This window comes from Meles meles, chromosome 11 (genome assembly GCF_922984935.1).
Source record: "Meles meles chromosome 11, mMelMel3.1 paternal haplotype, whole genome shotgun sequence".
Classification (NCBI taxonomy): Eukaryota; Metazoa; Chordata; class Mammalia; order Carnivora; family Mustelidae; genus Meles; species Meles meles.
This window is the reverse complement of record NC_060076.1, coordinates 63,620,986-63,909,343: the sequence shown is the minus strand read 5'-3', so window position 1 is coordinate 63,909,343 and position 288,358 is coordinate 63,620,986. Positions and strand designations below refer to the sequence as shown.

Here is a 288,358-nt window from a genome sequence, read left to right as displayed (position 1 = left end):
AGGCTCGTAGGCTTCCAAAACGTATCATCGGTCTTAAGGTGAAGTCTCATAAGTAGCAGTGTGTTCGCAGTTCAAGAAGGAACTTGCAACAAAGGAGGCCTAGAAGCAAGTTGGAAGCGCTACGTGAAACGCAGGCCAAGGCCCTTATGCTTCCAAAGCGTAAAAACGCTCTGAAGGCGAAGACGCCTATGCGGCCGTGTGTTCCTAGGTCAGAAAAGAACTTAGAACAAGGGCAGTCTACAAGGCAGTTGGATAGTCCGAGTTAAGTGCCCGTCCAGTCCCTTGTGCTTCCAAAACGTGGAATCACTCTTTAGGTTAAGTCTCATCAGTGGCAGTGTGTTGCCAGTCAAGGAAAGAATTGAGAACAAGGGGAGACTATAATGTCAGAGTAGTGAAGGCCCTTATGCTTCCAAAACCTACAAGCGCCCTGAAGTTGAGCTCTCATACATGGCAGTGTTTTCCCAGTGGAGGAAAGGTGTTAGAACAAGGGCGGACTCTAGGCAGGTTGGAGACTCTGAATTAAGTGAAGACCAAGGCCCGTAGACTGCCAAAACGTATCATTAGTCTTAAGGTGAAGTCTCATAAGTGGCAGTGTGTTCCCAGTGAAGGAAAGAATTTAGAACAAGAATAGACTATAAGCATGTTGAACTCTGAGATAAGTTCAAGGGAAGGCCCTTATGCTTCCGAAACCTACAAACACCCTGAAGACGAACACTCATCCATGGCAGTGTTTTCCCAGTGGAGGAAAGGTGTTAGAACAAGGGCGGACTCTAGGCAGGTTGGAGACTTGAATTAAGTGCATCCCAATTCCCGTAGGCTTCCAAAACGTATCATCGGTCTTAAGGTGAAGTCTCATAAGTGGCAGTGTGTTCGCAGTTCAAGAAGGAACTTACAACAAAGGAGGCCTATAAGCAAGTTGGAAGCGCTAAGGAAAATGCAGGCTAAGGCCCTTATGCTTCCAAAACCTATAAACGCTCTATAGGCGAAGAGGCCTATGCGGCCATGTGTTCCCAGGTCAGAAAAGAACTAGGAACAAAGGCAGACTCTAAGCTCCTTGCATACTCTGAGTTAAGTACCCGTCCAGTCCCTTGTGCTTCCAAAACTTAGAATCGCCCGAAAGGTAAAGTGTCATCAGTGGCAGAGTGTTCCCAGTGAAGGAAAGAATTTAGAACAAGGGGAGACTCTAAGCATGTTGGATACTCTGAGATCAGTTCAAGGGAAGGCCCTTATGCTCCCAAACCCTACAAACGCCCTGAAGACGAACACTCATCCTTGGCAGTGTTTTCCCAGTTGAGGAAAGGTGTTAGAACAAGGGCGGACTCTAGGCAGGTTGGAGACTTGAATTAAGTGCACCCCAAGTCCCGTAGGCTTCCAAAACGTATCATCGGTCTGAAGGCGAAGTCTCATAAGTGGCAGTGTGTTCGCAGTTCCAGAAGGAACTAACAACAAAGGAGGCCCATAAGCAAGTTGGAAGCGCTAAGGAAAATGCAGGCTAAGGCTCTTATGCTTCCAAAACCTATAAACGCTGTAAAGGCGAAGAGGCCTATGCGACCATGTGTTCCGAGGTCAGAAAAGAACTAGGAACATGGGCAGACTCGAAACTAGTTGCATACTCTGAGTTAAGGGCCCGTCCAGTCCCTTGTGCTTCCAAAACGTATTATTACTCTTAAGGTTAAGTCTCCTCAGTGGCAGTGTGCTCCCAGTGAAGGAAGAATTGAGGACAACGGCGGACTAAGTGCTGGTTGGAAACTCTGAGTTAAGGGTACGCAAAGACTCCTCTGCATCCAAAACGGAAACGCGATCTTAAGGTGAAGATTCATAAATGGCAGTGTGTTCCCAGTTATGGAAAGAAGTTAGAACAAGGCCGCACTATTGGTAAGTTGGATACTATAAGGGAAGTGCACGCTAAGACCCTTATGCTTCCAGAACGTATAATCACTCTTAAGGTTAAGTCTCATAAGTGGCAGTGTGTGCGCAGGCGAGGAAGGATCTTAGAACGAGGACAGAGTATAAGCCAGTTGGATACTCTGGGTTAAGTTCAAGTGAAGGTCCTCAGGCTTCCAAAAGGTACAAACGCCCTGAAGACAAACACTCATGCATGTCAGTTGACCCAGTTGAGGAAAGGTTTGAGAACAAGGGCATACTCTTGGCAAGTTGGAGAAGCTGAGAGAAGTGCTCCCAATGCACTACTGCTTCCAAAAGTTAAAATGCCGTTTAATAAGAAAACCCATTCTGGCAGTGTTTTCCCATTGGAGGAAAGAAGTTAGAACAAGGACAGTAGGTAGGCCAGTTGCATACTGGGAATTAAGTGCACACCAAGTCCCTTAGACTTCCAAAACGTATCATCGGTCTTAAGGTGCAGTCTCATAAGGGGCAGTGTGTTCGCAGTTCAAGAAGGAACTTACAACAAAGGAGGCCGATAAGCAAGTTGGAAGCGCTAAGGAAAATGCAGGCTAAGGCTCTTATGCTTCCAAAAGGTATAAACGCTCCAAAGGCGAAGAGGCCTATGCGGCCATGTTTTCGGAGGTGAGAAAAGCACTAGGGTATGATAGTTGCATGCCCTGAGTTAAGTGCCCGCCCAGTCCCTTGTGCTTCCAAAACTTAGAATCGCACGTAAGGTTAAGTCTCATAAGTGGCAGTGTGTTCCCAGGGAAGGAAAGAATTTAGAACAAGGGGAGACTATAAGCATGTTGGATACTCTGAGATCAGTTCAAGAGAAGGCCCTTATGCTCCCAAAACCTACAAACGCCCTGAAGACGAACACTCATCCATGGCAGTGTTTTCCCAGTTGAGGAAAGGTGTTAGAACAAGGGCGGATTCTAGGCAGGTTGGAGACTCTGAACGAAGTGAACTCCAAGGCTCGTAGGCTTCCAAAACGTATCATCGCTCTTAAGGTGAAGTCTCATAAGTAGCAGTGTGTTCGCAGTTCAAGAAGGAACTTGCAACAAAGGAGGCCTAGAAGCAAGTTGGAAGCGCTACGTGAAACGCAGGCCAAGGCCCTTATGCTTCCAAAGCGTAAAAACGCTCTGAAGGCGAAGACGCCTATGCGGCCGTGTGTTCCTAGGTCAGAAAAGAACTTAGAACAAGGGCAGTCTACAAGGCAGTTGGATAGTCCGAGTTAAGTGCCCGTCCAGTCCCTTGTGCTTCCAAAACGTGGAATCACTCTTTAGGTTAAGTCTCATCAGTGGCAGTGTGTTGCCAGTCAAGGAAAGAATTGAGAACAAGGGGAGACTATAATGTCAGAGTAGTGAAGGCCCTTATGCTTCCAAAACCTACAAGCGCCCTGAAGTTGAGCTCTCATACATGGCAGTGTTTTCCCAGTGGAGGAAAGGTGTTAGAACAAGGGCGGACTCTAGGCAGGTTGGAGACTCTGAATTAAGTGAAGACCAAGGCCCGTAGACTGCCAAAACGTATCATTAGTCTTAAGGTGAAGTCTCATAAGTGGCAGTGTGTTCCCAGTGAAGGAAAGAATTTAGAACAAGAATAGACTATAAGCATGTTGAACTCTGAGATAAGTTCAAGGGAAGGCCCTTATGCTTCCGAAACCTACAAACACCCTGAAGACGAACACTCATCCATGGCAGTGTTTTCCCAGTGGAGGAAAGGTGTTAGAACAAGGGCGGATTCTAGGCAGGTTGGAGACTCTGAACGAAGTGAACTCCAAGGCTCGTAGGCTTCCAAAACGTATCATCGGTCTTAAGGTGAAGTCTCATAAGTAGCAGTGTGTTCGCAGTTCAAGAAGGAACTTGCAACAAAGGAGGCCTAGAAGCAAGTTGGAAGCGCTACGTGAAACGCAGGCCAAGGCCCTTATGCTTCCAAAGCGTAAAAACGCTCTGAAGGCGAAGACGCCTATGCGGCCGTGTGTTCCTAGGTCAGAAAAGAACTTAGAACAAGGGCAGTCTACAAGGCAGTTGGATAGTCCGAGTTAAGTGCCCGTCCAGTCCCTTGTGCTTCCAAAACGTGGAATCACTCTTTAGGTTAAGTCTCATCAGTGGCAGTGTGTTGCCAGTCAAGGAAAGAATTGAGAACAAGGGGAGACTATAATGTCAGAGTAGTGAAGGCCCTTATGCTTCCAAAACCTACAAGCGCCCTGAAGTTGAGCTCTCATACATGGCAGTGTTTTCCCAGTGGAGGAAAGGTGTTAGAACAAGGGCGGACTCTAGGCAGGTTGGAGACTCTGAATTAAGTGAAGACCAAGGCCCGTAGACTGCCAAAACGTATCATTAGTCTTAAGGTGAAGTCTCATAAGTGGCAGTGTGTTCCCAGTGAAGGAAAGAATTTAGAACAAGAATAGACTATAAGCATGTTGAACTCTGAGATAAGTTCAAGGGAAGGCCCTTATGCTTCCGAAACCTACAAACACCCTGAAGACGAACACTCATCCATGGCAGTGTTTTCCCAGTGGAGGAAAGGTGTTAGAACAAGGGCGGACTCTAGGCAGGTTGGAGACTTGAATTAAGTGCATCCCAATTCCCGTAGGCTTCCAAAACGTATCATCGGTCTTAAGGTGAAGTCTCATAAGTGGCAGTGTGTTCGCAGTTCAAGAAGGAACTTACAACAAAGGAGGCCTATAAGCAAGTTGGAAGCGCTAAGGAAAATGCAGGCTAAGGCCCTTATGCTTCCAAAACCTATAAACGCTCTATAGGCGAAGAGGCCTATGCGGCCATGTGTTCCCAGGTCAGAAAAGAACTAGGAACAAAGGCAGACTCTAAGCTCCTTGCATACTCTGAGTTAAGTACCCGTCCAGTCCCTTGTGCTTCCAAAACTTAGAATCGCCCGAAAGGTAAAGTGTCATCAGTGGCAGAGTGTTCCCAGTGAAGGAAAGAATTTAGAACAAGGGGAGACTCTAAGCATGTTGGATACTCTGAGATCAGTTCAAGGGAAGGCCCTTATGCTCCCAAACCCTACAAACGCCCTGAAGACGAACACTCATCCTTGGCAGTGTTTTCCCAGTTGAGGAAAGGTGTTAGAACAAGGGCGGACTCTAGGCAGGTTGGAGACTTGAATTAAGTGCACCCCAAGTCCCGTAGGCTTCCAAAACGTATCATCGGTCTGAAGGCGAAGTCTCATAAGTGGCAGTGTGTTCGCAGTTCCAGAAGGAACTAACAACAAAGGAGGCCCATAAGCAAGTTGGAAGCGCTAAGGAAAATGCAGGCTAAGGCTCTTATGCTTCCAAAAGTTATAAACGCTCTAAAGGCGAAGAGGCCTATGCGGCCATGTGTTCCGAGGTGAGAAAAGAACTAGGGTATGATAGTTGCATACCCTGAGTTAAGTGCCCATCCAGTCCCTTGTGCTTCCAACTTATACTCGCACTAAAGGTTAAGTCTCATAAGTGGCAGTGTGTTCCCAGTAAAGGAAAGAGTTTAGAACAAGAATAGACTATAAGCATGTTGGATACTCTGAGATAAGTTCAAGGGAAGGCCCTTATGCGCCCAAAACCTACAAACACCCTGAAGACGAACACTCATCCATGGCAGTGTTTTCCCAGTTGAGGAAAGGTGTTAGAACAAGGGCGGACTCTAGGCCGGTTTTAGACTTGAATTAAGTGCACCCCAATTCCCGTAGGCTTCCAAAACGTATCATTGGTCTTAAGGTGAAGTCTCATAAGTGGCAGTGTGTTCGCAGTTCAAGAAGGAACTTACAACAAAGGAGGCCTATAGGCAAGTTGGAAGTGCTAAGGAAAATGCAGGCTAAGGCTCTTTTGCTTCCAAAAGGTATAAACGCTCTAAAGGCGAAGAGGCCTATGGGGCCATGTGTTCCGAGGTGAGTAAAGAACTAGGGTATGATAGTTGCATGCCCTGAGTTAAGTGCCCGCACAGTCCCTTGTGCTTCCAAAACTTAGAATCGCACATAAGGTTAGGTCTCATAAGTGGCAGTGTGTTCCCAGTGAAGGAAAGAATTTAGAACAAGGGGAGACGATAATAATGTTGGATACTCTGAGATAAGTTCAAGGAAAGGCCCTTATGCTTCCAAAATCTACAAGCACCCTAAGAACGAACACTCATACATGGCTGTGTTTTCCCAGTGGAGGAAAGGTGTTAGATCAAGGGCGGACTCTAGGCAGGTTGGAGACTTGAATTAAGTGAACACCAAGTCATGTAGGCTTCCAAAACCTATCATCGGTCTTAAGGTGAAGTCTAACAAGTGGCACTGTGTTCGCCGTTCAGGAAAGAACTTAGAACAAAGGCGGCCTATAAGCAAGATGGAAGCGCTAAGTAAAATGCAGGCTAAGGCCCTTATGCTTTCAAGACGTAAAAACTCTCTGAAGGCGAAGAGCCCTATGCAGCCGTGTGTTCCCAGTTGAGAAAAGAACTTAGAAAAACGGCAGACTATAAGGCAGTTGGATACTCCGAGTTAAGTCCCCGTCCAGTCCCTTGTGCTTTTCAAACGTATAATCACTCTTAAGTTTAAGTCTCATAAGTGGCAGTGTTTTCCCCCCTGTGAAGGAAAGAATTTAGGACAAGGGCGGCCTAAGTGCTTGTTGGAAACTCTGAGTTAAGGGTACGCAAAGACTCTTCTGCTTCCAAAACGGAAACGCGATCTTAAGGTCAAGATTCATAAATGGAAGTTTGTTCCCAATTGTGGAAAGTAGTTAGAACCTGGGCGCACTACAGGCAAGTTGCATACTCTAAGTTAAGTGCACTCCAAGACCCTTAAGCTTCCAAAACGTAAACTCGGTCTGAAGTGAAGATTCATATGTGGCAACGTGTTCCCTGTATGGGAAAGAAGTTAGAACAAGACCGCACTATAGGTAAGTTGGATACTATAAGAAAAGTGCACGCCAAGACCCTTACGCTTCCAGAACGTATAATCACTCTTAAGGTTAAGTCTCATAAGTGGCAGTGTGTTCCCAGGTGATGAAAGATCTTAGAACAAGGGCAGACTCTAAGCATGTTGGATACTCTGAGTTAAGTTCAAGTGAAGGCCCTTATGCTTCCAAAACCTACAAACACCCTGAAGACGAACACTCCTAAATGGCAGTGTTTTCCCAGTTGTGGAAAGGTGTTAGATCAAGGGCAGACTCTAGGCAGGTTGGAGACTCTGAATTAAGTGCACACCATGTCCCGTAGGATTCCAAAACGTATCATCATCGCTCTTAAGATGAAGTCTCATATGCGGCAGTGTGTTCGCAGTTCAGGAAAGAACTTAGAACAAAGGTGGCCTATAAGCAAGATGGAAGCGCTAAGTAAAATGCAGGCTAAGGCCCTTAAGCTTTCAAAACATAAAAACGCTCTGAAGGCGATGAGGCTTATGCGGCGGTGTCTTCCCAGGTCAGAAAAGAACTTAAAACAACGGCAGACTATAAGGCAGATGGATACTCTGAGTTAAGTGCCCGTCCAGTCCCTTGTGCTTCCAAATCACATTATTACTCTTAAGGTTAAGTCTCATAAGTGGCAGTGTGTTCCCAGTGAAGGAAAGAATTTAGGACAACGGCGGACTAAGTGCTTGTTGGAAACTCTGAGTTAAGGGTACGCAAAGACTCTTCTGCTTCCAAAACGGAAACGCGATCTTAAGGTGAAGATTCATAAATGGCAGTGTGTTCCCAGTTATGGAAAGAAGTTAGAACAAGGCCGCACTATTGGCAAGTTGTATACTCTAAGGGCAGTGCACGCCAAGACCTTATGCTTCCAGAACGTATAATCACTCTTAAGGTGAAGCCTAATAAGTGGCAGTGTGTTTGAAGGCGAGGAAATATGTTAGAACAAGGACAAAGTATAAGCCTCTTGGATACTCTGAGTTAAGTTCAAGTGAAGGTCCTTATGCTTACAAAACGTACAAACGCCCTGAAGACGAACACTCAAGCATGGCAGTGTTTACCCAGTTGAGGAAATGTTTGAGAGCAAGGGCAGACTCTTGGCAGGTTGGAGATTCTGAGAGAAGTGCTCCCAATGCACTTCTTTTCCAAAAGGTAAAATCCCGTTTAATAAGAAAACCCATTCTGGCTGTGTTTTCCCATTTGAGGAAAGAAGTTAGAACAAGGACAGATGGTAGGCGAGTTGCATACTTTGAATTAACTGCACACCAAGTCTCTTAGACTTCCAAAACGTATCATCGGTCTTAAGGTGAAGTCTCATATGTGGCAGTGTGTTCGCAGTTCAAGAAGGAACTTACAACAAAGGAGGCCTATAAGCATGTTGGAAGCGCTAAGGAAAATGCAGGCTAAGGCCCTTATGCTTCCAAAACGTATAAACGCTCTAAGGGCGAAGAGGCCTATGCAGCCATGTGTTCCGAGGTCAGAAAAGAACTAGGAACAAGGGCAGACTATAAGCTAGTTGCATACTCTGAGTTAAGTGCCCGTCCAGTCCCTTTTGCTTCCAAAACGTATAATCGCACTTAAGGTTAAGTCTCATAAGTGGCAGTGTGTTCCCAGTGAAGGAAAGAATTTAGAACAAGGGGAGACTATAAGAATGTTGGATACTCTGAGATAAGTTCAAGTGAAGGTCCTTATGCTTCCAAAACCTACAAGCGCCCTGAAGACGAACACTCATATTGGCAGTGTTTTCCCACTTGAGGAAAGGTGTTAGAACAATGGCAGACTCTAGGCAGGTTGGAGACTCTAAGGGACGTGCACACCAAGTCCCTTATGCTTCCAGAACGTGTAATCACTCTTAAGGTTAAGTCTCAAGAGTGGCCTTGTGTTCCCAGATGAGGAAAGATCTTAGAACTAGGGCAGACTCTAAGCATGTTGGATACTCTGAGTTAAGTTCAAATGAAGGCCTTTATGCTTCTCAAACTTTCAAATGGCCTGAAGATGACCACTCATCCATGGCAGTGTTTTCCCCGTTGTGGAAAGGGGTTAGAACAAGGGCGGTCTCTAGGCAGGTTGGAGACTCTGAATTAAGTACCCACCAAGACCCTTAGACTTCCAAAACGTATCATCGCTCTTAAGGTGAAGTCTCATTAGTGGCAGTGTGTTCGTAGTTCAGGAAAGAACTTAGAACAAAGGCGGCCTATAAGCAAGTTGGAAGCACTAAGGAAAATAAAGGCTAAGGCTCTTATGCTTCCAAAACATATAAACGCTCTAAAGGCGAAGAGGCCTTGCGGCCGTGTGTTCCCAGGTCAGAAAAGAACTTAGAACAAGGGCGGACTATAAGGCAGTTGGATACTCTGAGTTAAGTGCCCGTCCAGTCCCTTGTGCTTCCAAAACGTATAATCGCTCTTAAGGTTATGTCTCATATGTTGCAGTGTGTTCCCAATGAAGGAAAGAATTTAGAACAAGGGCGGACTATAAACTTGTTGGATACTGTGAGTTAAGAGCACGCAAAGACGCTTCTGTTTCCACATGGAAATGCGATCTTAAGGTGAAGATTCATAAATGGCAATGTGTTCCCAGTTGTGGAAAGAAGTTAGAACCTGGGTGCACTATAGGCAAGTTGCGTACTCTAAGTGAAGTGCACGCCAAGATCCTTATGCTATCAAAACGTAAACTCGATCAGAATTGTAGATTCATATGTGGCACCGTGTTCCCAGTGGTGGAAAGAAGTTAGAACAAGGGCGCATTATAGGCAAATTGGATACAAAAGTTAAGTGCACACCAAGGACCTTATACTTCAAAAACATATAATCGCTCTTAAGGATAAGTCTCATAAGTGGCAGTGTGTTCCCAGGTGAGGAAAGATCTTAGAACAAGGGCAGATTACAAGCATGTTGGATACTCTGAGTTCCGTTCACGTGAAGGACCTTATGATTCCAAAATATTTAAATGCACTTAAGGCGAACACTCATAAATGGCAATGTTTTCCCAGTTGAGGAAAGAAGTCAGAACAAGGGCGGACTCTATGCAGGTTGGATACTCTGAGTTAAGTGTATGCCAATGCGATTATATTTCCAAAAGTTATACTCCCGCTTAATACGAAAAGCCATTATGGCAGTGTTTTCCCAGATGAGGAGAGAAGTTAGAACAAGGACGGACTCTTGGCAACTATGATACTCTGAATTAAGTGCACACCAAGTCCCTTCTGCTTCCAAAACTTATAATCACTCTTAAGGTTAAGTCTCATAAGTGGCAGTGTGTTCCCAGTTGAGGAAAGAAATTAGTACAAGGGCGGACTATAAGCCAGTTGGATACTCTAAGTTTAGGGCACGCCATGTCCCTTATGCTTCCAAACCGTAAAATCACTCTTAAGTTGAAGACTCATAAGTGGCAGTCTGTTCCTAGTTGAGGAAAGAACTTAGAGCAAGGGCGGACTATAAGCATGTGGGATACTCTTGAGTTAAGTGCACGCCCAGTCCCTTGTGCTTCCAAAATGGATAATCACTCTTAAGGCTAAGTCTCATAAGTGGCAGTGTGTTCCCAGTTAAGGAAAGAACTTAGAACATGGCGGACTATAAGCCTGTAGAATCCTCTGAGTTAAGTGCATGCCAAGACACTTATGCTTCCAAAATGTGTACTCGATCTTAAGGTTAAGTCGCATAACTGGCAGTGTGTTCCCATTTGAGGAGAGAACTTAGAACAAGGGCATAATGCAAGCTTTTTGGAGACTCTGAGTTAAGTGCACGCCAAGACCCTTATGCTTCCAAAATGTGTACTCGATCTTAAGGTTAAGTCGCATAACTGGCAGTGTGTTCCCATTTGAGGAGAGAACTTAGAACAAGGGCATAATGCAAGCTTTTTGGAGACTCTGAGTTAAGTGCACGCCAAGACCCTTATGCTTCCAAAATGTATACTCGATCTTAAGGTGAAGACTCATAAGTGGTAGTGTGTTCCCAGTTGTGGAAAGAAGTTAGAAGAAGGACGGACTCTAGGCAGGTTGGATACTCTGAGTTAAGTGTACACCAAGGCGCTTATGCTTCCAAAATGTATAATCCCGCTTAATACCAAAACCCATTCTGGCAGTGTTTTCCCAGTTGAGGAAAGAAGTTAGAACAAGGATGGACTCTAGGCAAGTTGGATACTCTGAATTAAGTGCACACCAAGGCCCTTATGCTACCAAAACATATAATCACTCTTCTGGCTAAGACTCATATGTGGCAGAGTTTTCCAAGTTGAGAAAAGAAGTTAGAACACGGCCGAACTCTAGGCAGGTTGGATACTCTGAGTTAAGTGTACACCAAGGTGCTTATGCTTCCAAAATGTATAATCCCGCTTAATATGAAAACCCATCCTGGCAGTGTTTTCCTAGTTGAGGAAATAAGTTAGAGCAAGGACAGAGGCTAGGCAGGTTGGATAAACTGAGTTAAGTGCATGCCAAGGCCCTTAGTCTTCCACAACTTAAAATAGCTCTTAAGGTGATGTCTCATAAGTGACAGTGTGTTTGCAGTTGAGGAAAAAACTAGAACAAGGGTAGACTGTAAGCATGTTGTACATTCTGAAATAAGTGCACGACAAGTCCCTTATTCTTCCAACGTATAATTGCTCTTAAGGTGATGTCTCATAAGTGACAGTGTGTTCCCAGTTGAGGAAAGAACTTAGAACAAGGGCAGACTGTCAGCAAGGTGGATACGCTAAGTTAAGTGCACCCCAAGTCCCTTATGCTTCCAAAATTTATCATCGCACTTAAGGTTAAGTCACATAAATGGCAGTGTTTTCCCAGTTGAGGATAGAACTTAGAACAAGGGCAGACTATAAGCATGTTGGATGCTCTAAGTTAAATGCAAGCCAAGTCCCTTACGCTTCCAAAACGTATAATCGCTCTTAAGGTAAGACTCATAAGTGGCAGTGTGTTCCCAGTTGAGGAAAGAACTTAGAACAAGGACGGTCTATAAGCATGTTGTATACTCTGAGTTAAGTGCACGCCAAGGCCCTTATGCTTCCAAAACATATAATCACTCTTCTGGCTAACGCTCACGTTTGGCAGAGTTTTCCCAGTTGAGAAAAGAAGTTAGAGCAAAACGGACTCTAGACAGGTTGGATACTCTGAGTTAAGTGTACTTCAAGGCGCTTATGCTTCCACAATGTATAATCCCGTTTAATACGAAAACCCATTCTGGCAGTGTTTTCCCAGTTGAGAAAAGAAGTTAGAAAAAGGAAGGACGCTAGGCAAGTTGGATACTCTGACTTAAGTGCACGCCAAGCTCCTTATGCTTCCAAAACGTATAAATGCTCTTAAGGCAAATACTCATATGTGGCAGTATGTTCCCAGTTGAGAAAAGAAATTAGAGCAAGGGCGGAGTCTAAGCCAGTTGGATACTCTACGTTTAGGGCACGCCATGTCCCTTGTGTTTCCAAACCATAAAATCACTTTTAAGGTGAAGACTCATAAGTGGCAGTCTGTTCCCAGTTAAGGAAAGAACTTAGAACAAGGGCGGAACTATAAACATGTTGGATACTCTGAGTTAAGTGCATGCTACATCCCTTATGCTTCCAAAACTTATAATTGCTCTTAAGTTTAAGTCGCATAACTGGCAGTGTGTTCCCATTTGAGGAAAGAACTTAGAAAAAGGGTGGACTACAAGCTTGTTGGAGACTCTGAGTTAAGTGCATGATACATCCCTTATGCTTCCAAAATGTATACTCGATCTTAAGGTGAAGACTTATAAATGGCAGTGTGTTCCCAGTTGTGGAAAGAAGTTAGAAGAAGGACGAACTCTAGACAGGTTGGATACTCTGAGTTAAGTGTACGCCAATGTGCTTATACTTCCGAAATGTATAATCCCGCTTAATACCAAAACCCATTCTGGCAGTGTTTTCCCAGTTGAGGAAAGAAGTTAGAACAAGGATGGACTCTAGGCAAGTTGGATACTCTGAATTAGGTGCACACCAAGGTCCTTATGCTTCCAAAACATATAATCACTCTTCTTGCTAACACTCATGTATGGCAGAGTTTCCCCAGTTGAGAAAAGAAGTTAGAACAAGGACAGACTCTAGGCAGGTTGGATACTCTGAGTTAAGTGTACGTCAAGGCGCTTATGCTTCCAAAACGTGTAATCCTGCTTAATACGAAAAGCCATTCTGGCAGTCTTTTCCGAGTTGAGGAAAGAAGTTAGAACAAGGACAGAAGCTGGGCCGGTTGGATACACTGAGTTAAGTGCATGCCAAGGCTCTTATGCTACCAAAACATATAATCACCCTTAAGGCTCACACTGATATATGGCAGAGTGTTCCCAGTTGAGAAAAGAAGTTAGAACAAGGACACAATCTAGGTTGGATGGATACTCTGATTTAAGTGCAGGCCAAGGCCCTTATGCTTCCAAAATATATAATCGCTCTTAAGACTTACACTCATATCATTCCAAAATGTATAAACGTATAATTGTTCACTCTTAGGTGAACACTCATACATGGCAATGTTTTCCCAGTTGAGGAAAGAAGTTAGAATAAGGACAGACTCTAGGCAGGTGGGATAGTCTGAGTTAGGTGCATGCCAAGGCCCTTATGCTTCCAAAACATATAATTCCACTTAATACGAAAGCCCATTAAATGGCCGCTTTTTCCCACTTGAGGAAAGAAGTTAGACAAAGGACAGAAGCAAGGCATGTTGGATACTCTGAGTTAAGTGCACGCCAAGCCCCTTATGCTTCCAAAATATAAAATCGCTTTGAAAGCTAACACTCATATGTGGCAGAGTGTTCCCAGTTGAGAAAAGAAGTTAGGACAAGGACGGACTCAATGCGGGTTGGAGACTCTGAGTTAAGTGCACTCCAAGGCCCTTATGCTTCCAAAACATATAATCGCTTTTAAAGCTTACACTCATATGTGGCAGAGTTTTCCCACTTGAGAGAAGTTTGGCCAAAGACGGACTCTAGGCTGGTTGGATACTCTGATTTAAGTTCATGCTAAGGCTCTTATGCTTCCAAAACGTATATACGCTCTAAAGGTGAACACTCATACATGGCAGTGTTATCCCTATTGTGAAAGAAGATAGAACAAGGACCGATCTTAGGCACTTGGGATATTCTGAGTTAAGTCGACGCCAAGGCCCTTATTCTTCCAAAATGTATAAATGCTCTTTTGGTGAACACTCATAAATGGCAGTATTTTCCCAATTAAGCAAAAAAGTTAGAACAAAGATGGACTCTTGGCAGGTTGGATACTCTGAGTTAAGTGCATGCCAAGGCCCTAATGCTTCCAAACATCTAATACCGCTTAATACGAAAACCCATTAAATGGCAGTGTTTTCCCATTGAGAAAAGAAATTAGGACAAGGACAGACTCTAGGGTGCTGGGATACTCAGAGTTAAGTGCAGGCCAAGGCCCTTATGCTTCCAAAACATATAAACGCTCTTACGGTGAACACTCATAAATGGCAGTATTTTCCCAGTTGAGCAAAGAAGTTAGAACAAGGATGGACTCTAGATAGGTTAGATACTCTGAGTTAAGTGCACGCCAAGGCCCTTATGCTTCCAAAATGTATAATCCTGCTTAATACGAAACCCATTACATGACAGTTATTTCCCAGTTGAGGAAATAAGTTAGAACAAGGACAGACGTTTGGATTGTTGGATACTCTGAGTTAAGTGCACGCCAAGGCCCTTATGCTTCCCAAACATATAATCGCTCCTAAGGCTAACACTCATATGTTGCAGAGTGTTCCCCATTGAGAAAAGAAGTTAGAACAAGGACGGACTCTAGGCTGGTTGTATACTCTGAGTTAAGTGCACACCAAGGCCCTTATGCTTCCAAAACATATAATCGCTCCTAAGGCTAACTCTCATATGTGGCAGAGTGTTCCCAGTTGAGGATAGAAGTTAGAACAAGGAGGGACTCTAGCAGTATGGGTACTCTGAATTAAGTGCACGCCAAGTCCCTGATGCTTCCAAAACATATGATCGCCCTTAAAACTAACACTCATACGTGGCAGAGTGTTCCCAGTTGAGGAAAGAAGTTAGAACAAGGACAGACTTTAGGCAGGTTGTATACTCTTAATTAAGTGCACACCAAGGCCTTTATGCTTCCAAAACGTAGAATACACCTTAATACGAAAACCCATTAAATGGCAGTGTTTTCCCAGTTCAGTAAAGAAGTTAGAACAAGGACAGACGCTAGGCATTTTGGATACTTTGCGTTAAGTGCACGCCAAGGCCCTTATGCTTCCAAAACGTATAAACACTCTTAAGGCGAACACTCATACATGGCAGTGTTTTCCCAGTTGAGGAAAGGTGTTTGAACAAGGACGGACACAAGGCAAGTTCGATACTCTGAGTTAAGTGCACGCCAAGGCCCTTATGTTTCCAAAATACATAAAAGTTCTTAAGGTGAACACTCATAAATGGCAGAGTGTTTCCAGTTAAAGAAACAAGTTAGAACAAGGACAGATGCTAGGCATTTTGGATACTCTGTGTTAAGTGCACGCCAAGGCCCTTATGCTTCCAAAACATATAATCGCTCTAACGGCTAACACTCATATGTGGCAGAGTGTTCCCAGTTGAGAAAAGAAGTTAGAACATGGACACAATCTAGGCTGGTTGGATACTCGGAGTTTAGTGTACGCCTACGATCTTACGCTTCTAAAACGTATAAACACTCTTAAGGCAAACACTCATACATGGCAGTGTTTTCCCATTTGAGGAAAGAAGTTAGACAAGGACGGACTCTAGGCAGGTTGTATACTCTGAGTTAAGTGCACACCAAGGCCCTTATGCTTCCAAAATGTATTATCTTGCTTAATATGAAAACCCATGAAATGGCAGTGTTTTTGCAGATGAGGAAAGAAGTTAGAAGAGGGACAGATGCAAGGCAGGTTGGATACTCTGAGTTCAGTGCACGCCAAAGCCCTTAAGCCCCCAAAACATATAATTGCTTTTAAAGCTAACACTCCTATGTGGCAGAGTTTTCCCAGTATAGAAAAGAAGATAGGACAAGGACGGACTCTAGGCTGGTTGGACACTCTGAGTTAAGTGCTCGCCAAGGCCCTTATGCTTCCAAAATGTATAATCGCTCTTAAGGTGAATACTATAAAGTGGCATTGTGTTCCCATTTGAGGAAAGAAATTAGAACAAGGACAGTTTCTAGGCAGTTTGGATACTATGAGAATACCAAGGCCCTTATGCTTCCTGTACGTATAATCGCTTTTAATGCAAACACTCATATGTGGCAGTGTGTTCCCAGTTGAGGAAAGAATTTAGAACAAGGACGGACTCTAGGCTTGTTGGATACTCTGAGTTACGTGTACTAAAGGCCGTTTTGCTTCCAAAACGTATGATCACTCTTAAGGCAAATACTCAAAAATGGCAGTGTGTTCCCAGATGTAGAAAGAAGTTAGAACAATGACGGACTCTAGGCAGGTTGTACACTCTGAATTAAGTGCACGCCAAGGCCCTTATGCTTCCAAAACCTATAATCGCTGTTAAGGCGAATACTCATAAGTGGCAGAGTGTTCCCAGTTGAGGAACGAAGTTAAAATGAGGACGGAAGCTAGGCATTTTGGATGCTGTGAGCTTAGTGGACACCACCTGGCTTAGGTTTCCACAACGTGGAATGTCAATTCAGGCAGATACTCATAAGTGGCAGTGTGTTCCCAGTTGAAAAAAGAACGTAGAAGAAGGATGGACTCTAGGCAGGTTGGATACTATGAGTTAAGTGCACGCCAAGGCCCTTATGCTTCCAAAACCATGTTATTGCTCTTAAGGCAAACACTCATATGTGGCAGTGTTTTCCCAATTAGGGAAAGAACTTAGAACAAGGATGGACACTAGGCAGGTAGGATACTATGAGAACACCAAGGGCCTTATGCTTCCAAAACGTATAATCATTCTTAAGGCAAATACTCATAAATTGCAATGTGTTCCCAGTTGAGGAAAGAAGTTAGAACAAGGACGGAATCTAGGCTGCTTGGATACTCTTAGGTAAGTGCATGCCAAGGCCCTTATGCTTCCAAAACGTATAATCGCTCTTAAGGAGAATACTCATAAGTGGCAGTGTGTTTGTTCCCTGTTGAGGAAAGAAGTTAGAAAAAGGACGGATGTTGGGGCACCTGGGTGGCTCAGTGGGTTAGGCCACTGCCTTGGGCTCGGGTCATGATCCCAGGGTCCTGGGATCGAGTCCTGCATTGGGCTCTCTGCTCAGCGGGGAGCCTGCTTCCCTCTCTCTCTCTCTCTCTCTCTCTGCCTGCCTCTCTATCTACTTGTGATCTCTCTCTGTCAAATAAATAAATTTTTTAAAAAAATCTTTAAAAACAAAAAAAGAAAAAGGACGGATGCTAGGCAGTTTGGATACTTGGAGTTAACTGGACGCCACTGCGCTTATGTTTCCACAACATGGAATGGCAATTCAGGTGAATACCCATAAGTGGCAGTGTGTTCCCAGTTGAGGAAAGAATTTAGAACAAGGACGGATTCTAGACATGTTGGATACTCTGAATTAAGTACACGCCAAGGCCCTTTTTATTCCAAAACCTATAATCGCTCATAATGTGAACACTCATATGTGGCAGTGTGTTCCAGTTGAGGAAAGAAGTTCAAACAAGGACGGACGCTAGGCACGTTGGATACTCAGAGTTAAGTGGATGCCACAGTACTTAGTTTCCACAACGTGGAATGTCAATTCAAGGGGATACCAATAAGTGACAGTGTGCTCCCACTTGAGGAAAGAACGTAGAACATGGCGGTCCCTAGGCAGGTTGGATACTATGAGTTAAGGGAACACCAAGGCCCTTATGCTTCCAAAACATATAATCGCTATTTGGCGAACACTCATTATTTGGCAGTGTGTTCCCAGTTGAGGAAAGGAGATAGAACAAGGACGGACGCTAGGCAGGTTGGATACTCTGATTTAAGTGGATGCCACAGCGCTTATGTTTCCATATGTGGAATGTCAATTCAGGCGGATACCAATAAGTGGCAGTGTGCTCCCAGTTGAGGAAAAAAGTTAGAACAGGGATGAACTGTATGCTGGTTGGAAACTCTGAGTTAAGTGCACCTCAAGGCCCTTATGCTTCCTAAAAGTATAATAGCTCTTAAGGTGAACACTCACACATGGCAGTGTTTTCCCAGTTGAGGAAAAAAGGCAGACCAAGGACGGATGCTAGGCAGGTTGGATACTCTGAGTTAAGTGCACGTCAAGGCCCTTAGGCTTCCAAAACTTAAAATCACTCTTACAGCGAATACTCATAAATGGCAGTGTGTTCCCAGTTGAAGAAAGAACATAGAACAAGGACACACTATAGTCAGTATGGATTCTCTGAGTTAAGTTCACGCCAAGGCCCTTATGCTTCCAAAACGTATAATCGCTCTTAAGGCGAACACTCATATGTGGCAGTGTGTTCCCAGTTGAGGAAAGAAGTTAGAACAATGACGACTCTAGGCAGGTTGGATACTCTGAGTTAAGTGCACACCAAGGCACTTATGCTTCCAAAACTTATAATCACTCTTAAGGCGAACACTCACATGTGGCAGTGTGTTCCCCATTGAAGAAAAAAGTTAGAACAAGGACGGACTCTAGGATGGTTGGATACTCTGCTGTAAGTGCATGCCACGGCCCTGATGTTCTTACAACATGGAATGGCAATTCAGGTGGATACCCATAAGTAGCATTGTGTTCCCTCTTGAGGAAAGAACTTAGAGCAAGGAGAGACTCTAGGCAGGTTGGATATTATGATTTAAGGGCACACCAAGGCCCTTATGCTTCCAAAATGTATAATTGCTCTTAAGGTGAATACTCAAAAATTGCAGTGGGTTCCCAGTTGAGGAAAGAAGTTAGAACAAAGATGGAATCTAGGCAGGTTGGATAATTTGAGTTAAATTCTCACAAGGCCCTTATACTTCCAAAATGTATAATAGCTCTTAAGGCGAATACTCATAAAAGGCATTGTGTTCCCAGTTGACGAAAGAACATAGAACAAGGACAAACTCTAGGCAGGTGGATCCTCAGATTTAAGTGCACGCCAAGGCCCTTATGCTTCCAAAACGTATAATCGCTCTTAAGGTGAATACTCATAAATGGCAGTGTGTTCCCAGTTGAGGAAAGAAGTTAGAACAAGGACGGAATCTAGGCTGCTTGGATACTCTGAGTTAAGTGCACACCAAGGACCTTATGGTTCCAAAACTTATAATCGCTCTTAAGGCTTATACTCATATGTGGCAATGTGTTCCCTGTTGAGGAAAGAAGTTAGAACAAGGATGGATGACAGGCAGGTTGGATACTCTGAGTTAAGTACACGCCACGGCCCTTATGCTTCCAAAACGTATAATCACTCTTAATGCGAACAATCATATGTAGCAGTGTGTTCCAGTTGAGGAAAGAAGTTAGAACAAGGATGGACGCTAGGCACACTGTATACTCTGAGTTAAGTGGATGCCACAGTACTTACGTTTCCACAATGTCAAATGTCAAATCAGGCCGATACCCATAAGTGGCAGTGTGTTCCCAGTTGCGGAAAGAAGTTAGAACAAGGACAGAAGATAGGCATTTTGGATACTCTGAGTTAACTGGACGCCACAGCGCTTATATTTCCACAACGTGCAATGGCAATTCAGGCGGATACCCATAAGTGGCAATGTGTTCCCAGTTGAGGAAAGAACATAGAATAGGACAGATTCTAGGCAGGTTGGATACTATGAGAACACCAAGGCTCTTTTGCTTGCAAAACGGATAATCGCTCTTAAGGTGAACACTCATATGTGGCAGTGTGTTCCCATTGAGGAAAGAAGTTAGAACAAGGACGGACTCTATGCAGGTTGGATACTCTGAGGTAAGTGGACGCCACAGCCCTTGTGCTTCCAAACCTAAAATCGCTCTTAAAGTGAACACTCATATGTGTCAGTGTGTTCCCAGTTGAGGAATGAAGATAGAACAAGTACTGACTCTAGGCCCGTTGGATACTCTCAGTGAAGTGTACGCCAAGGCCCTTATGCTTCCACAACGTATAATCACTCTTATGGTGAACACTCATATGTGGCAGTGTGTTCCCAGTTGAGGAATGAAGATAGAACAAGGACGGACTCTAGGCCCATTGGATACTCTCAGTTAAGTGCACGCCAAGGCCCTTATGCTTCCAAAACTTATAATTGCTCTTCAGGCGAACACTCATATGTGGCAGTGTTTTCTGACTTGAGGAAAGAACTTAGAACAAGGATGGACTCTAGGCAGGTTGGATACTCTCAGTTAAGTGCACGCCAAGGCCTTTATGTTTCCACAACGTCTGATGCATGGCCTGAAAACAGTCATCTAATCAGATCTCCCGGTAGCACACCTCAGTGAAAGCAGATCGGGTATGCCAAGCCTTGAGATCCTAACCCTAACCCTTGGTTGGTGTTTCAGGCTTCTGGCCCCAGAGGCCTGGCCCCCATGACCTTCATATCGAGGACCCATGAGGCACCCTTCAGGACTTCATCTACCACTGATCAGGGATATCTGCCATTTGGATCTGCACAAAACCCACAAAGCTGGGCACCTGGGTGGTCAGTTGGTTAGGTCTCTGCCTTGGACTCAGGTCATGATCCTAGGGTCCTGGGATCAATTCCTGCATCGGGCTCTCTGCTCAGCGGGGGGTCTGCTTCCCCCTCTCTCTCTCTGCCTGCCTCTCTGCCTGCTTGTGATCTCTTTCTGTCAAATAAATAAATAAAATCTTAAAAAAAAAAGAACCCACAAAGCAGTAAAAACCTGCATGACCACTGAGGCCACCCTCACCGTTGGCGGCCTTATTGGACACAAACCCAGAGCCTGATGCGACGCCTAACCCATGGCCTCAACTCAGCACCCTGGGGAGTCCGTCTGAGCACTGGGAGATCAGGAGTGCATGCCCTTAGGCCCTAACCCCAACCCAAGGTTTGGTTTTCAGGCTTCCATCCCCAAAGGCCTAGCCCCTGGTTTCAGGAGCCAGACCCCAGGACCCTCCCTGACACTGTGGAGGAAACCGTTCCTTTTGGAGCTGCACAGAACCCAAGATGGGAGAAACCGGCATGCCCCTTTGAGGCCAGCCAGGCCCTCAGTGACCCCCTTGGTCAGAAACATGGACCCTGATGCGCTGCCTGACATCCACCCTCAATTCAGATCCTGGGAGCCTGACTCATCATCTGCAGATCAGGCCTGCCATGACTCTAGGCCCTAATCCTAACCTTAAGTTTGATTTCAGGCTTCTGTCCCCACAGGACTGGCCCCCAAGCCCTCTAGACTGGGGACCCATGAGCCACACGCCAGGACTACACCTGCCACCCAGAAGGAAACCATGCTATTTGGAGCTGCGCAGAAACCACAGTGCGGGAGAAACCTGCATGCCCCTCTGAGGCCACCCAAACCGTTGGCGACCCCCTTGGCCGGAAATATGGAACCTGATGAGCTTCCTGACACTTATGCTCAATTTAGTGTCCCGGATAGCCTGCCTCATCATCTGCAGATCAGACCTGCCATAACTCTAGGCCCTAACCCTAGTTTGGAGAAGGCCAGAACCCTCAGAGCAGCTGAAATCTGCCTGTCCCCTGCGACCACACTCACATTCTGTGGGCTATCTGGCCATGAACCCAGAGCCTGATGTGTTGCCTGACATCCACTCTCAATTCAGGCCCTAGGGGAGCAAGCTGCAGCACCAGCAGATTGAGCCTGCCATGCCCCTAGATACTAAATCTAAACCTAGGTTGGATTTTTTTCAGGTTTCTGTCCCCAGAGGCCTGGTATCCAATCCCTCCAGATTGGGGACCCATGAATCACACTCAAGGACCCCACCTGCCACCCAGGAGGAAACCATGCCTTTTGGAGCACAGCTGAACCCTCAGAGTGGGAGTAATCTGCATGTCCTTCTGAGGCAACCCTCACATTAAGCAGCCCATCTGGCCAGGAACCTGGAACCTGACATGATGCCTGGTACCCACCCTCAACTCAGCCCCCTGGAGAGTGCGCCTCAGCACCAGCAGTTCAGGCCTGCCATGCCCCTAGCCCTAACCCTAACCCTAGGTTGGTTGTTCAGGCCTCTGTCCCCAGAGGCCTGGTCCAAAGCCCTCCAGATTGGGGACCCATGAGACACCCCTCAGGAATGCCCCTGTCATCCAGGAGGAAAATGTGCCCTTTGCAGCTGCAACGAGCCCTCAGAGTGGGAAAAACCTGTATGCACCCCTGAGGCCACCTTGGCCACAAAGCAGGTATCTGATGGACACCCTGACCCATGCCATCAACTCAACCACTGGTGGAGTCTGCCTTTGTGCCAGTAGTTTGGGCCTTCCATGTCCATAGGCCCTAACCTTAACCCTAGGTTGGGTTATCAGGCTTCCTTCCCCAGGGGCCTGGCCCCCAAGCCCTCCAGATTGGGGACACTCAGAAACACTCCAGGACTCTACCTGCCACCCATGACAAAACTGTGCTATTTGGAGCTGCATAAATCCCTCTGAGTGGGGAGAAACCTGCATGTCCCCCAGGACACCCTCAGTTTTGGCGGCCCCCTAGCCCCAAACTCAGAGTCTGATGTGCCACTTGACCACTGCCCTCAACTAGTGCCCCATGAGCCTGTCTCAGCACTGGCATATCGGGAGTGCCATGCCCTTATGCCCTAACCCTAAGCCTAGGTTGGGTATCTCTCTTCCATCCCCAGAGAACTGGCCACCCAAGCTGTCCAGATTGGGGATCCCTGAGCCACAATTCAGGATTCCACCTGCCACCCAAGAGGGAACTGTGCAGTTTGGAGCTGTGAAATCCCTCAGAGTGGGAGAAACTTGCATGTACCCCTGAGGCCACTCCCAGTTTCAACAGGACCCCTATCCTCACACCCAGAGTCAACAGGCCACCTGAATCCTACCCTCAACTCAGCCTCCCATGGAACCCGTCTCAGAGCTGGGAGATGTGACCTTCTATGACCCCAGGTCCTAACTCTAACCCTAGGTTGGATGATTGGTCTTCCATCCCCATTGTCCTGGGCCCCAAGTCCTCTGGATTGGGGACCCTTAACACACACCACAGGACTCCGCCTGCCACCTATTAGGAAACCATGCCATTTGGAGCTGTGCAGATCCCTCAGAGTGGGAGAAATCTGTGCACCTCCCTGAGGCCACCACCTGTTTCGGAAGCCCCCCCCCCACCCAGTCTCAGAGTCTGATGTGCCGCCTCATCCCCACCCTCAACTCACACCACTGGGGATCCCGCCCCAGTGCCAGCAGATTGGGTTTGCCATTCCCATGGACCCTAATCCTAACCCTAGGATGGGTTTTCACCCTTCCATCCCCAGAGACCTGGCCCCCATGTCCTCCAGATTGGGTACCCCTGAGACACACATTAGGACTCCAACTGCCACCAAAGAGGAAACCATGCCATTTGGAGCTGCACAAAACCCTCAAAGTGGGAGAAACCTGCATGAACACCCAAGGCCTCCCAAATTTGGCGGCCACTCTGTCCAAAAACCGAGAGGCTGATGCCCTGCGAGATGCCTGCCCTCAACTCAGTCCCCCACTGAGCCCGCCTCAGTGCTGGCATTTGGAGCCTGCCATTCTGCCAGGCCCTATCTCTATCCCTAGGTTGGGTTATCAGGCTTACATCCCCAGAGGTATGGCCCCCAAGCCTCAAGATTGGGGACCTCAGAGACATACCCCAGGACTCTGCCTGCCACCCATGAGGAAATCATGCAGTTTGGAACTGCGCAAAACCCTCAAAGTGGGTGAAGCATGCATGCAACCCAGAGGCCACCCCCAGATTCGGTGGCCTCCCCGGCCAGAAACTCATAGTCTCAGGTGCCGTCTGAGGACCACCCTCAAACGATCACCCACAGGAGCCTGCCTCAATGCCTACAGATCAGACCTGCATGCTCCATTGCTCTAATACTAACCCTAAGTTGGGTTATCAGGCTTCTGTCTCCAGAGGCCAGGCTCACAAGCCCTCCAGATTGGGAAATCCTGAGAAACACCTCAGGACTCCTCCTACCACCCTGGATTAAACCATGCTATTCAGAGCTGCGCAGAAGCCTCAGAGCAGGTAGAACATGCATGCCCCCACCACTGCAGAAAGGGTTACACTGGGTATTTCCCTTCTACTTCGACACTTCCTTCTTTGTGGAAGATATTGGGTGAAGGACAGTTTTCCCCAGGGGAAATTCCTTACAGGTCAGGGCCCAGCACATTCGTTTGGCTTCCAGGCATCCCTGGGGGAACACTGCTATCTCCCTGAAACACGATGTCAGGGCAGTGGTGCAGACTCTGGGGGTAGAGTCTAGGGCCTTCGGTATATAAGGGCACTCGCCTGTGTCTGGGAAACGGCTTCCAGCTTCCTTGGAAAACGTTCGTGGAAGACGGTCTTCTCCACTGCCAATTCTCAGAGCTAAGAGGTTCACACCTGCCTCTATCCTTAGAGACCTCAGAAAGGCTTCTCTTGGCACAGGACCATGGGTGGCGTCCCCCTAGATTTGATGTGCCAGGGTAAGCATGTGGCACTTTCCTTGTGCTTCCACACACCCTTTTGGAAAGTCCTCTCTGCTCGGGGTGCCCAGAGGATGTTAGCTGGAAGGAGGGTTTTGCTACCACACTGTCTCTCCCACAGAAGTGTCTAGCATGGCACACTCGTGCCTTCACATGTAGGCCCAAGGCAGGGCGACTGTGAGTGTTAGGCTGAGAGACCAGAGAGGTCAGAGCTGGTGTTTGTGCACTCAGAACTGGAGTTTGTGTTCTCATTGCCAGTGTTGGGGCTCTCCATTAGGATTAAGGTCATGGAGTTGGTAGAAGCTGATTCCCTGGCAGCCCGTGGACTTGTTCTGAAGCCTGAGTTAAGGGCGAGCTTTCACAAAGTTCCTGTGACTTAAATGCATGGCAGTTTTCTTAGGCTTTGCCATTCACTTGTGCAAAATTTTCTCTCAGAAAAGTGTGATGATCGTGAAAATCATTTTCACTTCATGGTTGTTTCTGGGAGGTAAGTACATGGGACTTTCCTTAGGTTTTTGGGCAGATGTTTTAAAATGCATCCTTCTCTGTGGAACACCACGTTAGGGGATGTTGTCACATTCAACTCAGACTTATTTCCCACGTAGAGACAGAAGGCCTTCTCCTCACACATTCACAAACACTATTTGAAAATGGCCTCCCTCTTCATGAAACAATATGGTGACTTGAGAGAAGCCTGCTGCAGGGTGCTGTCCCTCAGACAGAGGTACTCTGGGTGTTTCCCTTACACATCAACAGTCTTTCTTTGTGGAAGATGATCTGTGAAGGACAGTTTCCACCAAGGAGGTTGTTTCTTAGAGGTTAGGGCCCAGTATGTGCCTTCTTGCCACACACTTCCCTCTACAACCAACACTGTTGAGACACTGTCTTCAGACGACCATCTCTTCTGTGAATGATTGAAGCAGATTCAAAGCCAAATGTAAATTAGAGAAGGGGGAAAATATGATATACATTACTTGGAGGAATAGCTCTGTGTGGAGGCCTTCTCTCAGCTCACCTCCCCTGTCATGAAAGTAGAAGAGTTTTCAAATGTATGCAAATTCATGTAAGAAGACCCCAAACTTAACTCTGAGATAGATGAACTCGGAGTGCGGCACAACTGCATCCTAATAGTGTGCTTCATGAAGAATAAAATCGTCTTGAAACATACATGTTAAAATCAAAAGGAAATGGCTGAACACTGAATCTCAAACCACTACATTATAGAGAAAACACACCATATCTTAAATCGTCTTCCCTTAGGCTAGAGGCATTTTCACATCTAATTGTGAAAGTTTATGGACTGTGCCCTAGGCCTGTGGTGGCGAACATCCATTGTGTAGAACGCTTCTCTCAGCTGACGTCTTCTTTCAGGCAGCTGGATGCATGTTAGGGGGTACTCATGAAAGCCTAAGGAAAATGCCATGTGCTTAACTGGGAGAGAGAAGTCTCTGTTCAATGACTCTACCAGCTAATACATTGTTGTATGAAGAAAGATGACTTACAAGTGTATGACATGTGAGGAAGCCTAAGGTATGTGCTGTATACTTTCCTCTACACCAACACTGTAGAGATGCTATCTTTTGAAGACCATCCCTTCTGCAAAGCATCAAAGTAGTTTCCAAGTGTGAAGGAAAGGAGAGGGAAAGTGGGATATCCTTTACTTGGAGGAACAACTGTGTGTGCAGGATTTTTCTCAACTAGTGTCCACTGTCATGAAAGTGGAAGAGTTTTCTAATGTATAAGAGATCTCCTCAGGAGAGTCTTATACTTAAGTTTGAGAAACAAGTCTGTGTCAAGCATGACTTTGAGTAGCACTAGGGTTCTTGAAAAGTAAAAGTGTGTGGAATCATATGTGTTGAATTATAAGGAAAGGCCCAAACACTGAATCCTAAGCAACATTACCAGAGAGACCGTCCTTCCTCTACTATCTTTTTCCTTGAGGCTAGAGGCATTTTCAAATGTAATTGTGAAAGCTTGAAAACAGTGCTCTAGGCCTGTGTGGGCATATATCCGTTGGTAGAATACTTCTTTCAGCTGACATGGTCTATCATGCAGCTGGAGGCATGTTTGGTGGTACACGTGAAAGCCTAAGGAAAATGACATACATATAACTGAGGGAGAGAAGTCTGTGTAGAATGACTCTACCAGCACACACTGATATATGCAGAAGGATGCCTTAGCAAGTGTGTAATGTGAGGAAGCCTAAGGAACCCTTGCCTCTACAACCATAGCTATAGAGATGTCGATTTAAGACAACCATCTCTTCTGCTAAGCATCAAATCAGCTTCCAAGCCATGTGTTGAAGGGCAGCAGGGGGAAAGCCCGATATCTTTACTTGGAGGAACAGCTCTGTGAAAACGGGTTCTCTCAACCATCGTCCCCTATCATGAAAGTAAAAGTGTTTTCAAATTTATGCGAGGTAGCCTCAGAAGAACACTACACTTAACTCTGAGATACATGTCTGTGTCAAACACGACTTCCAACTAACACTGTGCTTTATGAAGAATAAAAGTGTCTTGAAAACTACATGTTGAATCATAAGAAAAGTGCCCAACACTGAATCTTTTTTTCAATCTTTTATTTTTTATTTTTTATAAACATATAATGTATTTTTATCCCCAGGGGTACAGGTCTGTGAATCACCAAGTTTACACACTTCACAGCACTCACCATAGCACATACCCTCCCCAATGTCCATAACCCCACCCCCCTCTCCCAACCCCCCTTCCCCCAGCAACCCTCAGTTTGTTTTGTGAAATTAAGAGTCACTTATGGTTTGTCTCCCTCCCAATCCCATCTTGTTTCATTTATTCTTCTCCATTATTCTTCATCTTGTTTCATTTATTCTTCACCCCCTTAACCCCCCCCCATGTTGCATCTCCACTTCCTCATATCAGGGAGATCATATGATAGTTGTCTTTCTCCGATTGACTTATTTCGCTAAGCATGATACCCTCTAGTTCCATCCACATCATCGCGAATGGCAAGATTTCATTTTTTGATGGCTGCATAGTATTCCATTGCCCAACACTGAATCTTAAGCAATGATACTGTAGAGAAAATTTCCTTCCACTAAAATTTTCTTCCCTGAGACTAGAGGCATTTTCAAATGTAATTGTGAAAGTACATGGACTGTGCCCTTGTCCTGTGGTGGCGAACTTCCATTTTGTAGAACACTTCTCTTAACTGACATCTTCTTTCATGCAGCTGGAGGCATGTTTGGGGGTACTCATGAAAGCCTAGGGAAAACACCATAAACTTAACTAGGAGAGATAAGTTTGTGTCAAATAATTCTACCAGCTAACACGTTGTTATGTGCAGAAGCATGTGTTGCAAGTGTGTGATGTGAGAAAGTCTAAGAATCGTGCCATACAGTCCCTCTAAAACCAATGCTGCAGAGACTCCATCATTTGATGACCATCTCTCCTGCTAAGAATCAAAGCAGCTTTGAAGCCAAGTGTGAAGAAAAGCAGAGGTAAAGCATGATATTCTTTACTGGGAGGAATAGCTTTGTGTGCAGTGCTTTTCTCAACTCATGTCCTGTGTCAGCAAGAATGAGGGTTTTCATATACATGTGGGAAAGCCTCAGGAGAACCCTACACTTAAGTTCAAGAAGCAAGTCTATGTCCAGCACGTCTTTGACCTAACACTTGTACATGAAGAATAAAGTGTCTTGAAAGCTTCTTGTTGAATGATAAGAACTGAATACCAAATCTTAAGCAGCAATACTATAGAGAAATGGTGCTTCTATGAATATCTTCTTCCCTGTGGCTAGAGGCATTTTCAGATGTAATTGTGAAAGCATAAGGACTGTGCCCTAGGCCTGTGGAGATGAACATTCATTGTGTAAGACGCTCTCTCAGCTGACATCTTTCAGGCAGCTGGAGGCATGTTCAGTGGTAGGTGTGAAAACCTATGGTGAAGGCCATCACCTTATCTGTGTGAGAGTAGTCTGTATCCAATGACTCCCCCAGCTAACACATTGTTACTTGAAGAAGGCTGCCTTTGCAAGTGCATGATGTGAGGATGTCTAAAGAACAAAACTGTCGAGACACCGCCTTTCAACAACTATCTCTTCTGCAAAGAATCAAAGCAGCTCCAAGCTATATGTGAAAGAAACTTTTGGGAAACCTGATATACTGTACACAGAGGAAGAGCTCTGTATGCAGGGATTCTCTCAGCTAGGGTCTCCTGTCATGAATGTAGAAGAGTTTTCTATATATGGGAGGTAGCCTCAGGAGAGCCCTATACATAAGTCCGAGATACAAGTCTATGTCAAGCACGACTTCCAACTAACACTGTTGTTTATGAAGAATAAAAGAGTCTTCAATCATACGTTTTGAATTATAAGGAAAGGGCCGAACACTGAATCTTTTTTTTTCATGAAGTCTATCATTAATATCTTTACTTTTTAACAGCTTAATATTATTTTTTTCAGTGATCCAAGATACATTATTTATGCACCACACCTAGAGCTCCATGCAATACGTGCCCTCCTTAATACGCATCACCAGGCTCACCCATCCCCCGACCCACCTCTCCTAAACCCTCAGTTTGTTTCTCAGAGTCCAAAGTCTCTCATGCTTTGTCTCCCCTTCTGATTTACCTCAATTCACTTTTTCTTTGCTTCTCCTAATGTCCTCCATGTTATTCCTTATGCTCCACAAGTAAGTGAAACCATATGATAATTGACTCTCTCTCTGCTTGACTTATTTCACTCAACCATAATCTCCTCCAGTCCCATCCAGGTTGATACAAAGGTTAGGTATTCATCCATTGTGATGAAGGTGTAATATTCCATTGTATATATGGATCTATCTTCTTTATCCATTCATCTGTTGAAGGGCATCTTGGCTCCTTCTACAGTGTGGTGACTATGGCCATTGCTGCTATGAACATTGGGGTACAGAGGGCCCTTCTTTTCACCACGTCTGTATCTTTGGGGTAAATACCCAGTAGTGCATTTGCAGGGTCATAGGGTAACACTAGTTTTAAATTTTGGAGCAATCTCCACACTGTTTTCCAAAATGGTTGCACCAACTTGCATTCCCACCAACAGTATAAGTGGGTTCCCCTTTCTCCACATCCTCTCCAACACATGTTGTTCACTGTCTTGTTAATTTTGGCCATTCTAACTGGTGTAAGTTGGTATCTCAATGTGGTTTTGACTTGAATCTCCCTGATGGCTAGTGGTGATGAATAGTTTTTCATGTGTCTGTTAGTCATTTGTATGTCTTCATTGGAGAAGTGTCCGTTATTGTCTTCTGCCCATTTTTTTGACATGATTATCTGTTTTGTGTGTGTTGAGTTTGAGGAGTTATATATAGATCTTGGATATCAGCATTTTGTCTGTACTGTCATTTGCAAATATCTTCTCCCATTCCGTGGTTTGCCTCTTTGTTTTGTTGACTGTTTCCTTTGCTGTGCAGAAGTCCCAAAAGTTCATTTTTGCTTTTGTTTCCTTTGCCTTTGGAGACGTGTCTTGAAATAAGTTGCAGTGGCCAATGTCCAAGAGGTTACTATTTTCAAAACAGTTTCAGAATGATAGTTATTTTTTTTTTCAGAATGATAGGTATTAACTCCCCTTTAAATGTTTGGTAGAATGCTGCTGGGAGGCCATCTGGCCCTAGACCTTTTGGGAGGAGATTTTTTATTACTGACTTATTACTGATTCAATTACTGATTCAATTTCTTTACTGATTATGAGTTTGATCAGGTTTTCTATTTCTTCCTGTTTCAGTTTTGGTAGTTCATATGTTTCTAGGAATGTATCCATTTCTTCCAGATTGCCTAATTTGTTGGCATGTAGCTGTTTTTATAATTATATTTCTTCAGGGTTGTGATGTCTCTTCATTCATTCATGGTTTTCTTTATTTGGGTCCTTCCTCTTTTCTTTTTGATAAGTGTGGTAAGGGGTTTATCAATCACACGAATTCTTTTAAAGAATAGGCTCTAAGTTTCACTGATCTTTTCTACTATACTTTTTATTTTTATATCATTGATTCCAGCTCTAGTCTTTATTATTTCTCTTTTCTTGCTAAATTTAGGGGGGGTTTTTTGTTATTTTTCTAGCTCCTTTGGGTCTAAGGTTAGGTTCTATATTGGAGAATTTTCTTGTTTCTTTTTTTTTTTTTTTTAGATTTTATTTATTTGACAGAGAGAAATCAGAGAGAGGCAGGCAGAGAGAGAGGAAGGGAAGCAGGCTCTCCGCTGAGCAGAGAGCCCGATGCGGGACTCGATCCCAGGACCCTGAGATCATGACCTGAGCTGAAGGCAGCGGCTTAACCCACTGAGCCACCCAGGTGCCCCCAATTTTCTTGTTTCTTGAGAAAGTCCTGTATTGCTGAGTACTATCCTCTTACAACTGCCTTTGCAGCATCCCAAAGATTTTTGATGGTCGTGTTTTAATTTTCATTTGCTTTCATGTATTTTTTAAATTCTTTAATTTTTTAATTTTTTAAATTATTCTTTAATTTCCTGGTTGACCATTCACTCTTAATGGGGATGCTTTTTAACATCCATGTATTTGTGGTTCTTTACAAATTTTTTCTTGTTGACTTCAAGGTTTAAAGCAGTGTGGTCCAAAAATATGCACAGTATAATCTCAATCATTTTGTACCAGTAGAGACTTGATACATGACCTAGTATGTGATTTATTCTGGAGAATGTTCCATGTGCACTTGAGAAGAATGTGTATACTGCTGTTTTAGGGTGTAATGTGAATATAACTGAGAAGTCCATCTGCTCCAAAATGTCAATCAAAGCCCTTGTTTCCTTGTTGATCTTCAGCTTAGATGATCTGTCCATTGCTATGAGTGGGTGTTGAAGTCACCTACTGTTATTGTATTATTATCAATCTGTTTCTTTAATTTTTCAAAGCTCTGTGGTCTGAAAATATGCAGTGAATAATCTCTGTCTTTTGGTATGGGTTGAGACCTGGTTTGTATTCCAGTATGTGATCTATTCTGGAGAATGTTCCATGTGCATTTGAAAAGAATGTGCATTCTGCCACTTTAGGATGGAATGCTCTGTATACATCTGTGAAGTCCATCTGGTTTGGTGTGTCATTCAAATCCCTTGTTTCTTTGTTGATCTTCTGCTTAGATGATCTGTTTATTGCAGTAAGTGGGGTGTTAAAGTCCTGCACTGTTATTGTATTATTACCATTGTGTTTCTTAATTTTGTTATTAATTGGTTAATGTAATTGGCTGCTCCCAAGTTAGGGGCATAAATATTTACAGTTGTTACATCTTGTTGGTTAGAACCTTTAAGTATTATATAGTGTTCTCCTCATCTCTTATTATAGTCTTTGGTTTAAAATCTAAAGAATGATTGAACACTACATCTAAAACTAATGATGTATTATATGTTAACTAATTCAACATAATTAAAATGAATAAATAAATAAATAATAAAAATATAATCTAATTTTTAAAAAATATTTTATTTATTTGACAGAGAGAAATCACAACTTGGCAGAGAGGCAGGCAAAGAGAGAGGAGGAAGTGGGCCCCCTGTGGAGCAGAGAGCCCAATGCGGGACTCAATCCCAGGACCCTGGGATCATGACCAGAGCCGAAGGCAAAGGCTTTAACCCACTGAGCCACCCAAGTGCCCCATAATCTATTTTTTTTAATATAAGGATTTCTACCCCAGCTTTCTTTTGCCATTTGCTGTTTATGGAAACATTGAGCAGAAGCCCACTCCTAGGCTCAGATTAAAGCTGGCTTCCCTGCTCCAATGTTTGGGAATTTTGCCACACTCATGCATCCCCATTCTTTCTGTGACCCTGGGAATTCTGAGATCACACTATCCCACTAACAATTCTGCTCCTCTTTGCTACCTGAACACCTTTCAAGCAGGGAAGTCCCTCAATGGAGCAGACTCGTAAAAGTTCTGATTTTGAGCTCCTGCTTTTGCTGTACCACTTTATTCTAGCTAGCTTATGAAGGCTCCCTTCCCCCCACAGTTTATCCTCTGATATGTATCCTCAGATTCATTTCTCCACACCTCCTACCTTGCAAAATATGGTCTGTTTTCTATTTGCAGACTCTTGTATTTCTATTTGCTTCAACTCTTTTCTTGAATTTCAGGTTGAATTCACAGGTGTCCAGAATAATTTAATAGCTATCTAGCATAATTCAAGGGACTAGATGAAATAAGGGTCTTCTACTCTTCCACCATCTTCTCTCTTCTCTCTCTGAAATCTTTCATCACTGATGTGTGGGATGAATAATGGCAGCACCCCATAACCGAAATTTTATAATACTTACTCACTCTTCAGTGAGCCCTCACAGAAAAGCTATCAATAATTCTTGCCTCCCCAGTTTCCATCTGACCTCTGTGACCTACTGGCCTGTGGCCAAGTGTTTTTATCTCAGGCATGCAACTGAATTTCAAAACTACAAATTCCTGCAGCATGGACCCACGCTGTTCCTTCTGGGGGAAGATGTAGTCCTCATCATAGTTCTCCTTTTGCTGAACCCCTGCCAGAAAAGTGGTAACACAACTGTGCAGCAGTTCAGTTTGTGGCACTAGAGCAAAAACCCAGCACCTAGACTCACTGTTTTCTGCCAGCTTCCCTATTCTTATGCCTAGGAACTCTGCTGCATTTAGTCACCCCTGTTCTTCTTGAATAGGGATCCTAAGACCATGCTGTACCAACCACCTGGGAATCTGCCAAACTTTGCTATCTGAGCACCTTTAAGCAAGGGACATCCCCCTCTATAGTGGACTTCTAAAAGTTCCAGTTGTGTGCTTTGCTTCTTATAATAACTTGCAATGACCTCCTTAAGCAGGATCTCTCCCCTCCGATTTCTCGGGTGCTCAGAATGATTTGATAACTATATAGCTCTTAAAGGGATTAGACAAACTTATGGTCCTATACTCCCTGTCATCTTAACTCCACCTGTGGAAAAGTTTTTCTTCTGCAATTCCCCACAAACACTTCCATTCTCTCTCTCTATCTCTTTGTCGTTTTCTCTTTTCACTCCTCTTTTTGCAACGAGAGCCCCTTCCCAATCATTGCACCCAGAGTACTCCTTTCCCCTAAATAATTCTCCATCTTTTCCTACTATCCATGATGAAGCTGGGATTACTTTTTTAGCTCTAGTTTTTCGTTTTTATTTTCTCCATCCTTGGATCTATTTCTTGGATGTTCAAAATGATTTGATATTTATTTAGCTGGGTTCAGGATGAAGCAAGCCCAGTATCACCTTTAATCCTCTTCCATCTTAATTCATCCCCAGTGGATCTAGCTTCTTTTAATAAGCAGACAGAAAAATACCTAGGATCTAGGTCTTTCTTTCTTTCTTTCTTTCTTTCTTTCTTCCTCCTTTCTGGACAACATGAGAATATGGGGGAATTCACACTAAAAGAAAGAACAGGAAGGAGAAATTTTGTCCAAGGATTCAATCAATACAGATATAAGCAAGATATCTGAACTAGAATTTAAAACAACAATTATGAAGATACCAGCTGGGCTTGAAAAAAAAAAAAACATACGAGACACTACAGAATCCTTTGCTGCAGAGATAAAGAATTAAAATCTAGTCAGACACATGAAAAAATGCTCATCATCACTAGCCATCAGGGAGATTCAAATTAAAACCACACTGAGATATCACCTTACACCAGTTAGAATGGCCAAAATTAGCAAGACAGGAAACAACGTGTGTTGGAGAGGATGTGGAGAAAGGGGAACCCTCTTACACTGTTGGTGGGAATGCAAGTTGGTGCAGCCACTTTGGAGAACAGTGTGGGGATTCTTCAAGAAATTAAAAATAGAGCTTCCCTATGACCCTGCAATTGCACTGCTGGGTATTTACCCCAAAGATACAGATGTAGTGGGAAAAAAGAGCCATCTGTACCCCAATGTTTATAGCAGCAATGGCCATGGTCACCAAACTGTGGAAAGAACCAAGATGCCCTTCGGGGCACCTGGGTGGCTCAGTGGGTTAAGCCGCTGCCTTCGGCTCAGGTCATGATCTCAGGGTCCTGGGATCGAGCCCCGCATCGGGCTCTCTGCTCAGCAGGAAGCCTGCTTCCTCCTCTCTCTCTCTGCCTACCTCTCTGCCTACTTGTGATCTCTCTCTGTGTGTCAAATAAATAAAATCTTAAAAAAAAAAAAAGAACCAAGATGCCCTTCAACAGATGAATGGATAAGGAAGATGTGGTACATATACACGATAGAGTATTATGCCTCCATCAGAAAAGATGAATGCCCAACTTTTGTAGCAACATGGACGGGAATGGAAGAGATTATGCTGAGTGAAATAAGTCAAGCAGAGAGAGTCAAGTATCATATGGTTTCACTTATTTGTGGAGCATAACAAAGAACATGGAGGACATGGGGAGATGGAGAGGAGAAGGGAGTTGTGGGAAACTGGAAGGGGAGATGAACCATGAGAGACTATGGACTCTGAAAAACAACCTGAGAGTTTTGAAGGGGTGGGGGGTGGGAAGCAGGTGGTGGGTAATAGAGAGGGCACGTATTGCATGGAGCACTGGGTGTGGTGCAAAAACAATGAGTACTGTTACGCTGAAAATAAATAAATAAATTTTTTAAAAAATCTAGTCAGGCTTAAATTTAAAATGTTATAACTGAGATCCAAACAAAAATGGATGCCATAACAGCAAAGATGAATGAAGCATCCAAGAGGAAGCATGAATGAATCAGTGATATAGAAGATAATATATTGGAAAATAATGAATCTGAAAAAAGGATAAAAAAGAGTTTTGGATCTTGAAAGTGGACTTAAGGAAGATGTAGAAACTTCTTAAAATGTAGAACCATTCATATCATAGGAGTCCAGAAGATGAAGAGGGAGAAAAAGGTGCAGAGGATTTACTTGAGCTGAAAATTTCCCCAATATGGGGAAGGACTCAGACATCAAAATCCAAGAGACACAGAGAAGTCCTACTAAAGTCATAAAAGTCAGCCATCACTAAGTCATATCAACAAAATATTAACAAAATACACAAAGAAAGAATCCTGAAAGCAGCAGGGAAAAAAGTTCTTAACCTACATGGGAAGACAGATCAGGGTTGCAGCAGAACTCTCAACATAAACTTGGCAAATCAGAAGAGAATGGCAGGGTATACCCAAAGTTCTGAAAGGGAAAAATATGTAGCCAAAAACACTTTATCCAGCAAGGCTGTCACTCAGAATAGAAGGAGAGATAAGAGTATCTTAGACAAACAAAACTAAAGGAGTTCATGACCACAAAACCAAGAAATTCTACATGGAACTCTCTAAGGGGGAAAAAAAGACCAAAACAACAAAAGTTAGAAAGAAACAGAGAATATCACCAGAAACACCAAACTTACAGGCAACACAAAGTCACCAAATTAATATGTATCAATAGTCACTCTGAATGTAAATGGACTAAATTCTCCAATAAAAAAATATAGGGTATCAGAATGGATAAAAAGCAAGATCCACCTATATGTTACTTTAAAAAGATTCATTTTAGACACAACACCTCCAGATTGAAACCGGGTGGGGGTGGGTGAGTGGAGAACCATTTATCAAACTAATACTTGTGCCTCCAATTTGGGAGCACCCAAATGTATTATGCAATTAATAACAAATATAAAGAAACATACTGATAATAGTACAATAATAGTAGGAGATGTTAACACCCAACTCATTTCAATGGACAGATCATCTAAGCAGAAAATCAAGGAAACAAAGGCTTTGAATGACACATGGGACCAATGCACTTAATGGATATATTTAGAGCACTTCATACTAAAGTAAGAGAAAACACATTCTTTTTGAGTGCACATGGAGTATTCTCCAGAATAGATCACATATTGGGTCACAAATCAGGTCTCAACAAGTACACAAAGATCAAGATCATACAATGCATATTTTCAGACCACACAATATGAAACTTGAAGTCACCCACAAGAAAAAATTTGGAAATATCACAAATGCATGGAGGTTAAAGAACATCTCACTAAATAATGAATGGGTTAACCATGGAATTAAGGAATACAGTGTTAAATGGAAGCAAACTAAAATAAAAACATGACAGTCCAAAACCTTTGGGATGAAGCAAATGCAGTTGTAAGTGGGAAGTATATAGCAATATAGGCCTACCTCAAGAAACAAGAAAAGATTCAAATACACAACCTCAACTTACACCAAAGGAGCTGAAAAAAGAAAAGCAAATAAAGCCTAAATCCAACAGGAGAGGAAAATTAAATAAGATTATAGCAGAAATCAATGATATAGAAAAAAAAGCAGTAGAACATGTAATGAAACTAAGAGCTGGTTCTTTTTTTTTTTTTGAGTTTTTTTTTAATTTTTTTTTGATTTGTTTATTTACAGCATAACAGTGTTCATTGTTTTGGCATCACACCCAGTGCTCCATGCAGTACGTGTCCTCCCTATTACCCACCACCTGGTTCCTCAACCTCCCACCCCCCCGCCCCTTCAAAATCCTCTGGTTGTTTTTCAGAGTCCATAGTCTCTCATCGTTCATCTTCCCTTCCAGTTTCCCTCAACTCCCTCTCCTCTCCATCTCCCCATGTCCTCCATGTTATTTGTTATGCTCCACAAATAAGTGAGACCATATGATACTTGACTCTCTCTGCTTGACTTATTTCGCTCAGCATAATCTCTTCCAGTCCCATCCATGTTGCTACAAAAGTTGGGTATTCATCCTTTCTGATGGAGGCATAATACTCCATTGTGTATATGGACCACATCTTCCTTATCCATTCATCCGTTGAAGGGCATCTTGGTTCTTTCCACAGTTTGGCGACCGTAGCCATTGCTGCAATAAACATTGGGGTACAAATGGTCCTTCCTTTCACTACATCTGTATCTTTGGGGTAAATACCCAGCAGTGCAATTGCAGGGTCATAGGGAAGCTCTATTCTTAATTTCTTCAGGAATCTCCACACTGTTCTCCAAAGTGGCTGCACTAACTTGCATTCCCACCAACAGTGTAAGAGGGTTCCCCTTTCTCCACATCCTCTCCAACACACGTTGTTTCCTGTCTTGCTAATTTTGGCCCTTCTAACTGGTGTTAGGTGGTATCTCAATGTTGTTTTAATTTGAATCTCCCTGATGGCTAGTGATGATGAACATTTTTTCATGTGTCTGATAGCCATTTGTATGTCTTCGTTGGAGAAGTGTCTGTTCAAATCTTCTGCCCATTTTTTGATATGATTATCTGTTTTGTGTGTGTTGAGTTTGAGAAGTTCTTTATAGATCCTGGATATCAACCTTTTGTCTGTACTGTCATTTGCAAATATCTTCTCCCATTCCGTGGGTTGCCTTTTTGTTTTGTTGACTGTTTCCTTTGCTGTTCAGAAGCTTTTGATCTTGATGAAGTCCCAAAAGTTCATTTTTGCTTTTGTTTCCTTGGCCTTTGGAGACTTATCTTGAAAGAAGTTGCTGTGGCTGATATCGAAGAGGTTACTGCCTATGTTCTCCTCTAGGATTCTGATAGATTCCTGTCTCACGTTGAGGTCTTTTATCCATTTCGAGTTTATCTTTGTGTACGGTGTAAGAGAATGGTCGAGTTTCATTCTTCTACATATCGCTGTCCAGTTTTCCCAGCACCATTTATTGAAGAGACTGTCTTTTTTCCATTGAATATTTTTTCCTGTTTTGTCGAAGATTATTTCACCATAGAGTTGAGGGTCCATGTTTGGGCTCTCCACTCGTTCCACTGGTCTATGTGTCTATTTTCATGCCAGTACCACGCTGTTTTGTTGATCACAGCTTTGTAGTAAAGCCTGAAATCGGGTAACGTGATGCCGCCAGTTTTGTTTTTGTTTTTCAACATTTCCTTAGCAATTCGGGGTCTCTTCTGGCTCCATACAAATTGTAGGATTATTTGCTCCAGCTCTTTGAAAAATATCGGTGGAATTTTGATCGGAATGGCATTAAAAGTATAGATTGCTCTAGGCAGTATAGACATTTTAACAATGTTTATTCTTCCAATCCAAGAGCATGGAACAGTCTTCCATCTTTTTGTGTCTTCTTCAATTTCTTTCATGAGTGTTCTGTAGTTCCTCGAGTACAGGTCCTTTACCTCTTTGGTTAGGTTTATTCCCAGGTATCTTATGGTTCTTGGTGCTATAGTAAATGGAATCGATTCTCTAATTTCCCTTTCTGTATTTTCATTGTTAGTGTATAAGAAAGCCACTGATTTCTGTACATTGACTTTGTATCCTGCCACGTTACTGAATTGCTGTATGGAGCTTCCCTATGACCCTGCAATTGCACTGCTGGGTATTTACCCCAAAGATACAGATGTAGTGAAAAGAAGGGCCATCTGTACCCCAATGTTTATTGCAGCAATGGCCACGGTTGCCAAACTGTGGAAAGAACCAAGATGCCCTTCAATGGATGAATGTATAAGGAAGATGTGGTCCATATACACAATGGAGTATTATGCCTCCATCAGAAAGGATGAATACCCAACTTTTGTAGCAACATGGACGGGACTGGAAGAGATTATGCTGAGCGAAATAAGTCAAGCAGAGAGAGTCAAGTATCATATGGTCTCACTTATTTGTGGAGCATAACAAATAACATGGAGGACATGGGGAGATGGAGAGGAGAGGGAGTTGAGGGAAACTGGAAGGGGAGATGAACGATGAGAGGCTATGGACTCTGAAAAACAACCAGAGGATTTTGAAGGGGCGGGGGGGGTGGGAGGTTGAGGAACCAGGTGGTGGGTAATAGGGAGGACACGTACTGCATGGAGCACTGGGTGTGATGCCAAAACAATGAACACTGTTATGCTGTAAATAAACAAATTGAAAAAATTTTTAAAAAATCTATAATACCCAAGAAATCTGAACATTTAATGCAATCCCTACCAAAATACCAACCACATTTTCCAAAGAGCTATAACACACAATCCTAAAAAGTGTACACCATCACAAAAGACCCTGAAAAGTGAAAGAAATCCTTAAAAAGAAAAGCAAAGCTGGAGGAATCATCATTCCAGACTTCAAGGTATATTAGAAATCTGTCGTCATCAAGACAGTATGGTGTTGGCACAAAAACAGACACATAGATCAAAGAATCATAATAGAAATCCTATGAATGGACCCACACAATATGGGTAACTTACCCTGAAAAGCAAGAAAGAATATCCAATGGGAAAAAAAAAAACAGTCTCTTCAACAAATGATGTTGGGAAATCTGCACAGCAACATGCAGAAGAGTGAAACTGGACCCCTTTCTTACACTATACACAAAGATAAATTCAGAATGGATGAAAGATCTAAATGTGAGACAGGAAACATTCAAAATCATAGAGGAGATCACAGGCAGCAATCTCCCTGACCTTGGACAGAGTAACTTCTTTTTTTAAATTATTTTTTTTTATAAACATATAATGTATTTTTATCCCCAGGGGTACAGTTGTGTGAATTGCCAGGGTTACACACTTCACAGCACTCACCATAGCACATACCCTCCCCAATGTCCATAACCCCACCCCCCTCTCCCAACCCCCCTTCCCCCAGCAACCCTCAGTTTGTTTTGTGAAATTAAGAGTCACTTATGGTTTGTCTCCCTCCCAATCCCATCTTGTTTCATTTATTCTTCTCCATTATTCTTCATCTTGTTTCATTTATTCTTCACCCCCTTAACCCCCCCATGTTGCATCTCCACTTCCTCATATCAGGGAGATCATATGACAGTTGTCTTTCTCCGATTGACTTATTTCGCTAAGCATGATACCCTCTAGTTCCATCCACGTCGTCGCAAATGGCAAGATTTCATTTCTTTTGATGGCTGCATAGTATTCCATTGTGTATATATACCACGTCTTCTTTATCCAGTCATCTGTTGATGGACATCTAAGTTCTTTCCATAGTTTGGCTATTGTAGACATTGCTGCTATAAACATTCAGGTGCACGTGCCCCTTCGGATCACTATGTTTGTATCTTTAGGGTAAATACCCAGTAGTGCAATTGCTGGGTCATAGGGTAGTTCTATTTTCAACATTTTGAGGAACCTCCATACTGTTTTCCAGAGTGGTTGCACCAGCTTGCATTCCCACCAACAGTGTAGGAGGGTTCCCCTTTCTCCGCATCCTCGCCAGCATCTGTCATTTCCTGACTTGTTAATTTTAGCCATTCTGACTGGTGTGAGGTGATATCTCATTGTGGTTTTGATTGGTATTTGCCTGATGCCAAGTGATGTGGAGCACTTTTTCATGTGTCTGTTGGCCATCTGGATGTCTTCTTTGCAGAAATGTCTGTTCATGTGTTCTGCCCATTTCTTGATTAGATTATTTGTTCTTTGGGTGTTGAGTTTGCTAGTTCTTTATAGATTTTGGACACTAGCCCTTTATCTGATATGTCGTTTGCAAATATCTTCTCCCTTTTTGTCAGTTGTCTTTTGGTTTTGTTAACTGTTTCCTTTGCTGTGCAAAAGCTTTTGATCTTGATGAAGCCCCGATAGTTCATTTTTTCCCTTGCTTCCCTTGCCTTTGGCAATGTTCCTAGGACGACGTTGCTGTGGCTGAGGTTGAAGAGGTTGCTGCCTGTCTTTTCCTCAAGGATTTTGATGGATTCCTTTCTCACATTGAGGTCCTTTATCCATTTTGAGTCTATTTTCATGTGTGGTGTAAGGAAATGGTCCAATTCCATTTTTCTGCATGTGGCTGTCCAATTTTCCCAACAGCATTTATTGAAGAGGCTGTCTTTTTTCCATTGGACATTCTTTCCTGCTTTGTCGAAGATTAGTTGACCATAGAGTTGATGGTCTATTTCTGGTCTCTCTATTCTGTTCCATTGATCTATGTGTCTGTTTTTTGTGCCAGTACCATGCTGTCTTGATGATGACAGCTTTGTAATAGAGCTTGAAGTCTGGAATTGTGATGCCCCCAACTTTGGCTTTCTTTTTCAATATTCCTTTGGCTATTCGAGGTCTTTTCTGGTTCCATATAAATTTTAGGATTATTTGTTCCATTTTTTTGGAAAAAAATGGATGGTATTTTGATAGGGATTGCATTAAATGTGTAGATTGCTTTATTTAGCATAGACATTTTCACAATATTTGTTCTTCCAATCCAGGAGCATGGAACATTTTTCCATTTCTTTGTGTCTTCCTCAATTTCTTTCATGAGTACTTTATAGTTTTCTACATATAGATTCGTAGCCTCTTTGGTTAGGTTTATTCCTAGTTATCTTAGAGTTTTGGGTACAATTGTAAATGGGATTGACCCCTTAATTTCTCTTTCTTCTGTCTTGTTGTTGGTGTACAGAAATGCAACTGATTTCTGTGCATTGATTTTATATCCTGACACTTTACTGAATTCCTGTACAAGTTCTAGCAGTTTTGGAGTGGAGTCTTTTGGGTTTTCCACATATAATATCATATCATCTGCAAAGAGTGAAAGTTTGACTTTTTCTTTGCCAATTTGGATGCCTTTAATTTCCTTTTATTGGGACAGAGCAACTTCTTAGTTGCTCTAGACATGTTGCCAGAGGCAACAGAAACAAAAGGGAATATGAACTAAGGGATTTCATCAAAATAAAAAGCTCTGCACAGCAAAGGAAACAATGAACAAAAAACCACAAGGCAGCCTACGGAATGGTAAAGGATATTTGCAAATGACATATCAGATATAGGGTTAGTATCCAATATCTATAAAGAACTGATCAAATTCAACATCCCCCAAACCCAGAAAACCAATGATCCAGTCCAGAAATGGACAAAAGACAAGAACAGACATTTCTCCAAAGAAGAATTTCAGATGGCTAACAAACACATGAAAAGATGTTCAACATCACTTGGCATCAGGGAAATACATATCAAAACCATGATAAGATACCAATTTACACTTGCTCAGAATTGCTAAAATTAGCAACACAAGAAACAACAGGATGTTATTGGGAATATAAACTGGCACAACCACTTTGGGAAACATTATGGCGTTTCCTCAAGATGTTCAAAAAACTACTTTATGACCTAATTGATCTAATTGAACCATTAGATATTTACTCAAAGGACACAAAAATACTGGTTCAAAGGTGTACATTCACCCTGGTGTGTATAGCAGCCTTATAAATAATGGTCAAGAAATGAAAGAGCCCTAAGGTCCCCCAACTGATGAATAGATAAAGAAGTTACACACACTCACACACACACACTCACACACACACACACACAGGTATATTATCTATCAAAATGAATGAAATATTGCCATTTGTAATGATGTGGATGGAACTAGAGGGTTAAGTGAAATAAGTCAGTCAAAGAAAGTCAAATACCATATGATTTCACTCATATGTGGAATTAAGAAACAAAACATGAACATAGGGGAAGGGAAAGAAAAAGAAAATAAGGTGAAAGCAGAAAGGGAAGCAAATCATAAGACACTCTTTTTTTTTTTAAAGATTTTTTATTTACTTATTTGACAGAGAGAGATCACAAGTAGGCAGAGAGGCAGGCAGAGAGAGAGGGAAGCAGGCTTGCTGCTGAGCAGAGAGCCCGATGCAGGACTCAATCCCAGGACCCCGAGATCATGACCTGAGCCGAAGGCAGCGGCTTTAACCACTGAGCCACCCAGGCGCCCCTCATAAGACACTCTTAACCATAGGAAACAAATGGGGTCCTAGGAGAGGGATGTGGGTCGGGAGATGGGGTAATTGGGTGACAGACATTAAGGAGGGCACTTTAAGTAATGAGCACAGGGTGTTTTATAAAACTGACAAATCACAGAATTGTACCTCTAAGACTAATAATACAATATATGTTAATTAAATTGAATTTAAATAAAAAATAAGTCTGACAGAAAAAGATAAATATTGTATGTTCTCACTTTTATTCTCAACCTAAAAAAATAAAACTCATGGAAATAGGATAGAATTGTGATTGCCGGGGATGAGGAAAAGGGGGAGATATTTGTCAAAGGATACAAATTTCCACTTGTAAAGAAAATGAGATCTGGGGATCTAATGCACAGCATAGTAACTATAATTATTGATACTGTATTATATACTTGAACGTTTTTGAGAGAGGAATGTTAAATAGTATCACCCCACACATACCTACAGAAAAGTCATAATTATATGAAGTGATGGAAATGCTAATTAACCTTATTGTGATAAGCATTTTTAAATATACATATGTATCTAATCTTCACATTGTTCACCCTTAACCTTATATGTTATATGTCAATAACAACTCAATAAAGGTAGAGAAAAAAGTTACACAATCATTAAACATAATCATCAGAGGGCTCAGTCAGTTAAGCATCTGCCTTTGGCTCAGGTCATAATCTCAGGATCTTGGGATTGAGCCCTACATCCGGCTCCCTGCTCAATGGAGAGTCTGCTTCTCCTTCTCCCTCTTCTCTGCCCCTTTCCCAGCTCATGCATGCTCTCTCCCTCTCTCTTAAATAGATATAGGTAGATAGATGATAGATAGATAGATAGACAGACAGACAGATATTTTAAAAATAATCATCAGGAAATAGGAAAGTGTTCCTTTATACAAAGGAAATGAAAAAGTTATATAAACATAATAGTATATATACTATGATGGCCAATCATACTTTAAAATATATATTGAAATGAAAGTCTAGAATGTACTAGAACAGAAAGTTACTATGGTTATACCTGGGTTCTGAAACTAATATTGGTTTAAATTTTCTTCCTTATTCTTTTTGCACTTTACAGGTTTTTGACAATAAATGTATATTACTTTTAAAATAAAATTTCAATCAAATAAATCATATTTTTAATCACTTATATGATTGAATATAAATGAATAAAAGCAGATTTAAAAATTTAATCATGCTATCACACAGATTCACATACATTACATACAAAGATGACACTAACTGCTCATGGAAATGAAAGCCCGTCAATTTGGGGTCAATTGTGGATGAACCCTTTTTTAAGTCAATTTATTTTAGTGTTGGGACTATGATATTTATAGAGCTGTTCTTAGTTGTTTTCGTGATATTTTAGGTTGAATAAAACCTACTAGGTTTGGATGATATTGATTCTGTTTTGGGGCTTCCCAGAGCTGCTCCTTCACAGAGCCTGGAGGCTGTGGTAGATGCAATTAATACAGATGACAACAATATCCAAGAATTGGTGGCTGAGTTGATGCCTTAAAAATCACTTGTGCAAATGTTACCTCATCTCTGTCAACCACTCTATTTTTAATTTTAGAACTGGAAATATGGAAAAACAAAACCTGAAATCAAATTTGAAAAGAAGGCATTTAAACCCCCAATACTAATTTGAATTAGTAATGTTATTAAAGGCTTCCTTCCCCTCAGAAATTATACTGGTGAGAAAAGAGTCTAAGAGATGCAGTCACCAAATGGGAAGATCATGGTTCATATATTCCTGCATTGATTACTTTTCCTTTTCTGGTGTGGGCTTGTGGGTAAGTTACATAGGGTCCCTAAGCCTTACTGGCCTCATCTATAAAACGGGAACACTTGAAAGCCAAATGAGCTAATTTATACACATATGTATGTGCAGTGTGGTCATGCAACGATAGGTGTTATATTTCTTCTTTTTCTCCAAACCAGGAAAGTAGTGTTTTCTCACTTCAAATCATAAGGCTGGAGGAAGGGCAAGATGACAGAAGAATAGGAGACCCTGTTTCAACCGGTCCCCTGAACTGAGCCAAATATCTACCAGAACACTCTGAACACCCATGAAATAACCCTGAAATAGAAGATTATACATTTTTGGATCTCTACAGGGGCAGATCATCAGTGAAGAGGTACAAAGGAGTGGGAGTGCTCAGATTTATGCCAGAGGATAAACAGAAGGGGCCACCAGAAGCGACCCATTGGAAAGTAATACCCCAATACAAAAGTGTCCTGTGCTTGGGGACCAGCATTAGCTTGGAAACTGGTTAACAGCACTCAAAAGAACAAAGGGTCTTAAGGGGCAATTGGTGGGATCAGGAGGCCACAAGCATGGAACTAAGTCCACGGTCCCAGGGCAGTCACAGCTGGCACCCACCCATGCCTGGGAGAGCCTGGTGGGGCTCCAGTCAGTGGCCCCTGGATGCACAGCCTTCCTCCACCTGCACCACCACAGGGTCTGAGCGCACCTGGCTTGGGTATGGGTTCCAGACAACAGTCCTGGCAATGGTAGCCACCAGGATTGGGCTCACCTTGACCAGTATTGCTTACAGTTTTAGGGCATGGGGGTGCAGAGAAAAGTAGGGACCTTGGGCGACCACTGAGTTGGTGGCTGTGCGTGTGCAGTGCCTGTGGGAGGTTTCAGTGTTCAACCAAGTTTGCAGAGGGGGAGTCTATGTATTCTTGGCCATCCAAAGGAGCAAACTGAGGCTTCCATATGAGACAAAGGTCTGGGTGCAGACACTTTACTTTGCTCTGACCCCCCCGAGGTGAAAGGTGCAAAAAGCCACCAAAGAACAAAAACCTCCAGAGAACAAATGCCTGAAAAACCAGTTTCCACAGAGCTCAGCCCCTGGATAGGGGGCAGGATGAGTCATCCCAAGAAAGATTGACTGAAAAACAATGCAGGAGACCTCTGAAAGAACAAGAGGACAACAACCACAGTGTCCTCATAAAACTGTAAAATCCCAACATGAGAGGAAAAAATATATTATGCTCCTAGTATTGCTCCCAAACCTGTATATTTCTTAGATACAAGGTTTCTTTTTCTTTTTATTAATTTATTCTCACAATTTTTGTTCTTTTATTTTTTTAACCTACTTACCATTACATCTAGATGCTTAATACAACATACCCCATAAAAACTTTTTAACTTGAACTTTTTTCATACATATACCTTTGTTTCTTCTTTTTAATATATCTAGATATAAGCTTCAAGGTAATCCTTTTCCCTATTCAGTACTACCACTATATAGAAACCAGTTTTAATTTCCCTATATCACTGGAAAGTTGAGTCCTTAACAAAGATAACAAGACACACCCAGGAAGAACTGAGATAAACTTCCTCACTCACATCAAGGGTTTATAACCACCTTCCCATCTTATTCTTTAGTCAGTGTTTCTGTGTATTTGTTTTTGTACTATATAAATCTTATTCTTATGGTTCATTTTGGCTGGGTTTTTCCTTTTTTTCCCCTTTACTTTTGTTGGTCTTTTTCTTTGTTCATTTTTGTTTTTGTACCTCATAAATCTAACTTTTGGGGCTCCTTTGGACTGGGTTTTTTCTTCCTTTTTTTTTTTTTGTTCTCTCTTTTTTATTTTTTCCTTCTTTTTGGTGGTGACTTCCAATTGCTCCAAAACTGCACCTTGCCTGGATTGTGAGTGATATATTCAGCTCCACAACCCCTCAACCACCTCTCAGCAAAATGATTAGGAGGAGAAACACCCAACAGAGGAAAAATTCAGAGACTGTGACCTCTGACACAGAACTGTTGGATATGGACATAAACAGTATGTTGGAAATAGAATTCAGGGTAACAATTATCCAAGCAATGGCTAGGTTGGAGAAGAGCATTAGTGGCAACATAGAATCTCTAATGGCAGAAGTGAAAACTGATCTGGGAGAAGTTAAAAATGCTATCAATGAGATCCAATTTAATCTAAATACTCTAACAGCTAGGGTAACCAAGGCAGAAGATTAAATTAGTGATCTAGAAGACAAACTGATAGAAAAGAAGGAGCAAGAGGAGGCCTGGAACAAACAGCTTAGAATCCATGAAAACAGAATTAGAAAAATAAACGACACCATGAAACATTCTAATGTCAGAACTTTTGGGATCCCTGAGGAGGTGGAGAAAGACAGAAGACTAGAAGATACAGTTGAACAAATACTGGATGGAAATTTCCCTGATTTGGGGGATGGAACAAGTTTGTGTCCTAGAGGCAGAGAGGACACCCTCCAAGATCAATGAGGATAGGAAGACCTCCAGGCACATGACTCTGAACTTCACAAATCATAAATTCAGAGAGGAGGTCTTTTTTTAAAAAAGATTTTATTTTATTTATTTGACAGACAGAGATCACAAGTAGGCAGAGAGGCAGGCAGAGAGAGAGGAGGAAGCAGGCTCCCTGCTGAGCAGAGAGCCCGATGTGGGACTTTAACCCACTGAGCCACCCAGGCACCCCCAGAGAGGAGGTCTTAAGGGCAGCTAGGGGAAAGAAATTCCTTATATATAGAGGAAGGACGCTATCAGAATGTCAGATCTGTCCACAGAAGCCTGGAAAGCCAGAAATGGCTTGTAAGACACTTGCCAGGGCACTAAATGAGAAGAACATGCATACAAGAATACTGAATCTAGGAAGGCTGACATTCAGAATGGATGGAGAGATAAAGATCTTCCAAGACTAGCAAAGTTTAAAAGCGTAGGTGACCATCAAGCCAGCACTGCAAGAAATATTAAGAGGGGGTTCTATAAAAGAAGAAAGAACCCAAAGGTGACATAGAACAGAAATTTACAGAGACAATCTATACAAACAAGGACTTCATAGGCAACATGATGTCAATAAAAATGTATCTTTCAATAATCACTCTCAATGTAAATGGCCTAAATGTTCCCACAAAATGGCACAGATTTACAGACTGGATGAAACAACAGGACTGTCCATATGCTGTCTACAAGAGACATGTTTGGAACTTAGAGATACACCCAGACTGAAAGTGAAGGGATGGAGAAACATCTTTCATGCCAGTGGACCTCAGAAGAAAGCTGGGGTAGTGATTCTCATATCAGTAATTAGATTTTAAGCTAAAGACTGGAGTCAGAGATACAGAAGAACACTACATCATTCTAAAAGGGGTCTATCCACCAAGAAGACCTAACAACTGTAAATATTTGTGCCCCAATATAGGAGCAGCCAACTACATAAGCCAACTCTTACTCAAATAAAGAGTCATATTGATATGAATACCTTAATAGTAGTGGATCTTAACACACCACTCTCAGTAATAGACAGATCATCTAAGCATATAATCAACAAAGAAACAAGAGCTTTGAATGACACATTGGACCAGATGGACCTCATAGATATTTACAGAACATTCCACCTTAATACAACAGAATATTCATTCTTCTCGAGCACACATGGAACTTTCTCCAGAATAGACTACATACTGGGTCACAAAGCAGGTCTCAACTGATACCAAAAGACTGAGATTATTCCGTTCATATTCTCAGACCACAATGCTTTGAAACTGGAACTCAGTCACAAGAAAAAGTTTGGAAGAAATTCAAACACTTGGAAGCTAAAGACTATCCTGCTCAAGAATGTTTGGATCAACCAGGAAATCAAAGAAGAACTTAAACAATTCATGGAAAAGAATGATGAATGAATGAAAAGAATGAGGGGGGACTAGATGGTCTCCAGGTCTGAGACTAAAGGCTCTTTAACTCTTTGAGGTGGGGATGAGGGAGCACATAGAGTGCCCAGTTACACTTGAATTTCAGACAAAATACAAATAGTTTTTTAAAATTTTTTATTTATTTGAGAGTAAGAGAGAAAGAATGAGTGAGGGGGTGGGGAGGGGCACAGCGAATGGAAGAAGCAGACTTCCTGCTGAGCAGGGAGCCCAACATAGGGCTTGATCCCAGAACCCTGAAATCATGATATGAGCCAAAGGCAGACACTTAACTGACTGAGCCACCCAGGCACCCCACAAATAATTTTGTTAATAAAAATATGTACCGGGGCGCCTGGGTGGCTCAGTGGGTTAGGCCGCTGCCTTCGGCTCAGGTCATGATCTCGGGGTCCTGGGATCGAGTCCCGCATCGGGCTCTCTGCTCAGCAGGGAGCCTGCTTCCCTCTCTCTCTCTGCCTGCCTCTCTGCCTACTTGTGATCTGTGTCTGTCAAATAAATAAATAAAATCTTTAAAAAAAAAAATATGTACCATCTAGTAAGGGGGACATAATTATGCTAAAAATATTGCAGGGGATATAGTTATACTAAAAATTATTCATTGTTTATCTGTAATAAAAAACAACTGGGAATCCTATATTTAATCTGGCAACCCTATGGAGGAGGGACCAATATTTTAAATAAATGGCTTCCCAGGGAGGAAATCTTGAGATTGGGGAAAACAGAGGCCACAATGAACAATGACTTTTTGAGGAGAGGAATGAAGGCAGCTTCTTTTATGCCAATTAAGCAATCACAGATGACCCTGTCAGAAATCCAAACTCATGACTAACATGAGACTGGAGACAAGGAAAAGCAATTTAAAAGATTAAGAACCAAAGAAGAAATCTTGATAAACAGGGGCAGCCAACAGACAGAACCGTCCCATCCAGAAAGGTAAGAGCATGCCCTTCTCAACCGTTGTTTTTGTCCAAGAGAACAGGTTTGGGGGGGGATTCTGGTGGACTCCTCTGCCCTCCCTCATTGTTTCCCTGATGCTTGGCTGTCCACAAAATTTCTCCTTAATGTAAGTCTCTAGCTTCTGAGGGCTCACAAAGTCTCCTCCTAGATCCTGTTCCTAGATTGCCAAGAAGAAAAGCAGAGGACCATGCTGCATCCTGCTTGTGATTCTGCTTGTGTATTCTCCTGTCACTTGAAAGACTGAGGTTTGGGATGAGGTACATTTGTTGGACCCACACTGTTTGCAGAGTTTACATAGATTTACAAAAACAATTTAATTCAGAATTGGGTTTTGTATCTGTAATTTTGAACACAGGGCTCACCCCTACATTATTTACCTGAGATGCTCAGTGAGTTCAACTAGAATTCCTTTTTTACAATTGGGAAGGAAAAATTACAATGGAAAGGGTTCACGTGGCAAATTCCCCACTCTGTTCTCCCAATTCTGTCCTACTATTTCAAACAGGTTCATTAATATATTAACATAATATTAATATATATAATATTAATAACAATATAACTAATATAATTATATTATCAGAGATTTGAAATTCATGAGAACCAGAGAGAAGAAAAATACAATGGCAAGAATAGTGAGAAACTATTGTTGGTTTCCAACCAGCACACTTTAATGATGACCCCTGAAGTTCATGAGCTCTTTTTCTATTTGTTTGTATTATGGTTTAAAATTTTGTATTTTATATATATATAAAATACAAAATATATGTATATATAATTTATATATATTATATATATGTGTATACATATACACATATATATACACAATATATTTATATATGTAATTTATATATATATACATATATACATGTATTTATAAAATACAAAATTTATATATATGAAATACAAAATATATGTATATATGTATATATATAAATAATATATTATTATATATGTTCTACATATATATACTGTTATATGTGTGTGTGTATACACACAAACACATATTTAAGCCTATTCATGAGACCTGAATGAGAGAGAAGTAAAAACTGATTTCAGTGGGAGGGAAAACAAATCATTAGACAAAATCAGGTTATGGGAGTCCTCATCTTATTTTGGAAGGTGTAAATGAATATGCATAAGCCCAGGCATTTCCTTTGCTGGAAGGTGGACTTGGAAAATGCTGTGCTCAGCAACATACTCATATGTTATCTAACTGTCTATATGGCCAAACACTGATATCAATTTAATACCTTTGGAGAGAAATAACTCCTTTTATTAACCAGTCTTGTGCCAGGGAAAATAAAGAATGAATAAAAATGCATTTTGTGTATTCAAATACTTGAAAGCTAAAGATGATCCTGCTCAAGAATGTTTGAATCAACCAGTAAATCAAAGAAGAACTTGAACAATTCATGGATACACAAATATGGGGGCATCTGGGTGGCTCGGTCAGTTAAGCATCCAATTCTTGATTTCAGCATAGGTGATCTCAGGGTGGTGAGATCAAGCCCCACATTAGGCTCTGCACTGGGCATGAAGCCTGCTTAAAATTCTCCCTCTCCCTCTGCCATCTCTTAAAAAAATAGAGTAGTAACAATAAAATGTCATTTTTAAAAAATATATTTTCTTTCTCTATAAGTTTGTGATATAGAGTCAAATTGAAGGAAAATGAAGAGACTTCCCTCCCCAATAATAACTCAATTTCAAAGTTTTTTGCTTTTGTTTGTTGTTTCTTGTTCAAACTTAATTTTCACTTGGTGGAAGCAGTTAGAAACCTGAGCAATTTCCACCTCATATCAATGAAAAAGCAAGTACAAATCCTCTCACAGAGAGAAACCAGAGGGTTCCAGCTATCATCAATGTTCACCTGGAGAGAATATCTGTGGATATTTTTGAAATGCTGAGTGAGGATGTTTTGAATGTGTTTAAAGGTACCTGTGTGCCCTTGCTGTTAGGTGTCCTGTGGCCTGCCCCCACAAGATGTCAAGAGAAGAGGCTCACTTCATCCTTGGTTACCCCAAGAAGGGGCACAATCACTCTTACATCACAGCTGAAGAGTAAGTTCAAAACTGAACCCAGTGAGGTTTGCAGTTTTCTGTTTGATGACACAGGCTGCTGATTTCTGCTAGCACATGCCTGTCAATAAATCTCTCTAGTGTTCATTTCTCTAGAGAGTAAAAACCCTGGCAATGAGGTGAGAGGACCCCATGATCTTACAACGGGCTCAGTCAAGCTTTTCTGAGGATTTATAGGCAAGGAGATAGGAGTGATAATAAGTTGGATCTTGGGTGTTGTTTTTTTTTTTCTGTGTTCTTGGTTATTAGGCATTTACTGAAGTTTTCCCAGCTGGAAAATATTTGTCCAGGAGCAAGATGACTCTTTCCTCAAGCCTTGTTCTGTCTACTCTACTCAGGTTCCTGGAGATGGTTTGCAGACAGAACAAGGATAAGTTGCCAAAGATCTAGTGAGAATGTAGGCCAGGTATGTGCAACTCCACCTGCAGACTGACCTCAGGGTGAATATGGTGGTCATAACTTCTACATCATAATTTTATCCTAAGGAAAGATGTTAATAGTATGAATTAACTTTAAATAAGTCATTACAGGATTCAGCATTTTTAAGTGCTAAGCAGTGTATAGTCAGTCTAAGATGCTGTCCTTATCTTTGAAAAAATCTTACAGTGTAGTGCAGAATTAGATTCAAGAATTATTTTAGCAAGCATAAGTGCTGTAGTGGGATGATAGTTTGCTGGAACACACTTTGCATTTACTAGAGTACCCAAGAGTGAGTTGCTCTAGATCGGATTCCACCTTTGAGTAAGGACTCCAACAGCACAAACTAGGTACCAGGTTTTTATTTGAACCATGTCTTAAGTGATCTAGTCAGAACTTCCTGCAAACTTGCTCTCCCTTGAGAAGAGAACTATTGAAAACTTGAACTACTGAAAACGTGAACTATTGAAAAATCTTTACTAGAGTGAACTAATAGTGGCAAGCAAGATGTAGAACCCATTAAAGACACTAATGAAGAATTTAGTATTCTTTCCCCAGAAGACCCTAGTGGGATTTTCTAACATCCCTGCATGGTCAGTTGGGAATGGGGATTGGGAGATATTGTTTCAGCTTCTTTATGATGATTCAACAAACTGTATTTCTGTGAAACTTCAATAAAAAGAGGTTGAGGGGTTCTCTCATTCAAGAGGGCATAAGTCACACAGGGAGCTTGTAAAATGCAGTTTCCCAGGCATTGCTTCCAGAGAGGCTGATTTGGTGGGTCTAGGGGTTGAGCTCAGAGTCTGCACTTTAACATGCATCTCAGGTGACTCAGGAGACATTTGGTAACACTCTGGAGACTCCTACCCAGCTGGGTAGTGGGTTCTTTTGGTGTGTCTGGCATATTCTGATATTTCCCACTCTATCAGTCCCTATGTGTGTGTGAATGCAATGTGAGTGAGCATAAAGAACTGGAACAGAGCGCTGTCTGTCAAGATGTCCAAAGGGATGAAAACAGACTTTGTGGGTGAAATTGGAACACAGGCATTCTAGGAATTGAATCAGCTGCCTTTAGTCACAAGAGCCCACTGAATGCTCCTTGTGACAGCTTCATTTCAAGAAAGGGTGATATGGCAGGAAAAGCACCAGTTGGTTATCTTAGGCCAGTCACTGTGAATGCTGGTTCTGCCACTTTCCAGTTGTGCAGTCTTGAGAATTTTACCAGCTTAAAATTGTGGAGATGCCAGCTATGATATGAGCATCATATATATCTCAGAAGATTATTGTGAGGATGAAATAAAAGTCTATATGTGGGAGCTTGGCACAGTGCTTGGCACCAATCAATGCTCAATGAATTACAGAGTAGCTGCTGAGGTGGTGGTGATGTTGGTGAGTCTTGGTAGGTCTCAGTTCATGATCCACAAAGTAAGTGGACTGACATGCATAATTAGGTCAGAGTTTTTATCCAGCACTGTCGTCCATCCCATTTAGATATGGACAGGATAGACTTGATGCCTCAGCTGCCTTAAGAAGGAGGTGGTCAAGTAGGTGGTATAAGACAAAGATCTCTCCAGGAGAAGCCTCAGCTATATCTTGATTCACCTTCAGCTACATGAGCAAGGAGTGAGGGTGTGAGTTTCAGGCAAAGAGGACACAAACATGAATGAGAAAAACTCAAATACAAGTACTGACTCCATCTTGTGCTACATCTGTATGCCCATCAGCAAGGAACTTAACATTTGAATCTATTTCCTCATCTGTGAAATGGGCGTGATAAGTGGTGCCTACCTTCTAGGGTTGTTGTGAGAATTAAATAATCTAATTTACATAGAATGTTCATCATGGCACCCAGCATAGAATAGATCTTAAGTCAATATTAATTATTAATACTTTTTGTGGACTGATGGTCGGGGAAAATGTTTTAAACTAGCTCTGATGAAAAGAAAATTCAGTCTCTGTAAATACATGGTTCACATACAGGTCAGTTGCTACTTCACCTCTTGTTCCTGGAACTCTGATGCTTAGGCCATGCCAGTTAGCACTACTTCTGTGAGCACACATCTGTGAAGCTCCTAAAGAAAGCTCCTGTCCCTGGATATAGGTGCTGGAGGTGCTGGGTGTTTAGTGAGGTGTAGGGTGGGGAGGGAAACTACTTGGGGAATGGGATATGTGGCTTTGGGCTGGCAAAGCCCTTGTGAAGATTGAAGATTGATGCATATTTCTTCACAATCTGGAACAAGGTTTCTGTACCCAGATGGATTTGTCTATTTCTTGGGCCAGGGCTGCAGGGATTGGAATCCTGACAATGATCCTGGGAGTTTTGCTGCTCATTGGCTGTTGCTATTGTAGAAGACGAAGTGGATACAGAAGTTTGAGGGTTAGTAAAGTTTACACTGCTGGGATCCTCCAGATCCAGGACCCCCTTTTCCTTCTTTCTCTGAATTTTTGGGAAATGGGATAACATTCTCATAATCACCCTTAGCTCTCATTTCTAGTTCTGATGAGTATTTCTCTACTTTGTACTTCTTGCAGCTCTTACTTTTCTTCTGCCTGGCATGAACTCCAACAAGAAACTTGGCCCATCTCTTTAGTCCCACTCACAGGAAACTTGAATGCTTGACTATGTGTGTAACTGAGCACCGATAATTTGTGAGGTATGGGGGCAGGAGTCCTGATCCTTCTGCATAGCAAACAGCAGCATGTGAGATGCTTCAGGTCTTACCATTCCTCCTGGGAATTCCCACTGGTTCTGTTCCTCTATTTAGTGGTCTGTTTATCTCACCTTGCTGCCTTACCCCTTTCCTCCCAGGTTTCCTGGGAGTTCCAAGTTATAGCAAGAAATTTAGCATACCTAGGACCCATCCAGCCATCTGTGCAATGAGGAAACTGTCCACCCCTCAGCAGCACAAAGTACCATTGGGGTTTTAACAGGGCCCATTCTCTTTTGATGGCCAATGTGGTTTTGATGGAATTTTCCCCCTTTACCTAAATAAGCAGGAAGCTAAGAAATTGCAGTCTAGTCTTAGGGCATCAGTGTCTTCCACAAATGGTAAACATCAACTGAGTCTCTAAACTAGTAAGAACTACAGGTGTCACTTCAAAGCCAGGTAGTACTTTAGCTCTTAAGCATCCAAAGGCATTCTCCATAGTGAGCGATGGAATGAGAGAAGAGTTGCAATTTCTCTCTCTCCCTCCCCCTCCTTTCTTTTCTTTTCCCTCCCTCTTTCTCTCCCTCTCTCTCTCTCTTTCTCTTTCTCTCCCTCCACTTTCCCTCCCTCTCTCCCTTTTTTATTACACGCTTGAAACTTCTGAGTTGATACATAATGGAAAAAATTCTCTTTGCAAAAGATGTTGGGAAGCCCCATTCCTCACTCAGCAAACAATTTAGACAAAGGTTCTGTGTGGGGGAGGGGGTTGTAGCTTGGCAGCCTGAAGAGGGGAAGAGAAAGGTGGCAGCTGTAACTTTGACTTCTTCTCCTTGCCAGGAAGCTTGGGCAGTCCCATGTGTCCCTTTCTTAATGCCCATTTTTCCAGAGTGTCCCAAATACAAATTACAAAAGACAGGGTAAATTCTCACCATTATTGTTCAATATAGTAATAGAAGTCCCAACAACAGCAACCAGATAACAAATAGAATTAAAAGATATTCAAATTGACAAAGAAGAGGTCAAATTCTCTCTTCACAGATGACATGATACTCTGTGTGGAAAACCCAAAAGACTCCACCCCCAAATTACTATAACTCATATAGCAATTCAGTAATGTGGCAGGATACAAAATCAATGCACAGAAATCAGTTGCTTTCTTATGCACTAGCAATATAACTGTAGAAAGAGAAATTAGAGAATCAATTCCATTTACAATAGCACCAAAACCCATAAGACACTTTGGAACAAACCTAACCAAAGAGGTAAAGGATCTATATTGAGGAACTACAGAACACTCATGAAAGAAATGGGAGAAGATACAAAAAGATGGAAAAATATTTCATGCTCATGGATCACAAGAACAAATATTGTTAAAATGTCTATGCTGCTCAGAGCATTCTATACTTTCAGTGTCATCCTGATCAAAATTGATCACCATTGACATTTTTCAAAGTGCTAGAACAAACAATCTTAAAATTTGTATGGAACCAGAAAAGACCCCAAATCGCCAAGGAAATGTTGAAAAAGAAAAACAAAGCTGGGGGCATCACATTGCCTGATTTCAAGTTATATTATAAAGCTGTGATCACCAAGACAGCATGATAGTAGCAGAAAAACAGACACCTAGACCAATGGAACAGGACAGAGAGTCCAGATATGGACTCTCACCTCTATGGTCAACTAATATTCAACAAAGCAGGAAAAAATATCCTATGGGAAAAATATAGTCTCTTCAGTAAATGGTGCTGGGAAAATTGGACAGCTATGTACAGAAGAATGAAACTTGACCATTCTCTTACACCATACACAAAGATAATCTCAAAATGGATGAAAGACCTCAATATGAGACAGGAATCCATCAGAATCCTAGAGGAGAACATAGGCAGTAACCTCTTCGATATCAGCTATAGCAACACAGTGAATCATAGTACTAAAGCAAAAACTAATGATGACTAACATAACATAATAATAAAAAAGGGGGGGGCATGTTTGGGTGTTGACACAACCACCAAGCAGCAGCCTACCAGTATGTTGACATTTAGTGGAAAGGAGAAATTGCTGAGTCTGAAAAAGATTCTAAATAAGTACCATAGGAAATACTTGGGCTAGGAGATTAGGGATGGACACTGTGTTCATATGATACATCACTGTGGTTTTCCCCACAGAAAGGGAAGGACTTTGATCTCTGCCACTGAACTCCATTTATGCCTCCAGCATGGAGTTAGCATTCCCTTATAATTGGTTATTTACTTTTTGCCTCTTCCATCCCTTTCCCCCATTTATGAACTAGGACAGGGTATTTCTTACTCATCTTTGTACCCCCAGTGCCTGGCACATAGCAGCCACCCAAATACTGGCATCAGCATTTAGTTTCATTTTCAGTCTGCAGACTGTGTAGTTATCAGGCCCAATCCATGTCTGTCTTCACCTCACTGATGTTCCAAACACTTCTCCCTGAGAAACGTACCTTGATGCCCTCTTCCAACCTAGCAGATCCCAGTGATCAATAACAATCTGCAGAAAAGACTGAAGAGCTGGTCAACATCTGCACAGCCTCCCTGTTCCAGCCCCTCTCAGCTAGTACCACAAAGTGTGTGCTGCTAATGCCCCCCAGCTGGATTTGGCTCACTGGGATGTTTAGGTCTGTATTTAAAAAAAAAAATGAATTATGTGTCAGCCTAGGTACAATTAGATATAAAAGTAATATTTTACATGAAAATCTTGATTTCTAGTTTCTTTTTTCAAAAATCAAAAGATCTGGCCAATATTGGCAGCTATACAGTGGTTGTCCCTTTAGATGATATATACCACCTCCTTCTCTATGGCCCTCACCTGGCCCACCTGACCCCTGTGCATTACTTGCTCAGTCCTTCTAAGGATCTGACATAGCCGGGTCACCCAGGTGCAGTCAATAAGGAGGTGCTTTGTGTGCAGAGCAGTGGTGCTCCATGTGGCCCTGGATCAGCAGTTTTGGCAGTAGCACATGGGAACTTGTTATAAATGCAAATTATGGGCCTCACACTAGATCTTCTGTGTCAGAAATTCTAGATGTGGGTCCAGAAATCTGTGTTTAACAAGCCATCAGGTGATACTGACACATGCTGAAGTTTGAGAACCACCACCGTGGAGAATTTAACAATAATAAAAGCAATTAAAAGTCTGCTTTTTATTATCACAAGGTGTCAACAATTTTAAACTATGTCAGTGATGAAATACTCCACCTCACTATGGTAGACAACTCCTGAAGTCCCCACTTGGGTATGTGTCTCTACCCTGTACAATCTGTTGTAATTCTATTCTAGGGATGGAGAATATCAACCTCTAAACCTATGCAAAGCAAACTGAGCTTTCACCCACCCATCCCCACAATAACTCAGGTTGCATAACTTAGCCTTAGATTGACTTATCATATTGCAACTTGACTTGGAAGCTCCAGCTATGACCACAACATTCTACAACAACAGATGCATTTCTAAGTGTTTAATTCTGGAACACTGAGAAGAAATTTCTAAAAATTTTAAAAATTGGGGGAAAAAAGGTATTTTGTTGTTAATATGGAGAAATAGACAATGTGTCCCTGCTGCCAAGTTTCTCCCAAGCTTGTCTTCACGGAGATACCTCACTAGTTTGATCACCTCCACTCACAATCATTCTCTGAGGTTCTGGGATTCCTTTGTAGCTCAGTTGGTTAAGCATCTGCCTTTGGCTCAGATCATGATCTCAGGGTGCTGGGATCAGCCCCGCATTGGTCCTCCTGCTCAGAAGAGTCTGTTTCTCCCTCTCCTTCTGCACTTACCCCTTTCATGCACTCTTTCTTAAAGAAATAATAAAATCTTTTTTAAAAAAATCCTTCTCTGAGGTTCATTGTTCAGGTTCATTCTTTTTCTCCTTCCCTTTAAAAATATCCATTAATTGGGGTGCCTGGGTGGCTCAGTGGGTTAAAGCCTCTGCGTTCAGCTCAGGTCATGATACCAGGGTTCTGGGATCAAGCCCCGCATCGGGCTCTCTGCTCCTCAGGGAGCCTGCTTCCTCTTCTCTCTCTGCCTGCCTCTCTGCCTAGTTGTGATTTCTCTCTGTCAAATAAATAAAATACTTTTTAAAAAAAAATCCATTGACTAATGGGTGTCAGGCACTGCTTTATCTTTAGTTTAATTCCTACAACTCTTGAGATGTAGGTGGCATTATCTTCATTATTACAGAAGCAAGCACTAGCATTCAGAAAGGTAAAGTGACTAGCCTAAGGGCCCATTGCAGGTAAATGGCAGAACCAAGATTAAAATCTATTTTTAGAGGCACCTGGGTGGCTCAGTTGGTTGGGCCTCTGTCTTTGGCTCAGGTCACGATCTCAGAGTCCTGGGATTGAGCCCTGTATTGGGCTTTCTGCTCAGCAGGGAGCCTCCTTCTGCTTCTCTTGCTGCCTGCCGCTCTGGCTACTTGTGATCTCTCTCTCTCTGTCAAATACATAAAATCTTTTTAAAAAATCTATTTTTAAAAATGACTTCAGTTTCCTTCTCTTTTCTTACTGAACTCAATTCTTTTTTTCATGCATTCACATTTCAGGACAAAGGTATTCATGCTGGCATTCAAAGTACCTTAACAGGAAGATGTCCATCTGAGGGGTTTGGTCATCAGGACAGCAAACTGCCATTTCAAGAGAATAATTGTGAACCTGTGGTAGGTTGAGATCCTGCATCTTGGTGTTTAATGTATGGCTGCTTTTAACTCAAAGGAATACAATTTTTCCAATTTAAAAAGCAAGAATTATGTGAATATACCTGATGTTACTGAAATGGTTAAAATGGTAAATTTTATGTTATGTATATTTTATCATAACAAAGACATAAACAATAACAAAGACAAAAAGAAAAAACAGGGAAGTACAGAGATTTTCTTAAATTGTGTCCTCTCATATCCAGACTTTCCAGGGTCAATGATGAGATCCCTAAATGTAAGAGCCAAAGGAAGAATTTGATCCTGGATACAATTTTTTTTTGTCTTATGTCTAGTATATTTGCTTTTTTCTGAATGTAGATATATCTAAGGGAGGGAAACAAAGCATCTGTGATTAAATGTATAAGCTGTATAGTCCAACAGGGTAACTGCTGGCCACATGTGGCTATTGAACACATAGTAGTGTGAATTAAAATGTTCTAATACCAAATTTCAAAGATTTAGTATGAGGAAAAGAATATAAATAATTAATTAATTATTTTTATATCAATTACATGTTGAAATGATAATGTTCTTATATGTGGGATTAAATAATCTATATTATGAAGATTAATTTTACCTGTTTCTTTTTATTTTTGTAATGCAGTACTAGATATTTTTAAAGCCACATATGTGTTATACTCTCTTTCTATTCGACAGCATTGGTACAAATATAGTATGTCATAGTGGTTTAAAAAATAGAATCTGGAGCCTAATTACTTGAAGTTATATGATTTGGACAAGTAACCTGACCTCCCTCTGACTTAGTTTTCCAAATTATAATATGAAAACAATGAAAATACTCCTAGAATTGTGAGCATTAAATGAAGGCCTAACCATTTGTGCTGTACTGACAATAGCACTGGCCTTTAGACACACAATGAGGATCTATGTGGTATAAATGTAATGTATATTAGTGGCTTTAAACAATGTTCAAGAATTCACCAGTTAGGGTTTGTGACGTCTACTGACAGGGATGATGAAGGTATAAATACATTTTTGAGATTTTGGGAAGGCTGTTAGCTCTATTTTTCTCTATTCTTCCTCCTCCCCTCAACATTTCAACATACACACTTGTGAAATTTAACAATGATTGTCTTGTTGGGTTGGAATGAAATGTAGGCACTTAGAAGTTTCAGTCCAGAGAAGTTATATAAATATGATGCTGACCACTAACTTTACCCTTCTCCCAGAAATCTGTGCACTGTTGCCAAGGCCATACTCTCCCTTTCTCATTCTCACAGGTTCCTGATGCTCCACCTGCCTATGAGAAACTCTCTATAGAACAATTGCCACCACCTTATTCACCATGAGAATGAGGAGAGGTGATGAAATGATTTCCTTTGTACTTTTGCTAGAATTTAATATGGACATCTAATCTTCTGCTTCAGAATACTGTAAAAACAGTGTACATCATTTCTATTAATAAGCTTAGTGTTAAATTCTTAGTAGAGTAACTGGCAATACTAATTGAGGGCAAGAAAAGAAATCTTAAAATGGAAAAAACTTAGTCAATAAACATTGTAATACCTGATACTATTTGTGCTAGCAGTAATTCTAATAAATTTAAGGTATTTTCTGAGACAGAGTTCAAGTGTGTGTTCTGGGACCATTCAATTTCTTTTATTTGAAATTTGGCTAATACCTAATAAACTATTATTTTGATTTTTGAAGAAGCAACCTTTTGACTAACATGAACTCTAACAGAATTGTTGCAGATGAGTCCATGTCATGGAACTCTCACAAAGGATACCTTTATAGAGCTAAGACCAAGAGCTGATTGACCTACCAAATTATAGTCAGTTTCATCTGTTGAGGAAAGTGTCAGTAATGTCTCTTTGTGTTCTAAAATTCCATGATGCTACAATAACATACTGCAGAGATCCATTATCTTGAGTACTACATATAATACAGTTTAATTACATTCACTTCAAGACTCAATGTTATCACAATTAATGACAAAATGCTTTTGTTAAATCAGAAGGTGGTATAAGGATTTAAATAAGATATTGTAGTTTGGCTGATGTCTTGCCTTAAGTGTCCCAATGACAATTTAGCTCCTCTGGGCTGCCAAAACTCTCTCAAAAAATATAGAAGTAATCATACAGGATCAAAGATTCTGGAATGGTGTGGAATGGTGGAATGGGGCATAACAACATTATAATTTTTTTGTTGACATCTACATATCATCTATACTATTATTTATCTAATATTTATTATTTCAGACAACTCATTTAAAAATTTTTTGGCTTAAATTATCACCACCCTAAATGGAAAATCAGTATCATTTTCCATAAGTAGAAGATAACCATCAAAAGGAAGATAATGAAAGTATTTTTATTCAAACCTAGAAAGATACCAATGATTGATTGCAAAAGACTGAGACCTGTTCTTTTTATTTAAGAGGGAGATTAGCAAGAAACAAAGAGCTTTCTTGCAAGAGAAAGAAATTGCTTTCTTGCTATGTGACAGTGTTATTTAATGTTGAGTCAGCAAGCCACCTAAAATCATCTTGTGTCATGGGAAACACCAGTGTAGCATACTTGCTTCATTTTCCACCAAAGATAAGATTGCACTGAAGAGAAAAAAATACTGAAAAACAGGCTTATACACATTGAAAAAAGTCATTGAACAAAATACTGAAATACCTTCCTGTTTTTGATTCTGTCCAGTCTTCTCACTGAAAATAAGCCCTCTCCCTCCCTTTTTCAAACAAATAAATGAATTCTAAAGTAAACTTCAACAGAATTTGGCCAGATCCTTTCCTCATCACAAGTCCTAGACTATGCCTCAGTCCTCCACATCTATAGAATATATGGCTATGGGCACCTGGGTGGCTGCAGTCAACACTTTCTCTTCAACCAAATGTGCTAGACAAATAATATCACTTATTACTTCCTACTTGTGCAATAAGCAGAGCAAAGTTAGTTCTATTTTATAGAATCTGGCCTTCCCACCTCCTCCTGCTCTGCACTAGCCTTCAGACAGTGTTGTCTATGTTTGAAACAAAGCCCAAGTCTCTATGTGTTTCCACAGGAGATTCTGATATGGCCTTCATTTTTTTTTTTTTTTTTTTAACAGTTAAGTGTGGGTATACTTTAAGGAGTAGGGAAAAAAAGATCCATCCCAAAGATTTTCTGATCAGGGTTGAAGTAAGTGAAGAAACTAGACTGATTATACAAACCAATGAAACCCCCAAGTCACCTCCAATGAAGACCAGTTCTCTGAAATCACAAACTGAGTTTTGCAGCACTTATAAATATCTGGACTTGTCTACCTATCACTTGAGAACATTGTAAACCTTTCCCAAAAAGAAGTGAGTCCCCTAAACTTCTAAACTTTCATTTTCATGGCTTGAATTTAAAGATAGATACAGTCACTCAAAGATGCAGCAAAATCCCTCAAGCTCAAGTTACAGATGCCAAAACATCTTTTTTTTTAATTTGTTTATTTTCAGTGTAACAGTGTTCATTGTTTTTTCACAACACCCAATGCTCCATGCGGTATGTGCCATGCCTATTACTCTCCACCTGGTTCCTCAACCTCCCACCCCCCGCCCCTTCAAAACCCTCTGGTTGTTTTTCAGAGTCCATAGTCTCTCATGGTTCATCTCCCCTTCCAGTTTCCCTCAACTCCCTCTCCTATCCATCTCCCCATGTCCTCCGTGTTATTTGTTATGCTCCACAAGTAAGTGAGACCATATGATACTTGACTCTCTCTGCTTGACTTACTTCGCTCAGGATAATCTCTTCCATTCCCGTCCACGTTGCTACAAAAGTTGGGTATTCATCCTTTCTGATGGAGGCATAATACTCCATTGTGTATATGGACCACATCTTCCTTATCCATTCATCTGTTGAAGGGCATCTTGGTTCTTTCCAGTTTGGTGACCGTGGCCATTGCTGCTATAAACATTGGGGTACAGATGGCTCTTCTTTTCACTACATCTGGATCTTTGGGGTAAATATCCAGCAGTGCAATTGCAGAGTCAAAGGGAAGCTCTATTCTTAATTTCTTCAGGAATCTCCACACTGTTCTCCAAAATGGCTGCACTAACTTGCATTCCCACCAACAGTGTAAGAGGGTTACCATTTCTCCACATCCTCTCCAACACTCGTTGTTTCCTGTCTTGCTAATTTTGACCATTCTAACTGGTGTCAGGTGGTATCTCAATGTGGTTTTAATTTGAATCTCCCTGATGGTTAGTGATGATGAACATTTTTTCATGTGTCTGACAGCCATTTGTATGTCTTTGTTGGAGAAGTGTCTGTTCATAACTTCTGCCCATTTTTTGATATGATTATCTGTTTTGTGTGTGTTGAGTTTGAGAAGTTCTTTATAGATCCTGAATATCAACCTTTTGTCTGTACTGTCATTTGCAAATATCTTCTCCCATTCCGTGGGTTGCCTTTTTGTTTTGTTGACTGTTTCCTTTGCTGTGCAGAAGCTTTTGATCTTGATGAAGTCCCAAAAGTTCATTTTCGCTTTTGTTTCCTTGGCCTTTGGAGACATATCTTGAAAGAAGTTGCTGTGGCTGATATCGAAGAGGTTACTGCCTATGTTCTCCTCTAGGATTCTGATGGATTCCTGTCTCACGTTGAGGTCTTTTATCCAATTCGAGTTTATCTTTGTGTACGGTGTAAGAGAATGGTCGAGTTTCATTCTTCTACATATCGCTGTCCAGTTATCCCAGCACCATTTATTGAAGAGACTGTCTTTTTTCCATTGAATATTTTTTCCTGTTTTATCGAATATTATTTGACCATAGAGGTGAGGGTCCATGTTTGGGCTCTCCACTCTGTTCCACTGGTCTATGTGTCTGTTTTTCTGCCAGTACCATGCTGTCTTGGTGATCACAGCTTTGTAGTAAAGCTTGAAATCAGGTAACGTGATGCCGCCAGTTTTGTTTTTGTTTTTCAACATTTCCTTAGCAATTCGGGTTCTCTTCTGATTCCATACAAATTGTAGGATTATTTGCTCCAGCTCTTTGAAAAATATCGGTGGAATTTTGATCGGAATTGCATTAAAAGTATAGATTGCTCTAGGCAGTATAGACATTTTAACATGTTTATTCTTCCAATCCAAGAGCATGGAACAGTCTTTTTTTTTTTTTTCAACTGAATTTATTTATTTTTTTCAGCGTAACAGTATTCATTATTTTTGCACAACACCCAGTGCTCCATGCAAAACGTGCCCTCCCTATTACGCACCACCTGTTCCCCCAACCTCCCACCCCTGACCCTTCAAAACCCTCAGGTTGTTTTTCAGAGTCCATAGTCTCTTCTGGTTCACCTCCCCTTCCAAATTTTTTTTTTATAAACATATAATGTATTTTTATCCCCAGGGGTAAAGGTCTGTGAATCGCCAGGTTTACACACTTCACAGCACTCATGATAGCACATACCCTTCCCAATGTCCATAACCCCTCTCCCTCTCCCAATCCCACCTCCCCCCAGCAACCCCCAGTTTGTTTTGTGAGATTAAGAGTCATTTATGGTTTGTCTCCCTCCCAATCCCATCTTGTTTCATTTATTCTCCTCCTTTCCCCCTAACCCCCCATGTTGCTTCTCCATGTCCTCATATCAGGGAGATCATATGATAGTTGTCTTTCTCTGATTGACTTATTTCACTAAGCATGATACCCTCTAGTTCCATCCACGTCGTCGCAAATGGCATCATTTGTTTTGATGGCTGCATAGTATTCCATTGTGTATATATACCACATCTTCTTTATCCAGTCATCTGTTGATGGACAGCTAGGTCCTTTCCATAGTTTGGCTATTGTAGACATTGCTGCTATAAACATTCGGGTGCACGTGCCCCTTCAGATCACTATGTTTGTATCTTTAGGGTAAATACCCAGTAGTGCAATTGCTGGGTCATAGGGTAGTTCTATTTTCAACATTTTGAGGACCTCCATGCTGTTTTCCAGAGTGGTTGCACCAGCTTGCATTCCCACCAACAGTGGAGGAGGGTTCCCCTTTCTCCACATCCTCACCAGCATCTGTCATTTCCTGACTTGTTAATTTTAGCCATTCTGACTGGTGTGAGGTGATATCTCATTGTGGTTTTGATTTGTATTTCCCTGATGCCGAGTGACGTGGAGCACTTTTTCATGTGTCTGTTGGCCATCTGGATGTCTTCTTTGCAGAAATGTCTGTTCATGTCCTCTGCCCATTTCTTGATTGGATTGTTTGTTCTTTGGGTGTTGAGTTTGCTAAGTTCCTTATAGATTTTGGATACTAGCCCTTTATCTGATATGTCGTTTGCAAATATCTTCTCCCATTCTGTCAGTTGTCTTTTGGTTTTGTGAACTGTTTCCTTTGCTGTGCAAAAGCTTTTGATCTTGATGAAATCCGAATAGTTCATTTTTGCCCTTGCTTCCCTTGCCTTTGCCATTGTTCCTAGGAAGATGTTGCTACAGCTGAGGTTGAAGAGGTTGCTGCCTGCATTCTCCTCAAGGATTTTGATGGATTCCTTTCTCACATTGAGGTCCTTCATCCATTTTGAGTCTATTTTCATGTGTGGTGTAAGGAAGTGGTCCAATTTCATTTTTCTGCATGTGGCTGTCCAATTTTCCCAACAGCATTTATTGAAGAGGCTGTCTTTTTCCCATTGGACATTCTTTCCTGCTTTGTCAAAGATTAGTTGACCATAGAGTTGAGGGTCGATTTCTGGGCTCTCTATTCTGTTCCACTGATCTATGTGTCTGTTTTTGTGCCAGTACCATGCTGTCTTGATGATGACAGCTGTGTAATAGAGCTTGAAGTCTGGAATTGTGATGCCACCCACTTTGGCTTTCTTTTTCAATATTCCTTTGGCTATTCGAGGTCTTTTCTGGTTCCATATAAATTTGAGGATTATTTGTTCCATTTCTTTGAGAAAAATGGATGGTATTTTGATAGGGATTGCATTAAATGTGTAGATTGCTTTAGGTAGCATGAACATTTTCACAATATTTATTCTTCCAATCCAGGAGCATGGAACATTTTTCCATTTCTTTGTGTCTTCCTCAATTTCTTTCATGAGTACTTTATAATTTTCTGTGTATAGATTCTTAGTCTCTTTGGTTAGGTTTATTCCTAGTTATCTTAGAGTTTTGGGTACAATTGTAAATGGGATTGACTCCTTAATTTCTCTTTCTTCTGTCTTGTTGTTGGTGTACAGAAATGCAACTGATTTCTGTGCATTGATTTTATATCCTGACACTTTACTGAATTCCTGGACAAGTTCTAGCAGTTTTGGAGTGGAGTCTTTTGGGTTTTCCACATATAGTATCATATCATCTGCGAAGAGTGATATTTCGACTTCTTCTTTACCAATTTGGATGCCTTTAATTTCTTTTGTTGTCTGATTGCTGAGGCTAGGACTTCTAGTACTATGTTGAATAGCAGTGGTGATAATGGACATCCCTGCCGTGTTCCTGACCTTAGCGGAAAAGCTTTCAGTTTTTCTCCATTGAGAATGATATTTGCGGTGGGTTTTTCATAGATGGCTTTGATAATATTGAGGTATGTGCCCTCTATCCCTACACTTTGAAGACTTTTGATCAGGAAGGGATGCTGTATTTGTCAAATGCTTTTTCAGCATCTATTGAGAGTATCATATGGTTCTTGTTCTTTCTTTTATTAATGTGTTGTATCACATTGATTGATTTGCGGATGTTGAACCAACCCTGCAGCCCTGGAATAAATCCCACTTGATCGTGGTGAATAATCCTTTTAATGTACTGTTGAATCCTATTGGCTAGTATTTTGGCGAGAATTTTTGCGTCTGTGTTCATCAAGGATATTGGTCTGTAGTTCTCTTTTTTGGTGGGATCCTTGTCTGGTTTTGGGATCAAGGTGATGCTGGCCTCATAAAATGAGTTTGGAAGTTTTCCTTCCATTTCGATTTTTTGGAACAGTTTCAGGAGAATAGGAATGAGTTCTTCTTTCAATGTTTGGTAGAATTCCCCTGGGAAGCCGTCTGGCCCTGGGCTTTTGTTTGTTTGGAGATTTTGGATGACTGTTTCAATCTCCTTACTGGTTATGGGCCTGTTCAGGTTTTCTATTTCTTCCTGGTTCAGTTGTGGTAGTTTATATGTCTCTAGGAATGCATCCATTTCTTCCAGATTGTCCAATTTGTTGGCGTAGAGTTGCTCATAGTATGTTCTTATAATTGTCTGTATTTCTTTGGTGTTAGTTGTGATCTCTCCTCTTTCATTCATGATTTTATTGATTTGGGTCCTTTCTCTTTTCTTTTTGATGAGTCTGGCCAGGGGTTTATCAATCTTATTGATTCTTTCAAAGAACCAGCTCCTAGTTTCATTGATTTTTTTTCTATTGTTTTTTTGGTTTCTATTTCATTGATTTCTGCTCTGATCTTTATGATTTCTCTTCTCCTGCTGGGTTTAGGGTTTCCTTCTTGTTCTTTCTCCAGCTCCTTCATGCGTAGGGTTAGGTTGTGTACTTGAGACCTTTCTTGTTTCTTGAGAAAGGCTTGTACCGCTATATATTTTCCTCTCAGGACTGCCTTTGCTGTGTCCCACAGATTTTGAACTGTTGTGTTTTCATTATCATTTGTTTCCATGAATTTTTTCAATTATTCTTTAATTTCCTGGTTGACCCATTCATTCTTTAGAAGGATGCTGTTTAGTCTCCATGTATTTGGGTTCTTTCCAGCTTTCCTCTTGTGATTGAGTTCTAGCTTCAGAGCATTGTGGTCTGAAAATATGCAGGAAATAATCCTAATCTTTTGATACCGGTTGGGACCTGATTTGTGACCCAGGATGTGATCTATTCTGGAGAAGGTTCCATGTGCACTAGAGAAGAATGTGTATTCTGTTGCTTTGGGATGAAATGTTCTGAATATATCTGTGATGTCCATCTGGTCCAGTGTGTCATTTAAGGCCTTTATTTCCTTGTTGATCTTTTGCTTGGATGATCTGTCCATTTCAGTGAGGGGAGTGTTCAAGTCCCCTACTATTATTGTATTATTATTGATGTGTTTCTTTGATTTTGTTATTAATTGGTTGATATAGTTGGCTGCTCCCACGTTAGGGGCATAGATATTTAAAATTGTTAGATCTTCTTGTTGGACAGACCCTTTGAGTAGGATATAGTGTCCTTCCTCATCTCTTATTATAGTCTTTGGCTTAAAATCTAATTGATCTGATATAAGGATTGCCACCCCAGCTTTCTTCTGATGCCTATTAGCATGGTAAATTGTTTTCCACCCCCTCACGTTAAATCTGGAGGTGTCTTCGCGTCTAAAATGAGTTTCTTGTAGGCAACATACTGATGGGTTTTGTTTTTTTATCCATTCTGATACCCTGTGTTTTTGATTGGGGCATTTAGCCCATTAACATTTGGGGTAACTATTGAGAGATATGAATTTAGTGCCATTATTAGCCTGTAAGATGACTGTTACTGTATATTGTCTCCGTACCTTTCTGATCTACTACTTTTAGGCTCTCTCTTTGCTTAGAGGACCCCTTTCAATATTTCCTGGAGAGCTGGCTTGGTGTTTGCAAATTCTTTCCGTTTTTGTCTGTCCCGGAAGCTTTTTATCTCTCCTTCTATTTTCAATGATAGCCTAGCTGGATAGAGTATTCTTGGCTGCATGTTTTTCTCATTTAGTGCTCTGAATATATCATGCCAGCTCTTTCTGGCCTGCCAGGTCTCTGTGGATAAGTCTGCTGCCAATCTAATATTTTTACCATTGTATGTTATAGACTTCTTTTCCTGGGCTGCTTTCAGGATTTTCTCTTTGTCACTAAGACTTGTAAATTTTACTATTAGGTGACGGGGTGTGGACCTATTCTTGTTGACTTTGAGGGGGGTTCTCTGCATCTCCTGGATTTTGATGCTTGTTCCTTTTGCCATCTTAGGGAAATTCTCTCCAATAATTCTCTCCAATAGACCTTCTGCTCCCCTCTCTGTTTCTTCTTCTTCTGGAATCCCAATTATTCTAATGTTGTTTCGTCTTATGGTGTCACTTATCTCGAATTCTCCCCTCATGGTCCAGTAGCTGTTTGTCCCTCTTTTGATCGGCTTCTTTATTCTCTGTCATTTGGTCTTCTATATTACTAATTCTTTCTTCTGCCTCATTGATCCTAGCAGTGAGAGCTTCCATTTTTGATTGCACCTCATTAATAGCTTTTTTGATTTCTACTTGGTTAGATTTTAGTTCTTTAATTTCTCCAGAAAGGGCTTTTATATCTCCAGAGAGGGTTTCTCTAATATCTTCCATGCCTTTTTCGAGCCCAGCTAGAACGTTCAGAATCATCATTCTGAACTCTTGATCTGACATATTACCAATGTCTGTGTTGATTAGGTCCCTAGCCTTCGGTACTGTCTCTTGTTCTTTTGTTTATGGTGATTTTTTCCGCCTTGTCATTTTGTCCAGATAAGAGGATATGAAGGAGCAAATAAACTACTAAAAGGGTGGCAAAGACCCCAGAAATGCGCTGTAACCAAATGAGAAGAGACCTCAAATTGTGGGGGGGAGAAAGGGGATTAAAAAGAGGTTCAGAAAAAAAAGAAAAAAATTAGAAAAAAAAACAAATAAAGAAAAAATATAAAAAAGAAAGAAAAAAAATATATATTTAGATAAACTAGTCAAAAAACGTTAAAAAAGAAAAGGGTAAAAGTTTTAAAAAATTTATCAGAAGAAGAAAAAAGAAAAAAGAAAAAAAATTGAAAAAAGAAAAAAAAATTGAAGTAGCTGCAAGGCTAAAGAATCATGGGGAGAAAGCCATGAGTTCCGTGCTTTGCTTTCTCCTCCTCTGGAATTGCGCTGCTGTCTTAGGAATTGAACCTGCTTTCCTTGATAGATGAACTTTGTCCTGGCTGGATATTTTGTTGATCTTCTGGGGGAGGGGCCTGTTGTAGTGACTCTCAAGTGTCTTTGCCCGAGGCGGGATTGCACCGCCCTTACCGGCAGCCGGACTAAGTAATCGGCTGGGGTTCGCTTTTGGGAGCTTCTGTTCCCTGAACGCTTTCCGTAGAGTTCCAGAGGACGGGAATGAAAATGGCGGCCTCCTAGTCTCTGGCCCGGAGGAGCCGAGAGCCTGGGGCCCCACTCCTCAGTGCGCCCCCAGAGGACAGCACCCAATCACTCCCGTATCCCCAGTCTCTAGCTGCGCTCCAAGCTCACCCAGCCCACGACCAGTTCAAGGTAACCCCGAGCTGAGAGTTCAGTCCTCAGCTCTGTCTCTGTAGCCGGCTTCTCTGTTCTAATACCTGCAAGCTCTGCGACACTCCGACACCCCCGATCCTTCTGTGACCCTGCAGGACCTGGGGCCACGCTGACCCCGCGTGGGCTTCACCCTGGTTTAGCCTCTGGAGCAATGTCCCTCAGTGGAACAGACTTTTAAAAGTCCTGAATTTGTGCTCCATTCCTCCGCCGCTTGCCGGGAGCCAGCCCCTCCCACCGCGGTCTATCTTCCCGTCGTTTTAGATTCACTTCTCCGCCAGTCCTACAATTCAGAAAGTGGTTGATTTTCTGTTTCTAGAATTGCTGTTCTTCTTCTCTTCGATCTCCCGTTGGATTTGTAGGTGTTTGCAATGTTTAGATAAGCTATCAAGCTGATCTCCTGCTACCTGATGTAGTCTCAGCCTGCTACTTCTCCGCCATCTTGACTCCTCCTCAGAATGGCATTAAAAGTATAGATTGCTCTAGGCAGTATAGACATTTTAACAATGTTTATTCTTCCAATCCAAGAGCATGGAACAGTCTTCCATCTTTTTGTGTCTTCTTCAATTTCTTTCATGAGTGTTCTGTAGTTCCTCGAGTACAGATCCTTTACTTCTTTGGTTAGGTTTATGCCCAGGTATCTTATGGTTCTTGGTGCTATAGTAAATGGAATCGATTCTCTAATTTCCCTTTCTGTATTTTCATTGTTAGTGTATAAGAAAGCCACTGATTTCTGTACATTGACTTTGTATCCTGCCACGTTACTGAATTGCTGTATGAGTTCTAGTAGTTTGGGGGTGGAGTCTTTGGGGTTTTCCATATAAAGAATCATGTCATCTGCGAAGAGAGAGAGTTTGACTTCTTCCTTGCCAATTTGGATACCTTTTATTTCTCTTTGTTGTCTGATTGCCATTGCTAGGACTTCTAATACTATGTTGAACAGGAGTGGTGAGAGTGGGCATCCTTGTCGTGTTCCTGATCTCAACGGGAAGGCTGCAAGCTTTTTCCCATTGAGGATGATATTTGCTGTGGGTCTTTCGTAGATAGATTTTATGAAGTTCAGGAATGTTCCCTCCATCCCTATACTTTGAAGCGTTTTCCTCAGGAACGGATGCCGGATTTTGTCAAATGCTTTTTCTGCATCAATTGAGAGGACCATGTGGTTCTTCTCTCTTCTCTTATTGATTTGTTCTATCACACTGATTGATTTGTGAATGTTGAACCAACCTTGCAACCCAGGGATGAATCCCACCTGGTCATGGTGGATAATCTTTTTAATGTGTGTTGGATCCTGTTAGCTAGGATGTTGTTGAGAATCTTTGCATCCATATTCATCAGTGATATTGGTCTGAAATTCTCCTTTTTGGTAGGGTCTTTGCCTGGTTTGGGGATCAGGATAATGCTGGCTTCATAAAAAGAGTCTGGAAGTTTTCCATCTGCTTCAATTTTTTGGAACAGCTTCAGGAGAATCGGGGTTATTTCTTCTTTGAAAGTTTGGTAGAATTCCCCAGGGAATCCGTCAGGTCCTGGGCTCTTGTTTTTTGGGAGGTTTTTGATCACTGTTTCAATCTCATTACTAGATATCGGTCTATTCAGGTTGTCAGTTTCTTCCTGGTTCAATTTTGGGAGTCTGTAGCTTTCCAGGAATGCATCCATTTCATCTAGGTTGCTTAGCTTATTGGCATATAACTGTTGGTAATAATTTCTGATGATTGTTTCTATTTCCTTGGTGTTAGTGGTGATCTCTCCCTTTTCATTCATCATTTTATTAATTTGGGCTTTCTCTCTTTCCTTTTGGATTAGTGTGGCCAATGGTTTATCGATCTTATTGATTCTTTCAAAAAACCAGCTTCTAGTTTCATTGATACGTTCTACTGTATCTCCGGTTTCTACCTCATTGATCTCTGCTCTAATCTTGATTATTTCCCTTCTTGCATGTGGAGTTGGTTTGATTTGTTGTTGATTCTCCAGTTCTTTAAGGTGTGGAGACAGCTGGTGTATTCTGGATTTTTCAATGTTTTTGAGGGAGGCTTGGATGGCTATGTATTTTCCTCTTAGAACCGCCTTTGCTGTATCCCATAGGTTTTGGACCGAAGTGTCTTCATTCTCATTGGTTTCCATGAATTGTTTAAGTTCATCTTTGATCTCCTGGTTGATCCAAGCATTCTTAAGCAAGGTGGTCTTTAGCTTCCAGATGTTTGAGTTCCTTCTGAACTTTTCCTTGTGATTGAGCTCCAGTTTCAAGACATTGTGATCGGAGAATATGCAGGGAATAATGTCAGTCTTTTGTTATCGGTTGAGTCCTGCTTTGTGACCCAGTATGTGGTCTATTCTGGAGAAGGTTCCATGTGCACTTGAGAAGAATGAGTATTCTGTTGTTTTAGGGTGGAATGTTCTGTATACATCGATGAGGTCCATCTGGTCCAATGTTTCATTCAATGCTCTTATTTCTTTATTAATTTTCTGCTTCGATGATCTGTCTATTTCTGAGAGAGGCATATTAAGATCTCCTACTATTATTGTATTCATATCAATATGACTCTTTATCTTGATTAATAGTTTTCTTATGTAATTGGGTGCTCCCATATTGGGGGTGTAGATATTTACAATTGTTAGATCGTCTTGGCGGATAGTCCCTTTAAGAATTATGTAGTGTCCTTTTGTATCTCTGACTACAGTCTTTAGTTTAAAATCTAACTTATCTGATATGAGAATCGCTACCCTGGCGTTGTTTTGAGGCCCATTGGCATGAAAGATGCTTCTCCATCCCTTCACTTTCAGTCTGGGTGTATCCTTAGGTTCAAAATGGGTCTCTTGTAGACAACATATGGAGGGGTCCTGTCATTTTATCCAATCTGCAACCCTGTGTCATTTTATTGGCGCATTTAGGCCATTCACATTGAGAGTGATTATTGAGAGATAGGTTTTTATTGACATCGTGTTACCTTTGAAGTCTTTCTGTCTGTAGATTGTTTCTATATTTCTGTTCAATGATATTCTTAGGATTCTTTTCCTCTTTTATAGGACCTCCCCTTAATATTTCCTGCAGTGTCAGCTTGGTGGTCGTATAGTCTTTTAAGCCTTGCTGGTCTTGGAAACTTTTTATCTCTCCGTACATTTTAAATGTCAGTCTTGCTGGATAGAGTATTTTGGCTACATGTTCTTCTCATTTAGTACACACTGAATATATTTTGCCAGCCCTTCCTGGCTTGCCAGGTCTCTGTGGACAGGTCTGATGTTATTCTAATGGGCTTTCCTCTGTATGTAAGGAGCTTCTTTGTCCTAGCTGCTTTTAAGAGGGTCTGTCGTGAAACATAATTCCTCATTTTAACTATAAGGTGTCATGAGGACTTTCGAGAATCTAAAATCTTGGGAGGAAATCTCTCTGCCTCTAGTTCCTGAATGTTGTTTCCATTCGTGAGATTGGGAAAATTTTCATAGACAACTTCTTCCACTATATTTTCTAGACTTCTTTCTTTTTCCTCCCCTTCAGGGATTCCAATAATTCTGATGTTGGAACGTTTCATGGCATCCTTTATTTCCCTGATTCTGTTTTTGTGGCTTCTGAGCCGTTTGTTCCAGGCTTCCTCCTGATCCTTTCTCTCTATCTGTTTGTCCTCCAGATCACTAATTCTATCTTCTGTCTCAGTTACCCTAGCTTTTAGAGAATTTAGATTGGATTGGAACTCATTGAGAGCATTTTGAACATCATCCCTGGTGGCTTTCAGTTCTGCCCTAACATTGTGAACATCATCCCTGGTGGCTTTCAGTTCTGCCCTAATCAATTCCATTTGGTCATCCATGGCTTTCTCCAACCTAGCTACTGCCTGGATAATTGTTAGTCTGAATTCCTTTTCCGACATATTGTCTATGTCGATAGCCATAAGCTCTGTTGCTGAAGGTCCATCCTCTGTATTTTTCTTCTGTTGGGTATTCCTCCTCCTAGTCATTTTGGTAAGAGATGACTGAACAGATGCAGCTGGATTTATCGATTGTGGTGCAGTCAAGGTGCACCCTGGAACGCTTCTGTGCAATCAGGGTTCCCCACCCAAATGAGAGAGAAAAGAAAAGAAAAAGAAACAGAGAAGAAGAATGAAAACAAAAAGGAAAAGAAAAAAGAAAAAAAAAAAGAGAGATGGAGAGAGACAGGAAAAAAAGGGAAGGTAAAAGAGAAGGCTCAGCCCAAATGGGCCCCAAGGTAAGATTTATGAATTATACAAACAAAAACAGACAAACAAAAAGACTGATAAAAATATATGACAAGAGAAAAAAAAATATATATATAAGCAGAAAAAGGGAAGAACCTCATCAGAAGGAACCCCAAGTATAAGATTTATATACTATCAGGACAAACACAAATTCACAGAAGCACTGGCAGAAGGAAAAATTGGGAGAGTGGTTATAAATTCTCAGTGTGGGCGAGGAAGGTTATTTTGATTCTTCCTGGATGTATCTTGATGTTTTTGTTAAGGGACTCAACTTTCCTAAGTTACAGGGGGATTAGAAACTGGTTTCCTATAGGGGTAGCATTGATTGGGGAAAGGGGATTACCTTGAAGTTTAACTCTATATGTATAGTAGAAAAAAAAATTAAAAAAGAATAAACTAGACTGAACTAAGTTAAAATTAAAAAAGAATTTTAAAAAATAGAAAAGCAAAAGAAAAACACGGGTGTATGTACCAAAAAGTTCAGGTTAGAAGGTTATTAAAGAATTTGATGTACTGGACATCTCAGTGTGATGGTAAATAGGTTAAAAATTATCTGTATGTATTAAAAAAAAGAACCAGAATATTGGTAAAGAGTTAAAAATAAAAGCTGTATTTATGAAGTAGTGGTGGTTGTTCTCTTGTAGTCTTCTTTTTTTTTTTTCTTCCTTCCTGGTTGGTTTTCTGGGGGAGGGGCCTCCCACGTGGGTTTTCAGACAATGATGTTCCCTGAGTTAGGTCCTCCCACTCCCCTCAAGGGAGTGGGCTCTGAGGAAACTGTTTTTTTCAGGCTTTTGTTCTCTGGGGGTTTTTATGTTATTTCATATGTTTTCTCTCGCCTTGACAGCTTTTGATGGTTTTTGGAGTTTTAGAGGAGAGCAAACTGCACCCAGACCTCCCTCTCAGAGAGAAGCCTCAGAATGCTCTGCAGAGCTGCTGGCAGAGTCGGTTCTTAGTCACGGTCCTTGGGGATGCAGGAGCTCCTCATTGTACCCAATACCAGGGCAGCAGTGGCTGTCTAGGCAGCTCCAGACTGCCAGAGAGGTTCCGAGCAGAGATCGCACACTGAGATTTTCCCGCTGTCCTGTGCTGGGAATGTCTGTTTTTTCCAGATGCCAGAGCTCCAGGCTAGCACCTATGAGCACCTCTCCCAAGGGAGGGTGTGGGACATGCGCGTTTCAGGATTGCCATCTGGCCCGGCTCCCAGCCCCTCTTGGGAGCCGGACCCCACTTGTTCTTGGGCGTGCTGGCGGCTCAGGTGCACTGGCGGCTCAGGGATGGAGACCTGATTTCTCCGCTGCACTCTCTCTTGCTCAGCGCTAGAGGAGGCTGTCCTGGGTCCGAGGACTTAGGTCCCCATCCCTAACCGCCCAGATTCCCACTATTTCCCCCTGCGATCCTTTGCTCTTTGTTTTTTGAGTGCTTTCAACCAGACTCCAAGTTAATGCTGGTCCCTAGACACAGGGCACTCTCGTATTGGGGTATTACTTTCCAATTGGTCACCTCTGGTGGCTCCCTCCCCCTTTTGTTTATCTTTTGATATCAGTCTGATGTTCCCACTCTGCTTTACCTGCCACTGGCATCTTCTGCTCCTGTAGAGATCCAGATGTGTATAATTCTGATCTCAGGCTGATTTCATGGGTGGTCGGAGTTCTTTGGTAGGTAATCAGCTCATTTTAGGGTACAGGTTGAAATGGTGCCTCCTCCTACTTCCCCGCCATCTTCACCATTTACTTATGCCAAAACATCTTAAGAGCATCTCAGAAGAATGTCCCTCAGAACATCCCTCATGTCTGGTTTGGATAAAAACACTCGATTTTAAGAAAGTCAAAACTGCTGTTCTAAGAAGCCGGGCAATGGTAGAAAAAGTGTGGGGGGATGAAGGAACAGAAAGCAATGTTTGACAATGTGAAAATACAAAAAAAGAGACTTTAAATTATAAAGAGGGCCTGTTAAAATCTTGAAAACCACACTGAAGACAAGTTTGCTTGCTCTCTTTAAGGGAATATTCGACAAAGCAGGAAAGAATTTGCAATGGAAAAGAGAGTCTCTTCAACAAATGGTGTTGGGAAAATTGGACAGCCATATGCAGAAGAATGAAACTGGGCCATTCCTTACCCCATGTACAAAAATATACTCAAAATGGATGAAAGACCTCAATGTGAGACAAGAATCCATCAAAATCCTTGAGGAGAACACAGGCAGCAACTTCTTCAAGCTCAGCCACAGTAATGTCTTCCTAGAAACATTGCCAAAGGCAAGGGAAGCAAGGGCAATAATGAACTACTGGGACTTCATCAAGATAAAAAGCTTTTGCACAGCAAAGGAAACAGCTGACAAAAACCTAAAGACAACTGACAGAATGAGAGAAGATTTTTGCAAATGACATATCAGATAAAGGGCTAGTATCCAAAATCTAGAAAGAACTTATCAAACTCAACCACCCAAAGAACAAATAATCCAATCAGGAAATGGGCAGAAGACATGAATAGACATTTCTGCAAAGAAGACATCCAAATGGCCAACAGACACATGAAACAGTGCTCAACATCACTCGGCATCATGGAAATACAAATCAAAACCACAGTGAGATACGAAAACATACAAGTTGGAAAGGCTGAAATTAGTAAGTCAGGAAACAACAGGTGTTGGCAAGGATGTGGAGAAAAGGGGAGCCCTCCTACACTGTTGGTGGAATGCAAGCTGGTGCAGCCACTCTGGAAAATAGTATGGATATTCCTCAAAAAATTAAAAATAGAGCTACCCTATGACCCATGGGTCATAGGGTATTTATATATATATATAGTGTATATATATATATATATACATATATATATATATATATATAATGCATCCATCAAAAAAAAACCATGAAATCTTGCCATTTGCAACAATGTGGATGGAAATAGAAGGTACTTTGCTAAGCAAAATAAGTCAATCAGAGAAAGACAATTATCACTGATAAGAGGAATCTAAGAAGCAAAACAGAGGATCATAGGTGAAGGGAGGGGAAAATGAAACAAGATGAAACCAGAGAGGGTAACAAACCATAAGAGACACTTGATCTCAGGAAACAGAGGTTTGCTGGAGGGGAGGGGTGTGGGAGGGATAGGATCTTGGTCAGGATGATGGACACTGGGGATGGTATGTGCTATGGTCAATGCTGTGAATTGTGTAAGACTGATGAGTCACAGACCTGTACCCATGAAACAAATAATACATTATATGTTAATTAAGAAAAATGAAAAAAAGTAATTTCAAGCAAATTTTTTAGCTTAACTGTTTTGACATAATCGATGCTATATATGCTCAAATTGAAGTTTTTCTAGAATTATAATTCCTATGATAGTGTTTTGTCAATGTAAATGGTTTTAATAAAATTCTTCTGGAGATTAGACCATTTCATTTGATCCTCTAGAATTAAATCCAAATAAGTATTGTATTTAGATTGAACTAAATAGCCTACTATTAAGCCATAACTGAATTTTTACATGATCATGGAAAAACAATAAACACCATTTATACATGCTATGAATTGTGGGAAGAAATCTATAAAAATAACAGAATATTTACCTCAATTAATTTTAATTTTAAAACAATATAAAACAAGACATCTGCCAAAACCAAAATCCCAAACAAACCCAAATACCATCCTCCAACTAAACCCATTAGTCTTTTTATTAGTTTAGCACTAGGTTCACTGATTAATTTAGGGCAGATAATTGTTGATATTCTTCACTGTTAAAACATTTTTAAGTTTCATGCAAAGTCTTTCCCTTAAACAACAACAACAACAACAAACAAATAAATCCTTCCACTGTCCTTCTCAGTCTAAATACGGGTTTCCCTCAATATCTGAAAGTGGAGGTTTCTTATGAAAAGTTTCAAGCTGACATGGTGTAAAGTGGAGACAATTACCACTAATTTATATGGGAAAGGTTTTTAGTGGTCCCAGATCCCAAATATAACCTCTTAAGCTATTGTGGATAACTTAGGACACATTTCGCTAACAGATACAAAGCAAATTGAGATAAACACAGATGCTTACAGACACAGGTCAAACCTATGGCAATTTGATGCTGATGATGAGGGAGCAGGAGGCTGGCTGAGGACAAAGCAAAAGCTGGCACCTTGCACCCCCTCTCCATCTGCTCCCCTCCGTAATATGTGTAGCATTCCTCAGGCACCCCTGACCACCATAAACAAACAGTTCCCCTTGGTTTACAAATGTCCTAGAGAACTACAAACAAAGAAGTTACCTTGTGCTATTGATAATTTCCAGAGGCAAATAACTCAGTTCCTCAATCCCTAAGGTCGTCCTCCCTTCCATACACAAAACTGAAGGAGGCTGAGGTAGAAGGAAATGTGAATATAGTTAAATCTTTTCTGAACCTAAATCTCACTAACAAAGACGCTTGATAGCAGGATTGTGACATCCCACCAGGAATCTCCCAACTATCTTGATATTAATGGCTTGCCAAAAGACAACATTGATCAAGCGGGAAGACCTCTGGGTATCCCTGAAGACCTCCGGGATACTCCCAGCACCTTGTAGGCCCTCTTTAGCATATGAAAGCTCCATTGAAACCTACCTTCCCCCAACCACAGGGTACATAACCTGCCATCCCTCACAACCTGGGGCAGCAGCTCTTTCTGCCCACGGGTCCTGTCCCCATGCTTTAATAAACCACCATTTTGCACCAAAGATGTCTCAAGAATTCTTTCTTGGTCATCGGCTCCGGACCTCAGCCCACCGAACCTCACCTAGGTTCTAGAACTTCATCACTGAGACACTGAGCACAGTTGCCAGGGAAGGAGCTTGGTGGTAACTCACTGCTTGGGGTGCCTGCTACCTCTGTAAAAGTTCACTGCAAAACAAACACTAAACATTATTTTTGCTTTTCTCCATTTTTTGGTAAAAACGAAAAACCTCTTTGGATTTCTTTCAGTTATCTTTTGTAAAAGTGAAAGAGTATAATGAAAGCTTTTGGAAATTGGGGCAAACCTATAGTTTCTATCTCCTTTTTTCCACTTCTCTGGTGCTACCATCACAGCCAGATAAAGTCTTCAGGTGTGAAGAACACAGGCAGCAACCTCTTCAACCTCAGCCACAGCAAGGTTGACCCACCTAGTAACTTGATCACCTAATAACTTCCTAACTGGCTTGTCTCTAGTCAAGTAAATGATAGCAGGTACTGTTTATTAAACATTTACTTTGTGGCAGGCTTTGGGCCAAGTGTATTACACAAATTATCACATCTAATACTCACAGCAATCCTGCAAGGTAATTTAATTGATCTTTATCTTATGTTAATACCCTTGCTTTGGAAGCTTCCCTAGCATCCCAATTACTTTCAGAATATTTTCAGTCCTTTATTACCCTAAGTCACCTATTTTTTAGTTACTCCCCTTTGGCCCTCTTAACCAGTAATACTCCTTTCAAATTCAATTGCTCTGTTCCCTAAATGCTCCTTGTGCTCTTCTTTAAAATTGAGATATAATTGAAATGTAATATAGTATTAGATTTAGCCCGTTTTCAAACGTTTACATTATGCTAGTTCACTTTTACAAAAGATCTCCATTAGTACCTGTTTTTGCTAACTGAAATTCAAAGAGGTTTTTTGTTTTTACAAAAAAAAAGATGGAGAAAAGCAAAAACAGCATTCAGCGTTTGTTTTCCGGTGAGCCTTTATAGAGGCAGCAGGCCCCCCAGTGATGAGGGAGCAGAAAGCTTGCTAAAGAGGAAGCACAAGCTAACACCCTGCAACCTCCCCCATCCCCACTCCTGGGTGGGACATATGTGACATTCTTCCAGGAATCTCCCAACTATCTTAATGTTAATACCTTGCTAGAGGGGAGAAACACTCTTGACAGTGGCAAGGCCTCTGGTATCTTATAGGTCTCCTTTAACATATGAAAGTTCTTTTGAAGTCTCCCTTTTCCTTACTCCCCCAACCCCATAATATATAATCAGCCACCTCTCACAACCCCAGTACAACAGCTCTTTCTGCCATGCAGGTCCTGTCCCCATGCTTTAATAAACCATCATTTGGCACCAAAGACATCTCAAGAATTCTTTCTTCATCATCTGCTTCAGACCTCACCTCACCGTACTTCACTTATATTCCAAAACCACATCACCAATGTTTACATGATTTATGTGTATATTGTATAACGATCATCACATTAAGTCTAGTTAAAACCCATCACCACACAGTTATTATTATTATTTTTTTAAAGATTTTATTTGCCAGGGGCGCCTGGGTGGCTCAGTGGGTTAAGCCGCTGCCTTTGGCTCAGGTCATGATCTCAGGGTCCTGGGATCGAGTCCCGCATCGGGCTCTCTGCTCAGCAGGGAGCCTGCTTCCCTCTCTCTCTCTGCCTGCCTCTCTGCCTAGTTGTGATTTCTCTCTGTCAAATAAATAAATAAAATCTTAAAAAAAAAAAGATTTTATTTGCCAGAGAAAGAGCACAAGCAGGGGGAGCAGCAGGCAGAGGGAAAAGCAGGCTCCCTGTTGAGCAAGGTGCTTGATGTGGGACTTGATTCCAGGACCTGGGGATCATGAGCCAAAGGCAGACACTTAACCATCCCTATGATATTTTTCTTATGATGAAAACTTTTAAGATCTACTCTTAGCAACTTTTAAATGTGCAATACAGTATTGTTAACTTCCCAGTGCTTTTCTAAGGCTGAGTGAGTCCTTGCAAGCCCAGTTCTAAATATACTTTCGGTCCCAGCACAAATGCCACCTCTTATATGAAACCTCTATCATCTCACTGCTGAATTCCTAAGAGTTCTTTATTTCTCTGACATTTATTTTTAACTTATTGTTATATTCTTTTATTGTGTTTTGTGTTGAGGATAGGGATGGGATCTTATCTATGTTGTTCCTACACTTTCTGTATTACATGGTTTTCAACAAATGTGTAGAAATGAATTTACACCTCTTTAAATTTGAAACTTATGTTGACAGTATTTTCCATTTACATTGATAATTTATGAATGATATGGAGGATTACACACATTAAAAACATGTATTTGATTCTTCAGTACTTTTTCATATATTACTTAACTACAGTACTTTCTCACACTCAAACTTTGTCCCCAAGTTGAACTATAAGAACCTGAACTATGCTATGCCCTTCATTCAGCTTTTACAATAAACTTGTTAACAAGCCAAGCACTGTGGCATGCATAGTGCTTGTTGAATAAATTAGTAAAAATACCTGGGATAGATGACAGCATTAGAACAACAGTGAGGCTTCAGGCTCAGGTGACAGCAAAACAATTTTTGGAATGACTTATGGTAAATTGTAGGCCATCTCTGTTATACCACAGTGTAATTTTGGATAACCCCTTAACAAATTTCTTAGATCATTTTCAGAATTTGCTACATTCTCAAGCTTTTAATATTCAAGATTTCTTAATTCACTAAGCCAATGTGATATACTGGGTCAAGTAAACATTTTCATTTATCGTCATGTACTGCTTTAGACATCACTGCTTTAATTATAAAACTACTGATCTCAATTAATCATTAAATGCACCAAAAAAAATGGAGGCTTGAAATGGAAATGGGTCTAAAGATATAAGTACGTATCTTTATACATACATATACATATATATACACACAAACTTTTATATATAAAATATATATACATTTTTTAACTACAAAGAATTGGTTATATATATATGTGTGTGTGTATAAATAAAAGTTTTTATCTTATCTTTTTAACTACAAAGTTAAACTACAAAGTTAATACTACAAACTACAAACTACTAATATCTTTTTAACTACAAAGGGGAATTGATTTTTTTTTTCTTTCAGGAAAAAGCATAAAGGAAATGAGAGGAAAGAGCTAACATTATCAGAAAGAGATATTATTTTAGCATGTTTTAACTTAGCATTTAAAATGATGCTGAATACAGACATCCAAATGTCCTCATTCTATACTATGTGTAAAAACATTATTCCAGGACCATGAAGGGTTACAGTAGCACTGTAGTGACTTTCCTTTGCATAAATGCCTTTAAAAACAACTATTAAAGAATACTTAATGATGAAGTTTTAGAATATAAGTTCGGTGGGGCGAGGTCTGGAGCCACTGACCAAGAAAGAATTCTTGAGACATCTTCGTTGCAAAATGGTGGATTATTAGTCACGGGACCTGTGGGCAGAAAGAGCTGCTGCCCCAGGGCTGTGAGGAGTGGTCCATTCTATACTTGCAAGTTGGGAGGGAGTCAGGGATAGTATAAGTCTCTTAGGAATTTTGGAAGCAAGGTTTCCAGGACCTTGAGGAGCTAGTTATTGTTGGGAAAAAGGTTATTCATTACTGGTAATAAAACCTTTGTTATGAGCCCCTTCAGATGTATATCAGTGGACCATATGCTTGGGAATGAGTGTAAACATGTATCTTGGAGGGTTTAGAGATAAAGGAAGTTTCCAAAGGAATTGTTAAAGTAGACTTACAGGATCCTGGATGGGGGTAGGGGTTTGTCAGGCTAGGATTGCCCTTTGCCCTTAGCAAAGCCTTAAGGTGGAAGTAGTTGAGTCCCTAGAGGAATGTCACTCTGCCTGTTTCAAGGGCTTGTCAGTGGGTAAGGAAATTTAATAACTTTTCTTCTGCCTCTGTTTCCCACATCAATAACACTGAATAGGAAGAACTGAGGAATTTGACTTTGTACTTTTTGGCCAAGAGCCCAGAAATCCACGTGACCTACCAGACTGAAAGCAAAGGAGAAATAATTTGGCTTTTGATTATATAAATCTATTAATTCAGTCAAATTTCTAGTAAAAAATGGAGTATTACTTTTAAAAAGTAAACCAGACCTTAAATCATGCAAGATATCTAGATTGCTCACTGATTTATTCAGCAATTACATACTGAGTGTGGGGACAATGAGGACAACTGACAAGGTCTCTCTTTAAAAGGAAGACAGGCATTAACCACATACAAATAATCTTGTTATAGTAATATAGTACCATGCCCTTCTTGATCCATGTCCTCAATCTACGAGTGACTGTGGCATCCTGATGCTGAGTATGGTAAGGAGAGGGAGTTCGTCATATGTAATAAGATCTATAATGAAACAGTATGCCACAGAGAACATATAAAAAGACCTTGACCTACTATTGAACTTAACTAGAGTGCAATAGGCCAGGGAAAATTAGGTTGAAAAGAAGCTGGTGAAGTAAGCAGAAATAGACGGAAGAGCCTTTTAGGCCCTAAGAGGATGGGAGGTGGGGGCAGGGCTTCACTCTAAAAGGTTCACCAGAACACAGAGTTTCAAAGGTCATATTAGGATTTTGGATTTTGGATTTAGGAGTTAGAAAATAATTAGTGGTTAATAATTAGTTTAGGTCCTTCACTGGGATTAAAGTTGAGCCATAAGTAATTCAGTAAATTAGTTTCCGGAAATGGCTCAGATAATTCTTTTCAGGCAAAAGATGCATAGTTTCAGGCTATTTTGCTTTAAAAGGGGAGTATGTAAATACATTAATTTATTGAGCACCACCTATGCACAATGCGATGAATTTCCAAATATCACCCACATCCCCTTGAAATCCAAGGTCTACCTAAATGGACAGGGAAAGAGGGAGGGTGACTAAATAGTAGAGCACTGACTGGCAAAGATACTGTTTTAGAACGTAACTATAGGTTCTTGAGAGCCTTTAACAACTTTCCAGGAACACCCTCACTACCTTCTCCACTTTGATAACTAAAATATTAATGTAGTTTCAAAGGAAGTCATTAGGACCATTCTTCCCGAACATTCTCAAGCCCAGACTTCATGAGATGAGTTTTAACAACATCATTATAAATGTAATGTGGATGCGTATACAATCAGTATCCCAAATAAGATAATGGATATAAAGATTCAATAAGTATAACATTTTTTTAGGCTTTTAAATATAAAATCTATCTTCTTGCTTTGTCTTTTGTTTTTTAAATATTTATAACTAAGCAATTACACATTGTGTATGTATTCCCCATGTTGTGCCTGCCTTTTTTTTTTTTAAATTTCTAATTGTAGTATAGTTAACATACAGTGTTATATTAGTTTCAGGTGCACAATATAGTGATTTTAACAATTCTATACACTACTCAGTGTTCATTGTGATGATAAAATCTATCTTTTATTTAAAATGAGGCATAATCTGAAATACCACAAAGTCAAACCCTGAGAATAAGCTGACCCATAAAAACTGTTTGCTTTACAATAGAATATAAGCAACTGCTCTGTAATTGAAAAAACAAAACATAACAACAAAAGCAAAAAATACTTATAATTGAAGATGTCCATATTCATTTGTTATTCTAAATTAAAAAAGGAAAAATTCATGTTTTATCATTTTGGAAAATCAGTCAACTATGAACAAACACCTCAGTATAAAACTAGATATATCAGATGGAAACTTAGATAAAGGGTACATAGGACCTCTTCATACTACCAACACAACTTCTTGTGGATATAAGATTTTTTTAAAAATTAAAAGTTAGTAAAACATATCTGGGGTGCATTAACATAGACCAAACACATTGGCCTGAAAGATTACTTGTTTTGGTCAATGGAGAATTTGGTGGTAAAATGAGAGAAAAAAAACAATGAAATTCAGAGTGAATTTTTACAACAGAAGTAATGTACAATCATGGAAAAGGATTTAAAGCATCAGGTCTCCTAGTTCAGGTCTACCACCCACTAGCTAGGTGACCTTGGACAACACCCTTAACCTTTCAAGAGTACTGTGAAAAATAAATAAGATGTCAAGTAAGTTTGTAAACTGTAAAACCTTGTACAAGGGCTAGCCATTAATTCAATTTCCCAGCCTTAATTCCTTTTTGTAAAGGGCTGTTTCATTTTATATCATGTATTCTTACAATGGAATAAGAGTGCACTTTAAAAATGGTATTCAAACAAAGAAATACAGCAACTCAATTTATTACATGCAGATTCTTCTGCATGGTTGCTAACAGTTCACTGGTCCAAAATTACTAAAATACTTAAAAAACTATACATTATGTAAACAAAACATAAATAAGACAGCATAGTTCTTTGTACATATAGTTTAGTACAGGTTGTTAGGGATTTTGGAATATGTACAATTTTACACCATGGACTGCATTTTCACAATGCATATATATATATATATGTATATATATATTTATATTTTTTTTACAGAAACAAAAACAAGATTTCACTAATGACACAGAATATCACACTGTAGATACACGGTGCAATAGTCCAAATTCAAGAAGAAACATACCAATGCAAGTGTGCAAAAGGCTAGCTTACTCCAAACTAGTAAAACTTGACTTGGTTCAATTTATGCAATACATACAGGGTAAATCCTAACTGTCTATTTTAAACATCCTTTGAAAACATATTCATACCAGTAAGTGAAATGGAATAGATCTTTTCCTCCCCAAGAAAACAAAGCCTTGTTGCAAGCTAATGAAAAGATACATGAAAACACATACACACAACTATGTATAGTATGTTTTCAACAGTGTAATAAAGTTAAAAATTTTTATGGGAGTCAAAACAATGCCCCATTATTTAAAAACTGGCTCGTTAAGTCTAGATTCAAGATGCAGCTGTGTCGGGCTTCTCTAAGTCAGATGAGTGAAAAGCAGGGAAGACAGAGGCAGGATTTCGACTAGCAGATACAACAATTTGAGAGAGAGATGGAGAGAGAGAAGAAACCTTAGATGCTGGACTATTTATGGTATTCAAAATGGCTCCTTCTGGGCTAACCAACAATTTTTTGACTGATGTGTCCAAATGAAATACTGATGTGCTACTTGGCAATGGAGGATTAGTAGAGCAAATGGCAGAAACCAAAGATGTCTTAGCCAAAAGAGTAGAAGAAGGAGACTTAATTACTGAAGTCAATGATACTGTTGGTATGGGAGGTGGAACAGAAACTTTAGCAATTGTGTTTATGATCTGTGGTGTTGTATGTACTGTGGGTAGAGGACTGGCATTCCCAAGAGAGTTGACAATTTTTGTAGAGCTTCTTAGAGAATGTTTCACAAGGTGCCCACCTGAAGAATTATTTGATGCTAGTGTAATTTTCTGGGCAGGGTTATCTACTGATGTAGGTGGAAGGCCTTGGCCACTGTTAAGAACTAAGGGAGGTCCATATTTTGGATTAGTAGATATAAGAAGAACATGGCTGCCAGCTCCAAGACCTTGTGGTGGAACAACAAACCGTGTTCCGTTAATCATGATCTGAGTGCCAGGTGCCAAAGGTGTACTGGTGTTGATGACTATTTTTTGCTGAATACAAGGTTCACTCAACTGACCCCCTATCACACTATTTACATTTGATGGTGCTGTAGCGGTGTCAATGACAGACCCACCTGGAGCAGAACTGTGACTGGGGGTTGATTTGACTAAAGCAGGGGACATCTGCTGGTTCGGCAGAGAAGCAAAACTGGAAATATTAATTATTTTACCTGGATTTGGTGAAAGGGGAGGCAATTCAGTCTGAGGTTTATTTGTGTTTATATTTGTTGGCACTATAGTTGAAATCCCTGGTGACTGAAACTGGACAGAAGTCTGAGATTGTCTTTTAGAAAGAGATATAGAACGTGTGGCTCCTGGTACTGTAGCCACTTGTGGAACTGTGTTGACTACTTTAGGGGATATATTCACAGGTGTAGGCAAAGCAACAGTAACAGGGATTTGCAAAGTCGATGTTAAACATTTAGGAGACACTGGTTGTGTAGTTGAAATCAGAACAGATGATGCAAGATGTCCTGTTTTCACAGTTGATATAGCCACAGTGTTTCCGAGATTTGATGTGCAAAGTCTATTTGACAAAATAGGCATAATTCTTGAAGAGGTATCGTTTCCACTAACTAAAACAGGAGGTCGTGTCCCAACTGAAGCAGAGGTTGAGGTCACTGAAAGAGAACCCAAAGACACATTTGCTCCTGTTACTGAAAACATGTTTACTGCTCTTGTTGCAGAAACCACTGATTCATTAACAGGAGTAATATTTTGACTCACAAAATTTGAGTTTACTGGAATTGAATTACCACTTGTTGACAATGGCAAGACATAGCCCTTGGTACTTTTTTCTTCTCCTTTTGGGGTTACATTTTGCAATAAGTTAATTGATGATATAGCTGGCACACTGCCTGAACTGTTTATAATTGCTTGACCTATGTTTAGTCCAATTTTCACATCTTTTATCTGAGACACAGTTGGTGATGAATTTATTTTTATTGGTGCTCCCACTGTAGATGGAATTAGTACTAACTGGGGTTGTTCTGGAGTCTTAATGTAGGTTTTATTCAAGGGGGGAGGAAGAGTTTGCTTTAATGGTTCTGCCACAATAGTTGGAGTTGAAGTGCCACTGGGAATTGGAGCATTAATAAAAACTAATTTCTGGGCTGAGACAACTGTAGATGTTGATGCAGGTGTCACATTAATTGCAGTTCCACTGCCAGAAGAAAGAATAGATGGAGCTGACACCAGCATAAGTTTGTGAACTGCACTCCCACTGATGACATCTCCACTTGCTGCTGTTGCTTCTGATCTTGTAACAGGGAAACTTTTTGTGAAATAATCTACTTGTTGCTGTTTACTTGGAGTATGAATAACATTTGCACTGGTTTGTCCAAAATTTCCTGTTGATATGCTAATTACACTTACTGAATTATTTGCTGTTGATGGCAGTAGAGTACCAGAAGAAACAGAGGACTTTAAGGGAGAAGAAGGTATGTGTGAAGCTTTATCTATCACGTGACCCAAATTACCACTGCAGGAAGGTTGGCCCAATGTAAGCTTGAGATTCTTTCCCACTGATGTATTAAAGCCAGATGGAATGGAAACAGAAGTTGGTATTTGGCTAACAGGTGGGAGACTAGATGTAGTAGTCATTCCAACTGTGGGTGAAAAAACAGAGGATGATGTTGATTTGGGCACCAGAAATGCCTGAAGATGAGGAGCAAAAGTGAAAACTGAACTTGCAGATAAGCTGTTGGGTGAATTTTGATCTGGACTGGTCTGTACTTTTACAACTCCAGTGTTCCCACCTCGTGTCCTAACAAGAATTGACTGTGAATCTCTTATACACACAGTTTTCAGTTCTTGCTTTGCTTCAGAAGAATCAGCAGTTTGTTGCGCAAAACAGTTGAGGGAACTACCAGGATTTGTAGATCCACTTAGTGTTGTTGCTGGTAACAGAGGCTGAACTGTTGAGGAGATGGTGGATGAAGCAATGGGCTGGGAGAATGTAGCTGCTGAAACTGCATTCTTGACTTTTCCTGACTCACTCTGGCTAGTCTTAACTGGAGGTATTAATAAACTACTTATGGAGGTTACAGGTGACAAAGGCTGTGGCCTACCACTACTTAAATTTGACAAAGGTGTAACTGTCCTATTGAAAACTGTATTAGTTAGTTGGTTAGAAACAGTTCCTGCTGAGCTGACAAGAACTGATGGTAAAGAACAGTTTACATTTGTTGTCTGTGGGAAAGATGAACAATGATGTTCTGTACCTTTCTGTTGAAGTGGCAGTATTTCTTTTGCAACTGCTTTCCCTTCCTTGTGCTGAATCACAAAATTCTTGGGCAGAATGAGAACCTGCTGCATGATTTTTTCTCCTGTTTTAGGATCTAGCACAGGTTGCATCTGAATCTTCACAGAGCTGTTTTGGAGATCTATGGGCAACCACTGGCCACAAGGCATTTTGTATACCATTTGTAAAGGACCTTTTGTACTGGTGTGGCAGGTCAATGCTGGCTTTATGGGGCTGGCTTCTAGAGGAGATATAACTGGTTTATTCACTGTAGGAGCACTTCTACCTGTGGAAGGGGGCAGTTGATTTGTTAAGGTCACTTTGTTCCCAATATTCTTTGCAAGCAAGGCCTGAATAGGTTTGGTCCCTTTCTGGAGAACAGATACTGGTGTTGAATCCATTGAGGCAAATGACTCTGGAAACAGTGGCTCTGCATGCTTTAATTCATTCAAACAGTCAATTTGTATCTCACCTTCTACATGCTCAACTGTTGTCTCATTTGTGCTTAACTTTGCTTTCTTTCTTGGGGAAAGCTCTTTTGTGCTATCATCCAGATAATTAGTTTGTTTAGACTGTCGTTTAAGTGTTTTAGGCAGTATCTTCGGAACATCTTTAAAAGGCAATTCCTTTTTCAACAACTTGTTTCTGGCCATAGGGAAATCTATTTCTGACAGTTTCATATCATCTGAAAGTTATAAAAGCAAGCATTTTGTTTAAATAAAACAGCAACTGAATAGAAATAATAAGACTAATCATAAAAAAATCAAGTCAATCTCTGAATTGGCAACTTATTAAGAAATCTACTTTAGGATGATTCAATATTAGAAATTCAGGTAAGGTTGATATTTTGATAGCGTAACCATTCCCAAGAACTATGTATTAATGAATGGATTATTTTGTTCAAACTCTACTAAATTTTGCTGCCCATACAAATGCAGAGGAAAATTTACATCTCACAGATACTCAAATCAGCAATTAGAGTCCAGAATTCTAATCTAGTTTCAGAGACTCAAAAGGATGAAAAATGTTCAGCTTTTCCTGGTGTTTAATTATTCATTCTTACAGTAAAAAATTTATGTTCATATCTGGTGAAACTGGGTTGATGAGAATCTACTCTTTTTCAATGCACCAAAGACATGAAAAACATTTTTAACCACAAATTTTCACACTTATCTCTTATATAATGAAAGGAAGTTTTTAAACTAGATTTTCAGAAAAAGGTAACTATATTACAGAATAACATAATCTGATAAATTCAAATGCATTACAGATAACCTAATCCAGCCTCCTTATTAGAATGATATGCTCATTTAAATCAAACGCCAAAAACAGTGCTTCAAAAATAGTAATAAAAAGAAGAGGATGAACTTAATTTAGAGGGATTGTAGACTATAATGTGCAAAAACATGCCTACAGCTCAGAGACAGGCACTGGCTCCAGATACTCCTAGAACTAAAATAATGACTCCAAGGGACCTTTTATAAGGACACAGGACATTTTAAAATATACCAGATTTCCCTAATCAATACCTACCATTAACCAGATTATCTTTTATCTCAACAAAAGATACTAAAACTTTCTTTATGGTTTTAGTTGTGGAGTTAAAGGAAAGTTTTCATAACTACCTGAATCAAAGTGATCTTTCTCCAGGATATCTAGAGGTTCTGTGGAGTCTACAGACTTACTAATTTCTACTTTAGGAGATTCTTTTCCAGGATCTCCTTCACCTTCTTCAGTAGTCCACAGTTCTTTAGTAAATTTATCATGATCAGGCTGTCTTCTGAAATCATCATAGTCTTTCTTTAGGCGGCTCCTGAAATAAAATGCCCAACAAAACAAACAATACATATGTATTAGACTCTTGGAAGCTAAACTAACTTTTATTATTTTAAACAATATCTTGAAATACTTTCAATTAAGTCACTAAAAGTTACATTATCAACAACAGCTGAACTATGGGCCCAAATGTCCATTGACTAATGAAAGGATAAAGAAGATATGGTGTGTGTGTATATATATATACCATGGAATATTACTCAGCCATCAAAAAGAATGAAATCTTGCCATTTTCAACAACATGGATGGAGCTAGAGTGTATTATGCTAAGTGAGATAAGTCAGTCAGAGAAAGACAAATACCATTAAGATTTCACTCATATATGGGATTTAAGAAATGAAATAGATGAACCTATGGTAGGGGAAAAAAATAAGAGAGGGAAACAAACCGTAAGAGGCTCTTAATGATAGAGAACAAACTGAGGGTTGATGTCGGAAGGTGGATAGAGAATGGGCTAAGATGGGTGATAGGCATTAAGGAGGGCACTTGTCATGATGAGCACTGGGTGTTATAGGTAAGTGATGAACCACTGAATTCTACTCTTGAAACCAATATTGCACGCATGTTAACTAACTAGGATTTAAATAAAAATTTCAAAGAAAAAAAGTGCATCTAAGATGCTTAGTTCTATCTTGCCAATATTTATCTTTAAAGAGAAAACCCAGGGGATGGGTAGGCATAGGAAAATGAAAAAGATTATATATACAATTTCAGAATAGAGTGTTCAAACATATCACCAATCTGTCTTTCTAAAGGCTGCTGAAAGACCTATTAAATGAGAGAAAGGTAATTTTCTTCTAGCTGCATGAACAGAAATAGATTTGAAATAGTTTTATAATTACTGATTATAATATAGTGAAAAAGTCCATTTAAAAAAGTTAATCAAATTCTAAATTTTTTTAAAATTTTTATTTATGTATTTGACAGAGATCACAGGTAGGCAGAGAGGCAGGCAGAGAGAGAGAGGGAAGCAGGCTCCCTGCCGAGCAGAGAGCCCGATGCGGGGCTCGATCCAGGACCCTGAGATCATGACCTGAGCCGAAGGCAGCGGCTTTAACCCACTGAGCCACCCAGGCACCCCAAAAGTTAATCAAATTCTTTTTTGTTGTTCTGATAACTTTCAAACATAGTTTTATTTATAGCATAGATTTAAGTCTTTACACTATTTTTTAAGTATAATTATTTAAAATTTTTTTCATTCATTTTTTTTTTGTTAGTCTAGTATTTTTTTTTTCTTTTTTTTTGTTTATTTACAGCATAACAGTGTTCATTGTTTTGGCATCATACCCAGTGCTCCACGCAGTACGTGCCCTCCCTATTACCCACCACCTGGTTCCTCAACCTCCCACCCCACCCCCCACCCCGCTGCCCCTTCAAAACCCTCTGGTTGTTTTTCAGAGTCCATAGTCTCTCATGGTTCATCTCCCCTTCCAGTTTCCCTCAACTCCCTCTCCTCTCCATCTCCCCATGTCCTCCATGTTATTTTTTATGCTCCACAAATAAGTGAGACCATATGATACTTGACTCTCTCTGCTTGACTTATTTCGCTCAGCATAATTTCTTCCAGTCCCGTCCATGTTGCTACAAAAGTTGGGTATTCATCCTTTCTGATGGAGGCATAATACTCCATTGTGTATATGGACCACATCTTCCATCCGTTGAAGGGCATCTTGGTTCTTTCCACAGTTTGGCGACAGTAGCCATTGCTGCAATAAACATTGGGGTACAGATGGCCCTTCTTTTCACTACATCTGTATCTTTGGGGTAAATACCCAGCAGTGCAATTGCAGGGTCATAGGGAAGCTCTATTCTTAATTTCTTCAGGAATCTCCACACTGTTCTCCAGAGTGGCTGCACTAACTTGCATTCCCACCAACAGTGGAAGAGGGTTCCCCTTTCTCCACATCCTCTCCAACACACGTTGTTTCCTGTCTTGCTAATTTTGGCCATTCTAACTGGTGTCAGGTGGTATCTCAATGTGGTTTTAATTTGAATCTCCCTGATGGCTAGTGATGATGAACATTTTTTCATGTGTCTGATAGCCATTTGTATGTCTTCGTTGGAGAAGTGTCTGTTCATATCTTCTGCCCATTTTTTGATATGATTATCTGCTTTGTGTGTGTTGAGTTTGAGAAGTTCTTTATAGATCCTGGATAACAACCTTTTGTCTGTACTGCCATTTGCAAATATCTTCTCCCATTCCGTGGGTTGCCTTTTTGTTTTGTTGACTGTTTCCTTTGCTGTGCAGAAACTTTTGATCTTGATGAAGTCCCAAAAGTTCATTTTTGCTTTTGTTTCCTTGGCCTTTGGAGACATATCTTGAAAGAAGTTGCTGTGGCTGATATCGAAGAGGTTACTGCCTATGTTCTCCTCTAGGATTCTGATAGATTCCTGTCTCACGTTGAGGTCTTTTATCCATTTCGAGTTTCTCTTTGTGTACGGTGTAAGAGAATGGTCGAGTTTCATTCTTCTACATATCGCTGTCCAGTTTTCCGAGCACCATTTATTGAAGAGACTGTCTTTTTTCCATTGAATATTTTTTCCTGTTTTGTCGAAGATTATTTGACCCTAGAGTTGAGGGTCCATATCTGGGCTCTCCGCTCTGTTCCACTGGCTATGTGTCTGTTTTTATGCCAGTACCACGCTGTCTTGGTGATCACAGCTTTGTAGTAAAGCTTGAAATCGGGTAACGTGATGCCGCCAGTTTTGTTTTTGTTTTTCAACATTTCCTTAGCAATTCGGAGTCTCTTCTGATTCCATACAAATTGTAGGATTATTTGCTCCAGCTCTTTGAAAAATATCGGTGGAATTTTGATCAGAATGGCTTAAAAGTATAGAATGCTCTAGGCAGTATAGACATTTTAACAATGTTTATTCTTCCAATCCAAGAGCATGGAACGGTCTTCCATCTTTTTGTGTCTTCTTCAATTTCTTTCATGAGTGTTCTGTAGTTCCTCGAGTACAGGTCCTTTACCTCTTTGGTTAGGTTTATTCCCAGGTATCTTATGGTTCTTGGTGCTATAGTAAATGGAATCGATTCTCTAATTTCCCTTTCTGTATTTTCATTGTTAGTGTATAAGAAAGCCACTGATTTCTGTACATTGACTTTGTATCCTGCCACGTTACTGAATTGCTGTATGAGTTCTAGTAGTTTGGGGGTGGAGTCTTTGGGGTTTTCCATATAAAGAATCATGTCACCTGCGAAGAGAGAGAGTTTGACTTCTTCCTTGCCAATTTGGATACCTTTTATTTCTCTTTGTTGTCTGATTGCCGTTGCTAGAAATTCTAATACTATGTTGAACAAGAGTGGTGAGAGTGGGCATCCTTGTCGTGTTCCTGATCTCAACGGGAAGGCTGCAAGCTTTTTCCCATTGAGGATGATATTTGCTGTGGGTCTTTCATAGATAGATTTTATGAAGTTCAGGAATGTTCCCTCCATCCCTATACTTTGAAGCATTTTCATCAGGAACGGATGCTGGATTTTGTCAAATGCTTTTTCTGCATCCATTGAGAGGACCATGTGGTTCTTCTCTCTTCTCTTATTGATTTGTTCTATCACACTGATTGATTTGCGAATGCTGAACCAACCTTGCTACCCAGGGAAGAATCCCACCTGGTCATGGTGGATAATCTTTTTAATGTGCTGCTGGATCCTGTTTGCTAGGATCTTGTTGAGAATCTTGGCATCCATATTCATCAGTGATATTGGTCTGAAATTCTCCTTTTTGGTAGGGTCTTTGCCTGGTTTGGGGATCAAGGTAATGCTGGCTTCATAAAAAGAGTCTGGAAGTTTTCCTTCTGCTTCAATTTTTTGGAACAGCTTCAGGAGAATTGGTGTTATTTCTTCTTTGAAAGTTTGGTAGAATTCCCCAGGGAATCCGTCAGGTCCTGGGCTCTTGTTTTTTGGGAGGTTTTTGATCACTGCTTCAATCTCATTACTAGATATCGGTCTATTCAGGTTGTCAGTTTCTTCCTGGTTCAATTTTGGGAGTCTGTAGCTTTCCAGGAATGCATCCATTTCATCTAGGTTGCTTAGCTTATTGGCATATAACTGTTGGTAATAATTTCTGATGATTGTTTCTATTTCCTTGGTGTTAGTGGTGATCTCTCCCTTTTCATTCATCATTTTATTAATTTGGGCTTTCTCTCTTTTCTTTTGGATTAGTGTGGCCAATGGTTTATCGATCTTATTGATTCTTTCAAAAAACCAGCTTCTAGTTTCATTGATACGTTCTACTGTATCTCTCGTTTCTACCTCATTGATCTCTGCTCTACTCTTGATTATTTCCCTTCTTGCATGTGGAGTTGGTTTGATTTGTTGTTGATTCTCCAGTTCTTTAAGGTGTAGAGACAGCTGGTGTATTCTGGGTTTTTCAATGTTTTTGAGGGAGGCTTGGATGGCTATGTATTTCCCCCTTAGAACCGCCTTTGCTGTATCCCATAGGTTTTGGACCGAAGTGTCTTCATTCTCATTGGTTTCCATGAATTGTTTAAGTTCATCTTTGATCTCCTGGTTGATCCAAGCATTCTTAAGCAAGGTGGTCTTTAGCTTCCAGGTGTTTGAGTTCCTTCTAAACTTTTCCTTGTGATTGAGCTCCAGTTTCAAAGCATTGTGATTGGAGAATATGCAGGGAATAATGTCAGTCTTTTGGTATCGGTTGAGTCCTGCTTTGTGACCCAGTATGTGGTCTATTCTGGAGAAGGTTCCATGTGCACTTGAGAAGAAGGAGTATTCTGTTGTTTTAGGGTGGAATGTTCTGTATACGTCGATGAGGTCCATCTGGTCCAATGTTTCATTCAATGCTCTTATTTCTTTATTAATTTTCTGCTTCGATGATCTATTTCTGAGAGAGGCATATTAAGATCTCCTATTATTGTATTCATATCAATATGACTCTTTATCTTGATTAATAGTTTTCTTATGTAATTGGTTGCTCCCATATTGGGGGCATAGATATTCACAATTGTTAGATCGTCTTGGCGGATAGTCCCTTTAAGAATTATGTAGTGTCCTTCTGTATCTCTGACTACAGTCTTTAGTTTAAAATCTAATTTATCTGATATGAGAATTGCTACCCCGGCGTTGTTTTGAGGCCCATTGGCATGAAAGATGCTTCTCCATCCCTTCACTTTCAGTCTGGGTGTATCCTTAGGTTCAAAATGGGTCTCTTGTAGACAACATATGGATGGGTCCTGTCGTTTTATCCAATCTGCAACCCTGTGTCGTTTTATGGGCGCATTTAGGCCATTCACATTGAGAGTGATTATTGAGAGATAGGTTTTTATTGACATCGTGTTGCCTTTGAAGTCTTTCTGTCTATAGATTGTTTCTATATTTCTGTTCAATGATATTCTTAGGATTTTTTCTCTTTTATAGGACCCCCCTTAATATTTCCTGCAGTGTCGGTTTGGTGGTTGCATAGTCTTTTAAGCCTTGCCGGTCTTGGAAACTCTTTATCTCTCCATTCATTTTAAATGTCAGTCTTGCTGGATAGAGTATTCTTGGTTGCATGTTCTTCTCATTTAGTACTCCGAATATATTTTGCCAGCCCTTCCTGGCTTGCCAGGTGTGTTGGACAGGTCTGATGTTATTCTAATGGGCTTTCCTCTGTATGTAAGAAGTTTCTTTGTCCTAGCTGCCTTTTTTTTTTTAAGATTTTATTTATTTATTTGACAGACACAGATCACAAGTAGGCAGAGAGGCAGGCAGAGAGAGAGAGAAGCAGGCTCCCTGCTGAGCAGAGAGCCAGATGCGGGACTCGATCCCAGGACCCCGAGATCATGACCTGAGCAGAAGGCAGCGGCTTAACCCACTGAGCCACCCAGGCGCCCCTGTCCTAGCTGCTTTTAAGGGGGTCTCTCTTGAAACATAATTCCTCATTCTAAGTATAAGGTGTCGTGAGGAAAAGTTAATCAAATTCTAAACACTCCATTAAAAAACTCCTAGAAGTAATAGATGAATTCAGTAAAGTTGCAGGATACAAAAATTTATACCCAGAAATTGGTACTATCTCTATCCACTAAGAACAAAGTAGCAGAAAGAGGAATTAAGAATACAATTCCATTTATAATTGTACCAAAAAGAATGAAATTCCCGGGAATAAACTCAAACAAAGAGGTGAAAACCTGTACTCTGAAAACTACAGAAGACAAATGAAAGAAATTAAAGATGACACAAGTGGAAAAATATTCCATGCTCATTGACTGGAAGAATTAATATTGTTAAATATTCATACTGCCCAAAGCAATCTACAGATTCAATGCAATCACTATCAAAATACTAAAAGCATTTTTCATAAAAATAGAGGAAAATACTAAATTTGTATGGAATTACAAAAGACCCTGAATGGGCCAAGCAATTTTGAGCAACAAAATAAAAGCTGTAGGTATCACAATTCCAGACTTCTAGATACACTACAGAACTGAAGTAATCAAAACAGTATGTTATTTAAACAAAACCAGACACACAGATGAAGGGAACAGAATGAAGACCCCAGAAATAAACCCACAGTTATATGGTCAATTAATTTGTAACATAAAAGGCAACAATGGGAAAAAGTCTCTTCAATAAATGGTGCTTGAAAAACTTTTACATGTAAAAGAATGAAACTGGACTGTCTTCTAACACCATACACCAAACACCAAAATAAACCCCAAATAGTTAAAGACCTAAATGTGAGACCTGAAACTACAAAAATCTTAGAATAGAGGATGTAATTTTTCTAAAACTGGCATGGCAACATTTTTTCTAGATTTATCTCCGTTTTAAAACAAGGGAAACAGGGGCGCCTGGGGGCTCAGTGGGTTAAAGCCTCTGCCTTCGGCTCGGGTCGTGATCTCAGGGTCCTGGGATCAGGCCCGCAGTGCATGGGGCTCTCTGCTCAGCAGGGAGCCTGCTTCCCCACCCCCACTGCTTCCCTCTCTGCCTACTTGTCATCTCTCTCTGTCAAATAAATAAATAAAATCTTTAATAAATAAATAAATAAAACAAGGGTAACAAAAGCAAAAATAAACTACTGGAACTATAAAAATATAAAAAGCTTCTGCACAGCGAAAGAAACCATCAACAAAACAAAAAGACTGAATGGAAAAAGGTATTTGCAAATGATATACCCAGTAAAGGACTATTAACAAAAATATATAAGGAACTTAACAACTCAATACCAAAAAGCAAACATTCGGATTAATTAATGTGCAGAGGACCTGAACAGACATGTTTCCAAAGAAGACATACAGATGGCCAAGACACATCAAAAGATGCTCACATCATCAGAGAAATACAAATCAAAACTACAAAGAGATAGCACCTTATACTGTCAGAATGGCAAAAATCAAAAAGAAGTAACATATGTTGCCAACATATGTTGGCAAGGATGGAAAAAAATGCACCTGTACACTGTCAGTGGGAATGTAAATTGGTAAAGCCACTGTGGAAAACAGTATGGAGGTTTGTCAAAATAAGTAAAAAGTAGAAATACCATATGATCTGGTAATTCCGCTACTGTGTATTTACCCATAGAAAAACACTAATTCTAAAGGATATATGCACCCCTCTGTTCACTGCAGCATTATTTATAATAGCCAAGATTTGGAAGCAACGTAAATGTCCATAAATAGACAAATGGATAAGGTACCTCTCTCAAAGAAATGGATAAGGTACCAAATGGATATGGTACCTCTCTCTAACATGTGTGCATGTGCACACACACACAGACACACATATACACACATACACACACACAGAATTTTATGCAGCTTTCAGAAAGGATGAGATCATGCATCTCCAACAGCATGGATAGATCCAGAGGTTATTGTCCTAAGTGAAATAAGTCAGAGAAAGACAAATACCATATGATTTCACTCATTATAAAATCTAAAAAAAAACCCCAACTGAATAAACATACAAAAAAAAAGCAGAGTCTGACTTTACAAATACAGCGAACAAACTGACAGCTGCCAGAGGGAAAGGGGTGTATGGGATGGAAAAAATGCGTGAAGGAAGTTGGAGATACAAGCTTCCAGTTTGGGAATAAGTAAGTCACAAGAGTAAAAGGTATACCGTAAAGAATACAGTCAATGATATTGCAATTGTGTTGTATGGTGACAGATGGTAACTACACTTCAGGGGAGCGCATCATTATGAATAAACTTATCCTGTCACTGTGTTGTATAACTGAAACTGTAACATTAAGTGCCACCTATCCTCAAAAAAAATTGTTTTAAAATGTTAACCAAGAGGGCTTGGGAGTCAAGATGGCGGAGAAGTAGCAGGCTGAGACTACATCAGGTAGCAGGAGATCAGCTCGATAGCTTATCTAAACATTGCAAACACCTACAAATCCAACGGGAGATCGAAGAGAAGAACAGCAACTCTAGAAACAGAAAATCAACCACTTTCTGAATTGTAGGACTGGCGGAGAAGTGAATCTAAACCGACGGGAAGATAGAACACGGGGGGAGGGGCCGGCTCCCGGCAAGCGGCGGAGGAACGGAGCACAAAATCAGGACTTTTAAAAGTCTGTTCCACTGAGGGACATTGCTCCAGAGGCTAAACCAGGGTGAAGCCCACGCGGGGTCAGCGTGGCCTCAGGTCCCGCAGGGTCACAGAAGGATCGGGGGTGTCGGAGTGTCGCAGAGCTCGCAGGTATTAGAACGGAGAAGCCGGCTGCAGAGACAGAGCAGAGGACTGAACTCTCAGCTCGGGGTTACCTTGAACTGGTCGTGGGCTGGGTGAGCTCGGAGCGCGGCTAGAGGCTGGGGATACGGGAGTGATTGGGTGCTGTCCTCTGGGGGCGCACTGAGGAGTGGGGCCCCAGGCTCTCGGCTCCTCCGGGCCGGAGACTAGGAGGCCGCCATTTTCATTCCCGTCCTCCGGAACTCTACGGAAAGCGTTCAGGGAACAGAAGCTCCCAAAAGCGAACCCGAGCCCATTACTTAGTCCGGCCGCCGGTAAGGGCGGTGCAATCCCGCCTCGGGCAAAGACACTTGAGAGTCACTACAACAGGCCCCTCCCCCAGAAGATCAACAAAATATCCAGCCAGGACGAAGTTCATCTATCAAGGGAAGTAGGTTCAATTCCTAAGACAGCAGCGCAATTCCAGAGGAGGAGAAAGCAAAGCACGGAACTCATGGCTTTCTCCCCATGATTCCTTAGTCTTGCAGCTACTTCAATTTTTTTTTTCTTTTTTCAATTTTTTTTCTTTTTTCTTTTTTCTTCTTCTGATAATTTTTTTAAAACTTTTACCCTTTTCTTTTTTAACGTTTTTTGACTAGTTTATCTAAATATATATATTTTTTCTTTCTTTTTTATATTTTTTCTTTATTTGTTTTATTTTTTAAATTTTTTTCTTTTTTTTTTCTGAACCTCTTTTTATCCCCTTTCTCCCCCCCATAATTTGGGGTCTCTTCTCATTTGGTTACAGCGCATTTTTCTGGGGTCTTTGCTACCTTTTTAGTATTTTATTTGCTCCTTCATATCCTCTTATCTGGACAAAATGACAAGGCGGAAAAAATCACCACAAACAAAAGAAGAGACAGTATTGAAGGCTAGGGACCTAATCAACACAGACATTGGTAATATGTCAGATCAAGAGGTCAGAATGACGATTCTGAACATTCTAGCTGGGCTTGAAAAAGGCATGGAAGATATTAGAGAAACCCTCTCTGCAGATATTAAAGCCCTTTCTGGAGAAATTAAAGAACTAAAATCTAACCAAGTTGAAATCAAAAAAGCTATTAATGAGGTGCAATCAAAAATGGAGGCTCTCACTGCTAGGATCAATGAGGCAGAAGAAAGAATTAGTGATATAGAAGACCAAATGACAGAGAATAAAGAAGCCGAACAAAAGAGGGACAAACAGCTACTGGACCATGAGGGGAGAATTCGAGATAAGTGACACCATAAGACGAAACAACATTAGAATAATTGGGATTCCAGAAGAAGAAGAAACAGAGAGGGGAGCAGAAGGTCTATTGGAGAGAATTATTGGAGAGAATTTCCCTAATATGGCAAAGGGAACAAGCATCAAAATCCAGGAGATGCAGAGAACCCCCCTCAAAGTCAACAAGAATAGGTCCACACCCCGTCATCTAATAGTAAAATTTACAAGTCTTAGTGACAAAGAGAAAATCCTGAAAGCAGCCCGAGAAAAGAAGTCTGTAACATACAATGGTAAAAATATTAGATTGGCAGCAGACTTATCCACAGAGACCTGGCAGGCCAGAAAGAGCTGGCATGATATATTCAGAGCACTAAACGAGAAAAACATGCAGCCAAGAATACTCTATCCAGCTATGCTATCATTGAAAATAGAAGGAGAGATCAAAAGCTTCCAGGACAAACAAAAACTGAAAGAATTTGCAAACACCAAACCAGCTCTCCAGGAAATATTGAAAGGGGTCCTCTAAGCAAAGAGAGAGCCTAAAAGTAGTAGATTAGAAAGGTACAGAGACAATATACAGTAACAGTCACCTTACAGACTAATAATGGCACTAAATTCATATCTCTCAATAGTTACCCTGAATGTTAATGGGCTAAATGCCCCAATCAAAAGACACAGGGTATCAGAATGGATAAAAAAACAAAACCCATCAGTATGTTGCCTACAAGAAACTCATTTTAGACGCGAAGACACCTCCAGATTGAAAGTGAGGGGGTGGAAAACAATTTACCATGCTAATGGGCATCAGAAGGAAGCTGGGGTGGCAATCCTTATATCAGATCAATTAGATTTTAAGCCAAAGACTATAATAAGAGATGAGGAAGGACACTATATCCTACTCAAAGGGTCTGTCCAACAAGAAGATCTAACAATTTTAAATATCTATGCCCCTAACGTGGGAGCAGCCAACTATATCAACCAATTAATAACAAAATCAAAGAAACACATCAATAATAATACAATAATAGTAGGGGACTTTAACACTCCCTCACCGAAATGGACAGATCATCCAAGCAAAAGATCAACAAGGAAATAAAGGCCTTAAATGACACACTGGACCAGATGGACATCACAGATATATTCAGAACATTTCATCCCAAAGCAACGGAATACACATTCTTCTCTAGTGCACATGGAACCTTCTCCAGAATAGATCACATCCTGGGTCACAAATCAGGTCTCAACCCGTATCAAAAGATTAGGATCATTGCCTGCATATTTTCAGACCAAATTGCTCTGAAGCTAGAACTCAATCACAAGAGGAAAGCTGGAAAGAACCCAAATACATGGAGACTAAACAGCATCCTTCTAAAGAATGAATGGGTCAACCAGGAAATTAAAGAATTGAAAAAATTCATGGAAACAAATGATAATGAAAACACAACAGTTCAAAATCTGTGGGACACAGCAAAGGCAGTCCTGAGAGGAAAATATATAGCGGTACAAGCCTTTCTCAAGAAACAAGAAAGGTCTCAAGTACACAACCTAATCCTACACATAAAGGAGCTGGAGAAAGAACAAGAAAGAAACCCTAAACCCAGCAGGAGAAGAGAAATCATAAAGATCAGAGCACAAATCAATGAAATAGAAACCAAAAAAACAATAGAAAAAAAATCAATGAAACTAGGAGCTGGTTCTTTGAAAGAATCAATAAGATTGATAAACCCCTGGCCAGACTCATCAAAAAGAAAAGAGAAAGGACCCAAATCAATAAAATCATGAATGAAAGAGGAGAGATCACAACTAACACCAAAGAAATACAGACAATTATAAGAACATACTATGAGCAACTCTACGCCAACAAATTGGACAATCTGGAAGAAATGGATGCATTCCTAGAGACATATAAACTACCACAACTGAACCAGGAAGAAATAGAAAACCTGAACAGGCCCATAACCAGTAAGGAGATTGAAACAGTCATCCAAAATCTCCAAACAAACAAAAGCCCAGGGCCAGACGGCTTCCCAGGGGAATTCTACCAAACATTGAAAGAAGAACTCATTCCTATTCTCCTGAAACTGTTCCAAAAAATCGAAATGGAAGGAAAACTTCCAAACTCATTTTATGAGGCCAGCATCACCTTGATCCCCAAACCAGACAAGGATCCCAGCAAAAAAGAGAACTACAGACCAATATCCTTGATGAACACAGACGCAAAAATTCTCACCAAAATACTAGCCAATAGGATTCAACAGTACATTAAAAGGATTATTCACCACGATCAAGTGGGATTTATTCCAGGGCTGCAGGGTTGGTTCAACATCCGCAAATCAATCAATGTGATACAGCACATTAATAAAAGAACAAGAACCATATGATACTCTCAATAGATGCTGAAAAAGCATTTGACAAAGTACAGCATCCCTTCCTGATCAAAAGTCTTCAAAGTGTAGGGATAGAGGGCACATACCTCAATATTATCAAAGCCATCTATGAAAAACCCACCGCAAATATCATTCTCAATGGAGAAAAACTGAAAGCTTTTCCGTTAAGGTCAGGAACACGGCAGGGATGTCCATTATCACCACTGCTATTCAACATAGTACTAGAAGTCCTAGCCTCAGCAATCAGACAACAAAAGAAATTAAAGGCATCCAAATTGGTAAAGAAGAAGTCGAAATATCACTCTTCGCAGATGATATGATACTATATGTGGAAAACCCAAAAGACTCCACTCCAAAACTGCTAGAACTTGTCCAGGAATTCAGTAAAGTGTCAGGATATAAAATCAATGCACAGAAATCAGTTGCATTTCTGTACACCAACAAGACAGAAGAAAGAGAAATTAAGGAGTCAATCCCATTTACAATTGTACCCAAAACTATAAGATACTTAGGAATAAACCTAACCAAAGAGGCTAAGAATCTATACACAGAAAATTATAAAGTACTCATGAAAGAAATTGAGGAAGACACAAAGAAATGGAAAAATGTTCCATGCTCCTGGATTGGAAGAATAAATATTGTGAAAATGTCCATGCTACCTAAAGCAATCTACACATTTAATGCAATCCCTATCAAAATACCATCCATTTTTTTCAAAGAAATGGAACAAATAATCCTCAAATTTATATGGAACCAGAAAAGACCTCGAATAGCCAAAGGAATATTGAAAAAGAAAGCCAAAGTTGGGGGCATCACAATTCCGGACTTCAAGCTCTATTACAAAGCTGTCATCATCAAGACAGCATAGTACTGGCACAAAAACAGACACATAGATCAGTGGAACAGAATAGAGAGCCCAGAAATCGACCCTCAACTCTATGGTCAACTCATCTTCGACAAAGCAGGAAAGAATGTCCAATGGAAAAAAGACAGCCTCTTCAATAAATGGTGCTGGGAAAATTGGACAGCCACATGCAGAAAAATGAAATTGGACCACTTCCTTACACCACACATGAAAATAGACTCAAAATGGTTGAAGGACCTCAATGTGAGAAAGGAATCCATCAAAATTCTTGAGGAGAATGCAGGCAGCAACCTCTTCGACCTCAGCCGTAGCAACATCTTCCTAGGAACAACGGCAAAGGCAAGGGAAGCAAGGGCAAAAATGAACTATTGGGATTTCATCAAGATCAAAAGCTTTTGCACAGCAAAGGAAACAGTTCACAAAACCAAAAGACAACTGACAAAAAGGGAGAAGATATTTGCAAACGACATATCAGATAAAGGGCTAGTATCCAAAATCTATAAGGAACTTAGCAAACTCAACACCCAAAGAACAAACAATCCAATCAAGAAATGGGCAGAGGACATGAACAGACATTTCTGCAAAGAAGACATCCAGATGGCCAACAGACACATGAAAAAGTGCTCCACGTCACTCGGCATCAGGGAAATACAAATCAAAACCGCAATGAAATATCACCTCACACCAGTCAGAATGGCTAAAATTAACAAGTCAGGAAATGACAGATGCTGGCGAGGATGCGGAGAAAGGGGAACCCTCCTACACTGTTGGTGGGAATGCAAGCTGGTGCAACCACTCTGGAAAACAGCATGGAGGTTCCTCAAAATGTTGAAAATAGAACTACCCTATGACCCAGCAATTGCACTACTGGGTATTTACCCTAAAGATACAAACATAGTGATCCGAAGGGGCACGTGTACCCGAATGTTTATAGCAGCAATGTCTACAATAGCCAAACTATGGAAAGAACCTAGCTGTCCATCAACAGATGAATGGATCAAGAAGATGTGGTATATATACACAATGGAATACTATGCAGCCATCAAAAGAAATGAAATCTTGCCATTTGTGACGACGTGGATGGAACTAGAGCTTATCATGCTTAGTGAAATAAGTCAATCGGAGAAAGACAACTATCATATGATCTCCCTGATATGAGGACATGGAGAAGCAACATGGGGAGTTAGGGGGAAAGGAGGAGAATAAATGAAACAAGATGGAATTGGGAGGGAGACAAACCATAAATGACTCTTAATCTCACAAAACAAACTGGGGGTTGCTGGGGGGAGGTGGGATTGGGAGAGGGGGAGGGGTTATGGACATTGGGGAGGGTATGTGCTATCGTGAGTGCTGTGAAGTTTGTAAACCTGGCGATTCACAGACCTGTACCCCTGGGGATAAAAATACATTATATGTTTATTAAAAAAAAAAAATTTGGAAGGGGAGGTGAACCATAAGTGACTATGGACTCTGAAAAACAACTTGAGGGTTTTGAAGGGTCAGGGGTGGGAGGTTGGGGGAACAGGTGTTGGGTAATAGGGAGGGCACGTTTTGCATGGAGCACTGGGTGTTGTGCAAAAACAATGAATACTGTTACGCTGAAAAAATAAATAAAATGGAAAAAAAAATGTTAACCAAGAAATTCTAGGAAACAGTACTATTTTTGATGTATACAGACAATAGCAAATTTTTAAAAAAAAAAATCCATCATTTAATCCTGAGTGTAATCATATTTAAACATTTTTATCTCACTAGAAGTATTTTTTTAATTAAACATAGAGAAACAAGCTGAAAAGTGATCTTTCAGCGACCCTTTTCACATAAAAACACAACAGCTATATTTCTATAAAACTATGGAGAGATGGAAATATTTCCAAATGATAGACTATTTTAGAGATCCTTTATTATTTCTTTTGCTTTCAACTGTGTTTCTCTATTCTACCCCTAAAGTTTACTTTAGTTTATTTTGTTTGAAAAAAATCTGAATATATATTTTCCAATTTATATTTACTACAAATTCTTATTTGTGCATACTGAAGTTTACATCTCACTTCTGCCACCACTGAAGAGCTATGAGACTTTGGGGAAGCTCCTTAAACTTTCTAAGTATCAGTTTACATGGTAACAATGGGGATAACAGTATTTGCCTCATAGTATGTGTGGCACACAGAGTAACTGTAAAATTAATCTCCTTTTAGAAATACCTACATGATGGTGGTATGAAGTTCCTTCCTTTTCAGCCCTCTTTTCTGTCTCAGCTATTTTGTTTTATTTTCTTTTCAGGTAAAATAGAAGCCATCAGACAAGCATGCTCATATGCTCACATCTCATCTGCCACTTAAGACTTTCATTTGTATTCATATTCTGTCTTCCTATCTAAGCTAATCCCTCTCTTTATGCATCCTCTCTCACTATCCATGGATATTACTCTACCAAATGTTCCTTCCTTTTCCTAAGTCCATTTTAGCTTATTAGCTCATTTCTACTGTTAAAGAGAAAGCTATTTTTCCACTAATGACAATAAACAAAACAAAGCACCTTCTCTCTCTTGACTCCAACCTGTCCTTCCAGCTACTGCCCTGTTTCCTCTGCTCCACTCCATAACAAAACTCCAATCCCTCTCCCCTAATTCTCATGAATAGACTCTACCTTACTGAACATTCCTTCTCTGTCTCTTCTGCTGAGTCTTACTCCTTTCCACCACCTCTAAAGGTTGGAATGCCCCAGGGTTCAATCTCTCCTCTTTTCTATCTGTGCTCACATTCTAGATGATTTCTACTGGTCTCATAGCTTAAATATAATCTATAGCCTGACAACTCCTAAATTTATGCCTCCATCTGGCTTACTCCCTTGAACTGGGACTCATATACTAAACCACCTACTCAATAAGTTCATCTGGATATCTAGAAATCATATCAAACTTCACATGTTGGCCCAAACTGTTGAATTCCTTCCTTGCAAACCTGCTGCTCCTTTAGTTTCCCCTATTTAAACTAATGACAATTCTGTAATTCCAGTTGTTTAGACCAAAAATATTGGGCATCATCTTTTTACCTTTCATTTTTTTTTTCTGACACTCTGTATCCAATGTTTAAGAAAATTCTGCCAGTCCATCCAGAATCCAACCATTCCTTGCCATCTGCATTGCTATTATTGGGGAACACCATCAAAAAGATGTTTACTGCCAATTGACCCATTTGTCGGACCTAGGGACTCAAAGGCTCCTCATTCCCTCCTTTTGGAATATAGATTCTACTTGCTTTTCCTGCTTTCAGAGGCTGCTCCAAGAACACAGTCTTGAGACAGTGATGGGATACTGAAAACACCTGTATAAGATACATGGCTGCATCCAGTTAAGGCTTCTTATATAAAGTTTTAAGATCTGGTGAGCAGGTGCAGAGATCCATTTGTCTTGCTGCCCCCCAAGACAAGTCTCATTGAATTTAAGTTCCATTTACGTATTCAAACTGTCACCTACAAACGTGGAGTGCCTGCTTCTTTGTTTCTCCTTGCCCTCTGAATACAAATGTCAGTTTCAGATGTTACCAGGGAAATTCCCAAGAGGACTGCAAATCAACAGCTAGCTACTACCCTGTACCAAGCCACCATCAATTTTTTTGGCCTGGATTATTGCTTTTTGTAACTGATTTCCCTGTTGTCCCACTTCATTAATCTCAACACAACAGGCAGTGTGAGTGCTTTAAAAGATAAGTCAGGTAATATCCCTCCTCTGCTTAAAAACCTCAGTGTTAGCACCAAGAACCATAAGATACCTGGGCATAAACCTAACCAAAGAGGTAAAGGACCTGTACTCGAGGAACTACAGAACACTCATGAAAGAAATTGAAGAAGACACAAAAAGATGGAAGACCGTTCCATGCTCTTGGATTGGAAGAATAAACATTGTTAAAATGTCTATACTGCCTAGAGCAATCTATACTTTTAAGGCCATTCCGATCAAAATTCCACCGATATTTTTCAAAGAGCTGGAGCAAATAATCCTACAATTTGTATGGAATCAGAAGAGACCCCGAATTGCTAAGGAAATGTTGAAAAACAAAAACAAAACTGGCGGCATCACGTTACCCAATTTCAAGCTTTACTACAAAGCTGTGATCACCAAGACAGCGTGGTACTGGCATAAAAACAGACACATAGACCAGTGGGACAGAGTGGAGAGCCCAGATATGGACCCTCAACTCTATGGTGAAATAATCTTCGACAAAACAGGAAAAAATATTCAATGGAAAAAAGACAGTCTCTTCAATAAATGGTGCTGGGAAAACTGGACAACAATATGTAGAAGAATCAAACTCGGCCATTCTCTTACACCGTACACAAAGATAAACTCGAATTGGATAAAAGATCTCAACGTGAGACAGGAATCCATCAGAATCCTAGAGGAGAACATAGGCAGTAACCTCTTCGATATCAGCCACAGCAACTTCTTTCAAGATATGTCTCCAAAGGCCAAGGAAACAAAAGCAAAAATGAACTTTTGGGACTTCATCAAGATCAAAAGCTTCTGCACAGCAAAGGAAACAGTCAACAAAACAAAAAGGCAACCCACGGAATGGGAGAAGATATTTGCAAATGACAGTACAGACAAAAGGTTGATATCCAGGATCTATAAAGAACTTCTCAAACTCAAACTTCTTGTTTCACAGCATTGTGGTCAGAAAAGACACATGGTAGGACTTTGATCTTCTTGAGTTTGTTCAGGTCTGTTTTGTGGGCTAATATGGTATTTCTTCTGGGAAACATTCCATATGCATTTGAAAAGAATGTATATTTTGCTGTTTTAGGATGGAATATTTTGAATAATCTGTTAAATACCATCTGATCCAGTGTGTGTTGATTTTTAGATGACCTGTCTATTGATGTAAGTGGGATGTTAAAGTCCCCTACTGTTATCGTATTATTATCAATTAATCCTTTATGTTTGTTATTAACTGTTTTATGTATTTGGGTGGTCCTATGATGGATGCCTAAAAATTTACAATTCTTGTATCTTCTTGTTGGATTGTCCCCTTTATCACCATATAATATCCTTCCTTGTCTCTTGTTACGGTATTTTTAGTCACTTAGGTTTTTTTTTTAATAGTCTTTGTTTTAAAGTCTAGCTTGTGCAATATATTAGAACTCCAGCTTTCTTTTGAGATTGATTTGCATGACAAATGTTTTCTTCAGCTTCCCACTTTCAGTCTGCAGGTGTCTGTCTTCTGGTCTGAAATGATTCTCTTGTAGGCAGCATATAGATGGATCTTGTTTTTTTATCCATTATGTCATTCTATGTCTTCTGACTGGAACATTTAGTCCATTTACACCCACAGTAATTACTGATAGTATGTATACTGTTATTTTATCACTTGTTCTGTGATTGTTTCTCAAGATTTTTTCCTGATACTTTGTCTTTCTCTCTTAAATGTTTTGCTGATTTTCTTTAGTAATATATTTCGATTTCTTTTTCTTTATTCTTTGCATGTTTATTAGTGGCTTTTTATATATGGTTACCATTAGGGTTGTGTATAATCTTCTGCATATAGCAGTCTATATTAACTTGACAGTGATTTAAGTTTGAACCCATTTGTTTCTCCTTTGTTATATTTTATATTCTTTCTTTTTTGAGTTTCTTGACTGATTTTTTTTTTTAACAGAAACACTCACTTTTACTGCTTTTGTGTTTTCATTCCTTTATACTGTCACTTTTGGTTTCTCCTTTCCACTTGAAGTGTCCCCTTTAATATTTCTTGCAGAGCTGACTTAGTGGTCAACAACTCCTTCAGTTTTTGTTTGGGCAACTTTTTAATCTTTCCTTCTATTCTGAATGATTGCCTTGCTGGATAGAGTATTCTTGGCTGCAGATTTTTCCCCATTTATCATTCTGAATATATCATGCCACTCCTCTCCAGTTCGCAAAGCTTCTGTTGAAAAATCTCCTGGCCTTAGCTTTTAAGATTTTTAAAAACTTAAAAAATTTTATTTATTTTTTAATTATTATTTTTAACATATAATGTACTATTTGTTTGAGGGGTACAGGTCTGTGATTCATCAGTCTTATACAACACACAGTGCTCCCCACAACACATTCCCTCCCCAATGTCCATCACCCAGCCACCCCATCCCTCCCAGCAACCCTCAGTCTGTTTCCTGAGATTAAGAATCTCTTATGGTTTGTCACCCTCTCTGGTTTCATCTTGTTTCATTTTTCCCTCTCTATAGTCCTTTGTCTTGTTTCTCAAATTCCACATAATCCTTTGTCTTGTTTCTCAAATTCCACATATCAGTGAGATCATATGATAACTATATTTCTATGATTGACTTATTTCACTTAGCAAAATACCTTCTAGTTCTATCCATGCCATTGAAAATGGCAAGATTTCATTTTTTGATGGCTGCATAATATTCCATTATATACCACACCTTCTTTATCCATTCATCTGTCGATGGACATCTGGGCTCTTTCCATAGTTTGGCTATTGTGGACATTGCTGCTATCAACATTGGGATGCAGGTGCCCTTTGAATTACATTGTATCTTTGGGGTAAATACCCAGTAGTGCAATTGTTGGGTCATAGGGTAGCTCCATTTTCAACTTTTGAGGCACCTCTATACTGTTTTCCAGAGTGGCTACACCAGCTTGCATTTCCAGCAACAGTGCAATAGGGTTGCCTTTTCTCTGCATCCTTGCCAATATCTGTAGCCATTCTGACTGGCATGAGATGGTATCTCATTGTGGTTTTGATTTGTATTTCCCTGATGCATAGTGATGTTGAGCACTTTCTCATGTGTCTGTTGGCCATATGGATGTTTTCTCTGCAGAAATCTGTTCATGTCTTTTGCCCATTTCCTGATTGGATTATTTGCTCCTTGTTTGATAAGTTCTTTATAGATTTTGGATTCTAGCACTTTATCTGATAAGACATTTGCAAAGATCTTCTCCCATTCTGTCCACTGTCTTGTCAACTGTTTCCTTTGCTGTGCAAAAGCTTTTTATCTTGATGAAGTCCCAACAGTTCATTTTGCCCTGCTTCCCTTGCCTTTGGTGATGTGTCTAGGAAGAAACTGCTGCCGCTGAGGTCGAAGAGGTTGCTGCCTGCATTCTCCTCTAGGATTTTGATGGATTCCCGTCTCACACTGGGGTATTTCATCCATTTTGAGTCTATTTTTGTGTATGGTGCTTCACTCTTCCGCATATGGCTGTCCAATGTTCCTAGCACCATTTGTTGAAGAGACTCTTTTTTCCATTGGATATTCTTTCCTGCTTTGTCAATGATTAGTTGACCAAAGAGTTGAGGGTCCATCTCTGGGTTCTCTTTTCTGTTCCATTGATCTATGTGTCTGTTTTTGTGCCAGTACCATACTGTCTTGATTACAGATTTATAATAGAACTTTAAGTCCAGGATTGTGATGCCACAGTTTTAGTTTTCCTTTTCAATATTCCTCTGGCTATTCGGGGTCCTTCCTGGTTCCATACAAATTTACTGAATTTCTGTATGAATTCCAAAGACTTTTTTCCTTTATTACTGTACGTTGCCAATTTAATTAAAATATGTCTTAGTGTGGACCTGCTTTTGTTGATTTTGATGGGAGTTCTCTGTACTTCCTGGATTTGGTTATCTGTTTTCTTCCCCAGGTTACAGAAGTCACCTTTTATTTCTTCAAATAAATTTCCTGTCCGCTTTTCTCTTTTCTCTCTTCTTCTTCTGGGACTCCTATAATACAAATGCTAGTATGTTTGATGGAGCCACTGAGTTCCCTAAGTCTATTCTTGTTTTGTGTAATTCTTTTTTCTTTTATTCAGCTTGATTGCTTTCCATTGCTCTGTCTTCAAGGTCACTAATTTATTCCCCTGCTTCTTTCATCCTGCTATATTCCATCAAGTGTATTTCTCATTTCATTTATTAAGCCCTTTATCTCTGCTATGTTATTCCTTTTCTTTTTACAATTTTATTTTTAATTAATCTGTATACCCAATGTGGGGCCCCAACTTGCAAGATCAAGAGTGTAATGCTCTACTGACTGAGCCAGTCAGGTGTCCCTCTCTGTTATTCCTTAATTCTGTGTTAAGGGTCTTACTCATGTCTTCCACTCTTTTCTCAAGTCTAGTGAGTGTTCTTATGATCATTGCTTTAAATTCTTGAGATATCAGGCATGTTCCTTATATCTGTTTGGCTTAGATCTCTGGCTGTGGCCTTATCCTGCTTTCATCTGGGATAAATTTCTCTGTCTCATTTTGTCTGCCTCTCTGTGTCTGTTTCTCTCTGTTAAGGAAGTCACCTATGTCATCTGCTCTTAAAAGAAGTGACTTCATGAAGAGGTAGTCCTGGAGTCCCTTGAAGTGCAGTGCCCCCTGTTAAACAGAACCTGGCACTTTAGCGGAGTATCCTACGTGTGTTGCTTACATCTTGCTGTTGTGTCTGAGTCACTTTTCCTTTCAGTGCAGTCATCTGCACTGACCCTCTTGCCTGTTGTAGTATGTGCTTACTATCTGGTATTAGTGGGACTCAGGCAGACCAGTTCTGAGGGGGCATGCCCACCAGGGAACTTGGGAGTGGAGTACTGGTGTTAGCTAAATTGCACTGAGCCACTAGTCCTATGCCAGATCTCCCAAAATTCTGTGGCTGCTGGGGATGTGAAGCTTGTGGAGAGCATACGACCATGGCTGGGCATGGCCTGCAGCAGCAGGTATGATGAGGGAACAGAATGCAAGCTGAGGACAAAGCAGAAGCTGACATCCCACATCACCCACCCTCCCATGGTTCTTCAAGCACTCCTGGCTGGCCTAAAGCCAAGGAAAGGAAGGATAGTTAACCTATAGAGATCACAATCTTGTAAGACCGGACTCTCCCTCAGTTTACAAATGTCTTAGAAATCTATAAGAACGAAGCATTTCTATCAATAACCTAGCTTCCAGAAGGAAACGTAGATACAATTTAATGTTCTTATAATCTGCAGCCCATTAACAGACACTTGAAGCAGGCAGAGTATAATGTTCCTCCAGGAAGTTCCCATCTTCATGTTAATGCCTTGCTACAGGGAAAAACCTTAACTTGACAATGGCAAGGCCTCCAGTATCCTGTGAGTCTTAACATATGAAAATCCTTTTGAAACCTTCCTTTATCCTTACCTGCCCCAAATACATAATATATAATCAGCCACCCCTCACAACCCTAGGGCAGCAGCTCTTTCTGACCACTGCTCCTGTCACTGTACTTTAATAAAGACCATTTTGCACTAAAGATGTCTGAAGAATTATTTCTTGGTCATTGGCTCTGGACTCCACCCCATGGAACCTCACCTATATTCCAAAACCCCATCAGGTATACACCGAGAGTCTGGGCGGGGCACACACGCAGCTTTAACAAAATTTGCTCTGCGCCCCAGTCCATCTACAAATATCTGTGCAGCCTCCTCTCCCACAGGGAGTTTATGATTATGCTGGGGGCTGGGGGAGGAAAATGGTACCTGCCAGTTCCCTCATTTTCAAAGAAGTCCACCAATATGCTCTGAAAACAGTATGAACAAATATGTCTCCTGTTTGCCCATGGCATTGTGTAAACTGCCAATTTCATGTTGCCTCTCCACACAGGCTGCGCTCTCTTTAAGGGCAGGGACCCAGCTATCACTTTCCCTCCTGGCTTACCCAGTGCTGTGTCAGCTTTTTTTTTTTTTTTTTTTTAAAGATTTTTTATTTATTTATTTGACAGAGAGAGATCACAAGTAGGCAGAGAGGCAGGCAGAGAGAGGAGGAAGCAAGCTCCCTGCGGAGCAGAAAGCCCGATGCGGGACTCGATCCCAGGACCCCGAGATCATGACCTGAGCCAAAGGCAGCGGCTTAATCCACTGAGCCACCCAGGCGCCCCTGCTGTGTCAGCTTTTAAAGACTTTTCAAGTTACAAGCTCCAATTGCCACTGCTTTTACAAACTCATAGAATTTAGCCCCTCTGGTTTTTAAAGCCAAACATTACGAAGATTAGTTTTCCCATATGAGTTTCCTGGTACAAATGCCTGTTTCCCTGTCCTCTAAATGCACACAGCTCCCTTTCTCCTGCTAGCAGTCTCCCCCTGCCTTTCTGGCCTTCCTAATCTTTCGGATGCAGCTTCTCTATATTTAGTTGTGGAGTTTGTTCTGGCAGTCTTCCAATAGCTCTCTGGTTTAATGACTTGGATGTGGATGATATCTAGTTGTAAATATGGGGCAGTGTAAGCTTAGGGTCTACCCTCTCTGCCATCTTCCCATGCTCCCCCAGATAAGATACTGATCTGGGTAAACAAAATATAAGCAAATCAAATTCTGTAGCATATTGAAAGGATTATGACTATGACCAAATGCGATTTATTCCTAGAATGCAAGGATAGTCCAACATATTAAAATTGATTGTCATACACTACATTAAAATAATAAAGTGAAGAGACCACATGATTATCTCAACTGCAGAAAAATAATGACAAAATTCAACATCTTTCATGATAAAAATACTCAGCAAACTGAGAATAGAAGGAAACTATCCCAGCGTAAGAAAAGCCATACAAGAAAAATGCATAGTGAACATCATACTCAATGGTGAAAGACCTTTTCCTTCTAAGTTTGGGAACAAGGCAAGGATGCTCACTTTTACTACTTCTATTCAACACTGTACTGTAAGTTCTAGACCAAGCATTAGGCAAGAAAAAAGAAAAGGCATCCAAATTGCAAAGAAAAAAAATAATCTCTCTTTATAGATGACATGATCTTATTATGTAGAAAACTTCAAAGATTCCACATAAAAATTGTTAGAACTAGTAAATGAGTTCAGCAAGTAGCAGGATACAAAGTCAACACACAAGGATCAGTTGCATTTCTATACAGTTATCAATCTGAAAAGCAACTTGAAACAATTCTGTTTTTAATAGCATCAAAAAGAATAAAATACTTTGGAATTAATCAAGGATGTGAAAGACTTGTACAATGAAAACTACAAAAAACTGGAGGAGTAATTAGAGATGACTAAATAAATGAAAACACATCGCATATTCATGGATTGGAAGACTTAATATTTTGAAGATGTTGATACTACCCAAATTGTTCCACAGATTCAATGTAATCCTTACCAAAATCACAATGATATTTGTTATGGAATAGAAAAACATCCTAAAATTCATATGGCATCTCAAGGGACCTCAAACAGCCAAAATGGTCTTGAAAAATAAAAAACAAAGCTGGAATGCTCAAATTACATGGTTTCAAAACTTAAACTACTAAACTTACTAATTATTTCTTGGGAATGCCACTAAAGGCACAGGCAACAACTATAAACAAAAAAAAAAAAAAAGAAACTGGACTTCATGGAAAATTTAAAAAATTGTTCATCAAAGGCACTATCAACAAAACAGAAAGGTAACACACAGAATGGAAGAAAATATTTGCAAATCATATACCCAGTAAGGCATTAGTAGCCAGAATATACAGAAAATTCCTAAAAATCAACAACAAAAAAATCAACAAGATAATTCAAAAATGGGCAAAAGACTTGAATAGTCATTTCTCCAAAGATACACAAATAACTAATAAGCACATCATTAGGTAAATACAAATCAAAAGCACAACAATATACCACCTAGTATTCATTAGGATGGCTACTATAAAAAATAAACAAACAAAATAACAAAGGTTGGTAAGGATTAGGAGAAACTGGGATCCTTATGTACTGTTGGTGGGAATGGAAAATTGTATAGACACTGTGGAAAAGGCTATGGTGGTTCTTTAAAAAATTTAAAAAAATTAGAATACCATATGATCCAGCAATTCCACTTCCAAGTATAAACCAAAAGAACTGAGAGCAGTATCTTGAAGAGAGATCTTCACAACCATTTTCACAGCAACATTATTTGTAATAGCTGAAACATGAAAACTACTCATGTGTCCACTAGCAGATGAATGAGGAAGCAAAATGTAGGTATATGCATGCAATGAAATACCACAGAGCCTTAAAAAGGAAGGAAATTCTGACATATGTTACAATTTGGATGAACCCTGAAAATATGCTAAGTGAAATAAGACAGTCACAAAACCACAAATATTGTATATTATACGAAGTAATTAAGAGTAGTCAAATCATACGATTTGACAGTAGAATGGTGACTGTCAGGGGTTGGAGAGGAGAGCAAATGGAGAGTTAGTTATTTAATAAGTATAGAGTTTCAGTTTTATAAGAGGAAGAGTTCAGGAGATAGATGGGGGTTAAGAATAACATTCATTATGAATGTATGTAATACCAATGAACTATACACCTAAAACTAGTTAAGAGGGTAAATTTTGTTTGTGTATTTTACCACAATGGAAAAAAACTGGAAAAAAAAGAAAAGGAATGTAAGCCACAGAGCATGGTTTTATTTAATCAATACTACATTTTCAGGGCTTGGGAAGTACCTTGCAAACAGCAGGGACTCAAAAAATCTCCTGAAATATAAATCAATGGAATATTACAAAATAATTCCAGGATATCTCCCCATAATCATAAATTAAGAGCCCTAAAATAGGTAAAACGGATTATAAATCTCTATTACCTGTTTCTTTGAAAAGCTTTCATCAACTTTGGTTCCCATGGCAGCAATTCATTTAAAAGGCGTATCAACGTACCATGCAATTCTTTTACTGCTTGCCTCCGATGATACCATTTGCCCTAAAAACACAATGTTAAAGTAAATCCTTTAGAATTAATCTAAAAGTGAGTATCAGGCCTTATTTTCTGAGTAAAACACAAAATGAAATGCCAATACCCATCAAATGAGTATGTCTTCTTTAGAAGGCTATAAAGGAGAAAAATGTCTTGTAATAAATCTTATTTGTAATAGTTTAGAGATTCTCAATTCTATTCGGAGAAATCTAAAACCTATTTAATCAAACAAGGAGACAATTTTTCGAAGTTTTTAATTGGGTCAATTATAAATATTTTAATAAATTATTTACTAAATACATGTAAAAATACAAACATATATATAAATTCACTAAATATGTAACTGATATGGCACACTTCTGTAAAGTTTTTGTAATTATCCCAGAGTGGGGAGGAAGAGAAAAAAGGATTGTTACATTCAAAATCAGTCTTAACAAACTTCCTCAGGAATATTACATTTCCTCAGGAAATTTTATAATTACTGTACTTTAAAATGTTTCCAGCACAGACAAGCAGATAAATGGTCATAATTTGCAATACTATAATGCTATAGCTACAGTAAGAGTTAATAATTAGTGACAGCCCCTTTCCATTTGCTGAGTATTAGCCTAAGTATTTCATTCATGTATCTATATCTGTACCTATATCTAGAGGGGGAAAGGGAGGGAGGGAAGAAGTGGGAGGAAAGTGAGGAAGAGGGGAGGGAGGAAGTGGTTCTGTGAGCACAAGAGCACACATGTACTCAAGCAGTCATGAAAACACTCTACTGTATGTACGTTTTAGTCTCACTTAAGAAATGATGAAACAATGGCTCAGAGAGATCAAATAACTTGTCCGAGGTCCTATGACTTGAACCTAGATCTAGCTGATGCCTAAGTCCAAGTTCTTAGAACTACATCACCACCTCTTCAAAGCTGTATCACATAATGCAATCTAACATACGTTATAAAAACCTCTAGTAAAAATACACTTCAGTAGTACCCATAAAATTTTTCATGTACTATAGGAACAATAAGTTTATAGCAGTTGTATCTTTAGGTAGCCAACTCTGCCCCCCTCTCCACAATGTTACAGTGCATACCTATCAACATCACCACCATCTTCACCAACTGTTATATAACCGTGTTGTATTTCTTTTTCTTTTTTGGGGGGGAGATATAACTCACATACCATTCAGTCCATTCACATTTTTTCTTTTATAACAAAAAAATACAGCTATATATATATATATATACATACATATATATATGTCACATTTGACATGCAAAAATTAGACTTTGTCTCATAGCAATTTTTCAGTTAATTTGCACATGTATAGAACATTAAGTCAGAAAAATAACCACTCCCACCCAAAAAAAAGGAAAGAAAAAAAACTATTCCCTAGAGCAAAATGTATTTTAAATCTGTGCCTAAATTTCCCAATTTTATATATATCTAAAACCTTCAACATTTCATTCACTGAAATGTGAAATTTTATCTGTGTATGTGAAATTTTAGCCACAAACATAAATGATTAAAAGTATAGTTCCTACTCCAACATTTTGTGCTTTAAACCAACAAAATGTTTATGCATGTCGAAATAAACAACTACATTTCTACCTCTGAGGTTTTTAAACTGTTTATTTGAAGAGCAGGAAGATGTGGAATTATTTTAATTGGGTTAATTAAAATTGGATCATTATGTGCACATATGTGCACATAATGAATAAGGAACCTAGGCTCAATGACTAATTCTTGTGTCTTCTTAATGGCATGACAAGTGAAAATATTGTGAACAAAAATTCAATATAGTATCTCATATAGTAACCTAGAAAAACCTTCCCTCTTGTCAAATGCTTTCTCAAAGGACCCACCTTAACAGTAAATTATACTTCCAAAGTTTATTTCTCACCCCCCCCCCCAAAAAAAAAGCTAGGTGATAGTACAAAGTGCTTATTCTGACCCATGGAAACAAAACTATTAAACTATAAATAATACTTTCCCCCAGGGAGAGCTAAGGGAGGAAGATGAAAAGGCAGATGAGAGTCAACCTAAAATCGTTTGCGGAATAAGGTAGCATTCTGTTTTAGTTAAAATAAACAAAAACAAAAACAAAAAAATGGGCACATCAACATTATTTCTCTACTTTTGAATTACTACTTGGCTCAAAAATGAAATGGTGAGAATAAACTTTTCTTAAGCTAAAGGAAGCAGAAAGAGGAAAGGTATGAGTAAAATTATATCACCACTGTGGTGTAATTAATTGGAAATGTGTTAAAAGACTAAAGAGCACCAGGCATGCTGAATTCTTTGTAACTGAGGGTTATATGGGGAAGAATGGCAGATACAGAATTAACCTGGGTGGTCTGGCTGCTATCTGGATTAGTGTAGTGGTGATGGTTTGGAGAGTGCAAAAGGACCACCAGTATTATCAGACCTTGGGACTAGGTGGACTGAGGCACAGGAAGAGAAAGGAGTCTGTGTAGATGAAATGTCACTATTTCAACACATTTGTCAGTTGCATTTGTGTCTCTACTAAAATACAGCATTGATTCTTGTAGAAAAGAGTTTTAAAAAGATTAGATTTTATCTTCTGATATTATTTTGATTACTAAATTTTAAATAAGCCAATGCCCAGAAAATATATTACTGAACTAGCCAACTATATACAGAGAAGGGGTCACAAATATTAATCAGAGACTAGATTTCTAACTTTCATATAATTCTGTCTTATCCACTGACCTGTTTGAAAACGGCTATGGCCTTCTAACTTTATATATTTTTTGGATTTCTTCCCTTTCTTTATAGTGTATATTCTCAACCTGGGGTAGTGATAGTATGGCATTTCATCATTTTAAAATGCATATTTAATCACTTTGTCCTTGGAAAGCAAAAGGTCTATTATTCTTATAACTGAAATTGCAGAAAATAAAGTTTGAAAAAAACTAGAAGATATATATAAAGAATACAATGACCTCAATGAAGGATATCACTTTATCCTGTCATGGTGTATGTGTGTCCACAGTTTTTATGTTTATCAAAGGGGGATATAAATTTTAAAAAGTTTAGAATTACTGCTCTGGGACTGGTATTTTAGGTAAAGTGTTTTCTCCACTTGACACTTAAAAAGAAACTGATACTGCTTGTTCCATTTATCATCTTCTTTGGTTAATACAACCCAAATGGAATTAAAACACCATGTCCCCTTCTACCTACCAGTGGTTTTGGGAGTATCACAGTATACAATGCGACTAGTATAAACAGAAAAAAATTTATAAATTTTACAAAAAGAAGTTAGAGATGGCAATGATATGCCTTAACTTGGGTTTAAAGTAAAAATCTATGTAAAATCAAATATTTCCTGAATTTAAATTAAGTCATTAACTAAAAGCTAGTAACAGCTTTTCTAATTGATCAACTTTATTTATATACACAGAAAGGAAAAACTGAGAAGTACTGTGTTTCTTCTAGGATGAAATTATTAAATCAAACAAGGAGACAATTTAATTGTATTTAATTACAATTAATTCCTAAAGGGAAATTCCTAAAGGGAATGAGAAGAACATAATTTTATAGAAATTAAAATTATAGAATTATAGAAATTATAGAATTATAGAATTTATAGAATTACAGAAATTAATTTTATAGAATTAAAATGATAGAATTATAGAAATAAAACATAATTTTATAGAAAGATGTTGGCTCAGTGAATCACAGGGAAGTACTTCTAGATAGAAGCAGATTTTTCAGTTAGAATTCTAGCTCTTCTGAATGTTAAAATCTAACTCTCCTTCCACTACATAATGCTGTACCACTTGGTCCACACACAGACAATTTCTAAAGAACAAAAGATTATATTGTGAAAGTACTTATCTTTATACGTAGGTGTCTCTGTAATGAAAAAATTAAAACCTAGAAAACTTATTTTCATTTGTTTAATTATAATAGTACTTAAAATTATAGTGTTCTAAAGTTTAAAAGTGAATTAAAAACCAAGGAACACAGCAAATTCCCTGTTCTTCAAATTGTGTTAGGAAAGAATATGGATGGAATAAAAAATCAGAAAATTCTTACAATCTTTATCTGTAGTGATCAATACAGAATCAAAGACAGCAGGTAGAAGAATTAGTAAAAGGTCATTTGTGGAACAGTGTTATAACCACTTCTCTAATAAAAAAATATATTTAATAAGCTAAAAGTTAGCAATAGCTTTGTTTTATAAACATGTGAAAATGGGGATAAATGAACTATTTCAGTTAATATTATTTTCGTTTAATATCTCATTCGATATTAGAATTCCCACTATTTTCACGGATAAAAATTACCTTCTAAGATAATCCCAATGTATTATGTGAACTTAATATTGCAAACATTTACTGAAGGTCATGTTAAAGAAGAGGAGAGTAGTATTTTTCTTTCACGAATTTACTATAAAGTTTAACATAAAGTATGAATTTCAAGCATACACCATGGGACCAAAGGCATACAATATGGTCTTAAATCTGAAGCTTACCTTTCAATATTTTCTCATCCAATGTCCACAGCAGCTGCAGATTGCCAGCTCCCTTTCCATGAGATGCCCCAAATGTCAAATAATGGAAGTTTTATAACCTCATAGGGATTACTACAAAAAGAAGCTGGTCTATGGTCACAAGATAAGGCTTTAAGTATATTATGCAGTTTTATAAGTTTTTGAATATGATACATTAATGACCTAAGGAACCAAATGGGAAAAGAAACTTAAAAAAAAACTTACAAAACTACACAATATTGTAAAATGAAAAGCTGAGTCTATGTGTGAGAAATGAGTGGGTAGGGAAACTTACCTTACAACTAAAGAACGATTCCATTCTGCTGCAGTAATCGGGGATGGGTATGACAGAACTAGCATAATGCTGGCTGGGGTGTTGCAAGGACAGGGAGTTGGCAATCTACTGATGCTGGAGACATTGGACACCTAAAAGGAAGAAAAAAAGGAAAACAAATAAATTCCAGGTTTCTTACATATCTTATCACCATGGACATATTTTATACATTTTAATAAATTTAGATGCTTTGAATGTTAAACTTAGGTGGAAATAACTTATTTACACAAACCATCCTCTTACTTATATAGATTTTCCTATAACATTATATGTAAACAAAATAGCTATCAACATTCTATGAAGAAAAGTAAAATCATATATAAATATTATGAAGAATGCTTTTATAAATTGAGAGGATTAGCATCATTACTGTGGAGACAGAAAAAAAATTTTTATTAAGAACAGTACAAAAGCAAGATGTATATAACAAAAGTATCAATGCCATTTTTTTTCTATATACTTTCACTTATAAATGTTAGATCACAAAAACTGGATCATATAACAAAATATTTTTTCTTATAGGCTTGGCTCTTATCGCATAAATTCCATTGTGGAAAAGGGATTAAATAACAATATATCTCACTTTCCAATAAAATGAAAGTAACTTTTAGAAAAGCCATACAGACTGATACACAAACACGGTCTCATTTAAAATCATTGACAGTTGAGGCCCCTGGGTGGCTCAGTCGTTAAGTGTCTGCCTTCGGCTCAGGTCATGATCCCAGTGTCCTGGGATGAAGCCCCATAACTGGCTCCCTGCTCAACAGGGAGCTTGCTTCTCCCTCTCCAGCTCCCTTGTGCTTGTGCTCTCTCTCTGGCTATCTGTCATAAATAAATAAAATCTTAAAAAAAAAAAAAATCACTAGCAGTATTTAAGGGTAGCTTGTAAATAATTTAAACTCCTATCTATAAAAACACAGCACAAATCAAATTAACTATAATAAGTATATTAATAAACCAATTATTTGGCATTCTCCTTAGTCTTAATAATATTAAATGAAAAGGGAGTATTCACTTTTTTTTCTTATTGCTTACCTAAAGAAACTATCTCCATACTCATATATCCCTGCATATTCAGTTTTAGGGGTAAAACATTACATTCATTTTGTTGGTTTACAGTCCCTTGAAAAGTGCTAGTTTGGGTGTATAGTGAAATATATACATATTAACATGGGAAAAATTAAAAGTTACTTTAACACTGCCAGAGGTTCTAATATGAACTATCACATGCTAGTATTTTCTCTCATTCATTTTCACTTGAGACACTAATTTAATAGAAAAGGAAACAATTTGTACTTTAAAGATACCCCATACTGAATGATATTTCCATTATATTTCTAAATTAGCATTTAACAAGAAAGCATGAAAACAAACAACTATATCAATGATTAGAATTTATTGCAAACTTTGATGTCATTTAGCTCTGTAGAGAGGAAAAAGTGGATGACAGATCACATTCCTAGTAAGGTAGTCACTATTAGTGGAAAGAAAATCTAACAATGTATGTGTACTAATGGTATACAACCACTTTCATTTACAAATAAAGAATCCTGAACTGGAAATTAACTACTGGCTAAGTATTTGAATTTGACCCTTTTCAGTAAATAGGTGGTAGCAAATAAGCAGACAACATTTGATTAAATCTATACCTGATATATCAGAAAGGTGGGTTCTCAAGCAAGTCACTGCACAATCTAAATCACTAAGTAATGCTACGTTTGGTATCACTGGAGCACAAAAATTCTATGTAAGTGACATGAAGACTGGGGATATCTTAAGAACAAGGACAGTATCCTACTTATTTTTACTTTCTCAGGCTCTATCACAAAGCCTAGCACAGAGTGGGCCCATAGAAAGTATTCAAACTACGTAAGTAAATATCTTAGTTAATCGAGGTTTTCTCCTTAGATGCAATTTTTTTTTTTTAAATTGAGAGAAGTATGTCTTCCAGATTTTCTGAATACATGATGAATAAAATTTAACTCTCGATGACCTGAGTCATCATTATAAGTTACTGTTACATTTTAATAAAGTGATTTTAAGCACTGTTCAACTTCCTTTATAATCTGTATTTCTTTTTTTTTTTTTTTAAGATTTTATTTATTTGAGAGAGAGAGAGCACAAGTTGGGAAGGGGGTGGTGGGAGGTGCAGAGGGAGAAGGGTGAAGCTGACTCCCCACTGAGCAGGGAGCCAGAGGCAGGGCTTGATTCCAGGACCCTGGGATCATGACCTGGGCCAAAGGCAGCCCCTTAACTGACTGAGCCACCCAACATCCCTCAAATAATTCTTTTTATGAAAGTTTCCCTGCTGGGATTCAAACTATGCCAAATTGTAGTAAGTAGAAACAGTTAGCACTATTAACAAGGGTTAAAATCTAGTTCTTAGCTGAGTAGTTATAAAATGTTAAAAAATACCCAAGGGATAAGATTTGCCATAGATAAATGTGGATAATGCATTCTTAGATAATTCAGTACTAACTGAAGTTTTGTCTTACCAGTCATATATTGCTCTGGTTCACATTTCCTGTCATCTAGCTTTTATATAATAGCTATTATTTTGAGCATGTCAGTTAGTTACCATTTGATTCTTCATAAAATGCATGTTACCTACACCTCCACCCTATTTCCAAACATATAAATATGTAATTAAGGGAAGTGAGCCAAGTGTCTGGAGTGTATGGTGACTTCTGAATGCCTTAAAAGAAAAGATTAAGTCTTTTATAAAAGGACAGAAGATAGCCTAACTCACCTAGATTAAAATTAAAAATTTATCACCAGTGTTGGGAATAATATCTTAAGCTCTTAAGTGAATTCTTTGAGGATAGGACTTCGGTTTAATTTCAGATCCAAGTTCCTGGTACTATACATCACACATAGAAGGCACTGAGGAAGTACTTGCCTTATGAATAAGACTTGAAACTGTAACTAACATAGGTAAAGAAGTTTATTTTATCTGTTGTACATGACGTCCAAAAGGGTGTTTTAGTATTTAAAAGCTTTAAATACGGCTATTTAAAGACAAAGTGATTTTTCCCCCAACAGCTGAGACTGTTTTCAGTTTTGTTAATCAGTAGTTTACCAGAAAATCTAGAATAAGAAAACGATATAGGCGCTCCCAGGTGGCTTAGTCAGTTAAGCGTCTGTCTGCCCCAGGACAGACATTATTAATATTGACAGGACAGAATCCCAGGATTCTGGGATCCAGCCCCAAGTTGGGCTCCTTACTCAGCAAGGAGCCTGCCTCTTCCCTTCCCTCTGCCTGCTGCTCCCCCTACTTGAAAAGAATTGGAAGGGAATTTCCCCCTACTTGTGCTCTCTCTGTCACATAAATAAATAAAATCTTAAAAAAAGGGATATATATAATGATGTAACTGTAAAAAACTTAAACTAATTTTAAGGATAATTTAGAGATTACTGCAACCATAGCTACAAGAAAAGCCATTAAAGTTAATTAGGGCATATTCAGGACTCTAAATGTATCTAATACTTCTTACATGTTAATTAAATAGACTTTGTACTCTAAACAGTGAGCTATAAAATAATTTTGATTTGATGCCTCACTGTGAACACATGGATATGGAATGGAGAGAGGAAGGAAAAATCCCATAATCCTTCATTATAATAAAATTTCTGTTATAGGTGTTAGAAAGGAAGATTTATAAATAGTCCCTTTGTCTTATATAAGCTTATACTATATGCAATTATGTTTTGGGGGTCTATATAATTTCATGTAAGCTTTAAACATAATTTGGCTATATTTTTCTATTTATCTCTTTCTATTCCTGTTTCTTCACTTTTTAAAGACACATTACATCACCTTTCTAAAAATAAATAAATACATATATAATCATGTTAATTGTAACTTCTTCACTTCCTATACAAAGGAAGATAAAGGTAAATGATGAACATCTTTGAGAGAGGCCATAAATCATAATAAATTGAAAACAGCTGGATATAAAGTCAAGAATCTTTTTTATCTAATGGAATCATAAAAGGTAAAGATGAATATTAACATTCACAAATTTCACTAGTCTGAAGTAGAAGTACATGATCTAATAAAGTACTCTCAATTATGGGATTGGGTGTCTGATTTCATTGATTTCTACCCAACTTTCAAAACATCGTGTTTTCTCCCCATACTAAACTGGCAGCAGCAGACAAAGTGAGAGAATAGGGCCCTTAGCAAATACAGGCTTATGTTAGGGTTTTGCAATTCCACACATCTGACATTTGAAGTCAGATAAGTTTTTGTTGCAGGGCGTTATCATCTGCCTTATAGGATGACTGTAATATAGGATACTTTTGGCAGCACTGTAGGGCTCTATCCATTAAGTGCCAGTACCACCTCTTTAATAACGAAAAATGTCTTCAAATATTGCCAGAAGTCTCCTTGGGGAAGGGGGAGGGGTTGGGATCATACCTGATTGGTAACTAGTGGCTTATACAGAACTCTGTGACCCAAAAATGGGGTGTCACCATTTGATCCAAGCTTCTGGTTTCTCTGTTTGATCTTTCTAATGTACAGCCTTTGGTTAGGCAAGAGAAATATTATTATTATATGATAAATTTAAATTTTCTTAAGAACATAATAAAGATTAATTTTCTTCATTACTTGAAATTCCCTTCCAATTCTTTTTAACAAGTCTTTTCATATATTGTAATCATTAGGCTCATCTTATTTTGTGTATTTAAAAAATTTAACATTTCACAAATACTTCCATATAGTAACAATGATCTATAAATATTTTATTTTACTAGCTATATAATATACCACTGTGTTAACACTGTTTGGTTAGTCATCTTCCCACTGTTGGACATATAGGCTTTTTCCAAATTTTCACTATTAGAGGTAGTCTGCTAAACACACCACTGTGTAAATTCTTTTTTTGGGAGAAGGGAACATGAAATGAGGAAAATAAAAATTAAATTCCAAACAGGATGATGATCAAAGAGCAAGGCAGTTTTATAACTTTTTTAACATATTGACTGTGATATTTATCCTAAGTGTTGAGTTATCTAACTATCAAAAGATGTATTAGAAAAGAAAAAAAGTCTTGTATTTTAAATTTTAGTTTCTCTATATTGATAAGACTATTATTCATCATTATACAATCCAGACAAAGCTTCATTCTTATAAATAATATCTTGTACTTTTGTCCAAATTGTTCACTCTTTTCCTTTATATCCAGTTTCTTTATGGATCTCTCCTTATTAAAGAAAAAGGTTGAAACCTATTTGAAAATCTAAAATATGACATAAGACATAAGGAAATTAGGCAGATATCGGAAAAAAAGGGTCACATGTAAAACTCAGAGATACTACCACTTGTTATAAGCCTTACAAAACTTTCCAATTTTGATTATTTAGAGAGTAATAATGTCTACTAAATTTCAAATACAATAGGATAAGGCAAATTTATCAATATCTTAGTTCTATCTTTCTGGAAAACTAATACATTTCCTCAATTTAAAATGATATTTTCCAAATAATTAGGCAAAATGCAAATTTTATCTCTTGACTAAAACCACAAAAATAAAAATGCTATTATGACTTCTCCTTTAGCTAATTAAAGAATCCTATGAGCTGAATGATAATGAGAAAGACAAAATTTAAAAACTGTCAAACTATATACATCTATGTATCTCAACCAGATATCTCACTTTAAACAAATCTCAAGTAGATAATTAGATATGTAACACTATAGGATCCAAAGGATGCTGAGCCTTTTCTGAATAAGTTCCTACATAAAGTAATGGTACCAAGAATGCTAGAACAAACTCAAGAAAACTAAAGTATTTTTCTCCCCTTACATTATTAACTATAAATGAAATTAGCTGCCTTACAAGAATAAGTCAACAATATAGATTTTAAAATATTGTAAATCTTCTAATACAATGAATAGCTCAAAACCTCCAAGAGGTTAGGAAAGCTTTGATAATGACATGCTGACAAGGGGTGAAGAGTGGGATAATTCTTCCTTGTTGCTTTGGTAGGAAAACTATCTGGAAAGGCCCTGCAGAGAAGAAATCTTCTAAAGAAGTGAGTTGTGTGTACAAATTCATGTTAAATCCTCTATCATATAAATATTTCTATCTTTAGCAATGGCATTCATGACAAGCAAATGTCTATATGGAATACATCCCCTTTTTATTGGAGCCATTATTATACGTATGAAAGTTGATGATGAGTAACAAAATTGCTTTAACTCTAAAAACTGTTTTAGTTTTGGCAGTGATAACTTCTTATGAACATCAAAATTAATACTCTATTTGTCTGGCAATAGTGAAGAAAGCCCACAGGCAATGCATCAGTCAAAATGGCTATCACTATCACCAAGTTCATGCACTTAATTTCTTAATTAATATTAAGAAAGTCTCTCAGGTCCTTACTATGAGTCCAATTCTTATAAATATTGTTACTTAACTTTGCAATTCACAGTATATCAGCTAGGGCAAATACATGGACAAACACAAGAAACAACAGACAATAAGGAAAGAGAACAAAAGCAAAAAAACCAAACACACACCTTCAAAATATATAGCATAAAGGTCTTTTGGTAAATGTTTAATTAGAGTTACTGATTTATTGATATCAGTAATCAGTATAATTTTAGGATATCAGTATAATTAGGGATATTCATGATCCTTGACTCATCAAAAAAGGGTTAAAATTTTTTTCAATATAGTAAAAGGAGGCACAGAAGTTTGTCATTCAATGATTAAAATAAGAAATTAAAAAAAAAAAAAGAAATATAGTCCTAAAGTTCAGGTTTTGGTTATCTAGAAAATTCATTAAGTGAAACACCTTATTCCCAAATGATGGCAGACAAACTAGTATTTAATATTAAGTATAAACATCCAGTAAAGTTATTCTTACAACTAACATCTATCATAATCAGTATTGGTTTCCATAGAAAAATAAGGAATGATACTAAAATGTAAACATTTACGGTCTATTGCTACCATTAAGCTTTGTGGCCATTATATGCTATTCATGAAAAAACCTTTTAGGCAGTTTAAAGGGGAATAGTTTATATGTTAATAATCTCATTAAATTATCCCCATTAAGTACAGTCCCAAGAATTATTATTTCTTGAAGAGCAGAAAACATATTTTAAAACAAATATGCGGGACGCCTGGGTGGCTTAGTCAGCTGGGTGTCTAACTCCTGGTTTTGGCTCAGGTCATGATCTCAGCATTCTGGGACTAGCCCTATCTTGGGCCCTGCCTTGATGATGAGTAACAAAATTGCTTTGACTCTAAATACTGTTTTAGAGCATTTAGAGCATTCAGCACAGGGTCTGCTTGTCCCTCTCCCTCTGCTCCTCCCCTCATTTGGGCTCTCTCTCAAATAAATAAAATCTTAAAAAGAAAAAAATAATATGCAAATTCTAAGAGTCATGGACAAGTTAAAAATTTAGTCACAAAATTTAATCAATTAAACCCTGTATGTAACTTAAAATTTTCTTATAAACATGCCTTCAAAGACTACAATGTCAAGTATTTGTAATCTATGTATTCTTTCACCTTTTTACTTGTTCCTGTAAAGGAAGGCAATATACATATATTATATTGTATCACTAATGGAAGTGAGGTAGAAGACTTTACAAGAAAACTCTAGGATCCTTGAAGAAGTCTTTTTCTTTTATAATACATGCTATAAATTAAGTATATTATGCATAAAACTACTCATTAAAAACAAATAAAAACCCCTAATTTATAATATAAGATGCATACATTATGTTTACCTGCAGCATAAAAAACAATAAGCAAATTTATTTAACTAAGTTTCTATTTAGTCATGAAGAACAGACAACTCACTAAAAATAAACAGCTTCTGCAAAAATTGTAAATAACATCCTGGTTAAAAGACTATTGTTTGGGAAATACATCACAGGGTATTTGTTTCAAAACAGCTGGTGTTCCATGTTAACTAACTGCCCATATACCAAAATGCATATGTGTAAACACACACACACACACACACACACACACACACACACACAAACACACAAGTATACATATATACATATGTGTATATATAAAAATTATATATGTGTATATACACAAAGTATACATACATACATATATATGAACATATAAAAATCTAATAAGGGTTTAAACCATTTTTAATGGAAATATTTCTTAAAAATATACAGTTTTCTACATTCTAGGATTATATACTTCAATATAATGTTTTCCTGTTAATTGATGGTTATCACTATGAACATTTTTCTATTCTACCCCTTAGATTATATCAGTATTTTTCCAATTTTAGTATATGTGCTGCCGAAGCGAGCACTATATCAGTATTTTTAAGGATATCACAAGAAACTTCTGAAATGCCTGACTCTGTTTTACACCTATATTAAATAACTTCAGAAGGTTGTCCTTTTATGGCACTTAAGTCTCTTTCCTTCAGAGTACTACCAATATGTCTTTTCTAGAGAGCATATAAAATGACTACTACAAATCTGCTGAAATGCAGCTTGCTGTTTCACTATCCTTATTTTATACATAATTCTAGATTAATAGGTTCTGAGCAAAGACCTAAAATTGAGTGGCTTCATGGCATTCCTAAGGCATAAAACATAGGGATTTTTAAAATAATGACTGATTTTCTGCAGTGCTTAAAGCCTTCCTCGTTTATTGACTGGTGTATAACTGAGTTTTGAATTGCAGTATCACTGAATGTCAGCTAAACAAGTATTAGTGATTTAATGAATTATATAATTGAGTGTTTTAACAAGTGTTAAGTAAATAAATATAATGCCTTTATCTATTCCCACAAGAATAAAAAATGAAGGTAAAATTGTGAATTTAGAATATATAGTGAAAGTTTAAAAAAGACCTTCAGCTGATAAAGGTGTTTTAAAAAGACATACTGTTAAGCATGTATCAAAAACATCTAGGGCAGGACTAAACAATTTGTATCTGTTATTTATGTCACAGTTATTAAAATTTTTATTTTACTAAGCAATAAACTTCCATTAAAAGCATATAATTATTAATAAAGAATATCTGCAACGTAAGCATTACCCAAAAAACTACCAGTCAGAAAACAACCAACCAGTATATTGGGAAATACTTAAAACTATACCTGATATAAACCAGGCAAACAAAATGAATTTACTTGCCTTGGTACCATTTTTGTTATGAAAAATGAAAACTAGATCACACAGGAGAAATAAAAGGAACAGTGTTTCTATTTTTCATTGCAATTTTTTATGTAATCCAGGAGAACAAGACTTAAAAAAAAAAGCTTTAGAAAAAAGCAGGAATAAATTTTAATGCTGACAATAATAGATAGAACTTTTGGATCAACACCTACCGATTTTTTTTTACTGTTTTCCAGATCTTTGAGTTCATTCTCGATTTTTGTGATTAATTCCCTGAGTTCATCAAGATTAGTGCAAATAAGCTAAAATAAAACACAAAAACACAGCTTGATAACACATAATATAAAACACCCAAAATGTGGTAACAGAAGTTGTTTTAACATATACTAAATTCACAATTATTTGTATTTGTAATAGCAAAAAGCAAAGAAAGCCCCACAAGTTTATATTTTAAAAGATACTATTTTTATAATGCATGAACTTCAGGCTTAGGATAAAAATAGCTGAAATTTCAACACTGGTGGTTTCATACCACACTTCCCTGTTCTCAGCTTGCTTTATAATACAGATACTTTCTTAACATTATTAACTTTCAGCCCAGAATGACAAAGATCTGGAAACTCACCCTAGATTTCACAGGTTACTAAATCACCTTTAAGAAATGCTTCATCAGGCAGTCTCCTAGTTGGTGAATAAATGCACCCCCGGAGAGCTGTCATTATACCTTTGATTTGGTTCGCTAATTAAAATTAAATTAAATTAAAATAATTACACTGCTGTTGGCATTGCTAAGAAAGAAGGATTTCCACTGTCTGTAATATATTCAAAAAAGTAAATGAATTTAAGTACCCATTCTTAATATGATCTTAGTAGTCTTTAATAAAACCATTGTCACAGATAGTATCTATTTCCCTTCATAATTATGCAGTTCATTTTACTTCACCTTGGTAATACTGGCAAATGGCCAAAATAATTGGGTTTTAGTTATGAATAATCAAACTAGTTTGTGTTAACCACTAAAGCTTTAAACAGTGAAGTGTCAGCAATGAAAATATTAATAACTACGTTTTAGTTCTTAAAAAAATTAGTTTTTCCCAATATATTTAACTTTTTTTCTAAAATAATTTAAGCTCATATTTTTAAAAATCTATAATGAAAAAGAAATAGGTTTCTAAAACAAAAAAAAACAGCACATAAAGAGGAAAAGTTTTAATCAAAGTCTTGTAAATGTTTATACTGTGATAATTCAAAAAAAAACACTATACTTAGAAAACTATTAATTTACCATAAGATTTTATCAGCCCATGTTTGTTACATTCATGAATCTTTGTGTAAGGGTATTGTTTTCCTAAAAGGCATATTTCTTGTAAAAGAAAACAAAAACAACAAAAGAAAAGGAGGTTACAACAAGATCATTTCTAGTGACTACTGTGACAAAAATGGGAAAGTTGGGCCCCTTTAAACTTCCTATATTATACCATGTGAAATCACATGGTATTTGATCTACATAAATGACAATATGGTTCAATCTAATAGGTTAAGAAAAATTATCACAGATATTATAATTAGTATTAAAATTATTATTGGAAATGTCTACATAATTTCAAACTCAAAGAACTGACAATGCAGAGAAAATACGCATTTAAGGAACCCAAATTAAATACTTCCAGAGCAGAAAACAGTACCCAATGATGTAGTAGAACAGTGCTGCTGATATTTACTATAAAATACATATGCCCATTTGCCAAATCTAGAGTTATGGAAGAAATGCTGGTGAGCAGTGGACAGAACAACTATGGAAGTGCCTCTAGAACTTTGTAATGTCTTCAATTTCTATCTTGTTGGACCTACATCAGATTTTTAGTAAGTGCTCAGTGGGAACTAAACATCTCATTGTATAATCTGCTATTTTGATCACCAAGTCATATGTGCCCCAGAACTAGCAGATATTTACATGCCATTTCACTGAACTTGGTGCACTAAATATCACAACAAAGATTTCTCATTTGCACAGATGGCAAAGCTCAGAAGAATTTTCACTTGCATCTTAGATATCTCATTATACAAGGAATAAGGGTACATTTTGTGTATATAGTTTGTAGAAACTTAGAATAACAATGAAAACATACACCTCTACAACTAGACACACTCTAAGACAATTAAAATCTTTCAATTCATGGAATCAACAAATATTTATATTCTATTTAAAGGAAGAAGAACACAGTTCTGACGTCAAACTGAATGATTTCCACAGCTTAAGAGCTATATGGCTATATAAAACAGTACTTTGAAGTGGCTTACCTGGTTAGTAAGTAAATCAGTGCTTCTCAAACTTTAATGTGCATAAGAATCACCTGGGGATCTTGTTAAAATGGAGTTTTTGATTTAGTAGGTCTGAGGTGGGACCTGAGATTCTGCATTTCTAACAAGTTCCCAGGTATGGGCTGTAGATCATATTTTAAGCAGTAAGGTACTAAATGATTATGAATTCCAAATTTTAATGGCTCCTGAAATATTCTGGTACTATGTAGCTAAGGAATATGAAGATTCAAAAAGACTAATTTCCAAACGGGATAAAATGCTGAATTAAATGCACAACGATAAGATAAATATTCCTTATATGACATGATTCTCAAACATAAATTTTATTGAATTTGAGTGTGAAAATATTTTAGTAATACTTACTTTGAATTTATCTTAAAATGAATTAATAGTTACATAACAATTTACAATCCCTTTCTATACTCTCTACAAATAGATATAATATATATCTAATACAAATAACTGAAAATATAGAGCCAAGTTCAGCTCTGAGATAATTCACGTATAGAAACATAATTCTATTGTTACTAATTGTAACTATTAAATATTAAAAGAAAAAAATAATCTACTCAAGCCAGTATACCCTCTATTCTTTCTCTTTTACATAGTAAGGCATATGTGTGGCCTTTAAACTTGACTCAACTTCAAATGGTGCTTTTAAAAACAAAATCAATCCAATAAATCAAGTTAATCTATAAGGAAAACAGAAGCATTTTTTTTTGGAACAAAGCAAATCACCTTATTAAAACCTCCTTCTCATTACCTTGGATTAGAAAAAAATATCTGAGGCTCAGGGCCAAAAGGGGTGAAAAAGGAGCGCTATACAGCAGGTCAGATCACAGTTGGAGCATACCGTTAACACTCATGAGAGGTTTTCAGTCATACCGCAGAAATTACAAAGAGTTTTATCCCCCAGGAAAACCTCTTGAAGGCTTTATAACTGTCCCTCAACATTTCACTTGAGGCAACCCATGACAGAGCCACAAAATCATAAATCTTAAGAGCCGAAAAGGACTAAAAATATCTAATTTTTGGGCTAAAAAGGTATCTTTCCAACTCATATTCAAACTACTTAAAACTAATGGAGGTAAAGTAACCTAAGATGACACACTGGTAGAGGAGACCAGAAAATGTAGAACTCATCTACCTCCTAATATATCATATTCTTTGAGGGGTCTTTCTAAACAAGACAAAAAAATCCAATAACAATTGAATATGTGTTTATAGTTTTAGGATTTAGTTCATACCTAAGCTTTCATTTCTATTAAGAGATAAATATTAAAAGGCCTCTTCTCCAACTCAAAAAGCAGGAATGTGTATATATAGAGGGAGAGGGAAGGTTCTGTAAAGATCAAAAGAATTCCATGACCATTATCTCAGAAAAATTGCAAAATAAATCATTCCTTACTTTATCACTATTTCAAATTATAAATTATGCTCTTTGGGTTTACAGACAATTACTTTATTTGTTCTGAAAAGGACATAAGGTAGCATACAAAACTAAAGCAATACAGTAAATTAAAAAAGCCGAGGGAAAGCAATGCAGAAGTCAAAATGAATAGGTCCAAAAAGACTGGATCTCTCACTCATTACTATGCTAATACAACAAACTTATACTTTATTATAAAAATTGTAAGCAAAATTTTAAATTCATGGTATAAATTCAAATTTCATATTGTATTTAAACTAAAATTAAATTACATCTTAAAACTATGAGGATAGGAAAAATCCTTCTCATTTCTTATGATTACCATAACAAGGAGAATGACTGCTTCAAAACCTGCAAATAGGATATTATGTGGGATGTGAAAAATAAGTCTGATTAACAAGATACTTATATTTATTAATGAGACATGTTTCTCTCAGTGCACAATATTTAAAAATAGAAAGAATTTTAAGAGGGAAGTAAAACACACACTGTTAGGAAGAAATAAAAAAGCTGAAGCTGAAAATACATTTTACATTTACATTATTCATATTATTCAAAATAATATAATCAAAGGTCCACAACACAGTGAAGCAGTTGAACTCCAATTTAATTCTGGACTCAACTTGTTATACTGAGGGTCTCAATTTGTTACTTTATTTCATATCTTTAGTTTCTCCACTGGTTAAATGGAGAAATATAGCTTTTTCAGAGGTTAAGGATCCGTGAATTTACACTTATGTTTGAAAACAATACTACTGGGGCGCCTGGGTGGCTCAGTGGGTTAAGCCGCTGCCTTCGGCTCAGGTCATGATCTCAGGGTCCTGGGATCGAGTCCCACATCGGGCTCTCTGCTCAGCGGAGAGCCTGCGTCCCTTCCTCTCTCTCTGCCTGCCTCTCTTGTGATTTCTCTCTGTCAAATAAATAAATAAAATCTTTAAAAAAAAAAAGAAAACAATACTACTATATAAATCTTAGCATCTGAATTCTGGATTTTCTTTGCAAAGCACTTTTCGAATAAATCACACTTATGCAACAGTAGCAGGTATACATTACATTCAAAGATACTGGTTACCAATGAAAAGCAAAGTCATGGTAACTAAGGCTCTTACATTATTTTAAAAACTGATCTTACTGAGACTGAACACATTAAGTTTTTAAAAAAGTACTTCCTATGACTTTGTTACAATTGTGTACAAAATGACAATTCATATAATATTAGATTTCTTTTTCAAATATTAAATTTCAAAAAGGTGTACTGGCAAAAATTAACTTTATTAAGAAAAATGGTATTTACTTTTCAGCTTAACAATCTTTCTTATACTACAAAACTGGTAAAATAAATAATTTAGTCAATTTAACAAAGTCATAATTGTTAAATATGATACAAAAGCTTAAATCACCAACATGCGAAACACTAAAAAAGAAGTATTTCTTAATATTTTGGACCTATTACTAAATTAAAAAACCTAAGTTCCCCTATATGCCAACTATAACCACCACAACACTACAGTAGGGCTAAGCAGAAGTTTTCCCCCTGATTAACATAATGATGCAAATAATATTACTTGGTTTTTCACTTTTCAAATTATTGTAGACTTTATCATGATATTTCACGATTTATGAAATATGACCGAATCCAAGATTATTTCAAGGTCTTAAGTAGCTAAGAAAAGTGGTAAAGGTCAATGATAGATGCTTTTAAGCCAGTTCTTGATTGATTTTCCTACTCATAACTCTACTTAGGTCTGAAGCATGTGGCATGCTTACTTGAAAAAACAAATAAGAATAAAACAGTAAGCTCTATCATTTAATCCTTACAACACCCTATGAAGTAGGTATGATTACTACCTGACTATACAGAGGAGGAACTGGACATACAAAGGGCTTAAGAATACAGAGTTAGTGGTAAAGTTAACATTAAAACCTATGTAGCCTGGTCCCAGAATCCATAAGCTTAACCACTATGCACATTACTGGTGTCCACCTGGACCCACTGAATCAAAGATGAAATCTTAGAAGATAACACCCAGGAATTTTCATTTTAATAAAGGCATCACATTATTTTTATACTACCTAAAGTTTGAGAACCACTGACATAACTCTTGACACAAGTGGCACGGATATGGTTAGTCCCTTTACAATACACACAAAAATAAATGCAATCCACCATTTGAGTTTCTCCAGTGTAGACATTAAATAAAGGTGGGATAATTATTTTCTTAAACTGAGGTATAGATATTAGGTGTACATGTAAGTAAACATGGACTCATCCTGAAGTCAAGAGGCAGACTAGGTTAATTTCTAGCTTTAAAAAAAAAAGTCAACAAAAACAATGACAAATTAGAAAGTAGTTGAGGTCAAAACAGGACTCACTTTTTTTATGCATTAGGACGTAACAAAAAATAAACTTCACAATTTAATCCCTCAACACATTTCTCTCATTGCATGTTTAAATCAATTTAAAGATGGACTAGTCCTTTGACAAATAAATCAGGTTTTGCAAAAGGGATCTGATATCTCTCCACCAACAGCTTCATTATTTTTAGCACAAAGATATTTTAGAATAAATACTATTAAGAAAATCTTCCAGCTAAACTTTTCTATAAAGTACTTTTATGTGTAATACTAGAAATGTGATATTTAAAGAACCTGGATAAAATAAATAATTTGCAGGGGCACCCGGGTGGCTTCGTCTGTTAAGCGTCCAATCTCAGGATTGTGAGATGGAGCCCCACATCAGGTTCCAAGCTGGGCATGGAGACGTTCTCTCCTTCTCCCTCTACCCTTCCCCATGCCTATCATCCTTTCTTAAAACAAACAAACAAACAAAAAAACAAAAAACAAAACCAAACAAAATACAAAGGAATAATTTGTAGAATCTGAGGTGCTAAATGACATTGCTAGAGCTTTTGGGAAGGAAATAAATTTGCTTCTTTATTACATAATGGTCAGTTCCTTACATGTGGGGAACTTCCAAATAATGAAAGAAACAAACTATATATGAAGTTATTTTGAAAGGCAGAACTATAGGTTTTGTCTGTAACAACAAAATATACTAGCGACTAATACTGTCTCATCTCCTGTTCTTTGCTTATTTGAAGCAAATGACCTATTTCCTGGGAGACAGCTGTCAATTTTTTTTATGAGTAATACCACGGCATTCACGTTATAAACTAAGCATAAGAACCACAGTTCTCATAAACCTATTCCCCATCCTAGCCACACACACACACACACACACACACACACACACACACACGTTCTAGGACACCTTAAGAACTAGGAAGGAGATCTTATTTATTTTAAACAGTTCAATTTGGCAAAATTCAAACTTTCACCTTAAGTTTCTGAGAGTGATAAGCAAATGGTCAGTAATTGACAAAGCATCATTCAGTACTTTTTTAAACTTTTTAAAAACTTTTTTTGCTCATGACCCACTGCATGCCAGTACAATAAGCACAAGATCAAAACCAGTTTCATGAAACGGTATTACCCTTACTATGTCTGACACACTTATAATTTCTTTTCTGTTTTACTGTTAGCTTAAAAAAGGAATGCTGGTCATGTAATCCACTAGATTAATCTCATGCCTCACTAATGAATACCATTTGCCGTTTGAAAAACACTGTCCATGCTGTCTACGCCATTTGTTACATATGAAAGTCCATCTACTAGGATAGGACAGGAGATAAACAGCAACAGCAGGCCAGATCTGTTCTGAGACTTATATTCCTGGATCGAATATTTTAAGGTATTGAGGGGGAGAGTAAATGGGGAAAACAGCAAAGGCTGTGATGATATCAGTGACAGAATAACAATATGCTAGATAAGAGGTATAAGCAATGATTAGAAAGTCCTCCAAGTAAAACAGTAAACATACATTTTCCACTAAATATCCTGTAACCAAGGTTATATTATATAAAATGATTTTGTAAAAATATTTGTAATTCATTCTAAGAATATCATTAAAAATATTCTATCCTAAAATACTAAAAGAAAATTGTCATTTTCTTTCACTGCTCATTTAAAAATATTAAATTTTTACCAATTAGTAACTTCCATAAACAGTTCCAAAAATAAGGTTTTTACTGAAAAACAGATGTGTCTATATTTTTGAATGTATATATTCAAAAAAGTATATTCAAAAAGTTGAATATATATGATCAACTCACATTACATATTATCAATATTTTCATAGTTATTACTCCTTTATTTTCTCCTTGACTTGAGACTGACAAAAATTCATTTTAACATCACTTATTTTTTGGCAATTAAGTATTAGGTTATAAAACCTTTTGAAACTGGATTGGACACAGTAATACAAAGAAAGTTTTAAAAAGGGTCATTTGAAGAAAACACATCTTTTATAAAAGAGAAAATAAAAGTATTATTTGAAGTGAGAATCTGCTTATTCTGGTACCAGCTACAAATGAAAACTCTTCACATAATAATATGGCACTAAGTATACTTTTTTCTTTTTGCAGAAATGTTTAAAGACCATTCAATTAAATGTTACTTAATATTCTTTCTGAAGTTAATGTATAGCTAAGAGAGTTAAAAGATTTGTGTCAACCATTTCTACAGTGCCCAAATAAATGAAAATGAATTGCTTATTTATACAAATTATTTACACATTATGATTTATTCTTTAAAGACTTACATACTTACTTTCATATATTATGTTATATAAATATCTATATTATTATATTTAAAATATATAATGTATATTCTATTAAACTACTTCTACAAAGCAGTATAGCATTTAAAAACCAAAGAGACATTTGGCTACCAAGAGACAAAAACAGGTAAAAAATTTGGAAACATTAGATTCAATTTTAACTATGCCTTGTACTTGAAGGGAAAAAAGTCATAGATGGAAACATTTCATTGAAAGTATGCCCATTACAGTGGAATTTAGCCAATCTCTTGAGGAACAATATAAACAAACACTAAAACAAAAAATTAAACTACAAAATGTTGAGACAAAATTGAAATATTTACCTGAAATTCTGGTACAGCAGATGACTTTGTAACAGTTTTCCTCTTCTTTGTGATTGCTTTTTTAGATATGGATTTTTTTCCTTTCAAGATTAAAAGAGAAAAGCTTCATAATACTGTTTATAGCACTTCATTAACAAAAACCAAATTACATAGAACCTTGAAAGTTAAAATATAACTAACAGATGGCTGCTAGTGAGTCAAATAAAAATGATGAATCAAAACAAGCCCTAGTAAAAGCAAACATTAAACTATAACTACCTGTAACAGACATATTAACAAACACGGGTTTCTTGACATATGAACAGAACTATCAAAATCTGCATGAGTTGCATGGTATCAGAATTTATTATACTAAGACTTGGCAAAAAAAGAAAAAAGTCACATTACTTCCGCTCAGTTAAAATCTACTTCACAACTTAAAATGAGATTACGTAAGAAAAAAAAAAAAAATCTTACCTTTTAACAATGACGTCCATAGTCAGGAACTTGCATAAAACTATACTCTGAAGACTATGGTCTAAAGCCAACCTAATGTGAAAATCCTCTCAGCAGCTGAGGAAATAAGGTTTTTCTATTCCTTTAGCTCTGCACTCACTTAATTGGCTGCCTTTGGAAGTATTCAATAACCAGTTTTAAACAAAGTAAAAATCTCCCTTTAAAAAGTGCATCCTGTCATTTGTGCAATCAGAAAACACTGGGGAAAATAAATCTACATTCTTAAAGAAATCCAATTCATCCGACACATTGAAGCATATCTACTCTGTATTTAACATGACAAAAGAGAGACATACAGGCACATAATCACTATTTTTAGAAAGGAACATCTTAAAGTATGTTTTGTTTCCACCTGCATATAGCAAACTCAATTAATAAACTGGTTTTTAATTATTCAACAAACATGAGATACAGGGCATTGTACAATTTATAGAGACAACAAAGAACTATAAAATGGAAATCCTGTCCTCCCGGAGCTGGGCTCCGGGAGCTATGTCAGGGAATAAAAAATTAATTGGAAACATTTAAAAGTTAATTTTATTTCACAATCATTACTAAGCTAAAATCGCTTTAAAAATACTATTTTTTAGAAGGGAAAATGAGTACACAAAGTAACTGTTCAACATAATCCCTATTGCTCCTTTCTAAATATTTTCCCATACAGATATGATCTTCTATGTAAATGGTCATTTGACTGCAACATGTTATTCAACTTGTAGGCACAATTCCAATTTACAATATAATTGCATTTTCTCCTGTATTCCTTTTTAACCATATCATGGAACTATAATTTGATTATCTCTAATTCTGACTATAAAAATGCATATATACTATGATTGAACTACTGCAAATTTTGAGTTGCTGAGGTTCACATGGATTTTACTATCTTGTTTTAGTATCAACCTGCTGTAATTTGATGTTTACTTTTAATTAAAATAACCTAACATATGCATACTCCTCATCACTGTTACTTGTTTCTGTACTTACACAGAACCTATACCACAACTAAACTACAAAAATAGGTAAGTAGGTGGTCTACTTAACCAATATTCAGAAGAAATTATTAAATTCTTGGTATCTCTATAATACAGCTAGAGTAATTGATTTCTAAACTGGGTACAATAGGTACCTCCCAAGGGGTCGCATGAATTTGGGCAGATTGCCTTTCTTCTATACACTACCTTTACCCTTTTTTAAAGTTTATAAGAAAAGATTTAATGGCCCTCCTAAGTTTGAAAAAGATATAAAAAGAATTTGAAGGAAATGAAATCCTTCCTTATCCCCCCAACCCACAGCACTGCTCTAATTAGCTTTTTAAAAATCATTTGATTTGATATTTATTCATAAGCACAACAGAGGGTCACCCTTGATACTCCCAATAAATTTCAGTGTTCCCACATAGGCACTAAACTCAGGTACTAAATTTTCAGTTAACTCTAGAACTCACTCTTATTTGTTTTTATTGCGTTATGTTAGTCACTATAAAATACATCATACATCATTAGTTTTTTTTTTTTTTTGATACAGTTCTAAGATTCACTGCTTATGTACCATACCCAGTGCTCCATGCAATACATGTCCTTCTTAACACCCACCACCAGGCTACCCATCCTCCCACTCCTCTCCCTTCTAAAACCCCCAGTTTGTTTCTCAAGTCCATAGTCTCTCATGGTTCATCTCCCCCTCTGATTTCCCCCAGTTCACTTTTCCTTTCCTTCTCCTAATGTCCTCCATGTATTCCTTATGCTCCACAAGTAAGTGAAACCATACGATAACTGCAGAAGTCACTTATTTTAATGGATTAATCAGGTGAAGTGGTTATTAAATATTTCCTTTCACTATGTCATTAGGATACTTAAACGTGATTAAGTAAATGCAACTAGTATTGTGTCGTGATTTTTAAGTTTGAGTTTTAGAACTAAGTTTGAGTTTAGAACTACCTAGGTTTGAATAAGAGTTTTAATCACCTACTAAGTGCAAATTGCTTTATGTCCTTGTGCAGTTTATCTACAAAACATCTACTTTCTTTGTGAAAATTAAAGAAATTAAAACATGTAAAGAGCTTAGACTACTGTTAGGCACATAGTTAAGCGACCAGTGTTAACTGCTATTATCTCACTTATTAAGCCATGATGTTAAGGGTCCAAACCAAGTATTACCTTTTAACCTCCTTCAAATTCTTTTATTAACTCACTTCTTGCTCATATGTCCTCCGTGCTACGCTTTTACTTTGTACATACATTAGATAACACATCATACAGTATTATAATGATCTATTTATGTTTCTCATTCTTACTAGGTTGAATTGTTGACAACAGAAATCACATTATTCATTTTATATTTATAGCACTTTTCATATAGAAGTTATGAGAAATGATTCTTATATAGAAGAATCTTACTTTTCAACAGAAATTTTACCAGTCTGGAGACAGGAAAAGGAAAGCAGGTAAGCAGGTTAGTTGTTCATAATTCTTAGGGTCATCTGAGTCATTTTTATTTTTTAATGAAGAAAACACTGATGATAACTTAAAATAATTTACACATTTCACCAAAGTTTCACAACATGACCTAGAAGTGGTAGTAAGAACGTTCACATTTGAGACTCTATTATATATCAGACACTTAGCAAGATAATTTAAATTTAAATAAATTACCTCAGTTAATCTCAAAACAACCCTCCAAGGTAGGCAATACCTCATTTTAATGTGGAATAATTGAAGATCAAAAGATTACTTAACTTATTCAAGTGTTACACTTTAAGTAAGCACCATAACCAGGGATTCTAACTCCAAAGTCCAAGTTCTTTCCATTATGTAATTCTACCTCTCAAAAATCCTGGTTACCATTTATTGATTCCTACCACATGCCAGTCACCATGTTAAGTACTATGCATTTGGTATTCCAATTACTCTTTTAATGATTACAGCAAGGTAGGATTACCTCATTTTTCACAGATAAAGAAACAGGCTATCAATACGTAAATAAATTGATGGAGGACTTGTAGCTTAGAGGCACTGAGACAGATATTTGCACTAGATCTGTCTCACTTTAAAACTGTGCTGTTTTTTATGATAAAATATTGCATTCTTTCAAAACTTCTGCAGGAATGTAATCTGATTCTGACAGATTTCAGAGCATCCCTTTTGATTAGAAGATTTACATGTGGGCGCCTGGGTGGCTCAGCTGGTTGGGCAACTGCCTTCCACTCAGGTCATGATCCTGGAGTCTCGGGATGGAGTCCTACACCCAGCTCCCTGCTCAGCAGGAAGTCTGCTTCTCCTGCTGACCTCTCTCCTCTCATTCTCTCTCAAATAAATAAAATCTTAAAAAAAAAAAAAGGATTTACATATACTATTAAAGTCTTCAGTCTACACCTTCATAAGAATTTGAATACAAATTTTCCTGTAGTCGTCAGTAAAAATTGGCTCTTCCTTTTTATTATACTACTTTTAAAATGGAGCATGGGGGGCGCCTGGGTGGCTCAGTGGGTTAAAGCCTCTGCCTTCGGCTCAGGTCATGATCCCAGGGTCCTGGGATTGAGCCCTGCATCGGGTTCTCTGCTCAGCAGGGAGCCTGCTTCCTCCTCTCTCTCTCTTCCTGCCTCTCTGCCTACTTGAAATCTCTGTATGTCAAATAAATAAATAAAATCTTTAAAAAAAATAAAAATAAAATGGAGCATGGGATACTACAAAACCATATAACCTTTATTTGGTAATCTGTTTTCGTTCCAGGGCAAGATATACACAGGGCAAGTTACATACTGCCCCCCAGTGGGCTTCTGTTCCTCTAACACATGCTTGATCATATTCCAGGTCTTAAACCCACTGCCCTAAGTCACCTGGTCCCGTAAAACAGAATACAATTCTCAGATCTAGGATTGTACTAAAGTCAGAAGTCAGCTTAAAGCATATGCGGAGTTTCAACACAATTCTTGGGCCTAAAACATAGACATGGGCAAAAAGTGAGTGTCAGCTTGTACATGGAAAATAGATAAGGAAAACTTAATATGACCTAGTAATTAGTGCAGCCTAAGGAAGCTTTTTAAAAACTAGGTTGAAAACAGCTGTAGTAAAGGAAGCCCAACTTGAGAGAAAAACAATAACTAAAAATATATTTCACATTATAACTTAGGCACAGAACTCTAGTCCTCCAGGATGTGGAGATACACTTCTTAATTAGAAAAATGATTATCATCCCCAAACCAACTCTTCTTTCCTCAGTCTCTTATTCCTCATCTTTACTCTTCTCCTTCACTTGCTTTCCCTGCCTGCCCTCATTCTTTGGCCCCTTGAAATATTCAGAGACTTCATTTCAAAGCCCTCCTAGATTTGGCCTTCCAACATTCAAAAATTATCCTAAGGGGCTCCTGTGTGGCTCAGTCAGTTAAGCAACTAACTTGATTTCAGCTCAAGTCACGATTCTGGGGTTGTGAGATCGAACCCCAAGTTGGGTTCCACGCTAAGCATGGAGTCCAATGGAGATTCTCTCCCTCTGCCTCCCCACTTATATAAACAAATAAATCTTATCCTAACACACTCACTACCTTCTCAGTGCTTTTTCATTTTAGGAATCATAGCAAGTGAATGGATACTAAGATATTAGTCACTATTAAAAATAAAATGCCAAGGTCATTTGTATTATTAGTGAATCTGGGAAGTACCAGAATCTGAAGTCACAGAAATGGAATCTAAATTTGACGTTTTATTTACTAAGTGTGCATGTCTTGAGCAAATATTTGTATTCTATACAAGTTTCTGGAGTGTTGTATCTCTAAGCAAACAATTTGACCTTTACAAAACAACTGATTTTTCTTCTATTCTTCTTGCTTATAAGAAAATTTCTCATCATATTGGTAATTTTTTAACACTGTCATAGAATTCAATAACGGCTGAACAACTATTTTTTTTTTCCCTTTAGCTTAAATACTAAATCAGTTGTTAAAATTTGCAGTAACTCTCTTGAAAGTTAAGATGTCTATGTGATAGAAAAGTCATGTAATCATTCCTTATCTGGATTTAGAACTTTCCTCTTCCTAAATTTACCTTCAATCCCCTCATCTAAAGATCCTTTCTCTTAATCCTGCTACTTATTAGCTGTGTGACTGTGGACAAGTTAATAAACTTCTCTGTGCCTGTTTTTAAAATATATAAAACCCATATATTGGGGGAAAATGATATCATTTAATGGAGTTTTTATGGAAATTAAATGAGAAAATATGTATGAAGGCTTAGAATAGTTCCTGACATACATTTAACATTAGGAGTATTCGTTTCTGGAGGGGAAAGAGTACAAAGCATTAAAATTAAAGGACAAGGTGTACTATCAGTTCTTTTACTCTCTCGTACCTTGGCATCTTGAGTTGGTTCTCTAAAAATTTTCCCCATAAAGATACCCACAGTTAGGTGCTATAATCTTATCAACAAAAAACTGTAAAATCTTTTACAGTAATGGGCCTGGATATGATCAAATATTATATATTACACTGCTGTCTCAGTTATTCTGTATAAAGGAATTTACTGATTTTTATACATTATGTCTTACTTTAAGCTCATTTCCTTGCACTGAGTACCTGGTTCAATTACTTAAAATAACACCACCTGCCCAGAAAGAGATCACCCCAAATTGGTATGTTCTCATCATTCAAACAGCTTCTAAACACTCAACTTTGCAACTTTTTCCTTAAGTTTTTCTCTATGCTTTTTTTTTCAGTGACACCAGCTTAATTATACCCCCATGCTTTTGCTCACATTAATAATCATTTTTCATCTATTCAATCCCCATTATTCTTCAAAGTCCTTTATCCTCCGTTAAACCTTCTGAGACTACTTAGAGCACACATTGATTTACCCTTAATTTGACTTTTTATTCTGTTTTTACTACATACTTAACAATTATTAAAACAAATTATTTACCACCTTTGAGTCTTAATTTATTCACTTATGAAAGAATAACACTACTTATATATTTTAATCAATCTAGAGGAGCTATCACAAATGATTTCATTAAAAATAATGACCACTTGAGGAGCAGGAAAACCCTCCAAACCAAATTGGTTGAAATGAGTGACTTAAAACACTGTAAGCTTTTTCTAACAATTAACGTACCTTTAATCATTTTTGCCTATTTCTTCAGGTTTTATAAAAAGTCCTCTACCTTTTAAAATCTACTTTATTTCAGCGAACTCTACCACTTTTACACAATACAACAGAATATTATTGAAAACAACCAAAATGTCCAATAAAGTTTGCTAAATAACTACAAAATATATGTAACAGAATCCCATGCAGTCATTTTAAATGATATTGCAGAAATCTATTTGTCACACAAAGATGTTCATGGTATATTGTTATGTGGAAAAAAGAGATTGTAAAATGGTGTATTAGTCCAATTCTATTAAAAACTATGAACAGTGGGGCGCCTGGGTGCCTGTGTAGTTTAAGCCCCTGCCTTCGGCTCAGGTCATGGTCTCAGGGTCATGGGATTGAGCCCTGCATCGGGCTCTCTGCTCAGCAGGGAGCCTGCTTCCCAACCCTCACCCCTGCCTTTCTGCCTACTTGTGATCTCTGTCAAATAAATCAATAAAAAAAATTTTTAAAAATAATTGTAAGGAAATTTAATTAAAAAAACCTTTAAAAGGGTGTAAAAAACTAAGATTAAGGGGTTAATCTTAGTTATATCTGAGTAAATATTATGTGTGTTCATTTACTTACTCAATAGATTTCCAAACCATGTGTGGGTTACTATGCCAACTTCCATCCTCAAGAACGTTATTAAATAGAGAAGGGACAATCATCAAAATAATCTAGAAATAAATGCAACCATCATAAATGAATAATTTTTTTATAAAGAAGTATCTGTTGCTGTAAGATGGCACAAAAGGGAGTAGTCCAATGTTTTTCTATTCTATAATGTTTCTAAGAGTAAGAAACAGGCTTACACAACTAAAAATGAATTAAAAAATTAAAAAACCAGAAATAAAACTCTGAAAAATAGGTAAAAATGTTTTAAAGTTGAAAAACTGCCTCATAGTGCTCTAGAATTAACAAATCATTCTCAGTATGTCTTTGCACCTTCTACTAAAAATTATCTCCCAGCTATTAAATTTAGAGATTCATCAAATATTAAAGCCTATAGTAATCAATTTAAGATGGACATTTAATCACAGGCAGAATTTAGTTCATCCCAAGTGAAGGTTCGTGGATGGTACACCTTATCCCAAAGATATTCTACAAGAATCCTATTAATTGAAGAAAAGCTGTGTGTTCAAATAAACTTAAAAAATACCAGGTTAAACAAAACTAAATGGTTCCTTTTCCCCAAGACTTCCCAGAGTCCTTAAAACACAGGCCCAGAATCACACCTATCCATAATTCTAAAGTCTAAAAGGTTTTTAAAACTAAAGTTTTAAAAATAATTTATATGGTAGCAAAACCTGACATGAACTGTTTTGAGGTTCTTTAGTCTTCATCTCATTTAATCTGACCATTCACACATTTTTCTGTAGAAACTATGCGTTTACTTAGGGGTTACCCCCAACTCAACAGAGGATGTTACTTACTAAACATATAAATCATAGTATCTTTCTATAATCTAATGATTTCTGAATTCTAAAACATATCTGATACAAGAGTTTTTAAAAATGCATTGTGGACCTGTACTAATGCACAATGTGAATCTATCAGAGGAGAGGAGCATTTCCACATTTTCCAAACTGTCACCATGGAGCTCACTTTTAAAAAGAGTAGCAAAGGAAGCAGGATTAGGGATTGACCAAAACTGACTGTAAAAAGCCACAATGTCTCATAACTAGTAACAGAGCCTCAGAAAGATAAATGTACTGAAACTGATGTAAAACAAATTTTTTGTTGTTGTTGTTATTACAATATTTTATGTAACCCTATTATAACAGAAAGGAGTTTAGTATCCGATAAAGAAAGAGAATGGGCAAATGCTTATCCCATACTAGTAAGGGAGAAAGAAAAATACAGTTTCTTTCTGGCAAATACAGTGCCAGATTCAAGAAGATTAACTTTCTAAAATCTACTCTGAAGATATAATTTTATCTTATACAGAAAATGTATATGCAAGTGCATTATTTTTCTTCTATTTCATGCCTGTAAGCTTTCTATACTGAACAAAATAAACATATTTAGAGAAGGTACATAAGTACCTGCTGAATTTACTTCTGAGTTTTTTTTCATTCAGTCATCTAAAACTGGACATTAAACTCCCACAAATTTTCTCTCTGCTCTACATACATTCTGAACTTCCATTTTAAAAAAATGTAAGCAACACTTTGTTTACAACAGAAATTCCTTTTAATCCAATGCTTCACGGTTAATATTTTTAATTTGCTATTGGTATAGTCTATATAGGAGCTACATCAATATCTATTCCTGTAAGTCATAATTACCTTTGAACACATGAATAGTAGGTCATGAATAAACACTTAATAAAAGGTTTCAATGGTGACAATGATATTAATAGAACAGTACTGCATTCTTTGGAACTGGAAAAATAATTTCAATTTAAAACTAATATTTAAAATTTTAGAGGCTAACAATTCAAAGAGAACTTACCAAATCAACCAAACTAAATTTATATAGCCTAATGGGTTATTATAAAAGTTAAAAGGCTTATTTCTGAAAGTTACTTTAAAAAATTATAGTTTTTCATCACCTGGGTCAATATAGACCATTTTGTAATTCTCAGTTTAACAAATTATGCCTGTTCTTAAGATAGTAAATTCTATGCTTATCAATGATACATTACATACATATTTTGAAATATATTTAATTGTATTTATTTAAATAACTAAGCAACTATATCAGCTAAATAAAATTCACTACCTCATTTGCCAACTCATTATAAAATTGTCAAATCTTAATTATCTTTTTTACTGAGTAAAGACATAAAGAAATGAAATCCATAAATAATTATAATAAACCACAACTCATTTTAGTAAACAATTCAAGTTTTTCCCCAACCAGGCAACTTTTAATCTTTTTAATAAATGGAGTTCACCATCTGCTTTTATCTCACCTACTTCTTGGCAAACAAGACATAAAATGATTAAAAGGTAAACAAAAGGAAAAGCAGAAACACCTGAGTAATAAAAGATAGAGGAACCAACCACTGAAGACTTTATTTATAGGATTTATTTGTTATTGTTTAAGTAAAGACTTGTAACAGAACACGGAGTATTTAAATTTGATATAAGACGTGCAAATCCTCTTACAAAAATATGCTTCACATTCTATTAGTTGATGTATTTTTTTTCCTTGTATTTCACATTTTTACTGGATATAAAAATATGATATGGGGAAAAAACTGAAATCCAGAAAGATAATCTAACTTGGCTTGGTTTAAGTTGCTAGGCACTTTATATGGTACTGAGAATGATATCTCCTGATATCAGTGCTTTTTCCATTATACTTGTACTGTTCTTAGCCTGGGGAAAAAAAACTTCTCATAAATGATAGGAACCATTATTTATGGAGAAAGTGGTCCAGAGAAATGTAAAAACATAGTATCTAAAGGTTTTCAACTGAAAATTAAATTAAAATATACTGCACCATTTTTTTTTTTTTTTTTTTTGTTAATATACAAAACCTCTTCTGCTCTGGGTTTTAATCACTTGTAAGAATATAAAACTTAACCCCTTAAACACACACACATACTCTCTCTCTCTTTTTTCATTCTGTCAATCAGAGTCTTCCATGATACCTAACTGGAAGAACAACATGAAGTATGCTTAAATGTAATCCTCACCCATTTGTGTTAGCTTACCAGATTTGTGCTTCTTGTGTTTTGCTTTCTTTTTGATGATCAATAACTTATTCTGAATCTCAGGTTTGTAAGATTTGAATGCCAGAGAATGAAGACTTTCACGTTTTCTCTGTAAGTTTTCATTTAAAACATCTTTCAATTTCTTTTTTTTCTTTTTCTTCTTTTTTGCCCTCATTTTAGTTAGTTTGATTTTTTTGTGACTCTGCTCTAATAGAATGTCCCTTACAACTTTGTGGCAGTTAATTTCTGGATGATCACTGTGACTTCCGTTTACATGTATTTGGCAGGATTTTAGAGCATTTTCTTTTAATGGACTGGGTTCAGGCTTTACTCTGGAAGCTTCACCATATTTTTCTTGATTTTCTATAAACCTTATTTCACCTGGACTAAGAGGCTCTTCAAAGCCAGTAACCTCCCCTGGACTCCCTGGTTCCTCTAAATTTTCTTTGTAACAATCAGTTTTCTTAATTTCACAGGGCCTGTGAATTCTAATTTCACAGCTGGATGTCACATCCATTTCAACAGAGATGTCATGATTTTCCAAGTTCATTTTAGCAGAACCCCAAGTTGCATCAAAATTAAGTTCCTGCTCTTTCTTGAAGCCAGAGGGCAGGCCTCTACTACATCTATGTTCTCCATTACTTGTACTAACATAGTCACATTTCAATTTCTCCAGCTTAATCCGAGGTACTCTCTGTATTTTAATGGGTGGAACTGGAAATTCTGGAGCCTGAAAAGGTTTCTGTTTATAAATCCGTACATCTGCACCACAGAACTGTGGAAAATGCACATAAGCATTCTCTAAATAATCATAACCAAGGATAACTTCCCTGCATTCATGAATAGGCTGTCCAAGTACAGCATCTTGAACTTCTTTTTGTGTTTCATACACAAAGTCACAGAGACCCTTAAGTAACCACACTTTTTGGTAAAAAGGCAGTTCATGAAAAGGTTTTTCTTCCAATGGATTAACTTCTCCAAGAACTTTAAAAAACTGAGGACATAACCCAAGCTTTTCAGCACAGTTATCAGGATTTTCAGTCTGCCCTACAGCAGTATACCACTGATGTACTTTCTGTCTCAGTGCTGCCTCCCAGGTCCTATAAGGCAAAGTAGGTCTTCGATGTAAGGTAGGTCTCCGATGAGGAGGACTTAACAGAGAAGTCATTATTTTAGAAAGAAAAGCATTACACTGAGGCATCAGAAGACAACGTTCCAATTCATAAAAGACTATTTCTGGCAAATTTAGAATTTGCTGGGCTAAACAAAGAAAATGCCCAATAGCTGGAATTTCCCACATGGTCTCCATACAAGCTGGAGATGCTTGAGCTAGTAGTTTTCTTTCCCATTCTTCTATTTCCTTTTGACTAGCTTCTTCTGCTTCTTTTCTTTCCTGCTCCCGAAGCCTAAAGAAAATTTAACAAATTATACTATTGTTAAAATAGAAAATAATATAAAGTAGTAAGTTTTTGGTGTCATATTTGCCTTTAGTTAACAAGGCGACTGGCTGTTCCAGTTTTCAGCATCAGTACAAAGTGTCCCATTAGATGTACTTATTTTTCTTGAGATGACAAAATGCACATATAACTTTACCCTGGGTTTTATCACTGATATTCCGGCCACCCAAAGTAAAATTCTTCAACTTATGATATGTATCAACTTCAAAGTAAATGAAAGTAAATGAAAAAAAAATTTAAGCATATTTGCTAAATAAAAGTACAGTTTACTTTATAAAAGTAATGTGATTTCATACAAAAGCTATAAAGATATTTACATCCTTTGACTTCGTAATACCACTCATAGAAAGTTATCTTAAGATTGTGTTTGTGTTAACAAGTGTTAACTTGTCAGTCAGTGTTAACTTTTAACCATATAAGAAAAACAAAATTATAAAGAAGTTGTATTATTAGAAATAGAACTACCCTACAACCGAGCAATTACACTAGTAGGTATTTAACCAAAGGAATCAAACATAGTGACTTGAAGGGGCACATGTACTCCAATGTTTATAGCAGCAATGTCCACAACAGTCAAAATATGGAAAGAGCCCAGATGTCCATCAACAGATGAATGGATAAAGAAGATGTGATATAGACAGACAGATGGATAGACAGATAGATGGATAGACAGATAATGAAATACTACTCAGAAATCAAAAAGAATGAAATCTTGCCATTTGCAATGACGTAGATGGAGTTAGAGGGTATTATGCTAAGTGAAGTAAGTCAGAGAAAGAAATACACCATATGATTTCACTCGTGTAGAATATAAGAAACAAAACAGATGAACACAGAGAAAGGGAAGGAAAAATAAGATAAGATAAAAACAGAGAGGGAGGCAAGCCATAAGAGACTCTTAACTATAGGGAAAAACAGGGTTGCTAGAAGGGAGGGGGGGTAGGAGGATGGGGTAATTGGGTAATAGGCATTGAGAAGTGCACTTGAAGTAATGAGCATTGGATGTTGTATGCAACTGATGCATTACTAAATTCTACTTCTGAAACTAATAATACAAATGTTAATTAAATTGAATTCAAATAATTTTTTTTAAAAATTATAATAAAAACAAAAATGCATAAAGGATCTGAACTGGCATTTCTTCAAAGAAAATACATGAACAATAAGCACATGAAAAGATGTTCAACATTATTATCTATTAGAGAAATGTAAATCAAAACCACTATAAGATAGCTATTCATACCAACTAAGATGACTATAACAAGAGAGATAACTATTGGTAAAAAGGTGGAGAAATTAGAAATGTCTAGTAGTTCCTCAGAAAGTTAAGCATCGAGTTACCACATGATACAGCAATTCTACCTCTAGGTACATACCCAGAAGAAATTCAAAGATACATCCCCACCAAAAACCTGTACATGAATGTTCATAGCAGCATTACTTACAATAGCCAAAAACAGAAACACCCCAAACAACCATCAATTGCTCAATGAATAAATAAAATGAGGCATATCTATACAATATTATTTGGCAATTAAAAAAACCAAAGTGCTGATATATGTTATAACATAGATATAACTTGGTACCATGATACTAAGTGAAAGAAACTGTCCAGAAAAGACTACGTTTGTATGATTTAATTTATATGAAATGTCCAGAAATCTATAGAGACGGAAAGTAGGTTCATGGTTTCTTAGCACTGGAGAGTGGGGGAAATGGAGAATGACTTTTTTTCTTTTTCTTTTGGTTTGGTTTGGTTTGGTTTTGAGACTGACTCTTAATAGTTTTTCTTTTTCCAGCAATGACTGTTCTAACACTGCTTGAACAAGTCTGTGAATGTACCAAAAACGACTGAATTTTACACTTTAAATAGGTGGCTTGTATGGTGTATTATATTTCAATTATATTTCAATAATGCTGCGGAAAAAAAAAGAAAGAAAAAGAAAGCATATAAGGTTTGAGAAGGAGAAATAACAGTAACAACAACAAAGGAGGGAAAACATAATAATTTACTTGTGATTTTTTAGGAAAACTGTTCCTCTAGTAAAGGTGTATAAAAGTACTGAGATATGACCAATTCCTGGGCTCTAAATAAAAACTAAGGCATGATGTCTGACACTGGCTATTTGTCTGTACTACCACATTGTAATCTACAAAACAAATACACAGAACACCACTTTGGCAATACTGGAGCTTTCTCTTTTATGGAACAAACGTACTTTTGTATTTTTGGATGAGGGATCACATTGTAACTACCTTGATATTACAGATAGAACAAATTATCTGATCAAGTAGTCCTGGTTCATTTTAAATAATTAAAGCTTTTATTTGTGGTTTGACATTTATGTATATTGATTATATTTGAATAACTAATGTTAGATATTCTTCATAAAATTCAAATTTTTTTCAAATGTGCTTACAGTTTTGAACACTAAACCTTTTACTAAATGGTGGTACTGGTGGGCTGGTAGAAACTGGCTTCCTAAATATAAAGTTGGGACTGTGAAAGCCCACACAATCAGTAGAAGAGTGTGCCAGAAACAACAGTCCCTTTCCCTTTCCCTAATTGGGGGGCTGTAAGAAAAACTGTCTTCACAACAGAATTGGTAGATGGAAAAAAGATAAAATTTCTACTAAGAATTTGTAACTACAAGCTGACTCTCACTTGGATTTATTCCCCACATTCACATTTCTGGGTGTTCAGAAAAACATCACAACAAGAAACAAGTTTAATGTGGTTTCTCATGCCAAATTTGTTGTCTGGTACTTGAGCAGAGAAAAAAAAAAAAATCAAATCTTTAAGGAAATATACCTTATGCCTAGATCTTCAAAACTTCCCACTGATACTGTGACAAAAACCAAGTTCACAGTCAAAGATTAACAAAAAGTAAAGAGGAATAAGGTACTATGAAGGACAGGGTAAAAGAAATCTGGTCCCTCAAAACTATAGGAGAAGATGGCGGGGAAGTAGGAGGAGGCACCGTCTCAACCTGTACCCTGAAGTGAGCTGATTACCTACCAAAGAACTCCGACCACCCATGAAATCAGCCTGAGATCAGAATTATACACGTCTGGATCTCTACAGGAGCAGAAGACGCCAGTGGCAGGTAAAGCAGACTGGGAGCTTCCGACTGATATCGGAAGATAAACAAAAGGTGGAGGGAGCCACCAGAGGTGACCTATCGGAAAGTAACACCCCAACACGAGAGTGCTCTGCGTCTGGGGACCAGCATTAACTTGGAGTCTGGTTGAAAGCACTCAAAAAACAAACAGCAAAGGATCGCGGGGGGTAATAGTGGGAACCTGGGCGGTTAGGGTCAGGGACCTAAGTCCTCTGACCCAGGACAGCCTCCCCTGGCGCGGAGCCAGAGAGAGTGCAGCGAAGAAATCAGGTCTCCGTCCCTGAGCCGCCAGTGCACCTGAACGCCAGCGTGCCCGAGAACGAGTGGGGTCTGGCTCCCTTGAGGGGCTGGGAGCCTGGCCAGACGGCAATCGTGAAACGCGCGCGTCCCACACCCTCCCTTGGGATAGGTGCTCATAGGCACTAGCCTGGAGCTCTGGCAGCCAGAAAAACCAGACATTCCCAGCCGGGGAAAGCGGGAAAATCTCAGTGTGCGATCTCTGCTCAGAACCTCTCTGGCGGTCTGTAGCTGCCTAGACAGCCACCGCTGCCCTGGTTTTGGGTACAACGAGGAGCTCCTGCATCCCCAGGGACAGTGACTCAGAACCGACTCTGCCAGCAGCTTTTGCAAAACAGTCTGAGGCTTCTCTCTGAGAGGGAGGTTGGGGTGCTGTTTGCTCTCCTCTAAACCTCCAAAAACCATCAAAAGCTGTCAAGGCCAGAGAAAGCAGATGAAAGAACATAAAAACCCCCAGAGAACAAAAGGCTGAAAAAAACAGTTTCCTGAAAAAAAAAAAGGGCTCACCCCCTTGAGGGGAGCAGGAGGACCTAACTCAGGGAACATCATTGTCTGAAAACCCACGTGGCAGGCCCCTCCCCCAGAAAACCAACCAGGAAGGAAGAAAAAAAAAAAAAAGATTACAAGAGAACAACCACCACTACTTCAAAAATACAACTTTTATTTTTAACTCTTTACCAATATTCTGGTTCTTTTTTTTTTATACATACAGATAATTTTTTAACCTATTTACCATCACACTGAGATGTCCAGTACATCAAATTCTTTAATAACCTTCTAACCTGAACTTTTGGATACATACACCCGTGTTTTTCTTTTGTTTTTCTATTTTTTAAATTCTTTTTTAATTTTAACTTAGTTTAGTCTAGTTTATTCTTTTTTAATTTTTATTTTCTACTATACATATAGAGTTAAACTTCAAGGTAATCCCCTTTCCCCAATCAATGCTACCCCTATAGGCAAACCAGTTTCTAATCCCCCTGTAACTTAGGAAAGTTGAGTCCCTTAACAAAAACATCAAGATACCTTCAGGAAGAATCAAAATAACCTTCCTCACCTACACTGAGAATCTATAACCATTCTCCCAATTTTTCCTTCTGTCAGTGTTTCTGTGAATTTGTGTTTGTCCTGATAATACATAAATCTTATACTTGGGGTTCTTTCTGATGAGGTTCTTCCCTTTGTTTTGCTTATATATACATATTTTTTTCTCTTGTCATATACTTTTATCACTCTTTTTGTCTGTCAGTTTTGGTTTGTATACTCCACAAATCTTACCTTGTGGCCCATTTGGGCTGAGCCTTCTCTTTTATCTTCCCTTTTTTTCCTATCTCTCTCTTTTTTTTTTTCCTTTTTTCTTTCCCCTTTTTTTCTTTCTTCTTCTCTATTTCTTTTTCTTTTCGTTTTTCTCTCATTTGGGTGGGGAATCCTGATTGCACAGAAGCGTTCCAGGGTGCACATTGACTGCACCACAATCGATAAGTCCAGCTGCATCTGTTCAGTCATCTCTTACCAAAATGACTAGGAGGAGGAATACCCAACAGAAGAAAAATACAGAGGATGGGCCTTCTGCAACAGAGCTAATGGCTATCGACATAGACAATATGTCAGAAAAGGAATTCAGACTAACAATTATCCAGGCAATAGCTAGGTTGGAGAAAGCCATGGAGGACCAAACAGAATTGATTAGGGCAGAACTGAAAGCCACCAGGGATGATGTTCACAATGTTAGGGCAGAACTAAAAGCCACCAGGGATGATGTTCAAAATGCTCTCAATGAGTTCCAATCCAATCTAAATTCTCTAAAAGCTAGGGTAACTGAGACAGAAGATAGAATTAGTGATCTGGAGGACAAACAGATAGAGAGAAAGGATCAGGCGAAAGCCTGGAACAAACAGCTCAGAAGCCACGAAAACAGAATCAGGGAAATAAACGATGCCATGAAACGTTCCAACGTCAGAATTATTGGAATCCCTGAAGGGGAAGAAAAAGAAAGAAGTCTAGAAGATATAATGGAAGAAGTTGTCTATGAAAATTTTCCCAATCTCACGAATGGAAACGACGTTCAGGTACTAGAGGCAGAGAGATTTTCTCCCAAGATTTTAGATTCTCGAAAGTCCTCACGACACCTTATAGTTAAAATGAGGAATTATGTTTCACGACAGACCCTCTTAAAAGCAGCTAGGACAAAGAAGCTCCTTACATACAGAGGAAAGCCCATTAGAATAACATCAGACCTGTCCACACACACCTGGCAAGCCAGGAAGGGCTGGCAAAATATATTTACAGTACTAAATGAGAAGAACATGCAACCAAGAATACTCTATCCAGCAAGACTGACATTTAAAATGGATGGGAGATAAAGAGTTTCCAAGACTGGCAAGGCTTAAAAGACTATGCAACCACCAAGGCGACACTGCAGGAAATATTAAGGGGGGTCCTATAAGAGAGAAAAAATCCTAAGAATATCATTGAACAGAAATATAGAAACAATCTACAGACAGAAAGACTTCAAAGGCAACACAATGTCAATAAAAACCTATCTCTCAATAATCACTCTCAATGTGAATGGCCTAAATGCGACCATAAAACGACACAGGGTTGCAGATTGGATAAAACGACAGGACCCATCCATATGTTGTCTACAAGAGACCCATTTTGAACCTAAGGATACACCCAGACTGAAAGTGAAGGGATGGAGAAGCATCTTTCATGCCAATGGGCCTCAAAAGAAGGCCAGGGTAGCGATTCTCATATCAGATAAATTAGATTTTAAACTAAAGACTGTAGTCAGAGATACAGAAGGACACTACATAATTCTTTTTTTTTAAAGATTTTATTTATTTATTTGACAGAGAGAGAGAGATCACAAGTAGGCAGAGAGGCAGGCAGAGAGAGAGGAGGAAGCCGGCTCCCTGCGGAGAAGAGAGCCCGATGCGGGGCTCGATCCCAGGACCCTGAGATCATGACCTGAGCCGAAGGCAGCGGCTTAATCCACTGAGCCACCCAGGCGCCCCGAGGACACTACATAATTCTTAAAGGGACTATCCGCCAAGACGATCTAACAATTGTGAATATCTATGCCCCCAATATGGGAGCACCCAATTACATAAGAAAACTATTAATCAAGATAAAGAGTCATATTGATATGAATACAATAATAGTAGGAGATCTTAATACGCCTCTCTCAGAAATAGACAGATCATCGAAGCAGAAAATTAATAAAGAAATAAGAGCATTGAATGAAACTTTGGACCAGATGGACCTCATTGACGTATACAGAACATTCCACCCTAAAACAACAGAATACTCATTCTTCTCAAGTGCACATGGAACCTTCTCCAGAACAGAACACATACTGGGTCACAAAGCAGGACTCAACCGATACCAAAAGACTGACATTATTCCCTGCATATTCTCAGATCACAATGCTTTGAAACTGGAGCTCAATCACAAGGAAAAGTTCAGAAGGAACTCAAACACCTGGAAGCTAAAGACCACCTTGCTTAAGAATGCTTGGATCACCCAGGAGATCAAAGATGAACTTAAACAATTCATGGAAACCAATGAGAATGAAGACACTTCGGTCCAAAACCTATGGGATACAGCAAAGGCGGTTCTAAGGGGGAAATACATAGCCATCCAAGCCTCCCTCAAAAACATTGAAAAACCCAGAATACACCAGCTGTCTCTACACCTTAAAGAACTGGAGAATCAACAACAAATCAAACCAACTCCACATGCAAGAAGGGAAGTAATCAAGAGTAGAGCAGAGATCAATGAGGTAGAAACGAGAGATACAGTAGAACGTATCAATGAAACTAGAAGCTGGTTTTTTGAAAGAATCAATAAGATCGATAAACCATTGGCCACACTAATCCAAAAGAAAAGAGAGAAAGCCCAAATTAATAAAATTATGAACGAAAAGGGAGAGATCACAACTAACACCAAGGAAATAGAAACAATCATCAGAAATTATTACCAACAGTTATATGCCAATAAGCTAAGCAACCTAGATGAAATGGATGCATTCCTGGAAAGCTACAAACTCCCAAAATTGAACCAGGAAGAAATTGACAACCTGAATAGACCGATATCTAGTAATGAGATTAGAGCAGTGATCAAAAACCTCCCAAAAAACAAGAGCCCAGGACATGAAGGATTCCCTGGGGAATTCTAGCAAACTTTCAAAGAAGAAATAACACCAATTCTCCTGAAGCTGTTCCAAAAAATTGAAGCAGAAGGAAAACTTCCAGACTCTTTTTATGAAGCCAGCATTACCCTGATCCCCAAACCAGGCAAAGACCCTACCAAAAAGGAGAATTTCAGACCAATATCACTGATGAATATGGATGCAAAGATTCTCAACAAGATCCTAGCAAACAGGATCCAGCAGTACATTAAAAAGATTATAGACCATGACCAGGTGGGATTCATCCCTGGGTTGCAAGGTTGGTTCAACATTCGCAAATCAATCAGTGTGATAGAACACATCAATAAGAGAAGAGAGAAGAATCACATGGTCCTCTCAATGCATGCAGAAAAAGCATTTGACAAAATCCAGCATCCGTTCCTGATGAAAACGCTTCAAAGTATAGGTATAGAGGGAACATTCCTGAACTTCATAAAATCTATCTATGAAAGACCCACAGCAAATATCATCCTCAATGGGGAAAAGCTTGCAGCCTTCCCATTGAGATCAGGAACACGACAAGGATGCCCACTCTCACCACTCTTGTTCAACATAGTATTAGAAGTTCTAGCAACGGCAGTCAGACAACAAAGAGAAATAAAAGGTATCCAAATTGGCAAAGAAGAAGTCAAACTCTCTCTTCGCAGATGACATGATTCTTTATATGGAAAACCCCAAAGACTCCACCCCCAAACTACTAGAACTCATACAGCAATTCAGTAACGTGGCAGGATACAAAGTTAATGTACAGAAATCAGTGGCTTTCTTATACACTAACAATGAAAATACAGAAAGGGAAATTAGAGAATCAATTCCATTTACTATAGCACCAAGAACCATAAGATACCTGGGCATAAACCTAACCAAAGACGTAAGGGACCTGTACTCGAGGAACTACAGAACACTCATGAAAGAAATTGAAGAAGACACAAAAAGATGGAAGACCGTTCCATGCTCTTGGATTGGAAGAATAAACATTGTTAAAATGTCTATACTGCCTAGAGCAATCTATACTTTTAATTCCATTCTGATCAAAATTCCACCGATATTTTTCAAAGAGCTGGAGCAAATAATCCTAAAATTTGTATGGAATCAGAAGAGACCCCGAATTGCTAAGGAAATGTTGAAAAACAAAAACAAAACTGGCGGCATCACGTTACCCAATTTCAAGCTTTACTACAAAGCCGTGATCACCAAGACAGCATGGTACTGGCATAAAAACAGACACATAGACCAGTGGAATAGAGTGGACAGCCCAGATATGGACCCTCAACTCTATGGTCAAATAATCTTCGACAAAACAGGAAAAAATATTCAATGGAAAAAAGACAGTCTCTTCAATAAATGGTGCTAGGAAAACTGGACAGCGATATGTAGAAGAATGAAACTCGACCATTCTCTTACACCGTACACAAAGAGAAACTCGAAATGGATAAAAGACCTCAACGTGAGACAGGAATCTATCAGAATCCTAGAGGAGAACATAGGCAGTAACCTCTTCGATATCAGCCGCAGCAACTTCTTTCAAGACATGTCTCCAAAGGCCAAGGAAACAAAAGCAAAAATGAACTTTTGGGACTTCATCAAGATCAAAAGCTTCTGCACAGCAAAGGAAACAGTCAACAAAACAAAGAGGCAACCCACGGAATGGGAGAAGATATTTGCAAATGACAGTACAGACAAAAGGTTGATATCCAGGATCTATAAAGAACTTCTCAAACTCAACACACACAAAACAGATAATCATATCAAAAAATGGGCAGAAGATATGAACAGACACTTCTCCAACGAAGACATACAAATGGCTATCAGACACATGAAAAAATGTTCATCATCACTAGCCATCAGGGAGATTCAAATTAAAACAACACTGAGATACCACCTAACACCAGTTAGAATGGCCAAAATTAGCAAGACAGGAAACAACGGGTGTTGGGGAGGATGTGGAGAAAGGGGAACCCTCTTACACTCTTGGTGGGAATGCAAGTTAGTGCAGCCACTTTGGAGAACAGTGTGGGGATTCCTGAAGAAATTAAAAATAGAGCTTCCCTATGACCCTGCAATTGCACTGCTGGGTATTTACCCCAAAGATACAGATGTAGTGAAAAGAAGGGCCATTTGTACCCCAATGTTTATTGCAGCAATGGCTACGGTCGCCAAACTGTGGAAAGAACCAAGATGCCCTTCAACGGATGAATGTATAAGGAAGATGTGGTCCATATACACAATGGAGTATTATGCCTCCATCAGAAAGGACGAATACCCAACTTTTGTAGCAACATGGACGGGACTGGAAGAGATTATGCTGAGCGAAATAAGTCAAGCAGAGAGAGTCAAGTATCATATGGTCTCACTTATTTGTGGAGCATAACAAAGAACATAGAGGACATGGGGAGATGGAGAGGAGAGGGAGTTGAGGGAAACTGGAACGGGAGATGAACCATGAGAGACTATGGTCTCTGAAAAACAACCAGAGGGTTTTGAAGGGGCGGGGGGGGGGGTAGGAGGTTGAGGAACCAGGTGGTGGGTAATAGGGAGGGCTCGTACTGAATGGAGCACTGGGTGTGATGCCAAAACAATGAACACTGTTATGCTCTAAATAAACAAATAAAAATAAATAAATCAATTAAAAAAAAACTATAGGTATAGGAATTACAGAACATAAAAATATAATGTTTAGTGAAAAGAAACTGAAAACATGCTTTTTTTTAAAAAAAGACTATAAAAAACAACAAAGCAGTTGTGAAAAGAAACTAAAGAGAACTTTTGATATGAAAGATACAAAAATTTAAAAAAAAGATTTATAGTTAACTCCCCAAGAGCAACAATGAAGGCCAATAGACACTGGAATATAGTTAACATACTTATAATATAACCATCAATGTAAATTTCCATTCCAAACAAATGTAACTTTCAAAAATGAAGAGAAAAAAATATTTCAGATAAACAAAAACTCAGTATTTGTGAAGAACAGAACCCCACCCAAAGGAAAATCTGAAGGATATACTTCATATGGAAGGACAGTCATCTTTGCCTGAAGATCAGAGACAGGAAAAGAGTAAAAAAGTGGTAATATATAATCTATATAGTCATGGCATAAAATAATGATAAAAATGTTTTGGGGGTTTTATTTCTTTTTTAAGATTTTATTTATTTATTTGAGAGTGAGAGATAGCACAACCAGAGGGAAGGACAGAGGGACAAGGAGAGGGAGAAGGAAACTTCCTACTAAGCAGGGAGACAGACATGGGGTTTGATCCTCGAACCCCAGGATCATGACATAAGCTGATTGCAGACTCCTAACTGATTGAGCCACCTGGGGGACTGTTTTGTGGACTTTAAAAAGAAGATAGAATTAAAATACATTACAACAATGGGAAATAAACTGGGCAAAAACAAAGTTAAAAGTATTCCAAGGTCTTTGCATTAATCAGGAAGAGGGTAAAAATACAGATTGATTTTAGGTTTTGGTAAGTAAACAATGAATGAGGAAATTTCTATAGTAACTACTAAACAGACTCCATAGCATTCAGATTAGCAGAGATGGAAAAACGGAAGAAAAAATAATACAATAATAAAAAATGATGGGATGCAGCCAAAGTAGTATTTTGAGGGAAATTCACAAATGAAGAATGTATATTTAAGATGGTGGAGTGGGAGGATCCTGAGCTCCCCTCATCTCATGGATACCAAGGCAATAATTCTGTCTAACTAACTCAAGCAACTAACTGAAAAATAACATGGAGACTGGCTGAACAGGTCTTCTATAGGTAGTCAGAGAGAAGGCCACCTATTGAAGAGAGTAGGAGGGGGCAGATATGCCATCAGGAACCAAAGGCCTGGCAAAACTAACCACAAAGGGGAGGGACATCACAAGCACAGATGAGTGAGGGGATCAATCACTACACCTTGGCCTTGGCGACCCACATGGAGAAGAAAGTCTCCATAATATCTGGCTTTGAAAATCATTGGGGCTTAACTCCAAGAGCTTTAAAAATCAACAGGGTTTATAACTCCAGAAGAGTAAGATGATGATAGGAAACCATGTCTGTGCCCCTAAAGAGCCAGCATGCTAAATAGCTTGGCCCAAGACATAGCACAGAAGTAACATTTTGAAAAGTGCCTGGGAAGATTTATTTACTAATCTTAGAACATTTGCCAGAAGGGCAAAGATATGCAGATTTCTCCATGTTACCAAGCACCATTTTTCTTACCCTCTCCCAGGTAATAAAAGAGGTCCTAGGTGCCCTGTAACACAATCCCCCACTAGTAACCAGAACCAGGCGCTCTATGGGGGTCCCCTGTGTGGGGTGCATGCACCGTCCAGTTGTGGCTAAGCCATGACTGCTGTGAGCGCAGTGCAGATAGTCAGATGCAGTTAGAGAGGCAGTGCTACCTCTTCTTTAATCCTACTAGCACCATGAGCCTTGCCTGTCATTACCCTGTAGACTCACTCCACCTAACCTGCCTACATGAGAAGGTAAACCTCCAAAACAGCTCCTGCCCTGCCATACCATCAGGCAGTCCCAGCTGGGACTCAACACTCAAAACTGACTCCCTGGATGAGGGTGAGGGATGTATGGAAAGGAGATACCCCACATGATAGTATATCCATAGTTTCTATAGCCAGGCTTCTTAGCTTGCTGTACAATGAGCAAGCCCTGACTTTCAATACGCCTGTAGGTTGGCAGAGGTTCACTGTAGCCAGCTAGGTTGAGGCACCACTGCACTCACAGCAATCATGGCTCAGCCACAACTGGAGGGTGCATACACCCCACACAAGAACACCCCTGAAGCATCTAATTTTGGTAACTGGGGGGGTTGTGTTACAGGGTATCTCAGGACCTCTAAGGAGGCGACTTCTTTTTAATTTTTTTTGTTTAGTTATTTAAGTAAGTAATCACTACACCCAACATGGGGCTTAAAGTCACAACCCCAAGATCAAAAGTTGCATGCTCTTCTGACTGAGCCAGCTAGGCACCATTACAGGAAACTACTTCTTACAAGACCAGGATGTGCAGCTGAGCTACTTAGTACATAGCCACAAATACAGAGAGTTAAACAAAATAAGGACACAGAATAATATGTACCAAAAGAAAGAATAAGACAAAAATCGTGGAAAGACAGCAAAACAGAACAGATATAAGCAAAATGCCTAAGAAAGTTCAAAGTAATAATCATAAAGATACTCACCAGACTTGAGGAAAAAGTGGATGAACTCAATGAGAAATTCAACAATGAGACAGAAAATATAAAGAAGAACCAGTCAGAGATGAACACTACAATAAGTGAAATGAAAAATACACTAGAAGGAATCAACAGCAAGTCAGAGGATGCAGAAGAGATCAGTAACCTGGAAGGCAGGATGATAGAATGCAATCAAACTACACAGAAAAATAAAAAATAAACAACAACAACAAAAAGAGCAGATTAGGGGATTTCTTTGACATCATCAAATTCATATCACAGGGATCCCAGAAGGAGAAGAGAGAAAAAAGGAGGAAGAAAACTTATTGAAGAAATAATAGCTGAAAACTTCCCTAATCTGGGAAAGAAAAGAGACATCTAGGTCCAGGAATCAAAGAGCCCAAACAAGATGAACCTAAAGAGGTCCACTCTAAAATACATAATAATTAAAATGGCAAAAATAAATGATAAAGACTCTTAAAACAGCAGAAGAAAAAACAATTATACACAAGGGAAACCTCATAAGGCTATTCCAGCAGAAACTTTGCAGGTCAGAAGAAAATAGTAAGATATATTCAAAGTGTTGAAAGGGAAAAACCCACAACCAAGAATGACCATCCAATATGACATCATATAGATAAAATATGGAGGGAGGAATAAAAATTCAGTACTTTTAGAATGTGCTTGAATTTAAATGACTATGAATTTAATATAGATTGCTACATACATAGGATGTTATATATGAGCCCAATGGCAACCAAAAAACAAAACCTGTAATAGATATACAAGTAAATAAAAAGAAAGGAATTCAAGCACAACACTAAAGAAAGCCCACTGAAACCATAAGGGAAGAGAAGATGAGAATAAAAATGCAACAGAGAAGAACTCAAAAACAACCAGATAATAATTAACAAAATGGCAATAAGTAAATAACACATCAACAATTACATTAAATGTATATAGACTAATACTAAGAGCTCTAATCAAAAAACACAGGATAACTAAACAGGTAAAAAAACAAGACCTGTCTACATGACTGCCTACAAGGGATTTAATGCAGACCTAAGTGTACATACAAACTCAAAGCAAAAGGATGAAAAAGATATTCCATGTGAATGGAAGAAAAAGTAGCAATACTTATATCAGAGAAATCACATTTTAAGACAAACACCACAGCAAGAGACAGAAAGGTATTACATAATATTAAAGATATTAATCCAACAATAGGATATAACAACTGTTAAATTAATAACTAGGCACTCAACAGAGGAACACCTAAATACATAAAAGAAATATTAACAGACGTAAAGAGAGAAATTGAGAGGAATACAATAATAGTGGGGGGATTTAACACTCCACTTACATCAATGGATAGATCATCCAGACAGAAAGTCAACAAAAAAACAATGGTTTTGAATGATGCATTAGATCAGATGAACCTAACAGATATACACAGAACATTCCATTCCAAAATAGAATGAATTCATTTCAAGTGCACATGGAACATTCTCCAGGACAGATCAAATGCTAGCCCACAAAACAAGTCTCAATAAATTTAAGAAGACTGAAATCATATCAGACATATCTTCCAACATGATGATACAAAACCAGAAATCAATTATAAGGGGAAAAAATGGAAAAAACACAATCACATAAGACTAAATAATATACTCCTAAACAACTAATGGGTCTGTGAAGAAATCAAAGAAATTAAAAAAAAAAAAAATACATGGAGGCAAATGGAAATGGAAATACAATGGTCCCAAATGCTTGGGATGAAGTAAAACCCATACTAAGGGGGAAGTTTAACGCAATACAGACCTACTTCAAGAAAAAAGAAAAAATCTCAATTAAACAATCTAAGCTTATACCTAAAGGAATTAGAAAAAGACAAAGACCAAAGTTAGAAGGAAGGAAAGAAAGATTAGATTGGAAATAAATGAAATGGAAACTAAATATAGAAAAGATCAATGAAATGAGGAGCTAATTCTTTAAAAGAGAAACAATACTGGTAAACCTTTAGCCAGATTTATCAAGAAAAAAAGCAGACTCAAGTAAAATCAGAAATGATAGAGAAAAAAATAACAACTGACAGGACAGAAGCTCAAAGAATTGTATGAGAATACTACGAAAAATTATATGTCAACAAACTGGACAACCTAAAAGAAATAGATGAATTCCTAAAAACAATCTTCCAAAAGTGAAATCAGGAAGAAATAGAAAATCTGCACAGACTCATTACAAGTAATGAAACTGAATCTGTACTAAAAAAAACTCCCAAGAAACAAAAGTCCAAGACCCAATGGATTCACAAATGAACTTTACCATTTCTTTTGAAGGCATCAAAAGAGGCATTCTTATTTTTTAAAATTTTTAAATTTTTTAATTATTATGTTCAATTAGCCAACATATAATACATCATTAACTTTTGATGTAGTATTCAGTAATTCATTAGTTGTGTGTGTATAATACTCAGTGCTCATCACAACACATGCTCTACTTCATACCCACCACCCTGTTACCCCATCTCTCCCCCTTCATCCCCTCTGCAACCCTCAGCTTGTTTCCTGGAGTACAGTTTCTCATGGTTTGTCTCCCTCTCTGATTTCTTTCCATTTAGTTTTCCTGCCCTTCCCCTATGGCCCTCCATGCTATTCCTTATGTTCCACATATGAGTGAAACCATAATTGTCTTTCTGTTTGACTTATTTCACTTAGCATAATCCCCTCCAATTCCATCCATGTCGATGCAAATGGTAGGTATTCATCCTTTCTGATGGCTGAGTATTTTCCATTGTATATATGAACCACATCATCTTTATCCATTCAACTGCTAAAGGAAATCTGAGCTCCTTCCATGGTTTCCTATTGTGGACATTGCTGCCATGAACATTGGGGTGCAGGTGCTCCTTCTTTTCACTACATCTTTATCTTTGGGGTAAAAAATACCTAGTAGTGCAATTCCTGGGTTGCAGGGTAACTCCATTTTTAACGTTCTGAGTAACCTCCATCCTGTTTTCCTGAATGGCTGTGCCAGTTTGCATTCCCATCAACACTGTAAGAGTTTTCCTTTCTCCACATGCTTTACTAAACATTTAAAGAAGTGTTAATACCCATTCTTTTCAAACTATCCCCCAAAACAGAAAAGAAACGAAAACTTAAAAATTCATTCTATGAGGACATTATTACCCTGATACCAAAACCAAAACACTGCAAAGACAGAAAACTACAGGCCAATATCCCTGATGAATATAGATGGGAAAATGTCAACAAAGTATTAGGAAACCAAATTCATCAATAAAAAATAAAAAGGATCATTCACCACAAACAAGTGGGATTTATTTCAGGGACGCAAGGATGGTTTAATATTTGCAAATCAATCAATGTGATATACATCATATTAACAAGAAGGATAAAAACCATATAATCCTCATGATAGATGCACAAGAAACAATTTGACAAAATATAACATCTATTCTTGATTAAAAAAACCTCTCAATGAAGAGGGTTTAAAGGGAAAATACTCAACATAATAAAGGCCATTTAAAAAAAAACAACAACAACAACAAAATCCCTCACATCTACCAGCATAATCAATGGTGAAAAAATGGAAAGCTTTCCCATTAAGATCAGCAACAAGGCAAGAATGTTCACTTTCACCACTTTGATTTGATTTGATTTTGATTGCCACAGCAATCAAACAAGAGAAAAAACTAAAACGCATCCAAACTGGAAAGGAAAAAGTAAAACTTTTACTACTTGCACATAATGTAATGATATATATAGAAAATCCTAAAGACTCTACAACAAAACTATTAGAATAAGTGAATTTAGCCAAGTTTCAAGATACAAAATTAACACATAGAAACCGTTACATTTCTATACATTAATAATAAAACAGCAAAAACAGAAATTTAAAAAATATCCCATTTACAACTGTAAAAAAAAAAAAATCTAGAAATAAATTTAACCAAGGAAGTGAAAGACCCATACTCTAAAAAGTATAAGAAATTGTGATAAAAGAGAGACAACACAAATATAAAGATACATGATGCTCACGGATTGCAATAATTAATATTGTTAAAATGCCCATATTATTCAAAGCAATCTATAGATTTAATGTAAGCCTTATCAAAAAAATACAAATAGGGGGCACCTGGGTGGCTCAGTGGGTTAAAGCCTCTGCCTTCGGCTCAGGTTATGATCCCAGGGTCCTGGGATCGAGCCCCACGTCGGGCTCTCTGCTCAACAGGGAGACTGCTTCCTCCTCTCTCTCTCTGCCTGCCTCTCTGCCTACTTGTGATCTTTTTCTCTCTGTCAAATAAATAAATAAAATATTTTAAAAAATACAAATAGTATTTTTCACAGAACTAAAGCAAGTAATTCTAAAATTTGTATGGAACCACAAAAGGACCCAAATAAGCAAGTACTCTTGGAGAAGGAACAAAGTTGGAGGAATCATGACTCAAAATTTCATGCTATACTTTCAAGCTATAGTAATCAACACAATATGACACTGGCACAAAAACAGAAACACAGATCAATGGAACAAGAGGCCCAAAAATAAACCTACATTTATACAATCAATTAATCAACAACAAAGGAGGCAAGAACATACAATGAGAAAAAGATAATCTTTTGAATAAATAGTGTCGATGGGAATATAAACTGCTACAACCACTGTGGAAAACAGTATGGAGGCTCAGAAAATTAAATTAAAATAGAAAATTAAAATAGAAAAAATTAAAATAGAAATTTATCATGATTCAATAATTCCACTACTAGGTATTTATCCAAAGAATATGAAAACACTAATTTGAAAAGATATGTGCACACTATTTTTGTAGTAGCACTATTTACAATAGCCAACATATAAAAGGAACTGAAGTAGGCACTGACAGATGGATAGGAAATGTGGGGTGTGTGGGGGTGTGTGTGTAAAGGAATATTACTAAGTCATAAAAAAGAATGAGATCCCATCATTTGCAACAATATGGTAGATCTAGAGGGTATGACCTGAGTGAAATAAGTCTGACAGAGAAAGACAAATATCATATGATTTCACTTACATGTGGATCAAAACAAAAACAAAAACAAAAACCCCACAAACAGAAAAACACACAAAAACAGAAAGAGAACTCATAAATAAAGACAATTAATTGGTCTTTGAAAGGAGATGGAGTGGAAAGAGGAAAAAGAGCTGAAAGGAATTAAGAGGTAAATCAGTCATAAAATAAAAAATAAGTCAAATAAATAAAAGATGAAAAGTACAGTGCAGAATAGTCAGTAATACTGTAAAAACATTACATGGTGACAAATTGTGACTAGATTTATCATGATAAATACTGAGTAATGTACAGAATTATCAAATCATTATGTCATGTACCTGAAAGTACTATACCACTGTAAGTTAGCAATAAATCAGTACTTTTTTTTAAAGAATGTACATTTAGGAGAGAGGTAGGATAGCGGACTAAGGGAACTTAATTTCATCTGGTCCCAGGAAATTAGCTAGATAGTTATGAAATCATTCTGAACACCTGCAAAATCAATCAGAGATCTGAGAAAAGAACTGCTGCAATTCTACAAATAGCGACCACTTTTTGAAAGGTAGGAAGTGCAGAGATGTGAATCCGAGGAGCTATATCAGAAAATAAACTGCAGGGGGAGGGAGCCTCTGTATGCCAGGTACTGGAAAGTGTTATAAGCAGTAGAGCACAAAATCAGAAATTTTAGAAGTTTGCCTGAAAGGTGCTCATGAGGCAAAGCAGAGTGGAATCCCAGGTAGGACAGCATGGTCTCAGGATCCCCAGGATCACAGAAAGAATGGGGTGCCTGAGGATATCAGAGTTCTCAGGTATTAGAGCAGAGAAAAGAGTTGCAAGCAGTAAGCCCAGTTACCAACGTTCTGTTTGATATTGCCATAAACCATGAACCACGGCACAGATGGGCAACCATTCTTCAAGCAAGGGTGCAGCAAGAGGCAGAACCCCTGCAAGACTCCACTCTTTCCCTAGGAGAAGTGGCAAGGGTGAGGGCCAGAAGAGTCTGTAAAGTTTGGAGACTCAAAAGAAGGTCCTGTGCCTGAGAGAAAACCATACAGTTACAGGCTGGATGAAAACAGAGCTGGAGAGAAATCAGGGAGACAAGAGTGACTGACTGCTTATCTATGAGGGCTCACTGTAGAGTGGGGGGGCATGAACCTTTAACTCCCAGGCAAGAGATCAGTGCACCACCAATTTCATCCTCCACACCATCTCTGGAGCTGCATACACTGAACCTGGCCCCCTAGCAATGGCAGTGCAATTCCGCCTGGGCAAAGACAATTGAAAATCAGCACAGTAGGCCCCTCCTCCACAAGGCCAAGAGAACTACCCACTAACACCAAGTTTATCAGTCATGCAGAACTGTAAAACTCCAGCTCAAGGGAAAAGAACTACACAGCATTTGTGTTTTTTCTTATTATTCTTCAGTCCTTCAGTTTGTATTTTATTTTCCTTATCAGGTATTTGCTTACTGTATCAATTATTTTTTAACCTTTTATTTTCATATTTATACTTACAGTTCATACATTTTTTTTCATTTTTGGCTTCCTCTCAAAGTATTAAATGTCATTTTTGTGTGTGTGTATTTTTCTTTCTTTCTTATTTTGGGGTCCAGTTTCCTCTAACAAACAGACCAAAATATAACCAGTATCCAGTTTATTATTCTATTTTGTTCAACTTCTTGTTTGATTTTATTCTCATTTTCTTTTCTTTCTTTTCTTTTTAGTTTCTGTTATCTTCTGATTTATGTAGTATGTATTTTTCTGGTGTTGTTATTGATATTTTTTATTTTCGCTCTCTTGCACCTATTCTTTTCTTTACATAATAACAAGACAGAACTTGCAACTCAAAGCAGGCAGTACTCACTGCCAGGGATTTAATCAAAATGGTTATAAGTAAGATGCCAGAAATAGAATTCAAAACAACACTTATAAAGATACTAGCTAGAGTTCAGAAAACATAGAAGACACTAGAGAATCCCTTACTGGAGAAATTAAAGAACTAAAATAGAATCAGGTCAAAATCAAAAAGGCTATTACTGAAATGCAATAAAAAAGGGAGGCTCTAACTGCTAGAATGAATGAGACAGAAGAGAGAGTCAGTGATATAGAAGACAAAATGATGCACAATGAGGAAGCTGAGAAAAAGATAAACAACTACTGGATCACGAGGGGGAGAATTCGAGATACCATTAAGCAAAACAATATTGAATAAGTGAGGTTGCAAGAAGAGGTAAGAGAGAAGGGGTAGAAGATTTATATAAACAAATTATGGCTGAGAAGTTCCTAATCTGGGGAAGGAAACAGGCATTCAAGTCCAGGAGGCAGAGAGAACTCCCCACAGAGATCAATAAAAATAAGTCAACATCTCAGCATATAATTGTGAGGCTTGCAAATTTCAGAGATATAGAGAAAATCCTGAAATCAGCTCATGACAAGAGGCCAAAGCCTTTAAGATTAGAAACATGCAGCCGATATCAGACCTATCTATCCACAGACACCTAACAGGGCAGAATGGACGGGCCTGATATATTCAGGGTTCTAAATGAGGAAAATACGACCCTAACAATACTTTATCCAACAAGGCTGTCATTCAGCATAAAAGAAGAGATAAGACACTTCCAGGACAAAAAGAAACTAAAAGAATTTGTGATCACTAAACCAGCCCTACAAGAAATATTAAAAGGGAACCTGAAAGTAAAGAGAGAGCCCAAAAGTAACACAGACCAGAAGGAAACAAAAAAATATAAAGAAATAGTGATTTTACAGGTAATACAATGGCACTAAAACCATATCTTTCAAAAATTACTCTAAATGTAAATACGCTAAATGCTTCAATCAGGACACAGGGTATCAGATTAGATAAAAAAGCAAGACCCAACAAGATGGTGTCTGCAAAAGACTCTAATTTTATACCCAAAGACATCTCCAGATTGAGGTGGAGAACCATTTATCATGCTAAGGGACATTAAAAAAAGCTGGGATAGCAATCTTTATATTAGACAAAATAGATTTTAAACCAAAGACTGTAATAAAAGATGAAGAGGGACACTATATCATAATTATAGAAACTATCCAACAAGAAGATCTAAGAATTGTAAATATTTATGCCCCTAACTTGGGAGCAGCCAATTTTATAAACCAATTAATAACAAAAATAAAGAAACACATTGGTAATAATACAATAATAGTAGGGAATGTTAACACCACTCCCTTCAATGGACAGATCACCTAAGTAGAAGGTCAAAAAGGAAACAAGGGCTTTGAATGATACACTGGAACAGATGGACTTCACACATATACTCAGAGCACTCCATCATAAAGGAACAGAATACACTTTCCTCTTGATTGCACATGGAACATGCTCTAGAAGAGATCATATAGTGGGTCTATATACTGAGTCACAAATCAGATCTCAACTTGTACCAAAAGACTGGAATTATTCCCTGCATATTTTCAGACCACAGTGCTTTGAAACTTGAACTCAATGACAAGAGGAAATTAGGAAGGAACACAAATACATGGGTGTAAAAGAGCATCCAGATAAAGAATGAACAGGTCAAGCAGGAAATTAAAGAATTTAAAAAATTCATGGAAGCAATGAAATGAAAACACAACTGTTCAGAACTGCTGGGATTCAGGGAAGGCAGTCCTAACAGGGAAGTATATAGCAATGTAAGCCTTTCTCAAGAAACAAGTCTCAAATACATAACCTAACCTTATACCTAAAGGACCTGGAGAACAAAGAGCAAATAAAGCCTCTTCCAGCAGGAGAAGAGAATTAATAAGATTGATAAACCCCTACCCAGACTTATCAAAAACAAAAGAGAAAGGACCCAAATAAATAAAATCATAAATGAAAGAACAGATGTGATATGATGAGCACTGGGTGTTATAGGCAACTCAAACGATTATTGAACAGTACATCTGAAACTAATGATGAATGATATGTCTGCTAATTGAGTTTAAATAAAAAATTAAAAAGAAAGAGAGCTCACATGCAACAATGAAGAAATACAAACAATTATAAGAACATAGTATGAACAACTATGTGCCAACCAATTAGGCAATCTGGAAGAAATGGATGCATTCCTGAAAACTTACAAACTACCAAAACTGATAGTAATGGTCATACCAAAACTGAAACAGGAAGAAACATACAATCTGAACGGACCAATAACCAGGAAGGAAATTGAAGCAGTAATCAAACACCTCCCAAGAAACAAGATTCCAGGACTGGATGGCTTCCTAGGTGAATTCTACCAAACTTAAAGAAGAACTAATATGTATTCCTCTGGAGCTGTTACAAAAAATAGAAATGGAAGGAAAACTTCCATACTCATTCTATGAGGACAGCATAATTTGATCCCAAAACCAGACAAAGACCCCACCAAAAAGGAGAATTAGAGACCAATATCCCTGGTGAACATGGATGCCAAAATTCTCACCAAAATACTAGCCAATAGGAACCAACAGTACATTAAAAGGATTATTCACAAATGGCTATCAGACACATGAAAAAATGTTCATCATCACTAGCCATCAGGGAGATTAAAATTAAAACCACATTGAGATATCACCTGACACCAGTTAGAATGGCCAAAATTAGCAAGACAGGAAACAATATGTGTTGGAGAGGGTGTGGAGAAAGGGGAACCCTCTTACACTCTTGGTGGGAATGCAAGTTGGTGCAGCCACTTTGGAGAACAGTGTGGAGATTCCTCAAGAAATTAAGAATAGAGCTTCCCTATGACCCTGCAATTGCATTGCTGGGTATTTACCCCAAAGATACAGATGTAGTGAAAAGAAGGGCCATCTGTACCCCAATGTTTATTGCAGCAATGGCTACGGTCGCCAAACTGTGGAAAGAACCAAGATGCCCTTCAATGGACGAATGGATAAGGAAGATGTGGTCTATATACACTATGGAGTATTATGCCTCCATCAGAAAGGATGAACACCCAACTTTTGTAGCAACATGGACAGGACTGGAAGAGATTACGCTGAGCGAAATAAGTCAAGCAGAGAGAGTCAAGTATCATATGGTTTCACTTATTTGTGGAGCATAACAAAGAACATGGAGGACATGGGGAGATGGAGAGGAGAAGGGAGTTGTGGGAAATTGGAAGGGGAGATGAACCATGAGAGACTATGGACTCTGAAAATCAACCTGAGGGTTTTGAAGGGGCGGTGGGTAGGAGGTTGGGGAACCAGGTGGAGGGTAATAGAGAGGGCACGTATTGCATGGAGCACTGGGTGTGGTGCAAAAACAATGAGTACTGTTATGCTGAAAATAAATAAATTAATTAAAAAAAAGAATACTAAAAAGATTAAAAAAAAAAAGAATGAATGAATAGTCAACTTTTGTAGCAACATGTACGGGACTGGAAGAGATTATGCTGAGTGAAATAAGGCAAGCAGAGAGAGTCAATTATCATATGGTTTCACTTATTTGTGGAGCATAACAAAGAACATGGAGGACACGGGGAGATGGAAAGGAGAAGGGAGTTGAGGGAAATTGGAAGGGGAGATGAACCATGAGAGACTATGGACTCTGAAAATCAACCTGAGGGTTTTGAAGGGGCGGTGGGTAGGAGGTTGGGGAACCAGGTGGAGGGTAATAGAGAGGGCACGTATTGCATGGAGCACTGGGTGTGGTGCAAAAACAATGAGTACTGTTATGCTGAAAATAAATAAATTAATTAAAAAAAAAAGAATACTAAAAAGATTAAAAAAAAAAAGAATGAATGAATAGTCAACTTTTGTAGCAACATGTACGGGACTGGAAGAGATTATGCTGAGTGAAATAAGGCAAGCAGAGAGAGTCAATTATCATATGGTTTCACTTATTTGTGGAGCATAACAAAGAACATGGAGGACACGGGGAGATGGAAAGGAGAAGGGAGTTGAGGGAAATTGGAAGGGGAGATGAACCATGAGAGACTATGGACTCTGAAAAACAACCTGAGGGTTTTGAAGGGGCGAGGGGTGGGAGGTTGGGGGAACCAGGTGGTGGGTAATAGGGAGGGCACGTATTGCATGGAGCACTGGGTGTGGTGCAAAAACAATGAATACTGTTACGCTGAAAAGAAATAAATATAAATAAATAAATAAATAAATAAATAAGGATTATTCACCAAGACCAAGTGGGATTTATTCCTGGGCTGCAAAGGAGGCTCAACATCTGCATATCAAACAACGTGAAACAAAACACCATTAAAAGAAAAGAACTACAGGATCCTCTCAATTGATGCAGAAAAAGCATTTGACAAAATAGAGCACCCTTTCTTGATTAAAACTTTCTGCAGTGTAGAAATAGAGGGAACATACCCCAATACCATAAAATAATATTTGAAAAGACCACAGAAAGGATCATCCTCAACAGACAAAAGCTGAGAGCTTTTCCCCTAAGGTCAGGAACACGACAGAGATGTCCACTATTACCACTGTTAGTCAACATAGTACTAGAAGTCCTAGAGTCAGCAATCAGACAATGAAATGAAATAAAAGGCATCCAAATCAGCAAAGATGCCAAACTCTCACTCTTCTCAGATGACATGATACTTTATGTGGCAAACCCAAAGACTCCAAGTTATACAGCAATTCAGGAACAAGAAAGGATATAAAATCAACACACAAATCACTTGCATTTCTATATACTAACAATGAGACTGAAGAAAGAGAAATCAGGGAATTGATCACATTTACAATTGCACTAAAAACCATAAGATACCTGGGAATAAGTCTCACCAAGGAGGTAAAGGATGTGCACACTGAAAACTATAGAACACCTGTGAAAAAACTGAGAAAGACACAAAGAAATGGAAAAAACATTCCATGTTCATGTACTAGAAAAACAAATATTGTTAATAGGTCTATGCTACCTAGAGCAATCCATATATTCAATGCAATCCCTATCAAAATATCATCAATTTCTTTCACAGAGCTGGAACAAATAATCCTAAAATTTGTGTGGAACAAGGAAAGTCTCTGGCTAGTCAAAGGAATGTTGAAAAAGAAAACTACAGCTGGTAGCATCACAATTCCAGATTTCAAGCTCTATTACGAAGCTGTACTGGCATAAAAACAGATGCAAAGATCAATGGAACACAAAAGAGAACCCAGAAATGGACCCTCAACTTTATGGTCAACTAATCTTTGATAAAGCAGGAAAGAATATCCAATGGAAAAAAGACAGTGTCTTCAACAAATGGTGTTGGGAAAACTGGACATCCACATGCAGAAAAATGAAACAACCATTTTCTTACACTATACACAAAAATAAACTCAAAAATGGTTGAAAGACAGAAATGTGAAACAGGAATCCATGAAAATCCTAGAGGAGAACACAGGCAGCAACCTCTTTGACCTTGGCCACAGGAACTTCTTGCTAGACATGTCTCCAAAGGCAAGGGAAACAAAGGTAAAAACAAACTACTGGGACTTCATCAATATAAAAAGCTTTTGAAAAGCAAAGGAAATAGTCAACAAAACTAAGACAACAGACAGAATGGGACAAAATCTTTGCAGATGTCTTATCAAGAAAGGGCTAGAATCCAAAATCTATAAAGAATTTATCAAACTCAAAACCCAGAAAACAAATGATCCAGTCAAGAAATGGGCAGAAGACATGAACAGACATTTTGCAAAGAAGACATCCAAATGGCCAATAGACACATGAAAAAATGCTCCACATCACTTGTCATCAGGGAAATACAAATCAAAACCACAAAGAGATGTCACCTCATATCAGGCAGAATGGCTGAAATTAACAAGTCAGGAAACAAGAAATGTTGGTAAGGATGTAGAGAAAGGGGAACCCTCTTACACTGCTGATGGGAATGCAAGTTGGTAGAGCCACCCTGGAAAACAATATGGAGTTTCCTCAAAAAGTTACAGACATACCCTATGACCCAGCAACTGCTCTACTAGGTATTTACTCAAAGGATACAAACATAATGATCTGAAGGGTACCTGTACGCCAATGTTTACAGCAGCATTATCCATAATAGCCAAAGTATGGAAGATCCCAGACGCCCATCACTGGATGAATGGATAAAGACGTGGCGTATATTTATACAGTGAAATATTACTCAGCCTTCAAAAAAATGAAATCTTACCACTTGCAATGACATGGATGCAATTAGAGGGTATTAAACTATGCAAAATAAGCCAATCAGAGAATAATTATATGATTTCACTCATACGTGGAATTTAAGAAAAAAACAGGATCACAAGGAAAGGGAGGGAAAAACTAAATAAGACAGAATTAGAGAGAGAGCAAATCATAAGAGATTCTTAACCACAGGAAACAAACCGAGGGTTGACGGAGGGGAGGTGGATTGGGGGATGGGGTAACTGGGTGATGAGCATTAAGGAGGGCATATAATGTAATGAGCACTGGGTGTTACATGCAATTGATGAATGATTGAACTCTACCTCAGAAATTGATAATACACTATATGTTAATTAACTGAATTGAGATAAAATAAAATTGAAAAAAATTAACTATCATAGAGAAAGCAGATAAGGCAAAGCAGTAGGGGATGAGTGTGGGTGGAAGTTGATTTTTTTTATCACCAAAAAATTTCCACTAGGAGTCCCAATAGCATAATACTAGTGCCGCTTCTAAAGGGACTGGCTCTCACAACTAGGAACTAGCATCTGAAGCATTTGTGTCTTTAGGGCAAGGCAGTGTCAAATCAGCCACTCATCCTGACTGGGCAGGTTGGCTAAGTTGAGGGTTTGTATGGACTATAACTCCAGTAGGTATAAGGTACTTGTTCGATCCTGAGGTATTGTATTGTATTGTATTGTATTGTATTGTATTGTATTTTTAGTGATGAATGTGCAAACATCTAAGGATAAGCTAGTAGAACGATTTAGGATTTCTGCATCTTTTTTAATTTGAAAAACTGAAGTAAAATATTAATTTTATTGATTCTCTTAAAAAAACCAGCTTTGTGGAGCATATGTCAATTTCCATGGTATAAGCACTGCCACCACAGGCAATTTCAAGCTACCAGTGTGACATTACTGAATGCAGTAATGCATTCAGTAATGCATCTAGGAAGAGATGTACACAGTTGGCTGTTGTGTTGTGAACTGCTGCAAAATAACTTTAGCAATCTCTGGAGAGATCTCAAAATCATTATGCTGAGCAAAAGAAACCAGAGTATACACTGCACTGTTCCATTTAGATGAAATACAAGATACCATGTTCCATATAACCGGGGTGTGCTCCTTTTGATTGCTGAGTAGTATTTCTTTTTATGAACATACTACCATGTTATCCATTCATCTGCTGATGAACATCTGTCTTGTTTTCAGTTTCTGGCTATTTCAAATAATGTCACTATGAACATTCTTGCACACACACACACACACACACACAGGAATGTACATTAAGGAAAGTTGAAAATCAAATGTTCATTAGGGGGGAAAAAAAGGACAGCAATCAAACCCCCTAAGTTGAAAGAAGGAAATATACAGACCAATGAGACAGAAAACAAATATACAAGAGAAAAATCATCAAATTCAAAAGGTGGGTCTTTGGCCAAGAGATAATTTAAATGAAATAGCCAAGTGTTTTTGAAAAACACAAATTAACAAAACTGACAGAATAATGTTTCTCTCTTAAACATAATTTAAAATCTTCCATACGTAGAAATATTTAGATCCTAAAGCCTTCACTTCAAGAATTTACCTCAAGGGATGCCTTGGTAGCTCAGTTAAGTGTCTCTTTTGGCTTTGGTCATGATCTCAGGGTCCTGGGATCAAGTCATACATCGGACTCTGCTCATCAGGGAGCTTGCTTCTCCTTCTGCCTGCCACTCCCCTTGCTTGTCGCTCTCTCTCTGACAAATAAATAAATAAAGTCTTAAAAAAAAATTCGCCTCAAAAATTTCAGTGAATGAGGGCACTCAGGTGGCACAGTCAGTTAAGTAAGCATCTGACTCTTCAACTCAGCTCAGGTCCTGATCTCAGGATCATAAGTTCAAGTCTCACATTGGGCTCCACAATGGGCATGGAGCCTATTTTACAAAAATATATAAAAACTTCGGGATGCCTTGGTGGCTCAGTTGGTTAAGCTACTGCCTTCAGCTCAGGTCATGATCCCAGAGTCCTGGGATGGAGTCCCGCATCAGGCTCCTTGCTCGGCAGGGAGCCTGCTTCTTTCTCTTCCTCTGCCTGCTTATGCATGCTCTCTCTCTCACAAATAAGTAAACAAATAAAATCTTTAAAAAAAAAAAATGAGGGACTCCTGGGTGGCTTAGTCAGTTGAATATCCGCCTTCAGTTTGGGTCATGATCCCAGGGTCCTGGGATTGAGTCCAGCATCCGGCACCTTGCTCAGTGGGGATCCTGCTTCTCCTTCTGCCTGCCATTCCCCCTGCTGTGCGCTCGCTCTCACTCTCTCTCTCACACACACACACACACAAATAAACAAAATTTTACCAAAAAAACTTCAGTGAATGAAATATTAGAAACAAAACATAAGGGACAGGTTAAAAGAAGTAAAAGTGGGAATTAAGATAATCAGCAACAAGAAATTATCAGAGAATTTCAAAGAACCATCTTTTAGATTCAGGTTTTGTCTAAGCAAATTTGAAAATGAAACAAAAGGAACTTCCAGAATTAAAAGCATATAAACACAAAAATAAAATACTCAATGAAGAGCTTAAATAATTGATTGTACATAGGAAAAGGCAGAGCTGAGGAAATTTCAAAGAATTCAGTTCAAAAAAACCAAAGTATAAAATGTATGGAAGAGAGTGTAAAGACTAATGGAAGACAGATTACAATCTAACAACCAACTGGAGCTTTAGAAAATAAGAATACAAAAGAGTGATAGGAGGATGGTGATAATGGCAATATTTGAAGACATAATGGTTGTGTATTTCCCAGAATTAATGAAGGACACAAATTAATGAAGGACACAAATCCTCAATTCAAGAAGCCCAAGGAAAGAAATTAGGAAAGCCACACTTGGTTACATCATAATAAAACAATAAAATACTAAAACAAAGACAAAAAGAAAATCCTACAAGCAGAGAAGGAAAAAAAAAAAGGATTACATATACAGAAATGACAAAAGGGTTGAACAATTTTTGAAAAGCAACAAGGTAAACCAGAAGCAATTCATTCATTCATGAAGATAAATTAATATCCTTTACAATTGGATGAAAAAAGCAAAGTATGGGTTGGGCCGCTGCCTTCTGCTCAGGTCATGATCCCGGGGTCCTGGGATCGGGTCCCGCGTCGGGCTCTCTGCTCAGCGGGGAGCCTGCTTCTACTCTGCTCCCTCTCTCTCTCTCTGCCTGCCTCTCTGCCTACTTGTGGTCTCTGTCTGTCAAATAAATAAATAAAATCTTAAAAAAACTGACTCCAACTAAAGTAAAAACTTCTGAAGTGTCTTCTGCTTTCACCCAAAATGAAATAATAAGGAATCAGATTTACTCTTCCACCTGAACAAACCAAAAAAATCCTGACAAAACAGATAAAAGAACAGTTTTCAAGAACCTAAGCATCAAGCAAAGGATAGTGATCTCTGAGAAATGGGAAACAGACAAAGTGAGCCCAACAACTGGGGCAGTTTACTGCCTGCAGAGGTTTCCAAGCCATGATGCAGGGAGGGAAAATCCAGGGAAAGCCCAGCAAACTCCATGAGTTGAGGAGCCAAGAATTCAAGGCAACTAGAGTCTGTCTATCAAGGCAGCTAAAGTCTGCAGGGCATAATACCAAAGAGGAGAGAGAACTGAATATAATGAGAACAACAAAGATATACAGAGGGTCCCCCTTAAATAGTACTAATTAATACATGCATGTATGGAAATAAGCTGGGTAGGGGGAAAACAACCAAAAGATTAGAAACCAATACCTATTTCCACCAGCCATCATCAAAGAACTCACAATTCTTGGAACATCTAATAGAGTGCTTGATAGTAGATTAGCCCTAAACTGAGCACTCCTCTGGACCCAGATAACAAATCCTAAAATATTCAAAATCTGTTTCATAGTAATTTAAAGATTTTTATTTATTTATTTGACACAGAGAGAGATCACAAGTAGGCAGAGAGGCAGGCAGAGAGAGGAGGAAGCAGGCTCCCCGCGGAGCAGAGAGCCCGATGCGGGGCTCGATCCCAGGACCCTGAGATCATGACCTGAGCCGAAGGCAGCGGCTTAATCCACTGAGCCACCCAGGCGCCCCTCATAGTAATTTAATTGCATTCTAGAAAAAGCTCAAGAAGATTTACAGGAATAAAATATAGGAATAAAAATATCTAGCACCCTCCAAGATAAAACAATGTTTGGCATCTAAATCAAAACTAGCAGAAACACATGATCCATATGAGGAGAAAAACTGATCCATTAAAACTGGCCCAGAAATGGGACATGTTAGAATTAAAAAAGAAGACCATTAGAGTAGTTATTGAAACCATAATCCATATAGTCGACAAATTATGTAGAGACATATAGATATAAAATAGACACCAATCAAATGTTGAGAGATGAAAACTACTATGTCTGAGATGAAAATATACTCAATGATACTAATGGCAAATTAGGCATGGCAGAAGAAAAGATCACTGAATTGGAAGACAGTAATAGAAACTATCCCAATTTAAAGATATAGAGAAAATACTTAAATACTTTTAAAGTATGTATTTCAGGGGGAAAAAAAAGATCACAGAAAGAAGTTCTAAGATAATAAGGATTACAGAATACAAATCAACTGTTAGTCATGTGGGTTAATAAAGATTATTTTACTAAAAACAGCAATAATAATGTCTAGTTTGGGTGTAAAAAAATGAGACAGAGCTAAGAGCTTAATTATTATTCAACAGTAATATTTAAGGATGATCAGGCAGAAAAGATCAAAATTAAGAACAGACATAGAACATGTAACTTCCAGGTCAGTAAAAATGATTTTAAGAGAACATGTAACTTCCAAATCTTAAAAATAATTTTAAGAGAATTTTCATCTTCTCCATGGATACCAACAGATAATGCCAAACTGAAATATCAAGAAATAGCAATTTACGGGGCATCTGGTGGCTCAGTCTGTTAAACTTCTGCCTTCGGTTCAGGTCGTAATCCCAGGGTCCTGGGACTGAGTGCCACATCAGGTTCCCTTCTCAGCAGAGAGTCTGCTTCTCCCTCTGACCCACCGCCCTGGCCTCGTGCTCTCTCTCTCTCTCATTCTGAAATAAATAAATAAAATCTTAAAAAAAAAAAAAAAAGAAATAGCAATATAAGCATGTAGTTAAAAATGTGGAAACAATTACTAGAAGAAATACCTAAAAGTTAATGAAGCATGTCTGACTCATGGTCTTAAAGTTGAGCTGAAGTAAGGCTGCAGTTTTTCATAGAACCCTTAAAGGCACTATCTGACTTTTAAACCAAAAAGCTTGTAAAATGAAAAAAATTCTTAAATCAACTTTTCGAAAGTTGAAGAATATAGGCCAGGTAATGTTAAATTTATAGATACTGTGTTAAATTTATAGATACTGTGTTTCTTACCATGAAAACAAGTTTCTTTACACTCTAGATGCTGAGAAGAGTGTAATTTCTTCTTTAATATTCTACTGTTAACTACTAAAAAGGTTTCTGAATTATTTCTCATGGACTGTAACTCAGAGTTTGTTTAGAAATTTGGCACAGGGGAGTCAAGATGGCGGGGAAGTAGGAGGAGACACCGTTTCAACCTGTACCCTAAAGTGAGCTGATTACCTACCAAATAACTCCGACCACCCATGAAATCAGCCTGAGATCAGAATTATACACGTCTGGATCTCTACAGGAGCAGAAGGCGACAGTGGCAGGTAAAGCAGACTGGGAGCTTCAGACTGATATTGAAGATAAACAAAAGGGGGAGGGAGCCACCGGAGGTGACCAATTGGAAAGTAATACCCCAATACGAGAGTGCCCTGTGTCTAGGGACCAGCATTAACTTGGAGTCTGGTTGAAAGCACTCAAAAAACAAAGAGCAAAGGATCGCAGGGGAAAATAGTGGGAATCTGGGCGGTTAGGGACACGGACCTAAGTCCCTGGACCCAGGACAGCCTCCCTTGGCGCTGAGCCAGAGAGAGTGCGGCGGAGAAATCAGGTCTCCGTCCCTGAGCCACCAGTGCACCTGAGCCACCAGTGCACCTTACCCGCGAGTGCACCCAAGAATGAGTGGGGTCTGGCTACCTTGAGGGGCTGGGAGCCTGGCCAGATGGCAATCCTGAAACACGCACGTCCCACATCCTCCTTTGGGAGAGGTGCTCATAGGTGCTAGCCTGGAGCTCTGGCATTGAAAAACCAGACATTACCAGCCAGGGTCAGCGGGAAAATCAGTGTGTGATCTCTGCTCAGAACCTCTCTGGCGGTCTGGAGCTGCCTAGACAGCAGCCGCTGCCCTGGTATTGGGTACAACGAGGAGCTCCTGCATCCCCAGGGACCGAGACTCAGAAACTACTCTGCCAGCAGCTCTACAGAGCATTCTGAGGCTTCTCTCTGAGAGGGAGGTCGGGGTGCAGTTTGCTCTCCTGTAAAACTCCAAAAACCATCAAAAGCTGTCAAGGCGAGAGAAAACAGATGAAAGAACATAAAAACCCCCAGAGAACAAAAGCCTGAAAAAAAAACAGTTTCCTCAGAGCCCACTCCCTTGAGGGGAGCGGAAGAACCTAACTCAGGGAACATCATTGTCTGAAAACCCATGTGGCAGTCCCCTCCCCCAGAAAACCAACCAGGAAGGAAGAAAAAAAAAAAAAAAAAAAGACTACAAGAGAACAACCACCACTACTTCATAAATACAACTTTTATTTTTAACTCTTTACCAATATTCTGGTTCTTTTTTTTTTTTTTTAATACATACAGATAATTTTTTAACCTATTTACCATCACACTGAGATGTCCAGGACATGAAATTCTTTAATAAGCTTCTAACCTGAACTTTTTGAAACATACACCATGTTTTTCTTTTGCTTTTCTATTTTTTTAACTCTTTTTTAATTTTAACTTAGTTTAGTCTAGTTTATTCTTTTTTAATATTATTTTCTACTATACATATAGAGTTAAATTTCAAGGTAATCCCCTTTCCCCAATCAATGCTACCCCTATAGGCAAACCAGTTTCTAATCCCCCTGTAACTTAGGAAAGTTGAGTCCCTTAACAAAAACATCAAGATACATTCAGGAAGAATCAAAATCACCTTCCTCGCCCACACTGAGAATTTATAACCACTCTCCCAATTTTTCCTTCTGTCAGTGTTTCTGTGAATTTGTGTTTGTCCTCATAATATATAAACCTTATACCTGGGGTTCTTTCTGATGAGGTTCTTCCCTTTTTTTGCTTATATATATATATTTTTTTCTCTTGTCATATATTTTTATCAGTCTTTTTGTTTGTCTGTTTTTGTTTGTATAATTCATAAATCTTACCTTGGGGCCCATTTGGGCTGAGCCTTCTCTTTTATCTTCCCCTTTTTTCCTGTCTATCTCTCTCTCTCTCTTTTTTTTCTTTTTTCGTCTCTATTTCTTTTTCTTTTCTTTTTTCTCTCATTTGGGTGGGGAACCCTAATTGCACAGAAGCGTTCCAGGGTGCACCTCGACTGCACCACAATCGATAAATCCAGCTGCATCTGTTCAGTCATCTCTTACCAAAATGACTAGGAGGAGGAATACCCAACAAAAGAAAAGAACAGAGGATGGACCTTCGGCAACAGAGCTAATGGCTATCGACATAGACAATATGTCAGAAAAGGAATTCAGACTAACAATTACCCAGGCAATAGCTAGGTTGGAGAAAGCCATAGATGACCAAACAGAATTGATTAGGGCAGAACTGAAAGCCACCAGGGATGATGTTCACAATGTTAGGGCAGAACTAAAAGCCACCAGGGATGATGTTCAAAATGCTCTCAATGAGTTCCAATCTAATCTAAATTCTCTAAAAGCTAGGGTAACTGAGACAGAAGACAGAATTAGTGATCTGGAGGACAAACAGATAGAGAGAAAGGATCAGTCAGAAGCCTGGAACAAACAGCTCAGAAGCCACGAAAACAGAATCAGGGAAATAAATGATGCCATGAAACGTTCCAACGTCAGACTTATTGGAATCCCTGAAGGGGAGGAAAAAGAAAGAAGTCTAGAAGATATAGTGGAAGAAGTTGTCTATGAAAATTTTCCCAATCTCACGAATGGAAACGACGTTCAGGTACTAGAGGCAGAGAGATTTTCTCCCAAGATTTTAGATTCTCGAAAGTCCTCACGACACCTTATAGTTAAAATGAGGAATTATGTTTCACGACAGACCCTCTTAAAAGCAGCTAGGACAAAGAAGCTCCTTACATACAGAGGAAAGCCCATTAGAATAACATCAGACCTGTCCACACACACCTGGCAAGCCAGGAAGGGCTGGCAAAATATATTTACAGTACTAAATGAGAAGAACATGCAACCAAGAATACTCTATCCAGCAAGACTGACATTTAAAATGGATGGGAGATAAAGAGTTTCCAAGACCGGCAAGGCTTAAAAGACTATGCAACCACCAAGGCGACACTGCAGGAAATATTAAGGGGGGTCCTATAAGAGAGAAAAAATCCTAAGAATATCATTGAACAGAAATATAGAAACAATCTACAGACAGAAAGACTTCAAAGGCAACACAATGTCAATAAAAACCTATCTCTCAATAATCACTCTCAATGTGAATGGCCTAAGTGCGCCCATAAAACGACACAGGGTTGCAGATTGGATAAAACGACAGGACCCATCCATATGTTGTCTACAAGAGACCCATTTTGAACCTAAGGATACACCCAGACTGAAAGTGAAGGGATGGAGAAGCATCTTTCATGCCAATGGGCCTCAAAACAACGCCGGGGTAGCGATTCTCATATCAGATAAATTAGATTTTAAACTAAAGACTGTAGTCAGAGATACAGAAGGACACTACATAATTCTTAAAGGGACTATCCGCCAAGACGATCTAACAATTGTGAATATCTATGCCCCCAATATGGGAGCACCCAATTACGTAAGAAAACTATTAATCAAGATAAAGAGTCATATTGATATGAATACAATAATAGTAGAAGATATTACTACGCCTCTCTCAGAAATAGATCATCGAAGCAGAAAATTAATAAAGAAATAAGAGCATTGAATGAAACATTGGACCAGATGGACCTCAAAGACATATACAGAACATTCCACCCTAAAACAACAGAATACTCATTCTTCTCCAGAATGGACCACATACTGGGTCACAAAGCAGGACTCAACCGATACCAAAAGACTGACATTATTCCCTGCATATTCTCAGATCACAATGCTTTGAAACTGGAACTCAATCACAAGGAAAAGTTCAGAAGGAACTCAAACACCTGGTAGCTAAAGACCACCTTACTTAAGAATGCTTGGATCGGGGCGCCTGGGTGGCTCAGTGGGTTAAGCCGCTGCCTTCGGCTGGGGTCATGATCTCGGGGTCCTGGGATCGAGTCCCGCGTCGGGCTCTCTGCTCGGCGGGGAGCCTGCTTCCCTCTGTCTCTGCCTGCCTCTCTGCCTACCTGTGATCTATCTCTCTCGCTGTCAAATAAATAAATAAAAATCTTTAAAAAAAAAAAAAAAAAAAGAATGCTTGGATCAACCAGGAGATCAAAGATGAACTTAAACAATTCATGGAAACCAATGAGAATGAAGACACTTCGGTCCAAAACCTATGGGATGCAGCAAAGGCGGTTCTAAGGGGGAAATACATAGCCATCCAAGCCTCCCTCAAAAAAATGGAAAAATCCAGAATACACCAGCTGTCTCTACACCTTAAAGAACTGGAGAATCAACAACAAATCAAACCAACTCCACATGCAAGAAGGGAAATAATCAAGAGTAGAGCAGAGATCAATGAGGTAGAAACAAGAGATATAATAGAACGTATCAATGAAACTAGAAGCTGGTTTTTTGAAAGAATCAATAAGATCGATAAACCATTGGCCACACTAATCCAAAAGGAAAGAGAGAAAGCCCAAATTAATAAAATTATGAATGAAAAGGGAGAGATCACAACGAACACCAAGGAAATAGAAAAACAATCATCAGAAATTTTTACCAACAGTTATATGCCAGTAAGCTAAGCAACCTAGATGAAATGGATGCATTCCTGGAAAACTACAACCCAAAATTGAACCAGGAAGAAATTGACAACCTGAACAGACCGATATCTAGTAACGAGATTGAAGCAGTGATCAAAAACCTCCCAAAAAACAAGAGCCCAGGAGCTGACGGATTCCCTGGGGAATTCTACCAAACTTTCAAAGAAGAAATAACCCCATTCTCCTGAAGCTGTTCCAAAAAATTGAAGCAGAAGGAAAACTTCCAGACTCTTTTTATGAAGCCAGCATTACCCTGATCCCCAAACCAGGCAAAGACCCTACCAAAAAGGAGAATTTCAGACCAATATCACTGATGAATATGGATGCAAAGATTCTCAACAAGATCCTAGCAATCAGGATCCAGCAGCACATTAAAAAGATTATCCACCATGACCAGGTGGGATTTCTCTCTGGGTTGCAAGGTTGGTTCAACATTCGCAAATCAATCAATGTGATAGAACAAATCAATAAGAGAAGAGAGAAGAAACACATGGTCCTCTCAATGGATGCAGAAAAAGCATTTGACAGAATCCAGCATCCATTCCTGATGAAAACGCTTCAAAGTATAGGGATAGAGGGAACATTCCTGAACTTCATAAAATCTATCTATGAAAGACCCACAGCAAATATCATCCTCAATGGGGAAAAAGCTTGCAGCCTTCCCATTGAGATCAGGAACACGACAAGGATGCCCCCTCTCACCACTCTTGTTCAACATAGTAACAACAAAGAGAAACAAAATATATCCAAATTGGCAAGGAAGAAGTCAAACTCTCTCTCTTCCCAGATGACATGATTCTTTATATGGAAAACGCCAAAGACTCCACCCCCAAACTACTAGAATTCATACAGCAATTCAGTAACGTGGCAGGATACAAAGTCAATGTACAGAAATCAGTGGCTTTCTTATACACTAACAATGAAAATACAGAAAGGGAAATTAGAGAATCGATTCCATTTACTATAGCACCAAGAACCATAAGATACCTGGGAATAGACCTAACCAAAGAGGTAAAGGACCTATACTCAAGGAACTACAGAACACTCATGAAAGAAATTGAAGAAGACACAAAAAGATGGAAGACCGTTCCATGCTCTTGGATTGGAAGAATAAACATTGTTAAAATGTCTATACTGCCTAGAGCAATCTATACTTTTAATGCCATTCCGACCAAAATTCCACCGGTATTTTTCAAAGAGCTGGAGCAAATAATCCTAAAATTTGTATGGAATCAGAAGAGACCCCGAATTGCTAAGGAAATGTTGAAAAACAAAAACAAAACTGGCGGCATCACGTTACCCGACTTCAAGCTTTACTACAAAGCTGTGATCACCAAGACAGCGTGGTACTGGCATAAAAACAGACACATTGACCAGTGGAACAGAGTGGAGAGCCCAGATATGGACCCTCAACTCTAGGGTCAAATAATCTTCGACAAAACAGGAAAAAATATACAATGGAAAAAAACAGTCTCTTCAATAAATGGTGCTGGGAAAACTGGACAGCGATATGTAGAAGAATGAAACTCGACCATTCTCTTACACCGTACACAAAGATAAACTTGAAATGGATAAAAGACCTCAACGTGAGACAGGAATCTATCAGAATCCTAGAGGAGAACATAGGCGGTAACCTCTTCGATATCAGCCACAGCAACTTCTTTCAAGATATGTCTCCAAAGGCCAAGGAAACAAAAGCAAAAATGAACTTTTGGGACTTCATCAAGATCAAAAGCTTCTGCACAGCAAAGGAAACAGTCAACAAAACAAAAAGGCAACCCACGGAATGGGAGAAGATATTTGCAAATGACAGTACAGACAAAAGGTTGATATCCAGGATCTATAAAGAACTTCTCAAACTCAACACACACAAAACAGATAATCAAATAAAAAAATGGGCAGAAGATATCAACAGACACTTCTCCAACGAAGACATACAAATGGCTATCAGACACATGAAAAAATGTTCATCATCACTAGCCATCAGGGAGATTTCAAATTAAGACAACATTGAGATACCCCCGACACCAGTTAGAATGGCCAAAATTAGCAAGACAGGAAACGTGTGTTGGAGAGGATGTGGAGAAAGGGCAACCCTCTTACACTGTTGGTGGGAATGCAAGTTGGTGCAGCCACTTTGGAGAACAGTGTGGAGATTCCTCAAGAAATTAAAAATAGAGCTTCCCTATGACCCTGCAATTGCACTGCTGGGTATTTACCCCAAAGATACAGATGTAGTGAAAAGAAGGGCCATCTGTTCCCCAGTGTTTATTGCAGCAATGGCCACGGTCGCCAAACTGTGGAAAGAACCAAGATGCCCTTCAACGGACGAATGGATAAGGAAGATGTGGTCCATATACACGATGGAGTATTATGCCTCCATCAGAAAGGATGAACACCCAACTTTTGTAGCAACATGGACGGGACTGGAAGAGATTATGCTGAGCGAAATAAGTCAAGCAGAGAGAGTCAAGTATCATATGGTCTCACTTATTTGTAGAGCATAACAAAGAACACGGAGGACATGCGGAGATGGAGAGGAGAGGGAGTTGAGGGAAACGGGAGGGGGAGATGAACCATGCGAGACTGTGGACTCTGAAAAACAACCAGAGGGTTTTGAAGGGGTGGGGGGGTGGGAGGTTGAGGAACCAGGTGTTGGGTAATAGGGAGGGCACGTACTGCATGGAGCACTGGGTGTGGTGCAAAAACAGTGAACACTGTTATGCTGAAAATAAATTAAAAGAAAAAAGAAATTTGGCACAGAAAACTCTATCCGTTGGAATATCAACATATCAAAATGCAGGTTCATTTCATACTCTTAGCATTAGCATTAAAGTGGATTTTGGTCAACCTTGTCACAATCAATTGTTTCTGCAGAAATGAAAGAATAACAGCTTAGTGCTTGAGAAAGAAAATCAAAGGGGAAATTGGAAGAGATCAAAACACTTTTATAAACTTATTTTTACCTAAAATAGAGATGGACAATCTTTGGCCAATACAGGTTACTGATAGAGTAATTTCTGAAATTACTTATTTAACTCATCCATAGGGACACTAAGGACATAGAAGGCTAGGAAAACGTCCTCAGACATATGCTGGGTTAGTGTTAAGTTCCAGAAATACATGGTTTGTCATTGGTAGCACCAAATGAAGCATCACATGGCTTACTCTTGGAAGAAGATAATTGGGCAATGGTGTAATACACACATTCTGCTGGCTCAAGTGCCTACAAAGGTTATGACATAGTTGGGGTATGATATTGCCAATTGTGGGGATTGCCTGAAGTTACCTGAGGGCTGCTACTTACACTTCTGTTCCCTATAAATTTTATCTTTCAGAAGAAATGATAGAGTACTGAGAAGGCATGAGATAAAGAAACAAAGTCCACTTTGGTATAGGCCAACATACCAGAGAATAGTTCCTTAGAACAAGAATGTGAGTCTCTCTCTCAAATCCTTAATAGTGCAGTATATAGGAAATGGGAATTTGTTGAAGAGCTTTAGAGTTAATGTCTATAAACTACCAATTTTTAAAACCTTTGTCAAACACTTAAAATATAATTAAAAATTTATTTTATTTATTTTATTAATATTTTTTTATTTTATTTTATTATTTATTTTATTTATTTTTATTATGAAATGGTGAAGCAGACCACCATTTTGCTGACAAGGACAGATTAAATTTACCAGACTCTGAAGTTATTTTCAATTTAAAAATGTGTCCAAAAGTACAATATTGTGAAGTGAGATCCAGTAGTGCATACTTCCAAAATGTTAGTTCAAAAAATTATCCCTTCACTCCAAGATAGCTGCTGCTAAATGTTGTGTTCTTTTCAGTGTTTACAGATATCAAATCAGCACATTGTATACTTTAAATATCCTACAATTTTGTCAGTTTTACTTCAGTAAAGGAGAAAAAATATTAAAAAAAAAAATTAAGCCTTCAATGTTGAGGAGATGCTAAAGGACTGTCTGAGGATACTTAAAGAAACTGCACTGGCTAAAAAAGAAAATAAAAGGTAAACAATACCAAATGAACAAAGAAAAGTGGTCCAAAAATTTTTTTTGCCTGGATAAGCTCTCATTTTTGATGTTCTTTACTGGCTCAGAGAGTGTTTACCTGTGTGAAATAATATCAGAAGCTATGCCCAAGGTTATTTTGGTCATGTATAACTTAGTAGGAACATTACTAATGAGTACAAAGCTTTACCAAAAAAAAAAAAAAAAAGTTTTAAAGTATCCTAACTTCATTAAAAATAAAGTATTTTAAATTTATTAGTTTTATAAATGTTTATTGAATGCTTACCATGTGTGAGGACAAAAGAGATGAAAGCATGGACCCCATTCTTTAAGAAGTTACAATCTAGTAAAAAAATATATAGATGCTTTAATCCAAAATAATCCATCAATTAAGGAAACAATACAATATATGCAAATTGATGGCATGAAAAGGGATAGTAAAGCATTTATTTATAGTTTCTAAAATAAGTAATAATATTATGTTCAGAAAACCAACCATTCATAATAGGCGTTCAGTCAAGCTTCCTACTTAGCTGCCAACAAAAGAATCACTTCTGGCTAGTTAAAGCAGAAAAGAAATCTACTTAAAGATGGGTAGAAAGTTTACAAAAGCCCTATTAAGGGCCAAGAAGCCAAACTTAGAGAAGATATGAAAATATGAATCACAACCACACTTTGAGAGCTTCTCCAGGAAAAACTAGACTGCCACCACTATTTGACACCTCTGATACTAAGAACCTAGAAAACCAGAAGGTCCTACTACATCTTTGCCAAAAGATAAATTCCCCTGCCCAAGACTGCCACCTCATGTTGCTCCCACACTAGTATGAAAGTGTATGACTGGTCATATGGCTCTATCTTAGCTGTGAATGGGAATGAGAATACAAATTTTCTGGCATCTATATTGGGAAGTCAAGACTTGTAATATAGGGAATCAGCAAAATGCAGGGAAGATTTCCAAAATGTTAGGTGGTCACAAATGATGAATGTCTACTGCATTAAGTCATTGTTATTTTATGGTGCAAAGAGTTTGAAAATAAGTCACTTAATCGTAAGTCATAATTTTTATTTCACAAAAAGATGTAGAAAATATTTTTAACTCCAGTGATTTCTAAATCCGTATCACTAAGCTTATAAAAATACATGAAATAAGAGCATAAAAACCATACACACTATTTCTGAAATGCAAACAGTTTTGCAAAAAAGAATGGTGGACAGGTCCAATATTTTTAGAGCTAAAGCATACTCTAATAATCCAAATTGCCACCTAATTATATGATTAACATGTTATAACAAATTAACAGATATTTCCTTGAGGAAGTTTCCTCAATTTTAACCAATTTCATTTTTTGGAAAAACCTATCTAAAATGTATTATATAACTTTTCATGCTTAATAAGGTATATAAAATGTAATTTAATTTTCCCCTACTGGTTCAATGTCACCATTATAACCAGAATGCAATGATCTTTGAGTGGCTGAAGGATTATAATTGTGACAACAAATTATAATCAGTCCGTTTAACCAATTTTCCCAAAATTTTGGGCTATAATTTTGCTCTTAAATCAACAGTACCTCCATGCACTGATCAACCCCAAGACTATCAATTGTCCTATCAGTATTCACCTGAAGATGGCCAGACTGCTAAGCTTTACTCAATCTTTATTCTTTTTTGTTCAACACATAATCTGTCATCTCCTTTGCATTGGCTTCCAATGCTGTCCAAATCAATAAAGACAGTAGGATTTTGGATTTTTGCAATTTGAGTTAAGAGACCATAATTTTTATGGTATATACTATACAAGAAAGAGAAACCACCTACTGTATATAAAAATTGAAATACAGAATGGCGACTCCCCTCCTTTAATTGGAATAGATCACAAAACAGAGACCTGTGAAACTTACAAAAGTTATAAGAATAATTTACTTTTATGTTTATATCTTCCCAAGTGATAAGCTAAAAATTATCAAATGCTCATCAGATAACTGAAGTATTACCATATGAAAATATGCACTAAATTATTCACGTTGCTGCCAACTTGAATCCCCAATACAAAAGCTGTTTTAACCTACTTAACAGTATGTAAAATTTATCTTCTCACTTATTATGCCATAAATTTCAACCTAAAAAAAAAAAAGAGGAAGAGGAAAATGGCAGAGAAATAGGGGACTCTACTTCCGGACCGTCCCTAGAATTCAGCTGGGTAGCTATCAAATCACTCTAAATGCTAGCAATTCAACTGGAGATCTAAGAAAAGAATTGCTGCAAAACTACAAATAGAAAAGTAACCAAGGTAGGAGGTGCGGAGAAGTGAATCTGAGGTGATACATCAGAAGATAAACCCAGGGGGAGGAATCCCCCCAAGCCAGCTAACAGAAAGTGACAGAACAGCAGAGTGCAAAATCAGAACTTTTAGAAATTTGTTCCTGTGAGGGATGTCCTTGCCTAAAGTGTAAAGTGTAGAGACTAGAATCAGGGTCACATGACTGAGATAACAATACTCAGTCATGAGCTGGGTGAACACAGAGTACAGACAAAAACCAGAGACAAGAGTAATTGATGGCTTTCCTGTGAGGGCTCATTGAAGAGTTGAAGGGGTGCAAATTTTTGGCTCCAGGGTTGGTGAACAGATCACAGCCATTTCCATCTTCTAAAATGGTAAATAGAGCCTTCAGGGAACAAAAGCCACAAAGAGCAATTCAAAGCAACTTCCACTGAACCCAGGCCCCTTGCAAGAGGGGAGTAATTCCACCTACAGAAAGACACCTCAGAATCAGTGCAACAAACCCCTCCCCCAGAAGATCAGCAGGAACCTCCAGCTAATACCTAGTTTACCAATCACAGAACTTCAAAACTCCAACACTAGGGGAAAATAGTATATCGAATTCAGGGTTTCTTTTTTTTTTCTCATGATTCCTTCGTCTTTCAGTTTAATATTTTTTTCTTTTTCTTTTTTTTTTCCCTTTTCAACTATGTTCTTATTTCATCAACTCTTTTTTTTTTTAACTCTTTTATAGTTTTCAATTTTATATATTTCTTTTCATTTTTGGACTAATTTCATTGTGTTCAATTTCAATTTTTGGAGATATCTATCTATCTTTTGTTAATAATTTTGGGACCTAATTTATTCTAAAAAATAGACCAAAATACACACAGTATTGTTCTGTTCTGTCCACCTGTTTGATTATATTCTCTCTTTTATTCCTTTTTAGGTTTCTGACTTCTTCTGATTTGCTTGATGTATATTTTGCTGGTGTCATGGTTGCTATTTTTGTATTTTGTTCTCTTATTCATCTATTCTTCTCCAGACAGAATGAAAAGACAGAAACTCACCCCAGAAAAGAGAACAAGTAGCAGTACTAGCTGCCAAGGACTTAATATGAATACTAGTAAGTCATCAAAGATAGAATTCTGAATAATGATTATAAAGGTATGACCTAGGCTTAAAAAAAGCATAGATGACACTGAAGAATTCCTTATTATAGAAATAAAAGAACTAAAATCTAATCAAGTGGAAATCTAAAAGGCTATTACTGAGATGCAATCAAAACAGGAGGTTCTAACTGCTAGAATAAATGAAGCAGAAGAGAAAATCAGTGATGTAGAAGACAATATGGTGGGAATGAAGAAAATTAGAAAAAGAAAGAAAAACAACTACTGGATTACGAGGGGAGAATTTTACAGATAAGTGATACTATAAAGAAAAACAATATTAGAATAATTAGAATCCCACAGAAAGAGAAAAGAGGGGATGAAGGTATATTGGAGCAAACTATAGCTGAGAATTTCCCTAACCTGATGAAGGAAACAGGCGTTCAAGTCCAGGAGGCACAGACAAACACCCTCAAAACCAATAAAAATAGATCAACAGCCTGACATACAATAGCAATGCTTGCAAATTTCAGAGATAAGAGAAAACCCTGAAAGCAGCTGGGGACAAGAGGTGCTTAACCTATAAAGGTAGAAACATAAGGCTGGCAGCAGACCTACCCACAAAAACCTGGAGGGCAGAAAGGACAGGAATGATATATTCAGGGTTCTAAATAAGGAAAATATGCAGCCAAGAATACCTTATCCAGCAAGGCTGTCATTCACAATAGAAGGAGAGATAGAGATTATAGGACAAACAGAAACTAAAAGAATTTGTGATCACTGAAGAAATATTAAAGGGGATCCTGTAAGCAAAGAGAGAGCCCAAACATAACACAGACCAGAAAGAAACAGAAAAAATAAAGAAACAATAATTTTACAGGTAATACAATGGCACCAAAATAGTCTTTAATAGTTGCTCTGAGTGAAAATGGGCTAAATGCTCCACTCAGATGAGTGAATATGGGCTAAATGCTCCACTCAAAGACACAGGGTATCAGACTGTATAAAAAAGCAAGACCCAACAATATGGTGTCTGCAAAAGACTCATTTTATACCCAAAGACGCCTCCAGATTGAAAGTGAGGGGGTGGAGAACGATTTATCATGCTAAGGAACATCAAAAGAAAGATGGTGTTGCAATCCTTATCTCAGACAAAAATAGATTTTAAACCAAAGACTGTAATAAGAGATGAAGAAGATCATTACATCATAATTAAAGGGTCTATCCAACAAGAAGATCTAACAATTATATTTATGCCTCTAACATGGTAGCAGCAAATTTTATAAACCAATTAATAACAAAATTAAAGAAACACTTTGGTAATAATACAATAATAGCATGGGACGTTAACACCACCAATTCAATGGACAGGTCATCTAAGCAAAAGATCAACAAGGAAACAAGGGCTTTGAATGACATATTGGAACAGATGGACTTCACACATATATTCAGGGCATTCCACCCCAAACAACAGAATACACATTCTTCTCAAGTGCACACAGAACATGGTCCAGAAAAGATCATATAGTGGGTCTATATATTGGGTCACAAATCAGGTCTCAACTTGTACCAAAATAATGGAATTATTCCCTGCATATTTTCAGACCACAGTGCTTTGAAACTGAACTCAATGACAAGAAGAAATTCAGAAGGAACACAAATTCACGGAGTTTTAAAGAACATCCAATTAAATTGGTTAAAGAACAACCAATTAAAGAATAAATAATGTCAACCAGAGCATTAAAAAAGAAATTTTAAAAAATTAATGGAAAGAAATGAAAATGAAAACACAACTGTTCAAAACCTTTGAGATTCAGCGAAGGCACTCCTAAGAAGGGAAGTGTATAGCAATACAGGCCTTTTTCAAGAACCAAGAAAGGTCTCAAATACATAATCTAAGCTTATACCTAAAGGAGCTGGAGAACAAAGAGCAAATAAAGACTAAATCCAGCAGAGGAGAATTAATAAAGATTAGAGCAGCCATCAAAGAAACAGAAGCCAAAGGAATAGAAGGACAGATCAACAAAACTAGGAGCTGGTTCTTTGAGAGAATTAGTAAGACCAATAAACCCCTAGCCAGATATATCAAAATGAAAAGAGAAAGGACCCAAATTAATAAAATCATGAATGAAGGAACAGAGATCACAATCAACACTGAAGAAATACAAACACTTATAAGAACATATTATAAGAAACTATATGGCAACAAATTAGAAAATCTGGAAGAAATGGAAACCTTCCCCAAAACATACAAACTACCAAAACTGAAACAGGAAGGAACAGAAAACCTGAGCAGGCCCGTAACCTGCAAGGAAATTGAAGCAGTAATCAAAAAAACAAACAAAAAAAGAGTCCAGGGCTAGATGACTTCCCAGGGGAATTCTGCCAAACACTTAAAGAAGAATTAATATCATGTTGATTGATTTGCAAATGTTGAACCACCCTTGCATTCCAGGAATAAATCCCACTTTGTCATGGTGAATAATCCTTTTAATAAACTGTTGGATCCTATAGTCTAGAATCTCGTTGAGTATTTTGGCATCCACATTCATCAGGGATACTGGTCTGTAATTCTTTTTGATGCAGCCTTTGCCTGGTTTGGGGATCAGGGTAATGTTGGTCTCAGAGAATGAATTTCGAAGTTTTCCTTCTGTTTCTCTTTTCTGAAACAGCTTCAGTAGAATAGCTATGATTTCTTCTTTAAATGTACACTTGGGATTTTTATAATTTTTTTGAGAGAGGCTTGGATGGCTATGTATTTCCCTCTTAGGACCACCTTTCTAGTATCCCATAGGTTTTTGGAACTTTTGGGACTTCATCAAGATAAAAAGCTTCTGCACAGCAAAGGAAACAGTCAACAAAACTAAGAGGCAACCCATGGAATGGGAGAAGATATTTGTAAATGACATACAGATAAAGGGCTGGTATCCAAGATATATAAAGGACATCTCAAACTCAACACCCAAAAAACAAATAGTCCAGTCAAAAAATGAGAAGACATGAACAGACATTCCTCCAGAGAAGACATACAAAAAGCTAAAAGACACATGAAAAAATATTCAACATCACTTGACATCAGGGAAATACAAGTCAAAGCCACAATGAATACCAGTCAGAATGGCAGAAATTAACAAAATAGGAAACAACAAATGTTGGCAAGGATGTAGAGAAAGGGGAATCCTCTTACACTGTTTGTGAGTATGTAAGCCAGTACAGCCACTCTGGAAAATAGGATGGAGGTTCCTCAAGATGTAAAAAATAGACCTACCCTATGACCCTGAAATTGCACTAAGTATTTACCCCAAAGATACAGCTGTAGTGAAAAGAAGGGGGCACTTGCACCCCAATGATCACAGGAGCAATGTCCACGACTGCCAAACTGTGGAAGAAGTTGAGATGTCCTTCAACAGAGGAGTGATAAAGAAGACGCGGTACATATATACAATGGAATGTTATTCAGCCATCAGAAAGGATGAATACCCACCACTGGCATCGACATGGCTGCAACTGGAAGGGATTATGCTTAGTGAAATAAGTCAGGGAGAAACAATTCTCATACAATTTCACACGTATGAATTTCACTCATAAGGAATTGTATGGAGGACCATAGAGGAAGGGAGGGAAATCTGAAGGGGGAGAAATCAGAGAGAGAAGAACCATGAAAGACTCTGGACTCCAGGAAACAAACTGAGAGTTTCAGATGGGAGGGTAGTGGAGGTAATGGGGTAGCCAGGTGATGGGTTTTAGGGAGCGCACATGTTATGCAACTAATGAGTCACTGAACACTATGTCAACAACTAATAACATTGTAATTATTCATAGTCATAAATGATAGAAAATCAGGACTAGGGGTAGTCTAGTCTGCCAGGCTGCTGTCCCAAAGTTCCACAGACAGGGGACTTAGATAACAGAAATCAATTTCTCGCAGTCTTGGAGACCAGAAGTGCAAGGTCAAGATGCCAGCACAGTTGGTTTTGTTACAGAACTTGGGGTTTTTTAACTCTTGTGTGTAGAAGTAGACATGAAGCTAAGGATGGTGCAGGAAGTGTTTATTGCTAGCTCACTCCCAGGCCTGAGGAAGACAGCCTTAGGAAAAGGCATACAGGGCTGCTCCCTGAACAATGGTCAGGGGAAGATTTTGAAGGGGCTGAGTTGGGGAAGGGAGTGCCCTCTTAGCACATAGGAGTTAGGAAACCGGTAGCTGGGTGTGGGGATGCGGCTGCCAGAACTCATATGCCTTATTTGCATGTTAAATTTCCTCCTCAGGCATGATTTTTATTTGTTTATTTTCAGTGTAATAGTATTCATTGTTTTTTTTTTTAAAGATTTTATTTATTTATCTGACAGAGATCACAAGCAGGCAGAGAAGCAGCAGAGAGAGAGAGAGGAGGAAGCAGGCTCCCCGCTGAGCAGAGAGCCTGATGCGGGGCTCGATCTCAGGACCCTGGGATCATGACCTGAGCCGAAGGCAGAGGCTTTAACCCACTGAGCCACCCAAGCGCCCCAGTATTCATTGTTTTTGCACCACACCCAGGGCTCCATGTAATATGTGCCCTTTTCTATTACCCACCACCTGCTTCCCCAACCTCCCATCGCCGCCCCCCCCCCGCCCCTTCAAAACCCTCAGGTTGTTTTTCAGAGTCCATAGTCTCTCATGGTTCATCTCCCCTTCCAATTTCTCTCAACTCCCTTCTCTCCATCTCCCCATGTCCTCCATGTTTTTTGTTATGCTCCACAAATAAGTGAAACCATATGATACTTGATCTCTCTGCTTGACTTATTTCGCTCAGCATAATCTCTTCCAGTCCCGTCCATGTGTCTCTGTCAAATAAATAAAAAAAAAATCTTAAAAAAAAAAGAAATAAAGGACATTGAATCAAAAAAAAAAAAAAAAAACCAAAACTAATAACGTACTATACAGTGGCTAACCGAACATAATAAAAAATCATATAAAAATAAATAAAAATATTTTGTGAGGAAAAATAAAGGGCGAATTAATACCTATTCTTCTAAAGCTGTTTCCAAAAACAGAAATGGAAGGAAAACTTCCAAACTCTTTCGATGAGGCCAGCATTACCTCTATCCCAAAAACACTAAAGACCCAGCAAAAAGGAGAATTACAAGCCAATGTCCCCCATGAACATGGATGCCAAAATTGTCACCGGGATACTAGCCAATAGAATCCAAAAGTACACTGAAAAGATTATGCACCAGGACCAAGTGGGATTCATTCCTGGGCTGCATCAGTGGTCCAACATTCACATATCAATCAACGTGATATGCTACATTATTCAAAGAAAAGACACCAACCATATGATCCTCTCAATTGGTGCAGAAAAAAGCATTTGACAAAGTACAGCATCTTTCTTGATTAATACTCTACAGAGTACAGGGACAGAGGGAACATACCTCAAAATCATAAATATACTTAGAGCCTACAGCAAGTATGATCCTCAACAGGGAAAAACTGAAAGCTTTTCCCATAAGGTCAGGAACATAACAGGGTTGTCCACTACTACCACTGTTGGTCAACATAGTACTGGAAGTCTAAGCGTCAGCAATCAGACAATGAAAAGAAATAAAAGCTATCCAAATCAGCAAAGTCACACTCTGACTCTTCACAAACAACATGATACTCTGTGGAAAGCCCAAAAGACTCCACCCCAAAACTGCTAAAACTTACACAAGAATTCAGGAAAGTGGCAGGAAACAAAATCAATGCATAGAAATCAGTGGCATTTCTATACACTAACAATGTGAGTGAAGGAAGAGAAATTAAAGAATTGATCCCATTTACAACTGCACCAAAAACCATAAGATACCTAGAAATAAACCTAACTGAAGAGGCAAAGATCTATACTCATGAAGAAACTGAGGAAGACACAGAGAAATGGAAAAAACATTTCCTGATCATGGATTAGAAGAACAAATATTATTCAAATGTCTAGGCTACCTAGACACATTCCTCCAAAGAAGACATACAAAAAGCTAAAAGACACATGAAAAAATATTCAATATCACTTGGCATCAGGGAAATACAAATCAAAGCCACAATGACTAGCACCTTACACCAGTCAGAATGTGTATAATCCACACATTCAATGGGCTACCTAGCGCCATCCATACATTCAATGCAATCCCTATCAAAATACCATCAACTTTTTTTCATAGAAAAGTACCCAAATAGCCACAGGAAAAGTTCAAAAAGAAAACCATAGGTGGTGGCATCACAATCCTGGACTTCAGGTTCTATTACAGAGCTATAATCTCAAGATAGTATGCTACTGGTACAAAACAGATTCAAACATCAATGGAACAGAAGAGAGAACCCAGAAATGGACCCTCAACTCTTGGTCAATTAACAAGGAAAGAACATCTAATGGAAAAAAGTCTCTTCAAAAAATGGTACTGGGAAAATTGGATAGCCACATGTAGAAGAATGAAACGAGACCATTTTTTTACACCATACACAAAGCTAAACTCAAAATGGATGAAAGACCTAAATGTGAGATAGGAATCCATGAAAATCCTAGAGGAGAACACAGGGAGCAACCTCTTTGACCTTGGCCATAGGAACTTTTTGCAAGATACAGCTCTAATGGCGAGGGAAACAAACAAAAGCAAAAATGAACTACTGGGACTTTAATCAAGATAAAAAGGTTTTGCACAGCAAAAGAAACAGTTGACAAAACCAAAAGACAACTGACAGATGGGAAAAGGTATGTGCTAAAGTTTTATTAGATAAAGGGTTAGTTACCCAAAATGTATAAAGAACTTACTAAACTCAACACCTAAAAAAACACCAACTGATCCAATCAAGAAATGGGCAGAAGACATGAACAGACATTCCTCCAAAGAAGACATCCAATGGCCAACAGACACATGGAAAAATGCTCAACATCACTTGGTATCAGGAAAATACAAATCAAAACCACAAGGAAATGCCACCTCACACCATGTAGAATGGCTAAAATTAATAAGTCAGGAAACAACAAATGTTGGTGAGGATGTAGAGAAAGGGGAACCCTCTTACACTGTTGGTAGGAATGCAAGCTGATACAGCCACTCTGGAGAACAGGATGGAGGTTCCTCAAGATATTAAAAATAGAGCTAAAAATAGATCCTGCAAATGCACTACTGGGTATTTACCCCAAAAATACAGATATAGTGAAAAGAAAGGGCCCATACACCCCAATGATCAAGGAGCAATGTTCACGATAGTCACACTGTGGAAGGAGTTGAGATACCCTTCAACAGATGAGTGGTGAAGAAGATGTGGTTCATATATACAATGGAATGTTATTCAACCATCAGAAAGGATGGATGCCCATCATCTGCATCAACATGGCTGGAACTGGAGGGGATTATGCTAAGTGAAATAAGTCAAGGAGAAAGACAATTTTCATATTGTTTCACTCTTATGTGGAATATAAACAATAGCATGGAGGACCATAGGGGAAGGTAGGGAAATCTAAAGGAAGAAAAATCAGAGAGGGAGATGAACCATGAAAAACTATGGACCCAGGAAACAAACTGAGGGTTTCAGAGGGGAGAAGGTGGGGGGATGGGGTAACAGGGTGCTGGGTATTAAGGAGGGCACATGTTGTGATGAGCACTGGTGTTATAAGCAACTAATGAATCACTGAACATTATATCAAAAACTGGGGGAAAACTGAGAGCTTTCCCTCTATGGTCAGGAACAAGACAGGGATGTCCAATCTCACTACTTTTATTCAACATAGTACTAGAAGTCCTAGCCACAGCAATCAGACAACAAAAAGAAATTAAAGGCATTCAGATCAGCAAGGAGTAAGTCAAACTTTTACTATTTGCAGTTAAGATGATACTATATATAGAAAACCCCAAAGACTCACTGATAAACTACTAGAACTGATAGACCAATTCAATGAAGTCACAGGACACAAAATCAACATACAGAAACCTGTTGTAGTTCTATAGGCCAGTAATGAAGCAGCAGAAAGAGAAATCAGGGAATCAGTTCCATTTACAACTGCACCAAAAACCATAAGACACCTAGGAATAAACCTAACCAAAGAGGTAAAAGACCTGTACTCTGAAAACGATAAAACAGTAGTGAAAGAAAGTGGAGATGACACAAAGAAATGGAGAGACATTCCATGCTCATGGAATGGAAGAACAAATATTGTTAAAATGTCTATACTACCCAAAACTATCTATAGGCTCAATGCAATCCCTATGAAAATAACACTGGCATTTTTCACAGAACTGGAACAAGGAACCCTAAGATTTGTATGGAATGAAAAGACCTCGAATAGCCAAAACAACCTTGAAAAAGAAAAGGAATGCTGGAGGCATCACAATTCCAGACCTTAAGCTATATTACAAAGCTGTAGTGATCAAGAGAGTATGGTACTGGCATAAAAACAGACACACAGATCAAAGGAACAAAAGAGAAAACCCAGAAATGAATCCACAATGATATGATCAATTAATCTCGATAGAGCAGGAAGGAATATTCAACGGAAAGAAGTCAAATCTCTTCAACAAATTGTGTTGGAAAAACTGGACAACATGCAAAAGAATGAAACTGGACCACATTCTTTACCATATACAAAAATAAACTTTAAATGGATTAAAGACCTAAATGCTGATACCTGAAAACCATAAAACTGCTAGAAGATAACATAGGCAGTAATTTCCTTGACATCAGCCATAGCAACTTCTTTCTAGAGATGTTTCCTGAGGCAAGGTAAACAAAAGGAAAAATATACTGTTAGGATTACATCAAAATAAAAAGCTCTGCAATGAAGGAAAACTGAAAGGCAACCTACAAAATGGGAAAAGATATTTGGAAATGACATAGCTGATAAAGGGTTAATATCCAAAATATATAAAGCACTTAAACTTTAACACCCAAAAAACAAACAATCCACTTTAAAAAATGGGCAGAAGACATGAATAAGACATTTTTTTTCCAAAGAAAATATCAAGATGGCCAACAGACACATGAAAAGATGCTCAGCATCAATGATCATTAGGGAAATGCAAATCAAAACTACAATGAGATATCACCTCACACCTGTCAGAATGGTTAAAATCAACAACACAAGAAACAACAGGTGTTGGTAAGGATGCGGAGAAAAGGGAACCCTCCTGCACTGTTGATGGGACTCAAACTGGTGCACCCTCTCTAGAACACAGTATGGAGGTTCCTGAAAAAGTTAAAAATACTCTGATCCAACAATTATTCTAGTAGGTATTTATTACCCTAAGTATACAAAAATACTAATTCAAAGGCATACATGCACCCTGATGTTTACACCAGCATTATCTATACTAGGCAAATTATGGAAACAGTCTAAGTGTTCACTGACTAATTTATGGATAAAGAAGATGTGGGGTGTATATATATATAAGGGAATATTACATAAAAAAGAAAGAAATCTTGCCATTTGCAGGGACATGGATGAAGCTAGAGAGTATTATGGTAAATGAAGTCAGTCAGTGAAAAAAATACAAATTCCATACGATTTACCCATATGTGGAATTTAAGAAACAAAACAAGCAAAGGGAAAAGAAAAAGAGAGAGATAAACCAAGAAACAGACTGTCAACCACAGAGAACAAACTGATAGTTACTAGAAGGGAGGTGGAGGGGGGAATGGGTAAAATAGCTGATGGGAATTGGGAGTGCACTTGTTGTGATGAGCACTGGGTGTTGTATGGAAGTGTTAAATCACTATATTGTACACCTGAAACTAATATTACATTGTATGTTAACTAACTGGAATTTAAAATAAAACTTAAAAAAAATTATGTATGGTTAAGCTATGCTATGCTTTAAGTACCGATAGGGGGGAAAAATGAAGTCAAGCTAGATTTTTCTCCTTCAAAATGTAAGGAAAAATAAAAACGTTTTCAAACCAAAAAATAAAAGTTCACTGAAAGACCTACATTATTAGAAATGCTAAAGAAAGTTCTTCAGGCAGTAGAAAAATGACACCAGATGGCATCACGGATCAGTACAAAGGAAGGCAGATTGTTGGGATGAGTAAATGTACAGATAAATTTAAAATACATTTCTTTCAGATGCCTGGGTGCTCAGTCGGTTAAGCATCTGCCTTTGGCTCAGGTCATGATCTCAGGGTCCTGGGATGGAGTTCGACATCAGGCTCCCTGCTCAGTGGGGAATCTGCTTCTCCCTCTCTTTCTGCCCCTCCCCCTGCTCCTTCTCTCTCTCTAACTAGCTCACTCTCAAATTTAAAAAAATACATTTTTCTCCTCATTCTTAAATTTCTTCAAAAGGTAACTATTTAAAGGACATACAATAACTGAGTATTGGGGTTTATAACATATTGTAGAAGTAAAATGACAACAACAGCACAAAGTATAAGAGGTAAACAGCAGTATACTGTGAAGTAGTATAAATTTGAAATTAAATATGGCAAGTTAAGCACATCTTGTAAAGCTTAGAGAAGTCACTAAAAAAAAAACTCAAATAATAATAGCTCATAAGCCAACAGTTGAGCTAAAAGGCAATATTAAACAATGTCAGAAATATTATCAGGGATAAAAAGAGACACTCATAAGGAGGATGTCAATCCATCAAAAAACCATAAGCATCATAAATACACATATGCATGCAATAGCAGACTTTCCAACTACTGAAACTCAATCTTTCAGAACTCAGAGTACAAAGAGACAAAGGTCCCTATGCTAAAATCAATTGTATTTCTATATATTAGCAAGAAAAAACTGTAAATTGAATTTTAAAAATGATTTACAGTTGCATCAAAAACATGAAAATATGTACAGGTACCAAATATACATATAACCAAATACGTGAGAAATGTAATCACTGAAAATTAAAAAATGGCACTGAAAGAAATTTACAATTATCCAGAAACTGACTGATAAATTCCATTCAATTTCAATCAAAATTTCCTCAGGCATTTTTTTTTGTAGGCATTTACAATATGATCTAAATCACACAGAAATTCTGAAGATGCTAGTGTAACCTAATAATTTTGAAAACAAAATACAAAACACAAAGCTGGAAGACTCATATTACAAAATTTCAAAGCTTACTATAAAGCTTATTAATCAAGTCACTGTATTATTGGCCTAAGGACAGACCTATAGATAAATGAAACAGAGTAAGAAGTCCAGAAAGACTCATAAATATATGTTCAACTGATATTTTTTTCAGAGATCATATTGCTTTTTTTAAAAAAAAAGATTGATTCATTTATCTGTTTGAGAGAGAGAGAGAAAGTGAGAGAGAACATGAGAGGGGACAAGGTGAGAGGGAGAACCAGACTCCCCACGGAGCTGGGAGCCCAATGCAGGACTTGATCCCAGGACTCCGGAATCATGACCTGAGCTGCAGGCTGTCGCGTAACCAACTGAGTCACCCAGGTGCCCAAGTTCAACTGATTTTCAATAAAGATGCAAATCTAACTTAGTAAGGAAAAAATAGTTTTTTTCAACAAATGATACTGGGGCAACGGACTATATGGGAAAAAAAAAAACAACAAAACTTTAACCTTTACTTTAAACCACACACAAAAATTAACTTCAAATGAATCATGGACCTAACCATGAAAAATAAAATTTAGAGGGGTGTCTGGGTAGCTCAGTCGCTTAATTGATTTTGGCTCAGGTCATGATCTGAAGATTGTGAGATCAAGCCCACGTGGGCTCTGGGTTGGGCACACAGCCAGCTTAAGGTTCTCTCTCTCTTCTCCCTTTGTATCCCACTCTCTCTCTCCCTGTCTAAATTAATAAATAAAACAAAATTTAGAAATTTCAGGGGGGAGGTGCCTGGGTGGCTCAGTGGGTTAAAGCCTCTGCTTTCAGCTCAGGTCATGATCTCAGGGTGCTGGGATCGAGCCCTGCATTCGGCTCTCTGCTCAGCGGGGAGCCTGCTTTCTCCTCTCTCTCTCTGCCTGCCTCTTTGCCTACTTGTGATCTTTGTCTGTCAAATAAATACATAAAATCTTAAAAAAAAAAAAAAAATTGGGGGGGGGGAATTCATAATCTTGGGTAAGCTAAGATTTCTTAGGTCATAAAAAGCACAAAACATTAAAACCAAAGAATAAACCTGAAGCTAAAATGTTCTATTTCTTTTTTTTTTTTAAAGATTTTATTTATTTATTTGACAGCGAGAGAGAGAGAGAGAGAGAGAGAGATAACAAGTAGGCAGAGAGGCAGGCAGAGAGAGAGAGAGAGGGAAGCAGGCTCCCTGCCGAGCAGAGAGCCCGATGCGGGACTCGATCCCAAGACCCTGAGATCATGACCTGAGCCGAAGGCAGCAGCCTAACCCACTGAGCCACCCAGGCGCCCTAAAATGTTCTATTTCTTAAAAAACACTGAGAATGAAAAGTCAAGCAAAGATCAGCAGAAAATATCTGCAATGTACATATATTTGATAAATATAATATATAATTTATATATAAAATATAATATTAAAAGAATTCTTAAAATTCAATAATAAAATGTGCAGGAATGACAAAGTGAGGACAGTGGTTTCTTCTGGGGACAAAGAAGCAATCTAGGGAATCCTGTTTTAACTATATTAATTTCTTTAAAAATTGCTGATTAGTGGGTACATGGACTTCTATTATAATTTTATTCTTCGTTTCATGTTTAAAATACTTATAATTTAAAAATGAAAAGTTAATACTAAACCCAAAGAGAAAGTTTAATTCATAGTACTCCATGAAATTATCGTAGTCACTAAGACACTTAATGGTGGATTTTTGCCCATATCTTATTCACCTATGTTTATTTGACATTAAGCCCAAGGACACACAAACATGTAAAACTGAAGAAAAGAAAAAGTTTCAGTTAGATTTCTAGTTTCCTGCTATCCATTCCTACTTGGATGCTTAAATGTTTCTCCATCACTTCAAACAACTTACTATAAAGAATTCACTGATCTTTCTTCATATGAGGATTCAGGTTCTTCTGTTTTATTAGTTCTATCATATTACAAGTCAAAAGGAGAGCATATTAGTTAGGAGCACAAGTTCTAGAGCCAAAATGCCTGGCTTCAAATCTTGACTACCACTCAAAAACTGCCTGATCTTGGGCAAGTTAATTAATCTCTCTGTGCTTCAGGATAAATGTTAAATACATATAAGGTACTTAGAGCCAAACCTGGCAAATAATCATGTTCAATAAATGTTAACTATTCTTTTTTATATTCTTATTGCTGCTATAACTATTATTACAACTATGTTCTAACTTATCTTTGCCTCTTCCTTTGTTATCCCTTAGTATTCAAGGAAGGCACTTAGTCTTGTTACTTGTTCCCAGAACAATCTGACTTCTCTCTCCCTATTTCTGGTCATCAGTAGCGAAGATCTAGACTACTACAGCCTTCTTCCTATAAGCCTTCCTTTTCTTCATTTCCTCTCCATTCCAAGCTATTATCTACTACTTCAGATTAATCTTTTATCCCTTTTCATAAAATCCACTTTCCTTTAACAGGAGAAGCTCTATGAGGTTTTATAGAAGGAAAAAAAAAAGTATTTCACAGTGGGTTATGAATTAATCACTCGAATAAAAACTATGGCAGAAGAAAGTCTTAAGATTGATTTTTAATGATACAAATATAAAAGCAAGCAAAATTTATTACTCTGAAAATAACAATGACATTATAAATTATCTTTGAGTAGCATTAGCAGTTCCCTATTACAACAGCAATCACTCCTAATATATTTTGAGTTTGAGATTTGATTTATTATGAAAATCACCAGTCTTTTTTAAGTAATCACCCCTTTGGGCCCTAGTCTCTTTTGTTATAAATAAAATGTTATACAAATGCCATTAATCTATGCTCCCAGACCCTAGAAGGCAACACTAAGCACAACATTCTTTCCTGATGAGCCCAGGGTAGGCTGAGTTATCCAGAAAATTAATACCAATGGATAAACTAGCAGAGGTGAACCTATGTGTCATTTTGAACTGCATAATCTTCGGAGTTTCTCCTAATTTTAAAGGTCTGTGAATCTACTCTAATGCTATACAAATCTATATAAAACTCTTCTAATTTAAAATTTGATAATACTTCTATTTTCATTTATAATTCATTTGATATACTTCTAGAAATCTAGAAAGCATTCTGAAATCTTTCATAAAAATTTGTGTTTAGCTTCAAAGTAATTTGGTTTGAAATTTAAAACTATTTTTAAACAAATTTCACTGTGGTATTTCATTATGATTTCATACTTGAGTGACAATGCATTTACGATACTACTAAAATAAGGGCCCAAAATTTGATACGGGCACACAAAAGTTATACAGCTACTCTTTGAAAAGTACTTCCTAGAAATTTGAAAATGACTTTTTTTTTTTTTGTAACATTTACCTTTTTTCTTCTTTTGCTCTCAGCTGTTCTTCCTGTCTCAAAACTTGAACCATTATAGATTCAAAAACTCCACTTGTCAAGCCTGCCAAACTTCGTGGTGTTGACCGACGCCTTGTTGAGGTACATGCAGTTTCCTTCTCATCCTCCAATCCATAATAGCCTCTAGATGTAACTGCTATCGTTGTCTTTTCTCTCAAGTGCCTTGGAGAAGAATAAGTCAATTCATAAGGTCAAATCTTCTGGGTAAGCAATAAACGCTCTTAAACCAGCATCTTAAGAATAATCTCTTTTGCTAACTATATAGAAAGTATATAGTTAAACCTTACTTAGCTATGCTCCAAATTTTAATCTGTCCTTCATTAATTTCTAATTTTCCTTACCCATTATAAAATTATTCTGAATGACAGACCCTTCACTACATGTGAGAAATACGTAAATCTTGGGGTACCTGGGTGGCTCAGTTGGGTGGGCATCTGACTTCAGCTCAAGTCATGATATTGGGGTCCTGGGATCAAGTCCCAGGTCAGGCTCCCCGCTCAGCAGGGAGTCTGCTCTTCCCTCTACCTCTACCTTTGTCCCTCCCCTCTGCTCATGCTCCCTCTTTTTTTTCTCTCAAATAAATAAATTAAAGAAAAAAGAAATACATGAATCTTTCACATTAAAATTAAGGATTAAAAACACTATCACTTTAATGGGCAAAAAAGTTTACAATTTGCAAAATTAAATGCAGCTTATCCTTTTCGTACTACCTGTCATTGGTATAGGAAAAGGCACAATACTACAAAAACATTTTGGGAGAGAATATTCATGGTACATACATGCTTTGAAGAAATTATAAGCAAATGAAACATTACAATGTATTAAATACTATGATATATAAGTACAGATTTGGAAACCTGACTAACCTATAAAAAGAATCTAGGAATCAAAATTCCATTTTCAATGTCACACGAATGTCTCCCTAACCTATAATATTCTATTAATGCACGAATATACTACTCTAATACTTGAAAACACTGATAAAAAAGTTTCTCAGCATTTTAATTATCTATAAATCCCCTTGATGAATTTGAAATAATTGATTAAAACCATTTACACTGGAAAAAGAAACATTTATCTTATCAAGTTTTAAAGTCAAAATTAAAACGTGACTTCTGAACTTTTATCTATAAAAACGGCTAATTATAAAAAGCATCAGGGAAAATATCTCCTCTTCTACCTCTGTGAAATATGCCAGAGTCTCTGAAGGCTTTGAACATGTTGTTATTTCTACAATGGCAAAATCAAGTCAATACCCCCAGCAAGCATTCAATATGCTGGATGAATTCTAAGTAAATTAAAAGTTGATCCTGTAATCAAATTTTCCTGCTTTCCTAAAGGCTTTAATACAAAGCAGGCCAAGGTTCAACGAAACAAAACTTTATGGCATGAAATACAATCAAATGCCTTTCCATCCTGGACCTTGTTCATAATAGTTTATTACTGTAAGAAGAACTTTTATAACAATCTTAGTCTCAGGCCATCTGGAGCAAGGTTCTACTGAACTACGGTACTATTTTATGTCTTCTTTGTTGTAAGGAAACGTAACTGATTCAGCTTCAAGTAGGGCATGAACTTTAAATGTTCAAGTAATCCTGAAGAATTTGGGCTAATCTCGCCATACTGTTTCAGGCTGTGATTATTTTATGCACAATAGCACAGGTCTGTCTGATGGCTAATTGGGCCAAAAGGAATGTCGGCCAGAAGCAATATGGGCCAAAATATATGAAGATGATTCGCAATAACAGATACTGAATGGGTATACTTGGGTTCATTTTACTGGTGAACTAACTAGTTCTATAATTTTAATTACTTCCTCATTAATACTGATGGAAGAGAACATTAATGAACAATATTGCATTGAAACATGATGACATCTCAAAGGTCACAGTATATGCAGAGCATTGGGGATAAAAGTTGAAGGAAACAGGAAGTCACATGGCTAAATTATTATGTAACCAAAGCAGAAACTACATTTTATCCTTTAATTTCAATCTTACAAGTAGAGAGGATGAAATTATATAAACTATTTTTAAACAGTATTTTCTCAGAACAAAGACCAAAGAGAAATTAATATCCTTTATTACTCATCAGAAAAAATGTATATACTTTGATATTTATCATTCATAATTAAAATATAAGAAGGAAAACTATGCAGTCTCTTTCATATAAAGGTATAAAAATTAAAAAGTGTAAAGATTACTCAGTGTTGGGGAGAATCTAGAAAAGAAAAATGTTCACAGAACATTATTGAATATGTAAAATTGTAACATTTTTGGAAGTCAATTTGGTAATAATCATTAAGATTTAATGTACTCAAATCCTTTGACCCATCATGGTCCTGGGAATTTACCCTACAGACATATCTCCACAACTGTGAGCAATCTCTCTCTCTCTCTCTCATACACATACACATTGTTATTGAAAAAGAACAACCTGTAAACATAAACAACATGGAATAACATCCATCCATTAAAAGGAATTAGGAAGTCTGTATGTACTCACTATAAAAGATGTCCATATTACACTGCTGGATGGAAAAGTTTCTGAATATACCTTCTAACCCAAAAGTAATTATATATATGTATATGTAAACATACACATGGCACCAAGTAGTATGTATGTTTGTGTACAAGTTCAAACTCTCACCTAGACTATTGCAACCTCTTCATGACTAGGGCAACCTGGCTTCTGTTTCTTGGTTTGTTTTTTTTTTTAACTTTATTTTATTTTTTCAGTGTTCCAAGATTCATTGTTTATGCATCACACACAGTGCTCCATGCAATACGTGCCTTCCTTAATACCTACCATCAGACTCACCCCACCCCTCCAAAACCCTCAGGTTTGTTTCTGAGTCCACCCCTCCAAAACCCTCAGGTTTGTTTCTCAGAGTCCACAGTCTCTCACGGTTCATCTCCCTGGCTTCTATTTCTTATCTCCTTGCAGCAACCCAGGTCATTCTTTTAACAGGTAATTGGATCATGTCATTCCTTTGCTCTGTCTTGTCCAAAACCTTTCAGTTACACTTAAAATAAAAAATTTTGAAGGCCTAAAAGATCTAGTGTAATATGACCCACATCTACCTCTCTAGACCTCATTTTCTAGCACTCTGCTCATCATAGCTCTTTGTGTTCTGGCCACAAAAGTCTCTGAATTATTCTCACTCACAGTAATATCAGCTTTGCCCTTGATCATCCTTGTCCTCATATAAAGAACTCTTCCCCCCAATATCTGCATAGCTAGGCATTATCACTTGATCCAAATCTGTTCAAGTGTCAGCATACCTGAGAGGACTTCCCTGACCATCATAACTAGTAAAGGGTGCCCTGTCACTCTTTGTTCCCTTATCCATTTCTTTTTTTTCCTGTTTATCATTAAATTATATTGTATAATTATCTATTTATTTGGTAACTTTCCATCTCACCAGAATGAAAGCTCCAGGAAGATAAGGATTTTGTTTTGTTAATAGATGTAGCTTCAGAGCATCAAACACAAGCATGTGCATGCACGAGTGTGGTATTTGTAAATTTACATACATAAAATTTAAGTTGAAAAATTCCTATTAAGCATTTGTTACTAACTATTTGGGCTTCATTTATCAGAAAATAAAATGCAATAAGACAAAAATAAGTAAGTCTTACCTCCAAATAAGAATTGTCAGACAATCAATAAACAATTAAAATAATACACTAAAATAACTCTCCCTTTCTAAAATTCAAGCTTTTCCTGTGCCTATTCTGAAAATTATTTTATAAAATCAGTCTGACAATAGTTTGAAAATAACAGATTGCTAACTATAAACAAAAGCTAAGCAATTATTACAGTTGACTCCTTGAGTTTGTTAATTTTTTTTAAAGCATGAAAGGTCTTTTCTGTGTTAATACATTCCAAATTTCAGAATTCAGAGGCTTAATTCTGTTTCAAATTATTAAAGGAAGTAGTAAAGAAGTCAACTGACATTAAGCTTTACTTATGGTTAATATATGTACTAATACCACCCTCCCCCACTAAAACCATTATTATATGATTTTGTTTTTGTTATCAAAACAATATAAATGCTTACCTATAAAAATTGTATCTGTATAATTAAAACTTGGAAACACTTATCCAATCTGCTTAAAAATATTCTAAATAAAGAGTTTCAGTCATTTTTTTTTAACCTATTTACTTAAAAAAAAATTTAAATCTAACTACAGCCCTCAGGATCCTGGGAAGATAAACTAAAAAGGAGGTGTTTAATGAAGAGACTAAGGAAAACTAGAAAGGGACAGTGAAGTACTCTTGGGTTAGCTAGGGAACTATCATCACTCTATGCCCAAAAGAGGAAAGAGAAGGGTTAATTACTGGAACAAAGAAAGCTATAATTATAGAAGAGAGCCAAATAATTATGGAGCACAGTTACTCACAATCTGTAGCCCAGGAAAAGAGAAAATTGTTAGAATATCCCAACCCTCTCTGTCCTCCTATCAGTGCCTCCCACTGACTGAATCCAATCACAAGCCAGACCACAAGGCAGAACCAGCTAATGCTGTACTTAGAAATCAGCCTCATAGGGCACAGAGCACACTGCACAAAGACGGAGATAGATTTGGAGGGATAAATGAAAATTATCCAGTAAAATAAACCTTGGTATCAGTCTTCAAGAGCAACTAATTGAAATTAGGGAAGACAACTCTACCAGTGAATTTCAATAAAAACTTTTGCCTGTTTGAGTGGTGCCTAGGTGGCTCAGTCAGTTAAGCATCTGCCTCAGGTCATGATCTCAGGGTCCTGAGATCCAGCCCCACGCCCAGCTCCCTGCTCAGTGGGGAGTCTGCTGATCCTCCTCCCTGTTCATACACTCTCACTCGTGCTCTCTCTCTCAAATAAATAAATAAGTAAATCTTAAAAAGAAAATTTTTTTGGTCTGTTTGATAAGCATCATGATAGTCAGCCCAGCCTATAGTGCCCTTCCATCTGGATTTATCCATTTTTATGAGCTTTGAACTATAATAGTCATTAAACCCAAGTACCAAAATAAACTTAACATAAAGCTCTATAACCAAAATTTTCAAAACTAGTGAAGTATCACAATGTCCTTGCCCACACTAATGTTTTATAACATTAATGTTAAAACTTATCTTTAAAATATGTGTAATCTTGGGGCGCCTGGGTGGCTCAGTGGGTTGAGCCGCTGCCTTCGGCTCAGGTCATGATCTCAGGGTGGGTCCTGGGATCGAGTCCCGCATCGGGCTCTCTGCTCAGTGGCGAGCCTGCTTCCCTCTCTCTCTCTCTGCCTGCCTCTCTGTCTACTTGTGACCTCTCTCTGTCAAATAAATAAATAAAATTTAAAAAATAAATAAATAAAATAAAATAAAATATGTGTAATCTCTCATGTTTAAGTATCTAGATTGTAACATTTTAACAAATGTTTTAATAAAACATAACAGTACAGAATGATTGATAAATATAGATACATTGAGGGCACATATTCAAAATATTTTCTGATCTTGGGAAAACAGATCACAAAAGTTTGGAAACCATTGCTCAGATTCAGCTGTATCAAATACCCAAAAGAATTTTCAGAAAAAATAAGTATTTCTGCATTTACTAAACTATGAAATTTCTCACTTGATATTCTTTACATTCTATTCTCCCAGTTGTTACTTCTTCCCCCGCATTTTTAAAAGAAAGATTTATTTACTCGTTTTAGAGAAAGAGAATGAGCATTGGGTGAGGAGGCAGAGGGAGCCTCAAGCAGACTCCTCACCGAGTGCAGGTCTCACAACCACGAAATCACAACCTCACCAAAACCAAGAGTCCCACACTTAACCAACTACTCCACCCAAGCAGCACTCCCACCCTATTTTTAACTCATTGCATCATCGAAACCTCCAATCCCTTATTTGATTGCTTCATTTGCTCTAGTAAAATTTAAGTCTCTTTTAGCTATTCACATAGACAAGTAGTTGGGACCCATCATACATGACAATGACAAAGCTCTTCTCTCTTGACCAATTATCTGTCTCAGGCATTCCACTTCTTTCTTGCATCTCAGCCAAAAACTCCTATTCCTAATACCTCCACTACTAGTACTGCAGGAAAAATCACCACCTTGTACTGTTGCCTGTGTAACCTAAATTCAATTCAACCCCACCTAAGAGAACTTTTTAAAGGAGGTCAATTCCCTCAATGGTACTCCGTAACAGCAATTTCAAAACATAATGAATATTCAAACGCTTCACTCCATCATAAATTAGTAGCTGACATTCCCCACCACTTGTGTATTTTTTTTTTCTTTAATTAGGCTCCACACTCAGCATAGAGCCCAACACAGGGCTTAAACTCACAACCCTGAGATCAAGACCTCAGCTGACATTAAGAGTCAGACACAAACAACTGAGCCACCCAGACAGCCTAAAAAACTGGTAGTTTTATGGAAGAGCTCCCATTTCCTGTTTCTCAGAGAACAAAATTATCTAAATACTACTTTAAACTGCACTGAAAAAATATGCTTCTCATTCTCTTACCAAAGCTAATCCCACCACTTTTTCTAAATTTTCATATCATTTATTATCTTCTGCAATTTCAACCTCTACATGCTAATTGTCTTTAGCATACAAATATGTAATGTAAAAGTTTATTTTAAAAACAGACCATAGCCGTAGGTGGCTCAGTCAGTTAAGCATCAGACTCTTGGTTTTAGCTCAGGTCATGATCTCAGGGTATGAGATGAAGCCCCTAGACTGAGATTTCTCTCTCCCACTGCCCCTCACCTTGCCTGCACATGCTCTCTCTGTAAAATAAATAAAATTGTTAAATAAATTATTAAAAAAAAAAACCTTTCCCCTTATAAAGAGTGACATCGAAATTCCTGGTCCATTTCATGTTTCATTCACACCCCAATCTGGCATTTGCCTGCACTTACACTACTAAAATCACTCTTTCCAGATGATCTCCTATTTTAAATTTCAAATAATCTTTAAGTTTTTTTATTTGAATTCCACTATAGTTAACATACATCAGTATATTAATCTCAGGTGTACAAAATAGTGATTCAACAATTCCATATATTACTCAGTGCTCATTATCATAAGCGTACTCTGTAATCCCCATCCCATATTTCATCCATTCCCCCACCCACCTTCCTCATGATAACCATCAGTTTCTTCTCTATAGTTAAGATCTGTTTCTTGGTTTGTCTCCTTTTGCTTGTTTTGTTTCTTAAATTCCACATATGAATGAAATCACACAGTATGTGTCTTCTTCTGACTTATTTCACTTACCATTGTACTCTCTAGCTTCATCCACATGATTGCAAATGACAAGACTTCATTCGTTTTTATGGCTGAACAATACTCCATTGTAGAGCTACACTACTATTTCTTTAATCATTCTTCGGTTGACGGATACTTGGGTTTCTTCCATAATTTAGCTATTGTAGATAATGCTGATATAAACATCAGGATGCAGGTATCCCTTTTAATTACTGTTCTTGGGTATTCTTTGGGTATTCTTTGGATAAATACCCAGTAGTGCAATCACTGGATCACAGTCATTTTATTTTTAACTTTTTGAGGAAACTCCATATTGTTTTCCACAGTGCCTGCACCAGTTTGCATTCCCACCAACAGTGTACAAGTGTTCCTTTTTTCCACATCCTTACCAACACATATTTCTTGTGTTGTTGATTTTAGCCATTCTGACAGTTGTGAGATGATATCTCATTGTAGTTCTGATTCACATTTCCCTGATAATCAGTAATGTTGAGCATCTTTTCATGTATCTGTTGGCCACCTGGATACCTTCTTTGGAGAAATGTCTGCTCATGTCTTCCCCAGTTTTTAACTGGATTATTTATTTTTGGTGTTGAGTTTCATAAACTTTTTATATATTTCTAATACAAACCTTTTATCAGATATGTCATTTCCAAATATCTTCTCCCATACTGCAGGTTTCCTTTTAGTTTTATTGATGGGAGTTTCCTTTGTCGTACAGAAGATTTTTATTTTGATACAGTCCCAAAGGTGTATTTCTCATTTCAATTTTTTGACAATTTTCTATTTTATCTGAATCTTCTTCAATGCTTGGCAGAGTATTTATAGCATATGGAAAGAAGTTAATAAATTTTAACTATTAGAAAAAATTTAAACTGCTATTAAAAAATTAAAATAGATCTCAGTTATTTTAGTCTATACACTCTTGCCATGATACTTTTTTTTAAGATAGAGAGGGAGAGAGAAAGAGAGAGAGCACACAAGCAGGGGGAGTAGCAGGCAGAGGGAAAGGGAGAAGAAGGCTCCTTGCTCAGCAGGGAGCCTGATGTGGGGCTCCATTCCAGGACCCTGGGATCATGACCTGAATAGAAGGCAGACGCTTCACCGACTGAGCCACCCAGGCACCAGCCACGATACCTGCTTCAAAATAAGACTTAAATATAACTAATAACCTCTGACTTAAATCTCACTACCAAACAAATTCCCTACCAGAATTAGTAATTAGAAGAAATTACTAAAGTACTGGCAATTGCACCATAATCAGGGATTCAGATAAACTGGAGGACATAAATGGTTTCTCACACTTGTTCAGTACTCTGTGGATCATCATTTAATTGTTTCTCAAAATCTTTTATTCAACATGTAATTTGTTTGAGATTATGTTCTTATAATTACATTATACATACAGATTTGGTATAAAAACTAAACTGTCAAACTAACCATAGCCAGTTATGCCAATATGTGTTTGCAGCCTATTAATTATATTTGCCATGTTTTATTTTTTTGTTTACTGGCAAACAAAACTGTTGAAAATATCTTGCCAGACAGAGTAACTTATATTGGTAGAAAATTCTGGGGTGCCTGGGTATCACAGTGGTTAAGCCTCTGCTTTCGGCTCAGGTCATGGTCTCAGGGGCCTGGGACCCAGCCTCCCATCAGGCTCTCTGCTCAGCAGGGAGCCTGCTTCCCCTTCTCCCTCTCTGTCTGCCTCTCTGCCTACTTGTGATCTCTCTGTCAAATAAATAAATAGAATTTTTTAAATAAATAGGTAGAATTCTGTATTGTATGTAAATTTTTTTCCTCTGTGAACTGGGAGAAGACTGAAATTTTTAAATTAAAGAAACCACCCATGTGCAACCTAACATTATTTAGATATTTAAATACAGCATCTTATCTAAATTATTTGGCAAAAAGAAAGTGCTGTCTTTCTCTTCTTTCTAGCATTACTCTTGGATTTCTGCTTAATGTAAACCAACTTTTTCCAGTTATATTTCTATATAATCCTCCGCCAAACCTGCAACTTAAGAGAATAAAATCAAATGCAAAATTAAAACTAAAAGAAGCCAAAAATTAAGGTATAGAAAAAGATCAAATTGACATTAATTTTCTTTTCTAATTCTCTAGCTCACAAGCTTTTAATAACTCATGAATCTGGAATATCAAACTCTTTATTAGTGTAGCATATTAGGCCCTATGTGATCTGGCTCCATAATCTGTTCCTCGCCCCCTAACACCTGTCACTGCTTTTCTATACATAACTACACTCTAGCCAAAGTATTCCCTAGCTATATACAGTGGCTTTTTTTGCCTTTGCACTTTTGAATATTCTTCTCTTGTTGCCTGAATGATCTTTATATCAACTTAGTTTATCAACGCCTATCTTTCCATATTCATCTTTGAATCCCTCTATAGTGCCCTATCAAATAATATGCAAGGAAAATACATGCTGAATATAATTAACTGTCTTATTATATTAACCACATACTACTTTCTATTATGCTTTTAAATACAGTATCCATCCTTTAAGGGAAGATATGGTTATCTGCATTAAACTTAATCATTACCTATTGAGCTTCTCTGCACAAGAACAGCCAACTTCTAGATATACAAAAATGCATAAGACAGTCTTAAAATTTAATGACTCAAATATATATGGAAACAGACAACTTCAATATCATGGTATTCAAAAACTTTAATACAAACCATATGATTCCGAAAGGTGTATCCTGTAAGAACAGAGGAGTACACCTACCCCATGATGAAAAGAAGAGGAAGGAAGAGATGGGCAAAGAAGTTTTCTTGAGATGACAATTGTGTTGTGTCTTTAAAAACACGGAGGAATTTGACTTGATATAATGAAACATTTCTTTGATCTTTTTTTACATGCTCATCTATTTCATTAATTCAGGAATTACCAACAACTAATATGTACACCCTAAACCCTGAAGATGCAATGATGGATAAAACATATTCTCTGCCCTCTTGGAAAGCACAATAAGATAGAACCAGATATATCCCTAAATTTTCTTACATGCTATAAACAGATACAAAACTAAGAATCACAAAGTACTGAGGAAAAAGCAATTAATTCTGTATCAGGCTTCAGAAAAACTAAAATAGACATTTCCCTAGAAAAACTAAAATATACACACAAACACACACACTTTTGCATACTCTATGGAGGGAGGGGGGGTTGTGTAGAATTCCAGTTAAAAACTTCAAACTTTATAAAGGCTTGGAACTCATACTAAATTACAGAAAGAGAAACACAAAATTTAAGTATCAACCAAAAGAGTATGAGGTCAACTAACATAATACTTTATCTGATATAGTGCAGAGCAACACTATGATTAGCTTACATTGGATCTCTTTTCATTGCTCCCTAAGATCAAATGAGAAACACAAAGAATAGTATTCATATCCAAAGCTGATAAATAAGATCATACAAACAGGTTTAAATGATGCAAACAGATGAGAATAAAACCCAGTGTCTTTAACTTCAGACTTTTAAAAATATTGATGTTATTTTATATCAACATAACATCACAATATTAGCCCAATGGAGTAAAAGTACTTCTAGAATTAACACTTTAATATGATTCTAAGTTAAAATCAATTTTCTCAGATTATATATAAAGTAGCTTGCCCTGGATATTACTTCCATGTTCCAAACTCCACTACAGGAAGAAATTGAGAAAAGATTACTTGTCATATAAATTTTAATAGATGAATTTTAACTCTAAAGTAAAAAAACCCAAAACCTTATATTACTCATTACTACTTTAACAAATTCAGCAAAATTACATTATGCCATCATGCCAAATCTAATAATCCATAATTGATTTAAAAGACAAAACTAGAAACTGATAAATTCATCATTACCTGGAAGTAGTCTTGACCCTCGCCTCCAAAAAAACATTATTCTAAATTTGATGAAGCTTCCAAAACTACCAATTTATAGGAAATAGGACAAAAGAACAGAATGCTATCAGCAAAATCCAAGACTAGAAGACCCCAAATAACCTAGTTTCTTCAACAAAATCAATGCAAGAATGAAGGGGAAGAGTCAGGGATAAGGAGAAAGAGAAGGAAGAGAAATCTATAAATTAAAGAGACATATGAACCAATCACAATGTGTGGACTTATCTGGATCATGTTCAAACAATAATAAAAATTTAGAAATTATAAGTTTTGAAACAACTAGAAATGTGAACACTGGATTTTTGCTATTAAAATTTTTTAAAGATTTTTTTCTTTTTATTTGACAGAGAAAGACACAGCGGGAGAAGGAACACAAACAAGGGGAGTGGGAGAGGGAGAAGCTTTAAATATAAAATTTTGGGATGAGTTCTTACCATTAACTATTCTAAGTCCTTAAAAGTGCACCTACAAAATCTATATATTTTATATTTTGAATGTTATTACAAAAATAGCAACAGTAATATATGGTCGTTGTAAACAAAAGAAATTAGGAGTGGAAGGAAAAATTAAAACCCACAGTTCCACTACTCGGTTATGACAATTTATCTGAATATAATATTTAACAACTTTGGTGATACAAATTTTTAATACAATTTCTTACCAAAGTCAAAAACACTAATTTCCTTTAAATAAAATCTTTTTTAACCAGAAAGTAATAATCTAGGACATATAGAAAAGTTAAAAGAAAATGAAAAATACCCAGGATCTTGCTACTTAGCAATAACCACTACTAACATTTTGTTGGTGTTCCAAAGTCTTTTTTCAAAGGGAACAAACTTAATATACTAACTTTTTTTTAAATATACTAACTTTTAAGCACAATTAATTCTGAACACTCACAGGTCCCCAGTGGAAGATGATACAATAAAGGGCATGGTGATAGATAATACTACCACGGCAGGGGGGGGTTAAGCTGCTGCCTTCGGCTCAGGTCATGATCCCAGGGTCCTGGGATCGAGTCCCACATCGGGCTCTCTGCTCAGCAGGGAGCCTGCTTCCCCCTCTCTCTCTGCCAGCCTCTCTGCCTACTTGTGATCTCCCTCTCTGTCACATAAATAAATAAAAATCTTAAAAAAAAAAAATACTACCACTGGGGTTTATTAGTCTTTCCCAATTAAAAAAAGAAGAGCCTCAAATACTTTAATGTGTATTTTAAAGATTCGTACTACTATGCAAGTTCTTTGGAAATGAAAATGGCTGTTATTCATTATGAGCATCTCTAATTTTATGAAGATAGCCTAGACATGACTTGAAAGTTAAAACACAACTATGGAAGGGACCCAATCACTCTGGAACATACCCCTGCTGCTCTAGTTTTTTTCCTTAGAAATAAAAATAAATACAAGGGCACAAATAAATACAATGAGGAACAGGCTGTAAGGCAAAACATTTGAATCCATTAGGACATTTTTACTGTATTAAATCTAAATCATTCTCAAATTAACAAGTGAAACAAAATCTCCTAAAATAATAAAGTCTATAAATTTACTCTATTCCATATAATATCTTTTACTTATGCCAGAATGAACTCTTTTCAGTTTTACTAATTAACTCTCCTTAATTATTTCAGCTTTTATCATATATTATGCGGATTTTAATCATCTTCTAATGTTTAATCTTTCCAGTTTGAAGACAGCCAATCCTCACACAAAGTTCTGCCTTTGGTCCTTTTGTGTTGTCACTAGACTCTGTCCTCAGCAATCTCATTCACTCCCATTTCTTCAGCCACCATCCTTCTACAGATTAATTCCTAATTAAACATCTCTAACCTAACTCTAATCACATTGCTGAGCTCTATCAGCAGCCTTCTAATAATTCTCAGTTGCATATCTTCAAATGAATGCCTCATGTTCTCTCAGCATCACCATCACCTGGGCTCAAGGTGTACATCACTTTGTACATCATCCTCTCCTTCACACCCCACATCCAACAGCTTACCATTTGACCACTTTCACCTCCTGTACTTACCTTATATCCTCATCCATTTTTTCATTCCTATTACTTATTATCTCATGATGGATTAACTCAATAACCTTTTAACTAGTTTCCTTTCTTCATCTCTTTCCATTTTAGCCTTCAACCCTCAAAAATACTAGTAAAATCATGTCACTCCCATGGCTAAAGCCTGTAATGGATCTACACCGCTTACATTCTAAATTCCTTAGCAAGCACTCTAGGTCCTCCTTAATTAGCCCCAGCCTACTTTTCTAGACTTATCCGACACTACAAGCCCTCATCATCCTACACTTCATCCACTGGGTATAAACTACTCCTCTGGAATATTCTGTTCTCTACTACCTCCATACCTTTAATTGTTCATTTCAATTTACCACTACCTTGAAGTAAGGGATGATGTCATGTTTATCACTAATATCACTTACTATCATAGAATAGGTAAATAATTGTTTAATGAACTCAATCCACATATCAATATGCTAACCACCCTCCAAAACTATGACTCCTAGAATAAAATCTAGTATTTTTCAATCACAGTTTCCTACTTTCCCAGTAGTTATCCCTCCAGCATACTCCTCTAACACTCTATAAAAAAGCTCATCACAGTAGTCTTCAAATTATACACCCTTGAAACAGTTATTTCATGAGTGAACCAAGATGTACCATCAAAAATCCAAAAGTGATATGTCCTCCCCATTTGTAAGGGGAAAAAAACCTAATGTACTAGACAGAATCTCTTCAATTAAGAGTTTCCTTCCACAATTTTTTGTAAGCCTTTTGGACCCCCTAACAAAAATCATATGATACAATTAAATCGAATTTATCAGTATTTCTCAATGTTCTGCAAATAGTATTTGACCTCCAGATGTCTAACAATGGCAAAAGTTAGAGAATCACAGTTTCAACACATTTAACCTTTTATTATAAATAAATCCTAACACAAAGGAGGCACTCAATAAATGTCTTATTAATTGAAATCCTTCATCCTTTCATCAGTGCACCTAAACATTTTCTGACTCTTCTCTACCACAACTATTTTTTTAGAATGGCAACTGTAATAAATAGAACTATATGGAGTATCAAGGTTTAACATTCTATAGTTCCAAGCAAGAGGTAAATCTAAATTCTATTACCAAAGGTCCCCAATTTTTAAAGATATACATTAAAAAGATAGAATTACAGAATCCAGTAGAGGTGGGGGAAGTCAGACTACTAGGGAGAAAGAAGCATCATGTCTAAATTCCCAATTAATTTCTGGATTTTGATCTTAACTCAGAATAAGCAAGTCAAAAAAATGCAAAATTTAACTTAGGAAGTGATTAAAGTTGGTCTATAAAATTTACTTGTATTTCGGTACTTGTACTTGGAAGCTACTAGTGTTTTCACATTTTTGAGGCTTAATGATGATGCTGTTGTACTTACATCCCGAAGAAAAATATTCTGCAAAAAGTAATCACAAAACTAAATAACCTTCAGTTATATTTTTAAAAAGTATTTTTAAGCCTATTACATGTATCATTTAACAGTGCATTAGTTCTGAAATCAAAAATAATTTTAACAAGGAAAAGTCACAGATGATTTTCACCAAAACATTATTTTTTACTAAGTTCTTAAGTTTTAATTCCAATATAGTTAACATACAGTATTCTATTAGGATCAGGTGTACAATATAATGATTCAACAATTCTACATTGCTTAGTACTAATCATAAGTATACTTTTTAATCCCCATCACCTATTTAACCCATTCCCCCCTCACCTTCCCCTCCTCTGGTAAACACCAGTTTACTCTATATAGTTAAGACTCTGTTTCTTGGTTTGTCTCTTTTTCTTTCTTTTCCTTGTTTGTTTTGCCAAAACATTATTTTATTTTTAAAGATTTTATTTATTTATTTGACAGAGAGATCACAAACAGGCAGAGAGGCAGGCAGAGAGAGAAGAGGACGCAGGCTCCCTGCCGAGCAGAGAGCCCGATGCAGGGCTAGATCCCAGGACCCTGGGATCATGACCCGAGATGAAGGCAGAGGCTTTAAACCACTAAGCCACCCAGGCGCCCCCAAAACATTATTTTAAATGGCTAAGATTAAAAATTTAAGTTCAGGGTGCCTGGGTGGCTCAGTGGTTTAAGCTGCTGCCTTCGGCTCAGGTCATGATCTCAGGGTCCTGGGATGGAGTCCCACATCCGGCTCTGTGCTCGGCAGGGAGCCTGCTTCCCTCTCACTCTCTCTGCCTGCCTCTCTGCCTATTTATGATCTCTCTGTGTCAAATAAATAAATAAAATCTTTGAAAAAAAAAAAAATCTCAGGGTCCTGGGATGGAGCCCCACATAGGGTGGGAGAAGTCCTTGCTCAGCAGGGAGCCTGCGAGAAAAAAAAAAATTTAAGTTCAGCTCTGTTGGGGTTACAGGTGGTAACTCTTTGACTTCCACAATCTTTTAAAACTATGAAAAGCCACCTTCTGGCTACATAGCATATTCTTAAACCTTTCAACAATATTTTAAAATTTAAAAGCTTTCAAATACAACATTATTTAAAATGTGGAGGAATCAAAAATTCTTACTCATATTTGACAGTTTCTACAGCTCTGCACCTAACTTCCTATTAAGTATTTTTTACTTCTCTTCACTTAGATGATCTTCTCCATATTTCTAATGCTAATTGCTATTTCTCAGTTGCTTCAAATAAATGAATGAGATCCCTTCTAAAATATAACTTTGAGAATAGATATGTTGTTTAAGTATTAGTCCTAGTTCTATCACAAATATTATACATAAAAAACGTATTGCTATTTATTGCTATTATATATTTACATACAATTATACTCATAAATTCATAGACTTTATACATGTAATGCTACTATATATACCACAAAAAGCAAACCAAAAATAGAGATTTAAAAAGAATTTAAAAAGATCAACAAACAGAGCATACTGAAGTTGTAATATTTTCTTCCCTCACCCCAATCAATCATCCTGTATACCTGCTGTGGTGCAAATACTACTCTGGAGACCACACTGTAGCCACACAGAAGTACCTGTAGTTCTCAGAAACAGCATGCTGTTTCATACCTTGTATTCATTGTAGTTGAGCATTCCAGATTGCTCCCCTCATACCCTCCAAAAAATATCCAGCAGCAATCTTCAACTCCTTCAATAATCAAGAAGTTCAAGTATAAGCTTCTTTATGATAACTTTTACCTAATCTCTTTAGCCCTTCTCATTTCCTCCTCTCATTTATGACCCCCACCCCCAGACTTGGGTTTCCCTCTTAAGTTTCCATTGTACCTGTTTATATGTCCACTACAGAACATCATCTTTTTATTTTTTTTACAATATTTTAATTATTTATTTGACAGAGAATGAGGTCACAAGTAGGCAGAGAGGCAGGCAGAGAGAGAGGGAGAAACAGGCTCCTCACTGAGCAGAGAACCTGATGCGGGGCTCGATCCCAGGACCCTGAGATCATGACCTGAGCCAAAGGCAGAGGCTTAAACCACTGAGCCACCCAGGCGCCCCAGAACATCATCTTTTTAAGTTTCTGTTTCCCTATTCAACAATAAACCACTTAGGGGCACGGGACTTACCATTTGATCTCAGAGACCTGAATGTCTAGCTTTGGCAGATACTCACATATTTGTACAATCAATAACCTAGTGTAACACTCTCATAATACAAATGACTGGACTGAGATGTAAATTAAACACTGTGTCCACAGTCCAGGATACTAATGTCATTGGCTGCTCTATGATAATGTCGCATCTTCTCTAATGTACCTCATTTCTTGTTCATAAAATACTTATAAAAGTTTAGCAGTATTGGAGCAGATGTAAAGCTCTCTTTACGATACTCTAAAACTAAGAATTAATTCAATATTTTACATATATAAAACTTAAATTATATCTAGGTAATTGTTTTATTACTAAAACACCATGTACCAGGTATTTACAAATAAGGTACTTGAGTCAACTGTGGAAAATCATACTCATGTAGACAGTCTATGGAATGTTGTTCTGGAACATGTATCTCTATGTATCTTAACTGTATACCAATTATAACCAATGCTTTTCTCAAAGTTATGCCCAAAGTATTTATTTAGTGATAACTCAGATTTTAGGCTATTACAGAAAAAGAAATGAATTCCTAGTATCTACAAGTGTGGTCTGGCAAACCCATTATTTATAAAATGTTTACATACATCAAATACAATAAAAGGGACTCAAAACTTTATCTGAGGCCATCATATTATTTTTTGCTACTAAAATGCAAGAATTTTATCTTTCTTGAACTAAGAGTATCAGAAATACATTATTATGTTTATAAACAACAGAATGTTTTCTAAATATGGATGCTATTACATATGAGAATATAGTATTCTGAGCATTAGCTACCAGGTATCATTCTAAGCACTGAGAAGTTAACTTTATGAAGAGAAGTAATCTTCCTGCTCTTTTGTAGAACTCAAGAAGTTTTTCTTATACGCACAATGCTTCTGAAAACACCTATAATTCATTCAAACCAATACTATACTCCTTAGCACTTCCGCACAACCATTCTCTCATCTCATTCTAAATCACTGTTTCCACATCTATAAAACTGAATGCTTGGACTAAATAAATTCTATGGTGCCTTCCAGATCTAAGCTCTTGTGATACCAATTTGGAGTATATTTTACCACTTAAAAATAATGACATGTGAATGGATTGTTTTTTATGAGTCATAACTATAATGACTCTGTGGAGACAAGAGTAATAAACACTACACAAGTAAGATATCACTAAAGTATTAAAAGTAAACCTGTGAATAATTATTATGAAATAATTCTACTTTATGAAAGGTCTCAAGAAGGGATTCCTTAAATAGAGTCCCCCCCTAATGAGTTAAGCACTATGTTAACTATCATTTTCAGTGAAAGAAGTCACTGATAGTCTTGAAAACATATGGGAAGCCAGTGGACACATTAGATTTTTAAATTACCATTATAAAATCAAGGAGCAAAAACCTACAACTTCTCAGGAGCTAGTCATAAAAGCACTAATATAATGCCCAGTTTCAGAGATGAGGAAAATATTAATTCTATTCAACTACTCTTACTAATACTATAATGGTTGTAACTTATATCAGACTAACTGTGGAACCGACACTGCTAACATTACATTTATTAACTCATTTAATCCTAGGGTAAGACCGTGAGGTACTCTTATTATCCCCATATTACAGATGAAGAAACTAAAGCCAAAAAGGTAAAGTGACTTATGCAAGTTCAGTCAGCTCTTAAAAAATCAAAGTAGTATTCCACTTGAACTACCATTTCCAACATTCAATTATTTTTCTATTCCTAAATTTCTATTCACTTGAGAAATTTGGCTCACATCAAATAGATGATTACAAATACATTTATTTTAATACCTCTTGTGTTACATTACTTTCTCTCACTAAAGAAAAATAACTGACTCTAAATATATGCGTATAGTATACTAAGAGCACAGTGCCACCTGAATTGACTATGATTTCTAGAATAAACACAGATGTCTAAACATTTTAAAATTTCAAAATTTTTGTGTTGATTCATCCACTATTACCGCAAAAATTCAGTCTGTTCATATAAAGCTGAGAGAAAAGATCAGGAACACGCCACAGTAATTATCAATCATTTAAAAACACTCCATAGGGGGTTATGTATAGGGTGGCTGGATTATGTACATTGGGGAGGGTATGTGATACGGTGAGTGCTGGGAAATGTGTAAGCCTGACGATTCACAGACCTGTACCCCTGGAGCAAATAATACATTATATGTTAACAAAAATTAAAAAAAAAAAACACTCCATAAATTTACGATAGCCAACATGTAGTGAAGCAATAAATTTCTTGGTTTGAAACGACCATCTTTTTACATGAGCCAAACACATTTTTCTAACGATATTTCATCCTAAAAACTTTTTTTAATGTCATGTTAAAACTGTCTAAAAGTTGTGGTCCAAATTTTATCACACTAAAACTCTTCCTCTACCCTATCCCTGTAATTTCTCCCATCGGCATCATTTTATTTTATACCTACAGACTTTACCTGTTCTTCACCGCTCAGGGCTCAGCTCCCTTTCAGCTCTTCATCTGGGTGCCCACATCCATCACACCTTTGCGGGCCCCCAATCATGGCTGCTCCTCCTCCCTGGGTTCTCAACACCGACTCTGCACCTATCAGCTACGCGCCCCCCCCCCCACCTCCGCCCGGCCCAATCCATCTTCAGACACGTGAGAGGCTGTTTGTGTCACTCCGTCAGTCCCATCCAGGATAGGGTTCACTTACCGAGAGAGAAGCGTCAACTTTTGCTCCAGCATCATCTCCAGCTTCTGGCCCTGTTTGGAGATCCAGTGGTCCACCCCATGCAGGCGGTAGCACGTCTCCAGCATTAACCTGAAGTCCGCCACGAACTCGGTAATGCTCCCATACTGGCCGCAGGCGAACTTCTCCTCCATCTTCAGCAGACACATGCCCTGCCCGAACTGTTGCGGGAGGGCGCGACCGCCCCGGCCCCCGCCGCGTGGCCCCTCGGCCACCTCATCCTCCCCGGTGGCAACGCCCCCCAAGGGCTGCAAGAAGGGGGTGGTGAGGCCCCGGTGCTTCTCCTGCAGGAACTCGCCCAGGATGCGGTAGCCCTGCTGCAGCTCATAGGTCAGCTCCTGCTCCTTGCAGTCACCGCCCCCGACCACCATCACCTCTTCCTCCTCCTCCTGGTCGTCCTCATCCTCCCGCGAGAAGGAACTCCTCCCTTGGGCCGGCCCTGAGGCCGGGACCGCCGCTGCTATCTCCACCTCACCGTCCTCTTCCTCGGGCGCGGGTGGCTGCCACTCCTCCTCCCGGGCCGGCTCCATCTCCCCCGGCGTCTCGGGCACGCTCATGGCCCCGGCAGGATCAGGTTGGGCCGTGTGGAGCGGCCTCGTGAGGCGCCGGGGCCGCGTAAGCGCGGGCTGCTTCCTCAGGGCTCGGCTGAGCCTCGCAGCACCAGCCCCATCGGGCTCCACTCTCAGCCGCCCGCTCGGCTCACTACTCACGGGGGTCTCGAGCTTGCAGCCGGCGGGGCGGGGTTACATGGCGCGCGAGGGAGGGGGGAGAGAAGAGGAGAGCCTAGGTGCCCTCCTCTCCCCTCCCCCCGGCGGCGGCGCGCGCCAGGCCCTCCTTAGCCTAACCCCTCCGCGCCCCGCCTGCCCGCTCTTCACCCGCCAGGCCGCGCCTAGTTGCCGCGGCCTTGGCGCCCCACCCCCTCCGGACAGCTGTCGGGGTGCTAGGAAGGGGCGAAGAGGAAGTGGGGACTCTTCTCTTGTCGCCCCAGAGTGGGCCTCAGCCCTGGGCTGCGGCGTCTGGGGCTCCTCCTCTTCCTCACACCCACTCCCGCCCCTCTCTACCTGCGGGGTACCCGGGGAGGAGGAGGCGGCGCGCGGACGAGGCCTGGCGACAACTGTCAGTTAGAAGTCCCGCTGGGCCAGGGGCGGGGAAAGGAAGGGGAGGGGCAAGGAGAGAAGGGGAAGGGCACTTAGGCTACCCGCAAGCTCCGGGGCGAGCTGTGGAAAAAGGCAAAGAAAGACACCGTCGCCATCCACGGTGCGCATGCGTAGTAGGACCCCCACCCACCCACTTTGCGTCCGGCTCAGCTACGCGGAAGCCGACTTCGGGCCCCGAGGCTTGGTAGGTTGCGCAGCTCAATGATGTCATCAGCTTGTAGACTGCTGTTAAGGGGCGGAGTGGAGAGGGAAGCAAGGCGCCTGCGCAGCTGTGCTCGTCGGTGTCAGAAAGGTCGAAGAGTTTTTAGAAGCGTGTATAGCAAGAGGTTCTCTATTTTGCGAGATCCTAATTAACCTTAAAAACTAAGAATAGTTCTGAAGGAGCTTGCTAGATAACCCTCTTTAATGGCAAATGAGTAGTGAGAAGGCACAAAGTGTAGATCCTATCCTGTTACACATTTTATGTTCTCTGCTCCTTTTTGTGACCAACGGATTTTTTTTTTTAATATTTTATTTATTTGACAGAGAGAAATCACAACTAGGCAGAGAGAGAGGAGGAAGCAGGCTCCCTGCTGAGCAGAGAGCCCGATGCGGGGCTCGATCCCAGGACCCTGGAATCATGACCTGAGCTGAAGGCGGAGGCTTTAATCCACTGAGCCACCCAGGCGCCCCTGACCAACGGATTTTTAATATAAAACTAGAACTTGTAAAGTTTAGAAAGGAGTTTCAAGGACTCAACCAACTGAAACACGTTCACATGCAAAAGAAAAAGATAATTCGTAGAGCTCAAATTTCTAAAACTCCGTTCCCCAGTTCTTTAGATCAATTCCTATTTTAAATAATCCCATGTTATGTGTTAAAATTAACATTTTCATCTCGGTTCTCGAGATCTGCTAAGTAAATAAAGGAAATGGAACCTTAATAGAAAGTCCTTGGGGTTAAAAACAATCTTCAAATAATTCAAGGCTAAGCCGTACAGCATTAGTCATTAGCCTACAATGTCACTACACATTTAAAAATAACTGTTTAGACTGTCTAAAAAGTGGACTCGTTCACTTTAATTTAGGTATTTTTTTTAAGATTTTATTTATTTATTCGACAGAGAGAGATCACAAGCAGACAGAGAGGCAGACAGAGAGAGAGAGAGGGAAGCAGGCTCGCTGCTGAGCAGAGAGCCCGATGTGGGAATCTATCCCAGGACCCTGAGATCATGACCTGAGCCGAAGGCTGCGGCTTAACCCACTGAGCCACCCAGGCGCCCATAATTTAGGTATTGTTTAAAGTAGGGAGAAAGGAGCTAATAGTTCCATAAAGCAGGTATTATTTTCTCATGTTCTGTAAGAAAAATACACACATCTTTTACTTAACGCATAATGTTCTAGCTTGGAACGTGCAATTGCTGTCCTAGAAATCAGGCATTTTAAAAGTAGAAGTCGTCGAACAAAATGGTCGGTATATTTAATTCTTTATTATTGTGAACCTTTAAAGCACTGATAAAAGTCAAAACTTCAAAGCTTGGAGGACAGTACGTTAAATAGCAATATTAAGTAAAATAGTTACATGGGAACACTAGAGTGTTCCTAATATCCAGTTTTCAAGGTCTCCTCTCATCAGACATTTGTAACTTATTGGGCCCTTATAGCATTCTCTCTTTCTTTGGAGCCCTTAGATGTACCTCACAGGAACAAAGCCATGAACCAGTCTAATTTCATCAACTGGCAAGGAAAAATGTGTCTGAATGGACATCACTCATTTCCTTTGACAAAGCCCAAGAATCTGGACCCACCATCCCCCAGCAAATATCCCCCTTCCTCTTTAGCTACCAACCCTATTTCATGATTCACTAATAATATAGATTGCATTTATTGAACCCTGTGCCACCAAGCACTTTATATTATCTCCTTTAATTCTCACAACAATCCTAGGTATTATGTCTGTTTTACAGATGCAGAAACTGATGCTTAGGTTAAGAAAGTAGTTTGCTGAAATTCAAATCTAGGTCTGTCATACACCTTCTCTATCATATCATATATCTCTATCAATCATATCTTCTCTATCATATAATTCTCCATGGTGCCTAATTCCAAGTCATCTGGCAGAATACCCAGTTCCTAGTGCACAAGATGTAAGGAATTGCTAGAAATTTGACCAAGGACTTCTGAAGGGATATTAAGATAAACAGGTATGAGTTGAAGGAACATCAGCTATAGATCATGGAGAGGCCAAGATGATTGTGTTCTTAGCTATAATGAAAGTAGGATTGGGTCCTTAAACTCAAAAACAAAAACAAAAAACTATTATATAAAAAATACGTTGGTTGCAGGTAAATTAGAAAATATAGATTAGTGGGGCGCCTGGGTGGCTCAGTGGGTTAAGCCTCTGCCTTCAGCTCAGGTCATGATCTCAGGGTCCTGGCATCGAGCCCCGCATCAGGCTCTCTGCTCAGCAGAGCCTGCTTCTCCGTCTCTCTCTGCCTGCCTCTCTGCCCACTTGTGATCTCTCTCTATCAAATAAATAAATAAAATCTTAAATAAATAAAAGCCCGTTCCTCAGCTCCCTTCTGGCCTCATAGACTTCAGCCCGTTCATTTAAAAAAAAAAAAAAAGAAAGAAAATATAGATTAGTGACAAGAAAAATTGCCATTTAATCCCACCACCCAGAGAAAATTTCTATTAATATTTTATGATAGGATTTTTCTATTTATGTGTATTTTTATTTATCTTAAATAAAATTGTGACTATACCATAATTAACGTCCTTTCCTTTTTTCCCTTATTAATAATAAATCATTGTAGGTAATGGACAGGAATTCCACATCTAAAATCTCAACTTCTTATCTCTGTCCACAACAGCCTAGATGGCCTGTTCTTCTGAACTGGCAGGGAGTGAATCAGGGAAACTCTAATGTAAAAGCAATTCTAAACCTTAAGAAAACACCGTATAGGTACAAACAACAGCACTAATAGGGTACCATTTATTAAGCATTTACTTGGTCTTAAATATTTGCTAAATACTTTACATACACAGTACTCACAATAACCCCAGGAAATGATGACAGATATATTTGTTCTTAAATTTTGGATCAATGATTTGCTTACTAGAAAACTTTTTTCTATCCTACAAAAAGCTTGACATTAAAGATCAACATTCCAATTAATAAAATTAACTCTAGATTTATAGAACTGTTTTCTTAAAATGCATATCTACTGCTAAATGAGTGGTCTCAAAGCTGTTTTATTTTTCATATTTAAAGATAAAATTAATTTTGCTTCCCTTTCATTTTCATAATAGGATACTCTTCAGTGCTACTACAGAATCTACTAAGAACTTCTTCAAAATAGAAATCTACTTGAGACCCATTTTGAACCAGGGCTTCTCTTCTTATTGGGCTGCTTTGCAGGGAGGAAATGGCATACATACTGTAATATTCTGCTCAAACACATAATATTAATAGACTCCCACAAATACTGATTACTGTTTGTCAAACACTGAATAATGGTGTTACAAGCTACCAATGTTACATGTACCAGGACAGCCTATTCAGTAATCATACTTCTCAGAGAGTCCTGAATAACTTGAAAAATAGAGTTCAATCAGATTTTCAAGTTCTCTTAACTCTTAGCTGGACACCTTAGGGACTAGAATATGAATATGCCTCACCCTGTTCCCAGGAGGACATTATAAAAAAGTTCATAGGCTATATAGAGAAAACTCCTCACATCCATGGCAATATCTCAAAACTCCCAATTTCAGCATCCTCCCATTACCATAGAAACCGGCAGTATTATCAAGTTAGAATTAAGCTTGCCACTATTTTTCATCCATAATTCCAAAGATATTTGTCCTGGATGTTCCATCTTTGTAAGCTCTCAGTATCTTGTGATAGGCAGCATGACATCTTGACACAAGTATATTGTTTGCTCAGCATCAATAATTCAGACAACTAACAACACTTTGTATACTTCACATCAACTAGGGAAAAGGTGACAAACATTCTAAGACAACAGAAACACAGTTATCACCAAGTTCTGTGTTTAAGAGAGAAAACATGCAAGGTGAACATAAGGCTAGAACACTGACTAATCCTGGAAAAACATAAAGGGAAGGAATATTAACTGTTCAGCAGGGAGAACAGTTCTCTCAATTAAAATGGAATACGCTCACAATAATTATTTGGAATTACTTTCATGGTAAAAATATTCAAGTGACATTAAAGTGCATCAAGCAAAATTTAGCAACTCTTGTAAAGCTTCCTGCTGCACATCATCAAGTTGGGATATACATTCCAACCATAATTCTTCAGAAGTCTGTACCTGACGCACAACCTTAGCTAGGCGTTTGGCACAGGGATCTTCATAGTTAATAGTCTCATTGATTTTTCCTTCTGCAATTATACTGATTATTTTGGGAAGATTGGAATTATTTGGACCAAGTACAACTGGATGATTACTTTCAATTAAGTCACAGAGAAAACTCAAAGTCTGAATAGCTTCCTCTTTATCCTCATGCAGTGGAAGCCATGATAACCAGTGTGGAAGAACTTCATCTACATTTACACAATTAGGCTTAAACCTCAAAATCTTCCCTACTGCTGAGATACAGTTCTCTGTAGCAATGACATTTTTTTTGGTTTTGGAATTTGCACACTTAATAACTTTTACCAGCAGTGGAACAGCTTCTGAACATAAAGAACGATAATCATCTCCACCAAACTGTGCCATAACACCCAGGCCATAAGCAGCAGCTTGCCTGACTTCAGGGTTATTGTCTCGCATATTTAGTAGCATTGGCCACCTAAAATATTCTACATATTTAAATGAGGTTGGGCTGCAGTGCTCTATAATATCATCAAAAATGCACAATCCCCACTGTCTGTCTGGCCATGGTCTACTCGAACAAATTAGATTTACAATTAATGGAAGCAGCTGTTCAAACCATGGTAAAATCTTTTCCTTATAAGTACTAAATAATGAGTGCAAAATATCTGATACTTTGGTCAGAATATAAACATCACATTCATCTTCATCTTGCAGAGACATTTCAACCTGTTGGTCATAGTTTTCTTCCTGTCTTTTAACCTGTCTCAATTCTTGGTTTTTAAAGTGCCCTTCAAGTTTTGTTTTCAGTATTTCCCCTAGTTCTTCCAAGTGTTCATCGTTAAGGCACCCATCTCCCATTACTTCGATGGACTTTGCAAAAGAATTCATTATTTCTGAGAGTACATCTATATCAGGTTCAGTCCCAATAGCCTTAATTAAGGGATCACATATGAATTGCCATATCTGGGCAAGATACTCTGGGCCATGAATTCTTGCACATTCCAGGAGAAAAGGCATAGACTCTGCTGCTGCCACTCGAACATTGTCATGGAAATAAAATTTCAATAAAGGAACCATAAGCTTTACAACTTGTTCTGTATATTCCACAAATCCTTCCCTTAACTCCTTAGCATAGTAAACCAACATCTGGCAAGCAGTTGCTTTTGCTTCGAGTCCTGAAGTTTTAATTCCAAAACTTTGTTGGTCTCCAAGATTTACAAACTGCCATCCATCATCATCACTCATATTTTCCACATCTTGTGTGTCTAAGAGAGCAACATCAGGTTTAGCTGAAGCAGTCTTAATAAGAGGCTCAATAACTAGTGGAAGGTACTGTTGAAAATCATTTCCAAGAATTTTACACATTCTAGCCCATGCTGAAACCATATAAGATGTCTGAGGGTCATCATCTTCCATATTACTTAAGTCAGATTGTGTCTTTAATAATAGCTGCATCACATTTGATGCATCTTGCATAAATTTTTCCTTCCCAACAGCAAGACCAACATGGCTAATGCATTCAATAGTTTTTCCTTTCAGAAGCTTAAGTTCCTTTTGAACAGCAAGCTCAACAATGTGCTTTAGTGATGGCATAAATATATCATAATACGGAACAAATTTTTCTTCTATTGTATCTGCAACTGAGGCAATGGTCGTCACAAGCTGCTCCAAGGCCAGTTTAGTTCCATTCCGAATCAACTCTTGAAGTTTAATCACCAAGATAGAATGTAGATTTCTCACCATACTATCCAAATATAGAGCAAGCAATGCTTTGGGGCAGTCTTCAATAAAAATAATAAGTGCAGAAGCCGCATGTGATTGCACACGCTGATTACCTTGATTTTCCATGGTACGCAACAGAGCTGCAATCACTGTTTCATGGAATTTCTTTTGGAAGTTAGGTGCAAAATCTGTAGCCATCTGTCCAAGCGTAGTACAGGCTGCAGCCCTCACTCTTGGGTGAGGATCCTGAAGAAAAAGCAAAACAGAGTTAACTGTTTCATCTAGAATTGATTCCATTTGCTGATGGCATCCTTCTCCAATGGCAGATAAGGCCATTAATCCAGCATGTCGGTATTTCCAGTCAGGGCTCTGAAGCATCTGCATGATGTGCTCCTTAGTCATTGGTAAAACAAGTTTTCCACCAAGCCCACAAGCCAGTCTGTCTAGGGCACTCTCAGCAGCAACTGCATTGCTGTCAAAATCATCTTCTTCCATTTCATCAGCATTTACCCAGTCCTCATCATCGTGTAGATCAACCATCATTGCTAATATATGAGGAACTGCCTGTGCAATTATATTCGTATGTTTTTTCAACATTGGGGTTGCAGTTTCAGACAAGGTCACTATTATTTCAAGGGCCAGCTGGCGTTGCAGATTACTAAGTCTAGAGTCTCCACATAACTTCAGACTCAACTGCAGAGTATCTTCTAAATAAGGACCCAGATATTTAGGTACAGTATCTGCAATCTCAACAAGGGATTCTAGCACTGAATCATCATCCTGATAGCACGAGTCATTTACAGCCTGTAAGATTCCAGGAAGCAAGTCTGCAAAGTCTTTGAAAAGAGCAATATTATTCTCATTAGCAAGTACAAATGCAGCTGCAGCTCTAGCAGACAATGTCCTGATTGCGGGATGTTCTTGATCTTGAATGCACTGGTCCAACAACCGTTTGATGATATCCAAATCATGCTGCTCTTGGTTCCCAAAAATCCCAGGAAAGTGCCAGAAAACATGAAGTGCAACTTCCCATAGAACTACATTTTTAGAGTAGATTGAATCAATAAGGAACTTCAGACCTTCGGGCCAGTGGTTAGTGCCATCCTCATCTATCAAATTCCTGGCCAGCACGGCAAAAATATCACAAAGTTTTTTTCTCATGCTAGCATGTGTTTCTAACTTAACAGCCAGTATCAGTTCAATCTTGACGTCCCTCTGAACATCAGAAGGAAGATTTGGATAGACTTCCTCAAACCCAGAGGACAAAAGCCGTCGTAGCAGTGCGGCAGCCATTTGTCTCACCTCATAACCTGCTCTTCTATTTCTGACAGCATCTAAGAGGAATGTAGTCTTACACAGACCTGGGATATTTTCATAGACTTCCTCTGCCTGTCTCCGCACCATACAGCTTGGATTGATCAGGTTCTTCAGAAGCTGGTAAAACTCTTGCTTTCCCGACACAGTGGCCGGCAACCCTGCAGCCCCAGCCGCCGCCATCGCGCTATGTCAAAGAAATCGCGACCAGGCAGAAGGGAGGGGGTCTACGGCCAGAAACAGTGACGCAAGCAAGGCGCCAGCGGGGATGGGCGGGGTCGCTCATCCTCTGCTCGCGGGTTGGTTTGGTTAGGTGTCTGGGGATAGGTAGTTTAGAGTGGGGATGAGGGACCCTCCATCTGTTTTCCAGTAAGATAAAACACCTGAGGAGAAAAGAAAGAAAGAAAGAAAGAAAGAAAGAAAGAAAGAAAGAAAGAAAGAAAGAAAGAAAGAAAGAAAGAAAGAAAGAAAGAAAGAAAGAAAGAAAGAAAGAAAGAAAGAAAGAAAGAAAGAAAGAAAGAAAGAAAGGAAGGAAGGAAGAAAGGGAGGGAAGAAAGGGAGGGAAGGAAGAAAGAAAAGGAAGGAAGGGAGAAAGAAATTTATGTTATTGAATGTATGAATGATTTCTTACCCTTTTTTTCTAAACTATTGTTACCCCGATAATTTTAAAAATAACTACATCTTGAAAACCCTCCAGGTGAAAGAAGCCAGCCACAAAAGACCACGTATTGTATAAAATTCCGTTTATAGTAAAGGTCTTTTTTTTCCCCTTGAGCAATTTCATTTTATTAATTTTTTTTCAAGTGTTTATTTAAATTCTAGTTAGTTAACAGATAGTGTAATATTAGTTTCAGGAGTGGAATTTAGTGATTCATCTTTAGATACAGCACTCAGTATTCATCACAAGTGCCCTCAATACCCATCACCCATCTAGGTCTTCCCCTGTCCACCTGCCTACATTAACCTTCCTTTTGTTCTGTATCCTAAAGAGTCTTTTTTATGGTTTACCTCTCTCTCTCTTTTTGCCCCCCAAGTTCATCTGTTTTGTTTCTGAAATTCCACAAATAAGCGAAATCATATGGTATATTCCTTTGACTGACTTAGTTTGCTTAGCATTATACCCTCTAGTTCTAGCCACATCATTACAAATGCCAAGATTTATAGTTAAGGTCTTGAAAAGACAAATCTATATAGAGAGTAGATTAGTGGTTGCCAGAGGCAGTGGGAAGGAGAGAATGTAAAATGACTGCTGTCAGATAGTGGGTTTCTCTTGGGGTGATGAAATATTATAAAATTAATTGTGGTTGCATAACTCTGATTATACTAAAAACCACTGCATTGTACAATTAAGATTGGTCAATTGTATGGTATATAAAAAATAATACCTCAATAAATCTGTTTATCAAGGGTGGTTGGGTTATGGACATTGGGGATGTGTGTGCTATGGTGAGTGCTGTGAAGTGTGTAAACCTGGCGATTCACAGACCTGTACCCCTGGGGCTAATAATATATTATATGTTAATTTTAAAACTTTTTTAAAAATCTGTTTATCAAATAAGTGCAATAAAAGGTGGAGACCCTGATTACCATTCCACTACCATATCTAATGGAGTAAAAACAGTAAGTGCTCAAACTCTGGTGTGCCAGAATCACCTTGTCTGTGGACTACAATAAAGAATGAAAAAGACAACTGAGTAAAGCATAGTGGAAAGTGACCTGGGCTAGTAATAAGACTTGAATCCTAGTCTTATCTGTAAATTAATTTTGTATCCTTGATCATGTCACTCAAGGTTTTCTTTGCATGTTGCCTAAACTGTAAAAAGCTTTTACAGTTTTCCTTTTAGTAGGAAGATGTTGAGATTATTCCAAGAAACAAATGCCCTGAAGCTAAATACTATTTCTTTAAATTCAAGCAGGTGAGTCAGTCAAAAACAATGATCATCACTCTAACAGTGGGTCTAAAAGTAACAAATATTACTTTTGTGTTAACACTTTGCCACTCTGTCATTTTGATCTTAATCAGGTTTGCAAAATTGGTGGGCTGGTGTAATACTAATTTTAGGTAAGAGAAGCTCAGAGAGGTTAAGTGATCTGCCTAAGATGACACAGCTGAGTCTCAAATCCACCTCTTCTGAAAGCAACACCAATGATCTTTCACCATACCACTTCCCCATAATTACTCCTGAATTTGTAACGTGATCAGAGGTCTTCACTTATTGCAAAGTCTGTCTTAAACTTCTCCAAGTGTGCTTAAATTTTAATTTTTCAAAAACGTTACTGCATATGCTCACAAAGATAGAAAATCCAGCTTTAGGATTAACCAGATGATAGACAAAACAGTCTTATAAATTACATTGTAATGTGCAATACTATACACATTTAGGAAGAAACATTACTCTCTAAACAGTTTCTCATTCAGCGGACTTAGAATGAACTGCATCACTTAAGATACTGATTTTAAATATAGGTATTAGGATACTTATTTTAAATATAGGTATTGGGACCCAAGGTCTAAACTACTGAATCAGAATTTCTAGGAAATGAAACCTGAGAATGTCCCATTTTAACAAATACACTGGGTTTTAATATTAATACAAAAATTTGAAAACACTGATTAGATCAGGTTTTAGGTTCTGATTCTAAGAACTTGATTACAGTTTTGCATATTGATCCAGATCACTGGTTTTCCTACTGGTTCTTAAATAAGTTTAACAGTGGGGCCTTGCTTTTGATATTTCAGGAAATGTTGATAATTATATGAGGGTCAGGGGAGGGGAGGAGGCGTCTCCTAACATTGTATCTATTAGTATATTAGAGACTTAGTAAAAACTTCAATAGGATCCCACCACAGACCTACCACAATGTTTTAAATTTAAAAGGTTGACAATAACAATGGTGGGTGAGGATATGGAACAAGAAGGAATTGTTATATTTTTGTAGTAGTATAAGTAAGTTGGTACAACCACTTTGAAAAAATATTTGGAAAATTCTGGGTTAAGATTACACAACCATTCATTTTCTCAGCAAACATTCATTGAGGGTATACTCACTCAAGCATGGTGCTGCCTGCTGGGAATAAAGATTAAATACGTGAGGATGCTTATGAGAGACAATAAATGTCACGTACCATAGTTATCACTGTGGTGATGGTAAGTCTGCCATGGAACCAAAAGGCATTGTGGAGGCAACTAATCTACCCTGGGTGTGAGGGAGATAAGGTAAGTCTTCCCAGAGAAGGTGATATCAGGGCTGACCTTTTTTTTTTTTTTTTAAGATTTTTATTTACTTATTTGGCATAGAGAGAGACAGCACAAGCAGGGGGAGTGGAAGGCAGAGGGAGAGGGAGAAGCAGGCTCCCCGCTGAGCAGAGAGCTAGATGTGGGACTTGGTCCCAGGACTCTGAGATCATGACCTGAGCCAAAGGTTTGGCTGACTGAGCCACCCAGGCACCCCAGGGCTGACTTTTGAAGGAGGAATCTTCATTTACTTGAAAAAAGGAGAAGTTTGTTCTAAATAGAGGGAACAGCTTCATTCAAGGGTAAAGAGGCAATAGAGCCTAGGGTGGTAAGAGTTCTGCCAGTGCTTCAGATTGCTGGAGCACTGGGGACAGGACTTGAGGGGGCCTGAGATGCTACAGGAGGCAGAAAGGAGGAAGACAAAAAGTTAAATAAAGACCAGATCATGAAGTTTCTTATAATCCATGTTGAAAATGTGGATTTTTTTTCCCTAAAGGCAATGAGCTGTTTAAGGATTTTATTTTTTTTTTAGATTTTTAAAAATTTTATTTATAGACAGAGAGAGAGAGACAGACAGACAGACAGACACATCACAAGTAGGCAGTGAGGCAGGGGGAGAGAGGAAAACAGGCTCCCTGCAGAGCAGAGAGCCCTATCCAGGCCTCAATCCCAGGACCTTGAAACCATGACCTGAGCCAAAAGCAAAGAGGCTTAACCCACTGAGCCACCCAGGCACCCCTGTTTAAGGATTTTAATCAAGGACTGTTATATAATCAATTTACAAATAGGTTACTTTGCTAATAGAAAGAAGATTGGAGACAAATCAGTTAAGCTAGAAGTTTAAAGTATAAGAACAATGGAAGGGGGAAAAAGAGGACAAGGATTCAAGAGGTTTTAAGGAAAAGTGTCAGTGGAGCTCAGAGGAGGAGAATCTTAGGAAATTGCCCCAAATATTAGTCTGGGCATCTGACTGGAATACTGCAATTTACCTGTTTATTTACCTACATATGGATAAATAGCAGTGTTAATGTGGACCAAAAGACTGCTAACTCTTTCTAGAGGGAAAGAGTCTTTCCTAAAAACTTGAGTCCCAGAATCTATATTTAGTTCTTCTAGTTGTTCCCACACGCTATAGTGATAGTCATCATTTTAACAGTAGGAGCTAAACTGAATCTGCTTTAGGAAAATTATTTATGATCTTCTATTTTAGAAAAACACATACTTAAAATTTTAAGGTACTTCCACTCTATATTGTATAACTCTCTTCTATTGACTTTTTGCACTGTTATTTCTTCCCTTACCCCCATCCCAGTAATGCACGTAATACCCAAGATTTCAAGACTGGACTTGCAGATTTGATTAGAGTTGAAAAACTTTATTAAATTTTATTATTAAAATTGACTTCTAAAATTGTTTTCACTGTTAAAAGGCCATTTAAGAATGTTTCCATAAGGTAGCTCAATACCACACAATTCAACTATTTGTTAGCAGCTTACTAAGTGGGAAAAGTGCAAAATAAGTTGCAAATTTCTTCCAAGATCTGAGAGATTTAGAGTCAAATGAGGGAGACAGAATTAAATTGGACATATTTGACATTTTTAAAAGAATAATCCAGAATAAAAAAATATAAGAAACAAACAAACAAAAAATACCAGAAAGTCTCTCGCTGGCCTAAAAATGGGACAATTGGAATGTCAAAAAGAATAATGTTTATGATGGACTTAAAAACATCACGTATATAAACAAAAGTGATGTGTTTCTAATTCTAACAAAAGCCACTAACTCATTGATCATTTTTGGAGGTTGCTAGGTCACCAACTATGAAATTGATAGAGATATAATCAAGATTTTCCTGTCTTTCCTGTACAAACTGTATTTTACGATAACCAAATAGTTCATGAGAGTACTTTCTTCTTTATAGATTTCCAGCTAATGAATGCACAAAGAATGCTAAAATCAGAGTATTTCTGTGTTGTAATCCAAAATGAAATCATGAATCTAGGTAATAATGAGCAATGGTTGTTAAAACCATTAAATGAAACATGGATTGGGAATTCAGTAATAAAGGGATTAAGCTGAAACCGCCTGAAATTACTGATGAATCTTATTAAAAGTGTAATAAACCAGAAATGTCATTTACTTGTTGTCTTTCAGCTCCACATCCATACATCCTATAATTTGTTCTCTGATCCTGAGGTTAGGTTTTGGAAAAAAAAAAATTCTCTTTCCATAGCTGAGACCCTGACGATTTCACCAAAAGGAGCCATTAGAGATATGGAGGATTTTAAAAAGTATAGAAAATGGATTAATCCTTCTTGTTTTTCCTTTTCTTGTCTGTATTGTCCCAGAATGGCCCTTTCTCCTGGTGGGAACAGTTTCCTCCCTTGTTCAATCCTCAAAAAAATCTAATCTCTCTCATCTCTGCAGAAATACTACTAGTAGTCTGGGGGCACTACTTTCTTAGAGGTTTCACCTACAGCTCTGGGAGGTCCATCCTCTGAGCTTAAAGATACCAGTTCCATTTTGTTCCCTCAGCTATAGGGATTTTATTAGTTCCTTCAGCTATCATCTTTTGATTACATCGGTGCTATTTATTTACTCTTTTGAATCTCCCATACCTGCATAACCAATCCTTTAAATAAAATTTCCTCTTGAAGTACTCAGTGTGATTTGTTTTCCCAACTGGACCTTGACTCAGATACCAGGCATTAAGTGATGCAATAGGAAGTATACTGCACCACGTATGAAGCATTTTTATTTTAAACATTATTTTAAGCATTTTTATTGAGATACAACTTACAATGTACGGCCATACCACTCTGAACGCACCCGATCTCATCTGAGGTACAACTTACATACAATGAAATTCACCAATTATAATTGTATAATTAGATTACATGACCACAATTATATAGAGAACATTTTTGTTACCTCAAAAATTTCCCTTGGGTCCCTCAGTAGAAAATCTCCTTTCCCCGCTCCTGGCTCCAAGTCACTACTGATCTGATTTCTGTTGCTATGGCTTTGTCTCTTCCAGAATTTCAGATAAATGGAATAATTTAGTATATGGCTTTTTTGTGTCTCACTTTCTAGCTTTCTCTTAGCACAATGCTTCTGACATTCATCTGTTCTGTTACATATTTGTTCCTTCCTTCCTTATTCCATCATATGAATCTACTACAATTTGCTCATTCATCAACTGAGAGACATTTGAATTATTCCAAACTTTAGGCTATTATGAATAAAGCTCCTATAAACATATGAGAGCAAGGTGTTTTTGTTAAAATATGTTTTCATTTCTCTTGACAAATACTAGGAGTGGAACGGCTTGGTTTAATGATAAGTGTAGGTTTATAAAAAACTGCCAACTGCTCTTCAAAGTAGTTATACTATTTTGTATTTGAAGAGCAATGTATGAAATGTCAGTTACTGACATTACTGTCAGCACTTGGGATTGTCAGTCTTTTATTTATTTTTTATTTTTTTAAGATTTTTTATTTATTTATTTGACAGATAGAGATCACAGTAGGGAGAGAGGCAGGCAGAGAGAGAGAGAGGAGGAAGCAGGCTCCCTGCCAAGCAGAGAGCCCGATGCGGGGCTCGATCCCAGGACCCTGGGATCATGACCTGAGCGAAAGACAGAGGCTTTAACCCACTGAGCCACCCAGGCGCCCCCCATTTATTTTTATTATTATTTTCAATAACCAACGTAGAGTACATCATTAGTTTTTGATGTAGTGTTCAGCAATTCCTTAGTCATATATAACACTCAGTGCTCATCACCACATGTGCCTTCATTAATACCCATCACCTGGTTACCCCTTCCCCTCATCCCCCCTCCCTTCTGTAACACTCAGTTGTTTCCTAGAGACCAAAGTCTTTCATGGTTTGTCTCCCTCTCCGATTTTTTCCCATTCAATTTTCCCTCCCTTCTCCTGTGGTGCTCCATATTATTCCTTATGTTCCACATATGAGTGAAATCACACAATAATTGTCTTTTTTGCTAGACCTATTTCACTTAGCATAATTCTCTCAAGTTCAATCCATGTCCATACAAATGGTAAGTATTCATCCTTTCTTTTTTTTTTTTTAAGATTTTATTTATTTATTTATTTGACAGCGAAAGAGAGAGATCACAGGTAGGCAGAGAGGCAGGCAGAGAGAGAGAGAGAGGGAAGCAGGCTCCCTGCTGAGCAGAGAGCCCGATGTGGGACTCGATCCCAGGACCCTGAGATCATGACCTGAGCCGAAGGCAGCGGCTTAACCCACTGAGCCACCCAGGCGCACCGGTATTCATCCTTTCTGATGTCTGAGTAATATCTTCTTCATCCACTCCCATAGTTTGGCTATTGTGCCCCTTTTTTCACTACATCTGTATCTTTGGGGTAAATGCCCAGTAGTGCAATTGCTCAGTAGTAGGATGGCTCGATTTTTAACGTCTGAGGAACATCCGTATTGTTTTCCAGAGAGGCTATACGAGGTTGCAGTCCCACCTGTGTAAGAGTGTTCCCCTTTCTCTGCATCCTTGTGAATATTTATTGTTCCCTTTCTTCTTATTTTTGGCCATTCTTACTGATATAAGGTGATTTATCATTGTGGTTTTGATTTGTTTTAACCTGATGGCAAGTGATGTTGAGCATTTTTTCATGTGTCTATTGCCAATTTGTATGTCTTCTTTGGAGAAATGTCTGTTCATGTTTTCTGCCCGTTTCTTGACAGGATTGATCTTTGGATGTTAATCTTAAGAAGTTCTTTATAGATCTTGGATACCAGCTCTTTATCTGTAATGTCCTCGAAAATATCTTCTCCCATTTCATAGGTTGCCTTTCGGTTTTGTTGACTATTTCCTTTGCTGTGCAGAAGCTTTTTATCTTGATGAAACCCTAATAGTTCAGTTTTGCTTTTGCTTCCCTTGCCTTTAGAGACATGTCTTGGAAGAAATATCTGTGGCCAAGGTCAAGGAGTTTATTGCTTGTGTCCTCCTCTAGGATTTTAATGGATTCCTGTCCCACATTAAGGACTTTCATCCATTCTGAGTTTGTCTTTATATGTGGTGTAAGAGAATGGACCAATTTCATTCTTCTGCATGTGGTTGTCCAATTTTCCTAACACTATTTATTGAAGAAACTATCTTTTTTCCATTGAATGTTCTTTCCTGCTTTGTTGAAGATTAACTGACCATAGAGTTGAGTGTCCTATTCTGGATTCTCTGTTCTGTTCCACTGATCTATGTGTCTGTTTTTCTGCCAATACCATGCTGCCTTGATGACAACAGTCTTGTAATATACCTTGAAGTCAGGCATTGTAGTGCCCCCAGCTTTGGTTTTCTTTTCCAGCAATCCCATAGCTATTTAGGGTCTTTTCTGGTTCCATACAAATTTTAGGATTGTTTGTTCTAACTCTGCAAAGATGTCAGTGGTATTTTGATAGGGACTGCATTGAATGTGTAGATTTCTCTGGATAGCATAGACATTAAAAAATTTACTTATTTGACAGAGAGAGAGAGATCACAAGTAGGCAGAGAGTCAGGCGGTGGGGGGGGGGGGGAAGCTGACTCCCCGCTGAGCAGAGAGCTCGATGCGGGGCTTGATCCCAGAACCCTGAGACCATGACCCAAGCAGAAGGCAGAGTCTTAACCCACTGAGACACCCAGTGGCCCCTTGCATAAACATTTTGACAATGTTTATTCTTCCAATCCATGAGCATGGAATGCTTTTCCATCTCTTTGTGACTTCCTCAGTTTCTTTCAAAAGTGTTCTGTAGTTTCTAGAGTATAGATCCCTTACTCTTTGGTTAGGTTTATTCATAGATGTCTTATGGTTTTGGTGCAATTGTAAATGGGATTGATTCTTTAATTTCTCTTTCATCTGTCACATTGTCAGTATATAGAAATGCAACTTATTTCTGTGCATTGTTGTATCCTGCCATGTTGTTGAATTCCTTTATGAGTTCTAGTAATTTGAGGATGGAGTTTTTTGGGTATTCTACATAAAGAGTCATGTCATCTGTGAATAGAGAGTCTGACCTCTTCTTTGCCAGTTTGGATGCCTTTTATTTCATTTTGTTGTCTGCTGAGGTGAGAACTTCTAGTACTATGTTGAACAAAAGTGATGAGAGTGGGCATTCCTCTTGTTTTCCTCACCTTAGGGGAAAAGTTCTCTATTTTTCCCCATTGAGAATGATATTCATTGTGGGCTTTTCATAGATGGCTTCTATATTGAGATATGTTCCCTCTATCCCTATACTCTGAAGAGTTTTAATCAAGAAAGAGTGCTGTATTTTGCCAGATGCTTTTTCTGCACCAAATGAGAGGGGTCATATGGCTCTTGACTTCTCTTTTATTAATGTGTTCTATTACATTGTTTGATTTGTGAATGTTGAACCACATTTGCATCCCAGGAATAAATCCCACGTGGTCGTGGTGAATAATCCTTTTAATGTACTGTTGTATATAATATTCATGTATTATACCCTACTGGCTAGAATCTTGTTGAGTATTTTGGTATCCATGTTCATCAGGAATGTTGGTCTGTAATTCTTCTTTTCACTGAGGTCTTCGGTTTTGATTCAGGGTAATGCTCGCCTCATAGAACAAGATTGTAAGTTTTCCTTCAATTACTATTTTTTAAAACAGCTTCTGTAGAATAGGTATTACTTCTTAAATGTTTGGTAGAATTCCACTGGGAAGCCATCTGGTCCTGAATTCTTGTTTGTTGTTAGTGTCCCTCTACATCTCTTACTACAGCCTTTGGTTTAAAGTCTAATTTGTCTGATATGAGGATTGTTACCCCAGCTTTCTTTTGAGGTCCATTAGAGAGGTAAATAGTTCTTCCCACCCCTCATTTTTAGTCTGGAGGTTTTTTCAGGTCTAAAATGAGTCTCCTATAGAAAGCATATGGATGGCTCTTGCTTTTTTATTCAATTTGATACTCTGTGTTTTTTGGTTGGAGCATTCAGACCATTTACATTCAGAGTAACTACTGAAAGATATGAATTTAGTGCCATTGTATTGCCTATAATATCCCTGTTTCTATAGATTTTCTCTATTTCCTTCCAGTCGATGTGACTCTTGAATGTCTCTTCCCTTACAAAATCCCCCTTAATATTTCTTGTAGGGCTGGCAAGTTAGTCACATATTCTTTCAGGTTCTGACTATCCTGGAAGCTCTTTATCTCTCCTTCCATTCTGAACAACAGCCTTGCTGGATAAACTATCCTTGACTGCATGTTCTTTTTATTTAATACCCTGGATATATCTTGCCAGACCTTTCTGGCCTACCAGGTTTTTGTGGATAGGTCTGGTGTTAGTCTAATCTTCCTGCCTCCATAAATAAGGAATTTCCTCCAACTAGGAAGTTGCTCTCAGGATAGTTTCTTTGGCTTTAAGATTTGTAAGCTTCACTATGATATGTTAGGGTCTTGATCTATGTTTGTGGATTTTGTGTGGGGTCCTCTCCACCTCTTTGGACATGAATGCTTGTTGCCTTTTCCAGATTAAGGAAGTTCTCAGCAATGATTTGCTCAGATATACATCTTAGCCCTCCCTCACTTTCCACCCCCTCCTGGATCCTGAGAATTCTGACATTGGTTCTTTCAATGTATCATTAAATTCTCAAAGCTTCTCTTCTTGAGCAATTAATTGTCTTTCTCTCTTTCCTCGACTTCCCTCCTTTCCATTAGCCTGTCCTCTAGATCACTAGAGGCAGAGGTTTAACTCACTGAGCCCCCCAGGTGCCCCTACTATTGGGATTATAAAAACAAATATATATCTGATTAATTAGAGACAATGTTTGGAACAGTTTCTTGTGTAATAGACAAAATATAAATTATATAAGTTATAATGTATTTGGTAACATTGTTCTGAAAGATGCCAAAATGTTTTTATTTGCATTTTCAGCTCACGTGAGAAATAACTTTGACTTTATACATAAATTGAGGAAATTGTACATTTAAGTAGAAATAATAATAATGAGATAATAAATAAATTATTTTTCTGTTATATTGGAGTTCTTATTACAGTAGTGTACTGGTCCGTTTTACAGCCCTTCTATGCTTATGTGTCTAATTTATTTTGTGTATCTACTTTTAAAAGATGTATGAGAATCTAATATATCAGAATTATGAAGAGTGCAATTGGTTAAACATAAAATATGTTGACCAAATGCCTTGGTTTTCTCAGAACTGGGGTTTCTTGGAATGCCGGACTTTTGGTTCTAGGACAGTCCCAGGCAAAGAGGGAGAGTTCATTATCCTAACTTGTAATCAACTTTTAAATACTGAAAAAACATGGTTTGTTAAAAGTTGTTAAGTATAAAGTTTAAATGAGATGCAAGATAAACATTTTTTACAAGAATCCTTTATGAATGATGCTATATATTTCATATACATCACATCAAGATGTGCATAATGTTAGGTTGTCCTGTGATTATTTTTACTAAACTTTAAGTCATGACTGCCTGATTTCCTTTTTGATTCTCCCTTGAGACCAATAAGTTATCTTTGGGGTGATACTTTACAATCTGCAAATTTTCCTTGCCTGAATTAGTTGTTTCTTCTAGGAGTGGGGAAAAAGTGATTAATTTTCTAACTTCATAATTTCTTCTGTGTTTATAAGCTGTAATGAAGAATTTCTCTGTAATGAAGAACTCTTCCTAGTTATCTGAGTCTACTCAGCCACCATGAAGGAGTGATTAATTTTTTCTCTTTAATTATCAATTTTCAGAGTAAAGAGTTGTGTAATTGCCACTTTCACTGGTAACAAATATATATATATGTATATATATATATGTGTATATATATATGTATATATATATGTGTGTATATATATGTGTATATATATATATATATATATATATATAGAGAGAGAGAGAGAGAGAGAGAGTCTGGCCTTTTCTTTTTTGAGTTGTCAAGAGCTGTGAAGGGTGTGATTTTATCCTACTTCAAAGCTAACAAGTTAGCTTTGGTTAACAAGTTAACCTGCCATAATTTCATGGATGACAGTAAAATATATGAGACTCCAGCATGAGAGACAAAAATAGTTTATTATTCACAGCAGTAGCAGTAAAGTATTGGCATTTTCCACCAGTTCTCAACTCCCAATTCCTACCCATTATGCAAAAGTAATAGGTGACAGCTGCACACACTGTGGATTGTGTTATAGGAGAGAAACACTGAGTTTAGATACTTAAAACTTTTACAGCAAGCAGTAAAACTGACTGCTTTTTCTCCAGAGTGATACCTTATCTTTTTAGTCTGGACCTATTCATGCTTGCCCTTTTCCCCAGAGGGAGATATTATCTCTGTCTTCCAAGGCTATTTGCTACCTAAACATCTTCAATAAGGAACATCTCATACAAGATATGAGAAATGTGACACCATGAATATCAGTATGCACTGGTTGATCTCCTTTGTCCCCTTCCTTCCTTAAATATTCCCTGCCATTTTCTGCAGCCAGGAGGTTGACATCTACAGACTGCCTCACCCAGCCTCCCTTGCTCTCTGGCTTCTGATTGGATTGACCAGTGGAGGGCATCAGCAAGAGACTGGGAAGAGGGACTAAGTATTTATTCCCTTCTCTCCACCCTGTTCCCTCTCCACATTATTGCAGTTCTTGTACTAGCTGCATCTACAGTCACAATTCTTATAAGGGGGTCTTTCTTCCATGTTACAGATTTTCTCTAGCCTCATTCTCTCTCATACCCTCTGTCTTAAATTTGGTAAAAGTGTGTAATTGCTCTTACTACCTGACCTTTGTCATGTTCTCTTAACCTTGTCTGGATCTTTGTAAATAGTTCTTTCAGGGGCACCTGGCTGGCTCAGTCTGGTAAGTGTCTGCCTTTGGCTCAGGTCATGATCCCAGGCTCCTGAGAGCAAGCATCAGGCTTCCTGCTCAGCAGGGATTTTGCTTTTCCCTCTCCTTCTGCCCCTCCCCCATCATGCTCCCTCTCACTCACATAAATAAAATTTTTAAAAACCCAAACTTAATATAAAAAAATTTTTTAATTTTTAAAAACACTCCTAAAACTAATATTATACTGTATATTAACTAACTGAAATTTAAATTAAAACTTTAAAATGATAAATAAATAAATAAATATTCTTTAAAAATAATTATTTTAGTACAATCTCTTTAGTTATACTTCCTAAATATGCTTTCCGCTTTTTGCCAAGATAGTTACATGAACTCATAGATTCCACTAATTTTGAAGAGAAAAAATAGAAATTAATGAAACCAAGGATTAAGAAGTAGTTTAGCCAAAAAAAGAGATTTTAAAATAGGAAAATATTATTATCATCAGTATGCTAATTTATGCAAATACATTTGTACAACTATATAAGATCAAAACCAATAAACCCTTTTAGGATAATTTACAGAATATGACAATGCAGTAGCAGTGAAATTACTTGAAAAATCAAAGAGTCAAAAGTACAAAAAATTTATATTCTATTTGGTAAAGGGCAGGAGCAGATGATTCACCAACAAAGAAATATAGACTATAAGTCCTGACATGAAAAAATGCCCAATTTTGTTAGTAGTAAAAGCAAAGCAAATTGGGGCACCCAGGTGGCTCAGTCAGTTAAGTGGCTGCCTTTGGCTCAGGTCATGATTCCAGGGTCCTGGGATCCAGTCCCCCATCAGGCTCCCTGCTTGGGGGGGAGCTGCTTCTCCCTCTCCCTCTGCCTGCTGCTTCCCCTACTTGTGTGTACTCTCTTTCAAATAAATAAATAAAATCTTCTTTAAAAAAGCAAAGCAAATTAAAGCCACAACTACATCTCTTCATAACTATCCAAGATAAATCACACCAGCAACACAGCATTGGTAGACTGTTGGAAAATGAATGTATTGCTGGTGGCCCCTGATGTCTTAGCTAAGGACCTAGAATGGTAGTTACATAATTTTTTGATAGAGTAATTCCACTTTGAACAACAAATCCTAAGTAGATGGTACAAAAGAAGATAAAAATGAAGCTGGCACCTGGAAAGTGATATAACACAGGAGCACAAAATCAGAGCCCTTGGAAATCTGCTCTAATAAGAGACACCCCTCCCTGAGAGGGGTTTTGGAAATGAAAAGGCAGAATTCTAGGTAGGTATTGTGGTCTCAGGAGCCAAGGAAGCTATCCTAGAGCAGTAAGGGGGAATAGATTTCTTATATTCAGAGGGAGGAACATCAGAATAACATCAGACCTGTCCAGAGAGACCTGGCAAACCAGAATGGGCTGGCAAGACATATTCAGGGTATTAAATGAAAAGAACATGCAGGCAAGAATACTTTACCCAGACAGGCTGTTATTCAGAATGGATGGAGAGATAAAGAGCTTGCAGAGAGGCAGAAACTGAAAGAATATGTGACCACCAAGATAGCTCTACACGAAATCTTAAAGGGGATTATGTAAATGAAGAGAAATCCCAAGACTTACATAGACCAGAAAGAAAGAAAAAAAATCTACAGAAGCAGGGACCTTAAAGGCAATATGATGGCACTAAATTCATATTTTTCAACAGTTATCCTCAACATGAATGACCTAAGTGCTCCCATGAAGTGGCACAGTGTTGCAGATTGGATACAAAGAAAGAACCCATCCATCTGCTATCTATAAGAGATTAATTTTGAACCTGAAGACACCTCCAATTTGAAGGTAAGGAGAAGGAGAACCATTACCAGGCCAATGGACCTCAAAAGAAAGGTGCGATAACAATTCTTATATCAGGCAAATTATATCTTTTTAAAGATTTTATTTGTTTATTTGACAGAGAGAAATCCAAGTAGGCAGAGAGGCAGGCAGAGAGAGAGGGGGAAGCAGGCTCTCTGCTGAGGAGAGAGCCCAATGCAAGGCTCAATCCCAGGACCCTGAGACCATGACCTGAGCTGAAAGCAGAGGCTTAACCCACTGAGCCACCCAGGCGCCCCCAGGCAAATTATATTTTAAACCAAAGACTGTAGTAAGAGATGTAGAGGGACACTATATCATACTTAAATGGTCTATCCAACAAGAAGAGCTAGTAAATGTAAATATCTATGCCCCCACATGGGAGCAGCCAATTATATAAACCAATTAATAAACAAAATAAGGAAACCTATGGATAGTAATACATTAATAGTAGGAGACCTAAACTCTCCACTCTCAGCAATAGACAGATCATCTAAGCAGAACATCAACAAAGAAACAAGAGCTTTTTGTGATACATTAGACCAGATAGACTTCATAGATTTATACAGAACATTCCATCTTAAAGCAACAGAATATTCATTCTTTTCGAGTACACATGGAACTTTCTCCAGAATAGATCACATACTGGGTCACAAATCAGACCTTAGTTCATACCAAAAGACTGAGTATGCCCTGAATATTTTCAGACCACAATGCTGTGAAACTAGAACTCAAGAAGAAGAAATTTGGAGGGAACTCAAACACTTCAAAGTTAAAGAGCATCCTGTTAAAGAATGATTGGGTCAACTAGGAAATTAAAGAAGAACATAAACAATTCATGGAAACTAATGAGCATGAAAACACATCAGTCCAAAATCTACGAGATACTGCAAGGGCCATCCTAAGAGGGAAATACATAGCCATCCAAGCCTGTCTCAAAAAATCAGAAAAAACAAAAATGCACAAGCTAACCTTACACCTAAAGGACCTGGAGAAAGAAAAGCAAATAAAGCCTAAACCAAACAGGAGAAGAGGAATAATAGAGATTAGAGGCAGAAGTCAATGAAGTAGAAACCAGAAGAAGAGTTGAACAGATCAATGAAACTAGAAGCTGGTTCTTTGGAAGAATTGATTAAATTGATAAACCATTGGCCAGACTTATCCTTATCCAAAGAATATCCCAGACTATCCCATTATCCAAAAGAAAAGGGAAAAGACCCAAATTAATAAAATAATGAATGAAAGGGGAGAGATCACCATTAACACCAAGGAAATAGAAACAATTATTAGGAATTTTTTTTCTAGTTGGGTCAAATTTTATTTTATTTTATTTTATTTTTTTAACTGATATGTATTTTTAAAGATTTTATTTATTTATTTGAGAGAGAGCATAAGAGAGGAGGTCAGAGGGAGAAGCAGACTCCCCATGGAGCTGGGAGCCCGATGTGGGACTCAATCCCGGGACTCCAGGATCATGACCTGAGCCAAAGGTAGTCGCTTAACCAACTGAGCCACCCAGGCACCGTATTTTGTTTTATTTTATTTTATTTTCCCTAGGAAGAGAAGATAGTTCCCTCTATTTTTTTTATTGTGTTATGTTAGTCACCATACAGTACACCATTAGTTTTTGCTTTAGTGTTCCATAATTCATTATTTGCATATAACACCCAGTGCTCTATGCAATCTGTGCCATCTGTAATACCTATCACCAGCCTCAACCATTCCCTCACCCCCTCCCTTCTAAAACTCTCCATTTGTTTTCCAGAGTCCATGGTCTCTCTTGGTTCATCTCCTACTCCTATTTCTCCCCCTTCATTTTCCCCTTCTCCTACCAGAAGCTACATGCCAACAAACTAGGCACTCTGGAAGAAATGGATGCATTCCTGGAAACTTATAAATTACGAAGACTGAAACAGGAAGAAATAGACAATCTGAACAGACCAATAACCAGCAAGGAAATTGAAACAGTAATGAAAATCCTCCCAAGAAACAAGAGACCTGGACCAGGTAGCTTCCCAGGGAATTCTACCAAATATTTAGAGAAGAAATAATACCTCTTCTACTGAAGTTGTTAAAAAAAAAAAAAAAAAGGAAAACTTTCAAACTTGTTCTATGAGGCCAGCATTACCGTGATTTCAAAACCAAAGACCTCAGCAAAAAGAATTATAGATCAATACTCCTGATGTTCCTGATGAACATGGATACCAAAATATTCAAAAAGATCTAGCCAGTAGGATCCAACAATACATTAAAAACATTATTCACCACAACCAGTGGGATTTATTCCTAGGATGCAAATGTGGTTCAACATTCACAAATCAAACAATGTGGTAAAGCACATTAATGAAAGAAAAGTCAAGAGTCTTATGACCCTCTCAACTGATGCAAAAAAAAAAAATTGACAAAATGCAGCATTCTTTCTTGATTAAAACTCTTCAAAGTATAGGGATAGAAGGAACATACCTCAATAGCATAAAGGCCATCTATGAAAGGTCCACAGCAAATATCATCCTCAGTGGGAAAAAACAGAAAACTTTTCCTTTAAGGTCAGGAACACAATAAGGATGCCCACTCTCATGATTATTATTCAAAATAGTACTAGAAGTCCTAGGATCAACAATTAGACAACAAAAAGAAATAAAAAGCATCCAAATTGGCAAAGAAGAAATCAAACTCTCTCTTCACGGGTGACATGATACTTTATTGTGGAAAATCCAAAAGACTTCACCCCAAGTTACTAGAACACACACAGCAATTTAGTAATGTGACAGGATACAAAATCAATGCACAGAAATCAGTTGCATTTCTATACACTAACAATGTGACTGAAGAAAGAGAAATGAAGGAACCAATTCCACTTAAAACAACTCCAATAACTGTAAAATACCTAGGAATAAACCTAACCAAAGAGGTAAATGATCTACATTCTAGAAACTACAGATCACTTACAAAAAAATTGAGGAAGACACAAGAAAATGGACAAACAGTCCATGCTCAATGGATTGGAAGAATAAACATCATTAAAATGTCTATGTTGCCCAGAGCAATCTACACTTTCAATGCAATTCCTATCAAAATAAATTTGACATTTTTCACAGAGTTGGAATAAACAGTCTTAAAATTTGTATGGAACCAGAAAGGACCCCAAATTGCCAGGGGAATGTTGAAAAAGAAAAACAAAGCTGGGAGCATCACAATGCCTGACTTCAAGATATATTACAAAGCCATGGTGATCAAGACAGTATGGTAGTGGCACAGAAATTGACACATAAATTAGTGGAACAGATTAGAGTCCCCAGAAATGGACCTTCAACTCTATGGTCAACTAATCTTTGACAAAGCAGGAAAGAACATCCAATGGAAAAAAAAAGTCTCTTCAATAAATGATTCTGGGAAAACTGGACAACCACATGCAGAACAATGAAACTAGACCATTTTCTTATACCATATACAATGATAAACTCAAAATGGATGAAGGACGTCCATGTGAGACAGGAATCCATCATAAGCCTTGAGGAGAACATAGGCAGTAACCTCTTTGATATCGGCCAGAACAACTTCTTTCAAGACACGACTCTAGAGGAAAGGGAAACAAAAGTGAGAATGAACTTTGGGGACTTCATTATTATGCTGAGTGAACTAAGTCAAGCAGAGACAGTCAATTATCATATGGTTTCACTTATTTGTGGAGCATAAGGAATAAGATGGAGAACATGGGGAGATGGAGAGGAGAAGGGAGTTGGGGGAAATTGGAGAGGGAGATGAACGATGAGAGACTGTGGACTCTGAGGAACTAACTGAGAGTTTTGGAGGGGTGGGGGGTGGGGGCTTGGGTGAGCCTGGTGGTGGGTATTGTGGAGGGCATGTATTGCATGGAGCACTGGGTGTGGTGCATAAACAATGAATTCTGGAACACTGAAAAGAAATTAAATAAATAAATAAAAATTATATATATAAAATAAAAAGAAATTAAAGAAAAAAAAACCCTTTTGCACAGCAAAGGGAACAGTCAACAAAACTAAAAGGCAGTCCATGGAATGGGATATTTGAAAATGACATTTCAGATAAGGGGCTGGTATCCAAACTCAGTACCCAAAAATATATTTTTTAGAGTAGAAACTCATTTAATTTGATTAAATACTAAAGTAATCTTTTTGGTATCTCCTTATTTGTGGTCTAAGGTTTAACTCTGCCAAGTAGCACAATAACATAACAGATGCTAAAAGCAACCAAACAACTCCCCCTCCACAAAACACGATTAGTTTCCTTTCTCTAATCACACCTCAATACACATAAGCAAACACACACATAACACATAAAAACACACCCTTGTCTAAAAATAAGAGGAAATCTTTTAAATAAGTGCTTTGATTCCATTGTGAGTTTGTATCTGTGTGATGCTAACATTTGTCTCTGAAAATCCAAGAAACTGACCTGGGATCTCTCTGCTTCCCCAAAATAACTGGCCTGGGGCCTGATGTATACCTCCATTTATTGTTCTGAAGAGAATCCCTATAAGGAATAATGCTTCATTTATAACACAGCTCTTCAAACTTTAATCTGTATACAAATAACTTGAAGAGACACTCATACACCATCTGTTTTGTATTTCTCCTTAGCACTTACCATCTTCTAATTTACTAGATATATAGCTTATTTCTCATATTTGTTGTTTATCACACCCTACAATATAAACTTCACAAAGTCAGGGGTTTTTGTGTATCTGTAATGTCTGTCTCATAAGGCACTCAATAAGTATCTATTGAATAAGTTAATAAATATTTAAGTTATCTATCTAAATTGCATTTTGAAGACTATTAAGCACTTGCTAAATATCAAGCATGGTGAGAAGTGCTTTGTGGAAGACTAAGATAAAATAACACTGGGCAAAAAAGAAAAAAACGAAACACTGGCCCCTACCTTCAGGAGTTTACAGATTAGTGGGGAAGACAGACCTGTATAAACAAATATGATAAAGACAGGAGGGACCCAAGGAATCAAACAGATATTCTGACATGAGGCAACATGGGGACACTAAGTGGAGAAGGTAGCACTTGAAGGATGGTAGAATATTTACCTATGGGGTAGAGGAAGAATTTCCAGATAAAGGGAACAAGTGGAGGAGAGGTCTGGAGACAGAAAAATAATCTCAATGTGTTTTTAAAGGGATAAAAATTTCTCTATTGCAACTGAAGCAAAGGGGAGGATTATGTGGACAGTAAATTAGAAAAGCTTAAGTGGGACCTGATAGTATGGAAACATAAGGGTCCTTAGCTGTAGCCAAACAAACAAACAAACAAAAAAACAAAAACACTTGCCCAGGCTTCTATTGGCCTATGCATATGTATTTGCAAGGTTGCACCAGTGTTCCTGGTGGCTGCCTAGAGCTAAAGTCCACTAACTGAAAAGATGATTTGGGAGGTAGCATAAAAAGAATGAGAGTGAGGCAAAGGCTTGAGGCAAGGAATCCAGGTAGGAAATTTACAAATCCTGGGGAGGGTTTGTGAGAAAAGAGATGAGGAATCCAGCTCAAAATAATGAGAGGTTGTTAGTACTCTTATCTGCTAAATTGTGAGGATGATTTGGGATCTATAGGCTAGAAACTAGCTTTAGCACTCCTCTCTCTTGCTTTCCTGGTTCCATAAATTTCTCCATTCTCTACTGGGACCATGTAATGCAGGTTCTAACAAGGTAGAAATATACCTTGTTAGGAGGTAGAAAATATAGTAATTAAAGAGACAATATCGGGTCAAAGGACTTACCCTGCTTCATGACATTGTTAAGTCCTTAAACTCTTTAAGCATCAGTTTCTTCATCTGAAAAATGGAAAAAGGAGAAATAAATCAATTGAAAGGGTTAAATATGAAAATACTTAACACATTTAGTTGAATATCTGACTGTGATATTTGAGATAGATTATGTTATGCTACATGAATAAATAATTCCCCAATATCTGTGGTTTAAAATGAGCCTTATTTCTCAACCATGCTACATGTCCACCTTGAGTCAGCAGAACCCTTTCCACTATAGTTACTCAGAGAGGGAACCCGGCAGGCACAGTAGCTACCATCTTAAAAATCACCCTTCCCTATATCAAAGAGAAAGAAAATTCTGGAGGGTCTCACACTGACAGTTAAATGCTAAACCCAGAAGAGATACTTACCACTCTCACTGACAACTTGTTGTCTGGTGCCAGTTGTATAGCCTCAGTTACTACAAAGGGGCCAGAAAGTGCAACCCTACCATATGCCCAGGAGAGAGGAGAGCCTGAAATATTCGGTAAGTCTTTATTATTGCAATTATAACTTAAGATCTTGGATGTTAATTGTCTTCCTTTCTGCACTCCCAGCCTCTTTCTTGAGCCTTCATTTCAGGAGGCTACAGTATAATAGTCAACCCTCACATCAATGGCAACAGAATCCTCACAGTGACTTCTACCAGTACCTAAAATTACTTCATTAGCCCTTGGAGGGAAGTTAATATTGAGTTCTCCTGCAAGGAAGTTAGCTAGCGGAGCTAATAATAGCATTAATTGTAATAGCATTAATTGACCAGCTTGCCCCCTTTTGTAGGTCTCATAAAAGCACTCAGGATAAATCCTTATGCTCCAAGACTACGCTTTCAGAAATACTCTGTGAAATTCTTCCTTTCTTCTCATAAAGAATATCTAAATTTCAAGTATTTATAGGACCTAAATACAAAACTCAACATTTTTTCACCATTCAGAGTGTTTTTATTGTACAGAAACTCCCCTCTGGCTTCAATACCCTCTTCCTTCTTATAATATATTATGTATATAAATATTCATAAAGACTAAGCCAAAATCATTATGCACTTCCTGAAGACGTATCTGCAAATCCAACTAGAATAATGATCCTTAATTACAAATAACAGAGAGGAGTTCTTTCTGAAGGAACCATAACTTCATGTTCTAGTCTCCAATTGTGTCTCCTAACTGGAGTCCATGGACACATGACTACAACAAAATTTCATATAATTAGTTTCCTTTGTAGTTTTATGTGTTGTATTTTATGCATTTAAAATCATTAATCTGAGAAGGCATTCAAAATTTTGCCAGACTGCTTAAGTTACTTGGCCTGTTTTTTAAAATTTATTTTTTATTTTTATTTTTTAAAAAGATTTTATTTATTTGACAGAGAGAGATCACAAGTAGGCAGAGGCAGGCAGAGGGAAAGGGGGAAGAAAGCTCCCTGCTGAGCAGAGAGCCCAATGCGGGGCTTGATCCCAGGACCCTGAGACCATAACCTGAGCCAAAGGCAGAGGCTTTAACCCACTGAGCCATGCAGGCTCCCCTTTGGCCTAGTTTTTAAAATTTAAATTCAATTGATTAACATATAATGTATTATTAGTTTTAGAGGTAGAGGTCAGTGATTCATCAGTCTTACATAATACCCTGTGTTCATTACATCACATGCCACCCTTAGTGTCTATCGCCCATTTTGTTTACAGCAGCAATGTCTACAATAGCCAAACTATGGAAAGAGCCCAGATGTCCATTGACAGATGAATGGACAAAGAAGATGTGGTGTATATATACAATGGAATACTACTCATTCATCAAAAAATGAAATCTTGCTATTTACAATGATACAGATGAAACTAGAAGGTATTATGCTAAGCAAAATAAAACATCAGAGAAAGACAATTATCATATGATCTTACTGATATGTGGAATGTAAGAAACAAAACAGAGGACCATAGGGGAAGTGAGGAAAAAATAACACAAGATGAAATCAGAGAGGGAGACAAACCATAAGAGATGCTTAACCATAGGAAACAAACTGAGGGTTTATGGGGTTGCTTGGCATGTTTTGTTGTTGTTGTTGTTGTTTAATTTTATTTTATTTTTACAGTGTTCAAAGATTCATTGTTTATGGACCAAACCCAGCACTCCATGCAATAGTGCTTGGCCTGTTTTAAGAACAGCTGTAAAATACATGGTTGCCCTCAGCCACATAGTAAAAAAGTAGTAAATTCTCTTATCCAACAAAAACAAAGCTAGGCTAGTGAGCTGCTTGATCAATTATTCCTAATAAATAAAAATGATCCTATATACATATAATGATAAGGTTTTCATAGCCTAAAATCACAACATGCAGACTGACAATAAAATTGTGTCACACTCAGGAACTGGGAAGCTAGCACGCTAGAAACAACAAAATATTTTTTGGTTTATGCCAAATAGTGGGCCAGAAATATTAACTCACAACGACTCCAGAATGTTGGAGACCGATGGCAGTGAACATGCATGCTGCCTATCAATTATTAATTTTCAAAGAACTAGCTGTAGAATTTTTAATGAGACCACAAAATTTAAGGTATTCTGGTTAAATCAATGAATGTGGTTCCAGGTCCTATTCTCTGGGCTTTTGAAAGAGAATAAAGGTTGTGTTTGTCTAAAAAAAAAAAAAAAAAAAAAAAGAACAGCTGTAAGAAGTTCTATGCTAGTGTGAGGAAATATGTTAATCTTACCACTGGGTGGTGCTATTGCTTTCAGTAAGGAAGAGTAAGGCAAACTTGAGAGACTATACAGATTACCTTAGAGGAATGAGGGATCATGTGGTCACAGTTACAACAGTCTTAGGCTTAAGAGTTTCAAATTCCTAGCAGATGAAATGCAAATTCATTAACTAACACATTATGACCTAGTATATAAAATGTGTTTGGTAATTGGTTTTACTACTTTAAATAAGTAACACAGAAATGCAAGGTTTTGAGGACCTGTTAGCCAACCTTTTCCCTAAAGATTTATTCTATACAATATTATAGATTTTCTTCAACACACAAATGACTCTGTGTTGTTGTATCATTTCTCTTACCCATGTTTTCAGGGTTTTGTTTCTCCCATTAGCTCCCTTCTGGATTTTGTATGTAGACATCATATTTAAATGCAATGATTTCCAGCTAGATTTAATCATTTATTAGATGCACATGTTAAGTTCAAAGTGGAAGACACAACCCGAAGTGAAACAAAAAATTGAAAGTTATATACTTGAAATTACAGGAAGAACCCAAGGAAGAAACATAAAACAGAACTGGTTATGCTGACAAAACCAACATATACACGAAACAATTTGCTTCAAAAGAATCTGGGGGGGAAGAAAAGAGGGAAGATGACAGAAGAGTAGGGGACCCACAGTTCATCTGGTCCCTTGAATTCAGCTAGATATCTAACAAATCATTCTGAACTCCTGTGAATTCAACTTGAGATCTAAGAAAAGAATTACTGCAATTCTACAAAGAGAAAAGTGACCACTTTTTGTAAGGTAGGAGATACAGAGAAGTGAAACTGAGGTAGAAGATAAACCATGGGGGGTAGGTAGGAGTCTCTATAAACCAGCTACGAGAAATTGATAGAGCAGCAGAGTGCAAACTTTTAAGTCTGCTCCTGTAAAGGACATCCCTGCCTGAAAGGAGCTCACGTGGTGAGGTGGGGCAGAATCCTACATGTGGTCTCAGGATATCCAGAGTCACAGAAAGAACAGGGGTGCCTGAGTGTGGCATTGGTGCAGGGAAGCTGACTACAGTTAGTGAGCCCCAGAATGGCCTCTCAGCTAGGGGTTGCCATAAACACCGAACAATGGGAAGATGGGGTGATCATTCTCTGAGCAGGGGCCCAGAAAATTACAACCATTTCGAGATCCTGCTCCTTCCCCTGGGAGAAGCAGCACAGATACAAGCACAATTGGGCAACCACTCCCAAAGCAGGGGCCCAGAGAGCAGCAGGCCTTGGTGTGACCCCCTCTCCCTCCCTTGGAACCACCAGTGCGTGTGCACCACAGGATCTGCAGAGTTTGGTGCACACAAAAGGAATTGACTGCTTTTCCCTGAGGGTACACTGAAGAGTGGGGCAGCGATCAATTGTTCAGCTTCAGGGCTGGAGAGAATGGGGCACCACAATTTTTACAGTTTTTCTGCATCCTCTAAAGTGTCTAGGAAAGCCTTCAGTAAACGAAAGCCATGTAGAGTACCCCGGGGTACACTGAGCCCCGCCCCCTGGCAAGGGCAGTGAAGTAATCAATGCGGCAGGCCCTCCCACAGCAGACCAGCAGGAACATCAGGCGGATATCAAGTTTATGGATCACAAAAAACTGAAAACCTCCTATGCTAGGGAAAAACAGCACATAGAATTTGAGGAGTTTTTCTCACGAGTCTTTATTATTTCAGTTTAAAATGTACTTGTGTTTTCTTTTTCAAATAATTTATTTGAGAGGCAGATTAGCTAGAGAGAGCACAACCTGAAAGAGGGGCAGAGGGAGAGGGGCAAGCAGGGCTCCTGCTGAGCAATTACCCTTCCCCCAACCCATGCAGCCATGATTTGCTCAAATCCTTCTAGCCCTTTCTCGCTTTCCATCCCCTCCTGGATCCTGAAGGTTCTGACATTGGTTCTTTTGAGAGTATCATTAAATTCTTGAAGCTTTTCCATATGAGTGATTAGTTGTCTTTCTCTCTTTTCCTCAACTTCCCTCCTTTCCATTAGCCTGTCCTCTAGATCACTTATTCTCTCTTCTACCTCATGCCCCTAGCTTTTAGAGCATCCAATTTAGACTGCATCTCATTCATAGCATTTTTAAGTTCAGCCTGATCCTATCTTATTTCTGCCCTTAGAGATTCTGCGATGTCATTTATGCTTTTTTCAAGACTAGCTATTATCTTTATAATTGCTATCCTGAATTCCATCTCTGACATCTTATATCCATATCGATTAGCTCTGTGGCAAAAATTACTGCCTCTGATTCTTTCCTTTGTTGTGAGTTCCTCTTTCTAGTCATTCTTCCCAGGGAAGGATGGGTGAGTGAATGAACAGAGTCCAAAATATCAACCACAACCCAAGCAACATGCACCCTAGAAAAAATTCAAAGTGGTCAGAAGACACCACAGAGAAGCAAACAAAGCCAAGATGAACCAAAACCATGAAAAGGTGGGGGAAGTAAGGAAGAGAGACTATGATCTCACCAGGTTGACAAAGCAGGGTGATCTTTTTGTTCCTGAGTGAATTTTGGCTGTGTATTAGAAGACACTACATCCCAAAACCACAAAGAAAGCAAAACTTAAATATTTAAATAGTCAGAAAAAAAGACTAGAATGAGGCAAAAATCTATAAAATGTAGATGTGAGAAAAAAAAAGTTGAAAAGCAACTTTAAAACTTAAGTTGGTAAAATAAGAATCTATTTGAAATGGGAAAAATGTGGGAAAAAAAGGAAAGCAAATAAATAAAAATAGATGGAAGATTTTTAGAGTGAGGGATAAACAAGTCTTGAGGAAAGAACTAGGGCTTGATATATTATTTTCCCCTGAAGCTGGAAGTTTTAGTCCTGTGGGCTCTCTAAGCTTGTCATTCACCTATTCTTCAAGTCTGTCTTCTGGGGGTGGGGACTGCTGTTCTGTTTCTCATGTTTCTGCTTGGGCAGAGTTGTCCCTCTCCTTGCCCAGGAGAGGGACATTGCCTCAATGTGAGCTGGTCCTCTGTGTGCCTTTTGTTCCTTGGAGACTTTCCATACCTCTTCAGAGTCAGAGCACAAGTGGCTACAGCTCAAAGCTGTAAGATTGCGGTCCCCCTTCTTCAAATAAAACAAATAAAAAAGAAAAAAAAATAGAAATGGAAAGAAAACTTCCAAACTCATTCTATGAGGCCAACGTTACCCTGATTCCAGAACCAGACAAGATTCCACTAAAAAAGAGTACTGGCCAATATCCCTGAAGGACAGTAATGCAAAAATTTCAGCAAAATACTCAGATCCCACCCAATAGTACATTAAAAGAATCACTCACCATGAAAAAGTGGGATTTATTCTTGGGTGGCAAGTGTGATTCAATATTTGCAAATCAATCTAATATGATACACCACATTAATAAAAGAAAGGATAAGAACCATATGATCCTCTCACTAGATGCAGAAAAAACTTTTGATAAAATATAATATCCATTCATGAAAAAATCCGTCAACAAAGTAGGGATTGAAGCAGAGACAATGTGCTTCAACAGAACAAAGGCCATATACAAAACAAAACAAAACACAACAGCTGGTATAATCCTCAATGGGCAAAAACTGAGAGCTTTTCCTCTAGGGTCAGGAACAAGACAGGGATGTCCACTCTCACGACTGTTTTTTTAAAGACTTTATTTATTTATTTGAGAGAGACAGAAAATGAGAGAGAGAGAGAGAGAGAGGGAGAGAACACGCATATGAGCACAAGAGTGGGGAGAGCAGAGGGAGAAGTAGGCTCCCCGCTGAATGGAGAGTCTGACACAGGGCTTGATTCCAGAACCTTGGGATCATAATCCAAGCTGAAGACAGTTGCTTAACTGACTGAGCTACCCAGGTGTCCCATCACTGTTATTTAACATAGTACTGGAAGTCCTAGCCTCCACACTCAGACAACAAAGAAAAGAAATAAAAAGCCTCCAAATATGCAAACAACTATCACTATTTGCAGATGACATAATACTATATATAGAAAACCAGAAAGATGCCACCAAAAAATTGCTAGGACTGATACAAAAATTCAGTAAAGTCATGGGGTACAATCAATGTACAGAAATCTGTTGCATTTCTATACACCAAAAATGAATCAGCAGAAAGAAAAATTGAACAATCAGTCCCATTTACAATTACACCAAAAAAGTAAAATACCTAGGAAAAAACCTAACCAAAGAAGAGAAAGACCTGTGCTTTGAAAACTATAAAACACTGCTGAAAGAAATTGAAGATGAGCATAGAGTATTCCATGCTCAAGGATTGGAAGATCAAATATTGTTAAAATGTCTATACTACCTAAATCAATCTACCCATTTAATGCAATCTCTATCAAAATACCAAAAGCATTTTTCACAGAGCTAGAACAAACAATCCTAACATTTGTGTGCAACAACAAAAGATCCCTGAAGCCAACCAATCTTGAAAGACAAAAGCAGCTAAAGACTGTCCTGCTCAGGAACCTTCGCACCAGCCAGGAAACCAAAGAAAAACTTAAACAATTCATGAAAACCAAAGTGAATGAAGACCTGGGTCCAAAACCTGTGGGGTATAGCAAAGGCAGTCTTAAGGGGGAAATACATAGCCATCCAGCCTCACTCAAAACCACAGAAAAATCCTGACTACACAAACTCTCTTTACACCTCAAAGAACTGGAGAATCAACAACATACAAAGCCTAACCCATGCGTGAGAAGGGAAACAATTAAGATTACAGCAGAGATCAATGAGTTAGAAACCAGAGATACAGCAGAACACATCAACAAAATTAGAAGCTGGTTCTTTGAAAGAATAAGATTGATAAACCACTGGCCAGACTAATCCAAAAGAAAAGAGAAAGGACCCAAATTAATAAAATTATGAATGAAAGGGGAGAGATCACGACTAACACCAAGGAAATAGAAAGAATCATCAGAAATTATTATCAATGGCTATATGCCAATAAGTCAAGCAACCTGGAAAAAAACAGATATATTCCTGGAAACCTATAAACATCCAGGACTGAAACAGGAAGAAATTGACAACCTGAATAGACCAATAACTAGTAACAATATTGAAGCAGTGATCAAAAACTTCCCAAAAAATAAGAGTTCAAGACCTGACAGATTTCCTGGGGAGCTCTATAAAACATTCAAAGAAGAAATAATACCTATTCTCCTGAAGCTGTTTCAAAAAATAGAAACAGAATGAAGACTTCCAGACTCTTTCTATGAGGCCAGCATCACCTAGATCCCCAAACCAGGCAAATACCCCATCAAAAAGGAGAATTTCAGACCAATATCTCTGATAAATATGGATGCCAAGATCCTCAGTAAGATCCCAGCTAATAGGATCCAAGGGTACGTTAAAAAGATTATCCACCATGGGGTAATAGGGAGGGCACGTACTGCATGGAGCACTGGGTGGGGTGCAAAAACAATGAACACTGTTACGCTGAAAATAAAGAAATTAAAAAAAATAAAATTAAAAAAAAAAAGATTATCCACCATGATCAGGTGGGATTTATCCCTGGGATGCAAGGGTGGTTCAACGTTTGCAAATCAATCAATGTGATAGAACAAATTAATAAGAGAAGAGAGAAGAACCACATGGTCCTCTCAACTGATGAAGAAAAAGCATTTGACAAAATACGGCATCCTTTCCTGATTGAAACTCTTCAGAGTATAGGGATAGAGGGAACATTTCTCAACTTCAGAAAATCCATTTATGAAAAACCCATTGTGAATATCATTCTCAATGGGGAAAAGCTGACAGTCTTCCCACTGAGATCAGGAACATGACAAGGAGGTCCACCCTCACCACTATTGTTCAAGCAGTACTAGATAGTACTAGAAGTCCTGGCAACAGCAATCAGACAACAAAAAGAAATAAAAGGTATTTACTTGACAAGGAAGAACCCAAACTCTCTCTCTTTGCAGATGACATGGTACTTTATGTGGAAAACCCAAAAGACTCCAATCCCAAATGACTAGATTTCATACAGCAATTCAGTAATGTGGCAGGACATAAAATCAATGCACAGAAATCAGTTGCTTTCTTATACACTAACAACAAAACTGTAGAAAGGGCAATTAGAGAATCAATTTCATTTACAGTAGCACCAAAAACTATGAGATACTTTGGAATAAACCTAACCAAAGAGGTAAAGGATGTATACTCAAGGGACTACAGACACTCATGAAAGAAACTGAAGACACAAAAAGATGGAAAACCATTCCATGCTCATGGATCAGAAGAATAAACATTGTTAAAATGAATAAAATAGAATGAAGTGCTGTCCAGAGCAGTCTATACTTTCAATGCCACCATGGTTAAAAAAAAAAAAAATTGGAATTTTTCAAAGTGCTGGAACAAACAATCTTAAAATTTGTGTGGAACCAGAAAAGACCCCAAATCATTAAGGAAACTCCATTGGTCTCTGCCTGTTTTGTGCCAGTAACAAGCTGTCTAGGTGATCACAGATTTGTAATTGTACTACTGGGTATTTACCCCAAAGATACAGATGTAGTAAAAAGAAAGGCCATATGAACCGCAATGTTCACAGCAGCAATGTCCAGAGTAGCCAAACTGTGGAAAGAGTCAAGATGCCCTTCAATAGACAAATGGATAAAGAAGATGTGGTCCATATATACAATGGAATATTACTCTACCATCAGAAAAGAAGAATACCCAACTTTTGCATCAACATGGATGGGACTGGAGGAGACTATGATGAGTGAAGTAAGTCAAGTAGAGAAAGTCAAGTATCATATGGTTTCAGTTACTTGTGGAACATAAGGAATAACATGGAGGACATTAGGAGAAGGAAGAGGAAAATGAAGGGGGGGTTAGAGAGGGAGATGAACCATGACAGACTGTGGACTCCATGAAATAATTGAGGGTTTTAGAGGGGGTAGGGTGGGGGGATGTGTTGCCAGTGATGGATATTAAGTAGGGCATGTATTGCATGGAACACTGGGTGTTATATGTAAACAATGAATCTTGGAAAACTACATCAAGAACTAAAGACAAACTGTATGATGACTAACATAACATAATAAAAAAAAGAGAGAGAGAGAGAGAAAAGCAAACTTGGAGGCACTGCAATTCTGGACTTTAAGTTGTATTACAGAGCTATCCTGATCAAAACGGTATGGTTTTGGCACAAAAATAGACATATAGATAAATGTAACAGAATAGGAAACTCAGAAGTGAACCCACAACTCCATGGTCATTTAATCTTCCATAAGCAGGAAGTAATATCCAATGGAAAAAAAAGTGTCTCTTCAACAAAAAATGTTGGGAAATCTGGACAGCAACATGCAAAGGAATGAAACTGGACCACTTTCTCACACAATACACAAAGGTAACTTCAAAATGGATGAAAGACCTAATGTGAGATCTGACACCACAAAAACCCTTGAAGAGAGCACAGGCAATAATTTTTTTTTTTTTTTTACATAGGCCTTTACATATGTCTCCTGAAGCAAAGGGAAAAAAGATAACTATATCCAAGATCTATAAAGAACTCCTCAAACTCAACACACACTAAACAGATAATCATGTCAAAAAAATGGGCAGAAGACATAAACAAAAAAAATCATTCTTCTCCAATGAAGACATCCAAATGGCTAACAGACAAATGAAAAAATGTTCATCATCACTAGCCATCAGGGAGCTTCAAATCAAAACCACATTGAGATACAACCTGACACCAGTTAGAATGGCCAAAGTTAACAAAACAGTAAACAACATGTGTTGGAGAGGATGTGGAGAAAGGGGAACCCTCTTCCACTGTTGGTGGGAATGCAAGTTGGTGCAGCCACTTTGGAAAACAGTGTGGAGATTCCTTAAGAAATTAAAAGTAGAGCTTCCCTATGACCCTGCAATTGCACTACTGGGTATTTACCCCAAAGATACAGATGTAGTGAAAAGAAGGGCCATCTGTACCCCAATGTTCATAGCAGCAATGGCCACAGTCGCCAAACTGTGGAAAGAACCAAGATGCCCTTCAATGGACGAATGGTTAAGGAAGATGTGGTCCATATATGCTATGGAGTATTATGCCTCCATCAGAAAGGATGAATACCCAATTTTTGTATCAACGTGGATGGGACTGGAAAAATATTATGCTGAGTTAAGCAGAGAGAGTCAATTATCATAAGGTTTTGCTTATTTGTGGAGCATAAGGAATGACACAGAAGACATGGGGAGATGGAGAGGAGAAGGGAGTTGGGGGAAACTGGAGGAGGAGATGAACCTTGAGAGACTGTGGACTCGAAAGAGCAATCTGAAGATTTTGGAGGGGCGGGGCATGGGAGGTTGGGTGAGCCTGGTGGTGTGTGTTATGGAAGGCATGTATTGTATGGAGAACTGGGTGTGGTGCATAAACAATGAATTCTGGAACACTGGAAAGAAATTTAAAAAATAAATAAAAACGTTTAAAAAATAAAATAATAAAAGGAGAGAGAGGAAAAAACAAATAAATAAAAGCTATTCCTTTGAAAAGACCAATGAAAACAACCTTCATTAAAACTGTTTATGGCGGGGGAGTCAAGATGGCGGGGAAGTAGGAGGAGGCACCATTTCAACCTGTACCCTAAAGTGAGCTGATTACCTACCAAAGAACTCCGACCACCCATGAAATCAGCCTGAGATCAGAATTATACACGTCTGGATCTCTACAGGAGCAGAAGACGCCAGTGGCAGGTAAAGCAGACTGGGAACGTCCGACTGATATCGGAAGATAAACAAAAAGGGGAGGGAGCCACCAGAGGTGACCTATCGGAAAGTAACACCCCAACACGAGAGTGCTCTGCGTCTGGGGACCAGCATTAACTTGGAGTCTGGTTGAAAGCACTCAAAAAACAAACAGCAAAGGATCGCGGGGGGTAATAGTGGGAACCTGGGCAGTTAGGGTCAGGGACCTTAGTCCCCGGACCCAGGACAGCCTCCCTTGGTGCGGAGCCAGAGAGAGTGTGGCGGAGAAATCAGGTCTCCGTCCCTGAGCCGCCAGTGCACCTGAACGCCAGCGCGCCCGAGAACGAGTGGGGTCTGGCTCCCGTGAGGGACTGGGACCCTGGCCAGACGGCAATCCTGAAACGCACACGTCCCACACCCTCCCTTGGGAGAGGTGCTCATAGGCGCTAGCCTGGAGCTCTGGCAGCCGGAAAAAACAGACATTCCCAGCCCGGGACAGCGGGAAAATCTCAGTGTGCGATCTCTGCTCGGAACCTCTCTGGCGGTCTGGAGCTGCCTAGACAGCCACCGCTGCCCTGGTTTTGGATACAACGAGGAGCTCCTGCATCCCCAGGGACGGTGACTCAGAACCGACTCTGCCAGCAGCTTTTGCAAAACAGTCTGAGGCTTCTCTCTGAGAGGGAGGTTGGGGTGCTGTTTGCTCTCCTCTAAACCTCCAAAAACCATCAAAAGCTGTCAAGGCCAGAGAAAGCAGATGAAAGAACATAAAAACCCCCAGAGAACAAAAGGCTGAAAAAAACAGTTTCCTCAGAGCTCACCCCCTTGAGGGGAGCGGAAGGACCTAACTCAGGGAACATCATTGTCTGAAAACCCACATGGCAGGCCCCTCCCCCAGAAAACCAACCAGGAAGGAAGAAAAAAAAAAAAAAAGACTACAAGAGAACAATCACCACTACTTCATAAATACAACTTTTATTTTTAACTCTTTACCAATATTCTGGTTCTTTTTTTTTATACATACAGATAATTTTTTAACCTATTTACCATCACACTGAGATGTCCAGTACATCAAATTCTTTAATAACCTTCTAACCTGAACTTTTTGATACATACACCCGTGTTTTTCTTTTGTTTTTCTATTTTTTTTAATTCTTTTTTAATTTTAACTTAGTTTAGTCTAGTTTATTCTTTTTTAATTTTTATTTTCTACTATACATATAGAGTTAAACTTCAAGGTAATCCCCTTTCCCCAATCAATGCTACCCCTATAGGCAAACCAGTTTCTAATCCCCCTGTAACTTAGGAAAGTTGAGTCCCTTAACAAAAACATCAAGATACCTTCAGGAAGAATCAAAATAACCTTCCTCACGTGACAGAACAATCTACACTTCAGCCTCCCACCCCATTCTGAGGAAACTTAAGGCAACAACATGTTGTAATAAACCCAGAATTCAAGAGGAGGGAGCCCACTCCCTCCTGAGTTATCCTGAGTTGTCAAAAGACATTTCTTTTATACAAGGTGGGCCCTCAGCAGCTTGGATGAGGTTTATAAACCAGATACTTGTTTGTCCAATCATAAACCAAAATATTTTCTGCTAGTAAGAGGTGGAAAAGACATTGTTACGCCTTTGAATGATGTCCCCCCAAATTTGTACGTTGAAGCCCTACCCCTCAGGATCTCAAAATGTGACCGTTTGGAGACGGGGTCTTTAAAGAGGTGATTAAGGTTCAATGAGGGTCATAATGCTCTAATCCAGTATGACTGGTGTCCTTATAAGAGGAGATTAGGACACAGACATGCAGAGGTAAGACCATGTGAAGATACAGGGAGAAGATGGCCACCAACAAGCCAAGAAGAGGGGCCTCAGAGGAAACCAAACCTGCCGACACCTTAATCTTGGACTTCCAGCCTCCAGAATGTGAGAAAATAAATTTCTGCTGTTTAAGCCAAAAAAAAAATAAAAAAATAAAAAAATAACCTTCCTCACCCACACTGAGAATCTATAACCATTCTCCCAATTTTTCCTTCTGTCAGTGTTTCTGTGAATTTGTGTTTGTCCTGATAATATATAAATCTTATACTTGGGGTTCTTTCTGATGAGGTTCTTCCCTTTTTTTTGCATATATATATATATATATATATATACATATATATATATATATTTCTCTTGTCATATACTTTTATCAGTCTTTTTGTTTGTCTGTTTTTGTTTGTATACTTCATAAATCTTACCTTGTGGCCCATTTGGGCTGAGCCTTCTCTTTTATCTTCCCTTTTTTTCCTATCTCTCTCTCTCTCTCTTTTTTTCCTTTTTTCTTTCCCCTTTTTTTTCTTTCTTCTTCTCTATTTCTTTTTCTTTTCTTTTTTCTCTCATTTGGGTGGGGAATCCTGATTGCACAGAAGCGTTCCAGGGTACACCTTGACTGCACCACAATTGATAAGTCCAGCTGCATCTGTTCAGTCATCTCTTTCCAAAATGACTAGGAGGAGGAATACCCAACAGAAGAAAAATACAGAGGATGGGCCTTCTGCAACAGAGCTAATGGCTATCGACATAGACAATATGTCAGAAAAGGAATTCAGACTAACAATTATCCAGGCAATAGCTAGGTTGGAGAAAGCCATGGATGAACAAACGGAATTGATTAGGGCAGAACTGAAAGCCACCAGGGATGATGTTCACAATGTTAGGGCAGAACTGAAAGCCACCAGTTTTTGAAAACTGAAATGTTAGGGCAGAACTGAAAGCCAGCATTTTGATGTTCAAAATGCTCTCAATGAGTTCCAATCCAATCTAAATTCTCTAAAAGCTAGGGTAACTGAGACAGAAGATAGAATTAGTGATCTGGAGGACAAACAGATAGAGAGAAAGGATCAGGAGGAAGCCTGGAACAAACAGCTCAGAAGCCACGAAAACAGAATCAGGGAAATAAATGATGCCATGAAATGTTCCAACGTCAGAATTATTGGAATCCCTGAAGTGGAAGAAAAAGAAAGAAGTCTAGAAGATATAGTGGAAGAAGTTGTCTATGAAAATTTTCCCAATCTCACGAATGGAAACAACGTTCATGTACTAGAGGCAGAAGATTTCCTCCCAAGATTTTAGATTCTCGAAAGTCCTCACGGCACCTTATTGTTAGAATGGGGAATTTTGTTTCAAGAGAGACCCTCTTAAAAGCAGCTAGGACAAAGAAGCTTCTTACATACAGAGGAAAGCCCAGTAGAATAACGTCAGACCTTTCCACAGAGACCTGGAAAGCCAGGAAGGGCTGGCAAAATATATTCAGAGTACTAAATGAGAAGAACATGCAACCAAGAATACTCTATCCAGCAAGACTGACATTTAAAATGGATGGAGAGATAAAGAGTTTCCAAGACCGGCAAGGCTTAAAAGACTATGCAACCACCAAGGCGACACTGCAGGAAATATTAAGGGGGGTCCTATAAGAGAGAAAAAATCCTAAGAATATCATTGAACAGAAATATAGAAACAATCTATAGACAGAAAGACTTCAAAGGCAACACGATGTCAATAAAAACCTATCTCTCAATAATCACTCTCAATGTGAATGGCCTAAATGCGCCCATAAAACGACACAGGGTTGCAGATTGGATAAAACGACAGGACCCATCCATATGTTGTCTACAAGAGACCCATTTTGAACCTAAGGATACACCCAGACTGAAAGTGAAGGGATGGAGAAGCATCTTTCATGCCAATGGGCCTCAAAACAACGCCGGGGTAGCGATTCTCATATCAGATAAGTTAGATTTTAAACTAAAGACTGTAGTCAGAGATACAAAAGGACACTACATAATTCTTTTTTTTTTAATTAATTTATTTATTTTTATTTGCTTATTTACAGCATAACAGTGTTCATTGTTTTGGCATCACACCCAGTGCTCCATGCAGTACGTGCCCTCCCTATTACCCACCACCTGGTTCCTCAACCTCCCACCCCACCCCACCCCCTCCCGCCGCCCCTTCATAACCCTCTGGTTGTTTTTCAGAGTCCATAGTCTCTCATGGTTCATCTCCCCTTCCAGTTTCCCTCAACTCCCTCTCCTCTCCAACTCCCCATGTCCTCCATGTTATTTGTTATGCTCCACAAATAAGTGAGACCATATGATACTTGACTCTCTCTGCTTGACTTATTTCGCTCAGCATAATTTCTTCCAGTCCTGTCCATGTTGCTACAAACGTTGGGTATTCGTCCTTTCTGATGGAGGCATAATACTCCATTGTGTATATGGACCACATCTTCCTTATCCATTCATCCGTTGAAGGGCATCTTGGTTCTTTCCACAGTTTGGCGACCGTAGCCATTGCTGCAATAAACATTGGGGTACAAATGGCCCTTCTTTTCACTACATCTGTATCTTTGGGGTAAATACCCAGCAGTGCAGTTGCAGGGTCATAGGGAAGCTCTATTTTTAATTTCTTCAGGAATCTCCACACTGTTCTCCAAAGTGGCTGCACTAACTTGCATTCCCACCAACAGTGTAAGAGGGTTCCCCTTTCTCCACATCCTCTCCAGCACACGTTGTTTCCTGTCTTGCTAATTTTGGCCATTCTAACTGGTGTTAGGTGGTATCTCAATGTTGTTTTAATTTGAATCTCCCTGATGGCTAGTGATGATGAACATTTTTTCATGTGTCTGATAGCCATTTGTATGTCTTCGTTGGAGAAGTGTCTATTCATATCTTCTGCCCATTTTTTGATATGCTTATCTGTTTTGTGTGTGTTGAGTTTGAGAAGTTCTTTGTAGATCCTGGATATCAACCTTTTGTCTGTACTGTCATTTGCAAATATCTTCTCCCATTCCGTGGGTTGCCTCTTTGTTTTGTTGACTGTTTCCTTTGCTGTGCAGAAGCTTTTGATCTTGATGAAGTCCCAAAAGTTCATTTTTGCTTTTGTTTCCTTGGCCTTTGGAGACATATCTTGAAAGAAGTTGCTGTGGCTGATATCGAAGAGGTTACTGCCTATGTTCTCCTCTAGGATTCTGATAGATTCCTGTCTCACGTTAAGGTCTTTTATCCATTTCGAGTTTATCTTTGTGAACGGTGTAAGAGAATGGTCGAGTTTCATTCTTCTACATATCGCTGTCCAGTTTTCCCAGCACCATTCATTGAAGAGACTGTCTTTTTTCCATTGAATATTTTTTCCTGTTTTGTCGAAGATTATTTGACCATAGAGTTGAGGGTCCATATCTGGGCTCTCCACTCTGTTCCACTGGTCTATGTGTCTGTTTTTATGCCAGTACCACGCTGTCTTGGTGATCACAGCTTTGTAGTAAAGCTTGAAATCGGGTAACGTGATGCCGCCAGTTTTGTTTTTGTTTTTCAACATTTCCTTAGCAATTCGGGGTCTCTTCTGATTCCATACAAATTTTAGGATTATTTGCTCCAGCTCTTTGAAAAATACCGGTGGAATTTTGATCGGAATGGCATTAAAAGTATAGATTGCTCTAGGCAGTATAGACATTTTAACAATGTTTATTCTTCCAATCCAAGAGCATGGAACAGTCTTCCATCTTTTTGTGTCTTCTTCAATTTCTTTCATGAGAGGACACTACATAATTCTTAAAGGGACTATCCGCCAAGACGACCTAACAATTGTGAATATCTATGCCCCCAATATGGGAGCACCCAATTACACAAGAAAACTATTAATCAAGATAAAGAGTCATATTGATACGAATACAATAATAGTAGGAGATCTTAATACGCCTCTCTCAGAAATAGACAGATCATCGAAGCAGAAAATTAATAAAGAAATAAGAGCATTGAATGAAACATTGGACCAGATGGACCTCATTGACGTATACAGAGCATTCCACCCTAAAACAACAGAATATTCATTCTTCTCAAGTGCACATGGAACCTTCTCCAGAATAGACCACATACTGGGTCACAAAGCAGGACTCAACTGATACCAAAAGACTGACATTATTCCCTGCATATTCTCAGATCACAATGCTTTGAAACTGGAACTCAATCACAAGGAAAAGTTCAGAAGGAACTCAAACACCTGGAAGTTAAAGACCACCTTGCTTAAGAATGCTTGGATCACCCAGGAGATCAAAGATGAACTTAAACAATTCATGGAAACCAATGAGAATGAAGACACTTTGGTCCAAAACCTATGGGATACAGCAAAGGCAGTTCTAAGGGGGAAATACATAGCCATCCAAGCCTCCCTCAAAAACATTGAAAAATCCAGAATACACCAGCTGTCTCTACACCTTAAAGAACTGGAGAATCAACAACAAATCAAACCAACTCCACATGCAAGAAGGGAAGTAATCAAGAGTAGAGCAGAGATCAATGAGGTAGAAACGAGAGATACAGTAGAACGTATCAATGAAACTAGAAGCTGGTTTTTTGAAAGAATCAATAAGATCGATAAACCATTGGCCACACTAATCCAAAAGAAAAGAGAGAAAGCCCAAATTAATAAAATGATGAATGAAAAGGGAGAGATCACCACTAACACCAAGGAAATAGAAACAATCATCAGAAATTATTACCAACAGTTATATGCCAATAAGCTAAGCAACCTAGATGAAATGGATGCATTCCTGGAAAGCTACAAACTCCCAAAATTGAGCCAGGAAGAAATTGACAACCTGAATAGACCGATATCTAGTAATGAGATTGAAGCAGTGATCAAAAACCTCCCAAAAAACAAGAGCCCAGGACCTGACGGATTCCCTGGGGAATTCTAGCAAACTTTCAAAGAAGAAATAACACTAATTCTCCTGAAGCTGTTCCAAAAAATTGAAGCAGAAGGTAAACTTCCAGACTCTTTTTATGAAGCCAGCATTACCCTGATCCCCAAACCAGGCAAAGACCCTACCAAAAAGGAGAATTTCAGACCAATATCACTGATGAATATGGATGCAAAGATTCTCAACAAGATCCTAGCAAACAGGATCCAGCAACACATTCAAAAGATTATCCACCATGACCAGGTGGGATTCATCCCTGGGTTGCAAGGTTGGTTCAACATTCACAAATCAATCAATGTGATAGAACAAATCAATAAGAGAAGAGAGAAGAACCACATGGTCCTCTCAATTGATGCAGAGAAAGCATTTGACAAAATCCAGCATCCGTTCCTGATGAAAACGCTTCAAAGTATAGGGATAGAGGGAACATTCCTGAACTTCATAAAATCTATCTATGAAAGACCCACAGCAAATATCATCTTCAATGGGAAAAAGCTTGCAGCCTTCCCATTGAGATCAGGAACACGACAAGGATGCCCACTCTCACCACTCTTGTTCAACATAGTATTAGAAGTTCTAGCAACGGCAATCAGACAACAAAGAGAAATAAAAGGTATCCAAATTGGCAAGGAAGAAGTCAAACTCTCTCTCTTCGCAGATGACATGATTCTTTATATGGAACATGCCAAAGACTCCACCCCCAAACTACTAGAACTCATACAGCAATTCAGTAACGTGGCAGGATACAAAGTCAATGTACAGAAATCAGTGGCTTTCTTATACACCAACAATGAAAATACAGAAAGGGAAATTAGAGAATCGATTCCATTTACTATAGCACCAAGAACCATAAGATACCTGGGCATAAACCTAACCAAAGAAGTGAAGGACCTGTACTCGAGGAACTACAGAACACTCATGAAAGAAATTGAAGAAGACACAAAAAGATGGAAGACCGTTCCATGCTCTTGGATTGGAAGAATAAACATTGTTAAAATGTCTATACTGCCTAGAGCAATCTATACTTTTAATGCCATTCCGATCAAAATTCCACCGATATTTTTCAAAGAGCTGGAGCAAATAATCCTAAAATTTGTATGGAGCCAGAAGAGACCCCGAATTGCTAAGGAAATGTTGAAAAACAAAAACAAAACTGGCGGCATCACGTTACCCGATTTCAAGCTTTACTACAAAGCTGTAATCACCAAGACAGCGTGGTACTGGCATAAAAACAGACACATAGACCAGTGGAACAGAGTGGAGTGCCCAGATATGGACCCTCAATTCTATGGTCAAATAATCTTCGACAAAACAGGAAAAAATATTCAATGGAAAAAAGACAGTCTCTTCAATGAATGGTGCTGGGAAAACTGGACAGCGATATGTAGAAGAATGAAACTCGACCATTCTCTTACACCATACACAAAGATAAACTCAAAATGGATAAAAGACCTCAACGTGAGACAGGAATCTATCAGAATCCTAGAGGAGAACATAGGCAGTAACCTCTTCGATATCAGCCACAGCAACTTCTTTCAAGATATGTCTCCAAAGGCCAAGGAAACAAAAGCAAAAATGAACTTTTGGGACTTCATCGAGATCAAAAGCTTCTGCACAGCAAAGGAAGCAGTCAACAAAACAAAGAGGCAACCCACGGAATGGGAGAAGATATTTGCAAATGACAGTACAGACAAAAGGTTGATATCCAGGATCTATAAAGAACTTCTCAAACTCAACACACACAAAACAGATAATCATATCAAAAAATGGGCAGAAGATATGAACAGACACTTCTCCAACGAAGACATACAAATGGCTATCAGACACATGAAAAAATGTTCATCATCACTAGCCATTAGGGAGATTCAAATTAAAACCACATTGAGATACCACCTGACACCAGTTAGAATGGCCAAAATTAGCAAGACAGGAAACAACGTGTGTTGGAGAGGATGTGGAGAAAGGGGAACCCTCTTACACTCTTGGTGGGAATGCAAGTTAGTGCAGCCACTTTGGAGAACAGTGTGGAGATTCCTGAAGAAATTAAAAATAGAGCTTCCCTATGACCCTGCAATTGCACTGCTGGGTATTTACCCCAAAGATACAGATGTAGTGAAAGGAAGGACCATTTGTACCCCAATGTTTATTGCAGCAATGGCTACGGTCGCCAAACTGGAAAGAACCAAGATGCCCTTCAACGGATGAATGGATAAGGAAGATGTGGTCCATATACACAATGGAGTATTATGCCTCCATCAGAAAGGACGAGTTCCCAACTTTTGTAGCAACATGGACGGGACTGGAAGAAATTATGCTGAGCGAAATAAGTCAAGCAGAGAGAGTCAAGTATCATATGGTCTCACTTATTTGTGGAGCATATCAAATAACATGGAGGACATGGGGAGATGGAGAGGAGAGGGAGTTGAGGGAAACTGGAAGGGGAGATGAACCATGAGAGACTATGGACTCTGAAAAACAACCAGAGGGTTATGAAGGGGCGGCAGGGGGGTGGGGGGGGTGGGAGGTTGAGGAACCAGGTGGTGGGTAATAGGGAGGGCACGTACTGCATGGAGCACTGGGTGTGATGCCAAAACAATGAACACTGTTATGCTGTAAATAAACAAATAAAAATAAATTAAAACAAAAAGGGGGGCGCCTGGGTGGCTCAGTGGTTTAAGCTGCTGCCTTCAGCTCAGGTCATGATCTCAGGGTCCTGGGATCGAGTCCCGCATCGGGCTCTCTGCTTGGCAGGGAGCCTGCTTCCTCCTCTCTCTCTCTCTCTGCCTGCCTCTCTCCCTACTTGTGATCTCTATCTGTCAAATAAATAAGTAAAATCTTTAAAAAAAAAAAAACTGCGGGAAGAGATGGCATCTTCAAAGACCTTATGAAATCCCTATGCAGAGCCAATAAAAGATCCTATATATGTCAGAAAAAATGGGGAGAAGTCTTTCCATATTAAGATGCCAGCATTATATTTAAATGTACCTTAATTAGTGACTTGTTTTCTTTTAAAAAAGGAGGTTAATTATCCTTGCTGTTTGAAACTGATTTTGTAAGTTTCATTGGAATGAACAGCCCAAGATTGATTCAAGTAGAGATTTAAATTTCTTACATATCTTATTTATAAGTGACCATTACTATTCTTTTATCAAACTTTGATATATTATATGTGGCTAATTATATAAATAAAATTAATCTTTAACACACACACACACAAAAAAACTATGGCAAAAAAATTTTTTTAAATACACAAAATACATAAAATTAGGAATGAAAAATGATAGTTATCAAACAAATAAAAAATTACTGGAAATATACAAAACTACAGCAATAAATTTTAATACTAGGCAAAAGTTGAGATAACCTAGCAAGATACAAATGACTCCAATTGATCTGAGAAGTAGAAAAAATTAAAAAGATCAATTGTGTAGAAAAAAATTAAAAAGGTAAGCTGGTAGGCTGAATAATGATCATCCAAAGAGGTCCATGCCCTAATCCTCTGAACCTGTGAATATGTTGTTTTTTTTATGGCAAAGGCATTTCATGGATTATCCTTTGGAGATTGAAATACTATCCTGCATTATCTGGGTAGCCCCAATGATGAAATCTGGTCTGTATATGAGTAAATATTGTAGGATAAATAATGGCCCCAGAATATACCTCTCAGAATTTGTGAGTATTATGTGGGAAAGCAATTTTTGCAACTGTAGTTTAGAAATTTTGAGATGGAGTGATTAACCTGTATTATCTAGAAGGGTCCTAAATATAATCATAAATATCCTTGTAAAAGGGAGGTAGAGAGTCACTGTAGGAAAAACAAAATGTGAACATGGAAGGAGAAAGAGTTTTGAAGATGCTATACTGCTGCCTTTGAAGATGGAGAAAAAGACCAGAAGCCAAGGATTACAGGAAGGCCATAGAAGCAGGAAAATGCAAGAAAATGAATACTTCTCTAGATTCTTTCGAGGTATTGCAGCCTGCTGTCACTTGATTTTAAGTGATTTTAAAGCGGATTCTGCACTTTCGATCTCCAGACCTATAAAAGAATAAATTTGTGTCATTTTAAGACACTAAATACTTGGTAATTTGTTACAGTAGTTATAGGAAACTAATGATGGTGATTATAGGTCTACCATTAAAGCAAAGCATCAAGACCAGATGTTTCATAACTATGCTCTCTCTAACTCTTAAATAACAGATAATTCTGATGCAATGTAAGCTCCTTTATATACTTCATAAAGCCAGCATAATCCTATGAACAAAACTGGGAAAAGACTATAAAAATATACAACTTTTAGACCAGTTTCACTAATGAATCTGGACATAAAAATTATAAATAAATTATTAGTTAACAAAGCTTAGCACATAATAAAGTGATTATATATTATTACTAAATGGTGTATATTTTAGGAATACAAATGTAAGGTCCAAAATTAATCATTTAGCATCACTCATTACAACAGAAAATTAAAAAAGAAAAACCACGTGATCATATGAATACTTGTTGAAAAGGCACTGATAAAATTCAGCAGTCTCTCCTAATAAAATCTCTACATAAAATAGAAATAAAATGAAATCAGTGAAAAATGAAAAAAGGCAATGAATGATAATTACATGAAATATAATAACTGCTCATTCATTCAATAAATATTTAAGTACTTACCAGTACTAGATATGCTCTTGGATTCTAATAATGAACATGATAGATATAATTTGTGCTCCCTAAATCTAACAGATAGTGGGAATGGCAGGCAATTTATTGAAGTCCTTGATGTAGAAGTAGGATATGAGGATCCATGAGAAAGCACTAAGCCCAGTCAGGGTCACATCATAATGGCATTTCAACTGAGAAAAAAAGTAAGATGTATCCAGATTAAAGGGAGAGTGATTGGGAAAATATTTCTGGGACTGACGGCCCATATATGAAAGAACCAAAGTAAGTTGAGTATAGCTGAAGTGTAGAACATGAAGAGGGTGAAATATGTGATAAAACTGGTAAGGAAATTCCAGCCTAGATCAGGAATAGTCTGGAAGCCATATCAAAGGTCTTGGATTTTATCTTATGTTCCATGTGAAGACATCAATGTGTTTTAAGCAAGGGGGTTGTGTTGGCTCTTCTGTTTTCATTACCTGCAGATCCATTCTCTGCTCTTCTCTGCCCTGGAAATCTGATCCCTACAGTGTCCATCACCCACTCCCCTTAGCCTACTGGATTCTAGTTGGGGTCAGCCAATGAGATACCTATGCTCTGTGTCCCCATGCTTCAGTACTACATTTCTGACAGTAGGTGTTTCTCTCCTAGACCATAGGTCCTTCCAGATTTTCATTGAGTAACTGTTTCTTGTCCCCAACCACAGGCCTTAAAGATAAATATGACATTCCCTATTTCTAATATCCTTATTTTTGCCCATACCTCAATTAAGAGCCTTTTGATCAAAGCTTTTCATTTGAAACATCTCCTTTAAAATCTATTTCCTTTTGGGAACCTGACTGATACGAGAATGATTAGATCATGTTTCTGTCTTACAAAGATCTCTTTGACAACTTTATGGGAAACAGATTAGAGACTGGAAAGGCTGGCTTCAAGGAGATCGGTGAGGGGGCTGTTCTGGAGATATGAGAAGATGGTGGCTTGGTGTGAGGTCGAAGAAGTAGGGAGTGAATAGTCCAGGTCCTAGCCAAAATCCTGTATGTAATTTTTTGGGTCCCACAATGGGCAATTACAAGAGCTTTACTGGAAGTCCTCACGGGGAAAAGCCATCCTATCACACCAAACTTGTTGTACAGCCAGTGTACTGCAGTCTCTGCAGAGCATTGTAATGAAGAGTTCAGGCCCTTCTGACCAGCCATACTTAAATGAATCTGCATTCCTAACCCAGACACCTTCATTTGGAAGTCTCCTTATCAGGGAACATGGAAGACACTTGCCCCACTCTGACAGAGAACTCAGTATTTTTCCACTCCTAGCCCTCTTCACCCCACTCTTCCTCTTCTTTGGCCCATCATCCTACTCTCTTTTGGTCTCCACATTACCCTCTCCCTATTCCCCAACCACTGCCAAGTTGGTGGATGGTGGACATAAACAAGTCATCTCTTCTCTTACTATCCATGGAATCATAATACCAAGCTCCTTTCCTTTTGGGCTTCTCCATAAGGGAAGAGCCAAAATTTAGAGTTCAACTCTTTGAGTTTTTCCTTATTTGAAAACAGGGATAATGGATAAAGAAGATCTGGCCCATATATACTATGGAGTACTATAAAGGATGAATACCCAACTTTTGTATCAACATGCATGGGACTGGAAGAGATTATGCTGAGTGAAATAAGTCAAGCAGACAGTTAATTATCATATGGTTTCACTTATTTGTGGAGCTAAGGAATAACACAGAGGACATGGGGAGATGGAGAGGAGAAGGGAGTTGGGGGAAATTGGAGGGGGAGATGAACCATGAGAGACTGTGCGCTCTGAGGAACTAACTAAGGGTTTTGGAGGGGAGAGGGTGGGAGGCTGGGTGAGCCTGGTGGTGGGTATTGTGGAGGGCATGTATTGCATGGAGCACTGGGTGTGGTGCATAAACAATGAATTCTGGAATACTGAAAAGAAACTTAAAAAATAAATAAAATTTTTTAAAATGTAAAAAAAAAAGAAAGAAAACAGGGATAGTAATAGAATTTACTTATAGTATCCTGCATTAAATGAGAAAATGCAGATAAATTAAAACATCCATGACAGAACTTGGAACATTGTAGATAGTATATGTGAATACTCTTGCAAACTCCATCTGTCCTCATAATTGCAGTATTGAAATAATATGTTTGTACATTTATACCAACTGTGTAAAGGATTATTTCTTTTTGTTCACAGATTATCTCTTCTCAACAGCAAAGGGTACTATCTCTAAAACAAACCTGACTAGGCCTTTATAAGGAAGTGGCATCAGGTCTCTGTGTAAAATTGCAGAATAATTCCTTAAAACTAAAATTTTGCTTTTACATTTTCTATTGTCAAACTGAATCAAGAAGAAAGCTAAATTCCCAAGTAGCCAGAAATATGGGGGTCACTGTGTATGACTCATCCTAAGAAATTGAGATTAAAACAATCTGATAAAGATGGGGATTTCCTGATTTTCTAGTTTTATTTATGTTGTCACATTCCTTTGTTTTATCTAAAATACTCTTTCAAAATAAAGAATTGGCAAGAGGCCTGACTAGACTCCGATCTCTCTTCCATCTCTTGTCCCCCATTTTGGGAGGCAGAACAGATCTCACAGTTCTATGGAACGAATACAGATTTTGGAATCAAGCAGTAATGGGCTCAAATAGGAGCTTTGCTAGTAACTGGATATGCAACATTGGATTAGTTACTTAACTCTCTGAGCCTTAATTTTTCTATTTTTTGTATGCAATGAGAACTTCACTGGAGTTCTGGTGTGGATTAAATTAAGTAATATGTATAAAGCCCCATGGGTGCTTCAAATTATCCATATTATCTCATTTGATGTGTAATGTGCTCAATCAATGACAGACATGATGAAATTTGTTATGGAGCTTAGGCCAGTCAGGAGAATGGAGTGGACCCAGAAAATATTCCCTGAGAGGAGAAAATAAAGGAAAAGAACAGACAGGGTGAGAGGACAATGTTGTGACTTTTTATTCACTTCTTAGAGAAATTGGAAGGGACCATGAACATATAAGGTTCACTTGAGGAGCTGTCCTGGATGCAGAAAATGCCAAGAAGTGTTAATCAGGTCAAAGAAGGGAGTTAAAATGTCAATAAAACTTCTCTTTTCATTCAAGCAAAACTTCCTAAGGGAAAAAAATCCCATTTAGAGATGGGGTTGCAAGTTTCAGGGAGGAGGAATAGATACTATTATACCAGAGAAATCCAGAATTGACTCAGGGTGGAAGGAGGATATAGAGATAATACCTGGTTTTGTTTGTTGGTTTGTATGTTTGGTTTGTTTTCTGCCCCCAAACCATTTCTATATCTTTGAGTGACAAATCGTTATTTTACTAGGAAAATTTCCTTTCCCAGTGAAGTTGCCATCCTTTCCAAGATTGTCCAATTTGATTCTCTTCCCTTGGACTTTGCTTCTTCTGTGGAGATTTAAAAATTAAAAATAGAGTGAATTCTTCTTAAGCAGGAGTTCCTTGCAGGAACCCTACATTCACCCTACCTACACTAGTTCCTGGTTCCCAGATCCTGTTGTTTGCTAAACTGGATTCTACAGGTTTCCCTTAAATTCTGTGTCATCTAATATCCTTCAAATAAATCCCTTTTATTAAGTCAGAGAAACTCAGTTTCTCAGCCATGGCACAGAATCAAATCACAGTTTATGAGAAAAGAGGCCTCTAAACCTAAGGGGATGAGGGAAGTTGATACTGTGATAGTACTCCTTGGGAAAACTGATTTTTAGTTTCATTTTTGTCCTTCAGCATTTTCTATATTGCAGGGTGTTGGAAATCTACAAACTAGATTTTCTAAGTTTCCTTGCCAGGTAGTTTCCAGTTTTGTTCATCCAAAGGAAGGTCTGAGAGAAAGACTAAAAGGCAAGAGGAAGGAGGAGAAAACACATCTTTCCATGTTTTCTGCCTTGGTATCTATCAATGGCCACAAACTATAAGCTCCAGAAGTCTAGTAGCATCAGTGTGAACATGGGCTGCCAAGTTCTTGAACCTTTAGTAAGAGTGCAGATTCTCAGCTTCCAGGAAGGTAATAGCCACCATTGTTTCAACAGTAGCAGTAACCACAGAGGGGAGTCAGCAGTAGAGCTCTTGTGAGCTTTGGGTATCATCACTGGGTCCCCTGTGGCCCTTTTGGATTTTATTCCCTCTGTTTGATATGCCTAGGGCAATTTTGCCTTTCTGGCTGCACACTGACCAATAACAGAGTGGTCTCATATTAAACTTTTGGCAGGAAAGTTAACACATGCTTATAATTGGTAAGGTACAGTGTAGTCAGACAGACCTGTGTTTAAACCTGGCTCCACCATCTACAACATTAGCAGTGTTATGTTGGACACTTTTTAACTATGCCTCAGCTTCCTTATCTGTAAAATGGATAACCATAGGGACATTATGCAGATTGAATGATATAATGTTGCATACATAATGATGTAATGTATCTTGTACATTATCTACAATATCTTGTACATTACATCACAGAAGTACCTTGTACTTCTTTTTTATTTAAAGATTTTATTTATTTATTTGAGAGAGAGAGAAAACACAAGAGCAGGCTGAGGGTCAGATGGAGAAACAGACTCCCCACTGAGCAAGAAGCCCAATGCAGGCTTGCTCTGAGAACCCTGGGATCATGACCTGAGCTGCAGGCAGACGTTTAACCATCTGAGCCACCCAGGGGCCCCATAAAGTACCTTGTATTTAATAGGTACTCAACAAACTTAAGCTTCCTATGTATCCCTCTCCCAGCACTTGTTTGAGCATGGTTTGAGTGCACAAGCATAGACACATTCCAGAGATTTTTGCTTCAAACTTGCCTCAGGAACTAGGATACAGTAGAAATGGATTATAGAGGAAGTCAGATATGGAGAGGAAATTAAGTAGTTGCTGACAGGGAGTGTTCAGTGGGATTCCCAGAAAAGATGCTTCTCATAAGAGAATTATAATGCAGAAAAATTTTTAAATCTCATTTCATCACAACCTAATTCGAATCATAAATATAGACCTGTACTCAGAAAAAGGATGTTCCTACATTAGCATTGGAATTAGATATTCATCTGGAAAAGGAAAATTGGCTATTGTAAATATTTTCATAATGTCATTTGGAAGACTGAATCAAGTACTTTTGACATATCCACATAAATTTCACATTCCTATTATTTGAAGAGTCAGGTAGATATTAACAGGAAAATATGTCTTTTCATAAGGGCCCTTTTAATCCTTTGGAGTCCTAGATCCCTAGAGTGAAGTATTTGAATTAAGTCCAAAAGAGATGAACAAGTGACTGAAAGATCATGACAGGGCCTTCAAGAGAAAAGATTAACAATTAAAGACGTTTAGGCTAGAGTAGAATTATAGGACACTAGTATTCAAAAATGCTTTAAGATTCTCTCCTTCAACCCTCTTATTTGTTAGGTGAAAAAATCTAAACTCAGAGGAGGAGGGATCTACTCCTATTCTCACATAGATTTGGCAGCAGAATTCCACCACCATTTTTCAAAGATCTGGAGCAAACAATCCTAAAATTTGTATGGAATCAGAAGAGACCCTGAATTGCTAAGGAAATGTTGAAAAAGAAAAACAAAACTGGGAGCATCACATTGCCTGATTTCAAGCTTTACCCAAGACAGCATGGAACTGGCACAAAAACAGACACAGAGACCAGTAGAACAGAGTAGAGAGCCAAGATATGGATCCTCAACTCTATCATCAAATAATCTTCAACAAAACAGGCAAAACATACAGTGGAAAAAAACTGTCTCTTCAATTAATGGTGCTGGGACAATTGGACAGCTATGTATAGAAGAATGAAACTTGATCATTCTCTTAACACCATACACAAAGGGAAACTCTAAATGGATAAAAGACCTCAATGTGAGGCAAGAATTCAACAGAATCCTAGAGGAGAACATAGGTAGTAACCTCTTCAGCATTGGCCACAGCAACTTCTTTCAAGATATGTCTCCAAAGACAAAGGAAACAAAAGTGAAAATGAACTTTTGGGGCTTCATCAAAATCAAAATCTTCTGCACAGCAAAGGAAGCAGTCAACAAAACAAACAGGCAACCCAGAGAATGGGAGAAGATATTCACAAATGACAGTACAAAGGGCTGATAATCAAGACCTATAAAGAACTCCTCAAACTCGACACACACTAAACAGATAATCATGTCAAAAAAATGGGCAGAAGACATAAACAGACACTTCTCCAATGAAGACATCCAAATGGCTAACAGACAAATGAAAAAATGTTCATCATCACTGGCCATCAGGGAGATTCAAATCAAAATCACATTGAGATACAACCTGACACCAGTTAGAATGGCCAAAGTTAACAAAACAGTAAACAACATGTGTTGGAGAGGATGTGGAGAAAGGGGAACCCTCTTCCACTGTTGGTGGGAATGCAAGTTGGTGCAGCCACTTTGGAAAACAGTGTGGAGATTCCTTAAGAAATTAAAAGTAGAGCTTCCCTATGACCCTGCAATTGCACTACTGGGTATTTACCCCAAAGATACAGATGTAGTGAAAAGAAGGGCCATCTGTACCCCAATGTTCATAGCAGCAATGGCCACAGTCGCCAAACTGTGGAAAGAACCAAGATGCCCTTCAATGGACGAATGGTTAAGGAAGATGTGGTCCATATATGCTATGGAGTATTATGCCTTCATCAGAAAGGATGAATACCCAATTTTTGTATCAACGTGGATGGGACTGGAAGATATGATGCTGAGTGAAATAAGTCAAGCAGACAGAGTCAATTATCTTAAGGTTTTCCTTATTTGTGGAGCATAAGGAATAACACAGAAGATATGGGGAGATGGAGAAGAGAGGGATTTGGGATAAACTGGAGGAGGAGATGAACCACAAGAGGCTGTGGACTCTGAAAAACAGCCTGAGGGTTTTGGGGGGGGTGGTTGGGAGCCTGGTGGTGGGTATTATGTAGGGCATGTATTGTATGGAGCACTCGGTGTGGTGCATAAACAATGAATTCTGGAACACTGCAAAGAAACTTTTAAAAGTAAATAAAAAATTTTAAAAAAGATTTGGCAGCAGAAATATAACCAGATTCTTTATATCAGGGAGGGAGGCCCCCAAAAGTTGCTATCTATTGCTTATCTTCTGGGATGGCCTTGGCAAGAGCATTTAGCCTCTAAGAGTGGAGGTAAAGAATGAAGCTAGATCATTGGTGGGCCTGTGTCATTGGCTGGTGTGGTCACCCCTACATAAAAATATGCCACTCTTTGAACACAACCACTGATGTTTGAATCTGGTATAAATAAACAGGCACTTATTTTCACATACATCTTCCAACATATTTTCATCATTATATTCACAACTTACATAATTAAAATGATTAAAAAGTCCCAATTTTGAGGAATGCACATGAAATAAAGTGATTGCTTTCCTCTCTTAGCAAGAAGAACAGACCTAGAAAGCTCATTTCCTGCTATTCAGTCCATTGCTCTTTCCAGTTTCTCCAAAACATCTATTGGTAGTACTGAAAACTATTGAAACACAGATAATCCTTGAATAACATGGGTTAGAACTACCTGGGTCCGGGTGAAATAAGTCAAGCAGAGAGAGTCAAGTATCATATGGTCTCACTTATTTGTGGAGCATAACAAAGAACACGGTGGACATGGGGAGATGGAGAGGAGAGGGAGTTGAGGGAAACTGGAAGGGGAGATGAACCATGAGAGACTATGGACTCTGAAAAACAACCAGAGGGTTATGAAGGGTCGGGGGGGTGGGAGGTTG

General features: G+C 38.2%; 3 protein-coding genes across 7 annotated transcripts; 1 reads left to right on the top strand and 2 right to left on the bottom strand.

Annotated features, from left to right (window-relative positions):
• The first annotated feature begins 51,441 nt into the window (after positions 1–51,441).
• Positions 51,442–60,624, top strand: MLANA (melan-A). The gene is made up of 4 exons (XM_046021965.1): positions 51,442–51,518; positions 54,234–54,330; positions 59,162–59,275; positions 60,556–60,624. The coding sequence occupies exons 1-4, from the start codon at positions 51,442–51,444 to the stop codon at positions 60,622–60,624; spliced, it is 357 nt and encodes a 118-aa protein (XP_045877921.1).
• A 24,183-nt stretch (positions 60,625–84,807) lies between these two features.
• On the bottom strand, positions 84,808–229,180 carry KIAA2026 (KIAA2026 ortholog). 4 transcript variants are annotated; one of them, XM_046022143.1, is made up of 8 exons: positions 228,574–229,180; positions 209,040–209,240; positions 149,855–151,260; positions 139,571–139,650; positions 131,031–131,120; positions 116,747–116,862; positions 90,854–91,041; positions 84,808–89,913 (listed from the first exon to the last, which is right to left on the bottom strand). In XM_046022143.1, the coding sequence occupies exons 1-8, from the start codon at positions 229,164–229,166 to the stop codon at positions 86,282–86,284; spliced, it is 6,306 nt and encodes a 2,101-aa protein (XP_045878099.1). In that variant the 5' UTR covers positions 229,167–229,180; the 3' UTR covers positions 84,808–86,281. The 4 variants fall into 4 exon arrangements, with proteins under 4 accessions (XP_045878099.1, XP_045878100.1, XP_045878102.1 ...); XM_046022144.1 differs by having other exon boundaries at positions 90,914–91,041; XM_046022146.1 differs by lacking the exon at positions 228,574–229,180 and adding an exon at positions 216,344–216,678.
• Positions 229,181–232,710: 3,530 nt separating this feature from the next.
• RANBP6 (RAN binding protein 6) lies at positions 232,711–237,303 on the bottom strand. 2 transcript variants are annotated; one of them, XM_046023776.1, is made up of 2 exons: positions 237,168–237,303; positions 235,854–236,052 (listed from the first exon to the last, which is right to left on the bottom strand). In XM_046023776.1, the coding sequence occupies exons 1-2, from the start codon at positions 237,301–237,303 to the stop codon at positions 235,982–235,984; spliced, it is 207 nt and encodes a 68-aa protein (XP_045879732.1). In that variant the 3' UTR covers positions 235,854–235,981. The 2 variants fall into 2 exon arrangements, with proteins under 2 accessions (XP_045879731.1, XP_045879732.1); XM_046023775.1 differs by having other exon boundaries at positions 232,711–237,303.
• Positions 237,304–288,358: the final 51,055 nt, after the last annotated feature.

Bases quoted from the DNA above. Each gene is read 5' to 3' on its own strand.
- MLANA (XM_046021965.1), top strand. From the start codon at position 51,442: ATGTCAAGAGAAGAGGCTCACTTCATCCTTGGTTACCCCAAGAAGGGG. The intron at 54,331-59,161 runs GTTAGTAAAGTT...TTCACATTTCAG, and splicing joins GTGGATACAGAAGTTTGAGG to GACAAAGGTATTCATGCTGG. The intron at 59,276-60,555 runs GTAGGTTGAGAT...TCATTCTCACAG, and splicing joins AGAATAATTGTGAACCTGTG to GTTCCTGATGCTCCACCTGC.
- RANBP6 (XM_046023775.1), bottom strand. From the start codon at position 237,303: ATGGCGGCGGCTGGGGCTGCAGGGTTGCCGGCCACTGTGTCGGGAAAG.
- KIAA2026 (XM_046022143.1), bottom strand. From the start codon at position 229,166: ATGAGCGTGCCCGAGACGCCGGGGGAGATGGAGCCGGCCCGGGAGGAG. The intron at 151,261-209,039 runs GTAAATGTTACA...AATTTTCTTTAG, and splicing joins AGAGCAAAAGAAGAAAAAAG to GCTTCGGGAGCAGGAAAGAA. The intron at 91,042-116,746 runs GTAATAGAGATT...ATTTTATTTCAG, and splicing joins AAAGCTTTTCAAAGAAACAG to GAGCCGCCTAAAGAAAGACT.